We start from the raw sequence: 288,358 nt of genomic DNA, 5'->3' as shown, positions 1-288,358 counted from the left end.
AAATGGCATTATTTCATTATTTTTATGGCAGAGTAGTAGTCCATTGTATATATACTCAGCTTCGTAATCCAGTCATCTGTTGATGGACATTTAGGTTATTTTCATGTCTTGGCTATTGTAAATAGTGCTGCTATGAACATTGGGATGCAGTTGTCTTTTCAACTTAGAGTTCCCTCCTGATATATACCCAGAAGTGGGATTGCTGGATCACATGGTAAGTCTATTTTTAGTTTTTTGAGGAATCTCCATTCTGTTTTCCATGTTGGCTTCACCAACCTACATTCCCACCAACAGTGTAGGAGGGCTCCCTTTCCTCCACATCCTCTCCAGCGTTTATCACTCTTGGACTTTCAGATAATGGCCATTCTGACTGGAGTGAAGTGATACCTCATTGTAATTTTTATTTGCATTTCTCTGACATGGAATTGTCCTTTAATGAAAGTTTATCTTTAGTGTAAAAAGAAAATTTTATCTTCCTAGAAGTAGTGTGGTCATGGAGTATCTTTTGCAGAAGGGTATATGGCAGTACGTCTTATGAATGTTCTTTATCTCTTTCTCTAAGACAATTTTAAATCAACATTTTTTTTGCTAACATTTTTCTTTTTTAAAAATAGAACCTGTCTTAATTGACACTGTCATCCATAACGTGCATATACCAAAGACAGCAAATTTATTGGGGAATTGGAGAGAGAAATGCATATGGGTCTCTCTTTATTCCCAGGAAAGCACTGAACTCAGCTATTCCTTGGTCATTTTTTCCTTCAGTTTCCTGAAAATATGGCTCAACTTAGTGTCATTCTGTAACGTTGACTGTGTTGGAGCGCTCTGTTAGCAATATGAGAAGAACAACAAAGAAATGGGAAACATAGTCACCACAGACACAATATCTAAAGACCATCTTTATTAAGCAAACCTATCAAAAGACCAAGATATGGCAATATTCCTGTGATTGGAAGAAAATCTTAGAGACATTTTAAAAAAGTTTTAATATACAAAAGCTGATCATTTCTACCTGTAACTGTGTAATTCTCCCACTGGTAACTCGAGAAATAGAACTTCCTGCCTGTCTTCCTCACTTTATCCCTCCTCGCTTTCAGAATTTCCCTCCACCTTTAGAAATTCACCTGATGTCATCATACTGACAGGCTTATAAATAAACGAATGGAAAACAAGCCACAGGCTTTCAGAGAAGACAGGCAGTAAGTGGGACAGCTTAAATGTAGAGTAGCAAAGGCTTGTGAGGTCCTAAGAGGGAAGATGATTTAAGGGACAAGTAGCTGAGATTTATTGAGAACCACCCTCATGTTCAATAAAGTCAGTCCATGTGAGAGCATCTCAGAACCGTGATCTAGTCAGAAGCTGATACTGTGATCAGTTTTTGCACTTTGTTTTCATGACATAGAAACACAGAGTAACAGAAAGACTGAACAATATGGAAAGTGGTTCTAGATATTTATCAGAGGGGGAAAAATGCTGTTTTGTTGCCTTAGCGCTGAATGAGATTCAAGGGAAATAAAAATGAGTGAGATCTTAACTTCTGCTACTACAAGGTCCCTATGAAGCCAAGTCTGTACTTTAAACTCCATGACTTTTTTTTTTTTTAATCCATGACTTGTATCACCGCACTCCTGGTTTCAAATTCTGGATCACATAGGAATAGATCCAGCCACATGTGTAAGACAAGATCATGCTGAATGTGGCTGAACAAAAATAGAAGGTTTTTTTTTTCCTCTTTTAAACATCTAGGAGTTTGAAATTTGGCCATCCAGGGTGAAAGCGTGAGCATCACAGCCTCATCACAGCCTCTTTCCCCCATTCCGCTGGCATCACATCTGTTCCCAGAAGTCAGGAAGAAAGGTATGAGCCGGCTTAGTCTGTTTTAAGTGCCTGATTTACAGTGTTCCTAGAAGCCCCAACTAATGGCATCCATGTATTATTAGCCAGAACTGTGTCCGAAGCTACCTCTATCTACAAAGGAAGATGGAAAATGTAGTTTTTAGGTGTTCAGATTACCATCTCAAGAAATAACAATTGTGGTTGGAGAATGAAAGGAGATTGGATACTGGGTGGTCCACTGACCAGTGCTCTGTGGGGTATAACCTTCACTATCTGGCAGGGGCTGTAGAGTATCATATATGCTTATTACTTGACCACATATTTATGATTCTCCTACAAAGGCACATTGTCAAGAGGTGAGGGCACATTCAAGAGGTGGGGCCATTTTTCTTGGCTTAGCCAATAGAATTGAGAGAAGTGATATGTGTCATTTCTTCGGGGAAGACTGAGAACTGGTGTGCATTTGCTGTCTGGTGCAGAACTGGTAATGTTCTAGGTGGTGGTTGCTTTGCCAGCCTGGGTCCACGTGATTACAATGAGCAGAGTTCTTTGGCTGATCATGACAGGTGTAGAGGATGCCACTTGTGTATGCTGTCGAGTCACAGCAATTCGAGGGTTACTTTTTACTGTCATGTGATCTAGCCTACCATCACAGTTACTTTCTAGCCCGAGATCTTAGAGAGTATCTGGTCATTTCTATTTCTTTATCAGTTTTTACATCATTTTCTCTTTGTATGCCTTTTTTTTTTTTGCCTTTCTCTTCTTTCCTTTCACTGATCCTCACCACAGCCCTACCATCGCTTTGAAAGTGAACAGCACCTCTGAATACCGTCTTTCTCCATTACTGTCACTGAGCTCAAAGAGCTACTTTCTCTGAGCTATGAAATAAGATAGCATAACTTACAGTGGCTCCGTCATCCTTGCCTTAGAACATCTTAAAGCAATAATCCTTAACCAGCCAAGTGCCCTGTCTAGCATCTCAAATTGTCTTATTTTTCCACTTTTCCTTCCAAATTGTGGGTAAGGTTGAAGCTTAGTACAAAAAGAAGCCTCTTCAGGTTGAATGCTTGATTAAACCTGATCATAGCTCAGCAAGTAAGCGATGGTTTTGATTTAAATTTCTATGGTACCAGCCAAGAATGCAAAGGATAAATAGGAAAGTTGATTCCAGATCACAAGATGTAAGGTTTAAAATGTAACTGAAATGACATAAAAGAGCATATTTCTTGAAACTTCACACATTCTAGTTAGAGTAGGCTTAATTGGCTATATATTGCTATGTTTAGATGTCATGATTATGGTATATTTTTAAAGCAGAGACAAGTAATACCTTCTATTGGTAAGAAAGTTTTTGTGATGCTTACGTCCTACGGAGATGATAGAAATTACCTAAATGTGTCTTGCTTTAGAAGTAAGATATTATGTAGTAACTAGGTCACAATGATCAGATTTATAACAAGTATATTAAGTGCACATTAATAGTAGAGAATGAGCAAGACTGTTGGAATTTAGAACTCATCTTTGAAAGTTTAATTATGCTAAATAGAGAGTGTCCTGGCATGATGATAAGGAGTTAAAGATTCTATTCCTCCCACTCTCTAATTATTTAGGGGTCTTTAATGAAATACATTATTCTCTCTGTCTTAGGCACATCTCTGTTGATACTCAGGGAGATACATTCATTTACTCGAGGTCAAATAACACCCCCAAATCCCAGGTTAATTACCCCTAGCAAGAATATGCATAGTTATGTTAGAAATAATCAGAAATTGCATCTTTTGCGGTAGGCACTACTTATTTTTGTTGGTTTGTTTGCTGTTCTTTCCAAATGTCAGTATTTGCTCTAAAGCTGCTTCTCCCACATCCCAAGTGGTTCTTCTGTGGTGGGCAAACTCCGTGCTCAAGAGATAATTTATCATGAGTTGTGGATTGTTGGATTTGATTTGCTAATTATTTAAAAGTGCTTTTTTCATCTTCTTGCATGAGGCATATTGGCCTGTAACATCCTTCTGTTTTTTCAATAATGTCTGTCAGATTTTAGTATTAATGTTTTATTGGCCTCAAAAAATGAGCTAGGCATTCATTCTACCTCCTCTAAATCATCTGTGCAAGATTAGTGCTGCTTCCTCCTTGAAGATTTTTAATATAATTCATCAGTGAAACCATCTGGATCTGGAGTTGGTTTTTTAGAGGCTTTGGATAAAAAATTAATTTCTCTAATAGTTATATATGTTTCTTCTTATTTGGTAAGTTGTATTTTCCAAAACTCCGTCCACTTCTGCACTGACACATTTGTTTACATAGACTTTTTCATAGTACTGTTTTATATCCTTTTAATGTTTTTGTTGAGAAGCATACCATCACAAGACTTCTAATAAATACTCATTACTTTAAAAAATTTTAGCCTTATAAATATTGATCTTTACTCCTCTTCTTTTCTCATTTTATGAGCTACCTGAAAGAAGTCTGATCCATTTCCATAATTTCAATAACCCTTTATAGTAACAGTATCTAAGCCTGATGGCACATGAGAAATACCTATCTGCTTTTAAAAAAAAATACTATATTCTGCACTTCTCTCCAAACCAATTAAATCAGAATTTCTGGAGGAAAAACCCAGATGTTGGTGTACCCAACATCTCCCTTAACAGCTCTAATGGGCAACTATGGTTGGGAATCACTATTTGAAATGCTCAAGACCCTAAAACTCAAACTTTTGCTAAATATTCTTCTGAGAACCTGAAGTCAACTTGTTTTTCAACTGCCTCATGGGTTGTTCAAGAAATCTGAGTTTATTACCTTTTTCTCTGAAACTTGCTTTTCTGTATTTTTTATTATAAATAAACACAATTGAGGCAGATTTATATTAAAAATACACTGTAGTGTAGAAAAATACATATACCATATGTAACTGTCACTCTCATCAAGCTATGCCTTCCTGTCATCCCAAAGAAACCCCCCTGCTCCTTTGCTTTCACTAGTCCCATCCTTAACTATAGTGACCATTGATCTGGTTTCTGCCAAACATAGATTATTTTGGCCAATTCTAGAATCCCATATAGATGAAGTCATGCAGAGTGTCTTAATTTTGTTTCTGGATTTTTCCCTCTCAGTATAATGTTTTTGAGATATAAGATGTCTCTATATTATTATGTGTATCTATAGTTTGTTCCTTTTCATTGATGCATAGTATTCCATTGTATGAGGCTAACCTGTTTGGTTTATCTTGTCACTAGTCAAAAAACATCTGAGTTGGTTAGAGTTGTGGGCTACTGTGTCTCAAACTGCTTATCTTGCAGCAGTAATGAAGCTTTTTCAACTGTCATCTTGGACTTCTAAAGTTAGACTGCCATATGTCCAAATAAATTACAAATCCTGATTTCTTCTCACAATGTCAAATTAGTGAAAACAAAGCCAAGGACTGAGGAAAATAAGTAAAATTAATATTGGGTCTTGGAAAGAGTCAGTAAAATAGGACTGTCAGAACTCTAGCCCCCCTCTCTTACCTCCTTCCTCCTACCATGATCAACTAGAATGCTCCCCAGGGGCAGGGAGCATTTGATCTGCCTTGTCACCCCAGTCTGAGGCCTGGCCACCACGTGGCCAGCTGAGTGTCAGACCTGTCAAGAGCAGAGACCATTGTTAAGCCCTCTCCCTAGCTCCGTTCCTCAGAGAACCAACCAGCCGTTTGGTAGTGGGCTGATTACCCAGAGGCAGCAGGGAGGACTTGTTCTCAAGCAGACACTTACTCTGGGTATGAATTTGCATTTCCTACCTGCACTGCTTCCATCAGCATTACCATCTGTGGAGTTACTGGGTGCTCTATTTGCCGTTGTGGCATTCGACACAGTATTCTCAGCAAACAACTCATTTAATAGTCAGATAGATGAGGAAAAGGCCAACACTCACAAGATCCACGGGCATTGTCACGTACCCCACCAGCTGGCAGGATGAAATGATGCAACAGCCTAATAACGGTTCTGTCACGGCCCCGCCTGAATGGTGTTCCTGCGAGGATGCTGACCTGTCCTATAAAGTTTTGATGTATGTTTTGAGACAATGGCAGCACATACAGGTTCCGTGTGGGTTCGTCACCAGTTGTGGGTTCTGGCCAGCAGAAGTCCCACCGAGATGGAATGAATTACTCGAGACTCTGTGGAAAAAGTCAAGAGAGTGAGAGGGAGTTGGGAGCCAACTCCACGAACCTCTCAAATGCTCCCACATTTATTGTGTACAGTCAAAGGAGAAATCACTAACAGTTGTGTGATGGAATGCAGGAATTTAGGGAAAGACAGAGTGGGATCGAGATTGTAGAGTCTGGCTCAAGGTCAGAAGACCCTTTATGTTTTGGTGAATCATGTTCGTGTTGGCATCACTGAGCCTTACAGCTTATCAGGGTGGAACGTATGAGAAGCAGCTGCTTAACATTTTTCTTGGACTCAGGCAGCTGTGCCTGTCTTAGGTTGCCCCCCTTCTTGGGATCTTACCCGTCCTTGGCTAACCAGCCTTCTCACCTCTGAGTCTGCAGCTTTTTATAACTCGTTTACCATTCCAGCCCAAGACTTGTTCTTTTGGGGGCCTACAGTTTACCTTTAGGGAAGTCGTGGGAAGAGGGGAGCAAGATACATTCTTATAGATCTGTTAAAGCAGACCGCCAGCCCGGCCAGTTCCTTGCTTTGGGGATAGAAGACTATCTAACAGCAGGCACGCCCAGCGCTTATAGCCGAGGGTCTGGGTCCTTGCTTTGCAACGAGCAGAGTGCTATCTAAAACCTCAACGATGCAAGCAAGGCAGTTACTAAGCACATTTGCTCTTCTTTAAGGAGACAAGTGGCTGGGGTCTGTTACAATTTGTTAACCCAATCATGGGCTCCCACAGTTCAGGAAATAAGGAGTGGAAAAGAAGTGGTTTTTATCATTCTACACAGTGTTCTCAGTTGGGCCCTAACCCCGCATACCTGCCAGAGATACCTGGCAATGTCTGGAGACACTTTTGATTTGCATGACTCTGAGGATGCTACCGGCATCTAGAGATGGAGGGCCGGGGTGCTGCTCAGTACCCTGCAGTGCACAGGACAGCCCCCGACAACAGAGAACTAGCCATTCCAAATGTCAGTAGTGTGACGGCTGGTAAACTCTATCCAACACCTAATGGCACATTCACAAACGTGTGATTGCCATCCGTGCAACCTTGGGTCCCACTAATTAAGAACTCTTAGGTCTCAGGGATGAAATTGTTATCACCTGTGGCCAGTTTACAGAGATGCGGACCACAGCAGCTACGCGTGGTGTCTTCTTCTGTTGTGTATGCATTTCCCCTCTCCATTTAGCTGTCTTACATGAGGAGGGTTAATAGTAGTTAAATTAATAATTCAGCCTCTAGGTCATAAAATAATCAGAATTGTGACTAGTTTAAAGAGGAAATAACATAATATAGGTGTGAATACTGTGCTGTTTGGGACTTCATGTTTTCATTTGGGGGAGTGTAATTAAGCTCCTCTTGTTTGTACAGAAACAATTGCATCATTTTAAATGGAAGCGTGATGTTACTCATTTGTTGTATGAAAGTTTAACATGGGCATCAACATAAGAATAGAAGATGAATGAGAGTCAGATGGAGCAGACTATGAAACTTTCCTACTGGCCACTCCAATTCCCTCTCCCTTCTATGCTTTGCTCTCACATAACCAAACTCACAACCTGTCTTTACAGAATTACGTTGGTTGACTTATTCTCTGAATTCTTTAGTCATGATTAAGCACTTATTCTTCTGTGTTCCTGTACATCTTATAAATATCTCCAGCATAGCACTAAATATAGTATAGTGGGGTTTTTTTTTTGGTTTATATTAATCTCTTTGCATTTAGATTATGAGATCATTCCTAGTATTTAAGCAGTGTTTGAAGCATGATAGAGGTATAATAAATGCATTTGAAGTGTAGTATGGGTCCAATAATTGCTTGATGAATTTATATTTGAAGACATTAAAAGTTTGGTTATTGAAATATCTCTGGTTTTCTCAATAGGAAAAAAACAACACAGTTGACTAAATAAATAAAGACATATATATTAATTTAATTATTAAAATGAATAGTGGTTCAAAAAATAACCAACCTGAGATATGTACAAAGAAAAACACCAATTTAGTAAACAATTAGAGAGCGTTTACACCATAGAGCAGGCACCACTATCACAGAAAGCGCTTGGAATAAAAAATGTAAGATACAGTCCCTGATTTTGAGCAGTTCATGATCTAGTTAGTCTAACAAATAATTAAACTGTAGTTCAATTATGTCTTTCTTTTTAAATTTCAATAAGAATGAAGCCTTTTGGTAATTTCTGGGAAGTGCGGGGAAAGCACTTCATATCAACATGGCAGTGGACTTTCCAGTTTGGTCTTGACAGATGCACCAGAGATCAACATCAAGAGAACGAGAAGAGAACTGGCTTCATGAACATGGTATATAAATGCTATTTATATGGAGGGAGAAAATTATGCAAGACCATGTGCATTTGGAGATGAGTGAGCGTGGGTCTGTATGGTGAGACAAAGAACAGCAAAGGCTGATCCTGGAAAGGCAAGTTGAGGCCAGATGATGGAAGACTGTGGACGTCCTACTAAGTAATCTGGGTTTTCCCCTGTAGGTAATAAGGAGCCACTGAAGGCTTTCGATTAGAAAAATTGCATTCATGCTTATACAAAGTGTGAAAAAAACTGGTTAAAGAGAGGTGGACAATGACAGTGACTGGATGAGATCACTAAGATGGAGGGAGACAAATCAGAGCAGCATTCAGGTGATATGGTTGCACATCCGTGCCCCCAGATATGCAAAGGGAAGATAAAAGAACCCATGATAATCTTGATTAAATCCTTGCATCCTCCTTTAAATTAAAATTTTATTTTCTGAACCTACTCATCTGGAATTTGAGCATTGTAGGAAACATGTGACCAGTGTGTGTTGGTGTGCATTATTTGACAGCTATTAATTTTGAAATCCATTAAACGTGGTCTTTGAAAACATTAGTGTGTAGAATAAATTCTTTTGTGCTTGTACAGATAACCGCTGAGAAAGAATGAAGTTTAAAATCTAATTATCTTTGGTGAACAATGATGTATATTTCTACAGAGGAGGTAAATTATTTATTTGAATTTCAGTATGTAGTTTCTGTTTGACTTTACCATCTCTGAGAATTTGTTATTCATTATGAAAAATGGGTAGAATTATGGGCACAGCTTGCAAGAATCCTTTTGGAATCCTCTGGAGTTTAACTTTTCAGTAGACATGGTATATCTTTCCTAGTAGTCAATGTATTTTGTTAAATATGGGCACTGGATATCCTACTTTCTGGACTGAAGTAGGTTTGATGGGAGGTTGCTGTAGCTGAAACACTGGTATTGAATGTTTCTGTGCATAAGATAATGAGCAGTGTGTAAGTATATCAAGGAGTCCATTGTACACTCCTATGTGTGCTTCCTTAAAAGGAATCATAGTTTGTAATAAAGGGTCTGCCCTGAACACATCTATTATGTCTACATGAGTGGAATATATTAACATGCTAGGTTGCATTTAAGCTTACTGTTAGCCTGTAGCCTTTCTAGAGATCAATTTCAAGGAATACGAGTAGTACATAGATATAGATATATTTGTATATATAATTATAAACATAATATGTAATTTTTTAGTGTCCCCAGTTTCCCCAATGTGGAATAAGGTGGCTCCCCATGATGCCCACCTCCCAGTGTTTGTGACTGTGTAATTCCCTCCCCTTGAGGGTGATAGGACCCGAGACTTGCTTCTAGCCAATAGAAAAAGACAACAGTGACGAAGTATCACTCTTGTGATTGTGATACAGTTTACATTACATTACAGTTTGTGAGACTCCTCCTTGCTAGTGGACACATGCTAGGGCTTCTCCTCATTGGCTTGATCAAGTAAGTGGCCTCGTTAGGAAGACCACATAGCAAGGCACTGTGAACAGCTTCTAGGAACCACGCCTGGTCTCTGCAGCTGAGGGTAGCCTCATTATATCATGTCACCAGCTCATACCTAGCAAGCATCTGGGGCCCTCACTTCTTTCACAGAAAGGGAAGGAATTCTGCCAACAACCTGAGTGAGCTTTGAAGCAGATTCGTCTCCACATAAGAGCCTCCAGATGAGAATGCATCCTGGCTGATGCCTTGATTGTGAGACTCTAAGTAAAAGACCCAAACTGTTACCAGCCTCTTGATTCACAGAAACTACGAGATAATTAATGTGTGCTGCTTTAAGCCACTAAACTTGTGGTCATTTGTTGTGCAGCAGTAGAAAACGAACACATCTTCTAAACTCAGTAGCAGAATGCTTTGCAGACAGAGTCTAAGATGCTTCTTTGTCTGGCACGGCTGTGTTGCATGAACACTCTACATAATTATCTGGACATCAGCAGTGACGTCAGAGAAAGGGTGGAAAGACAAGAGAAAAGCAGAGGAAGAGGGTAAAAAATTACTCAGAGAAGAGTAATTAAGTGGGTAATTTTTGGCAACTATTCACATTTCATAATTTTAGCCTTATTAACTGAGAATCTGGTTTTACTGTCTTTAATCCCATGGTGACCTCTAAAGCTGACTTGCCTAATGTAGGCTCAAATAGCTTGAGAGCTTCTTCTTCCCCCTGCATGAATCCTCACACCTAGCTTGGCTCCTGGGGACACATGGACAACAGTCCCCTCCCCATTTAGAAATACTGAAAGGGCAAAGAGAACAGGAGACTGCAGTTGGAGAAGGAGGACACACTGTTGCTGACTGCTGCCCGCTTAAAGCTGAATCATCTTCTGCCAGATACTTTATAATAACTTTTCACACATGACTTTCCTTTAGTACATGTTTCTCTGTTGTAACTTGTATGATTATGTAATATAAGAAGAAGTATATATTTGGCCTTTGTCTCCACTTCCTGGAGCTCCTAAAACCCTTACAATGTTCTAAATGATAGAAGTGATAGGAGCATCTCTTTTCATAATATTTGGTCTTGGTCTCTGGTTCCTATACAAGAGCTTCTAAGACTCTTGGAATCTCCCCTGTGATAAGAATATCTTTATGTAAAGGACTGATGGTGGGGGCCCCCAGAGAGCTTCAGGATGGGGCTACTTGCCAGAAAGGCTGAGGAATGATTAGAGGGTTGAATCTTTAATTAATCCCCAATTGGCCAGTGGTTTAATCAAACAATACCTATGCAATAAGGCCTCATAAAATCCAAAAGGACTGGGTCTGGAGAGCTTCTGGGTTGGTGAAAACATTCATATGCCAGGAGGGTGATGCGCTCAACTCCACAGAGACAGAAGCTCCTGTCTCAGGATCTTTCTGGACCCCACTCTATATGCCTCTTCTTCTGGGTGCTCCCTTGTTTCCTTTATAATAATACCCTTAATAATAAACCGATAAATATAAGTAAAGATTAAGTAACAAGTAAACAAGGATCTGTGAGCTGTTGCAGCAAATTATCAAACCCTAGTAGGTTGTTACGGGAACTCCTGATTTATAGCCGGGTGGTCAGAAATAAAGCAACAACCTGGGACTTGGGACAGGCATCAGAAGTCCGGACCAGTCTTTTGTGACTGAATCCTTGACCTGTGGGGTCTGCTCTGACTCTGGGCGGTGTAAGAATTTCATTAAATTATAAGACATCTAGTTGGTGTCTGCAGAGAATCAGAGAATTGCTTTGTGTGGAAAATCCACATATTTGATGTCAGTGTGCGAGTGAAAACCAATTTATTAACATCTAAGAGTTAGTACTTCTTAAATCCATTCCTAGATTTTCCTAGTCCTCCATTCCATTTCCCCAAGTAACTACTGGTCATTCCCCTAAAGAAATTTTATTTAAAACACAAACTTCTTCCCTATTTTGTTTTCAGTTTTGTAAAGTGATTTTTTTTTTTTTTTATTGAGGTATAGTCAGTTTACAGTGCTGTGTCAGTTTCTGGTGCACAGCGCAATTCCTCAGTCATACATGAACATTCACATATATTCATTTTCATATTCTTTTTCACCATAAGCTACTACAAGATACTGAATATAGTTTCCTGACCTACAGTATAAACTTGTTTATCTATTTTATATATACCAGTCGGTATCTGCAAATCTCAATCTCCCAATTTATCCCTTTCCCCTTGGTAACCATAAGTTTCTGTTCTATGTCCCTATTCTTTTTAACTAAAAGGTTTTTCCTGATCTTGAAGGATAAAGAATTTTTATTGTTGGACAAGACAGATGAAAAATAGGAGAAACATGGTACATAGGAAGTTTTTTCTCTACATGTGGGCAGCACTCAAAACACAAATGCCCCTTAGTTGTTACAATTTTATTTTTACAATGAAAAAGGTTGTTAATAATCTTTTTCTAATACAGATTTTTTGGGGAAAAAAGAGATACTGAAAAGTGTTGAGAATAAAGTTTAGTTATGAACAAATATTCATAATTTTCTCCAGTCTTGATATTGCTGTGTTTTGGCTGACAAGGACGAATACAGAAGTGGATCTCTAGAACGCAGATACTTGGATGTGAATTTTCATTTTAGTCATTTTGTGCATTATTGAGTCACATTTTGTGATTGAGAGCTTAGGGGTGAACAGGGTTTAAATTGATTGAAATTTCAGCTTAATACTTAGGTTTCCATTTGATTTCCATAGATTTCAGGATTCCGTGATAAAGTATATACTTCAGTGACCAATGTGTGTACACATGGAATTCCAGGGAGCATGAGCAGTTTGAGATAATAAACAAATCTGGTCTTAGAAACAGGAAAAAAGAAGAGAGAGAGAGACCTAAGCTGTCAAGATAGAAATTTTCCTGCCACAACTCAGCTTCCTCTCCTCAAACATTACAGTCACTCCTCAAGGTCAAAAGTGAATTCTGGATTTAAAAAAAAAAGTTACACAAAAAGTTAAGAGAAATAAAATTGTAATGGAAACATACAAAATATTTTATAAAAACAATTTTAGAATAACTATTAGCAAACAATGTCTAGGTTGTTTCGGATAGGTGGTTTGCTCATTTAAAATGTGGAAGTTTAATTCTACTGCCAATAGACTGTTCCTTCCATCTGTGGACACTGATATTTTCCAAATGTCAAGGAGAATTTTCTTTCTGCTTTCGTATAGTAGTTTTCCACTAGAGGAAAACTGATGTATTTACCTATCTCTTAGAAGACACCATCTGTATTTATCAAACTTTGTGAACATTACAGGGATCTGGGCTGTGTGCCTTGCTGAGATTTCTCCTGGTGACTTGCTATTAATGACCACATGCCAAAGACAAAGGCTTGTAAGTCCTACAAGTTTGAGGGGAAGGAGGTGAGGACACAGGACACTACTCACCACATGTAAATTCTCAGTTTGGCGAAGACAGTGTTGCCCAATTTGCGGACCACCCAAGTTCCTTTTCCTTGTCCTGCCATCTTTTTAGTGCTTTTGGCAAACTATACCAGATGGTGAGAGGAGGAGTTTTTTAAAAATAGAAAGAAAACAAAATATTACTGAAAGTTTTTAGCTATGGTGCTTCTGAAAAATCTGATTTTAACTTCTGTGTGTAAATGTGATACAGGAAAAATGTGGGGCAAGAAGATGGCCACGTCCCAGGTCTTGATTGAGTCCCTGGCATGCATTCCACCAAGTATGGGTCCTTGGCTTCATGCAGGAAAGAATTCAAGAGTGAGCCACAGTTGAGTAAAGATAGATTTATTCAGAGAGATACATACTGCATAGACAGAGTGCAGGCTGTTTCAGAAGGTGAGAGAAAGGCCACGAGGTGTGGGGTTGGGTGCTCAGTTTAAAGTAAAAGCAGATACACACTCCATAGACAAGAGTGCGGACCGTCTCACCCAGAAAGGAGAGGCCACAGGGTGTGGGGTTGTTAGTTCTTATGGGCTTGGTAACTCCATATGCTAACAAGTGGGAGGACTGATTCAACTACTTTGGGGAGGGGGGTGGGGTTCCCAGGAACTGGGCCATCACTCACCCTTTGACCTTTTCTGGTCACCCTTAAAACTGCCCTGGCAACTGTGGGAGTGCCATATGGCATCCTAGTGTATTTCGGTGAGTGTATATTGAAGCTCAGCATCTACTGGGACTTGAATCTCCCACCATCTTGGTGCTGATTGCTGTGTCATTCTTTTAATGGTTATGCCCTGTCCCCTTCCCTCCTGTCTCAAATAGAAACAGACATAATAGCTCTGCATATGTACCAATTAAGTGTTAATAGCAAATTCAATCTAGTTAAATAGAATATTTTTTCTTCAATTTGCAGTAACTGAAGGTTGGCTTCAACTCAGACTTGGACTTATGACACTTGTGATTGAGAAGCAGGAGGGATGGCAAGGGAGAGGACGTATGAAGGAGGGGTCCATTTCATTTTTTGAACTTAATTACTGATTGGATACTGATAAAGTTTAACAACAGGCAAAAAATCAGGTGTCCTGCTTTATAGCTCAGGCTGCTTGACTTGGGGATACAGGCTTTTTTAGACTGTTCTTATCAGTATTGCATGAATTGCACCAATGTCTGTTCAAGGAGATGGTCCAGAGTCCAAGGAAATGCATGCGCTCTACCCCACAAAATGATCCGAGTGCCCCTGGCTGGTGTGAATCGCTGAATTTTAGGAATGGATGAAAATTCAGTCTTCAGATGGGTGAACAAGGACATAGGGAAGGCAAGCTCATGGCTCACAGTCATCCAGCTGCTTCTGTTAGAACCAAGACCAGAGTCTGCGCCCCCTTTTTACTTCTCTAGAGTTGTTAATGGATCCCCTCACACTAAATTTCCAGGTGTCAAAATCATGTTAATATCCTTGACAGGCTGTGATGAGAAAGCCACTTTACCTCTGGTGTTCTTCCCCCAAACCCATAACCCAAGTCTAACTGTGGAAAAAACAAATCAGAGAAATACCACTGAGGGGGCGTTCTACAAAATATCTGACCAGGACTCCTCAAAACAAGGTCACCAAACTAAGCAGAATCTGACAAACCGACACAGCCAAGAGGAGCTTAAGGAGACATGACAACTGAATGTAATGTGGTGTCTTGAAAGGGGTTTTAGGACAGAAAAAGGGGCCCTGGCAAAAAACTAAGAAAATCTGAATGAAGTATAAACTTTAGTTAATAATAATGACTAATAATGTATATTAGTTATTTAATTGTCACAAATGTACCATAATAATGTAAGATGTGAATGACAGGGTAAGTTGAGTGTGGTGTTTCAAAAACTGTTATAAAATAAAACATTTATTAAAACTATATTTGTCAAATATAAAACAAATATATGTGTGTATATACATGACTGGGACATTGCTGTACACCAGAAATTGACACATTGTAACTGATGGTACTTCAGTTTTTTGAAAAGAGAAGAAAATTATATTTATCTATGACATGCATATCTACCTTTTTATTAAGCAGAAATTTAAGCGGTTAGTTGTGAGTATAGTTATTATTGCCTTTTGGCTTTATAGGAAAATCAAAACCAAATGTTTCCATGAACTAATGATCATGTTTGCCAAGATTCTGAAAATTTTGACTTTCATCTGGTTGTGAACTCATGCATTTTAAAGCCAGTTTCTGGCTGAAGTAGAAGGATAAATTTTCCAGACACACAGGGTAAATGTTTCCATATCAAGCTGATTCATGCTCATAATATTAATTTTCTCATTAGTGGATTTCAATTTCTTGCTAACCCTTTTATGTGAATCATTTATCATCTAGTTATGGAAAACTTTCAGGCTATAAAAGGATTAAAAATTTATAAAATTATATAGAATCAGAGAAAATATATCTCACTTACTGGTTCATCCTAAGAGAAATAATGCTTATGAGCATTCATTTTTAAATCAATTGTTTTATTTGAGGTACTATACACTCAAATGTAGTTGTAAAAAAATGATAGAGAAAAACTGAGCACCTTTCAGTTTTTCCCAAAGAGTTTTCCTGCCTAACTAGAGTGTAGAATCATCACCAAGAAAATGACATTGATATAGTCCACCAACCTTGTTCAGTTTTCACCAGTTTTACATGCACTTGTTTGTGTGTGTGTGTGTGTGTGTATGTGTGTGTGTGTGCGTGTGCGTGTGTGCATGAGCTTAATTTTATTCAATTTTGTCACTGGTGTAAAGTCATTTAGCCATCATCATAGTGCAGAGGAGGAAGAAGTTTTCCATGACTCTCTTTGCATTCCTGACTGGATCTGAAAATTTTACTGACAGATTAGCAATCAAAAAGCATACAAATTCTGCTGAATTTTTACAGATACTTGGGAGCCTTCATTAGAGAATGAAGACCTGAGGAAGTGACCAGAGAAGAGAGCTTTTATATCTTTAGTGAAGAACTGACAAGACAAAGGGCTCTGTCCCACAGTTCATAATTTTATCCACTATATGACACTGTCTCTATTGTGTCAGATTCCAGAGCTACTCAGATCAACAACTCTCACATCCCTTTGAAAGATTTTTGTAAGTCTGAATTAGTATCTACTAATTATGGTCCAAAACAATCAACATGTGGAAAGTAGTTTTATTAATTTAGTCATGAAATATTTATGGCATGTCTACAGACATGCTCCCCTACCCTAATATGGAACTTACATTTTGTGAGAGAGGCAGACTATATATATATATACACACACACACACATATATATTTATGTTTTTATTTATATTTGTATTTGTATTTATATATTTCTCCAAATTCTCTATCTACAATTCTAAAATCCAGGAGGCTCAGAAAACCAAAAATACATATTTTTATAACTTGTTTGGTGACAATAGCTGTCTTGAACTGACATGAAGTTATCTACAGACTTTATTTAGTCTTGTTAGAAATTAACATTAATGAATTTTATTATGGGATGGTGGCCCAGACCAGGAGTATTAAGGTGTTACAAATATACAGTAAATGCCTCACACTTTCTTTCTAAAATTTTTTTTTAAAATGTGTTAATGTTGGAAGCACATTTGTTCTCAAAGGTTCTGGCTAGGGAAATGCAAATTTGTATCATTGAATTCAAGTGGAACGGGAGCTATAGTGAGAAATAGCGTAATGAAGGATGAGGGTATTCTTAAATAAGGTGCCATGGAAGGTGTGCCTGCGGGGCTGACACCTGAGTGAGATACAGAGCCGACGAGCCATGAAGAAGGAGCGTTCCAGGTGGAGGAGTCAGTGCAGGGCGGTGGGAGATAGATTTGAAGTTACAGACGGGCCATAAGCCTTTAATCAAGAAGTAAAGTTACCAAGGTGTTTCCATTCCCTTCTTTCCACTAGTTACCTGTGTGGTCTTTAAGTCATTTCTGTGTCTCAGCTGAAGTCTCTAAAATGGTTTCATTGAGGGCTGCAAACACAGTACTGCCATCTTTTAGGCCTCGGGCATTGACATGGCTTCTTTGGAAACAGCAAGAAGAGTTCTTCTTCTTCCATAAAATAAGACAGTGATGATGTTGACATGGATATGCTGAGCTGGAATATATGAAATGACACCTTAATATGTGATTTGAAGTCCTTTGGCAAAAATGATAATTTTAAAATGTTATATTGTGTCATCATTTTTTAATTCAAGGAACATTCTATAGATAAATCAAGGTTATTGTTCAAAATCATTGAATTCTAGTTTTTTCTTTTTCTTTTGTTTAATACTTTGGTGGCTAGCATTTTCTGAAAGGCAGATTTCTGCTAAGTCAGTTAAATTTGCTTGACACTTTTCTACATCAGTTAGTCAGTTACTTTGCATAGGATGCTCAGGTCCTTAATAAAGAAGGAGATTTGTAGTCACTTATTGAATTAACACAAATCTGGAAAAGATAACATAATCTTTAAAATAAAATCCAGTTGGATTTAATGGAGAAGGATCTAATTCAATTAAAATTCTATTCTGGAGACAGAATGATTCATTGATCACAAAGGGTAATCTTCTCTGATACATCTCTAGTTTTTTCCTGCTTTATTCAAATGTTAATGCAAAAGCCTCCTTCCTTCTTATTGTATTGAATATTTGCCCCAACCTGGAAGTAATAAGATTACTTTAATGAAAAAGAAGAAAGAAGGAAAGAAAGAAAGAAAGAAAGAAAGAAAGAAAGAAAGAAAGAAAGAAAGAAAGAAAGAAAGAAAGAAAGAGAGAAAGAAAGAGAGAAAGGAAGGAAGGAAGGAAAGAAGGAAGGAAGGGAAAAGAGAAAGAATAAAGAAAGAAAGAAGGAAAGAAAGAAAAGAAAGAAAAGAGAGAAAGAAGGAAAGAAAGAAAAGAAAGAAAGAAAGAAAGAAAGAAAGAGAAAGAAAGAGAGGGAGGGAGGAAGGGAGGAAGGAAGAAAGAAAAGAAAGAAAAAGAAAGAAAGAAAGAAAGAGAGAGAGAAAGGAAGGAAGGAAGGAAAGAAGGAAGGGAAAAGAGAAAGAAGAAAGAAAGAAAAGAAAGAAAGAAAGAAAGAAAGAAAGAAGGAAAGAAAGAAAGAAAGAAAGGAAAGAAAGAAAGGGAGGGAGGGAGGAAGGGAGGAAGGAAGAAAGAAAAGAAAGAAAAAGAAAGAAAGAGAAAAAAGGAAGGAAGGAAGGAAGAAAAAGAAAGAAAGAAAAGAAAGAAAGGGAAAGAAAGAAGGAAAGGAAGAGAAAGGGAAAGAGAAAGAAAGAGAAAAAGAAAGAAAGAAAGGGATAGAAAGAGAGGGAAAGAAGGAAGGAAGGAGAGAAGGAAGGGAATGGAAAGGAAAAGAGGGAAAGAAAGAAGAGAAAGAGGAAAGGAAGGAAAAAGGAAGAAAAGGGAAGAGAGAAGAGAAAGATTTCCCTGGCACTGGCACCATCCAGCTGTGGTAGATTACTAACCCACATGCCTCTATCCCATTCCCCACCCTCAATGTTTCTCCAAACTACTATCAAGAGTTTCCAAAGGGCCCTTATATGTGAACACAAGCAAGTCCTTTCAGCATGCAGGGCCTCCTGACCTCTGCGGTGCCCGCAGACCTGTGCTTCGTTATAGTTTTACCCACTGGGGGGGCTCTGATCAGTTACCTAAAGGGATGGCCTCTGGAAGCTGGTGATGGATTGTTGGCGAGGGTGCCTCTGGCTATTAATAACCCCTTCCCCCACAAAGGGTTCTCCAGCAGAGCCTTACAGTTCCAACAGTCCTGTGCTCAAGTGGGTTAATTCTTGCCACGTTTCCCCTTGACCTTAGAAAATGTCTCTGAACACCCAAGATGTCAGAGGCTTTGTGGTGAACACTTCCTTAATTTTCTTCTTGCCGGGCAGACTTGTTTCTTTTTGACATAATGCACAAGAGGCAGACGGAGAAAACAAAATGAAATAGACAACACTCATTTTCTAGGGCTGCTGTAACGAGGTACCACAGACTGGATGGCTTAAACAACAGAAATTTATTTTCTCACAGTTCCGTGGCCCAGAAGTTCAAGATCAAGGTGCCTGCAGGGTTAGTTTCTTCTGAGGCCTCTCTCCTTGACCAGTAACTAGACTGTCTTCATGTTCACGTGACGTGCTTCCTCTGTGTAACCCTGTCTCCAATATGTAATCCAGTCATATTGGATCAGGGCCCACCCTAATGACCCCATTTAACTTTGAAGGGACTAAAAGCCCATCAAAGTCCTATAAATCTTACTTTAAACTGAAAATATTTGAACAGTCAACAACTGGGGAAAGAAACATTACCTAAACTTAAGCATAGCCTTCTGAAAATATAACTGCCATGTAGAGATTAGATAAACTCTGTCCACTGAGAGAGTTTCCAGTGTGGGACAAGACTGACCCTTGGCACCAGTAGTGCCATAAACCACCCACTCTGAGGGAGCTTCCAGCCCATTTTCATCAGCAACGAAACACCTAATGGAACTTTCCATGCAATTCCAGTGAAGCCCTTAACTCCTCCCCTGACTTTTGTTATATTGGTATGCAAACCTTTACCTCTGTCTATTCAGTCAGTGATGAGTGCTCCTGCACACATGTGAATAACCCTTGTCTTTTCTCCTGCTAATCTGTGACAGTCAGTTAATTTGCAGACCCTCGACACTGGAACATAGGTTAGCAAAGGAAAAGTTTTTTGTTCCAACAATTTTATCTACCTTTTTTAAAGGCCCTGTCTTTTTTCTTTAATTCTTAAGATTTTTTATTGAAGTGTAGTTGATTTACAATATTAGTTTTAGATGTACAGCAAAGCAATTCAGATTTGTGTGTGTGTGTGTGCGTGTGTGTGTATTTCAGATTCTTTTCCATTACAGCTCATTATAAGAAATTGAATCTAGCCTCCCTGTGCTTGCTATATAGTAGGTCCTTGTTCTTTATCTATTCTCTATATAGTAGTGTGTATCTTTAAAAAGTTTTTTTTTTATCAAAACTATAGTTGATTTACAATGTTAGTTGCAGGAGTACATTAGTGTGATTCAGTTATACATATACATACATCTGTATATTTTCTTTTCAGATTCATTTCCATTGTATGTTATTACAAGAAATTGAATATAATTCCCTGTGCTATACAGTAGGTCCTTGTTGTTTGAGATAGCTGCTTTTTTTGTTAATTGAGTTATAGTCAGTTTACAATGTTGTATCAATTTCTGATGTACAGCATAATTTTTCAGTCATACATGAATATACATATATTCATTTTCATATTCTTTTTCACTGTGAGCTACTGCAAGATTTCGAATGTATTTCCCTGTGCTACACAGCATAAACTTGTTTATTCTATATATACCTGTAAGTATCTAGAAATCTTGAAATCCCAGTCTGTCCCTTCCCTCCCCCCCAACCCCGGCAACCACAAGTTTGTGTTCTATGTCTGTGAGTCTGTTTCTTCTTTATATTTAAGTTCATTTGTTTTCTTTTCTTTTTTTTTAGATTCCACGTATGAGTGATATCATATGGTATTTTTCTTTCTCTTTCTGGCTTACTTCACTTAGAATGACATTCTCCAGGGACATCCACGTTGCTGCAAATGGTGTTATGTTGTCAGGTTTTATGGCTGAATAGTATTCCATTGTATAAATATACCACATCTTCTTTATCCAGCCATCTGTCAATGGACATTTAGGTTGTTTCCATGTCTTGGCTATTGTATATAGTGATGCTATAAACACTAGGGTGCATATGTATTTTCAAATTAGAATTCCCTCTGGATATATGCCCAGGAGTGGGATTGCTAGATCATAGAGTAAATCTATTTTTATTCTTTTGAGGAATCTTCACACTATCCTCCATAATGGCTACACCAAACTGCATTCCCACCAGCAGTGTAGGAGGGTTCCCTTTTCTCCACAGCCTCTCCAGCATTTATTGTTTGTGAACTTTTAAATGATGGCCATTCTGACTGGTGAGAAGTGATACCTCATTGTAGTTTTGATTTGCATTTCTCTGATAATTAGCGATATTGAACATTTTTTCATGTGCCCATTGGCCATTTGTATGTCTTCATTGGAGAATTGCTTGTTTAGGTCTTCTGCCCATTTTTGGATTGGGTTGTTTGTTTTTTTGTTATAAAGTTGTATGAGCTGTTTATATATTCTGGAAATTAAGCCCTTGTCAGTCACACCTTTTGCAAATATTTTCTCCCAGTTCCTGGGTTGTCTTTCTGTTTTGCTTACGGTTTCCTCTGCTGTGCAAAAGCTTGTAAGTTTAATTAGGTCCCATTTGTTTATTTTTGCTTTTATTTCTATTGCCTGGGTAGACTGCCCTAGGAGAACATTGCTAAGATTTATGTCAGATAAGCTTTTGCCTATGTTTTCTTCTAAGAAGTTTATAGTGTCTTGTCTTATATTTAAGTCTTTAAGCCATTTTGAACTTATTTTTGTGTATGGTGTAAGGGAGTGTTCTAACTTCATTGACTTACAGGCAGTTATCCAGGGAATAACACCATTTACTGCAGAGACTGTCTTTACTTCATTGTATATTCTTGCCACCTTTGTCAAAGATAATTGACCAGAAGTCTGTGGGTTTATTTCTGGGCTCTCTATTCTGTTTCATTGATCCATATGTCTGTTTTTATGCCAATACCACACTGTAGTATTGTCTGAAGCCTGGGAGGGTTACTCCTCCAGCTTCCTTCTTTTTCTTCAGTATTGCTTTGACAATTCTGGGTCTTTTGTGATTCCATATAAATTTTAAGATTATTTGTTCTAGTTCTGTGAAAAGTGTGCTGGGTAATTTGATAAGAATTGTATTAAATGTATAGATTGCTTTGGGTAGTATGGTCATTTTAAAAATATTAATTCTTCCAATCAAAGAACATGTGATATCTTTCCATTTCTTTAAGTCATCATTAATTTCCTTAATCAATATTTTGTAGTCCTCCACATATGTCTTCCACTTCCTTGGTCAGATTTATTCCTAAGTATTTAATTTTTTCAGATGTGATTTTAAAAGGGATTGTTTCTTTACTTTCCTTTTCTGATATTTCATTGTTAGTGTAAAGAAATGCAACTGATTTTTGTAAGTTAATGTTGTATCCTGTTACCTTACTGAATTATTTTATTGGCTCTGTTGGTTTCTGTGTGGAGCCTTTAGGGTTTTCCATATGTAGTATCATGTCATCTGCATATAGTGACCATTTTACCACTTCTCTTCCAATTTGGATATTTTTATTTTGTTTTCTTGTCTAATTGCTATGGCTAAGACTTCCAATAACCCCCTCCACCCTGGCACCCACAAGACTATATTGAATAGAAGTAGTGAGAGCAGGCATCCTTGTTTTGTTCTAATTTTAACAGGAAAGCTTTCAACTTTTCACCATTGAGTATTATGAGGGCTGCAGGTTTGTCATAAATACCTTTTATTATGTTGAGATATGTTTTCTCTATACCCACTTTGGTAAGAGTTTAGATCATAAATGGGTGTTGAATTTTATCATATGCTTTTTCTGCACCTAGTGAGATGATTATGCAATTTTTGTCCTTTCTCTTGTTGATGTGCTGTATCACACTGATTGATTTGCATATGTTGAAACTTCCTTGTGTCCCTGTGATGAACCCACGTTGATCATGATGTATAATCTTTTTTGTATGTTATTTGATTCTGTTTACTAATATTTTGTCAAGGATTTTGCATCTATGCTCATCAACAATATTGGCTTATTGTCTTCTTTTTTTGGTAATGCCTTTGCCTGTTTTTAGTGTCATGGTAATGGTGGCTTTATAGAATGAGTTTGGGACTATTCCCTTCTCTTCAATCTTTTGGAAGAGTTCGAGAAGGATTGGTATGAGCTGTTTGTATGTTTGGTAGAATTCCCCAGTGAAACCATCTGGTCCTGGACTTTTGTTTGTAGGGAGTTTTTGTTGTTGTTGTTTGTTTGTTTTTTTAACTATTTCTCTATATGATTTGAGGTATAAATTTAAAGAGCTGAGAGAAGACAGGAAAGCAAATACATATACCTAGTTTTGTTATTTTTTAAAAACTTTTTTTTATTGATTTATAGTCATTTTACAATGTTGTGTCAAATTCCAGTGTAGAGCACAGTTTTTCAGTTATGCATGAACATGCATACATTCATTGTCACATTCTCTTTCACTGTGAGCCACCACAAGATCCTGTATTTATTTCCCTATGCTACACAGTACAATCTTGTTTTTCTATTCTACATTTTGAAATCCTAGTCTGTCCCTTCCCACTCCCCATCCCCCTGGCAACCACAAGTTTGTATTCTATGTCTATGAGTCTGTTTCTGTTTTGTATTTATGTTTTGCTGTTGTTGTTTTTATTGCTGATTCTATTTCACTTCTAGTGATTGGACTGTTCAAATGATCTATTTCTTCTTGATTTAGTTTTGGTGGACTGTATGTTTCTAGAAACTTTTCCATTTCTTCTAGGTTGTCCAATTTATTGCCATATAGTTGTTCATAGTATTCTCTTGTGATTTTTTGTATTTATATGGTGGTGTTTATAATTTCTCCATTTTTATTTCTAGTTTTGTTTATTTGTGTCCTCTCTCTTTTCTTCTTGGTGAGCCTGGCCAGAGGTTTGTCTCTTGTTCTTGTAATTGGGAGTGGTTCCTCTGCTTCTTCATTTTACTTATATTTCTCTGGCTTTACATATTTAGAAGTTATCAGTTATCTACTGTGGTCTTGAAGGGCTGTTTTTTGTTTGTTTGTTTTATTTAAAGTGGGAGCATTCCTTTGTAGACTCTTCATGTCTAATAGTTTTGCTGCAAGGGTTATTTTTAGTATGGATGGTTGCCATGTCTGTCTTCCACGTGTGTTGGCTGTTATCCTTTTCATTGGGGGTGTGGTTGGTGATGTGGTGATCAAAGCCTGCCCTAATTGTTGTTGTGTGTGGGGCCTCCTTTTTGTTCTGTGGTTGTCACAGCCCTGACAGGGGTTAAGTCTGCTCCCCTGTTGCTGAATGGCTTTTAGATCCATTTCTGGGCTGGGGTTGGAGCACTTCAGCTGAGAAGAAGAGCTGCCAAGTATACCTCTGCAGGAGTTGTCCCTTGGGAAATGCCCTCAGTGGTGTTGTCTGTCACTTGTTATGCGGGCTTACAAAGTACTCTTTGTTGACTATGCCTTTGTCCCTGCCTTAGCCGTGGGAATGTCAGCCACCCACTCTGGTGTCCCCCAGGATTCTGCACCCACAGAGCCACCAGTGCAGATCCCCCAATGGCAGGCGCAAGGACCTGCTGTGGCGAGTGTGCAGTCACACACCTGAATCCACAGTGTGCCACAGGGTCAGTGCAGAGCCCAGCCCCACCTCTGCACATGGCATGGTATTCTGGCCTGTTGTAAGTGACATACCTGTACCTGCCTCCGCCGCGCACCAGAACTCACACTCTGCCTGTCCATCGCAGAGTCGTGAGTCCACAAAGATACCAGCAGAGTGAATCCAGCCCCTCTACCTGGGGCTGTAAAGAAATCTGAGTCCTGCCTGTGAAGTTGCAGGGCCCCTGGTTACGGAATCAGGTTTCAGAGCCACCTCCACCCCAGAGCCATGCAGCAGTGATGTGACGGCTATGACCGAGCCACCTCTCTTCTCGTGAGAACGCACCAGTGATGGAGCCAAGCAGAGACAACAGCTGTCGCACAGCTGTGTTGCGCCCCTCCCCACAATATGCACCCGCAGTGGTGCTTTTTTTGGACCAGCTGTTCTGATCCACTCTCACTCCCAGCCATAGCTCACACCACCCTCCAGTCCCCTGAGGCTGCCTCTGTGCAGTGGGCCCCAGCCCTCTCCCCAGGCTCGTCGCTGATCTCCAGCAGCCAGTCCTGGCCCGTGCCCACTGGCTGGGTCACAGGGAGCCTCCATGTCAGTGTCTCTTACTTTTGTCTTCCAAGAGGCTGCCACTCTCTCCTCTGAGCCTCTGAAGCTCTGCTTCTGTCCCTGCTGACCCTGCCTGGAGAGGAGGCAGCCCAGCATGAGGGTAGCATGCTTTCTTTGCTGCTCCCTCCCCACGGGACCTGTCCTGCACCGATTCCTTCTTTTTCTTTCCTGTCTCCTACCTGTTTTTGTGAGGAATCCTCCTATATTTCAAAGCAAGAGACACTCTGCCAAAGCTCAGTAGGTGTTCTGTGCGATTCAGTGGGTCTGTAGATGTAATTCTTGGTGTACCCATGGGAGGGAGCAAGCTCTGAGTCCCTCTACTTGCCATCTTGTCACTTTCAGCCAGAAATTTAAAGAATGCCAATTATTCTATAAGAGTATTGACAGTATTAATGGTCTCTTTCACGTAATGAAAAACAAAATCACAAAGCCATTCTAGGTAGATCTTTTTTTAAATTCTTGCAATAAATTTGTACCTCCTCTGAATGTTAATGTTTCATTTATGTTTGTGGGAAGGACAAATATCTCACATAATACATTCAGCTAAGTGACACTCAATGGGTTTTGTCCCTGCCAAGGCCTAAGTTTGTCCCTTCTAGGAGCAAGGACAGAAGTAATGCAATGAGCTATACTGACTGGAACCTGCACTTTCCCCTAAGTGCTCAATTCCAATAGAAAGACTTCAGTACTAGGAGCAAGCTGCACCGAGGGGTCCACAGTAGGACAAAGAGATCTACAAAAAGAGTTAATGATCAGCATGTTATGAGGTTGTTTTTCAGTTATTAACAATATAAGATAACGTATTGTTTTATGAGTAGTCACTTAAAAGATTTTTTTTAAAGTCATAAACTCTATCTGAAAATGTTTTAGAAATAATCTAATCAATTTCCTCATTTTGCAAATAAATAGAGGAGCAGAAATCTCAAAGATTTATCAAGGCCACACAGCTTACAAACAGAAGTACTAGAAATAAACCACCGCAGACTCCTGGTTACTAGTACTTATTCCAATCACTGTAGTAATTTGGTTTATTCTCATTAACAATGCCAGCATTAAAGATGGAAAAATGTAATCAGTCTTGCATTAAAAATGAAGGCTGTTCTTTGTTTTCAAAGAAAAGCAGCCATAAATAATGATCAGAAATAAGAAAAAATTGTATTTTAGAAAGTAAGGGTCTGCACGCTTTTCCAGCGGTGGGAGGATTTTCCCACCTCACCAAGTAACCCTCTGCCACCAGCTAGGCGTCTTACAAGTCAACTCAAGCTTGATGCTAGCTACCTGCGGGTAGCATTGGACCCACAGGTTAAGGGCTCAGTCCCACGAGGTTGCACTCCCCCCCACACTTCAGATGGGGTCACAATTCGGGTTATGCTTGTGCTTCTGATCCATCGGCTGTAGATTTGAGGTTCCAATGACACCCTCTTTGGGTCTGATCAATTTGCTAGAGTGGCTCACAGAGCGCAGGAAACATTTTTACTCTCTAGATTGCCAGTTCATTATAAAAGGGTATAACTAAGGAACAGCCAGGTGGAAGAGATGCACAGGGAAAGGTAAGGGCAAAAGAGCGCAGGAAACCCGTGCCCTCCCCAGGCATGCCGCTCTGACTGAGTCTCCCCCGGGGAGCTCTCTGAACCCTGTCCTTTTGGGTTTTTATGGAGGCTCTATCATGTAGGCACACTGATTAAATCATGGCTCACTAGCAATTGGTTCAGCCTCCTTATGGATATTAATGGTTATGTAGTGGTTTTAGCAGCAGCCAAGCCTCATATCCTCCTGGAAGACTTCAAAGTGTGGAAGAAGGGAGCGGACTCTTGTGAGAATTTTGCAGAAGTCTTCCCTTCAAGCCCTGTGGGCCAGCATGGGTCATATGCCCAAGCTGCAAAAGTGACTGAAAAAACAAATAGATGGGAGGTAGGCTCTGCCAATAAGAAAGGAGGAGGTAAGAGTAACCTTAAAACAGAAGGAACTACATCACTACCTGTTGCTTCATAACAGACTACTGCAACATACACTGGATGAAAACCATGTGTTACTTACAAAGAATCCGCGGGTCGCATGACCTGTGCCAGGGTCAGCTGATCTTGGCTAGTGGAGCCGCTTTTTGAGAGCTTGATTGGAGGCTCTAGTAGGGGAGCGCAGCTACTCGTACACCCTTGACCGAGAAGAATGGTCCTCTTCTATCGGGGAAGGTCCTCCTCTTCCACTGAGCGTGCAGCTTCGGGAGGGATGCGCGTGGAGCAGTGATGGAGGAAGGGGACACCCGCCTAGCCAGCCAGATCTGCCAAATCAACCCTGGCGATCAATGGGGTGACAGACGGCACAGCCAGATCACCCTCACATCCGTGGACCAGCTTTTTAAAGCTAGTAGAGAACCACTGGGAGCCCTGGATCAATCTTCTCTGAAGAATTTCTCCTTATTTTTCTTTTTCGTCTTATCATTTGGTGCTGAAACCAGATACGGATGTTGTGCTGCCATGAAGTTAAGAGTCCTGGCCACCTCATAACACCAGTCCTGGATGAAGCTCATGGAGGCTTATCTTTAGTTCTGGGGCCTGGCGTTTAGTGGTAGGGTGGCTGTCTTTCTGGGTGGAACAAGCATGGATCAAGTTCACTGCCGAGTTGCTGGTGCGCATCTGATCGTACTGATGAGTGTGTGAGGGAGGACTCCCCTGGGAGGTCTCTGGTGACCTAGTTTGCTTAAAGAACTGAAACATGTAAATAAATTACACCTCAGAGTGGAGACTTACTATACTAACCACAATGAACAGGCAATATATTCCCCATGAAATACATGCCGTTTGAAAGAAAAACTAGTTCAACAACTTCACCACATGACTTACTTATGGTTTATAGAATTTTTTGCTCACTTTATCAGTACACTCTAGCGTCTATGTTTTAGAATATATTCATAGGTCTTCACTTACTAGCGCCATGTGCACCTTTGTTTCTGTGTGGTCTCTGCCTTCAATGACCCCCTTTGTAGCAGGTGGGTGTAGTTTCGGTTTAGTTTTACTACTGGACATGGAAATAATTTGGAGATAGAGGTCTTGTCAAATTCCAACACAGCTGTTCAATTAATCTCCCTTCTTCATAGACAGGAGAAAGCTGAGACTCATTGAAAAAGTCAGAAAAAGGCTAACTGAGTCACCTAAGATTCAATAGCCAAATTATGAGTATGGGATTAGACTTCAAGAATATCCTGTCTTTTGCAGACAATACGAAAGGAGAACGGCCATCAGTGAACACATTTCTCTCCATGGATATCCCATCCTACTGGTCTTCACACTGTGGACTCAGACCCTAGTCACAGGAGAGAAAAAGGTAGAAGAGACTGTCGGTTGCTTGCTCTAACAGGTCAGAATAAGTTAAAGTCTTATAACTTCTGTGACTTCTTCACCAGGACTGAGTTTTGGAAAAGATGATTTACATTAGGAGAGGCGGCGTCTGGTGGGGGCAATGAGTGTCAGCATCACAGGGAGCCGAGTCTTGGGTATATGCTGTCCAGACTGGAAGCTGTACCCTCTCCAGGTTGTCCTAAGTAACTACTTACCTGCTTATGAATTTTAGTAAATAGAACCCAAGTAAAACACTTCTCTCCTCTACAGCCTCATGTCGATGTTATCATAATAAACTGCCATTGAAAACACTATGCGCAGAAGACACTGTATTTGAAAATACTAAGTATGTGGGAGTCTGGATAAAAGGTGTGAGCTTGGAGGAAATCTTCAGACACAAGAGAGCTGATTCTTGATCACTGCTTCAGTGATGTGAAATAATCAGTGCTCTTGTATTTAGCCAAAAGGAAGAGAACCGAGCATCAAAATCATAGATTGTAAGAACAGGAAGGGAGCTTTAAAAATATGCTGGCCCAACTCCTTTCTTTTAATGATAGGAACTTAGGCTCGAAGAGGAGTACAGAACACTCAGTGTGAGACAGGAGCAGCGCCATTGATTGCAAGTGGTTAGCTTTTTGTGTTCATTCATTAAAATATTAACCACTTCCTGAGATTAAGAGATGTAATCTTAAACGAATTCTGAGGAAAATACACAAGAGTCTTCACCTGTCTGTCCAGCCACATATCCTCCATTCCTCTACTCAGTCAGCATCACCAAACGTCTCCTCCTGTTTACTCAAACCTCTTTGTTTTTGCTTTTGTTGCTGGTACTTTATAAAATAATTTATACCTTACAATAGCGCATATGAGTACATGGTAGAAAATTCCAGAGGTACCAAAGGGTATATAGAATGAAAATTATGTCTCTTTTTCCCCTGTGTCCCCCTCACTCACTTCCCCTTTGTGGAGATAATCAGTCCCTAGCGTTTGTGCATCTGTACAAAGGTATTCTGTGGTTTTATAAATCTACATCCGTGTACAAATGGATAATCTTTGGTTCCTACCAAAAGTTAACACGCTCCACATCTTATTCAGCATCTTATCTTTCGGAACTTAAACTTCTGAGTTGAATCCTCAATTTGACAGTAATTTGTTAGATTAATAAATTCTCTCTTCACCTGGGCTATAGTAGACTCAACTTGTAACTTAACCTGAGTCCTCCCTTGAATTATATTCTACAATCCAATTACAGAAGTTTCACCCGGGCATTCAGGGGTCTTCAGAGCCAGTTTCTATGCAATCTGTAGCCTGATTTCATGCCACTCCCCAACTTACACTTTAATACCACTCTGCCTGTTTCCTTGATGCTCCTTGGAGGCTGAGGCCCATCCCTGCTCTGAGCCTACTGAGAGCACCCCCTCCTCATCTCTCTGCACTGTATTCCTTGAGGCCCAGTTCAGTTTTCATTTCCTCCATGGAGACTTCACAACTATCCCAGCACATCCTTTTCTCACCCTTCATCAAATTCTCTACTAATGTTTGCATTTTGGGAGTCATTTTTACACACTCACATACTTTCCTTTATTTGTCTTCAATTATGTTCAGCTTTTAGTCAAAGAGTATTTATTATTAGCTATGTTTGACTGGCTAGTGAGGGTTTTCATAAATCATGTGACATCTAAGGACTTATTTCCACATCTATAGAATGAGAATGTAAGTAGCTGCTTTCCAGAGAAGCAATATGAAGTAGCAGCAATTTCATGGAACTTAGAGTCTGATAGATCAGACTTGCATTACTAAATTTGCAACTTACTTTATCCCTTGGGCCAATTAGGAAATTGTTCTGAATCCACTTTTTTTAATCTTCAAAAAAATCTTATGAGATTACTGGTGTAAGATATTGATATAAATCTTTAAGTGAAAGGATTCAGAAAAAAGAAAGAAAGCTAAAACAAACAAAAAACCCAGATGGCCCTAAACCAGCTGAGAACCAAGATGGTGACACATTTGACCTCCAACAGACTGTGAGTCTCCTTATACACTGATTTTACTACGTTAGCATATTAAATGGCACACCCTCCAGTGACCAGAATAGGACATTAAGGACCAAAAAAGGATAAAAAAGGGGGTGGAACACTGCTCCTTCAGAAAAAGCCCCGCCCCTTCTTCAGCAGGCAAATGCTTATGCCTCCCCATCACTAACCACACTCCCCCTCCCTTGGTCTTTACTCTTTAAAATAAGCTCTTCTCAGCAGGTGGGCAAGAAGTTGATCCGTAAGCTTTGTTCCTGCTCCGCCATCCTTTGGCCACTGAATAAAGCATGTGCCGTGTCGATCTCAGCTTCAGTTTTATTATTTCACTGCTCAAACCCAGATGGAAAAAGAAACCTCCCACTGAAGCAGAGCCCCAGCTGGGCTAGGGCCTGAGCAGGGTCCATTCAACTTAATTCTCAATTTGGTAACAGAATCAATTTAACTTGGAGACCTGCAATATGTGGTGGAGAGGGAGCAGTCAATGAGGAATTTTAAGGATCTGGCTTGTGGGACCTGGAGGTGGTTGTGCCAAGTTATTTGCTGAGATAAGAAGTGAGGGAAGAGACTGAGGTCTGGGAATGAATTACAAGGGTAGGAAAGGAAAAATGGGTCTGGGGATGTTACTGAATGCAAGTTCATGTGCCTGACACACAAGCTGAAATGTCAGAGTTTGGAGCAGAGTGTTTATTGCAGGGCCAACCAAGCAAGGAGACCAGGTGGCTTGTGCTCAAAAACCACTGAACTCCTCCATGGTTTTCAGGGAGAAGTTTTTATAGGCAGAATTTGCGGGGAGGGCTGCAGGGTGTGTGTGTTCTTCTGATTGGTTGGTGGTGAGGTCACAGGGCGGTGCTCCAGTAATCTTGTGCTCAGCCTGAAATAACACTTGGCCAGGTGATTTTACTAAATGTAAAATCACTGTTTGGTTTTGATAACACTCTCTCTTCTGATTTTCAGAGCAAATCAAAACACAGCACATCGAAGTCTGATTTATATCAAATCGCCAGCTTTACTGGTGGAGCTAAGCTACAGAACAAGACTGGAATCCGTAGCCCACTGTGCTCATCCTTCTGGTCTGGGTTAGAGAGAGTCATCCATTTAGTCATGATACAGAGGAGTCCCTCCCACTCCCTTTGTGACGCTTCGTCCCACCAGTACCAGAAAGGAGTCAGGACAAGAAGGGAAGCTTAGCTAGGAATCATCTGGCTCCTTTTCTCTGATCTGCTCCAGCAGATTACGGAGGAGCAATGATCTCCACATACTTACCCCTTCTGAACTGTGTGGTGGACGTTCCGTAACTACAGTGAAACAGGGGGCCAAGTGCTCTTCCCTAAAAACAACACAGTAAACTCCCTGCTGAAATCCTGAAGGGTCACATCTCCTCCCATCCTAGCATATCCCCCAAAACACAGCACAGTGCCATGAACATTCAACACACATTTGTGAAGGGAATAAAACCAAATGAATAAAATGACACTGGCCCTATTATCTTTAGCCATAAATTATACAATTCAAAGATATGCAAATAAAAATTCTTGCGATTAAAGTGTTGCGTAGATTCAAAAGGGCAACTTCTTTTTTCACATTTCACTTTCTGTGAAATTGGACGCATCTTATATATATAATTCCTGTGTGTTTCAGCTTAATCGGCAGTTTTCTTCTTTCTTAGCAGTACATAAAATAATGCTGTATCTTTGCTATGTCTTACAATTGAGTTTTAGACCCAACACAATATATCTGAAAAACTTAAAATTATTTCCTTATCCATTGCTGAAGAAAACATGTCTCACACACACACTCTTTATCACACCTGAAGCAAGGCCTTCTGACATCCCTGCTCAATATGGTGATAAATTCCTCTTTCTACTGTTTTGAGTTGAGTCCTGACTATAAGTACTATTATTTGTCAGTTTTTGCTATTAGCACCATTTCCTGGTGTTAGGAAGCCTTCCCTGATGCCCTCAGGTAAACTTATGTGCCCACTTTCCTGTGTTCTTACCTTTTTATACACCTCCCCACTGAACTGTAATGCCTTTGCTATGGCCTGGATGTCTGTGCCCCCAACCGATGCTTGTGTTAACCCGAAGGTATTAGGGAATGGGGCCTTTGGGAAGTAATTAGTTCATGAGGGTTGAACCTTCATGAATAGGACTAGTGCCCTTAAAAAGATGCTCTGTAAGCTCCCTTTCCCCTTCCACCATATAAAATTACACTGAGAGGTCTGCAACCCAGAAGAGGGCCCTGGCAGACCATGTGGGCACTATGATCTCAGACCTCAGCCTCAGGAGCTGTGAGAAACAGGTGTCTGTTGGTTACAAGCCACCCAGTCTGCGGCATTTGGTTGCAGCAGGGCAAGTGGACTCAGACTGTCCTGGAGGACTGGTGCTAGGTCTCTGGACTGTCATAGCCTCACTTACCATCACAGTAAAATATATGTTACCCACGATGAATTGGGTGGATAAATAAAATGATCTGCTAAGGAACAAACACTGAATAATACAATGAGTAGGAAAAGCATTACAGAGGGCTCAATTTATGCCAAGATTGCTCTGAGCACTTCAGGTACAGGAACTCATTTAATTGCCTTAAACCCCTACTGGTGGTTCAACTACTGTCCCCATTTTACAGATTAATAAAATGAGAACAGAGAGGGCGTGTGCCCATGGACCTAAACTCTAGCTTGTGGGATTAAAGCAGGAGCACCCTGACTCCAAAATTCATGATTTTAGTCATTTTAATGTTAAAATTAAAAAAAATACCCTGTAGAAATTACTTTCTACACCCACTACCAATGTGACCATTACCTGATAAAGTGAAAGAGTTTAATAATTATACTTTTTACAAAGGACAAGCAAGAACAAAGGAAAACTTTCAGGTTCTAGTGTTTTTGTAAAGCATTAAATGACACTAAGCGATATCTCACCACATTGAAAATATTAAGTTCTAAACTTTGTAATAAAAAGTCTAAAACTTTTGAGAAAGATAAAGCTAAGCTCATGAACCACATTCCTTCTTTCATGAATGGCTCATTCATTTACACATTTGTACATTCAAATACTTAATGAATTCTACATGCTAGGCACTAACCAATAGCCTCAACTTTTTTTTCAACCTGAATAACATATGAATAATAATTTTAGTGTATTTTATACCAAAATTCCACTTCCAGAAGCACTGTCAAGTTTTCAGAAAGAAAAAAAGTAAGTCTACATATTATCAAAATGTTTTGTTTTATAATCAAATGTAAATGACTACCTATTTTGTCGATTATTTTAATAATACATATACTGAATTGCAAATGATTAGCAATTGCCTAAAAATACAGTATTGCACATTTAGAATCCTGGTGCCATCTTGTGGTCAAATACAGTATTTCCCTATTCGTTTTAATTTGTCGCAGGTTTTTTAAAAAAGGTATTAAATAGGCAGATTATTGCTGATTATCTACCACAAAGTTCTAATTATATACTTCTGTCTATTTAAGAATAACTTTTAGCTTCTATGAACAAATATATGTATGTATATACATGACTGGGACATTGTGCTGTACACGAGAGATTGACACATTTTAATTGACTGTACAATTTTAAAAAAAGTGAGCAAAAATGTAAAGAAAAATTAGCTTCTATGATATGCTCACATTTTCTTATTAATCTAATGAAAAGCTTTTCAGAATCAGGACAAACATAATCCACAAAAAGAGGTTTCTAAACTCAATTAGGGCCAAGGAACACTGCCTACTCTATCTTTCTTGAAGAGTCACTTGTGCATATTTCTTTATTAATGGCTCCAAGAAGTTCTCTCATAATCAAATCAGTTTAAAATTTCTATGACTCTGTTTTCTCCTTAATACCAGTGAACAAACAGTGGAATGTACTTTGGGAAATGGTGACATACGGAATTAAGTCACTGTTTGATTACATTTCCTTTCTCTGCATTTTTGATTCTACTTGGTACACTGGGAAGGTGCATTTTAGCACGTTAATTCTGTTTCTAATTAGGCCTTGTGCTTATGTTTTTGTAGAATTTTACAGTTTGAGACATACTTTAGTAGATTCTTAAAACAATTCCGTAGGAAGGAAGGACAGGATCCCCCCTCCTCATGAGGACAGTAAGGCTAACCCTATCTTTAATTGACATCCAGTGGCTTTTTCCCTACTATTCCTGCTTGCTCATATCTTCTCCCCACTTGAAAGTAGATGGGATTGTGAGGGTGGAAAAAAGAATGGGTCCCTAATACATGGATGAAATAAAGCTCTGCCTGAGGTTACCAGCGCTATCTAATACGCAAAATATGAAATATTTACCAGTACCGTATTTAATGATGATATAAAGGAAAGAGATTTTTATTAAGGTTAGCATCAGCTACTTTTTTTTCTATTAAAAACAGAAAAAGACTGGAAAGCCCCCAAACCCTTAAGCTTCCACGCCCTTCTCTCTGCGTGACAGCCCAGGGGATGCCACAGCGCTTGGTGCCTGCTTTACGCCATCTCTGCTGCCCTGTGCCCAGAGCTCAGTACAACTGCGGAGAAACTATTGTAATATCACACCAGGAAATTCCCCTCAGAAAACTGAGGTTTAGCAGGTTTTCCTGGGGAACAGAGAAACCAACTGGAGACTCTCTTTTCTTAAGGAAGGTCCAGAGGCTTCAACAGTGACATCAGCGACAAAACAGCCCCTTCAAATACACAAACATCAAACAGATATTCTAGCAAATAGTTGCGTGAAAATGACTGTTTTAAGGACTCGCCCCAGTGCTGCTATAATCCTCATATCTGGAGTGTGAGATGAATTAGAAAGGACTCCTTTGTGGCTCCACTGCTAAAAACAAAAATGGAGCTCATAGCCTAGGCGAGGCTGGTCCCAAGAGCTTCGGAGCCACAGCTGTGGATGACTGAAGGTACTGTGGCCTCCCATCAGCCATCAGCTGAGATGACAACACTGAATATACAACTGGACATCAGAATTATGGCATTTCTCTATGGTTCTATTAATTTTGATTTATATCTAAAATTTTAAAAGCCTGATTTTTTCCTAAATATTTACTAGCTACTATCTAAAAATATTTTGTGATTGATTATCTTAAAATAAATTCTCAAGAACTTCAATTATAGTATCCTAACCAACTACCTGGAGATGAGCTTTTGATTGGAAGTATTCTGGGTTTAGTTTCTGTTTTAATTTGCTCTTTTTCAGGTTCTTGTTGTTTACTTTGAGATTCCGATAAGCGATTCACCGCCATGTCTTCACCTCCAGTGGGTGCCATCTCCTCATCGTTTCTGATGGAGGCTACTGGCTCATCTTGCCTCACATCATTGTTTGATTTCTTGGTTTTCAAAAAAGACACTTTTGGAGAATTCTTTTTTTCATCATCTGATATATGAAAATCATTTATGTTTTTCTTAAGTGAATTTTCATCTACTGAGGAGTTAGAAAAAATCACCTAAGGGAATCAAAAAATAAAACAGGAAAAAATGCTTTCAACAGAATATTTTAAAGTTTTAAAGGTTACATTAATCAAAAAGATTAAAGACTAGAAATGAACTTACAACTATGAATAGATTTGCAGCTCTAAAAAACAGTTAAAGTAGGCAGTTTTTATTGGCATTTATAAAATAAAAATTTCAACTTCATTCTTTTATTCAAAACATACTTATCAAGTGTGAATGGTATGTCAAGCTAAGCAGTGTGTTTCCTCTGAGAAAAGTCATCCAAAGGTTCTTCAAAATAACAGTCACGGAGATTTAAATTAGATTTTGGACTGGAAAGCTTTTATTTGCAAAACTTCATCACACAAAATCAAGAATATTCACAAATAGAAGAATTTGCTAACTATATGTTTTTCCATAAAAAATTTGGAACTACAATTCCATCTATACCAGAAGATTAGATTTTACTATGAGAAGAATAATAAAGAACGCTAACCTAGCTATATAGCAATGAGTTACCAATTGTTCTGATTACTTTTACAGAGAGCATTGAGTTTTTTACTGAATTTCCAATTTAGAATTTCGTATGTTTATCCTGAAATGCACCATGTTAGTATTTTTACATAATCGAAAGAAGTCAAATTAATCGTTATAGTACTGATTGAGTTTTTAAAACAGATCCCCTTTCACAGCCAAAACACGTGATTTATAAAAAGCACTATAAAAGAGATTCTGATGTGCACCAAGTTTAGCTCTATGGGCCCTAGTTATGGACTCTCTGTATGTCTCATAGGATTGACCTTGAAGATGAACTTGTCCTCTCCAGTGCGGTTTATCACTGACAAATCAGTCTGCTGTCAGTTAATTTTCATTTTCATATACACATTCAGAAACAACCAAGGACAATCATACAAATTCTTGAAAATTAAGAGTGGCTTTTTACTCATTAAAAAGTTGGAGATCTAAAACCAGTGAATTCATAGACATTATTTTAACTTAGTGATTTTCTTGGAGGGTTGGGCTAAATGAAACTACAGAAGCAAAGAGAAGAAATGTGGTTTCCTTTCCCATCTTCTCATGTACCAGTCTCATCACTCAAAGTCATCTACATATTCAGAACTCCTTTGTCTGGCTGAGCGAGCTGTAATTGCTTTTATTAGCTCATCTTGAAATGAGATAATTAAAATCAATTTCCCTTCAGATATGGAGGTCTCATATTTAATTCCTGAAACAAATAATTCTTGATTAATATCTGCTTTAAAGCTTAGGTTTCATTCATCTAGCAAATATTCACTGAAAGCCTACCTTATTCCGTGCACCCAATTCCTCAGACTCAATGCAGAACATCACAGACATGAGCCCTCCCTCATGGCGCGTACAGTTAAATTAAAGGAGACTGACAATACCAGGTAAATTCATTGAGAAGCTCAGTTTCGACAGAGTTCATCATAAACTGGCATTTTGGGAGAAAATGGTATCCTTTATGATCTTTTGTTTCAACTATTGCTGTTAGCAGATATAATCAATACTACAAATTTAGAGGCGGAGTTCAACACTGTAGAGACTGGACAGAAAAAGCTTAAATATTACTATGCTATACCAGAAAAAAAGATTTTTAAATTAATATGAAAATAGCAATTTGAAGTTGTTATTCAACTTTTAAAAGCTAATTTAACTTGTAATTTAGTAAGATCCCAGTATTGATAGTCTTAAAGCCACACAGAAGAGTCGGTAATCCTGGAACCCAAATACAGTCAACTGCAGAATCTCAAAAGAAATGTGAGATTTACTCCAGCTTTACATAGGGCAGTTCTGGAATCACTTTCAAGTCCAAAATTCCTAGCACAGTGTTTACCTTGTAAAACCATTCAAAATAAAAACCACTTTACCTGGAAAGTAGTTCTTTTGATGACTTTTGGACTCTTTGTATATGCCAAAGGTGTGCTAAAAACTTCATCAGACACAGTGTGTATTTCTTTGTTTTAATTCTCTACCTTTATAAAATGGCTGACAAATGATAGGACTATTTCATCCTCCGATGGTGGCTGAAATATATAAAAAACAAATCAGACTTTTTTGCATGCTTGAGAATTTCTATTACTACATTTATTGCTCCATCCCCTTTTCAAAAAAAAAAAAAAAAGAAAAGCATCATATGAACACTGAACTACATCTTCACTTAAAAATGAAGAGTTCTTGTAAAGAAATAGCAAGTTCTACTAAAAACTTTGCTTAAAAAAATTCAAATTGAACTTGTCCTAAAATAGTTTTACAATTAAGGATGAGCAAATAAATGAGTGCAATAGATTGTTACCAGTTAAGACAGAAACTTCCTCTGTTCCATTCAAAAAGGATAATATTGCCTACAAAACAGTCATACTTATTTAAATGGCTACCAAAAGGACTGTTGTCAGCAGGAAGTGTATAACTAAGACCAATCACCACTAAAAACAAGGGGGGGAAAAAAAAAAGCTTGCGCACAGCTCTAGGAAAGAAAAAAATTATAAATAGCGATGTTCTTCCAGTCACTCTTCCCTCTCACAAGAGCGTTGATAGTACTGGATGAAACAAAACGAGGCTTCCGCGATGGGCTGCATTAAAGTCCCTGTACACACGGTCCCATGAACGTTTCCAGGGCTAGAGACCGAGCGCAGAGCCCGGGCCCCGCCGCCCGCCGCAGCGCGCGCTGGGACCGCTCCAGCCCGACCAGGTGGCGCCGGTTCCCCGCCGGCCCCGCCCCGCCCCGCACAGCGGGCCGAGCGCCCCGCACCAGCCAGGCGGGTGCACAGCCGAGCGCCGCCGACGCTCCGATTCTCTGCGACGCCCAAGTCCCCAGTTGTATTCACCCCACATTCCCGCGGACAGCTCCCCACGGCTTGAGAACCCAGCGGCGGGCTTCGGGCAGGAGCCCGTCGCCTGGGCCTGCGCTTGGCTGCTCTCGGAGACCGCGCTCGCAAGCGGGAGGTTGCGGGGGTGGGAGGGGGACGGGACTAAGAGCAGAGGTAGGAGGCGGTTGCTAGGAAACAGCGTCCCCGGGAGGAAGTGACTTCCCTGCCACCAGGTCTCTCGGGCACCTAACACCGCCCTACAGCCCGACTAGTCACTGGGGCAACCGCCCAGACTAAGGAAATGATATCAGCCCTCTGGGTCTGGGAGAGCGATGCTTTATTCGTGGCCTGTGTTTCAGTCGTTGCCTGGGAAACAGGACCTGCCAGCTCCCACCCCGGCGCTGAGAGCTGGCGCCGGCCAGTGGCTTGAGGGTCTTCATCCGCGCTGCTATAAAAACCAAAGCGCATCCATCCTTTTGTCACAGGACATGAAGTTCTCTGAATCGGAGTGTGTACTGAGAGAATAGTGCACTGACAGATGGGATAGAACAGCACAGTAGTGATGTTTGCAGGCTCAGGAGTCAAACTGCGCATTTGAATCCTAGCGCCCCTCCCTCTATCCGTGTGATGTCGTGCAAGTTGATGTCGTGCAAGTTAATGTCTGTATACCCGTTTCTTCCTCTGTTAAAAAAAAAAAATAGCGTTGCTGTGAGTATTGAATGAAGTCATACAGATGATTAATTGGAAGAGTGCCTAGGATTGCATTCAGTCAATGTTAGAGAAGTTCTTTTTGGAACTCAGCCACAAAGGACCTGGACAGAAGTCATCCCTTGTCGACACAGCGAAAACCCATTCCTAGCGTTTCTTTAATGTAAAGTTTCCCCTCTTTTTCAGTGGAAAGTCTGGCTAAAATCAAAGCAGTCAACAAAATGATCTAATAGGCAGAGGACTCTATGTTGCTAAAGTAACCAAAATCAGCACCACTTAACTAGCATAGGTAATCCTTAAACAAAAGACAAAAATACTTCTTTAAAGACTCTAAGATAGTGAGAGGGGAATATAGCTCAGTGGTAGGGCACATGCTTAGCACTGATGAGGTCCTGGGTTCAATCCCCAGTACCCTCATTAAAAAAATAAACAAATGAATAAATAAACCAAATTACCTCCTCTCCAAAAAATAACAAGGACTTATACTATTTTGAATTTAAAAGAAGCTTAATCCTAGTTAAATTGTCTGAATGAATTTATTTTTTTATTGACCAGTAATTAAACTTGTTACCAATATTTTTTCCTTATCTCTGAAATTTATTTTCAGTTGCTCAACAATTATTTATAAACAAATCACATTGAGATATATGTTTAATAAATCAACATATTGAAAAACTAAATGTATATAACAAGAAATAAGAAATTTAGTAAAAAAATATACTTTTAACAATATATGCAGCGCAACTTTTTAAATGCTGTGTTCAGTTTATGCTCAACTTGTCCTTGTTTGAAAAACTCAGTTTGATCAACATTTGCTTCATGTTGATGTTTTCAAACATTTTTAAGTGAGACTCTACATAAGAAAAAGATTTTTCATTCACTACTTACCATTAACTTTCTGACCAGTATAAATTACTACTCAACAAATATGATTCCATCATAGTACCGGTGCTCACCATGAGAGGACAGTATCCACATTTTCCTTATATGTGCAATACTAATTTACTCCTGTTGAAATATTTATATTCATTCAAAAATCTCTACTCTCTTCATTTTTTCCATCCATTTGGCTAATATAGTTTTCACTTAGATATGGGTTAAGAAAATAAAATACAAAAAAATTAATAAAAAGAGCCTTTAAGGAAGGAGCCTATATTTTATAGAACCCATTAGATTTACATTTTCAAGGTAATTCAAAAGAATTTTACAGTATGTCAAAGCTATGCCATACATAGTTACAGTGAAGACAGCTGGTTCTTTTCTCCTAAAGCACAATACCTTTCCACTGATATCTTAAGCAGCAGAATATTATGCACTTTCTTAATATTTTCAGGTAGCTTCAGTAGAATATGTTAATAGTATATAAAATCTGAATTAATAGTATAATGTTATCTAATGTATAGTAATAATGTATTCAATTATTGAATGAATGAACTCAAGAATAAACAAACAGCATTTTAAACCAAAAAATAATTTTTGAAACATTCCTTAAAAAGCTCACAGATCTTCAGAAAATGGAAACACTCCAACACACAAAACTTAAGTAGTGTATGTAACATTTTCACTGTATTTCATTTTTCTAAAATATATTTGATTACATTTTTCTAAAATATATTTACCTAGCAAACCTTTTTTAAGTTTAATAATCTTTTCACTTCTGAACATCATTCATTCATTGGATAAGTAAGTATACCCATATCAATAACATTCTAGGTCAGATTTGGTGAGTTTTAAGGTGAAGTAGATTGTTCCCCACACAAAAACTGTTAGAACTGATAAATCAATTCAGCAAGGTACCAGGATACAAGATTAATATACACAAATATGTTGCATTTCTTTACACTAACAATGAAATATCAGAAAGAGAAAGTAGAAAGAAGATCCTGTTTAAAATTGTGTAAGAAAAATACCTAGGAATAAACCTAATCACAGAGGTGAAAGATGTGCTGAGAACAATAAAACATCAGTAAAGGAAATCAAAAAGATTCTAGGAAATGGGAAGATATCCTACATTCTTGGACTAAAGTAATCAATATAGTTGAAATGGCCATATTACAGAAAGCAATCTACAGAGTTGATGTAATCTCTATCAGATTACTCAGACATTTTTCACAGAACTAGGACAAATAATCCTAAAGGTTATATGGATCCACAAAAGACCAAGAATTGCCAGAGCAGTCCTGAGGAAAAAAAGAAGGCTGAAGGCATAACCCTTTGAGACTTCAGACAACACTACAAAGCTATAGTAATCAAAACAGTGTGGTATCAACACAAAAACAGACATATAGATTAATCGAACACAATAGAGAGTCCAGAAATAATCCTACACAGCTATTTAACCTTCAACAAAGTAGGCAAGAATATACAATGGAGGAAAAAAAACAGTCTTTTCAGCAAATGGTGCTGGGAAAGCTGGACAGCTGCATGTAAATCAGTGAGGTCAGAACACTCCCTCAGACTATACACAAAAGCAAATTCAAAATTCCTTAAAGACTTAAATATGAGACATGATACCATAAAGCTCTTAGAAAAGAATAACAACAAAACATTCTCTGACATAAGGGTAGCAATGTTTTCTTGAGTCAGTCTCCCAAATCAAAAGAAATAAAAGCAAAACTATACTAATGGGATCTATTCAAACTTACTAGCTTTTGCAGAACAAAGGAAACCATAAATAAAACAAAGACAGTCTACAGACTGAGAGAGAATATTTACAAATGGTGCAACTGACAAAGGCTTAATTTCCAAAATATACATACAGTTCATACAACTCAATATCAAAAAAACCCCAACAACCCAATCAGAAAATGGGCAGAAGACCTAAATAGACATTTCTCCAAAGAAGACATACAGATGGCCAACAGGCACATGAAAAAGGATAAATTAGGAGTATAGGATAACAGATACACACTGCATATATAAAATAGATACACAACAAAGATTTGTTGTATAGTACAGGGAATTATATTCAGTATGTTGTAATAACTTACAATGGAAAATAATCAAAAAATAATATAATATTACATATATAACATATATATGTATATAACTGAATAACTTTGCTGTACACCTGAAACTAACACAACATTGTAAGTCAACTATACTTCAATTTTAAAAAAGCCAGACCAAAAAACAAAACAAAACAAAATGAAATAGAAAACATCTGTGGGATGAAATAATTATATATATTTATATATAATTACACACACATGGTCTAATACACGAATAGATTATCTCTAGAGGAACATAAATAAAATAGGAAAGAATAAAAAAAATCACCATCCTAGTTGTTCTTTGCCAGACAATGTAATTTGATTTTGTCCTTCGAGAGTTGTGTCTAAAGGTGAACAGAATAACCTAGATGTGGTTCAATGTGTGCAAAGGAATAATCCCTTTTTAAGGTCTGAACAATGCAGACACAGTCTGAGCTTACGTTAAAATTTTTCTAGGAGATGGGTTTCACTTTTGGTTCATGTTGTGGACTTCTAATTAACCAAAGGCTGTGATTTTTCTAGGTGTCCTATGATTCAACAAGTTCTTTGAACCTAAATGTTGAATTTGCTATTTTAATATGTTAAATATCATCATCTGGTTTGGGGCATCACTTTTCAGTCTTTTAAACTATAGAAAATTTTGAGTTTTATTTTGTCATCCAGCAAATCATTTTCAATTTTTGTTTTATCCTTAAATTTAACAAGTATATGTACATGGCATGTTTCTATACAAGTCATTGCTAAAAAAATAATTAGGATATTTAATTTATCTACATTCATGGATGCCTTTTTTGTTATTGAGGTATAGTCAGTTTACAATGTTGTATCAGTTTCTGGTGCACAGCACAATGCCTCAGTCACACATGAATCTACATATATTCATTTTCATATTCTTTTTCACCATAAGCTACTACAAGATATTGAATATAGTTCCCTGTGCTTTACAGTATAAACTTGTTTATCTATTTTATATATACCAGTCAGAATCTGCAAATCTCAAACTCCCAGTTTATCCTTTCCCACCCACTTCATCCCTGGTAAACATAAGTTTGTTTTCTATGTCTATGAGTCTGTTTCTGCTTTATGTATAAGTACATTTCTTTTTTCTTCCATCTTTTTTTTTTTAGATTCCACATATTAGTGATATCATATGATATTTTTCTTTCTCTTTCTGGCTTACTTCACTTAGAATGATGATCTCTAGGTCCATCCATCTTGTTGCAAATGGCAGTATTTTATCATTTTATGGCTGAGTAGCATTCCACTGTATAAATATACCACCACTTCTTTATCTAGTTATCCTTTGATGAACATTTAGGTTGGTTCCTTGTCTTGGCTATTGTATATAGTGCTACTATGAACATTGAGGTGTAGGTATCTTTTTGAATTAAGGTTCCCTCTGGATATATGCCCAGGAGTGGGATTGCTGGATCATATGATAAGTCTATTTTTAGTTTTTTGAGGAATCTCCATACTGTTTTCCATAATGGCTGCACCAAACTACATTCCCACCAACAGTGTAGGAGGCTTCCCTTTTCTCCACACCCTCTCCAGCATTTATTGTTCATGGACTTTTGAACGATAGCCATTTTGTCTGGTGTGAGGTGACACCTCATTGTAGTTTTGATTTGAATTTCTCTGATAATTAGTGATACTGAGCACTTTTTCATGTGCTTATTGGCCATTTGTATGTCTTCATTGGAGAATTGCTTATTTAGGTCTTCTGCCCGTTTTTAGATTGGGGTTTGTTTGTTCATTTGTTATTAAGTTGTATGAGCTGTTTATGTATTCTGGAAATTAAGCTTTTGTCAGTCTCATCGCTTGCAAATATTTTCTCCCATTCCAGAGGCTGTCATTTTCTTTTGTTCATGCTTTCCTTTGCTGTGCACAAGCTCGTAAGTTTAATTAGGTCCCATTTGCTAATTAGGACCCTTTGTGCTCCTTTCACTTAGTTCTCTCGATCAAGGCCTGCTTTGCACAGATCTGAGCTTCAGAGGTTCCCCCTCTGTCCCTGCTGACCTCTCAGTTGGAGAGGGAGCCCCAGCATGAGAGTGTTACTTGCCTTTTGCTGTTCTTTCCTCACAGAACCAGTCCCCCAGTAATTTCCTTTTTCCTTCTTCTACATTTTTATTGTCCACAATGTTCTGTCAAAGATTAGCAGGTGTTCTGAGTGAATGGGTGGGTCCATGGATGTCTCTCTTGGTGTATTCATGGGAGAGGCTGAACTAAGAGTGTCCATCTACTCCGCCGTCTTGGCCACCTTCTCCGTTACTGTATCTATTTACTTTAAACTGATAGTTATATAAGTTCAAACACATCCTAAAAAGAATGATAAAATGAAAAGAAAAAGTCTATATTTTCTTCCTCTCCTCTCCCACCTTAAATGATTCTGATATCCTTTTTAACATCTTCATTATTTTATGGCAACTGATTGTAGCTTTTGTATTTCTAATTATGGTTTTCTCCTTTCCATAGCATCCTGCTTCTTTTCTATTTAGAACAGACTTTTCAAATTTCTTTTAGCATAAGTTTAGTATTGCTAAATTCCTTTAGTTGTTGCTTGTCTGTGAAATTCTTTATCTCTCCTCTATTCTAATGAATAGTCTTGCTGGATAGAGTATCCTAGGTTGTAGCTTTTTCTCATTCAGGACTTTGAATATATCTTGTCACTCCTTTCTGGCCTGCAATGTTTGTGTTGAAAAAATTAACTGAAAGCCTTATGGGGGTTCCCTTGTAACTATTTGCTTTTCTCTTGCTGCCTTTAGAATCATATCTTTATCTTTAACCTTGGCCATCTTAACTATAATGTCTTGGTATAGGTCTATTTGTGTTCTTGTTTGGGACCCTCTGTGGTTTCTGTACTTGGATATCTGATTCCGTCTTTAGATTTGGGAAGTTTTCAGTCATGGTTTCTTCAAATATTTTTTCAATTCCCTTTTCCCCTTCTCCTCCTTCTGAGGCCCCTATTATGCGTAGGTTGGCACACTTTATATCATCCCATATGTCCTTTATATTGCTTTCATTAGGTTTCACTTGCTTTTCTGTCTCTTGTTCTGATTGTATGATTTCTGTTTTCCTGCCTTCTAAGTTACTTATTCATCCCTCTGCATTATTGTGTATGCTTTTTACTGACTTTAGATCGCATCTTATCTCAGTCATTGAGTTTTCTCTTTTTAATTGGTTCCTCTTTATATTTTCTGTTTCCTTTTTACAGTATCCTGCATTCATAGTCTCTCTTATTTTCTTCATCCTTTTATCATCCCTTTCAATTTCATGATCTAATAGACTGTTAAGTTCTATTTCATTGATTGTTGTTTCAGGGGACATCTCTTGTTGTTTTATTTGGGAGTAGTTCCTCTGCTTCTTTATTTCACTTATATCTCTCTGGCTCTCTGGATTAAGGAGTATCTGTTCGCTACTGTGGTCCTGAAGAGCTGTTTTTCAAGAGAATGCATTACTGTGTAGACAGTATGCATCTAATAATTTTCTCATGAGGTCTGTTTGTAGTACGGATGGTTGCCATGTCTTTTTTCCATGTGTGTTGGCTGTTATACCTTTGATTAGGGGTGCGGCCAGTGTTGTGGTGATCAGAACCTACCCTGGTTGTTGAGCAGGGCCTTCTTTTAGCACTGTGGTTGTCACAGCCCTCTCGGGGGCTGTTCCCCTTTTGTTGGAATGGAGGCTTCCAGATGTGTTTCTGACCTGCAGTGTGCTGTAGGCGGGGTTGGAGCACTTCAGGTACCCTTTGTTGATGCTGCCCTTGTCCCTGCTTTAATCGCAGGAATGTCAGTACTCTGCTCTGATGTCTCCCAAGTTCTGTGCCCTCAGAGCTACCAGTTCAGATCCACCAACGTCAGGCACCAAGGTCCACTATAGTGTTTACGCAATCAGACACCTGAATCCATGGTGCACTGCTTGGTCATACACTGACCTCATCCGTGTACAGTATGTATATCTGCTGAAAACTCTGCACCTGCACTTGCCCCTGCTGTGTGCCAGAACTCCACTCCTTGCTCATTTGTCTTAGAGGTGTGGGTCCATAAAGGCACTTGTTCAACAAATTGGTCCCCTCTGCTTAGGGCTGTAAACAAATCTCAGTCCCACCTGTGAAGTGGCAGAGCCCCTGGGCATGGATTCAGGTTTCAACCTCGCCTCTGCCTGGGATTGATGCACCAGCAAATATGATGGCTATGGCTGAGTCCTGCCTCTCTTCTCGGGAGAATGCGCCAGCAATGGTGCCATGGGCCTGTGGAGACAATGGCTGTGCCCGATGCTTTGGGCACCTTCCCTCAATGAGCACCAACAGTGCACATTTTTTTATGGAGGCCCATGCTGTTCTATATACACTATCAACCACATGCTGTTCTGTATACACTACCAGCCACAACCCACAGCACACTGCAGTCCCTTGAGGCTGCCTCTGCACGGTCAGCCCCAGCCCTCTGCCTGGGCTCAGCCAGCCCGTCCTGGCCCACCCCTGACGGCTTGTGCCTGGGGCTTGGGATTGCAGGGACCCTTTGTGCTGGTTTCTCTCCATTGTCTCAGCCAAGCGGCTGCTGTGCAGTCCTCCAAGCCTCGGTGGCTCCCCCTCCATCCCTACTGACCTCTCTGTTGGAAGAGGGGTGTCCCAGTGTAGGAGTGCTATTCCTCCTTTGCTGCTCCCTCCCCGTGGATCAGGTCCCACACTGATTTCCTTTTTCTTCTTCTTCTTCTTTTTTTTTTTTTGCCCTCCTACCAGATTTTTGAGAAATCTTGTCTTTTAAAGTAGACAATGTTCTGTCAAAGTTCAGCAGGCGTTCTGGGTGAATGGGTGAGTCCATGTAAGTCTCTCTTGGTGAATTCATGGGAGAGGGTGAGCTAAGAGTGATCTACTCCACCATCTTGGCCCTCTGTATGTTTAGTTTTTTGAGGAACTTCTGTACTGTTTTCTAGAGTGACTGCACCAATTTACAATCACACCCTTGGTGCATAAAGTTTCCTTTTTCTCCACATCCTTGCCAACATTTATTACTTGTTGTCTTCTTGATTGTAGCCATTCTGACAGGTGTGAGGTAATATCTCATTGTGATTTTGATTTACATTTCCCTTATTATGAGTGATATGGACCATTTCTTCATGTTCCTCTTAGCCATCTGTATGTCTTGTTTGGAAAAATGTCTATTCAGTTCTTCTGCCCATTTTGAAAAATTGAACTGTTTGTTTTTTGTATTGAGTGGTATGAGTTCTTTGTATGTTATAGTAATAACCCATTAGTAGATACATCATTTGTAAATATCTTCTCCCATTCAGTAGGTGGTCTTTTTGTTTTGTTGATCTTCTCCTATTCAGTAGGTGGTCTTTTTGTTTTGTTGATAGTTTCCTTCACTATGCAAAACCTTTTTAGTATGATGAAGTCTTATTTTTTTTTTATTTTGCTTTTTCTTGCCTTGCCTGAGGAGACATATTCAAGAAAATATTGCTAAGATTGATGTCAAAGGATGTACTGCCTACATTTTCTCATAAGTTTTATGGCTTCTGGTCTTACTTTTAAGCCTTTAATCCATTTTCAGTTTATTTTTCTGTATGGTGTGAGAACAATTTCTAATCCCATTATTTTACACATAGCTGTCCAGTTTTCTCAGCACCACTTACTGAAGAAGCTGTCTTTCCCTCATTGCATATTCTTCCTTTGTCATTGATAATTTGACCATATAACCTTGGGTTTATTTCTGGGCACTATTCTATTCTGCTTACTGATGTGACTGTTTTTGTGGCAATACCATACTGCTTTGATTACAGTAGCTTTGAGTATACTTTGAAATTAGGGCACATGATACCTCCAGCTTTGCTCTCCTTTCTCAAGGTTCTGTTTTCTATTTGGGGTCTTTTGTATTTCCATACAAATTTTAGAATTCCTTGTCCTAATTCTGTCAAAAATGTCATTGGTATTGACTTAGGGGTTGAATCTGTAGATTGTCTTGGGGAGTATGATCATTTTAATAGTGTTTAGTATTTCAATCAATGAGCACAGTATATTTTTCCATTTGTTTGTGTGTCTTCAGCTTCTTTCTCAGTGTCTCATAGTTTTCCAAATGCAGGTTTTTACCTCCTTGGTTAGATTCATTCCTAGGTATTTTATTCTTTTTAATTTAAATGTAATTGAAATTGTTCTCGTATTTTCTCTTTTTTATAGTTTTTTGCCAGTGTGCATAGATTTCTATTTATCAATTTTGTATCCTGCAACTGTACTACAATCATTTATTAGTTCTAATATATTTTTGGTAGCCTCTTTAGGATTTTCTTTATATACTGTTATTTCATTTCTAAACAGTGACTCTTCTTCTTTTCCCATGAATTCCTTTTCTTTTCTTTTCTTTTTATCTTTCTTTTTTTCTTTTCTTTTGGTCTCATTGCTGTGGCTAAGACTTCCAATACTATGCTGAATAAAAACCGTAAGTGTGGGCATCCTTGTCTTGTTCCGGATCTTAGAGAAAATGTTTTCAAATTTTCACCATTAAGTATGATGTTGGCTGCTGGTTTATCATATATGGCTTTCATTATGTTGAGGTATAGTCTCTCTATACCCATTTTCTTGAGAGTTTTTTTTTATTATAAATGGGTATTTTGTCAAAAGCTTTTTTGCATCTATTGAGATGATTATATGGTTTTTATTCTTCAGCTTGTTAATGTGGTATACCACAGAGTTTGATATGCAGATATTGAACCATCCTTGCATTCCTGGTGGAACTCCTGCTTAAGCATGGTGCATGATCCCACTAATGTATTATTCAATTTGTTATGCTGGTGTCTGTTAAGGATTTTTCATCTATGCTCTTCAGTGATATTGGTCTTGTATTTTTCCCTTTTTTGTGTGTGATGATTTTGTCTGGTTTTGGTATCAGGGTGATGTTGGCCTTGTAGAATTAGTTTAGAAGTATTACTTCCTCTTCAATATTTTGGACTAGTTTGAGAAGGATAAATGTTACCTATTCTTTAAATATTTGATAGGTCTCACCTGTAAAGCTGTCTATTCCTGAATTTTTGCCTATTGGGAAATTTTTATTACTAATTCAATTTCATTACTGGTAATTGGTGAGGTCAGGATCTTCCTACTTTGCCATCTTCGTCACCTCCCGAGGTGCTTTTTGTAAGATTATATTGTTAACTTTTGCTGCTAAATGATTATATGAATAAATATCAAAATTCTGTTATGCTATCCCAGCTCCATTTCCCATCTTGAGAATGGATAATTTTGTTTATAAGCTGAAAATATTTGACTGTGGCAAAATAAGTTATATTATACAAAAGTTGAAATTTTATGAAGCACAAATGCAAGGAAGAAGACAGTGAATATGCCTATGGTATCTTGTCTGAAAGTCTAAACCACACTGTTTGGAATAATTCCCCACAAATGGTAGTAAAATGTACTTGGATGTTTCATATTACAATTATGCCTTATATATGTGAGACATGCTCAGGGCCTTACATGCTTTTTGGAATCACCCTACATTTACTTCTGTACCAGGTAGGTTTCATGGTATTGACTCAAATTATGTGATAAGTCTGAATTCAGGTCGAATACACTTGTGCAGAGTGAAAGGCAGGCTGGTTGAAGGCAAGACAATTAGAAAGCACACATCAAAAGAAATTTTGGAGATTAATAATATTTCACACTGTATAGGAGCCAGCCTTTCCATCATTTCCTAAGATAAATTTCTCAATGTTATAAAAATAGCACTAAAAGACTAAAAGTTAAATATTCACTAGCAACTGTTAACTATGCAATGAAGGAAAAAAAAGCTTCAATTTATTCATAGACCATCATTTTTTTCTCTTTGATAAGCTGTTAACATTTTTTTCCTCATAAAACAGAAGGCATCACTTCATTTTAGGTTATATAGATTTTTACATGGCCATTGTTTTTCTTGTTTACCACCTTCTATGCTGGCTTTATAGTGGTCCTAAAGGTTTTCCTTCATATAAAATATTCTCACTAAAATATAATTGTTGCTAAATAAAATTGCCAACCATTTTGATAATTGCTTTAAGTAAAAGTTATTTTTAATGTCACACATGGCTATTTAGATTTAGTTACTAAATCTAAGAAAATATGGAACAAATATTTCTTAAAAATCTTTTACCCTTGTGAAGAATAATAATTAGATGCTTTTAGAGATTTTTTTATATGTGAGAATAAAATTTCATTATTTGAGGCTATCAAAAATATAGTAATAGAAACCAAATAAAAGATACCAAGGTATTTAAAAATAAAATTGACAGAATTTGTATCTGAGATTGTGATATACTAAAGTTAATCATAGATAGCAAAAATCCAGCCAATCCAGGCAAGGGACATTTGGGGACTTTGGAAATAGGATTGCTGTTTCATATATATTTCTTTAAAATGTTCTTTTGTGCAGTTATGTTAAGCCATGATCCCCTCCATAAACTAGATTAATAGTCAAGATTGACTTTTAAAAATAATTTAATAAAATCATTAAGTGTGAGCAGTTTTTTTCTGTGTAGTCAGTGAGGATTTTATAGGAGTTAGAACTTTGGCAAATAGAGAGCACAACCAAGATGAATGTAGGAGTTGACATAATGGTTAAAAATAAATTTACAAAACTAATAAAATGCCTGGAACAGTAATTAACAGTTATGAACAAAATAACAATGAAACTGTACTTGAATTTAATAACACACTTAAGCCAAAGTTGAATTACTATAAAAATAATATACAGTGAGCTGATATCTGACATAAGGTACAATAAAAATTAATGTTCCCATTGAAGTCCTAATTTAAGACAACACCTCTGTTGTACGCCTTTTAAATACTTCTTGTTTGTATCAAATGCAGCTCATTGTGGCCTAAAAAGATGTCAACCAGAATATCCACAATATTTATTAACGTAGAACACTACACTTCTCCTACCACACCAGATAAAATAATTTAATGTATTTATTTTAACAAAAGGCCCATAGTTACTAACTCTAGACTATCTAGTAATTTTTTTTTAATTTCTAGTACTAAACTGTGGTTCTTAAAGATAGCCACAGTTGATATTTGACTTGTCATGCTATTACTGAAAAGAACAATGTTTATCCTGAAAGTTTTACTGCAATTCATCTCTAAACTTGACTTCACCTGTAGAAGTTTCATCACAAAAATATATCTACTATTGGTGTATGTCAAGATTGAGTCTACTATCTTTTGTAGAACAACCACAGATTTGTATATCAGACAATCTGGGTTCTAACATCTAACTTTGCACTGTGACCCTGCGAACATTATATACCTTCTTTGAACCTCAGTTCCTAAACAAAGTGAGAGCATGACCACAGTTCTCAAAGGGTGGCATAAAGTTTAAAGAGAGTTACTGCATGTGCCTGGTACTGGGCTGGATACAGTATAGTGGCTAGGGTTAATGTCTTTTTTCACCTCTCTTTCCCATTCCTAATATTTTGGCTAATTGGAGATTAGTGAAAAAAACGTAGAAGTTGTTACTGGAATAAATCAGCTCCACTAAAAAGCTCATTATATTGCAGGCAACAGTTATACATTTCCAAAGTAACATTCCATAAGATCGAAAAATTGCTTTTAAAAATGTATTTACATATTACAATTCATATGCAAGAAGAGCTTTTTCAAGGCAACAATGACAAAAAACAAATAAGCTAAATCTGTGTGTATAGTTTAATTTTGTAAAATGAAGACCAATTCTCAATTTTATTAGATTTTGAATGTTCATGGACAGGTAACAGAACCAAAGCTACTTCATATAGCAATCTATATCAACATCAAAAATATCAAAATAGAGTTTCTCTAAAGGAAGGAGCCTTTTTTTAAATGGGTTGATAATAATAAGAAGTTTCCATTATTTGTCCATGAAACATCCTAAGAAAGGTGCAAATTCAAATAAGATTCTAGTAGAACTTGGCACATAAACTTAAACATTTCAATCACCCACTACTTTTCACTTTCTTGTAGCTTCACTCACTCAATCTCACATATACAGACATTAATATTTAAAAAAAAAACCTGGCTTTAAAGCAGAAAATTCATTTTCTACAGTAAAAGCAGTTCACCATATTTATATACAATGCTCTCAGTCACAGAAATGGATTTTCCTCATAGAGATGCTAATTAACATAAACTATTATGTTCAACTTTCAAAAAGTGTCTTTTAGGAGGATCTGCTCGATCACGTGACAGAATTCTAAGGCATTATAAGTAGTTGTTCCATAGGACAGGGGCTGCCCTTGCAATGATATCCTTTTGTTACATGTAACAAGTCTTGAGTCTTCAAGTGCTACCATCTAGACAGAGAGAGACGTTCATAGTCTACAGGTGGTTGGCTCAAAGGTCAAAAACTTTGTTTAAAAAATGTTTATAGAATAGCACCATAGAAAGTCTTTCAGAAACCAATCCTTTTTTTTTTTCCAACATTGCATTTTTTAAAAAACTGATTCCTAGGAAGAGAAAGAAAGAGATCTTTCAATTCTTACAAGGGTTACTTTCGCTTCATTTCATTTCATTTAAAAAAAAATACAACATTAACCATGACAACACCAACAGTAACAACTACAACAGATCAACAACAAAAGAAAGACCATAGCAGCAGTGGAACTTGAGTAGGAGCCATCCAGGCAGTCACTTGGAAGAATCCTGTTCACACCTGTCGGGAGTTTTCTCATCATGTTCACAAGACATCACAAGGCTTCTTGGATTTGGTGGGAAAAGGCAGCAGGGAAAAAGAACTGAGTTTACCTATCATCCGGGCATTTTCCAGCTCTTACGTAAATGACGTCTACAGTTAACTTCAATAATAGACACTACTGACATTTCAAACTTGTCAAAATGTCAGTAAAATGAAATGGTCTCAAGATCTTTTTTATGTTGCAAGGAGGTTAGTTGAGCCTGCAAGTGAAAATAATGAAGCTGAAATATTCCAGTTTCCAAACACTGGGCACACCCACACTTAAAGTACAAGCCACCCTGAAATGACTCCCGTTGCACAGCACTTTAGATAGATCTGGTTTACGTTGTCTTCAAGATACCAAGCCAAAGCAATGATCATAAGATACGAGGTGAGGGTTTTCCAGTTTATGACCTGCAAGGTCATTTTATTTCTCCTATATATTAAAAAATTGTCAAAAAGAACACTCTTCAGGGTCACAGACCCTGAACAGAACTGTCTGAATTGTGAAGCATCTATGTTGAGCTGTGAACAAAGGCTGCGAAGTCTTCTTTGAAGCATGAGATGCTTGTTCACCAGCTTTATTTATACTTATACTGTCAAGAATAAAGTTCAAATATCCTGGCAATGCTGATCAGGAAACTGGAAACTTCTCTTTTAGTTCATAGATAATTCTGGTCTTGCAGTTTCCTTCTGCTCAAACTTGTCATATAAAACATTTGTGCTAAAATCTTCATTTTAAAAAAGAAATACATCTTCTCTCCATTATGCACATCCCTTTAGGTTCTGATGGAGGTTTTCATGTTAGTTTTTGGTATGCATGGTATCTGGATATCTGATGCTTTTGTATCTTATGTGAAATCCTTTCTTGCTGATGGTGTCATCAGTGTGAAAATGAATTAAAACTGTTTCACCAATTGAATAGATCGCTTCTGGTGGCTGAAGACAAAAACAAACAAAGCAAATAAACAAAAGGAATAAGTTACTTTTTCTTCCATGTAATTCATGTTTGAGAATTTTTTTTTTGGTATATAATTTAATCCTCCCAACAACCTTGAAAAGCGGTTAACAGTGACTTTATTTTACAGATGAGAAAAACTTGAGTTTCAGAGAACAGATGATATACTCAATGTCATAAGGCTGATCAGTGATATAGCTGGGCTTCCAACATACTTAAGTCAGTTTCCAAGTTCTGGAACTTGATGTTTTTTCCAAAATGTTAGGCCAAGTTCCTTTGATTTACAAGTACATAAAGTGAAATTCAGAGGGGATCAAGGGACATTAAATCTGTTTCAGAAGCTGCTCCAAGGAAGAGCCACTTTCAGAATACAAATCATCTATTCCTTCTTGTTTTAATAATCTATGTACCAAGAAGCATTTATATTCCATTTCAGTTGCTACTTGGACAGGAATCCCAACTTGAATATTATTCAAGTTCAGTATTATTTAAGCAATATATACTGGTAGACATTTCAAAAAATAAGATTAATATCTTCAGGAAAAAACATGTATTCAGAAGAACATCTGACCATAATCCAGTGAATCTTGGGAAAAAAAAGCACTGAGAAAGCCCTAAGCTTTTTTTTTTCTTGTTTCTCATGGTGACACCCTCTGACATGTTTCTGGCACTCTGTCCTGTGCACAAGTGACACACTGCAGTACAACAACATTCAACAGTACTGGCTAAGTGGTGGACCCTGCCACTTATCAGATTGTTGAGACGGGAATGCCAATTTGAATGGTGTGCATATGCTTTTTCTCCTTTATGCTTTAATTTAGGAAGTTTACAAAATTGTCAAAGATGTATGTTTAGGTCCATTGCTTTTAGATTATTAAATATTTAACTTTTTTGCACAATGAAAACATGAATTTAAAAAGATGTGGACAGTAATTAGAAAGTATAGCTACCAAATTCATCTGCCTTGTTTGATATTATTGAACAAATTCACTAGAGATGGAGAACTAAGGGAAGAAGAGGCATGTTATAATTTGTCAAGCCATTAATAATATGATGTAACTTTTTTTGGTAAAAGTACTGCTGATTTGTATATGTTACGCATATCAATCATCAATTGATAGGCATTTTTATCATGTCTATGGTATCCTGTACTGTATTTACCCCTGATCCACAGAATCGACCAAGCCCCACCGCCGTTGAATTGAGACCGTCAAAGAGCTCAACATAGTCATAGCCACAGTCAGCTTCTTCTTCCACTTCAAAAATCTGGAAGGATAATTCGAGTCGAGAGCCCCGTTCTGACGCTAACAGCCATTCACAGTCAGCTTGTCCCGGGTAGTTGTTATCACCAAACTGAGCATGTGAGTACAGATCTCTGGGTTTTGATTCTGCTCTTAGTCTGCCACCACACTCTGCCAAGGAAAGGAAAATGAAATCAGTGAGCGCCACGAGCTTTATTTAACAGTTTATTCCAATTTCGCTTTCAATGTAGTCTAACGACTCTCTAAGTTTGGTGTTTATTTCCACCATTAGTCACTTTCCCCATATTTTAAGATTGAGATGGCAGAATGAATACGGTCACAGGCCCTCGAGAAACTGCTGAGGCGGGATCTCACCTCCCACACCTACCGGCTCGGTGACTTTCGATAAGTGACATCACTTCTCTGATCTGTTGGGTAAAGTGGTCAAGAGTAAAATGCAGATGATAATAATAGTACCAATCTTAATGGCTTTTGAGAATTTAAGTAAAACGTGACAATCACTTAAAACAGTTTCTGCCATATGTAACTCTCAATGAATTTTTTTTATTGTTAGATCTCACATTGTTTTCAGTATTAAAGAACTGTTTTCATGGGGAAAAGGTCAATGCCTTAATTTGAGTTTAATCTTAATAATTTAATTGAAGAATCCAGAGGAATAAGAAGTAACTTAAAATCAACAAAATATATAAAACTGCTATGTGTATACGTGTCATAGAGAACTCTCTACATAGAATATGCAGAACAGTTTTACTTTATTTAGAAATATTTATCTAACTCGGCTGGGAAAACATACACACATCATTAATTGTAGTCACCATTGTAATTCCAGAACCTAGTCAGTTATATGTTGTGTTTTTAACAAACAAAAAATTTAAATGCTCTTTTTACAGCTTCTTTCTCAGAGAGCTAATAATAAACATACACTTTACCAGTTACTACTTTTGTCAGTAGAGGTAAATTATACCAAAGAAATAAATATGCTTGCATGAAAATTTAGTGTAATTTAGAGAATAAAAGTTTTCAAAATTTTCTCAGGAACTGTTTGTGGTCTGAGACCCCAGATTTTACAATGACTAGAGATTAAATTAAAGTAAAGGGAATTTACAATGCTCCCTCCAACAAGTACACGTGCAAACATACATGGCTGGGGCGAGGGAGGAAAAGAGGGCTGTGAAGGGTGTCAGGAGAAGGTAGAGTTTCCTTCTACCCTTATTTGTCAATGACTGAGGTTCCCGGGAAGGAGGAATTGCAGTACTAAGACCAGGAAAGTCCCCAGAAAACTGGGATGAGTTGAGAGGAAAAAACAAAACTCCAGTGTGGAAAGATTTGGATGGCTAAGCCACTGGTTATCAACACACAACTGTATCTGTGGCATGGTCATCTGTGGCCAGATAGCCCTTGGCAGCCCCCTGTGGGATGCGTCAGGACAGCTAAAATTCTTCGTTGAGTTTTTTGATTTGTATATGGTATACCCACATTGTGGTTTGGTGATTTTAAATAACAAAATATTTCTGAATCCCAAGGATGGAATCCCGTCCAGCTGTGTCTGAATACACGTCAGCCCAACCAAAACTATGGTCATTGTCACAGACAACTGCACATTCAGAGACCTTTGTGTGGCTAACATATGAAAGGGCTTCCAACTAGGGTTTCAGTCATGAGAATGGCTTCCGCACCATGTGACATGATGAATCTAAATGTCCCTTTGTCTTCCAGATGGTTAGGTGGGGCGTCTTGCACAACCTATTGATATAGCTACCACTATTTCAGATGTAAACATGTGACAAAACACATGTGCTTAGAACCACTATGGGAAGCTGGTAATCTGATCAGTCTTGGGAATCATCTCGTGAGTCCCACAGACTGGAAGCCAAGCATCCTTCCTTTCCCACCATGGTACCTCTCTGCCCTTTCCCTGTGACGCAACCCCACAGCCAAATGGCTTGGATACACAAATCTGCTCTGCTCTTCATTAGCTGTGGGACATTGTCCCCGGCTTCATTCCTAAAGTGGAGATCATACACAGTACCTACATCATAGGGTCTAGGTGAAGAGTGATGGGCTAATACATGCACAGTTCTTGAAGGACACCTGGCCCACAGGAAAAGCCATCTAAATGTACACTACCACCATCATTGATATTTTTTTCTAGTGAGGACATTTAAATGCCATCATCTACACTTTTAGGCATCCACTCAGGTATGAAAAGAAAAGCCAGAAAAATTGAAAAACAATTTCAAGCACTATTAATCTGTTTTTCAGAAAGGAGGGATTATATTTTGGAAGGCTAGTAAAATATTTTGGGAAAATATTTCTGAAGTCAATATGTGAATGTATAAACCAGTGTAATCTCATTTACAGATACTAAAAAAAACCCTATTTATTCTCGAAGTTTGATAGAATTGAGTGATTTTTTTTATTTCCAAGTTAAAAAAAAAGTCAGTACTCTTGTTACTTTTATTTCACAACGCAGGAAGGGGTGGACTGTGAGATAGGACAGGCACTGGTTTCTGTGTGCCTGCTTCAAACAAAGCAGCAAAACAAAGACCAAGATCCAGAAGAGACGATTCTCTGTTGGCCTCAGCTAAGAGCAGAAATCAAGAAGGAAATGAAGTATTTGAACAAAATGAGAAAGGAGATTTCACAAAGCCTATGTGAATCTGAAAATGACAGTGAGGCATCATTATTTGATTTTACTGAAAACTTCTAGAAAATGACAATACTCAAAATAAATGACAAACTACAATTAAGAATGACTGAAAATGTTTCAGAAAGAGTAGCCTTCATTTTAATTTGGAAATTAAATTTCCTGGTAAAATGTTAAATCCCTGAGAGTGCCAAATGAGTTTAGGCGTTATAATTTAAGTTACATCAAAATAGTTTCTTTTTTTTGGAACTTATTAATATAATATTTGATTTTTAAATGTCATTGACAAATAGGATGATACTTTATGCTACAGAAAAAAATCCCACCATATATGGCATATTTTAAATTATTTTCTCTCCACATTTCCCTTCTTTTTCTGTTTTAGCACCATATCCTCTGAGAGAATATGCTATATTTTTATTGAAAGAGCTGGGGTGTTTTTTTTGTTACTTGATTAAAATAAATTTGGCTTAGAATTTGGACCTACTTTTAGAGGAAAAAAAGGACTCTTTCCAATAAAGTCTATTTTCCATGGATTTGGATAGTATTACTTGTGAAAAATTGTCATAAAGCACTGTTAATATTTCTATTCACCTAGTTTCAAAATTCATAGTATTAGAGGATTTTCTGGTGGGTAAAATTTAAATTATATGCAGAAATATAAATTTACTCAATGTATATTGCAGGGCCCATCAATAATAGTTACATGTATTCTAGAAGGCAGTAAATACTGAATAAATGCTTTATATGTGTAGTGGAAATTGACAAACGTGGTACTGGACTTGGCTGTCTTGTTGGTAGAAACTGACTAATAAATCAGAAGTTCAGAAACTTCTGAAAATCAGAAGTTTACTTATCAGACTATAAGATGTCAACAGGAAGGAATTCCTTCCATTTTTTTAAATAAATTCCCACAAAATGTCTAATTTTTTCCTATGAATTACACATACTTCATAGTGCCTATTCAAAACAGGTACCAAGTAAATATTTGATGAAAAACTGTGGAATAAATAAGCTGCTAAAAAGAAAGCTTTCAAAAGAAATAAATAGTAGGCAGTACGAAAGAATATTTCAGCATGTATGTCTACTCAAAAATAACAGTATAAAATGAATCTGCCCAGAAAATTCAAAGACAGCTGGTTAAGTGACGGCAAAAATTTACACATGAAGAAAACAAACAAGCAAACAGATAATGCCAAAAATTTTGACAAGAGCAAGTGGACAGGAGTTGGGAGGTCAGCACTCTAACTCCAACTGTTATTTTTTTTTTGCACTATTTTGGTTGTTATTTAAGTTTAGTCTCAAAATCTTCATTTCTGAGATGACAGAATGGGATCAAACAACATCCAAGGCATATTCTGCCTACAGAATGTGACTGAGGCTGCTCACATGGGGATCTGAATGAATGTAAACTGAACAAATAAATAAAATGAGCCTAGTCAGTTGGGTACTTTGAACAAAGGATTTGTTTGAAACTTACATAAGGAGGTATTCAGGCTCTACATGTTGCTCAAATAACAGAGATCCAGTTTTGTATTGTTTTCTTTCTAATCTAAAGTTTATGTTAAGAGAAAATATACCATAGTGGAAAGTACACGAACTCTGGAGACAGTCAGAATTAGGATAAAATTCAAGCTTTGATATAATTTTAGAAATCTTTGCAAATGAATTAAGCCTTCAGATTTTTAATTTCTTTACTCTGAAGATGAAGACAGTTCCTACATCATATGGCTCTTTCGAGGACTCAGTATGTGTAGTTTATAGTAAGTAAATGTATATGTGCCTGAAATGTCAATATATATCATTGGATTGGATTGGACACTGTAAATAGGGTCCAGAGCAGAGGCTGTGCAAATTAAAGAGTCATGGAGTTTTATAGTTGTAAGGTAAGATAACAGTTTCATAGCTGTAAGGAAATACATAGCTTGAGATTTAAGGTAAAGGTAAAGATAAAAAGAGAAACTGTAAAAGTAAGTTTTTATTAAACTAAGAAGAATTTATGGGTAAGTAATTTAAAAATACTCTATCAGCTTTCACTGTCAGCTTTCTAGAGTTCTGATAGCCTATTTTCACACTCCATTCTTGGAATCTGTGACAGCCAGGATTATTTTAAAAATTATGCCATTAACTCTGTGCTGTCAGAAAAATATTGATGAACTAATGGGATTCCAATTTTTCCATTCTTTCAACGCATGACACATTATCAAAAAAAAAATTTCAAGAGTAAATATTAAACGTATGAAAAAATCTTTCAACAGTATAACATTTTTTTAATCCAAGAAAGATTTTTCTCAAATCAAAATAATTATATTAATCATGAGAAGTAATTATTTTTGTGTTATTGGGGAATCCATTTAATACTAGCATGAATCAGACCAATATCCGGACAATATCTACTTTCTTACAAATAGACTTCAATATAAATCTAATGCTCATAATAAAATATACTAGAGTGGCAAATGATACTGGACTATGGCATAAATTAAAGTTCTGATTTCTAAAACAAAACGAAAGTCAAAGAAAAAACAATAATCAGAAAACCATGACAAAAATGACTACACCAAAATTTCTCCGTGGATGAATTTGTAGACTACCATGCTTTGTTTTACAAGATAGATTTCTCCTGGTGTCTCAGTAGTTTATGCACTGGAAATGCCACTAGGTGTCACTATAAGATAAATGATTTCAGTAAATACCTACAATTAACTGATTTCTTTTTTAAATAAAAGAAAAAAAAAGGGCATTTACTAGACATTTATGGAATATATTATTAGATTGGCTTCAAATTATTAAAATATTAGCATACACTTTTGTCTAAAATTTTCTATATTTTTCTAAATTATATTTTATTTCTTAAAGACTTCCATTACAGCTGGAATCTATAAGCATCAAATTAGGGATTAGGATTAGGGAAAATATTGTGTTGCATATTAAATAAAAGGAAAAACAATGAAGCTCTGTAAAACAGAGAGATAAATCCCAAATTTGATTTACAAAAATATATTAATGCAAAATTTAGCTAAACAGGTCAGATTACAAACAAAATTTTGAAGACTAAGCTACGGATTTCTATCTGCTAAAAATAACCTATAAATCAAACCACTAAAGTTAACATGGAGTACATTATACAAATATTTAGAGGTAGTTCTGCTTGATCATACCACAGTGAACGTGAATCAGATCAAACTATTGCATTTTTTTCTAAATGTTCAGCAACTACAAAGATATTTAGGTAGGATGCTATGTGATTCTCAAATATTTGACACCGTGCTTCAGTGAGATTTCTTCTGATTCATTTATAATCCTGTTATAGGATCCCCTGCACGCACCAGAAGAGAAGGCTGGCTCTTCTTAGAAAAGAGCAGCACCCCTGATTTACTGACCTGTAGAATGTGTGGCTTGAAAGCCTTTTCTTTGAACAGATGCATCAGAAACAAACCGAACAAACATTTTATTTCCAGTAGCCACAAGGGGCTCTGGTATCTTGTTGCCACATAATCGTCCAAGAATTGGTGATTTTTCCGTTTCTCCATCAAATACTTCCAAGTGATCATAAGCACATTCTTGATGCTGCTCAATCTCAAACTCACTAAAGGCCTATTTTAAAAGAAAGGAAAAAAAACTCAAAAAACCACATACCACTGAAAATAGGTTCTTTTCTTTGGAGCAGAAACATGGAGCAAAAAACATGTTCAGGCCATGCAAATGATTTAATCCTTGTAGTACATTACTGAAAGGGGTGTGAAATCAATAGACTATAAATATAATGAGGAAAACAATGTACTAACAATGTAAAACTCTGAAATTCTACTATTTGACTATTGCAACTAATTCTACTATTGCCATTGAATCTACTCCAGAATTTAGACCAATTATAATAAGAAACTGGTATTTTATTCTGAATGTAGTCTTCATGCATCAGGAAAATTTAAACAATTATATTAAAAGATGATTCCTCCTGGTTTTGATGATCATAAACTATTGAACATCATCCTACTTTTGAGCATTTAAACTAAGAAGAAAATCCCATAAAGTAATTTAAAAAGTAATTATTTTCACAAAAAAATAAATGTAGTAAATCTTAATAGATTTATTTATTTAGGTCTCAGAGAGATAGTACACTTATGCTAATATTTGGAGTCTTGCAAAATTTAATATGTTTTTTCTGTGTAGGTGTTTTAGCAAATTCTTAAACATTTATGAAATATATAACATTAAATACAACAACAGAAAGTTTTATTGTGGTGGACTGAAAATAACAATTGCCCAAACTATTAATACTTCCAGAGATTCCAGGTAATTTGCCAATTGCTAATTAAGGCTTTTTCCTTTTCTCAGAAAAACCATCATACATTCAAGAAATAGACCATTGAGTCTAATTGAGTCTATAGAGCAAAGCTAAAAAAAACAAAGGAACTAAATTTGTGGAAATATAAAATACGCTTGAAAATGTATTAATTTTGCTACAATCCCTGCAGCATAAAATATTTGCAGATACACTTTTTACATACAAGTTTTCTTTAACACAGTTTTGTGAAGTGATCTTAATTCTCAATTTAAGACATACATTTTGTATTTTTGTAAGAAAAAAAGTGACTAAGAATGGTTCTCCCTCAGTGCTGGCCACATTTATCAATTCCGTACCACACCACCACTGGCTCTCACTTCTGACTTCGGAGGAGTAAGGGACAAAAATGAAGAAAGCGATTTATATTAATTAGGGAGCAGGAAAAAGGAGTGAAGAGACAAAAGAAAAGGAAGAAAGCTGATCTCTCATGTCTCATTCCACTGGGCCCTACTTAAAAGTATAAATTAAAATGTTATAACCAATAAGCATTAGAGAATCATCATTTATTATAATTATTATGAGTGAAAAGGAATACTCACTTCATTCAACCAAAGACACTGGATAGTGCAAAAAAGATTAAACACAGCACAAAAGAATCTCACTGGAGACAAACTAGAGCAGAAAAATATAGTGAGCAGGGAAACTAGCAGAGTTTATTTAATCTGAAGCACGACATTCAAAGTACATCATCACTTAAGGTTTGTCACTAGATTAATCTCAGTAATCTATAGCAGAAAATGAAGAAAAGTAGACACGCAGGGCATAGAATATAGAAGACCCTGAACGGATGGCTGGCTGGATATCTGGATAAGTCTGTCCATCCATCTACCTACCTATCTAAAGCCCTGTTTATGGCCAATATGGATGGGAACACTGTGGATACGGCAAACCAAAACTTCTGGTTTTCTGCCTTTCATGAGATGCTAACTCAGTCAGCTTTTATTATCTTTGTGTACACATAAACAGTCTTAATATTCATTTATAACTATTAAGAAACCAAGAAGAGAAAATTGGCTTAACTGCACCCAGAGTTTTTAAAATTAAACATGAAACCAAACTTCTGAATAATAAGGTAATTATTGTTTAAAGAGAAAAATAATATCTGAAAACCACTGCAAGTCGAATAATTGTCTCTTTTGAATGCACCTTAGAGTCATTCATCTATAAATATAAAGAGCAGAGAAGTCTACTGTGTAGAAGAGAAATTTTTAAGAATGATGAGCGTGACGGAATTCTAAACTGTATCCTTTAAGTAAAAGCTGAAACTAGGATCAGAATTTCAGACCACATATGTTCAGTCCATTGAAAACTAAGTGAATGAGCTAACTAAGTGGCTACTTCATTCTCTAATGAAGTGCAGGGTGTCTGGAGTACATCTTAACTTCTGTTTTACAGAGCAGAGAGACACCACACAAAGTGGCATTGAACTGGTGGGTTGAGGGCATGTTGACACCTGGTCTGGAACCAACTGGCTCCAACATTTTATCAAATTACTAATGGAATCAGACTGATTCTCTAAGAGTCAGATTAGGCAAAGGTTTTGTAGCTGACACATTCTCAAGCAACGCAAATAACTCTCATTCGTTAAAGTTTTATGAATTTTCCTCTTGGAATTAGAAGAATTTTGTTAGATCAGCTGTGACAATTGGGTGGTCCTTTTCCAGAAGGCAGTTTAACCCAAATGCTCCACCACATACAAGCAAAATGTGACTAGTTCACGTGCCGAGATCTCATAAACCTGCCCTGTAATGTCACATAGAGACACCTCCATACATAGTGACTTGGCCTTAACAAAAAATACTTCTAGGCCACAGAAAGGTATTATAGGAGTCCAAGGGAAAATGGACAATTTTTAAGAACAGTTTTCAGAGTTCCCAAAGATAAGTAAGATACACAGTTTATTACTTTATTCTATCACACATTCTGAGCCTATGCCTATGTCTAAATGATGCAGAATGTGAAAATTTCCAGCCACCAAGAACCAATGCCACAGAAATACTCCTCCAGAAGACACTTACATTCCTAAAAAAGATTCCTCAAAAGTCCTTCAACTTTACAATGGAGACAGAACGGAAAAGCTGATGTGTGGAGCTGTAAGGAACCTGATTTTTGCCCTCTTTGGGGGAGACTTTTAAATATTTTTTCCATGCCTTTACACTAAGACTTTACAGACATTCTGATATTCAAACATTTAAACTTTATTCACTCCATGATTATATTTCTATGGTCTTAAGGTTAATAATCTAGGTTTTAGAGAGACCAGAAAGAGTGAATAATTGTACTTTAAAGCTCTGGGGAGAGTAACTATGTTTCTCCAACACCCAAACAAGCTCACCTAACTACCTGGTCACCAGCCAGGCTTCCCTATGAGGCCCCCTCGGATGAACAATGGTAGGGGTTCTAAAGGCACTGGCTAGAGGCCAAGGTCTTTACCTTCACAGTCACCACACATAGTCACAAAGGACAAGATAATAAAACGATAACACTAAATGCAAAAAATAAAATACAGCCAGGCTGACCATGTAAACTTCAAAGAATTTAAAGAGACTGATACAATGTGAGCAATTTTGAGAGGACATCCAGAGGCTCCCTCATTCCAGCCATCCTTTTCCTTTTCCTGCCTTCAGTAAGAACTATCATTTGGTTTCCCACAAGATATTGGAAGGATTAGAGGCCCCTGGAAAAAATGGCTACATTTTTTAGAATACAAAGCCCAGTCTTCTGATTCAAAAGATCTCTTCTTTTCCATGAATCCTCTATAACTGCAATCCAATATACGTTTAATAGATTTATGGTGGAGAATTATATAACACTTGTGGGTGTTTTTGGTTTCTAAATATCCCATATATGAAGCTATAAATTGCAACTATGTAACTTAGCAGAACTTTAGGATATGATAAATCAAAAATGACATAAACATATCAGCTTGTTGCTGTGTATTCCTATGCCTAGAATTTTCTTTGTTTGTTTTGTTTCGTTTTTAATGAAGAGTAACTCAGAATATGAGAAAAGTACCAAAAACTTAATGATCAGCTGAGTCTCTCAGAACCAAGATGGGATGAAGCCAGCAATGATGAACCCTTTTCTTCATTCACTCAGAACTTTATCCCTTTTCTAGTAGGAAGACTTTTTCCAAGTATCTTTAGACCATGGTTTCTTTTACTTTAAAGCTATTATTGTGCAGTCAGCATCCCATGATTAAACACACACACACACACACACACACACACACAAAACATGGCAAATATACTAGTTTCCTATTGCTGTTCCAGCAAATTACCACACACTTAGTGGCTCAATGCAGCCCACGTTTATTGTCCTAGAGCTGTGGAAGTCAGTGGTCTAAAATGGGTGAAGTAGCACTGTGTTACTTGTAGGGGTCCTAGGTGTGAATCTGTTTCCTTGCATTTTTCCAGCATCTAAAGGCTGCCCTCATTCCCTGGCTCAGGTCTCTTTCCTCTGTCTTCAGCTTTGGTTTTGAACCAACCATAACAGCTCTCTGACCCTCTGCCTCCCTCTTGTAAGGACTCTTATGATTACTTCAAGCCCACCCAGATACTACAGGATAATTTTTGCATTTCAAGACCCTTAACTTAACCACAGCTCCTTTTGCCATGTAAAGTAATACATGCACAGGTTCTGGGGATCAGGCATGGTCATCTTTGGGGGATGGGGAGCATTATTCTGCTTACCATAGAAAATAAGGTCAAATATCTTTATTCCCTGTGATTTTCTGGGGAAATGAGGACAAACACTTGTGACTACATAATTTTAAACTCTTCTACCCCTGACTTTCTTAGTCGGGTCAAGAAACTAAGTTCCACAGGAGAAATCTGGGCTGAAGACTGTTTTTTATAATTAAACTTTTACTAGAACACAATCATGTCCATTCATCTGTTATTGTCTATAACTGCTTTGACACTAAAATGGCAGACTGTTGCAATGCAGACCAAATAGTCTACAAAGTTCATAATATTTAATATCTGGCCCTTTAAATAAAAAGTTTTCTGATCACTAATCATTAGTCACATTTGTTAGGATTCAATTTCAAAAGGATTGGCCAAAATGGTTGAGTAGAAAGACCCTAAGCTCACTTCCTCTCACAAGCACACCAAATTATAACTGTTTGCACATCAACCATCATTGAAAAAGACTGGTGTCTACCAGAAAAGATCTTCTACAACTATAGACATAAAGAAGGAACCACAACGAGACAGCTAGGAGGGGCAGACTTGCTAAGATCCAGCTCTGTCCACCAGTGAGAAGAACCTGCCTCACCATCCCCTAGGCTCTGGCCCTGCCCTCCAGGAAGCCTGGTGTAGCCTCTGGACTAGCCTCACCCACCAGAGGGCAGACACCAGATGCAAGAAAACCACAGCCCTATAGCCTGCAGACCTAACCTGCCCACAGCAGGCCAGATCCTGCCCTGGGGCCAGCTGGGCCCTGCTCTGCCCACTAGCAGGCTTCAGGGCACCCTAGACCCTGTACCCACTTGTGTCAGGGACTTCCCTCCCTGCCCCAGCAATCTGAAACCAGCTCTGGGACTCCTGGGCCCTGTGACCAGACTCCAGGACCTGGTTCTGTCTACCAGGAGTCCAGCAATAACATCAGGAGCTGGCTTCACCCACCAGTGGGCAGGCAACAGCCTTGGAGTCTTCTGGATGCTCAGTGAGCCAGCATTAGCTCCAGGCCCACTGAGGTTCTGTAGTTAGCCACCTCATGACCAGACCCCACCAACAAGAAACTGACAGCCTCCACACAAGAGAGAGCTGGGCGACCAGCCAGATCAGGGCCAACTGAGCCTACCAGACTGCCCGAGGAGCCTGTCACAGCAGTAGGCCCCATGCAGTCCTAATAGGGAGAACCCCCTGCAGCATATGACTTGGGTGATGAGAAGGCACTGCACTGCTGGGACGCACAGGACATCTCCTACAAAAGGCCACTTTCCCAAGATTGGGAAATACAACCAATCTACCAGATACACAAAAAATAAAATAGCAGCTTAGGCAAAATGAGGTGATAGAAGAACATATTCCAGGCAAAGGAACAAGATAAAAACTCCAGAAGAAGAACTAGGTGAAGTGGAGATAAGCAATATAACCAACAAAGGGTTCAGGGTAGTGATCATAAAGATGATCAAAGAACTTGGGAGAAGAATGGATGGACAGAGCAAAAAATTAGAAGTTTTTAAAACGAGTTAGAAAATATAAAGAAAAACCAGAGATTAAAAAAAAGATTGTAACTGAAATGAAAAATATACTAGAAGGACTCAACTTAGACTAAATGTTAGAGAAACACATTAGTGAGCTGGAAGACAGAGTAGTGGAAATCCCTGGTACCCAACAGAAAAGAGAAAAAGAATGAAAAGAAATGAGGACTGTTAATTTCTGGTCAAGATGGTGGGGTTGTAGCACCATGAGCTTGTCTCTCCTCATGACTACAGAAAACCACAACTGAGTGCTAAACAAAGACTGGAACCTAGCAGAAAAGATCTTCTTCAAATGGAAACATAAAGAGGGAATCTCAGTGGGACAGTAGGAGGGGCATGCTTGTGAAATGATCAGGCCCTATACCCCCAGGTGAGCCACCCACAAGCTGAAGAATAATTAAGTTGCAGAGGCCCTCCCACAGGAGTGAAAGTTCTGAGCCCCACATCAGGCTCCCCAGCCCAGGGTTCCACCATTGGGAGGAGGAGAGTCCAGAACAACTGGCTTTGAAAGCCAGCAGGGCTTAACTCCAGGAGCAGCACAGGACTATGGGAAACAAAGACTTCACTCTCTCGAAAAGCACACACAGAATTTTGCATGCACCAGGTCCAAGGGCAGAGGCAGTGGCTTCACAGGAACCTGTGTCAGACCCGCTTGCTGGTTTTGGAAGATCTTCTGGGGAGGTAGGGGTCACCTGTGGCTCACCCTGGGGACATAAAAGCTAGTGGTGGACATCTGAGGAGTGTTCATCTACATGAGCTTTCCTGGAGGCTGACATGTTGAAATAAATGATGAGGAGATAGGCAACTATCTAAGAAAGAGCTTAGAGTAATGGCAGCAAAGATGTTCAGAGAACTCAGGAGGGATATAGATGCAAAGAGGGAAGATTTTAGCAAAGAGTTGAAAAATAAAAAAATACCTAAACAGAGTTGAAGAACAAAATCACTGAAATGAATAATACACTAGAAAGAATCAAGAATAGACTAAATGATGCAGAAGAATGGATCAGTGAGTTAGAAGACATATTCATGGAAATCACTACCACAGAACAGAATGAAAAGAAATGAGGATAGTTTAAGAGATATCTAGGACAACATGAAGCACACTAATATTCACGTTATAGGGGTCCCAGAAAGAGAAGAGAGAGAGAAAGGACCTGAGAAAATATTCAAAAAGATAATAGCCAAAAACTTCTCTAACTTGCGAGAGGAAACAGTCACCCAAGCCCAGGAAGTGCAGAGAGTTCCACAGGATCAACCCAAAGAGGAGCACACCAAGGTACACAGTAATCAAGTTGACAAATTAAGGATAAGGAGAAAATATTAAAATCAGCAAGAGAAAAGCAACAAATAACATACAAAGGAACTCCCATAAGGTTATCAGCTGATTTTTCAGTAGAAACTCTCCAGGCCAGAAAGGAATGGCACAGTATATTTAAAGTGATGAAAGGAGAAAACTTACAACCAAGAATACTCTATCCAGCAAGGAACACATTCAGATTTGATGGAGAAATCAAAAGCTTCACAGATAAACAAAAGCTAAAAAAATTCAGCACCACCAAACCAGCTTTACAACAAATGTTAAAGGAATTTCTCTAGTCATCACACCACAAGAAAAGAGAACAAAAAGAAGAAAGAGGAAAACAAAAAAAAGACCTACAAAACAAGCCTCAAACAATTAACAAAATGACAATAAAAACAAATGCATCTATAATTACCTTATATGTAAATGGATTAAATGCTCTAACTAAAAGACATAGACTGGCTGAATGGATACAAAAACAAGATCCATATACATGTTGTCTACAAGAGATCCACTAGAGCTAGACACACATGCAGGCTGAAAGTAAGGGGATGGAAAAGAACATTCCATGCAAATGGAAACCAAAAGAAAACTGCAATAACAATATTTTTATCAGACAAAATAGATCTTAAAATAAAGACTGTTACTAGAGACAAAGAAGGACACTACATAATGCTCAAGGGATCAATCCAAGAAGAAGATATAACAATTGTAAATACATATGCACCCAACATAGGAGCACCTCAATATATAAGGCAATTGTTAACAGACATAAAAGGAGAAATGGACACTAACCCAATAATAGTGGAGGAACTTAACACCCCACTTACATCAATGGAGAGAGCATCCAAACAGAAAATCAATAAGGAAACACAGGCCCTAAATGACACATTAGACCAGATGAACTTAATTGACATCTATAGAGCATTTCCATCTGAAAGCAACAGAACTCACATTCTTTTCAGGTGCACACAGGAACATTCTGTAGAACTGATTACATATGGCCCACAAAGCAAGCCTCAGTAAATTTAAGAAAATTGAAATCATACCAAGCATCTTTTCTGACCACAATGTTATAAGGTTAGAAATCAGCTACAAGAAAAAAACTACAAACACGTGGAGGCTAAACTTTATGCTACCAAACAGCCAAAGGATCACTGAAGAAATCGAAGAGGAAATTAAAAAATACTTTGGGACAAATAAAAAAAAAAACCACAATGATCCAAAACCTTCGGGACGGGGCAAAAGCAGTTCTAGGAGGAAATTTTATACTAATACAAGCTTACCTCAGGAAATAAGAAAATCTTAAGTAAATAACTTAGCTTTTTACCTAAAGCGTCTAGAGAAAGAAGAACAAACAAAACTCAAAGTTAGTAGAAGAAAAGAAATCATAAAGATCAGAGCAGAAATAAATGAAACAGAGACTAAAAAAATCGTAAAAATCAATGAAACGAAAACCTGTTTTTTTGAAAAAGTGAAAAAAAATTGATTAACCTTTAGTTAGACTTACCAAGAAAAAAAAAGGAAGAGGGCTTGAATCAATAAAGTCAGAAATGAAAAAGGAGAAGTCATAACTGACACCACAGAAATGCAAGGGGTCATAAGAGGCTACTATGAGCAACTATATACCAACAAAAAGGACAACCTAGAAGAAATGGAAAATTTCTTAGAAAGGTACAATTTGTCAAGACTGAATCAGGAAGAAATAGAAAATATGAATAGATCAATTACCAGCACCGAAATGGAGTCAGTAATTAAAAAGCTCCCAACAACAAAAGTCCAGGACCAGAAAGCTTGACAGGTGAATTCCACCAAATGTTTAAAGAAGAGTTGACGCCCCTCCTTCTGAAACTATTCCAAAAATTGAACAGGAAGGAACACTTCCAAACTCATTCTGTGAGGCCACCATCACCCTGATACCAAAGCGAAAAACAAAGATATCACAAAAAAAGAAAATTATAGGTAAATATCATTTGTGAATATAGATGCAAGAATTCTTAACAAAATACTAGCAAATATACTCCAAATGATTATACACCATGGTCAAGCGAGGCAAAGCAATCAATGTGATACAGCACATTAACAAACTGAAGAATAAAAACTGTTTGATTATCTCAATAGATGCAAAAAAAAAAAAAGCTTTTGGTAAAATTCAACATCCATTTATGATAAAAACTCTCCAGAAAGTGAGCATAGAGGGAACATATCTCAACACGATAAAGGCCATATATGACCAACACATAGCTAACCTCATACTTAATGGTGAAAAGCTGAAAGCATTTCCTCCAAAATCAAGAACAAGACAAGGATGCACATTCTTGCCACTTCTATTCAATATAGTTCTGAAAGTCCTAGCCATAGAAATCAGCGAAGAAAAAGAAACAAAGGGAATTCAAATCAGAAAAGAAGAAGTAAAACTGTCACTATTCCCAGATGACAGGATACTATACATAGAAAATACTAAAGAAGCGACAAGAAAACTACTAGAGCTCATCCATGAATTTGGTAAAGTTGCAGGGTACAAAATTAATATACAGAAATTAGTTTCATTTCTATGCTAACAATTAAATAGCAGAAAAAGAAATTAAGGAAACAATTCCATTCACCATCACACCAAACAGAATAAAATACCTAAGTATATACCTACCCAAAGAGGCAAAGGACCTGTACTACGAAAACTGTAAGGCACTGATGAAAGAAAATGAAGACAACATAAAGAGATGGAAAGATGTACCATGTTCTTGAATTGACAGAATCAATATTGTTAAAATGGCCATACTACCCAAGGCAATATACAGATTCAGTGCAATCCTTATTAAATTACCAATGACATTTTTCATGGAGCTGAAACAAAAAATGTTAAAATTTGTATAGAAACACAAAAGACCCCAGACAGCAAAAACAGTCTTGGGAAAAGAGAACAGAGGTGGAGAAATCATGCTCCTTGACTTAAGACTATACTACAAAGCTACAGTAATCAAAACAGTATTGTACTGGCACAAAAACAGACACATAAATCAATGGAACAGGACAGAAAGTCCAGAAGTAAACCCACACACTTATGGTTAATTAAGCTACGACCAAGGAGGCAAGTATATTCAATGGAGAAAAGACAGTCTCTTCAACAAGTGGTGCTGGGAAAACTGGACAGCTACCTGTAAAAGCCTGAAATTAGAACATTCTCTAACACCGCAACAAAAATAAACTCAAAATGGATAAAAACCTAAATGTAAGACCAGATACTATAAAACTCCTAGAGAAAAACGGGCAGAATACTCTTTGACATAAGTCACAGCAATATTTTTTTCAAACCAGCTCCTAGAATAAGGGAAATAAAAGCAAAAATAAACAAGTAGGCTCTAATTAAACTTAAAAGCTTTTACACAGTTAAGGATATCATCAACAAAACAAAAAGACAACCTACAGAATGTGAGAAAATATTTGCAAATGATATGATCAAAAACGGACTAATTTCCAAAGTATACAAACAACTTGTGCAGCTTAATTTCAAAAAACAAGCAACCCAATAAAAAAAATGAGCAGAAGACCAATGTAGACATCTCTCCAAAGAAGTCATCCAGATGGCCAACAAGCACGTGAAAAGATGCTCAACATCACTAACTGTTAGAGAAATACAAATCAAAACTACAATGAGCTATCACCTCACACCAGTCTGAATGGCCTTCTTAAAAAGTCCACAAACAATAAATGCTGGAGAGAGTGTGGAGAAAAAGGAACCCTCCTACACTGTTGGTAGGAATATAAATTGGTGCAGTCATTATGGAGAACAGTATGGAGATTCCTTTAAAAACTAGTGAGAGTTACCATATGATCCAACAATCCCAATCCTGGACATATGTCTGCAGGAAAATGTAATTTAAAAAGACACATGCACCCCAATGTTCACAGCAGCACTATTTACAATAGCCAAGACATGGAAACAACCCAAATGTCCATCAACAACTGACTGGATAAAGCAGATGCGGCATATACATATACATATACATATACATATACATATACATATACATATACACATATATAATGTAATACTAGTCAGCCATAAAAAAGAATAAAATAATACATTTGCAGCAGCATGAATGGACCTGGAGATTGTCATTCCAAGTGAAGCTAGCCAGGAAGAGAAAAAAAAATGTCATATGATAATGCTTGTATGCAGAATCTGAAAAAGGGGACACAAATGAACTTATCTATAAAATAGAAACAGACTCACAGACATAGATAACGAACTTGTGGTTACCAGGGGTTAAAGGGGATGCAAAGGGATCAATCAGGAATTCTAAATTTGCACCTCTTGGGGAGTGATGGAGATGTTAGCTATCTTTATTGTGGCGGTGGTTTCATTGGTGTACACATCTATCAAAATTCTTCAAATTAAACATCTGAAATATATGTAGTTTACTGTACAGGAATCATACCACAATAGAGATGTTTGAAAAAAAAGAAAAAAAAAAGAAAGAAAAGAAATGAGGACTGTTTAAGAGACCTTTGGGACATCATCAAGTACACTCTTTTTCACATTATAGGGGTCCCAGAAGGAAAAGAGAAAGAGAAAGGTACTAATAATATATTTGAAGACATCATAGCTGAAAACTTTCCTAACCTGGGAAAGGAAACAGTCATCCAAGTCCAGAAAGAGCAGAGAGATCCATATAAGATTAACCCAGAGAGGAGCACACTAACACATTGTGATTAAATTGACAAAAAGATAAAGAGAAAATATTAAACGCAGCAAGGGAAAAGTAATGAATAACATACAAGGGACCTCCCTTAAGGCTATGAGCTGATTTTTTAGCAGAAGAATCTTCCAGGTAATTCTGACGCATGCTAATACTCAGAAAACCTAACGTAGACTGTAACTACTTCGACAAAAATCACAAAGTCAAATATTGAAAACAAAGATCAATAGTTGCATTAAAGCTTTCATTTTCCTTCTAAAAATTACCTTCTTATTGATACTAACAGGTATGGCCACTGTTGAACTGACTGTCCTAGTCCTCAAGTGCAATATTTGCCTATAATTTGTGAAGAAACAGACTGTCCTAGAGTTGGAAAGGATGCTCAGTAAGCTGAATGAGAAATGAGAATGGTATATAATTGAGAACAAATAAATTACTGCCATTCTTCAAATTGAGATATATTAGGAGTTCTATTTCCCCTTGGCATAGAAAGCTGAGACTAGTGTTGCTAGCAAGAAAACCAAGCAAGAAGACCCATGTAAACTAAAAAATAATGTTCTGGACACATCAAAGAGCTGAAGTCACTAGTCAACCAAGTAGTAGCAACTCTACTGACTCTCAGGCACAACCAAAGAGAGATGAGACACGAGCACCTGCTCACCCGTGACCGACTACAGTTAGAAGGGACGCTGGGTGCCATATAACTAGGTAAGACGTATTCAGCTACAACTGTAATATACTGGTGCAGGTCAGGTGTGGACTAAGGTAAGAGCTGAGAGCTGCAGACACAGGAGTCTGCACCCGCTTGCAGGCTCTTCTCTGTGGATCACAGTCCCCTGCTCATGAGAAAGATGGTGGGAAGAGCAGGAGATGGGTAAGTGTCTGTTTGTTTAAGTTATGCTCTTCAAGTATTCTGTAGCTTATAGTGAAATTTCATATGTACTATCTGCTTATCAGCAGAGAATGTGCAAGACTCAAAGACTACAGGAGTGAAGACCAACACCAAATTCACATTTGAATTTGGGAGAAATTGAAAGATATCAATCACTATTCATCTAAAGAAGGCAATTATAGTATGCAAAAGTAGTATTCCATAAACCACAAGACAAAATTATTTTTATTATAAAAAAGAACATATGTTTTGCACATGAAGCATGAGAATGGACACAACCAGTGGAATTTACTATGCTGGGTTGAAGTGAATACTTACTGCTTTCTTGATGAATTTCTGATACTTTCATTCCTTCGTTTACACCTTCATTTGGAAACGTTATTTACAACAACACACTGGTAAGTAGAGCCCATGGTTGTGCAGTGATTTTGGTGATGCCTTTTAGAGCATCCCATCCAGCATAAGAGCACTGTAAGAGTGCCATGAGGCCACCAGTGCTATCACCTTGATTTAGGAAATCAGGGGTTTTTTTGCTGTTAGTAGGAAAACAGAGAAAGAAAGTCTCTTCCATCTGCCTACTAATTCAATTCAATTCAACAGATACTCATTTTATTTCCATGGTACTAGATGTGCAAGACATGGGCAGGCATTTTCATAGAAAAAAGAATATTGTGCTCACTTACTAATTTGACCCGATGACCAGGAGTGGCACTGATCTCCCACGTGCACTCCTTCCTGCTTGGGTACTTGTCCGGCCAGTTGGGACTAGTGATGAAGCCACTCGGACTGTGGATCTTCTGTTCGCACTCAGCTGTGCCAATGACGGTAATATCAGTTAGTGTGGAAATCTAGCCCAGGGTTGGGCCAGCAAGGAAGCAGCCTATTTATCCACTATCCTGCTGAAAGAGTTTCCTGAATAACCAATCATCACTCTAGTCTCCATGATCATATTCATCTGCTTTGGCAAACATGTTTCAGTGCATAATCATAATCATAATCATAATCAGGCAATGTTTGTTTTCTGGTTCACATGAAATTAAGTGTTTACAATGAATTAGATAAATGCCTACAAGAAAATGAACTATTTTTAACTGCTGGATCTGTAAGCTCAAATTTTAAAGGAGAAACATTATCAAAAATCAAGGACATCAACCCTTGGTATGTGCAAAACATTTAATGCAATGTCACAACAAAAATCAATGGACTATGTCATTTTCAATTCTTTTTGTTTCTATTAACAGAGACATCATTTATAGCTAATTAGAATCATTAAGCCACTTTATGAAACATGTCTTTACATTTACTCTCTCCCTTTGTTAAAGTATATACTTGAGTATTTAAACCTGCTAAAGTAAATTCTGTAATTTCATGAAAGTGCAGTGAAGCACGAAGGGAAAAAATTAGTGAACAGCTACTATCTTCTGACTTAATTTCAAAGAGTGTCTCATTCAATGAACGTGAAATTTCTTTTAGGTTTTACACAATTTAAATAACTTCATCTTGGACGGTCCATTTCATATATTAAACTTCAAAAGCATGTAATATCTTCAGATTTTCGATATTCTATACATATATACTCTATATATATTTCCATATAATTTATGAAGCATCACTCTGCACATCCTGGTTTAGACTGAGAATTCTTTGTTTTGCATTGTGTATCCCATTCTAAAATGCAATTAATTCTCTGAAATTTTCCAGCAATACAGTAGCCTTAAAATTTGGCTACTGTCTTGACAAGGGTTTTCTAAATTCCATTATCCCTGTCCTTGCCTTGTCTATATGAAATGCGGAGTCTCCCAGATCTGGCCTAGACAAAGCCAAAGGGCTCACCACTAAACTGTAGAAGGCGCCTATACTACAGCAGAGGTGAAAGAAAATCCAGCCCTTTTACTGGCAGTAAAAATAAACTTTATTAGGGGTGCCTGAATGTAGCTCTGTTTAAAAGGAAATCTATGAGATCCTTTCTTGAAAATATTTGCTATGATGAACAGAGGCTGGATATCTAAATTTATTTGCTACATGTGAGTCATAGGCTATATACATACTCTGCAAAGGCTGTCTCATTTTTTTTCTTCTGAATTACTTTCCATACCTCAAAATATCTGGGCCTATTCCCCAGCCTGTTGATTTAACAGAATACCTTATGAAGAATCCTCATCGGTTTATACTCATATATGAAAGTAAAAAGAGAAAAAACCTTCTTGTATATGATTCTGGGCAATGTTATTAACTCAATGAGAAAAAAGAGAGAAAAAAAAAAACCCAACATGTGACCATATTGGAATGGAACTGAATGGAGCAGGGGTCAATTCAGGGTGTGCTGTACTACTGGGATGTGTGTACAAAGAGTCGTGACCCAGCTGTGGTTCTAGTCTACTCTACTCATGCTAGTGACTAGTTACAAAATCTGCCTGAGTAATACATCCAAGCTAAATAGAAAATTCAGGAGCAGACCCACAAGGGAAGAAATAAGTCCTGAATATATATTTCTTGTTCCATGTATTATGGGCAGAAAGTAAGATAATTATCTTTATAAAACCTTGGAATATTATAAAGCGTTGGGACCCCAAACTGGTGGGCTACTATTGTGCTATTAGGTGCTTGTTCGTGTGTGTGGGCCCGAGTGGGGGGCAGGGGGAGACAGGGTAAAACCAGGACTTAAAATTTCAAATGGCACAGCATCTACCATTTTCAAATGTCTTTCTTCTGGTAGGCATTTGAGTTTGATACTCCTGGTATTTAAAGTGACATCACTCATGTAACACATATATGAGATATTTTGGGGAGGAAAATTAAACCAAAGGCAAAACATTCAGCAGAAGTTAAGTTTAAATATGGAGATAATTATCAGGTTGGGCAATGAAGATGGAGGCATGATGCTTTTCTGGCTGACAGATGGCATCGCAGCAGCTTCCACGTCTGTTATACAAAGTTATTCTAATACCACCCATGCGGGAAGTGCAGCACCTTTAGGTAACATGAGACTTCCAATCATATACCTTGGGCCTTTGCACACTGCATGATTTTTTTTTTTGGATATGTCAACCGTCAACAATGATATCATTCATTGATATGATTAACTCTACCTGGAAGCAGTGCTTTAACCAAACTGCATGGAATTCTAGATGTTGTCCAAAAAAAGAACACTTCTTTCCTACCTTCCTTGCAATCATGTTTATTTTCATGCAGCACGAATCCATTACGGCACTGACACATGTAGCTTCCCATTGTGTTGACACACTCATGTTGACACCCGCCATTATCCTTAGAGCACTCATCTTTGTCTAGCAAAGAGATAACGCCATAGATTAGTAAGTAGCTTTAAAAACAAAAGATGTCAAAGGAGACTCATTTAGTTTTGGTTAACACTGGCAAAGGGTAAGCTTAGTCACAGCTTTCCCTTTTCCAAAATAAAACACCCCACCCCCCCAAAAAAAGTATCGTGTCTTAGTTCTACCCACTCCTTGTTTAGCTTGGAGCCTTGTGCCATGAATTGATTTTCCAAGATCATTTGCACTAGGATGACAGCATGTAGTCTTCACTCTTATGCTGGAAAAGTTTTGAGTAGGACAGAGGAAATGAAAGAATATTTTCCCAAATACTTCTAACCACTTATTGCCAATTTTTAAAAATAAATTAAAAATTGTGAGTAGTCTGAATAAACACAAGAAACGGCATTTAAGTGGAGGGAAATCTTTCACTATATTAACCATGGCATATAGACAGACGCTAAACAAGGTTCCAAGATCTATGTGTAACCACTTTTAAAAAAATCACTCAGTATAAATACTGTAGTTGATTTTTTTCATTAACTTTGCATTTATGCTTAGCATTAATGAATCTGGGCATTTTATAATATACCAAGACAGAAAAAGGCATCATTAGACTATCCTAAAGAAGAAACCTAATTTATATATTTTAAACTAATCTACTCTAGCAGACCAGTTTATTAATAAGTAATTCCCTAAAAGAGCTTTTAGTGTGCTAGCAGTAAAAGTTAGAATAGGATAAAAGAGCTTTAAGAAATAGCCAACAAATTCACTGCAGGGAAAAAAAAAGCCCCACTATATTAGCAGGCAGTCAATCAGTGAGAGACATCAGTCACCATATTATGTCACTCAACTGTCATTCCATGACTGGCTTGTCCATTAAAGTCAAATCTGGCCTCTGCTCCTGACACAGACATATGATGACACATCACTCAGACCTTCATCACTCCCACAGCACAGAGAACAAAAAGGACACATGGCAGTCACATCAGAGGTTAGGCTGAATTCAAAATTTACAGTCAACTGATTTTTCTAGCTAGAATTTGTGAGCTCATGGTGGGACACAAATAGCAAATTCTATTTTTGCTTTTTTGGTAAATCAATATTCCCTCTATGGAGATAAGTTTAAGAAAGACATTTTTTTAAAAATCCAAGAATCTGATAGGAATTTTAAAGGATGCAAGTGTTTTTTCCATTTTGGAGACATAACATGACAGAGCTCATAATTCTTCTGGAATATATTGATGCACTGGCAATATCAAAATATTCCAAATATGTACAGGCAGTCCCAAAGCTCTAAAGAACATATCAGCATCAATATATCTGCAATTGGTTTGTTCTCACCTGCCCTCAACACTTCCATCACATTCTTAATACTTAATATGGAGACTAAACAAAACAAACAAACCAAAAACCAAAAAAAAACCAAAAAATAAAAACAAAACAAGCATAGATAAAATAAAATTATTTTATAGAGAATTTTAAATTAATTTTAGAGAAATTTATAGTAATTAGGAAGTCTCATTACCATAAATGTATCAACAGTGAAAATTATAGACGGTGAGCTGTGAATGACTTTTGCAGAATGGGTGACTGATGAACACCACTTCCTACTACCATGCTGTCAGCTACTTCCATTTCCTAATTCAGACAGTCAAGCAGTACATGATTCAAATGTATTATTTCATTGCACCTTTCCAGAGGCTCTTTACTTAATATGCTTTGGAAACATATTTCCTCATGAGTTGATATAGAAATATTCTTCATCATTATTAAATGAAAGAGCCAATTAAAAAATTTCTGGTGCTAGAATTTCTTACCCCAAAATAGACACATATTTCTAGGCAAATGTTTATATAATGATTGTTTGGTGAACTCAAAACCTGATATAGTGAACTTTAGTTGTACTATAGGTCAACCAGATATCTGAGAACTGGTTGGAAATCTAAGAATTGTAAGCAAACTAGTTTAGAGAAGGTGAGTTCACATTTGCTGTGGACTAATAAACAGGTTACTCAGTGACAGACCTATTAGGGCAGCGACGGTCTGAGTCACCCTTTTGTTTGGATCTGTTTACACTGCTGTACATGAGCGCTATAAAAACGTTAAAGAAAAACATGAACATAAGTTAATATTGCTGATTTTTAAAATCTGTAGTCATTTTATAATGCAAATTCCAAAACCTAAAATATTTCTAACATTTAAACTTCATTTTAGCAGAAATCTCAAGTTACCAGGTTATGTTTCTAAGAATAATTATTTTCTTTGGATTTGATAGAACATAATCTGACTAGTGGTAACGGTAAATAAAGTGAAATAAAGTTGAACATGAAGCCATTCATACTTGAATAGTAGTTTTTTTTGTAGCCAATTATTCATCCTTCTATTGTGTTGGAAAAATAATACTTTAAAAATAACTTTCAGAGGAAGAACAAGAAAATGAGGAGGAGGAGGAGAAGGAAGATTTTTATATAGTCATTATTGTCTAAGAGTCTATGATTTTTCAGTTTCACAGTTGATTAACGTTTCCTGTCTTCATTCCTACATCTAACGTTACCTAATATAATCAATGTCAAATGAAATTTGAGAATTATTAAATACACTGCTAGACTATATGCATAGGCTAGTTGAAAGCTTAGCTAAAATTCAAAATTGGGCAAGTCAAAACAGTAACTAGAAGCAGAAAAGTCATCATGCCCAGGAAAGTAGCAAGTAAAACTGTGCCTGCATGTGCCAAGTAGTCAATATGAAAAGAGAAAATTTCAGTAAACATTGAAATACTTGAAATTATGCAGACTTTTTACATCATGCAGACAAAGAAAGCTATTTATTTAACTTAATATTTTAAGTTGTCTAGGGAGTAGTGAATGCAGTGTGGTTATTTTAAAATACATGCTTGGATAAAGGTTAAAAAAAACTATTCTAATTAAAGTGAATGCAATTTCAGATTATCTATGTTGATGAGAAATAGCAAGATCGTAAAAGATGAATTCTACAAATATATTCTGGACTTGTTATTATGAAAGGTCATCACACTTGGGAAAAAATTATAGCAAACATGATTGCTTTCACTTTCTTTCCTTTTCTCCTCTTAGGACACAAACTACAAATATTTTGAACAATGAAAATCCAAAGAAAGAGAGAAGGAAGGAGGATGAAGAGTTACAAAATTTTCTCAGAATGTCTGCATAAATAACTCAACAATTGAGAATTCTATCAATGATTCATTTGAAATTTTCTAGCATTTTCATACTGTGGGCATGGATTTTTAAAAATAGATTTTATTAGTAAGAGAAACAAATGTTTTATTGAGTAGAAATAAAAACATTTAATTTTTGCAGATGGAAATTAGCCTCCTTCTTTGGAATGGACATATCTGATTTCCATTCCTTCATGTGAGATGAAGGAAAGGTCCATTATTAGGGGAAAAGGAGGTGGCATTTTCCCATCAGAGGCCTGCAGAGGATCTCTGAGGCTATCAGAGGCCATCAGTCTATGAATAATACATACTGGACAGAACTGAAGTGGCAACCTGTATCAAGTTCTTGCAAGATTCAAAAATAAAAATTTTCTCTTTGCAGTAAGCTTCCTTGTCTGTAGGAAAAAGAAGTAAAGGTTCCATGCACCGGAACAGAAACATTTATGAACAGACATACATATAATAAATGTTCAAATATAAAATAAACAGACCACGCACCGCCATGCACACACACTTACGCCCCATGCATGTGAGCATGCATACAAGGTTTCAACCCAAAGCTGTTGAAAAAATAACCTTCCAAAGGGCGCTGATAAGCTCTACTGAATGTTATGACACAGACAATTTGCTCTTTCCAAAATACGCAAATATTTAAGTATCATTAATCATGAAACTTGGAACAGGATTCAGAATCATAGGAGAGTTTTAATTGTGTTACTGTTTGAAATTAATCACACTAATATTTAAAGTTTTGTTAAAATAATATCAAGTTGAGCTAAAAACATCCATGTCCATTCCATGAGAGAAATGGCGTACAGGGGGAGCAACGTAAGAAATGTCTGTAAATAATGAAAGGTGGGTAAGACGAGGAGGAGGTCAGCTGAAACCACCTGAATTTCAAGGTAAAAAAAAACTGCACAAATGATTTTAACTGACTTCTGTATTTGTTACAGACAGAAATTAACTGGGAGTCAAGAAATCTGGGTTTTACTGCATTTCTGTGACTGCACCAGTCCCTGGGTCCATCAGGGAAAGATCACATTACTGTTAAGTCACCCGTGAGGGAGACTGTCATTAAAGAGGTTTATCCTTCAAATCCTCTTTTCTGGCAACTGCAGAAGTCATCACTGAGGCCACCACCATGGGGCTGCCTCAAGGTGGACCGTCTATGCACAGTTCTCACTGCCTGAAGTCATCTGTCACATTATTCCCAAATAATGAACACTGCAGTTCGATTGTTCCACGAACGAGAAGTTTCCCAAATGCTGCTGGTTTTACATATGTAAAATCCTACTAGTATTCCTTTAAGTTTAACCCATTTTAAGAAAAATAAGTTTGTTCTGAGTAGAATACAGTTAACTTTGTTTAATCACTTAAAATTACTAAACTATATCATGTATACCTGTGAAGATTTGAATACTTGTGTTCAAATAGAACATCATATAAAATGAAGTTTGGCTTGATTATCATATAATTATTGTTAATCTAAAAACTAACTTCCTTCAGTCAAAGAAAATAACAGTAATATATTGTTGGACCACATATCTTTTAGAAGATGCTATGCCATTATGTTCTAAATTACCTACTAAGTTTGACATATAATTTTGTATCATGTCCAAATAGCTTTATTTACTTTGATGTCCTAATCTCCTTATTTGCTTTGATATTATTTCATTATATTGCTTTATAAATACACTCTTAGAATCAGAACTACATGACGCTGACTCATGTAGAGGAGCTGTGGATTTTCTGCTGTATAAACCAATAACTTCTAGATTTTAAGCTATAGCACTTTTCATGATTAATCTAAGATATTAAATAAGAATTTATATGTGATATTTTCTTACTTTGATGAACATGGAAGTGACAGAAATTGATATTAATTATTCTCCTAATAAGTTCTGAGAGTCATTCTTCCAATTCCTTTTCTTAGGTCTATAAAGTACTTATTTAAATTCAGAGGCTATGTGCAAAAGTAACTAAAATCTCAATATGATTATTTCATTAAGTAATTATATTTTTAAAAATAATGCTATTGTTTGTTTCACTGTATTCATTAAAAATCTAAATATATTTCCTTGTGTTTTTTTTCTTCCTTGATGCATCACTTAACTGCAAAAAATCTAGAATTTATTTTTACGTAGTTTTTCTTTCCAAGTAATATGGAATCATCTATAATAAATACTATTTTTTAATTGAACTTCTTGATAATAATTCTTGGAAGAAGTATGTAGAAAAATAGTTAAATGTTATTTTTCTCATTATGTTTTCATATATTCACAACCACTTCTAAAATTTTTAGAACATTGGTTGCAAACAGAGCCACTTAAGAGTAAGTCTCATAAAATATTTCTGGATTACCACACACAATCTAGCAAACACTTACCAAATTTTCTGTAAGATATTATAAACTAACTATAAAAATAAAAATTATAAAATTTAACTCAATTCAAAACACTTGTATTAATATTTATTAATTAATAAATAGATACATTTAAAAATTTCTTCATTCTCAGAGATCAAAGTCTATTAGGTAATGTTTTCAAATCTAGAAAATATTTGGGTAACAGGTGGAAATATGATATGTTTTTCTTCTAAAGATATTTTTATATTTAAATTAGATGAAAACTGAGAAAACTGGAGAAAAACTACACTGCACTCTCTTTCCACCTTATACAAACATTCTTGGTATTATTATATAGCAACTTTCAGATCTGCCCCCCTCCACATGCTTAGCTGAATGCACAATGCACAGATAACTTTATACCTGGATTTTCATTAATATTTTACCATATACTACATTTTTACACCATGAAATCATTAAATCATCTTTATGGTGTGAAGGGTCCACACAGTGAATTTGAATGTTGTTTCAAATTTCTGTCACTCTCATAGTGTATTGAAAATCTTTCTTTCAGATTTTGAAATATTTCTTTATAAAAGAGTTCCAAGAATGGAATTTCTGAGGCAAATAGAACAGTCATTGTAATAACTCTTAATTCCTATGCTAAATTTATTTCTAAAGAGTTTGTCACAATAAACCCAGTAATGTGTTTTACCAATTCCCCTGAGTGAATTTTAACATAAAACATCCTGCAATTTTGTTTGTGAAATATTCCCATGATGTACATGCCTACTTCCCAATAAATATGATGAATTATTTGACTTTTAACACATGATTACATATTATACTTAAAGCATTATTAGAGCTCTAAAATAATATTTTCTTTTATTTTTTTCTAAAATAGTATTTTCAAAGTGAATAGAACCTATACATTAAAATGGGCAATCTTTTGTAAATTATGATTTGATAAGATGATCACAATCAGTACATTCAATAACCTTGCCCTCTCTTTGTTGTACCACACCGGTTCTTCTTCACAAGTATTTTTATCTCCCCTTTTTCTGAGCAAACATCTTCCTCACTAACAGAAACTCCCAAGAGCTTAAATGTGAAGTAGATCTAATTACTTATCTGGGTCTACAGTATTTTAAATGTGAATCTGAAAAACTGCCAAGACTTTTCAATGAATCAAAAAGAAAACACTGGAAGTTTATACTTAATTATCTTGGACTTTACAAAATAACAATCTAATAAAGAAGTGAAAAGTGTATCTGTTGTTTTCCAGGTCCCAAATATGTCGAGTGTAACTTGTAACTAACACCATTTGCAAAGAGCATGATCAGCTCTTACGGTTAAAACAAACTAAGACAAACTGGGGTTTAAATGCTTTGTGACACTGAGCAGTTTACTTAATCTCTCAGTGGCTTCATCTGTCAAATGAATATAACAATAAGAATATTACAGCTTTACTTTGATTTGTTAAGGAGTTAATGTATGCATAATACGTTCTCAGGATGACAGCTACAATAAGAGAGTTTAGAGGGTTAATTTCTCCTTGAACTTCATTGTTCAGTTTACTTAATTACATTTCAGTATTATTGTCTTAAAGACACAGACAAATAACCTGTCTCTGCAATTTGGAAATCTTTGCCTGAACAGAAATAGCAGAGAATGAATTTCAAATATTTTAGGTAACTTTAAATTTAACCGTATTTTGTCACTAGTATACATAGCATGCCTCTTTTTAAAATTAAATTAAAAGAATAATTAAAAGATTCTAAGTATTACTATTATGATAAAATTTACTCACCTTATAATTTCAATTTTTAAAGTAAGTATTTAGGTGCTTCTAAGATAAGAAGCCTTAACTCTAACCACTGGATCACCTAACATTTGTAAAATACATGAAATTTATAGAATATTGAAGTCTAAGAAAGTCTTTCTTTCACTGAAATAGAATATTAAAATTCTACTTGAAATAATAAATCTTAAATGAATGTCTGAGAATAATTTTTACTTTTTGTTTTTATTTTTTATTATTTACCTATTTATTTTTATTGAAGTATAATTGATCTACAATGCTATGTTATTTGAAGTGCACAACATTGTGCCTCAATATTTTTATAGACTGGCTATACTCCCCCTGCTGCTCATTACATCCTTGTAGCTTATTTATTTTATATATAGTAGTTTGTACCTCTCAGTCCCCTCCCCCTCACTGGTCCCTCCCCCTTCTCTCTCCCCACTGATAACCACTAGTTTGTTTACTATATTTGAGAATTTTTAAAAGACAATTAAACCTGAGGGACGGAATGAGAACAAGGGAGCCAAAATTCATTGGATTTGGAATGTACTTTCATATATGACTTAGACCTCAGTGGAACTTGTGAACCATTAACTTCAATTACCCTGAACGCCCCAAACAAACCCTGCACATTGTAAATCTCATTAATTTTAAACGCATGGGGACTGGAATAAATGGACTTTGAATTAACTCAATCCAAACTACCTAATATTAAAACATAAATGGAATTCAGTTGCTTTAAATTGCTTGCCAGTGAGAAAGGCAGACAGATTGCTATACTAAGGCATATTATAATTTTATCTATTTTTGCAATTTCAGAATAATACTTTTTAGAGGCACAATTTTGAAATTGGGAAAATAAGGGAATTTCACTGATGTTTCTATCTATTTTCTTAGCATTTAGGGGCCTTGAAACAAATTTCACCTTTTTAAGAGGGAATTTTTACCGTGAGTTGGTTCAACTAAACATTAAATTCCAACAAACACATATCAACTGCTAACTATATCTGATAATATATTGTTTTCAGTAAAATTATAATTTTCATATTTCTAGGTTTCTTGTTGCAATTATTTCTATAGTGATGAGGTAAAGTATGATTTTAATAGCTACCTAACAAGAATGAAAATATGATAAGAAGAAGAATAAGAACCATGTTGATAAGCAGTAAGAATAAAAAATAGATTGCTAAAATGGGAACACATATTCCAAAAACAAAGAGAAATTATTTTGAAAAAGTCTGATATCACTATGCCCATCCTCTTCTAAAGAGTAAAGTCATTGTATGAAAATATTACCATAATAATTTTGTGTTATTTTTTACTAGCCTTTGAAATATTTGGCTAGAATTTATCTGACTCAGGTTTTTGAGAGCTGCATTTCATCAGGGACCTTATTATTAATATCCTAACTTTAAGTAGAAAATTGTCAAACTAGGATAAACGTTCATGCATTCTATGCACCTCAAGTTAATTTACAATAAAACCACAAAGAATTGACAGCACACAATTTAAGCCAATCCACCTTGAAAATCCATAATATACATGTGCAGCAGGAGAAAATCGATACCTGAGAAGAAATGTGCTTTGAAGCCCTTCTTGGATACGGTATTGTCAGATTTGAATTCAATTCTCATGTTGTTGATCTGGGATGTGATCACTTCGGGCACTTCAGCACCACAAAATTTGCCATGCAGTTTAGACTCAGAAGAAAGACCACTCCAAATCTCGACATAATCATATTTGCAAACCTAGAAACAAACATGGTTACTGTAATCACCAGATCTGAAAACATCAGATGATGGACATTTATTTATGAAAAATTTATCACGTTTTTCTCTTTGTACTCCTGTGTTAGTCAAACTGGGCTTAACAGGTAAAGACAAAAATCAAGAAAAGTGTCCAAATATGAAGCAGACAGCATGAGAGTATAGATCCAAGAGATGTGTATACAAATATATGCTTATATATGTGTATTTACAGCAGCCATCTTTTCCAAAAAATACAGAGTTAAGGAAAACTGAGATGAATATTTGTTTAACAATGCATATGACTGAACTCTGGGCATGATGTGTACTTTGCAGTATGTCAACTCAAATGACTGGTTCTGTGATATTGATCAGGTGATAAATAAACTAAATTTTGCCAGAAAAATGGAATACTTTTTCTTTCTACTTGGATAGGATAACGTTACCAAGACTGAAGTTGTTTGATATTTACTTTCCTTTTGGATGTCAATATAATGAATAAGACAATGATGTTATAACTTAACCCAGTATTCTGTAAGTCAAGATTTTGCTCATGCATTTACTTAAAAAAAAATAAAAAAACTAAGACTTCAAACTGTGAAAATACACAGAATTTTGTTAACAGCCTTCCACAGAGTAACCTCATAAGTGTAAGAATTCCAGGATACGTTACAGAGTTTGTACAGACTCCTTCCGTGAATAAAGACTGCTACCATGAGGAAAAGGCTTTCAAACACAATGCTCCACTTACTTAAAACCATCTAGCTTCCTTCCTCCTATATACAAACTTCTACCCTTCTTAGGAACATCTATCGATTAGTGAATCAAAAAGTCATTTCTGGATTTCCAGTCAAGATGGCAGAGTACTAGGACCATGAGCTTGCCTCTCCTCGTGACTACAACAAAACCACAACTGCCTACTTTTACAATCTTCAAAAAAAAAAAAAAAAGACTGGACCCTAGCAAAAAAGATCTTCAACTGGAAACATAAAGAGGGAACCACAGCAGGACAGTAGGAGGGGTGTGCTCATGATATAATCGGGCCCCACACCCCCCTGGGTGGGTAACCCACAAGCTGAAGGCTAATTAAATCGCAGAGGCCCTTCCATAAGAGTGAGAGTTCTAAGCACCATGTCAGATTCCCCAGCCTGGAGTTCCAGGACTGGAAAGAGGAGACCTCAGGACATCTGGTTTTGAAGCCCAGTGCAACTTAACTCCAGCAGCCCCATGGGTCAGGGGGAAACAGAGACTTCAGTCTCTTGGGAAGTGAACATAAAATCTCATGTGCACCAGGTCCAAGGGAAAAGCAGTGGTTTCATAGGAACCTGGGCCAGACCTACCTGCTGACCTATCTCTCCAAGAGTCTCCAGGGGAGGTAGGAGATGGCTGCGGCTCACCCAGGGGACATAAAAGCTAGTGGTGGACATTCCAAGAGAGACTGTTCATCTACGTGAACTTTCCTGGAGGCTGACATTTTGATTGGATCATTAGCACCAAGACCCAGCCCCACACAATGGCCCAAGGCTTAAGTGCTGGGAAGCCTCAGGCCAAATAACATCCTGGGTGGGAACACAGCCCCACCCATCAGCAGACTTCCTGAGTCACAGACTCCTCTAGACAAGGCCCTACTCACCAGAGGGCCAGGATCAAGCTTCACCCAGCAGGCACCTACTTACTCCTCCTGCCAGGAAACCTGCACAAGCCTCTAGTCCAGCCTCGTCCACCAGAGGGTAGACACCAGAAATAAGAAAACAACAATCCCAAAGTCTGTGGAAGGAATCCACAGACACAGGCCAGACTCTACCCTGGAACTGGCTGGAACCTGGCCCTCGGGTGACAAGGGAAGCGTGTACTGCTGAGACGTACAGGATGTCTCCCACAGAGGAGAAACGTAACTAACATGCCTAAAGATACAAACAGAAAGACAGAAAATATGAGGCAGCAGAGGAATATCTCCCAGACCAAGACACAAAATAAAATGCCAGAAGAGGAAATAAGTGATGAAAAGACAGGCAATTTATCTGAGAAAGAGTTTAAAGTAATGATGGCCAAGATGATGGGAGAACTCAAAGGAGCACAGATGTACAGAGTGAAGTTTCTAGCAAAGAGCTGGAAAATATACAGAATATCCAAACAGAGTTGAAGAATAAAATCACTGAAATGAGTATATATATCTTTTTTAATTAATGTTTTTGTTTTTCTCAGATATATGCCCAGGAGTGGACTTGCTGGGCCATATGGTGGTTCTATCTTTAGATTTTTTGAGAAACCTCCATATTGCTTTCCATAGTGGCTGCACCAACTTGCATTCCCACCAATGGGGTACAAGGGTTCTCCCTTCTCCACACCCTTGCCAACATTTGTTATTTGTGTTCTTCTTGATGATGGCCATTCTGACAGGTATGAGATGATATCACACTGTGATTTGCACTTTCCTGATATTGGTGATGTTGAGCAAATTTTCATGTTCCTGTTGGCCATCTGCATTTCCTCTTTTAGAAAAATATCTATTCAGTTCTTCTGCCCATATTTTAAATACATTGTTTGTTTGCTTTTTAATTGACGCACAGTTTATTTTTTTTAAAAAGTCATTTCTGACACAACTAATAGCTTTAGGGAAACTGAGGAAGTAGAAGCCATTCAATGCTTAGCTCACCTTATGTCACAGAACTGGCAGGAAGATTCCTATTTTCAAAAAGTGTAGCTCATAGGAAAGCTTTTCTAAGATTACTATGAAAATATTTTCTTCATTTTAATATTCCCCCAAATTTCAGATAATTATTAAAGAAAAATGATGTGTCATGTGGGTAACATATGTTAGAAATATAAATTATAGTTTTTCCCATCATAAAACTTACACATGATGTAAAGAAGATCTCAAAAGGTCTGCCGAGCTCTAAACTTCTACAATTCTTTGAAATACAAGTTCATCACACTTCAGACTTGAATTTCCTTTAAGGAAACATAAAAGTCTGCAACATCTTTTTTACCTCAAAGCCATTGATAAGAGATGAAAAAAGGCACAGAAGTGCCTTGACTACTACAAGCAGAATTTTCAAAAATTAATTAAAAAGAAAGAAGAAAAAGTAGGAGGGAGGAAAAAGAAGCAGAGATACATACACAAAGATCAAATTATGGTATAAAACCCACAAATATTACCAACATTATTGCCCAGACACAAAACATTACATTTCTGTTCTCTCACTTCTTTGCAAGTATTCAACAGATATATAGCAAATAAAAAATCATTTTTAGAAGGAAATTTTATCATATTAGAAGTTTTGAATCTTGTTCATTTTAAAATAAACACAGAACGAAAGTTGTTGGGGGAAAGAGAAAAACAACAGAAAGTAGGAAAAGCTCAAAACAAACATTTGATACATTTTCTCTGGGCTTGAACCAGTGTTGACCAAGACACATACACGACAGAAAACTGGATCTTTATTACAGCAAATTGTATTTTGTAAAAGAAAGACAGTGTCAACTAAACGCATCTTTTATTGAGGTTAAGAAATTAATCTTTACTTGTAAACCATGAGCACATTCATAGTGAAAAACTACTTATATAGTGAAAATATACCCATTTTCACAAGTAAAATATACCAGGTTCTCCTGAACAGGTAATTTTGTTATGACTTAACAAGTGAATTCTGGTTAGTTTTTTCTAGAACAGTCTATGTGACATGACCCTAATGTTTTCATAGTACTTTAATACATGAGGAAAATGCTGCATGTTCATACACTAAATAAAAAACTCTCCCTGAGGAATTTTCAATCGCCCAGAAACAGTCTAAAATATCACTCAATGCCAACAGGAATTATAAGCAGTTGCAGAAATGAGAAACAGAGCAAAGAAAGACTACAGCATCTATACGATTGTACTCCTGAAATGTATCTTCCTTCTCTCCCTCCCTCCCTCCCTCCTTTCTTCCTTCCATCTATCCATCCTTCCTTCCTTCCTTCCTCTCTCTGTCTCTCTCTTTTTTTCTTTTTAGTTTACCAGATTGCCTTTAGGGATTCCCGAAACGCAACATAAAAAATTGCACTTATTATTCACACTTACTTCATTGCCCTCCAATTCAAAAAACTCAAACTTCATAGAAATTCTGTACTGTGTTGGTGCGACCACTTGCCACACGCAGTGTTTGTTGGGCGGGTACTCTTTGGGCCAGCCTGGAGTGGTTATGGTGCCATTTAGTTTCGTAAGAAGTCCGCCACAAGCCGCTAGAAAGAAAGAAAAAGGTTTCTCTATATAAAGTCACCCCCTTCTAAGCACCTTTCCATTGATAATCAAACATCCCAGCATTAAATTTCAACTCTCTTCTGGACTTTTCAAAATCTAGAAAGTTGCAGTCTCTCTTCCTTAGTCTTCAGGACAACTATTTCAATCATCTCATCTCATTTATAAAGGATTATTTTGTAGCTTTGGAACCAAACAAATGACGGCTGCACTACATTTTAGATCACTTTAAAGTGGACAAGCAATAGAAAGAAAACTGGGGGTCAGTTTTCTTTTCTTTTAAATGTGTGTAATAATATCTACTTCACATGGTGGTTGTGAAAATTAGTAAAAAGATTTATGTAAAGCACAATATAGTCTGATGTAGTAAGATCAAAATCAGAAGTTTAGTTCCTCAAACTCTCTTTTCCAAGACAAGCAACTCCTGGAAAGAGTTATTTGAGCCAGTAGGCAAGATCAGCCATAGGAAATAGAGCATGTTTGTTATTCCAAATACTCCATTTAACAACTGGTTTTCTTCCCCTTTAAAAGACATGCTATTGACTATACTTCAATTAAAAAAAAAGTACTATTTATTTTAGCTCTTTCCTATTGATAGTGAAATCAGCAAAATTAGGGTATTCAAAAGCAAGTTAAATGAAAAGAACACATATTGTACACAGTTCCTAATCAATCCTAGGGAGCCAAGGCTGAGCTAAATAACTGGGCTTTTTAATTGCCTTTGTGTATATATGGATATGTATGTAAATGTGTGTATGTATGTCAACTAATATGAATATTACCATATTTATGAATATACTTAAAAACTCTACCTGTACTTTTATGTTTTGGGTAGATTTTTAAAAAAATACAAACTATTTATTTTTAGGAGTCCCACAGAAATAACAGCCACATTGCTTTATTATTATCTGGTTTACAATGTCTTCTGTTTTGAAGGAATTGCATTTTCTTCACAACTGTGTGCATTTTATTCCAGTAGAAGAGGGAGGCAGAAAGAGAGAATGAGACTACACGAAAGAGAGAAATGGGCAGGGGTTTTGGGCAGGGAACATCACGTGCAAAGCCAGCGCTACCTTCGCAGGTCCTTTTGTCAGGTCCCAGCTCGTAACCAGGCTCACACGAGCACTGGTAACTGCCCAGTGTGTTCACACAACGCTGCTCGCAGCCTCCCCGGTCAGGCTTGGCACACTCGTCTTCCTCTATAAATGTGGCGACAATTAGAGAACAACTAGAATATTTTGTTTTTATAGATTAATGTGTAATTTTTTGGAAAACATGATGTTTAATAGCTCTGAATGAAACTAAGACAACTGATTTTTTTCAACAAAGGAGCAGGAACAATTTGCAAGCCCTTGGTGGTTGAAATACAAGAATCCATGTCATTGCAATCTAAGAATTGTTTAAGAACCAGAAAGACTGGGCCAACTGAAGATCCCCTTATCTCAGACACAGCATATGTTTTTTCCTGAACTTCATGGCAAAGAGGATTATTAAAACTTAGAGATTTTTTTTCTGAATGGAATAAAAAACTTACAGAAAAAATATAGATTCGCTTGTTCATTTCATAGTATAGTTTGCTAGGTGGTCTAAAAAATGCTTTTAAAGAAATAATCTTTATTTAAAAAATAGATAATGGTGACTGAAAACTAAAAAGAAAGAAAACTCAGAAACTTACTGGACCTCTTTAAATTTAAAGTATTCAGTGCTTTTTATATAGACATATTGATCCAGAAAATATAATAATCTCATATTTTTATAAACACACATACTATTTAAATTTTATATGAAAACATGAAACATACATACGAAATAGACATGTAAAAAATGTATACTATTTTAAAAAACATACATAACCAGGTACTCCACAATCTTACTCTTCAGGAATAACCTATTGTGAGTTAGGAAAATAACAAACAATATTCTCTGGAGAAATTTTGCATTATCAAAACACTAAGCATTTTGATAACCAAATATATAAACATCACATTAGAGACTCTTATAGCATGTTTCTTCTACTGTAAAACATAGAGAAGATTCAAATGAACATTTTAATGAATACTTTGAATACATATAGTAAAAGTGCCAAGTTTTCTGCCTTTCAATTCATATAATGAATATCTAAGTAATGCTCAGGGGAAAGCTATTAGATTGTTGCTCTTTGAATAATAAAAATGTCTAGATATTAGTCACACTGAAATCTGACATACACAAGTGAAAAAACAAACAAACAAACAAAAAAAAACAGATGGCAGAATATCCTAATGGAGTTCCTACCCTGTGCTACAAAGCTCCAAATTTCACTATTTACCGATAATCTTTTCCATCAAAATATCTTTATGAACATACTTCAACATTCAATATTACTTTACTCTAGTTCTTCCCTAATTCGCAGCTAAATACCACATTTATCTTTGACAAAGAAAAGCTTACACTTTATATTATTTCAAAATACCTTTAAAAAAGTTGGCAGCAAATCCTGCCTTGTTCACAGTTCCGTCAGAAACAAACTTCATCCACAAAGTGTTGGAGGTAGATCTGATATCTTCAGGTTTATCATAACCACAAAAACGCCCTATCAAAGGGCTATTTTCACTGGTTCCATCTCGAACTTCTAGGTAGTCATAGGCACAGTTATCATGCCTTTCAATCTGCAACAGTAAAACCATGTGAATAGCTACCTCATTAATAGATAAAACAATATCTACAGAAAAAGCATTTTGCATTCTCAGTGCCACAGCACTGACATGGCCATATAACAAATTACTTACACCCAATGAGAGCATTTCTGATGAGTGTGCCTGGTAATACCTACACTTTCTGTGAATAAAGGTTGTATTAATCTGGTAGACAGAGAAAAAAAAATCTATGAAAAAGTGCAGCCACATGCTTTAAGATCAACAGAAGTTAACTGCCTTAAAAAAATACAAGGAATAATTCTTTGGAAAATAGAATTCAAGAAAATTCAGACTTAAAATTATCATTAGGTACCTGGACTAGATACGCTGTTTCATCATAGTTCACCCACAGAGCCAGAATTTTATTAATAGAGAAGCTGAACTAGAAATATTGCAGTGTTTTAGGTTATACATCTCTTTTGAAGGAAAATCTGATAACATGGGATTACATTTTTTCATAGTCTATGAAATTCTTTATCTGTAGTTAGCAGAGCTGTGTGTGGAAAGACTAGTCACTGGCTGTCCCCGCTCAGGGTAACAGGGCTTGTTTAGATGAACCCTTTTACCTTAACACATTCCTCTCACTCTGTGCAGCCTGGAACTCAATCTCTTTCCTAAACAGCTAAATGCAAATATTAGCTCAGACTACTGGTCTATAAAACTATAAAGAAGTGCATGTTCACAGACCTTTGTTTTAGCCCTGAACTTCTACAAACAACAAACCAAAATTTACAAACTGTTTTACAAATTGTAAGACCATTTCTAAATAAATTCTTGCTTTTTACTTTTCATAGAAAATGGGCACTAACCCTGAAGTCTTAATAGAGTCAATTACTTACTAGGTATTTGAAGCCAGAAAGCACTGTCATCTATAATTAATCAGCCATGCACAGTATCACGTCTTGTCAAACATCATTCAACATACAACTCACTAATTTACGGAATTCTCCCAGTACGAAAAGAATGTCAAGAAACACGTTCATTCCATGAACTAAAATCTATATGCCTGAAACTGCTGGTATAGTTGGTTGAAGATCCCTTTCCTGATTTGTGAATATATTAACAGTGATAGTCTTCAAATTAAGATGAACAGAAAAAATAGATTTTGAAGCAGATTTGATTACAACTAAGGACTGCCTTTGCTGCTGCCCTTTTCCCAGTCACAAATCAGGATTCACTCGTTCCTTCAACAAATGTTCAGGGCCTGTTCTCTGCTGGGCATCCCTCTCCCCTCTCACTGCTCAGTATGCGTAGTTCAGCCAAATAACAAAGAACCTCACCCTCCCGGAGCTTATCCTGGTGGGTAGAGAGCAAAGGAACAGCAAACAGGGTAAGTAATAATCATAAAGCACAAGAAAACAATACATTCTATGGAAAAATACAAGATGAAACAAGACAGGAAGGATGAGAAGTGGATGCGGGGAGTGGAGGTTGCAATTTTAAATTATACTATCCGTACGAGCTCACTGTGACTCATATATACGGGTTTTTTCCCCTCAAAATGCATTCTCTTTGTGTGTGGAATTGTGGGAAAGAATTGGAAAATATTTAACACTAAAAATATCTCATTTTAAAAGCATATTTAAGCAGGGAGATGCGAGAGAGTTAGCATTTCCATTAGTAATGACGTGTGACCGGGGAGGACAAGGGCAATGTGACCAGCTAGAGACATGCCTTCTTCTCTCAGTCTTTAATATACTCCCTTCAAAATCAGGGGTCTCTATAAATATGAGAACATTTCCAGATGACCAAATGCTATTCTCTGGTCAAGGGGACATATAACATCTAAAACTCTTAGGGTACAGAGCTTGGTAAAAGAATAAGCAAATAAGCTAAAGCTGAACTGATGACAGGAGTGTAGGGAAAAGAACCAAAGGGCTCAGTCAGCCGACGATGTTTCTTCAGCTGCTTGAGCAGCACAGAATGAACTGATCCAAACTCATGAACCACACTGGGAGAGGCGGGAGAGGCTAAGTTCAAAGAGGAAAGAAAGTGAGAACACACAGTAAAGAAAGAAGATGCTTGCGGCAGAGGGTCAATTAATAGAATAAAATCACAGTGCTTCATATTGGAAGCCATACAAGGTAAAAAAAATAAGGTTAATTTGAAAGGTTTTAAATGACTAGTTTGAAGAAATTACTGCTTTAAAAAAAAATTACAGTAAGAAGAGAACAAGATACAGGCTATTGAAAAAAATTACATTTCTTCAGTGATTAAAGAGAAATAGGATAATGGATATTTCCCTGTATATAAAACTCACTCTGTCCCTTTGACAGTTATAGAATAGACCTCTTTACATTTTAATGTATAGCATAGTCACTGCTTACTCAGTAAAAGTTAGAGGTTCAGATATTTTATATGACAGACAAAGTGTAAATAGCTCATGGGTAAATGCATAAAAATGACCAATTTTAGGGCTAATTCCACCAGTACCTATGTATGAATTACCTATTACTTACATATTAAGTATTATGCACGTGGCATTAGGGGTAACACAATGGAAATAGACACTATATTCCCACACAGTGAATGTCATTGTTGTTGACATAGATACCAATGACCTGAATCTCTGTTTACATATTGTTTCCAGTTTAATTGCCATAATCCTAATTGCAAAGCCAGCACAGTAAATCTGCTCTATTGGTGTAAATTACCACTATACCTCTTCAACTGTATCTACACAACAGTATTGATGGACAGCACAAACAAGAGTCTGAGTTATTCTATTTATGTTATTTGCATATCATTTTCTCCAGTGGTATCAATTACTTTATCAATTAGTACACAGAATCGATAGAAATAAATATGGTTCAAGCTAAAAAGTGGCAAAGTCCATTGATAGTATGCCAATAACCCTAAGAACCATAAGAAAAAGAACAGCAAAATCAATGATTCATAAAAACAAAGAAAGAAAAGCAGTTTCCTCTTGATTTAAAGCATGGACACAGTTCATAGCCCTGGGACCTGAATTCAATGTCACGCACAATTACACATATAATAAATATGTTTAAATAACGATGATGCTGGTTTATTATAGACTTTAAGGTAATCAGAGCATAAACCATATAGGCGTGTGGCAAGTTTATCATAACATAAACAGATCTAACATGTATATAGAGAAAACAATGGAAGGGATAGTAAGCTGTGAAGATCTTTTTAGAAAACTGATGTATAAATGATAATGGAAGTAGATCCAAACACACAAAGAAGGAAGAACAAGTACAAAGATTAGCCAGAAGGGATTAATATTACATTTCATTACTAAGTGGGGACTCATGCCTTTACTGGCAAGTTAGAGAGGAAGCATGGAAAAGCTGAGTAATTTTATTTAGTAAGAACTAAAATCAATTAAACGTAACCTCAAGTAGTCAAGCCTTTCATTCTAACACTGCCAACCAGTGCAGAGCTTTGTGGCCAGTGCATAGGGGTGAGCTCTAAGACTGCAGGAAAGCCAGCCCTGGAGCAAGAGACCGTGCCCAGGGGTAGGACCCATTCACACACTTGGCTTTTATTTTATAATCAAATTTCCAAATAAATATACCACTGCAAAAACATCTACTGCGATACCTAGTTATTTTGAAAAATCTCTGAAAACTCCAAAACTTCCAGGTAATAGTTTCAGTAAAAGCTCTCCCATACTCTCTGGAAAACTGAAAATAAAATTACCATATAATTCAGCAATTCTACTTCTGGGTATATATTTAAAAAATTGAAAGCAGGGTCTTGGAGAGAGGTTTGAACATCCACCTTCATACAAGCATTATTCATAACAGCCAAGAGGTGGAAGCAACCCAAATGCCTATCAGTGGATGAATGGATAAGCAAAATATGGTATATACACACAATGGAATATTAGCCTTAAAAAGGAAGGAAATCTTTTCATGTGCTACAGCATGCAAAAGCCTTGAGGATATTACACTAAGCGAAATTTTTTAAAGTCACCAAAAAAGGTCAAATATTGTATGATTCCACTTACATGAGGTACCTAGAGTAGTCAACTTCATAGAGACATAAAGCAGAAGCGTGATTACCAGGGGCTGGAGGGAAGAGGGAATGGGGAGTTGTTGCTTACTGGGTAAATAGTTTCAGTTTTGCAAGATGAAAAGAGTTCTTGAGGTTGATTGCACAGCAGTGTGAATGTACTTAACACTGCTGTGTCAGATACTTAAAAAATAGTTAAGATGGTAAATTTTCTGTTATGTCTGTTTTTGCCATAATAAAAAAAAACCTCTTCTATGAGTGTTAGAATGTAATTTCAAAATATAATTAATGCTACCAACCAGAAAAATGATTAAACTTTTATAGATAATATAACTTAAAATTCTACACACTTGGAATAATGCTCAAGTCATTATTTTTTGCTTTGGGGGAAAATGTTAAAGAAAAGTATGACTAGCAAAAACAACCTAGATTAGCATTTTTTATTAAAAATAAATCAATTTTAATATAGGAAAATACAGTAAAGTCTAAGTAATAATGCTACTGATAAAAGGAATTTTGAATAAAAAGAAGAAAAGTTGAATAGATGATTATTTTCAAATGTAACAGTATCATGTTTAATATTTTATTACTTAATATTTTTATTATTACTTTTTAATACTTAACAAATATTGATAAATGTGTAACTACAGCTCAAAAATGTAGGAGAAAAAAACAAATGTGCACAGTCATGTGAAAATCAAAACCATGAGTCTGGGTTAGATCTATTTTCATATGATTCTGGTTTTTCAATGTTGCCATTGGATTTCTTTTTTCCTTTATGACACTATTATTTTTAGCTCACTCATAAATTTAATAAATATTTACTGAAAATCTACTATTGCCAATTAATATATACTTGGTAGTGCATGAACAGTGATGAATAAACAGACATGTCCCTGATTGACATTCAGTGATTAAATGACACAAATGTACAAATGGCAATACTTAATGAAGGGAACAAATTTAACTTGCTACCAAGACCTGCATGCAAGAGTGCCAGGCCATGAAATTGGTTTCAATCACAGTGCGAGCAATTATGAATTGTGTGACCTTTGGCAAATTTATTTAATCTAACCTTTCAGAGTAGAATGATAACCTAAACTATAATTCTGAAGGGATACTTGTCTTTTATTGTCATTAACCAATATATATTCTTAGCCAAATATCCCAGAACAGGACAGGGCAAGCATAAAATTTTAACTCATTAAGGTCTCCTTGTCTTGGCTTCCTAGTTGATTCACAAAGACTAGTCTACTCAACTGAAACTAATACAAAACATTTAAAGGAATTAGAGGATTACTTTTAATCGGGTAATTCAGAAAGCACAGTTGACCCCTGAATAACGTTGGAGCTAGGGGTGCCATGCTGGTGCAGCTGAAAAACTGTACCTTCTATCTCTGCCTCAGAAACAAAGAAACTGATAAATGACTCATCCAAGGTGAGGAGGCTGAAACAGTTGGAAAGATTCACCACTCAAACCCTAGTTCTTTTGATTCTGTATATTGTGATCTCAAATCAAACAAAAACTTTCCCCCGCACTTAGTTAAAGATCTGTAAAACGAAAATAAAAGGTACTATGCTTATTTTTTTTCAATCCACTTAAAAGTGGGCCTCAGTCGAACTTGCGTTGTTCAAAGCATCAACTGTACCAAGATAAAAACTTTTGGGGGAGATGGCCAAGATGGCAGTGTAGAAGAACTTGTGGCTCACCCGCTCTCATGAATACCTCAAAACTACATCTAAATAAGGAACAACTCTCACAGAATACATACTGAACTTTGGCAGAATATCTCTTACAATCAGAAATACAAAGAAAATCTTCTCAAAACTGGGTAGGAAAAAAGAAAAAAAGAAAATTGGGGTGGGACCTATCCCTTGTAGAGGGAACAGCAAAGGAGGAACAGCACCCTCCTCTGGGAAGCCCGCTGCCCAGTGGGGAGGTCCACTGGGACAGAAAGGGAGCTACAGAGACTTGGAGGAGAAAACAGTGAATAAAAACTTCTGTCAGAAAGACAGAAAACACTGAGAATAGTGACAACTTCTTTTTAATTATATCAGTAATTTTCCCAAATAAAATATATAAGCTGTATATTGAAAATATATTATGTAAACAAAAATCAGTTGATATAAACAGATAACTGACTAACTGAAACAAACCACATAACAACCACTGGACCAAATTTAAAATATACCCAGTAGATTCTAGGTACTCGCTCTAGTTGAGTTCTTGAATAAAGTCACTGAAAATACTGAGTTTGTGAATACTGATTCATAGCTCATAGGGAAATACATGGTTGGGTTCTGAACCCCTGGCCACAGAATTTTTGTCAGCCAATCAACACTTAAGCTTGTTTTATGTGTGTTTCTACTTAAAGACACCTTCACACAGTGGACAGCGTCCTCTACTGCCTTCTGATCACTTGGACAGTGAATAGGCCTTCTGATCAGTAAGGGAATAATCTCCAGTTATGGCATCGGCATCTCTTAGGTCCTACCTGAACCTACTGCCATCACCTCATCATTCTTTTCCACTTCACTTTAGGATCTCTGTTTCTAGCCTGATTCTATTGTTTAAACACACTCAGCAGTTCCTGACGAATTCCCACAGCTCTTGGCTTCTAATCCCTTACTCAGTTCTCCCCACCACACATAAAATGACTCATGAGCCAGCGCGGTGGTCCTGGACACAGACTTCTGACTGGCCTTTGGTTTATTCTGCCCTCATCTAATAATGTAACGTTGGTGCTGACCTCTCTCTCAATAAATATTTTTGATGAAGTCAAAAGCTCCTAAGAATATTTAAATCTCTATTTCTGATATAAACAATTGTCTGCATAATGGTAAAAAGCTGAAAAATGGATTTCCCTCAACAACAAAAGACAATCTACCTTTTAACCTCTTAGTTTACAAGAGAAATAAAAGTTCTATTATTTAATGGACCCTTCAAGCATTCTTTGTGAAAAAAGCCCCTGGGCATTTGTCAAAAGAAACTGTTGTCAGGACTTCAAACATTCTAATTCAACAAGCACAGATTATGTAAACGCACTTTAATCTTCTTGCAAATGTCTGCAATCAGAGGAAAGAAGAAAAAACCCTCCTTGCTCTTGATGTTACATTTTATAGGCAATCCGCTGCTTCTTCACTAATTAAAAAGCTGCTTCTCTAATTCTTTGCTTCTTTAATGAGGATCCCCTTAAATGTATGGTCATTTATGGAGGATGTGCCCTGGGAAGGCTGCCTGAGGGACTTTACCTCAAAGGCCTGGAAGGTCAGTCCCACATAGCAGCCTTCTGTCACTGTGATCTTCCACACACATTCTTTCATCGGCCTGTAGTCATCGGGGTAGTTAGGAGACTGAATCTGTCCTTCATTTTTACGTATTTCACCTCCACAGATAGCTGAGGAAAGCAAAACGAAACAAATAAATAAACCTAGACATGCCATTGCATTTTCATTTTTTTCTAAGGGAACATTTTAGTTCCATGCCTGTAGCTGAGCACCTACAGACCAGGTTAGAAACATCAAGGTTGGCTGCTTATATTTAGTTGGCAAAAAAAAAAACCCAAAACGAAAAAAAAAAAAAAAAAAACCCAAAACCTGGCCACTCAACTATAAATATTAGATAATAGTCAGTAGAGGAGTAATCACTGTTAATCCACATTTTTATAAAAACAAGCTTTTTTTTTTTAACTTTTAAAAAACTTCTTGAGATTTTGTCAATTTCTTCTATGTGAGTTTGTGCTGTGATTCCCCGAATTGCTTCTTTTGGTCTTTCAATCTCAGGTGAAACTGCTGTGCAGAACTCCCTGGGCCCCTGGGCCCCTGGCCCTGAGCAGACCTTGTGCTCAACACCTCTGGCTCCTTCCAATCCAGCCTCTTCACTGCCACCCAGTTATTCTCAGAAATAAACTCTTCTGTTCTCTTAAAAGTCTAAGGGAAGCAGAAATCTTCCGTCTTCTAAATTATCTTAATTTAGATAAAATAAATTAAATTATCTGGGCAGAGGCAGGAGCAAGAAAGGGTCTTCTCCACCCATGACCTGGCAAGAAGGAAGTGGTTTTGAAAGCCAGGAAACACAATGCCAGTTTATTGTTTAAAAGACACATAGAGCAAAGCCTCTAGGAATTTCTTCTTGAATGTTGACTCTTTCATTTAGACAAAGAAAGCTCCAGAACTGTGCAGTTTTTATAAAAGAGCATTTCAGTAGTACAGTCATCCAATACACACCAACTCAGTCAAGAGAAGTGGCTATTTCTTCATAATATTTTAATACTATCGTGAAAAAACAGCCAAAATCTAAGAACTCTTGTACCATTTGTTGCCGTTTCCCACACATCCCTGATGAGTTGGTTTTTTTCCCCCACACTTCCCGGATAAGTCCATTTATATGTTACTACATTACTGGTACCAGAAGACAGGCTGTTCTTGCAATTTAAATTTACCGAGGATTTTCATTAAACTCATCCTGCTAAACATTATAATACAGGCTTAGAAAACTTCATAATTAAGATACAGTAAGAAGATCATTCTAATGACATTGAGAGAAAGGACACTTTTGTTAAGAGATCTAAGGGGAAGTCATCTCTCAAACTCAGGGTGACTTGCCTTCGTAGGCAGCTGCAAACCCCTTTCCTACCCAGTTACTGCTGCTGCGAAACTCAATCCACATTCTGCTGTCTGTAGAGGTAAGAACTTCAGGCAATCTGTCCCCACAGAATCTACCTAAAAGAAATAAAAGAATAAGGAGAGACTCCTAAATATGGCTCTGTATTCTCATTGCTTTCCACCTGGCTGCAAACTAAACACATAAAACCTGATTTGGTTCCTATTTCTACCCCCAGTACTAGAGCCATAACCAAATGTGTGTTACCAAAACACATCGCCATGACATGACCAAAAGAGAAAAAGCTGTATTGTGTATATGAATGGCCAGGGAGTCTGTTAAAATGCAGCCTCTGGTTCAGACAGTCCGGGGTAGGACCTGAATTTGTAATATTTCTAGCCTTCCAAGTGATTCTGGTGCTGCCGGTGGGAAGGCTACATTCTGAGTCTCAGAGGAAATAGTGGGGCAAGTGTCCCACATGAACACTGTGGTCAGACTGAGCCAGTCTGGCTGGCGCTGTTCCCCGCGGCAGGTGACGCTGATAGAGCTCTCAAGAAGAGTTCTCAACATTTCAGCTTCAGATTTCTTTTTCAATATGAGTCTAATGAAATGTTCTCTTTGGAACATACATACATATATTACAAATTGCTTCATCTAGGCAACGAAACTAAACGTTCAAGACAGTGTTTTCCTCAACCTGACTTATCAAATTAGTTCAGATATTTATTTTTCCTTATTTTCAAGCATTTCTAGAGATCTCTTGGACTTATGAAGGCTGCCATCACCTTTAATACAACAGTGTTCATTCAGCAGGTTTTAGATGTTAAGAAAAAAAAGATCTGTATGGCACATAAAGGCAACTGGCCAAAGCTACTTTGAAAATAAAGGAAAAGTTACAATCTCAAAAAATAAAAACCAGTAGAGTGGATGTTCACACACTCACAGTAGCTCTCACCTTTAAGTAAAACCGAGGGCAACAGTAAAGTGCCTCACACCAGCTAATGGTGTGGTCTGTGGTTACCTGTTGGCAGCCGACTTTTGTGAGCACCAAACCTGAGCTACAGTTTATGGCACAAACTACAACCGCAGCTTCTAAGCCACAAAAACCTGTCTGAGAAGCAATACTGTGACATCTTCAGTAAGAGCCAACATCCTTGGTGTAGGAAGCCAGTGATTGAACACATTCCTAATAGCTCATGCTCTACTGCCTTGGCCAACAAAGCAAAATAAAACAAAACACGCACACGCTATTTATCTGGTTTTCTCATTAAAACTCTGATCTTTAAATTAAAAACACAGATACAGGCGATGAGTAGTCACTGAAAGCTCTCTACATGTGAAAGCTATTCTAAATCATTATGTTCAGATACAAGCACCACCTCATAATTTAAGCTAGTTTAAATCAATCATCTATTTATCTACCTGTATTTTTTCTGTGTTTGGAAAAACGTATAATACAAATGAAAACGTTAGTCTCATACATTTTAAACTCTGAGATGACTCTTGAAAGAACTCTCTTCAGACAGGACAGACCATATGCGTAGCCATGGAAGATCAAATGATCTCTTACCAAGCAGAGGAGATTTTCTCCAGTACCCATCTCTGACTTCAATGTAGTCATACCAGCACAAGCTACTTTTGTATAGGTCCATTGTAGTAAAATTTAAAACAATCTGCAAAATGGAACAAAAGAACACACAGATTAAAAGTGACTGCAACTTCACGTGGGTGATCTGATTCCTGGAGGCTAGGAACCCGGGACTACTGTGAAAATGGGATTCACAGCACATTCTTTTTATTTTCTTCCTATGTTAGTCTCTCTCTAGTGTTTTTTCTTAACAAACATCTCAAAAATCCCATTTTCTCATTCACATGAATGTTTAACAATATGGAAGCACAATGTCAATAAGCAAACTAAATATTTTAGCAATTAAACCAACGTTTCTGTAAAGTTAATTTGCATAATTGTGAAACAAACAGAAATCTTTATTCAAATAGCTTATTTTGAATTTTCTTAGATTAAATATTACTTTAAACATGAAAACTCTGACTTAGCCATGAATTTCTATTTTTTAATAATTTATTGCAGACATCTATAATTATGTTAAAAATAACCGCCATGTGCCATCTTCTAAGAACATAATATCGTTGTGTATGTTGAAATGTTTTAAATACAGCTCTAGAATTCAAATTTGTTCATGTAACTGTAATCAAAGACAGATGTCACTATGCTTCTCTAGATCCAAGAATATATATTTAAAGAACTTTCAAGTTAGAAGATCTTGTACATGAGCCTTTATTCTGTACTTCGTTTTGAAATGGTGCTAATTTTTAAAATAATTCAAGAACAACTTTAGGAAAGACAATTTTCTTAGTGCTTTAAAAAAAGACTCTACTTTCCAAATAATTAACTATGTTTCCCTTAATTACACCAAAAGTAGAGTCAGCCTAGGAAATGCATGTATCTGATGAGGTAAAATTCATTTGGAAAATATTTTTATACTCAAAAAGGTATTCTAACTCTATTCTGCTTAAAATATCTAAGATACTTATGGTGTATAGTGAACCTGTTCTTTACTTCAGAAACAGAAATGGACTTTGGCCAAAAGCAACAAATTATGAATATTTGAAATACTTCTAATATAAAACTGTAGTTTGTAACACTATTTAAATAATCCTTTTGTGACAATACAAAAAACCTGAATTTTAGAGGTTTCTCAAAGAATGAAAAAAAGCAAAAAATATATAATCAATCTTGAACTATATTTCCTAAAAGTACTACCATTTTTGTGTTAGAAAGCATATACTTCTCCCATTTCTTGAGCACAATATTTAACAGAAAGGTAAGTAGTAACAGAAAGGCAAACCAATCCTTACTTAACTGACTTCTTCCTAAAGTGAAAATACAGCATAACAATAAACATTTCTCATGGCATCTTGTATTTCAGCACCACAATTATCACTGATAAAATTATACATGCAGTTGGTTTTAATTGCCAGTATAAATAATCATTTCACAGAGATAGAAACTAAGAATTTGTCTAGCTATAATGAAATTCACTTATAGTTTATAATGGTGCTAACATTTCACCGTTAAATTCAACATTTATCAGTTTCTTTAAACATGTACTTTCTTGATTATAAAAGGGTGGAATCTGTTAAGGATGTGAGAATAGAGACATGCTGCTTTTTAAAATGTAATACAGTAGGCGTGGCATAATTTGGTTTAATAAAACTTTTCATTAATTTCTGTCTACATTATTACAGTTTTTCTTTTTCCTTCATTTTTCTTTTCCTTCACCTGATTTTATCATGTTACATATTCTAAAAGTGTTACAAAAATTTCCAAAATATCAAAAGACAAAAGACTAATCCTTTTTTTCCCTGTCTTTTCCAAGAATCCTCAAAACTTGATTATGAAAATGCATGGCTTCTAAGCTATCTTCCTGAAGTTCCCAATATGTTTGCTTCTCTATCTTTGAATAACAATCCAAACATCAAGTTATTCTTAGGACGTAAGTGGGAAATAATTTCTGGTTCACCCTTAGCTTTGTACTTAAGCCTGCTGCAAATAAGGAATGCTACCACTGTCTGGTATTAAGCTTCAGTCTGCATTTGTAGTCTCCCTACAGCAACCGCTAGGGTTTCAACTCTGTATGATCATATGGGAACTCATTTATTGTAACAGAGATGGCAAAACTAGAAGACAGACACAAACAGTAGACCCTAAGGCTCATTTGTGGCTTTCCTCTGAGATTTAAAGGTGCTTCATAGCAGCACTATTTACAATAGCCAAAACATGGAAACAGCCTAAATGTCCATCAACAGGTGACTGGATAAAGAAGATGTGGTATATTTATACAATAGAATACTACTCAGCCATAAAAACCGACAACATAACGCCATTTGCAGCAACATGGATGCTCCTGGAGAATGTCATTCTAAGTGAAGTAAGCCAGAAAGAGAAAGAAAAATACCATATGAGATCGCTCATATGTGGAATCTAAAAAACAAAAACAAAAACAAACAAACAAAAACAAAGCATAAATACAGGACAGAAATAGACTCACAGACAGAGAATACAGACTTGTGGTTACCAGGGGGGTGGAGGGTGGGAAGGGGTAGACTGGGATTTCAAAATTGTAGAATAGATAAACAAGATTACACTGTATAGCACAGGGAAATATACACAAAATGTTATGATAACTCACAGAGAAAAAAAAATGTGACAATGAGTGTGTATATGTCCATGAATGACTGAAAAATTGTGCTGAACACTGGAATTTGACACAACATTGTAAAATGATTATAAATCAATAAAAAATGTTTAAAAAAAAGAAAAAAAAACAATGTAAAGGTGCTTTTTTTTTTTTATAATAGTATGCAGAGTTTCAACTTCCTTCTGGATGAGGAAAAAAAATCAGCTAAATTGGAAGGATGTGTATCACCAAAATTTATTCAAAATTGAAACACTGTGGTTGGATTGCTAACAAATAGTTAATATTTGAAGCTTGGAACACACACACACACACACACACACAGTTGGAAGGAGGGGTGTAAATCTAAACAGCACAGTTTCCTATCTTGTTTTTAATCTTGTATTTTAAACTCCAAGCACTGTGGAAGAACAAAACTGGCCCACTTTAATATAAAACACAGAGTCCTTTAGAAGCAGAAAATGTAATAAAGATAGGTTTTCTAAAATCAAATCTTAGGGCTCTGATGTAGATGAAAAATGTTGGCCCTTGACTCAGGTTACTAGCAGAATTCATACTTGAATTACAAATCAAAAGCATTTGGAAAATATCTGGTTGTTTCCTATTATGCTATTTTATGTAAATGCGTTGCATCTTTTCTTTTTTTTTTTAAATGATGAAATAAAAACTATCTAGCACAATTATGTAAACGTTTTATTTCTTATGGTTAAGCATCGATTTACCATTTATCAATTGAAAATTTATCATAGTTCCCTCAAAACATGGGATTGAGGGAGTTACAAAGAACAAGTCTAAGATTTCCATTGATCTGTTAGGAGTCTTGGTTGCTAGTCTGCAACTTTAAATTGATACAATTGCTGTGGATTTTGCTCTTTAAAGATTTTGTTTTACAATCCTGCAGAGCGAAGAATCTTGAAGAAAGGCAGATCAACAGTCAAGGGACCAGATGTCTGGAAGTCTCCAGAGAAAGATGTAATCACTGAACTTCTGTCAGCACAATTAAGACATTATTGACTACCCAAACTAATTTCATGAACACCATCAAAAGACCAATTCGAATAATATACGTTACAATGCTGGGGACGGGGAAGATACAAATCTTGTCAATTAGGCTGATATTAGTAAATAGCTCTTTAGAAAGAGGTATTAGAATCAAAAGCAGTAAAATAAAATAGATGTCTAGGCTCCAGCCAGAAGTAGCTTGGACAAGCCTAATAAACTCTCTGTGGAGTCAACAGTTTTCTTCTCAGAAATCAGAGTAGGGGTGAGATCAGGGCTCAGTAAACTCTTCCCCATGGGTCACATCCAGCCTGCAGCCAGTTTTTGTAAAGAAAACTTTGTTGTACACATTCCTTTATGTACTGTCTATGACTGCTTTAGCAATATGACAGTAGAATTGAGTATTTGAACAAACTGTTTAGCTGGCAAAGCCAAAATATTTACTATATGTCCTCTCCAGAAAGATTGACCAACTCCTGGAATAACTGATAATTAAGGTTTTGTTCAGCGCTGAATTGTATCATGCTAAAGGGAACATTTGCATCTTTTTCTACAACTAGAAGCTGTTTGTGACTGGGAGTCAGAAAGCCTGGGTTCAAGTTCTAGCTTCTCAGTTGACTGTTTACTTAAACTTTCTGAGTTTGAATGAATTTTCTTGCTATAAAATGGAGATCATCATTTCAGACTGATCTGGGCAGGGTTAAATCAGAAATTTAATTGGATAATGTGTAGAAAAACACTAAGGTAATCTAAATACATTGTTGAGATTCTCATCTTTTACTATCTTCAACAGTTATAAAATGAATAAAAATTTTAACCCAATTTACTTAATGCAGCTGGGAAACATAAAAACATTAATTTTAAAGTTCCACAGGAAAATCAACATGTTAAAGAAAGGGATTCTTAATTTAAAATCTAAAGAAGAATGGACAGGCGAACTTGAGCCTCAAGTTAAGCCACTGCTTTATGATAGACTAATTGTATGACTCGGGGATCTTAAATCCATCAGAGATTCATTATTTGACAGGTGAAAACCAGGAGCTGGATTAGGTCATGAAAATAATTTTTCTACTTAAACTTATATATTAATATCTGGATTTTGAAGTTTCGATTTGTCACCACCAACTATTCACAGCAATATTTTTTCTACCTGCCTTCCTTTAATCCCCACTCCACCCTTATCTCTAATCAGTTACCAGTTTCTGTAGACACCCTGCAGTGCCGGTGAGACGCCCTCTTTCTCACTGGCCATGTCCTCCGTGCTCCTCTGAATGAATGCAGCAGCTTCACAAGCTGTGCTTTGGTTTTCAGTCATGTTCTTCTCCAATTCATCCTCCATGCTATGATCATTTTTCCCACTAAAGTTGGGGTCCCATTATGACGTCGGTGGCTTTACATCCAATTCGATATACATTTCTAAGCCTGCGCGTCAAAGATTGTGGGTCATAACCTCCCTTTGCTGCCTCACTTTCACGATCACAAAGAATCTTCATCTCGCTCATGCCTGACTCCTGCTGTTTGTCCCGACAAAGTACGCCGATCTCAGTATTTCTTTATTCAGGGTGCACATAATGCTACCTGGGATTCCACTTCCCCCTTCCCTATTTTGGAAACTCTTCACATCTTTCAGGGTCTAAATTAAATGCTACCCTTTCTTCAGTTATGCTTGGATCGCCCAGTAAGGACTGAGCTCTCTTTATCTCTGCAAATCCATGACGATGTATCTTGTTTTCTTCAGTCAATTTTCAGTTTGCCTACTATATTACTAGGTGTTGCCCTTGCTCTATGTGAGATTCTTGATGGCAAAGATTTCTTTCACACACCAGAAGATGCATTTATTTTAATGAAATAAAAGATTTTTCTACAACGTAATTGTGAAAGTTAAGCAGGGCCTTTGGCAATATAAATATTATACAATGAATTGACCCCATATGTGTAAATCATTAGGTTCTGTGAAAAGAAAGTTTTGCAACATAAAAGTGGTCAAATGATAGCTTTTCACTGGGGCTCTACAGGAAAAAAACAGAGTTAACTCTATGCACGACATGAGCAATATGCCCTTGTTAAAAGTTCAGGCAGTTCTAAGGGGTGGAAGAATCAATATTGTGGATTTCATAAGCTCAACACAGCTACGTTCTCAGAGGCACATTCTGGACCGTTCCCAGCCCGTGCTGTGCACATCCAGGACAGCCTGAGACTGGACAGGACTCTGTCTTTATCTTACGAGGCTCAGTCCTAAGAAGACGTATGTGTCCATTGATAATCTTAATATTTTAAACTGTGGTTTAAAACAAACAGAACATAAAATTTAACATTTTAACCATCTAAGCATACAGTTCTGTGGCATTAAATACATTCACATTGTTTTGCAGCAACACTTTTACTTAAAAAATATTTTCCTGGATAACACCGTATGTGTTTATTGCAGAAAATAAAAGGAAGAAGAAATAAAAATCTATTTGTAAATCCACCAGGGAGAAATAAGCATTGTGTTCATATATACCCTTTCATAATTTTGCCTCTAACATATGTAAGTTAAAAATTAGATCTTTTCATGCTTGTGATTTTTAACCTGTTTATTAAATTTACCAAAAATTTGAATAGTCCTCTAGTTTCAGGAAATAGTTTTTTTTTTAAAAAATAACATGTGTAACAAAGGTGTCATGATATGTTTAGATAATAACTCATGTGATTATCTTCAGAGAGATAAACTTAGTGACAATCTTATTTTATACCATATTTTATTCCTTCTTAATAAACATGATTTGATAAGGAGATGATCAAATAAACATTTTACTTTTACATTAGCCATTATGTATCTTTTTGTAACATAGAATATTTAATCCTTAAAAAGTAAACAATCAATGTTATTTTTTGGCTTTCAAAATTTATTTTGCTTTCAATTTTTTATTATTATAAATAACGATCTTTGCACATACCCAGATAATTGCTGTAGGATAAATTTCTAGGATAAAGTACAGGCATGTTTTGCAAAATATGACACAGATCAACAAAGTTCTGCAGGATATTTCAATATTTACTTCCAGAAGCTGTGTACCCTCAAAATCATTTGATATTATCCTTCTATTCCTTCTTTGTTAATTTAATAGGTGAAATACAACATATTGTTGTTGGTTCAAATAGCATTTCTTTGATAAAGAATGAGAGTAAACAAGTTCATATATTGATAAATATCTGTTTGCACTGATACTTCAATAAATATTCTGCTTCCTTAGTCATTTTTATATGATGTCAATCTTTATTTATTAGCTTACAGCAGCTCTTCATATATGCATAATATCAAAGTTCTCTCATTCATTTGTGCTATAATATTACTCATTTTGATTTTTACATGTGTTTTTGCATTCTTACGAGAGATTTTATGTAAATAATTCTGAAAAATTATTTTACATTTTCTTATTTTCAACTTATGTACCCAAGACATCTTTTTCAGAATAAAAAACAAATCACTTATGTTTTCCTTAGAAAAAAAATACAGTATGAAGTAAAAGCTTAATTGTTTTCAAAAATATTTTAAATGATTTCATTACTATTTATTGAGAAATTATTTTCACAATTTCTTTAAAAACTCATCTCTGTAGATGAGTATATGACAAAGGTCTTCTATTCCCTTATGCATAATTCTGTCCTTTTTTAGATTGTTCTACTAATCTAGAAGTCTATTTTGACATTATCATAGAATTTGAATTAGTGAAACTTAATAATGTTTTTCTTACTGTGCAATTCACTCTTTTTTATTAATTATTTTCAAGTTTGCCTTGGTGATTCCAATCCTTTTATTTTAGAAATAAACTCTAGAAATATTTGGTCTGGGTACAAAACAAAAATCTGTTAGAAATTTATTTGGAATTACATTAAAACTATACATTAATTTTGGAAAAACTGACAATTTATTATACATCTGACAACACAGTCAATTGATCTGCTTTAGCTCCAGAGTAAAGTCTTCAGTTCTCTAAAATCTATTACATTTTAATAGATTTTATTTGATTACCTCTAGTCCTGTTTTCTAGTTGGTTCTTTTGAATTTCTGAGGAGGAAATAACATATCCTTCATAACTAAAAATATATAATGCTTAGCTCTGCCAAATGAAATCTGTATGATGTTAGGCAGATTACTCAATTCTTTCTTAATTTCAATTTTCTTCATATGTAAAATGTAGATAATTGTAATATTAAACTCAGTGGGGTGTAAGTAGACTAGAGAAATTTAGTACAGCATCTGGTTTAGTATAAAAAACTCAATAAAGATTAGTTTCTTCCATTTATTGTCTAAATCTAGTCCTAATTCATCTTCTAGACCTAATGCATCAGATTATCATTAAGCATACATAGTGAATTGCAGTATTAACAGCACTTATAGAAAATTTTAAAGTTTTTATTGTGATACTATTATTCTCCAAATTAACAGATTTTATAACATTGAACTACTCTCAAATTACCAAATCAAAACACCTGCAATTTTATAAATTATAGTGCTTGATTTGATTATATGTACATTAACATCCATGTGTCTATATTTGTATGTGAAGCATTTCATAATTTTTTCATATGAGTTGTGTGCAGTATGCCTTTCAGAATTTTACTAATTTTATAAAATAAACAGAGAGGCTACACATTGTTTTACAATGCACTTGAGATATATTTTATTAGATGCTAAGTATCTGAATTTTTAGTTTGGAAAAGATTCTTTGAGAAATCATCTGCAAGTAGCATCAAGTTAAGTAACTTTTTGTCAACTTACTTTATATTGTTATTAACTTATGAATTTCTCATGCTTACTAAATCAGTTTTGATAGCTTGAATTTCCAGGATTCTGCATTAAGAAATGCTTCAAAAAAACCCTATTTCTGTAGGTTTTGATTTTTATCAAGTTGAATATATAGCCAATGAAACCATATTATCATGAATTCAGGTTTAAAAAAACTTTAAATGAAGTATATCATATATAAATATTAAGTCACTATGTTGTACACATGAAACTAATATAATATTATAAATCAACTATACTTTAATTTTAAAAAATCCACATTTCAAGCAGGAAAAATACCACCAAAACAAGCTAAACTAAAAACTAATCTAAAATATAGACTATAGTCAGGACAAAATGAGCTTTGATTGAAGTCTGAGAAATGAGAAGGAATACTGAATAAAAATATTTGGTATATCTTCAACAAATGTTGGGAAAAATATCTCTATGTGCAAAAGAATGAAATTAGACTCATCTTAAGCCATATGCAAAAATTAACTTGACAGTGGATCAAAGACCTAAGCATAAGACTTAAAACACTAAAATGCCTAGGAAAAAACATAGGGGAAAAGCTTCATTGGATCTGGCAATGATTTCTTGGATACCCCACCAAAAGCAAAATAAAAAAAAGCAAAAAATCACTAGATCATTAGTACTACATCAAACTAAAAAACTTTTGTGAAGCAAAGAAAACAATGCAGTCAAAAGGCAACTACAGAGAAGGAGATAATATTTGCCAATTTTATATCTCATGGGGGTTAATAACTAGAATATATAAAGCACTTCCACAACACACACACACACACACACACAATACTCCAATTAAAAATGAGCAAAAAACTTGAATAAACATCTCTTTAGAGATGATGTACAAATGGCCAACAGTCATATGAGAAAAATGATCAACATCAGTAATGCATCAGAGAGATGCAAGTCAAAGCCGTAAGGAGATCTCACTTCATGCTCATTACAATGGTGACGGTCAAAAGATTTGAAAATAACACATTTTGGGGAAGATGCAGAGAAACTGGACCCCATGTGCACTGCTGGAAAGATTCTAGAATAGTGCAGCCACTACAGAAAACAGTATGAAAGTTCCTCAAAAAACTAAAAATAGCACTGTCAAATGAGCCAGAAATCCCCAAGAATTTATGCATGGATAAGCCTTTAGGCCATTTTACAAAGTAAGATAAGCCACTTACAAAAAGACAAATACTGTGTGACTTCACTTATATAAGGTATCAAAAGTGGTCAATTCATAAAAAACAGAAAGTAAATGGTGCTTACCAGGAACTGAGGGAAGAGGAAAACGGAGACTTGTTTAATGGATACAGAGTTTCAGTTTTGCAAGATGAAAAAGTTTTAGAAATCTGTTTCACAAAATGTGCACACATTTAACACGACTGAATTGTATATTTAAAAATGGTTAAGACAGCAATTTTGTATGTTTTTATCACAATAAAAATGTTATTAAGTATCTGCATATAGTTAAATGTTAAGTGTAAAAAACAATGACTAATATCTCATTTGTCTCAGAAAGAAAACAAGCTTGAAGACAAAACAAAACAATATAATACATGATGAAGGCTATGTGAATCATAATCTTTTTTTAGAATCTTTTTATGGTTTGGTAGGAGGATAAAGATATTAATTACATACGACTCCATGCAGAGAGTAAGCTAGTAGAAAAAGGTACCAAAAATAGAATACACACTTAAAATTTTCAAATGAGTAGAGGGGAAAAAATGAAATGAGGGAAAATGAAACATAATTCTATACATTAGAAGGCAAAACACAGAACAAAAGAAATCAAGTGGGACATACAGAATGTAAGTAAGATGCAGTAATACATCAGTAATCATAACAGATGTAACTGCAAAAAGCACTTTAGTGAAAGACAAAACTAGCCATCCTGGATTCAATTAAAAATAAAACCAAATCATTTGCTGTCTAAAAGGGGCACACATGAGACACAAGATCTCAAATGGCTAAATGTCTAAAGAAGATAAAGATATACCAGGCAGAAATATTAATCAATATTAATCAAAAGAAAGTGTAGATTTATTAACATCAGAAAAAATAATTTTAACCTAAACCGTGACTAGAGATGAAGAGATACATTATAGAATGATAACAGTCAAATTTATTGTGAAGACAATATTATAAACATATATGTATACAATTTATAACAATATAATTTATAATAGTATAGTGTAAAAATATTTTAGAACTATAATCTATCAAATAGTGGCAAATAACATTTTAATATGTTAATAACATATCTTTCTACTATTTGATAGATGAAGCATTCAAAAAAATACTATAGAGAACATACAAACAGCACAATTAAAAAAACTAATGCATATATAGAAAACTTGGGACCCAACCATTGCACAAGACACATTTCAAAGCAAAGATTATTTTTTAATGAACACTGGTCAATTCCAAAGTCATACTGCCAGCCTCAAGTTATTTCAAAGACTGACATCATCCAGACTACAGTCTCTGTCCAAAAAGTGACTAAAGGAGAAATTGATAAAAAAGGAAGATTAGAAAAACAACATATTTTTGTGAATAAAAAAATATGCTACTGAAAAATATGTGGGCTTAGAAGAAATAATAAAAGATAAAGAAGATAACTAGAATAGAAAAATTACAAAAATACTGTGTCAAGCTGGTGAAATTCAGATAGACTAGTCTTTAGAAGAAAGCTTATAGCCCTAAATGTTTGCATTGGAAAAGAAGAGATACTTGAAGTTAATGAATTAAACTTACAAAGGAAGAAGTGAAAAAGACCCAAAGTAAAAAGGACCCATTAAATATGCAGATCAAATTAAATTAAACTGATTAAATCTATCAAAATATCCATGATATTTTTCACAGAATTAGAAAAAATAATCCTAAAATTATGTAGAATCATAAAGGACCTCAAATTGCAAAGAAATCTGAGAAAAAAGAAGAAAGCTGAAGATATCACACCCCCAGACTTCAGACTACAGTTATCAAAGTGTGGTATTGGCACAGAAACAGACATATAAAACAATGGAACAGAATGGAGGGCCCGGAAATAAACCCACACACTTATGTTATGGGCAGTTAATTTAAAACAAAAGAGGTAAGAATATACAATGGAGAAAAGATAGCCTCTTCATTAAATGGTGCTGAGAAAACTGGACAGCTACGTGGAAAAGGATGCAATTAGAACTTTTCCTCACACCATATGCAAAAATAAACTCAAAATATATAAAAGACCTAAATGAAAGACCTGAAACTATAAAACTCTTCGAAGAGAACATAGGCAGAGCACTCTTTGACATAAATAGTAGCAATTTTTTTTGGATCTGTCTCCTAAGGTAAAATAGATAAGAGCAAAATAAACAAAAGGGACCTAATTAAACTTTAAAGACTACACAGGAAAGGAAACCATTGACAAAACAAAAAGACAAGCTAATGAATGGAGAATATGTTTGCAAATGCTATGAATGACAAGGAGTTAATATCCAAAATGTATAAACAGCTCTTACAACTCAATACCAAAAAAATTCAATCAAAAAAATGAGTAGAAGATTTAACAGACATTTTCCCAAAAAAGACATACAGATGTCTAACAGGCACATGAAAAGTTGCTCAACATCACTAATTATTAGGGAAATACGAATCAAAACCACCGTGAGATATCATCTCACACCTGTCAGAATGGCTATCATCAAAAAGTCTACAAATAACAAATGTTGGAGAGAATGTGGAGAAAAGGGAACCCTTGTACCCTGTTGGTGGGAATGCAAATTAGTGCAGCCACTATGGAAGACAATATGGAAGTTCCTTAAAAAACTAAAAACAGCACTAACATACGATCCAATAATCCATTCTTGGGTATGTATCTGGGGAAACAATGAATTTGAAAAGATGCATACACTCCAGTGTTTATAGCAGCATTATTTACAATAGCCAAGATATGGAAGCAACCCAAGTTCCAATCAACAGATGAGTGGATAAAGAAGATGTAATACACACACACACACACACACACAAACACACACACACACACACAAACACACACACACACACAAACACAGGGATATTACTCAGCCATAAATAAAGAATGTAATTCTGCCATTTGCAGCAACATGGATGGACCTAGAGAATATTATGTTTAGTGAAACAAAATCAGACAAAGACAAATATGGTATAAAATCACTTATGTGTAGAATCTAAAAAATAATACAAACAAATGTATACGCAAACCAGAAGGAGATGCACAGATATAGAAAACAAACTTATGATTACCAAAATAGAAAGAGAAAGGAGGAGGGGCAAAATAGGACTATGGGATTAAGAAATAAAAACTTCTATGTAGAAAATAACTAAGCATTGAGAATTAAACCCATTATCTTGCAATAACTTTTAATGGAGCATAATCTGTAAAAATACTGAACCCGTATTCTGTAGACCTGAAACTAACATAACATTGTAAATCAGTATGCTTTAATAAAATAAAAAAGTAAAGAGAAGATACTAAAGAAATAAAATAATGAAAATATAAGAATGAAAAATGGGTTAATATTGTTCATTGGCAACTTATTAATATTACAATTTATTTGCTCATCCTTGTACACAGTTAAGAAATATAATAGAAAAGTTAATGGATTTGTTTATTTCTTCCTTTCTGCAACACTTTAGAAAATATCATTTTATTATGTACAAGAAAAGTGAATAAACTTTGAATGCTAATGGTATGGGTACTGCAATTAGGTAAGAGAAACTTTTTTCAGTTATTATCTTGTTCTTAAAGCTGATTTAACTTGATTAATCTTGTTCCAAAGCTTTCTATATTCTATAAGGCTTTATTTTTGAAAATTATGTAGAGTTTTAAACTTTCTCTGAAGCTTTATCATCTTTTATATATTTTTCTTCAGTATCTTTTTAATGATTTTCATGTTATATTTTCAAGGGTTTGTTCAAAGAATCTAAATAGAAATTTATCAGCACCTACATATTACAATGTAGACTCATAATTCTTAAATTAAAAATAACTATATAAAGAATTACATATGTGTTAATTTATTACAAGCCAGTTGTAAATTTCTATGTGTAAAATCTATTTATGCTACACCAGAGTTTCATTTAGTTTTCATTGTTTAAGTATTGCAACATCCCGGACAGCTCCATACCCACAGTAATCACAGCAACAGTCAGTTATCAGGAGACCAAACCTTCTTTAGCTGCATTTGCATTACCACCAAAACTCAAAGTGTATTTGAGTCATTCCAGATGAATTTGCCAAAGGTAAAAAAATCATTTAACAACTAGTAAAAAACAAAGATTAACATCAAGACAATCTCGGTCTGGGGAGACCTTTAAGATTAGCACTCAAGACAAAAATCCAGAAATTAATAAATTTATTTTTTGTTTCTTAATAATTTTAAATTCTATAACCAGTCAAACAAACAATAAAATAAAGGAAATTTTATGACTTCCTTTTTAATCCTTGTGTGTATAATCTCATTGTCTTGCCTTAACTGGCTACTATTTCCACCAAAATGTTAAAAAAAAAAAAAAGGAAGGGGAGTGGTGGACATACTTGGTTTTTACCTATGTCAAATAAATAATTTCAGGATTTCCTCATTAATAATGGTATTTGCACTAATTTTTGTTGATTCTCTTTATAAAATTAAGAAAGTATTCTTCTATTCCTAGTTTGCTCAAGGTTTGTTGTTGTTAAATCATAATAGATTATTTTCTTGATTCAGTTGAAATACATCTAATGGTGCACATATATATATATATACACATACATATATACATATACACACATATACAAATAATATATAATACATATATACACATTTCCTTGCATCTATATCTGTACTTGAAATACATATATCATGTATTTTATGTATTATTTATATATTTATAGGCAGATGCATACATACATATAGATGTATATGTAGCTGCATTTGGTTTGGTAGTTTGGGGAGGATTTTGCATACATATTCAACTGTGAGTCTGGGTTAAAATTTTCCTTTCTTATACTGTTCTTGCCAACATGATGACTATCAAAATTTTGTTACCTATATAACTAGAAGAGTGTATCCTTTTTTAAATTTCCTGTACATTTTTACATAAGACTATACTTCTCTCTTATTTGGCTGTTAGGTTAGAATTCACTGATTAAGCCATCTGAGACTGGATATTCACTGCTGAAAAAAAATTAATTAATAATTCAATCAAATAGTAATTTGATTTCTTTAGTGCTTACAGAAGCCTTCAGGCTTTTTATTTCTTCTTGAAAAAGAATTTAGTAACATTTTGAAGTAATTTGCCATTTCATTTACATTTTTTAAGTTAATGTTCAAAATATTCTTTATTCTCATTTTGGCATCTAAAGTATCTATGGTTATAATAATCTTTTTATTTTAAATATTAGATAATTGTGCTTTCTCTGTTTTTTTTTCTTTCTTGATCTCTTTTCATCCATTTCTCTATTTTTATAAGTTGTTTCAAAGTACCAACTTTGTTCATATTTTATGCTATGTCTCATGCTTTTAACTTCATCTTTCACTTTTTACTTCCTCCTTTATGTACTTTTCTATTTATTTTATTGCTCTTTTTCTAGATTTTTTACGAGGATGTTTACTTCACTGGTTTTAGTATTTCTTATTTCCTAATGTGAGCAGTTAAGTTTATGAATTTCCTTCTAAATACTGCTTTAGGTGTATCTTACAGGCTTGATATTCTCAGTATTTCTGTTATAACTGAAAATAATTTCTTATTTTCATTATAAATTCTTGACTGAATTGGATATTTGATGTATATTTTAAAATTTTAAAATGTGTGAGATTTTTCTAGTTATCTTTCTGAAACTGATTTTTAATTTAATTTCATTGTCTGAAAACATAATTTATATTATTTCAACCCTTTGAATCTATTTAACATTTCTTTTAAAATTACATCTTTCAAAAAATTCCTGGAGTTGAAGTAATTTCCATTATAAATGTGTTGAGCTATTTAGTCTCTTATTTGATGAAACAAAGAAGAATTTTTGAAAAAGCAAATTATATTTGAAAAAAAGATGAACCTTTGCTTATATGAGACTAAAAGAGAACTGTTGAGGAGATAAACTACCTTCTCCCCTGGGGTCACAGAAACTCTCCAGATGCAGTGTGTGTAAGAAGGGTAGCCATTGGGAAATCCTGGGGAGGAGAGGTTGCCATTGGATTCTTGTAGGGTTTCTCCACATGCTGAAAGAAAAAAAAACAAAACAAAACATATTTTTGATTTTTTAAAAAAAGCAAAAACTATTATTCTTTAATTTTTATGAAAGATATTGGCATCATAAATAAAATCTTGAGTTTTACTAGACAGAAAAGGTGTTAGTCAGAATATATATTTGTATTTTTAAAAGATTTTCCCTTTCTAAATAATTTCTTTCTATGTCTTTCTTACCAGAATTTCAGTATACTTAATGGGATAACTAGAGCTAACTATAAAACAAGACTATGAATAAATAACCTGGCATTCATAAGGTTCTTCCTTTTGGAAATCTTTGTCATTCATTCCCAAGAAACCAGTAGCCTACTTATAAATCACCCATAATCAGATTCAGGCCAGTGGATGCCTAGTTGATGTGTCTCTGTGGCCACATGAAATATTCCATTAACATATTTGATGTAGAATGAGGCTAATTTTAATAATGAATACCATATCAAAGTTGAAAAAAAGAAAATCTTAAATAATAACTAATAGCCACTTTTATTGGTGTCAAAATGTCATACACAATGAAAATTTTTCTCAAGATAAGCTGGAAAAAAATTGAGAGATAAAAACATCAGGGGAGACTTCAAGTTTCTAACAAGATACAGACATTTATTTACTCTGTTTTTTGTTGATCACGAAGAGAAATTGCTGGGAAAGCAATTATATTTTTTCCTCTTACTAAGACTGTCTGATTTCTTGAAATTAATTACCAGTCACGTGAAATAGCAAATAATCAGCTGCACAGCCTCAAGATCCATGGGACTGATATCTCAAGGGCCATTTCAACAAAGTCAAAAGCAGAGGGTAATTAGCTCATTGGTTCAGCCAAGGTTTGTAGTCAGAAGCATTCTACAGTGGATTTTCTTGCTGCTTTTGCAAGACGTGGTAAGAGCCACATAAACCTAGGCTGTTTTAGTACCCTTAATTCGAGAATAATTCCTCTGCTGCAGCCAGCCATCTTTATAACTTTCATCAATAATTTGAATAAAAGAAACAGCTCCTTCCCTCTGAAGGGGACTGAAATGAAAACTCACATATACCATATTATACAGTCATAGCTGCCAGCAGGTGAACTCTTGTCTCATCAAATCAATAAGGTATAAATGGTTCCGCATATCTTGAGTTAAATGAAGAAACAAAGATACAAAGATGATGACTTTGAAAACACAAAGGAGAGCTGTAAAAATAGTCTGATAAGATAAAAATATTTATATAGAATAACAGATACTATGTTTTCACAACAAATAAACTTAAAGTAATGTTTATTCTGAGGAACAGGCAAACAAAAGCAACTTGAAAATGAAACAAAAATGCTCAAGGTGAAAAACATATTATCAGCACGTTCCATGAATCATCTAAAGGAACTTGATAAATAAGACCTTACAAGAGCCCTCAGAAAAAGGGAAGTTTGTCAAGGTTTGCTAATGCAAACAATGTGCTTCTAACTAGGATCAGTTTAGATGATAGTCATTTGGAAGTTGAGTGTGTTTCAATGAAAAAAGCTGTAATTCACAGCACCTTAAAAATAAATTCTGTAGTGACTGAAAACTCCACTAAGTCACAGAATTCTGGTACTGGATTTCCGAAAGTGGAATTAAAACAATTAAATATATTTAATCCACAAATGCAAACAACAATATCATTCTGATAAAAAGATAAAACAAAAGGCTCTCTAAAATGAAGGAAAAAGCCAGAAAATAATTCAAAAATTAAATAAATCTATTATAGAGCACCTACTTACAATGCAAGAAGTGCAAACACCTATTGTCAAGTTGTGGTAATCATTTGTGCGTTTTCCTCAATAAGTGTGGCTGTCCCAGGCTACCTGATCCCTATTACAGAAGATTTTCATCAATTTTCAGGGCCACTTGTTGATTTATGCCCAGATATAAAAAAGAAAACTTTATTATTAAACTTTACTATTAAAAGAATCAAAGGAAGATTAGCAAGGAAAAGATGGTACTAAGGTAAAAGCACAGTCTGTCTGTTTACTCAGAAAGTTATGCGGGTGGGGAAATAGAAGTTTGAGTCATGGCATTACCCCCTTGTTAATTATGTCACACAAGCAAGACTCAAAAGCTTCAACTTCAATTTTCTCTTCTGTAAAGTGGCTATTAATATGTATGTCATAAGGTTGCTTTGTAGGGATCAAGTACTGCGATGCCCTTAGTCACCTTTTTAACCCTTAAATCCCTCTTTTCACAGGTAGAAAGGCTGTGGTCTTAATTGTTGGAATGTGTCTTTGAGCTACAAAACTCAGTCATATTTAAGAAAAAGAAGGCATTCTGTATATAAAGGCAAATTATTATCATCACTCTCCTAAACTTCTATTTCTCCAAGCAGATTACATAATCTTATATATACAAAATCATAAAAATTTCAAACACTAAAAAATAGTTTCAGAAGTAATAAAAAATTCAATATAGTTTTACAATACAAAGCCAACACACAAAAATCAGTTGCATATCTATAAACAAAAAACAACATGAAAAGGAAATTAAGAAAACAACTTCACTTATAAGAAAAAAGAATAAAATATTTAGGAATAAACTTAACTAATGAGGCAGAAGACATGTATACTGAAAACTACAAAACATGGCTGAAAGAATTTAAAGACAGACACAAAGCAATGTGTTCATGGATTGGAAAACAGTATTGTTAAAATGTCACCCATACTACTTAAAGCAATCTACAGATTCAGTGCAATCCCTATCAAATTCCGAGTGGCATTTTTTGCAGAAGTGGGGAAAAAAAAGTCTTAGAACTCATACAGAACCACAAACCCTAAATAGCCAAAACAATCTTGAGAAAAGAACAATTCGGGAAGCCTCAGACTTCTTGACTTCATATTACAAATCTACAGTAATCAAGAGTATGGTACTGGCATAAGGTAGACCTATAGACCAATGGGACAGAATAAAGACCCCAAAATACACCCACACCTAAATGGTAAAATGGGATCTTCAACAAGGGTGCCAAGACGACACAGTGGGGAAAGGACAGTATCTTCAACAAGCGGTGTTGGGGAAACTAGATATATACTTACAAAAGAACAAAATTAAACTCATCTTTCACTGTACACAAAAACCAACTCAAAGTGGATTAAAGGCTTAAAAGTAAAACCCCTGGAAGAAAAAACACAGGTGAAAAGCTTCATAACTAGCCTTGGCAATGAGTTCTTGGATGTGACACCAAAAACACAGACAATAAATCAAAAACAGACAAGCGGGACTACGACCTCTAAAGCTTCTGTGCAGCAAAGGGAACCATCAAAAGAGGGAAAAGTAATCTTCAGAATAGAAGGAAACATTTGCAAATCATACATCTAATAAGAGGTTAGTATCCAAAATACATAAGGAACTCCTACAACTCAATAGGAAACAAAAACAAAAAACAAAACAAAACAAACAAAACCCCAAAATAACCAAATTTTAAAATGGGCAGAGGACTTGAATAGATATTTCTTCAAAGAAGATATACAAATTGCCAGTAGATATGTGAAAAAACGCTCAGCATCACTAATTACCAGGGAAATGCAAATCAAAACCACAATGAGATATCACCTTATAACTGTTAGGAAGGCCATTATCAAACAAACAAACAACAAACCCCCAAAGCAGGAAATAACAAGTGTCGGTGAGGATATGGAGAAATTGGAACCATTTGGCAGTGGTTCCATGTAAAATGATGCAGTCACTGTGGAGAACAGTGTGGAGTTTCCTCAGAAATTATAAATATTGGCTACCAAATAATCCAGCAACTCCACTTCTGAGTATTGTTCCAAAAGAACTGAAAACAGAATCTTAAAGAAATAATGTACACTCATATTCACTGAAGCATTATTCAGAGTAGCCAAGAGACAGAAAACAACCTAAGTGTCCATTATTGGATGAATGAATAAAGAAAATGTGGTACATACATACAATGGAATATTACTCAGCCTTAAAACAGAAAGAACTCTATCATGTGCTACAACACGAATGAACCTGGAGGACACTACTCTAAGTGAAATTAGCCAGTCACACACAGAAGGTCAAATACAACATGACTGCACTTATGTAAGGTTTCTAAAGGAGTCAAACTTACAGAAGAAAGTAAAGTGGTGGTTGCTAGGGACTGGGAGGAGGGGAGTAGGGAGCCGCTGTCCAACAGGGACAGAGTTTCAGTTATGGTCACACAAGATGAAAAAGTTCTTAAAGATCTTCTGTATAACAATGTATATATAGTTAACAGTACTGCACTGTGCAATTACAATTTTATTAATAGGAGAGATCATGTTACACGTTTCATCAAAATTATTATTTTTTAATAATAAAAAAGTTAAACTTCTAAATACTTCATCATATGACTCATCTCACTTTTGCAACAGATAATTCTCATGTATCTTTCTTCTTACAAGACAGAAAATTATGTTTGAATTGTATAAATGCTATTGGATTGTGTATGGCTGAGCAATTATTACAAATTCCTGTGTTTTTTAATAAAATGGTTAAATTTACAGCTGATTGTATTTCCACCTACAAATATTTTCCCCAGCAAATGTCTACAACATTCAGCAAATATCAAAGGTTTAGAATTCTTTACCCATATTCTATAAAAATATATTTATAATTTTGCTAACTCTAAAGAAAACATAACCCATAAAGCAACATAAATCTCTTCCCAAAGAATTTTGATAAACTCTAAAGGAGGGGTAAAATAAAACTCTATTTCATCAACTTAGGCACGACCTAATTAACTTTTTCTTATTTCCATGGCTCTCTTAAACTTTTATACATAATAAATAAAATATAGGGCTAAAGTGATTTTAAGGTAAAGGATGTTAAAAGGAATCCTAAATCATCTGAGCCATAAAGGTGAGATTAATTACTGAAACATTTAAAAATATATTTCGATAGTAACTGCCTAGCCAAATTTTGAAATGGGCAAGGAACTTGAATAGACATTTCTTCAAAGAACATACACAAATTGACAATAGATATGTGAATCATCCTTCCAGATGAAACACAATTACCAACTCCAAGGAGCCTTCCTCATCCAGGGTGCAGGTCAAGTTAGGTCCCCTCTCAGAACTGCTTCAGTATCCTTTACTGAAGAGATTCACTTTCTCAACATGTGACATTGTCTGTATAACCCTGCAGGTGACTGTTATTTGTGTGTATAATCTGTGCTTCCTTCTCTGTGGCCACAATTTCTGGTGCAATGCCTTTCACATATTAAAGCAACTATTTCATTCAGACAGCAACTACCTATCAAGCATCTAATTTATATCCAATTCAGAAAACCATGAGGAAAAAGCCCAACTTCAGTCCTAAAGAACCTTATACTCTAACGTGGGAAATGATCAATGACTTGATGATTATAGGAGTCAGACATAAAGGCCAGAATCAAACACAGCATTTACCACCGTGGAGTCCTGGGGACCGGGGTTTTTAAGTCGGAGGTTACGTAAGAGCCGGATCCTGAATAGGAGTTAGGATTTACCCAGGAGTCAGTTATGAGTGCTCTGGCTGGAGGAAGAGGCAGAAAGCAAGCATACAGTGGGGACAGGGGCTGCATGAAGCAGGGGTGAGAAACTGGCTGTCGGGGAAATACCCAGAGAAGAGGCTGAAGGAAGAGATGGGGGAGAGGGGAGTGGGGAATCTTGAAGGAGCCGTTGAAAAGGAAATTAACATTTATCCTAAAATAAGCAGAGTAAGACTTCCATATTAAAAACTCACTTGAATAGTAATGTGGCCAGAGAAATAAAGAGACGTCAGACTGGAGAGAAAGGCTAATGAGGAGGCATTGGAGCAACCTACATCAAAGACCAGAGACCCCGGATGAGGGATTCATTTCCACAACGTGAGATACCGAGACCTAGAAGGTACCAGGCTGACTGGTTGCAGGAAGTGAGGCAGAGAGAGGATGGAGAACGCCCTCCACAGCCCTGCCTGGGCTCCTGGATGACCTGTGTGTGGTACCAGCAACTGAACTACATGATGTTTTATGGAAGATGAATAAATAGGTCCATGAATAAATGGAGAAAATGGCTAAATTTTTTTTGTGCATGTTGGCAATATATTTTAGCCAAGAATTGCATGCAAGTACATATAACAAGAATATTCTAGTTGGAGTCTCAGAGAATTATAGCAGGAACTGAGATTAATATTTTAGGGAACTGAAAAGAACCTTATATGAATGAAAAAGTAAATTTAATGAAACAAGTGTTAAAAAGTTTCTAGTATCCAAACTCCATGCACACTGAAGCTGGCCTTCCATCCCTACATGCTCCAGACAGACGTGCATCTGTGTACATGGGTGTTCTGTACAGGTACTGTGTGTTTCATGACACTTTTGAATTTGTGAACATAGATCATATACGTGTTCATCTATGAACACATAAGCACTTTCATATAACAGGGAAAATTCTAATCCTCAGAAGTCCCTTTATTTTTGGATGCCAATTTACTTTACATTTTCCCTAGTTTTAATATGTTACTTGACTTTGAATTAAAGAAGATTTACTGAGTGAATATTTTGGTTGAAAGTTGGTATAAGTGTTAAGTAGTTATAAGCCAAAAAGTCATGGGACCACAGAAAAACTATATGAATAGAAAATGCAAATAAAGAACAGAGACTTTATCAGAAGAGTTAAATTTAAGCAGTTTAGAAATAAAAAAGGAAAGCAATCCTAAAATTAGATCAAAGTAGAGGCAAATACATTCAGAAAATGAGGGGAAAAAAAGGCCCCCAAAAAGAGAGAGAACAAGAGAACACATGAATCATTCATGAAGAGGGAAAGACGCACCACCGCTCACATACCCTGGAGAGGATCTCTTTCAACAGCAGACTCTTGACTACTGGGATAAAGGAAAGATGAAGATCATTCTCTGCCCCACGTGGACGCTTCATGTCATGACAGCATGTAGGATGCAAGGAATCGTAATGTAGGGCAAGTGGCAGTCACAGGTGTCCATTCAGATGCCTTTAATGCTAGAAAGGCATGGAAGCCTTTGGAAGGACATGGGATTGGCCTTTGGACAGCAGTGTCTCAACACCTAGTCAGTCTCAGGGTTGAGCAGCCTTTCTTCCTTCCCCTTCCTGATCCTTTCTGGGTGTGTGTGGTCTGGCAATGGATGACTGGGTCTTATATCATTAGAGTGTCAGGGCTGTGAAGGATTCTATCTTTTCTTCACATCACAATGCATACAGAGACCTCCCTCATTTGCTTCTAAAAGTAAGAGCAAGAAATGGCAAGGCAAACAATTCTAAACTGAAAGAAACTTATCCTCATTCCACGAGCTTAAAAACATACCTTTATTTCTGTTTGGGGCTTTTTCATGATGCATGTACACTGACTGCACAGTAAGTAACTGAGTTCTCACATACAAATCCAATCTATATATTTGGCACATATAAGTAGATAAATATAATAATGGGTTACAAGTTCTTTATCACCTACAAAGTCCCACAAAATAATAATTTATATTGTTTTAAGGGAATTGAAAATACACAAATTGTTATTGGTGTTCACCTTCCAGTTGATAAGCACACATTTCCTATTATCACCAAAAGAGAAGTGACAGTATTTGCAGTCTGCCTCCTATTTGTTACCTGCCTATCAGAAACTTGCCCTTTGGGACTCAGGGTCCCACCTGACAAGGCACATCCTTGTACATCTTAGTGTGAACCCAGTCAGTACTCCTTTCAAGATTACGTTCTAAGGAATAGCTTTATAAAAGACAGATTAGATCTTAACAGAGCTTTGAGCATAAACCAATAGGGAGTAAAATATTGGAGTGAAAAGTAGCCAACACCTCTGACTGGCTGTATTCACCAGCAATTTCTAACAAAAGGAAATAATCTTGACTCAAAAGGAATATTCAGTTGTACAACCCTCTCCTCTCTGCATTAAAACCAAGATACACCAGATCTTAGTTCATAAACTCTTGCTCTTTTCCTAGGTAATGATTGGACCAACGATCAGTGAATTAGATGTCATCACCCATACTGAATTGTCAACTTCCTAGCTATTTTGTGAGTTTATTCGACCAACTCATTTTTTTTCTGCTTGCACTTGAGTGTTAATTTGCTCAACAAAAGGGTTTTATACTGTATGTCAATGAGCAAATATTACATTTCTGTTAATGAATTAGTTAGCCCTCTACTGTACGCTACAAAGATAGTTTCCTGGACTGATAGCAATAATCACAGTAAACTTAATATAACTTCCCAATAATTAAATGCATGGAACTAAATCTTAAATGTAAGAATCTATGTAAAACGTCAATGATTAATATACCCATCATATCTCTGAATTAGAATAGCAGCCAATAACCTGGAGATCGTCATTCTAAGTGAAGCAAGCCAGAAAGAGAAAGAAAAATGCTGTATGATATCGCTTATATGTGGAAACCAAAAAAACAAAAAGGGCACAAATGAACTACTTATTATTTATAATTTAGATGACTGATTTCTTGAATATGTGCTAGCACATTTGACTGTCCTTTATGACTGGATTACCGCATTCTGTTGATTCTTATTTTGTGGTTAGCTTTAGTCCTTTGATAACTATGTAAGTTTAAAAAGCTACAGCTCTAAACTGTTCTTAGAAACAGTATATGCAACTTTTAAAATGGTTTTAATCTCCTCAATGAGTTGCTCTTCCTAGAATAAACTTTGTTTACCCTCCACACACATGCACACAATAAAGAATGGCAGCCAATTAAAATTTTATAATTATTTTACCACTTGTGATCTTAGTACCTAGAACAACATTTCCAAAAGTGAATTCTACAGATTAAGTATCAGGTAAAAAGAGGTTTCCATGGACAGAAAAACAGAGGAAAAACTGTGTTAAGCAAAGTTAAGCATGTATCTTTGATACAAGCTATTTCAAAGCATTTTGAGTACACAGCAGGTGCATAGAATATGCAGTACTTCTAATTTGGAAGCAGACACTTTTCTTTCTTGGACTTTACAGCATTAGTGTTCCTTGGAACACTGTATTAAGACCTTCTTTTAATCTTTTTTCACAACTTTATCTAGTAGCAAACATACTAGCACTGTGGTTAGAACTAATTTTTTTGCAACAAAGTTATAAATTCCACCTAATAAAATTTAAATTTATATACTGTTAATGATGGTACTTGCAAGAAAAAAAATCATTCAGGACTCAATTCTGAAGTTGAAATAAAGGATATTTTTTCTACGTTGGCAAGGAAACATAATTAGACTATGAAATCATGCAACTATTTAATAGCAAGTATAAAACAACCACGCTTTTTGCCCTTTATTCATTAATGCAAAAAAAAAAGCTTACTATCCTTGTGCTTTAAATATGATTTCTACAATTTGTTTTTAATTATACCAATGGGTGTTCCAGAGTTCTCTCTTATTTCATTTTATGATTAGTCACTTTGAACTGAATATGTCAGTCCCTTGCCAGAGTGGAGAGAGACAAGTACACAGCTGAGTAAACTGTGGCTTATTCATCTGGAAGAGCACAGTCAGGCACAGCTATGCTTCTGAGTTTGGATGGCGCAATACCTGGACATCTATACAGCTTTCTTGCCTGTGCAATATCTCCTTTGCTCAAACGCGTTCGCTGACCAATTGCTGGACGTATGCCATTATCATCACGAGAGGGGAGAATGGTGTCCAGAAACATCCCCCTGGAAAAAATCAGAAGCAAGCCACATATAAGTCACCACATTGACATGTATATTCCTTATAAATAGGTTATTTTTTTCAAACTGGAGTCAATCAAAGGAGAAACATATCAGAGTTGAGATTTAAACAGTATATCAGACTTTTGAAACACTTTCATCAAAGTAGAAAAAACTGCAATGTTTAATGTGTATGCCTAGCATAAAGTCAGTGACAGCATTCACTTCTTCCTTAGAAATGTATATTATGTGTTTTTTAAAAATCTAAAATTCTGTATAATCCCCCATGAAGTACACTATGTTTTTTGTTTTGGTCTCTGAGGATCAAAAAAGAGTTACATTACCAATTTGTAAAACAATTCTTCCTCATAAAGATCTATTTTCTTAAAAACAGCTTATAATAAATATTTTTAGATTACTAAAATTGTAAAAGTCAAACAAAATATGTCTATTGATATTTTTTAATTAAACTACTAATTTAACCTAAGTAGTTTTAGAAGTCCACTAATTACAGTATTTCTTAAAAGAACAGGGAAAAACAAAGTGTCAAATTTCAGAATAGTTTAAAGCAAAATAATTTTGTGACACATATACACACTCAAACACACACATATACATACAGTGGAAAAACTTCATGGTAAAATTGATAAGAGAAAAACAAGGCAAACCAAAACAATACAAAAAAAGCAAAACAACTAAGCAATGCCCTGACAATGCTAAGCTACAGACACTGGGTTGTTTTCATCCAAGGTTGTGATGGAAACTTGCCCTTTTTCTTGATACGCATGACTAAAAATTCTGAACCTAGTTTACTAAAGATACAGTCTAATTTTGCAAAAATATCAACATTTATAGCTCTAAAGAAAGTACTGAGCTTAAAAATTAAAAGTACTGGGAGACTATTCCAGATGGTGAGGATGGAGTGTGTATATGAGGATTTTCCCAAAAAGAGATACTTTTTATAAAAGTATGTTAAATTAAGAGACAACAATTATTAAAAAGTCTTTTAAATTGGGATGGACGACGTGACAGGTTCTTTCCAAAATTTATACATGAACAAACTGTACTTAAACTGCAGATTAAAAGAACAACATTTTAGTTCTCCTTATTTCTTCCCTGAAGAAATACTTACTGAGTGTTGTTATAGGCCTGGATTTATAGCAATAAATAAAAGAAACAAAAATTACTCCCCTTTTGATTTTCACATTCTAACGGAGGGAGAAAGTCATTAAACAAAAGGCTGATAACTGAGAGAGTGACAGATACTATAATAAGAAAGAGAAGATGGATATTGATTATCCACTGATGGGACAGCTTTTAAATAGAGTGATGAAGGAAAAACTCCCTTGGAAGCAAACATTCAGCCAAACATGAAGGAAGTGAAGGTGAGGGAACTGTGGGTAACTGTGAGTTGAGCGTCACAGAGTGAAAGAATGTTAAGAAATACGACAGCCCTGAGATAGGAGGACCTGTAAAGGGTCTGAGTGCCAGACAGAGCTCAACTTTCCAGAGGACTCTTAACATGTGGACGATGGTAAACAGAGGTGTGACATGATCTATGAGTAACTTATGTCTAATCGCCCTAGCTTCTAGGTAAGTGCAGTGATCTTTATACAAAATCCAATAATTCAAATAGAGATTGGAACTCTCTAAAACCAAATCTAAGTCTCTACAAAAGTCCATATGTACACTATCTGAGATGAAGGGAGGGAGGCAGAACTAATGATTTATGGGAATTAACCATCAAAAGTGAGAGCTTGCACATGCTTAATAAAATGCCACTCCAGCCAGGCCAACGCAACTGAAGGGCAAGGTGAGCTACAGGGGAGCATTGAGAAAAGCCATTCTTCACCTTTGCTGCACAAATCAACAGGTACATTAAGCAGGGAAGCTCAAATTAATGGAGTGTTACAATTTCTATAGTACTTCAGTGCTAATGAAGTATTCATCATTTTCTATTTCTATTTCTAAAAAAAATATTGTAATCTGTGAAAAGTTTGGGGTTTTTCCCGGTTTTCAAAAAAGATTCCATTTAAAAAGGTCAAGGACATCTTGAGGTAGATCTATTCAAACTCAGACAATAGAATGATGAATTTTGGTTTATTCAATCTACTGAGATAAGCTGCCTTCTACTTATATGGGGGTCAATCACCCAATCTTTTGATCTTTCTTTATTGTCAAAAAATTAACCAGTCTCTCCCTCCACATCCAGGCCATTAAGCAATGTTGGCTCTTCCTGAACATTCTCTCAGACAGACCATAGATGGGGTCACTTACTAACCTTCATTTGTTTTACCTACAGTAGAAGAGTGAATTAACTATGCTTTTTATGAAATTTCATAAAATTTTAGAACTCTTTTATTAATTAGAAATGGGCAGTTCCAGTTTGCAAGCATCTACATTACAAATTACCTACGCATATAAAGGCCCCAGTATCCAGGCCTGGTCTTCTCACAGTAAGTACGTAAATCTGCTCATGGTCAACACTGATGAAAACAGCTAAAACTTTTATATACTATTTTGGTTCGGAATAGAAGAAACTATAAAACTTTAAATACGTACATTAACAGAATGAAGGACAAAAGCCACACGTTCATCTAATTGATGCAGAAAAAGCATTTGACAAAATTCAGCATCCTTTCATGATAAAAACACGCAACAAACTAGCAATAGATGGAAACTACCTCATCATAAAAGGTCATGCGTGAAAAGCCTTCCGCTAACATCTTACTCAATGGTGAAAAAGTGAAAGCTTTTCATCTAAGATTAGGGTATTTGTGCTCGCCATTTCTATTCAGTAGAGTATTGAAAGTCCTAGTCAGCACAATTAGGCAAGAAAAAGAATCAAAAGGCATCCAAATTGAAAAGAAAGGAAAGTCATTTCTGCAGACGACATGTTCTTATACGTAGAAAATCTTAGAAAGTCCACTAAAAAACTGTCAGAACTAATAAAGGAATCCAGCAAAACTGCAGGATACAAAATCAGCACTCAAAAACCAGTCGCATTTCTATACAGTAACGTTGAACCATCTGGAAAGGAAAGTAAGAAAACAATTCCATTTAAAATAGAATCAGAAAGAATAAAATACTTGGGAATAAACCTAACCAAGGAGGCCAAAGACTTGTTACTGAAAATTACAAAACATCCCTGAAAGAAATTTAAAAAGACACAAATGAGTGGAAAAACATTCTATATTTATGGATTGGTTGACTTAATTTGCTAAGATATCCACACAAAATGAGCAACATAATCCTTACCAAAACCCCAACAGCATCTATTGTGAAAATAGGAGAACAAACAGTTCTAAAATTCATATTAATTTCACAGGACCTTGAATAGCCAAAAGTTTTTCGAAGAAAAAAAAAACAAAGTTGGACTTACACTCCCTGATTTCAAAACATATCACAAAGCTAAAGTAACTAATACAGTGTGGTATTGGCATAAAGACAGACCTATAGGCCAATGGACTAGAGTAGGAATCTCCCAAATAAATCCTAGTGTATATAGCGAGGGACCTTTAACAAAATTGTCAAGACTATTGAATGGGGAAAAGACAATTTTCCAACAAATGATGTTGGGAAAACCGGACATCCATGTACAAAAGAACAAAGTTAGACCTTTAGCAAAGCAATACACAAAAAATAACTCAAAATAGATTGAAAATCTAAACATAAGATTCCAAATCATAAAACTCTTAGAAGAAAACAAAGGGGAAAGCTTCATGACATTGACTATGTCAGTGACTTCTTGGGTATGACACAAAAGCAGATGTAACAAAAGCAAAAATAGGTAAGGGGGACCACATCAAACTAGAAATCTTGTGCTGAGCAAAGGAAACGGTCAACAGAGTGGAAAGGAGAGAAAATGTTTGCAAAATACATATCTGATGAAAGGCCAGAACATATAAAGAAATCCTACAACTCAACAGCAGAAACATGGAATAATCTGATTAAAAAATGGGCAGATTTGAATAGGCATTTATTTAAAGATGGTACACAAATGGCCAAACATATAAAAAGATCACTAATCATCAGAAAAATACAAATCAAAACCAAAATGAGACAACATGTCACACACACTAGGGTGGCTACTCTCAAAAAAATAAAACAAAAAAAACAGAAAATAAGTCATGTTTGTGAGGATATAGAGAAGCTGAAACCCTTCTGCATTGCTGATGGGACTATAAAACAGTCCTGCTCCTAAGAAAAAATTATGGGGGCTCTTCAAAAAATTAAAACTAGAACTACCATATAATCTGGCAATCCCACTTCTGTGTTCATATTTTTTAAAAAATGAAGAAGAGTCTGGAAGAGATATTTGCATGACAGCACTATTCACAGTAGCCAAGAAGCGAGAGCAACTCAAATGTCTATCAGCAAATGAATGAATAACAATGTGGTATATATATCCAATGGAATATTATTCAGCCTTAGAAAGGAAGGAAATTCTGTTACCTGCTATAACATAGATGAGCCTTAAGGGCATCATGCTGGGCCAAATAAACCAGTCACAAAAAGATAGATACTGTATCCAAAGGAGCCAAATTCACAGAAACAGAACGCGAAACGGTGGTTACCAGCGGCTGGCGGAGGGGAAAGTGAGTGGTGCTGTGTAACGGGGACACGGTTTCAGTTTTGCAAGATGAAAACGTTCTGGAGATGTTTCACAACAACACAAATGTACGTAATACTACTAAAATCTACTTAAAAATAGTTAATACGGCAAATGTGATATTGCGGTTTCTTTACCACAATAAAAAAAAAAAACTTCAAATACTTCAGCGGTGGTGGCTGAGAATTACGCCAAATATTTCCTCTCTTAAAATTCATTTATTTAACTATTTGTATGAGCTAGTAAACATCCTCTTTAAAAAGCAGGACAAAAAAATAACATGAATTGGATCAATTCTATTAACAGGTAAATTTCACTCTAGGAACATAGCTTTACTTGGGAAAAGTGAGGAGGAACATTTTGAAACAATAAGAAAAAAGGCACTAGCGATACCAAAGTCAACATAGGGGGCAATAAACTGCAGGATCCCTGTGGCTCACAGCAAAGAAACAATTTAAACATGTAAAAGGAGTACAGAATAGGGAAATACATGTTTCAGACTTTGGTTTAGCTTCACTGTCTATCAGGGAGAGAAAGAACACATTACTTCTTCCCCTCTCCAGCACCTCCTCTGTTCCAAAGAGTCAAAATTCACTTTATTTCTAATTAATATAATTCAACAGTATAAAAGAAGCACTTTGGCTAAACTGGTACCCAAATCCCCATTTTTCGCATGTTTCTAAGTAAAACTCAATTCCAAACACTGACCTAAAAACAAAGCTTTATAACTCTTTAGGTTTAACTTCAGGCCAGATTTATGGATGTATTTTTACTAAAACTTAAATTCAATTCCAGAGATAGTACTTTGGTAGTTATTATATTTGAACAAATATATATATTATATATTTCAGAAGAAAATGATTTTAAAGATACAGTTACCACTCAATTATTTTAATAATCAAGTCTGGCCTTAAAAAAACATAATTTAAGAATGTATCCAAGTATTAAGAGTTTGTTTACACCTTTCTCTAGTTTTTACCAATAATTTTTTTATAAAAACAGGGGAATTACTTTAAGACTTTAGTCTCCTTTCTGATCCTGCCTTTAGAAGCACACATTAATGAATTGTGAAATGGACACAGTGATCCAAAAAAATTGAGTGTAATAGACATACGAGTATAAAATGGGCATAAAATGGGAAAGAGATGACTTCAGTGGTTTTAGCAGCTCCGAACTACTTACCTGTGAACTACCTCTCTGATGACCTCTTCTTTAGAGTGAAATAGATCAAAACCCAAATTTATCAGACTCTTAAAAATTAACATTCAGTCACTAATGAAATAATTTCAAGGTTAATAAATGGCAAAATTCTAAATTATATGAAGTAAAACATCTTCCTAAAAATATTCTCTGAGAATTATTTTACGATAGCGATTTTTGAGTATGACTGGTACTTGAGCAACAGAAAACACACAGTAGAAAAACGTAAGTCACATGGAGACTGTAACATTCCAGCTCAACAACTGAGTTCTCTATTTGATTTAAAAGGCCTAAATTTCATTTAAAGTTCTTTGCCAGTTTAACATCCTGATGGGTTTGGTAATCATTTTAATTGAACTTTTTCATGATTTAGGAACATTAAATAATTTAAATAATTCGTATCATTTTAATTTTTACTTTGAATCTATTCATTTGATAGGAAATGTGAAAATGTATTTTTAAAATCTCAAATGCCCAGTGTCAGTTATAAATGCCAATCAAGTATTTTTGGTACCTTCTGGCAGCAATATTTGAAAGTGGTTCTAGTTGTAAAGTTAAACATAGTTTTGTGAGGGGCCACACAGAGGATAGGAATTAAAAGTCAAAAGGTATAACCTGAGACTCCAACCTTGAGAAGGTGTTCCTGGCATAGTGCATGATACTGTCAAAATCATATCTTTCTCCGAGTGAGTTCACTTCTCCAGGCTCCATCTTCAGAAAATTGTACTCTTGACCTAAGGATCAGGCACAAGAAACCTTTCAGAAGCCTCTTAACAGACAGAAAAGAGAACAGAAGAGCCCCTCCTGGCCCGTATCCGCTCTCGACTGAACACTGATCTTCGTGTGGTTGTATTTACACACTAACAGCCAGGTACATGCAGAAGGGCACATCCAGTGCCACTGTGTGCAACTGAACATCATTCTGAAAGAGTAATAGTGAATTTCATTAATAAGTTAATTTCAGCAAAAAGGCAGATTGCCAAAGACATATGTTGGTTTTTTTCCTTTGTATCCTCTGTCACTTTTTCTTAATACTTGTTTCTTTAAAATTTTACTTTTTTTTATGATACTGTGACTATAAAAAGTTACATTTTTACCTAATGAGCTTCCCACCTTTCTCTTATGACTACATTTGCCAAGACCAAAAAAAAATGTTTCCTCTGAAACACTGGGAAAAAGAAAAAAACAATATTTGTATGTACACACAACATTACAAGTGTTTGCTATGTGATTTTATCCCTAAAGATTAAATAACATCAATTAAAATATATATAAAAATAAAAAACTTTAAAAAATTTTTTTAAATTAAAAAATAAAATAAAATAAGAAATTCACATATCCTTAGCACAGAAAAAAAAAGATAAAAAACAGCAGCAAATTTCACTCAAAACTGAAACAAGATTCTCTTTGATGAAAAGGAGGCTCTACTCGGAGGGCTATTTTGGTTAAGAAGAATATGCCTCAGAACTTAATAATTCTTTTTTTCACTGTTCACAACTGTTATTTTAACTTCTGGACATCTTTGTATTAATAGATTTCTCAACTGCCTATTGGTATTTGTATTGTAATATTATTTCTTGAAAATTGGTAATAACATAGAGTTAAGTACGTAGACCCACATCAGTGGTTCAGAAGCAGAGTGTTTCCTGAGGTTTAGTTTAGGTTTTAGGGAGTCATGTTTCACAATTTCAGCAGCCAAAGGTGGCTACTTTTATAGCTCTTTTTGAACCATCAAAATGTAAAGGTGAGCTATTAGGATTTCAAATTCAAAACTGGAGTTCAAAACAGAACCATTACAACACTTATCTATTTTAATTTTATACCAACTGCCACATTACTACCAAATATAAAAATACCACATTAGGAAAACATTTTCCAAAAGGCAATGAAGACACTGAGTGATGCCACGGAGTATGATATCCTTCCTACATGTGATAAGGAAATCTGATACACTCACTTGAGCATTAAAGATGAAATAATCAGCCTAAAGTTACAGAACCCAAGTCCCAGAGTTAAGTGTGTTAGTCCACCTTATAATGAATTTACACAATTTTCAATGAACTTAGCAGACCATACGGTGAAATCTTATGTTCCACAAATCTCTGGTTCGTCTGTCTGTATTACAGCCTTTTTCAGGAAATACTTTGCATTGTCTCAACCTCTGACAGAAGCAACTGTTAAAACTCTTCTTCACAAAAAATGGTAAGTATATTTTAGCATATTCAATTCTAAGGTGAGATTTTCATAAAGCTATGGAGTTGATTTTATAACTATTAATCTAAATCTCACTGGAGAGTTCAACTTTCAAGCACAAATATGGGAACATATTTTCTAATTCTCTAATAAAGCAAAATGTTTCATAAAAATTTCTGAAGGCGGAACATGAAGCAACGTCAGTAATACATTGTAATGTGTATTACTGACGTTTATCATGTATATGACACAGTGTTCTGTGCTGGTTAAAAAGAACACGGCCACATATGGTCCAAGGAAAGAAAAATAGACTTATTTTATGGAAGAAGGGAAGAGCTATCAGGAGATACAGAGCACCAGTGGAACTCATCCTAAGCAATTGAAAGAAAATGGCAAGCCTCCTTCTTGAAAGCATGTTTTAAGATGGAGTAAAGTAATCCAATCCTGTACCAAACTGACTCCTATCAAGGTCACTGATTTTGCATATAAATGAAAGACAAAGTCCACACTTATTAGACATTGCCCTTGAATAACACTTGATCTTAAGCTTCTCACCCAAAGCAAGTCACAAATTTGTTGAAGATTATTCTCCATCATGAGCTCTTTCGTACTAGAATTACCCTGCTGTAGTACACCCAGCCTTTGGTATCCACAGAGGATTGGCTCCAGGACCCTCTTCGATACCAAAATCCATAGATGCTCTAGTCCCTTATATAAAATGGCTTAGTACAATATCTAAGAAATTTCGATTTGAAGGTTGGTTGATTCCACGGATGCAAAGCCCTGTGAATACAGAGGGTCAGCTGTCCACAAATAATTGTGGATGAGAAAAGTGAGAATTATGTTATGTGTTGAGAGTACCATCAAGTCCAAACAAGGGGTGACAAAATGTGCATAGAGTTCTGAACACTCAGAAAATCTCACTCAATAAAGTATTGTTTTCTATAAGCCTGAACATTAAGTCAACAGAAAATGAAAAGCCATAATTTGCTTAGCATTGTGTTAAGAATTATACATTTACATACTAACTATATATTTCTTACTTGTTTCAGGTACACAAATTTATGTTGAACCAGAATCCTACTTTTAAGGGCAAGAATAGTTTTTGAAAGTTACTTCTTTTATAAGTTGTTTTTGTCCACATAATGGAGGAAACGATAATTGTGGTTAATAGCAGACTTCTTCTCATTTAATTGGTAGTTGGAGTCATTTTCAGAAATGTTTTCTCTTTCTCTCCCAATGATATAAAGTATCAGAGGAACCTTGATAGCTGGCTCAGGTGTTAGAGTCTTCTACATTGGGAGTATATATTTAATTATTTACTTCTCTTTGATATCCAACACTTTTGATTATTCTTTATTCTTGAAGTGATCTCTCTCCCCTGGGACATCACGTTCATTGATTTTCCTCCTACCTCTTAGACCAAACTTCCTCAGCCTTTTGAGGGATTTTCTACAAAGCGATGCTTAAATATTGGTGTTCCCCCTATTCTACCCTCAATCTTATTTTCTCTTCCCTCCAGCATTTCCCTAGACAATAAAAATCCACTGTCAAATTTCTCCCTCTGGATATAGCCTAAAGTCTGGACTCACCTTTCCTTTGTCTACTAGACATCTCCACTTGGATCATCTAAAGGCTTCTCACACTCAAGGATATGCTAAGTGAAATTATTATTTGTCTTTCCCCTTCTTAAAATTATGCTGTTTTATCCATAGGTCTCATTTCATTTGATGATCCACCATTCATCTCCTTACCTAGAAAAAATACCTTAAAGATTTCCCTTCATGTGATGCTCCTGTTAAAATATTTATGAAACATTACTCCCTCTTTTTCTTCTTGGCCTACACCACCCCACCTAAGGACTTAGTCACCTCTTATAAACGGCTTATTTATTTAAGCTTCTAAGAGGTTTCCCTGACTTCACGTTCATCCTCCCCACCCCCATGTCCCCATTCTCAGTTAATGATCCCTACAGCTGAATTTTTTCCTGCTTTTTTAAAATCCGAACTTGCTCTGCTTTCAATCCTTTGACTACTCTCCAGTAGTTAGAGGATAAAATCTAAATTTCCCAGCCTCATGTAGAAGATCCCGCTGATCTAATCTCCCTGGGTAACTACCAACCAGTCTTCCACTTGTAACTCACCATGCAAACAAAATGATTCAATTAAACGTAATTATAACTTTGATCATCACGCTTTTTTCTCAGCTTAGAAATTCCATCACTCCTCTGCACAGTCAGAATCCCTTTAGTTCTAAATTTCAGTTCCTTCATGACATCTTCCTTGACTCACCAAGGCACACTCCGTCTCACTTTTCTCACTCACTTGCAATCATTTATGTCTATGAACATACCCAACACTCCTTCGTAATTTTCATGACAGGCTCTCCAACATCCAATGATGCCTCAATAAATAACTGGCAACAAATATGTTGTGAGCAAATAAAGAGATCAATGCTGTTAATCACAGGAAATTCTAAGGAATTCAATGTTTGTAACTTAAAACTGGCCATGAATAAGGAAGTAAGGACACATTTCTACTTTGCTTACGCTTGAAATACACACAGCCTTACAGGATTTTTCTTTTGGCGATGAAATGGACAGATTTTTATGAATTTTTGAAAAGTAAAACAAATAAGCAGCTTTAAATGAGGTGATTATTGCACACCAACTATTAGAGAAAATTAAATTTAATTATATATTAACTACTGAACTACTAAAACAATTGAAAACATTCTTATAAATTTGTCTTTACAGTAGTAAAGTTGAAGGAGAAATCTCGAGGAAATATTTGGACAATGCTGGAAATGACTCACTTCCTTAGAATTTTCTCCAGAATTGTTCCTGGTATAATATAGATTCCTATGGAGAGAGCACATTTTGTAGCAAACCCTTGACGCTTTCGAAGTCCCTACAATATAAATTACAGAACTAAGTAGAGAAAATACTTTTTTTTATTTGTTGTGGTTTTTTTGTTTTGTTTTGGTTTGGTTTTTGGAGGGTGGAGGTAATTCGTTTTGTTTATTTGTTTATTTTTAATGGAGGTACTGGGAATTGAACCGAGGACCTGCTGCATGCTAAGCACACAATCTGCCACTGAGCTATAATTTAAAAATTAACACCACGGTGGGTACTTCTTAACTACGCAAAGTGTTGATCTACAATATCAACAAAGTCAGCTCACATTTTTCAAGAAGTTACATGATAAATAGTGCAGTTCTGTTAAAAGATATTCAGTCCACCTTAAACCCACCACATTCTGAAGCCTCTCACCTGGCTGGATGTTTTCTCTTATGATAGTTACATGGTTATCCCGATCTGGCCGTGTGTGTTCATGCCAAAAGCCTATCACATGGCCCAGTTCATGGACAACAATTCCAAATTTATCACAGTTCTTGCCAATAGAGATCGCCTGAGGTCCATTTCCCCGCCGACCTACATAGGAGCAGCATCTGGAATAAAGCAGAAAGTGCAGATGGTGGAGGACAGGAAGATGCTGAGGGAATCACAATAGGGTGAAACTTTCATAAAAAATTCTGATGGACTATCAAGTCCAGCACATTCAGAGGCAGAACAGTTTTTCATTAATAAATAGAACTGATTTCTTGTAATCCTGGTAAATTTATCTATGATAAGAATCTCCAAATGATCAATTGAAGTGGTTTTGTATTAATTCATTTATTAGAAGATGTGCCTTAAGTCATTTTTAGGAGTATTCAGAGTATAAATCAGAAAATAAGATACTGATGATAGTTAATGGCTATTATACATACGGTTAAACTCAAGACATCAACTCACATTTATTTCTAATACATTTTTTCATTCTCACAACCCATGTAAATCATTTCGGTAACTACTTTGTCAATATGGTTGTCTGGCAATAATCCATTATTTCAGTATTAAATATAAATTAAAGTTTATTTCTCCTCTTTGAGAAAAACAGAATTAAATTTGTGAAAGATGTTGTTATTAATTTTCCTGCTCATGGAAGAATTTCCTTAAAGAAGAAAACTTCTAAAAGAAGTCAATCAAGGAAAATTCATTTCAAAGCTGAGTTATCTAGGGTTAATGGTTGACTGGCGAAGAAAAATCAACTGCTAGGATTGTGAGACTTATGAGACTGTGTCAGATCATCAGGCAGGTATTCAGTGTGACAGTCCATTCCACCTTCTGAAAGAATCTCTTGGACTGTCAGGATGCAAAACATCCCGAGCGTCTTCCTGCAAATTGCCCTCCACTTACTGACATTTATACTCACTCAATGATGTTCTTCTATGAACAACACAGAAGTTCCATTTACTCACTTTGTGTCTGTGTGGGGTGTGCACGTGTGTAAGTGTGCAAGAGTGTGCACACACGCAAGGGTGGACACATAGGGACACTCTAATCTTTAAATGGTATAATAATATAGTAATTACAATCACAATTATAAATAAAATTAGGCCTAAAACTTCAATAATTAGGGTTTACCTTAAAATAGCTTCTACCTAAGGGCCACCCCTCCAGACAGCAATAGAGGGCAGTAAGTAATTGGTCTTGAATAGATGGGAATTATCATGGCGCCAGCCACCAAACACCTTTTCTAATGCGAAAATTACCCCAAATCAGTTGCCCAAATGATTAAAATGAATTTCACTAACTTCGTTTTTCAGAGTAAGCACATCTGGCAGTCCTGTTGACTGTTCACAAATACAAATATTTGTCATTCCAGTTATTTCCGTAGGCTTTAAATGCCTAAGCATTTTAACCTATCCCATGCCAATTTGAAAGAGTAATTTGGTTTATTATTTATGAATCTATTATGATGGTTAATTAAGCTTAATAAATCAATAATAGAAAACTGAGGAAACGACAGGGAAAAATAGGGAACTGTGCTTTTGCTCCCAGGTAGATTTTTTTAATAGCACATTTTAATTTATACATTCATAGTTATTGATTACATGCTGACATAGTAAAGTATTAGATGTAGCAAAACACAAAATTTTGGAGAGATTTAAATGGAAATAGTTGCTACCATAAAGCAATAGTCATGAAACCAAAATATCTGATTGTATGGCAGCTAAATAACCCACACTGAGTCATTCTTGATGGTTATATTCAGAGAAGAAAGTACTTTGCAGATAAAAATCCAGGAGCTAGTCAAGCAATATGGTCAATTCATTTAATCTAAAACATCCTTCATTAGCATTTTACCCATAACAATTTCCAATAAATAAGACGGGGTTTCACAATGGAAAGCAAAAACACATCTCACACTGACTGTTACAATGGTCCTGTGAAAAAAGAAAAATGTGGTGGTTTGAGCTCTGACATACGTCAGGTCTAGGGACAGACGAATTCTAGGTGCTCAAATGACTACAAAACTAAATATATGTACATATAATTATGTCTGGAATGACAGGGTGATATGCACAATTTATAAAAACATGGTTTAAACATGTCTAGGTATTATCTTGGTTTCTTTCTAATGGCATCCAGGTTTGATACTGTTCTCTTGTATATGGCTTTTGATTTTTTGTTTCTAATTTGAGTGTTGCTTTTAAAGCTTGGCCATTATAAGATTGATCTGCCTTCTCAAGAAAAACTTTCATCATCTTTAGAGAAGCCTCACTTCTCCCTAAGCCATAGAGAGTAACTGAGTAATCCATAACCTGTTATTCCCTACTTTGGCCTCGGATTGGTGGATCAAAGCCTATAAAAAAAGTTGCCTATAAGCATAAAGATGCCCTCCCCACAGCAGTCTTTTCTCAGCACAGAGATAATTTCTAAACCGTAAAGTTAGATGATGTCACTTCTGTACTCAGTATTCTCCGATGACTGTGTGGTAAACTGTGTCAATGTTCACAAATACTCATCACCTTTCTCTAGGAGATCATTATATTGCCCTTCCCTACTAGGTTTGGTCATGTGACTTGCTCTGGACAATGTCATATGAGCACAAATTGAAGTTGGGACTTGCCCAAAGATACTTAAATCTGTAGTTGCATTCCTGAAATTAGGCTTTTTGGGCATTCATGTGTACGTTTGTGACTGCTACAGTAGTCATGTTGCATTTTGGTTTGTTTTGGTGCTCATTTTTCAGTTCAGATTTACCCTGTGTTATTTTTTTCAATGATAAGAAGGATCATACTTCTTATAGGAATTGATCTTTGGCCTGCTCATCACTCCAATCATTTCGTGGCTTCTAAATTTATTTGAAATTACCATAATTGGCCACAATTTCATGAAACAATTACTTTGCTATGATAATGCTGTATTTACGTCTCATAAAAATTAATTTAAATTATTAAAGATTTTGAATGTTGGTACTGCACAAAATACTGAGGGCCATCTAGAATAAGATATATTTTAAGCCAAACACTTTGCACTCTGTTGGAATTAGTATTGGGTCTTTGTCTTATACAAGCTGTGGCATATCACATAGCACATTTAACAAGCCCTAGTGTACGTCTCCCCTGCATATGGAGACGTGGTAAATGGTGCCATTGATATGGATGGCAACCTTCATCAGTTCTTTGACCTGGAAGACAACTGCTTTCTACCACTTCCTCTCACTATCATCACTTTGACTGAGCTTACTCACTGAGTCGGACAACTTGGAGCGCTTGCCATTTTTTAAAATCTCTAAATTCATGAAGTACATGTTCTTCAAAACCCCATTAAATTCTTACCTCCTTTTGTCTTAGGATTACACACAATGTACATTAGCTGATGTGTAAATTGTCAATACTTTCCTAATCACCTACTTATAAAGCAGTGTGCTGAGTGTCATGAGGGACACAGAGGTACGCTCCCTGCCCTCATCAGTGATGAAGGCAGACATTTGAACCGACAGTGGAGATGGAGTTATGACAGCTGTTGCAGGGCAAAGTCCCACTGTGGGAAGCTCAGAAATGGATGAGAATAAAATATTGGAAAGATTTCCACCGATGAGAAAGGAAAGACTTTCGAGTAACTAAAATGTCACAAAAACAAACATGAAGATATGATAGTAAATAGGGAAAATTAGTTTAGTGGGATAAAACAAGTAAAATGGAGAACTCTGAAAAGAGTCAAGTTAATAAAAGAATGAGTATGCATATGAGTTTGTTACAAACAGAATTTGAGCAATGAAATAATAAACGATTGGGGCTTTGGATGCATTCGTTTTATAGAATTGAAGAGTGGGAAAGAGAAAACATGTATTGATCTGAATACATTATATATTTAGAAATATGTAAGCTGAGATATATCCACTCCTTTTAGATAACCAGAGGAGGTAAGGACAGTCTAGCTTTGGCCTTTTAAATATTAAATACACATAAAGAACTAGGAGGGACTTCAAATGTAATCAAAACTTGTCAAGCTAAAATTAGAGTAATTCAGAAGGAAACATTGCTTAAATAAGTCACAGCTAAAAAATTATGGCGCTATCCAAAAATATATAGAAAAATGATCATCTATATTTTTTCTTAATGTCACTTAGGGTTAAAATTAAAACCCATTACTTTTTTGTTGAAATACGGTTGATTTACAGTGTTGTGTTAGTTTCAGGTACATAGCATAGTGATTCAGTGATACATATATATATTCTTTTTTATTATCAGCGATTATAAGGTATTGAATATAGTTCCCTGTGCTACACAGTAGGACCTCATTATCTATTTTATATATAGTAGTTAGTATCTGCAAATCCCAAACTCCTAATCTAGAAAAAATATGGAATTTGTGTGTAATCCTTATGCAGGGACCATGCTAATCTCTGCATCCTTCCAATTTTATATATGTGCCTCTGAAGGAAGCACAAAACCCATTACTTTTTAGGTTAAATTAAATGTTCTGGGAAAATGTGGTAGAAACAAAGCCAGATGTTGTAATTCCCCAATACCTAGTGAAATACTTATTTCCCCCACCCTCAAAATATGTGTCACTAGGGCAAGAACAATTTCCTCCAAAGGACTTGAGCAGTTATTTTTACTTCCCTAAATGAACTGTAATAGAAGGTATTCAAATAGCTGTAGCTTATTAGGGAAAATTACTCTTTATAGAAGAATTTCAGCTAATACATGTAGAAGGAATACAAGAAAAGAACAACATTAGAAAAGCATGATTTTGCAATGAGGAGAACTTGCACAATGCAGGGACCTGGCTGTCACCACCTGAATCCACTGATCAGTCACAGTGTCACTAAAGTGGTAGGTCCAGGCACTCGTACCTCTTGATGTGATGCAGGGTAGAGTAGACAGCACACCATATGTTCTTGGCAAACAAATAAACAAAAATGGAGGCTAAATTTAAATATCCAGATGTTTACATATAGGTTTCAATTAACTGGAAATACAGAGGGAAAAGCTTGAAAATTTTCACAATGAAAAATATTTTAAAGTATCCATCATTGTTTGGAGAACTGCTGTTACTGCAACTTGGCTACATTACGGGATTTGTGGGAGGATGTGGCAGCAGAAGAAGTGGAGACGGAAGCTGTGGTAAGTTCATGGCATTCCTTAAATGTTACATCAAAGAAAGTAGATTTTGTTATCAGGCTAGCATTTCCCAAAATGTGTTCTGGGTTATTGATACACATTCTTCACTATTAAAAGGGTGGGATGGGTGTTTCATTTTTTAAATAAGTTTAGAGAACACTGTATTCTGTATTCCTTTCAATTGGCTGAATACCAGTAAGGTTTAGCACGCTGCTTATAGAAATAACCTGTTGAAATTTAACACAGAGTTTTCACAACTTACAGAATGGTTGTTTTGCAGAGAGTACTGTTACCATCCTGTAAGAAGCAAATCTAGAAAACACCACTGTAAGAGGAAACAGTGAGGAATCTCAAAAAGCGTGGCATTTTTTTCTCCGATGAGTATTTTTTTAAGATAATTCTGGTGGCAGTGAATTGGTGAGGCAAGACTGGAGAGCAGTTGGAATGCACCAGGTGTAAAGTGACAAAGACATGAATGGACCAGGGGACTGACATGGAACGAAAATGGAAACCAAAAGACATAGTGAATATCCACAGAAACTCTTTGTGTAAATTTTAGAGGGTGCACAACAGAATCACTAAAATAGAATACTGAGCTTTCCAATTCAGGTGAGTGGGAGGTTGGCAACGCCACCACGTAGCTAGAACAGAAGGAAAGGCAGCTGAGGTGGTGAAGGAACACACTTGGAGCAGATGCACAGAGGTCTGTGATCAAAGAATACATTTATTTAAAATATAATATTCTCTTACATAAAATCGATGCCTTCTCATGGGCAAAATACTAAGCAAATATTAAAACACGAATCTTACCTATGGGTCTTTCTCCCTCCTACGTAAGTCATTCCCTGGTTCTACTCACCCGCAAGGCCTGTAAGTGAAAACAATGTAGCTCTCCTCATCGGCTCTTTCAATGAAAGTCACACATGTGTGCTTTTCCCAGTGCCTCATGGCCTGCTTGAACATGGCTCGCTGGCTGCCTGGAAAAAGGTGTGACATTAATAAAACAGTGCCTTCCCCAGAGAGGAATCTGCACGCAGCTGCTCTGTCCCGAGTGTGTCTGCACAGGTCAGATGCCATCACTGTCCTCATCCAAGGAACACCCGCCCCGAACCCCGCAGGGAGCCCTGGTGGAGAGAGGACGCTGCCTTCATGATCGGAAGGTTCCAGCTTACTGTCCATACAGGTACGTGTGTACAGGGCTCCAAGAATGAGAAATACATTCTTCCTGTGAGCTGAAAAGAAATCAGCTTCCAGATTTGATGGGCACATTTGAAACTCAATTTAAAGCCCAGAGCAGCTCTTTAGATTCTTAGAACTCAAGACTAAATATATTTTTAAATTTAAGACTTCCTGACAACTAAGGGAAATGGAGTATTTCTCAAGTTTGATTTAATAGTATGTTATATATATGAATATTCTATGAAAATATACACATAACCTATATGATAATTATTTCTTAATCAAGGTCGACCCTCTGGGAATGTCTTACCAGTGAAGTTGCCTCCTATAACGTAAGGAATAACACCTCCAGGCCATACTCGTTCAGTTCTTGACGTAGCAGCTCTGGGAACTCGGTTTTTCTCATTTTGCCCTGAGAATTTTAGAGGTACTTTTCCCTTAACTGTGTTGTTTTGCTCCAAGCCTGCAGTGACATTTAAAACATTCTGTGAAACAGAAGTCCTCGGACAGAGAATCATTTACCTCTTAAAGGACAAGTTAAAATGTCTTATTTACATATTTATATAAATATGCCTGCAGTCAAAATGCATGAAAGAAAAACTTTAATTATATTACATACTTTAAAAAAGCCTTAAAATATTTAAATAATTCATGTCAAAATACTATTCTTAAAGCTCTGTGAGCAAATTTTGATGAATTTTCATACAACAGCCTACAGTGGGTAGAAGTCAAGTCTTTCACGTATTTTGTATTCTGCTTTGTATCATGTATTATGTATTCTGCTTTGTTTGATCGCTAAGAAATTCACCATCAGAATAAAATAGACATTTTTTAAAAGTCTTACGATGTTCAAAACTCTTACTCCTGCTAAATCCCTAATCCTTTAAATCACAATTGATATTCCATAATATAGCCTAAAATTGTGAATATCATACTGTAGATGCAGTAAATGAAGTAAGGATAAGATAGACATGGTCTCAGATTCTGAGACAGCGGGCTACCTCCATTCCAGTTTCCCTGGGACTCACATCCAGACAACAGCATGGTTTAGAGATCAGCACAGAAAGTGAACAGGCCAACAACACAAAATGCAGTCTATTCTGCAGCAATGTCGCGTCTGTATTTACTAACTTTTCTTGGTAGCCTTTTGTAACATTTTTTCTTACTGGTCTATTTTTCCTAAATGTGCGTGATTTTGTTTTTCTTATTTATATATGACTGCTGATATCAATATCTTACAGCTTGCATACACTTCAGAAAACAAATATTGAATGTGTGCCCCCTGTGTGTGTGTCCCTAACATGTCTATCTTTTTAATATCCTGGAGTAAAGCATCTTTGCTTTGGAAAATTAATTCTTGAAAGTAGGCACTTTTAAGTATTTTATTAATAATCAGTCAATTTAAGGGATATTAGGATATGAACTTTGAAAAGAAGACTTTTAAAAAAAACCCTCTAAAATTATTAGTGATTAATAAATACAATACTTTAAACTAATCATGAAGCTAGAAGGCAATTCCTCTGAATGTTTCCTACATACATATCTTTGGAAGGATCAAAAATATTTTCAAGTATGTTTAATCTAATTAATCAGTTTACCAATTTAAGTGGATTTTATTTCAGAACAAACAGCCATGATATTTTTTCATTTGATTTAAATTTATGTAGCTCCATGCTTGATAAAATCACTGTAGTGTGAAGCCAATGTACTGGAAATAAATATCAACAATCAAATAAACAACTAATATAACTTTTTAAAAAGGAGACGCTGAAAATAGGTTGAAATATTTCAAATGTTTCAAATTATGTTCTAGAAAACTTACATCGAAAATCAACTAACAAAATAAAAACGAATAAAGGACTCTCAGAATATATCCTTTCCATACTGTGCATCTTAATGGCAAACTGAACTGCTGTAATATTCACTGTACATCAAGTCAAGCGTCTGCAACTTTAAACATTGATATACCAGCGCCAATTCTTCTTATCCTCTCTATAAGTTGATAGAGGGCCCCTCGTTTCTTTGACATACCATGGTCTCCAAATCCACCTTAAAGAATAAAGGAAATGGTTAAGTTAAACTCGCTGTAAATTAAAGTTCTTTTAAATAAGCAATAGGAGTAGGCGACATTGATTCTTCTTTGGGTATCTCTTTGTATGTGGTCTTACAGGGTTAGAGTCATGAATATCCTTAAGTCTTGGAAAAGGGTTAAAAATTCTACAATAACAAGTTTTAGCAACTAAAACTAAGGGGTGGGAGAGACCCAGAGAGCAATCTAAATGACTTTATTTGGGCATCGTGGCAATTGAGTCATCTATTGACAATTTCAAACATTTTTCTTCACTGTGACCTTGACATCGCATAGTATTGTATAGGATGACAGCAAGTTGTTCTGCCCTGTGGAGTGCATTCCAGCTACTTCCCCAGTGTGAACTAAAAGTTTTCAGATACCAAATCAGCAAATGGGAATAAAAACGTTAGAAGAGCATGCTGTATGTCAATTACTCCTCAATGAAACTGGGGAAAAAAGAGCAAGTGTATAGTGCAAGTTTTGCTCCAAGGCTTAGATTTCTAAAAGCATGTGATGTTTTATAATATATTCAAATAAATTTTGAAAATTAGTTTCTGTGATTTATAAAAACCAACAATATCTAATTAGAAAAAGGTGAGATTCCAAAGGATGTCTGGCTGCAAAATACATTGTTACGCTATGCAATTTGCAAAAATTATTTAAAAAGATGTAAAGAATTTTATAGCTCAAAAAGTAGAGGAAAGAGTGGGGATAAGAAAATGTGTCTTCTTGTAATTTTAAGAACAAGGTCATAATTAGAAAGTAAGTAGATCATTTGACAAAAATCCAACTCTTTTTAATTCTCATTCCAGGGCTTTAATAAAATGCCTCAAGTTTTATCTCCTGTTTTGCATTCCCCTTGAATTTTTGATTGATTGGCAAATAATAAAGAGGTATCATTGAGCAGATAACTAATATGATCACTAACGATGTCAGAACAAGTGGTTCATGAGCGTGTGGACACAATGGAAGAGGACCAGAAATTCACAGAAATGACGAATTGCTCCTACACTTTGAGCTATTTCCTTCCAATAGCCTTTCTGCCTTTAATACTGAAACTTCAATTACCTAGATTGAAGCTAATGAAAAACAATAATAAAAATTATTACCATATAAGCCTCACAGGAAAAATCAATTAAGTCCTTATAAGGCAAATAAGTCAGAGTGCTTGTTCCCTAACTGATAATCTGCTTAATTATGTGCATTACACAGTCACATTTTTGCTGTGCCCCTTGAGAAAAATTTTTGAAATTTTTTCATTGAACATTTTAGAAAGATGAGATAATACTTAAATGTATTCATTCCTAAGTAGTTACAAGAAACATTTTTGAAGGATGGTAAAAATGTATTTGAAATGACCATTGTGTAAAAATTATATTGCAAATTAGGCCTGAAACACATATAAATAACTATAGAATGAGGCTAATCCTGAGGAAAAAAGAAATGTCTTAGTTAATATTATGGTGATTATAAGGATAAGAGTAATTATAGACCAGAGAAAACATTTCAAGATTATCAAAGACAATAATGTTTTTAATAGTTTAGTAATTTTGAATAATTTTTATAGCTATTGAAATAAAATTTTGTGTAGGTAGTTCACTGAAATAGAAAAAAAGAAAATTCATAGATGATTATTTCTCACATATCCTAAAAATTCCAAAATGAAAATATACAAGCCAAATAAATATTTATGGGAAAGACAACACATTTTGAAATAAAAAATATAGTCAGTTCAACACAAAATACCAAGGAAGGGAAAAGATAGAGCAGGAAAAAGCTAATTGACTACTTCTACAATGTTTGAAATCCAACTGAATAGTGCAAAATACTTTGAAATACATAATATTCATTCATATATATATATATATATATATAGAATATATGTTTTTTAATGATTGATAGTGTAATCTTATTTTATGCTATTTATCTAAAATAATGGTATTTTCTTCCAAATATTACACTTTCAGAGTTTAACTATAAATGAAATGACAAAATTATATAGTACTAAAATGTTCTAAATCACAGAAAATAAAAGCCCCTAATACAAAGAGAGGAAAATGAGTTAAAGAAAAGTCTTGAATAAAGCTTGAATCTAACCAGTTTTAATAAAGACTGAAAATGGAGCATGCTAAGTCTAAGCTTTTGCTGAGTTGTATCATTACTTTGTTGTCCCAAATCCATTGTCTCTGTGTCAGTGTTAAGTGTGCTTGAAGAGTCCGTTGATAAACACATCCTACGGGAATGTGCTGTCTGTGATGACACTGCAAAGCAGCTTTCCTCCTATATTTGGTCTCAGTTTTAGAAAAGCCTTTCATGGCTCGTACTTTTCACTATAACTAAGGCTAACGCATATTATTTTTAAGTAATGTATTATTTTAAATCACTTCCTTAAGTTTTATTATCTTAAATAAATTTCATACATGTAATAATTGTATTTCAATTATAGACAATAATGTCTTTATCCTTAAAAAGTGCATGCTAACCTACTTAACATTGAAAAGCTATGTTGTCTGCAATTAACCTCAAAATATTTTATACACCCTTCTGCATGTATGCGCGCACACACACACACACAAAGCTAATACAGTAAACATAACAATCGTTGACTCTTAGAGGTGTATGGGTATTGCTTGTATTATTCTATTAACTTTTCCACACTTTTGAAACTTATAATAAAAAGTTGTGAAAAAGTAAATTGGGCAAAGAGATGTTAATTCATAATAAAAAGTCTTAAGTCTAAAATGTCCTTGTCTGCTAGATACCACAAAGGGACGATATATATTATTTTCCACAGAATACAAGAAGAAAATAAAAATAGCATTGAGCATGAGGAGAGAGTCAATAAAATCAAAAAGCATGACACTGAATCAATGTTTCAGCTATAACAACAAAATGAAGTTTTACATTTTTAACCTTGCGATGTTCCTCAAATAAAATACAGAGTAAAAAGTTGCATCAAAATAATATGAATCATTTTTTTAAATTTTAATTAAACTATTTAAAAAGGAGAACCCAAATAATTTTTTAAATATATTACAAATCTCATATAGGCATAATTCAAACATGTTCAAACAGTTAAACTGAAATTATCTTCCAGGTTTTCACAAAAATTATAAAGCTAGATCAATTTCTCTAAATAAGCTTGTGTGTAATCACTCTAAGAATAATTTATGTTTTGTAACTCAGTATCCAAATAGAAGGCAACTGAATATAATGCTCAAGAGGATGAAACTTGACATTTCTAAGAACTGAATTTTGGTCCTCACTCAGCCATTTCCTGGCTACGTGACAATGAGAAAACTATAAAACCTTGTAAATCTCCTCCCTTGTAAATCACAATAATATGAGCAGCTACCCTCATGGGGTCATTATGAGGATACAAAGAGTTAATGCTTGCAAAGTACTTAAACCAAGCCTGGTATGAGGTAAATACATTGTTACATACATCAATTAATAATATTGAAACTATGAACAAAACCTAAATTTCTAAATAGGCTCATCCATATCAAGGGAATCAGAGTTGACCAGCAAATATTAAAAATGATCCAAAGAGTATTTTAACATTTGAAGAGTAGATGAATGCAAACTGAATCAAATAGTAAACCATACCTGTGGTGTGTCCAAATTTTCCAAAGGGGTTCTGTGTAAGGTCAATTGTCCTATCAATTTGAAAGATATTTAAGTCTTCATCATCTAAGGCAATGTCACCCCAAAACACAGCTAAAAGAGAAAAGTTTAATTAAAATGTAAATTATTTAAGAACGAAAATCAAGGCAAACAAGCTAATAAGAAAAGTATTGCAAAAATATGGAAGTGTGGTCCTTACAGATATAGATGTATTTCAGAAAGTAAGGGTAACCGAATATACTGGACCTGTTACAATGTAATATGAGCCACCTGTGAAAGGATGTGACCTACGTTTTTCACTTTGATGTTTGAGGGCAGGAGGAGAAAGTCATTTCTTTGAGTGGAATGGTCTCTGATTTGTGGAGGATCCTAAGGAAAGAGAATTCAGCAATCATGGCTGATTTGCAAATAAGTCAAAATCTGATAGGAATGCTTGAATTCACAGTGGATGCCCGTGATCAGCAGCAGGTCGGGAAAGAGAGGTAGAATTAACCTCTAAACCATGTGCTATTATAACTTAATAAAGTGAGGTGCAATTAAGACAAAAGACTATTGTACTGTTACAGCAACTCATTCATTACATTTTTATACAGTTATAATACACTTTCTCTAAAGACCACATTGACTTGGACTCTCTATAAAATGTATAAATAACTAGCAAAAGTAATATTTAAGTCAACATTTTTTTAGGCAATGACTAGATGCTGGACTTTGATCTTTGATGACAAATAAGACATTGTCCTTATTTTCAGGAGCTTCAAAACCATTACCCTCATCCTGGAAACACTCTGATGCTATCTTTTATAACCAGAAAATTTATGCTACTTAAAGTAAAGCTCTATGAACCACTGTGAATTTATTTAAAGCCAGTATGTGAATTCTCTACTAAGGTCAGTAATATACATTTGCATAACAAAAAAATGGCCTCCTTGTTTATTTGAGTCTAAAAGTAGATTAATCAATCCCTTTGTACTGCCAGAAGTCAAAATATAATAACTCTAGGAAACATAACAAACTTAAGAGAATAAATTAATCATGAAATAGAAGAACATTGTCAAATGCTTTGGAAATTCTGGGATATTTGTTTCTTGATACAGGTTACAAATTTTCTTTTTTTAATTTTTCTTCTGCAAAACCAAAAAGGCAAGGAGGAACTTATATTAGAAAGGTAGAAAATGACAAAAATCCATGCTTTTCAAATCACTGTCTTTTACTAAATCCAAATCTTAATATGTATGAATTTTAGCTATAAAAAAACTAATAAAGTTAGTTAATTTAAAAAATTTAAACTCCAGTCTTGAAAGCTATCCAATGCTTTAGGATTTGAGCAAAGGTTTATCAAATAAAATTGTATACTTCGTTTAGTTCACGTATACAAAACTGATATAAGGAGTTTATTTATGAGTAAACCTAGAAAGGAAAAAAATAGGAATTAGCTTAAGGTGAGTTATTAGTTTTTCATATGAAAAAATAGTCATTAGAATTCTCGCATCATCCCTCCCTTCTGCTCCACCCTCAGTGAAAGGGCGGTCTGCAGAAGGAGAGGGATGCTCACCATCTTTCACTATCACAGAGACCAAGTGCGATGGGTCCACAGAGCAGCTTACAGTGCTGGCTAAGAAGGTGGTCTTGATGTCTTAAATCGAATCCAGATTCTAACCAACATCGTACGCACGCAGCAGAAACTGCTCCACCTCCACCCTCCCGAAAGCCAGACGCCCTAAGAAATAGATGGCCTACCTAAATAAAATATTTTGCAATTATTTAAAAGGCTTGTTAGTTCTTATAAAAACAAATTTTGCACTGTCTTACTTTATTCAAGATTTTTCACTACGCTAAGCAAAAATCAAAGTTTACTAGTTATTTAACTCTTCCATCGTGTGTATTTACCATGCAAATCATTATATAGTAACTCAGTGACTCTCACTCTGGCTCTTCCTCCCCTAGTGCTGGGGGACAACTAGGGGCAATGGATAAGTGCTTCTCTAACATTTATTTGCCCAGGAATCATAGTGAACCTGGTTAAAATGCAGGTTCTGATTTACTAGGCCTGGGGAGATGCCTCAGATCGCCATTTTTAACAAGCTCTCAATACTACAAATAATTAGCATTGTCATTATCTTTATTAGCATTACTTCTTTTCTGCAAGAATAAATTTTACTCTTCTCTGAATCAGCTAGTTGATTTGAAAGCTTAGCACTCAACCAAATAGAATGCAGTTTTCAGTACTACATTTATATAATAAAAGCAGTAGTAAGATAAAACTCAAATGTGTTTTAGATTTTTATTTTCTTGTAGTGACTTTTTACGTGGAATACTGTTGATGTCTTGATGGGTTACTTCAAACAAAGGTCAGCAGTCCAAGTTGATAAAACATTTCACAGAAGGAAAACATTACTCCTGACCAGATAATTCTCAACAGGAGACAAAACTGCTCTGGAGCACACAAGCCTGCTTTTTATCTTTATTATTATTATTATTATTATTATTATTATTATTATTATTATTATTATTATTATTATTTTGGTGGGGAGGAGGTAATTCGATTTATTTATTTATTTACTTTAATGGAGGTAGTGGGGATTGAACCCAGGACCTCGCATATGCTAGGCAGGTACTCTACCCATGAGCTATACCCTCCCCTAACTGTTATATTTTTTTCCTGAGCTAATAGCTTCAGTCGTAGCTTTGTGGTTCTGAATATACAATGAATTGTTTCAGGAGAAAACAAATATTTCTTTAAGAAGAAGCGATAGTGAGTGACTAAGCCAATTCATTTATGTGCAGACTTCATATACTGCAGGCTTTGTGTATCTTTAAATATTGATACTATTAGCAACAAAAATGGACATCTTAGAATTTTCAACCTATCACATAGTTTAAAATGTGCAATTTCTTTTCTTTTCTTTTTTTGTTTTTTGTTTTTTGAACACATTTGAAGGTTTCCTTAACTCATCTCCTACTTAAGTTAAAGTATCTCATTCCTGTATGCGAAAAGCTTTACTTACGCATTGGCGTAGCAAGCTGGATCATGACAATTTATATTAATATGGATTTAGAATTTGCATTCCAATCAAACATATGTTTTTAATATAGGCTCCAAGATATTTATAATTCTCAAATCCGCTTTGGAGCTTTTTGTTTTTCTTTCTATATGGTATTTTAAAATTTATTTTATACCAAAAACACAAAAATTACAGAGAAATAGTTTTAGAAGTATGAATTACCAGTCATTAGCCTCATTCAATGCAGCAATATGAGTTTAGTGATATCAGAACTGACAGCAGTATAAGAAACTGGTTATACATGACAATACTAGGGAAATGCTCACTGCAATTAGAATATTTACTGTCTGTTTGGAATTCTGCTCAGATTCCTATGGTCCAAAAATGGGTTTGGAGCTAACCGATAGGCCAAAATAAAATGTCAAAAAGAACAATTTTCAAATTACATGGAAAACCACAAGTTTTGTTTTTTGCCTGGAGGCTATTTGCATTCACTGTACTACAAAAAAAAAAAAAGATTAATCAGAGACCAAAAAATGGCAGAGTACTTTTCTGTAGTAGACAGAACAAACATATTCTGTAAAAGAATCCATGGTTAAAATACGATTCGCTACGTTCTGACTTTAAATGATGTCTCTTCCACCCCATTTCTGATTCCCCAGTAATCTTTAGTCCTTCAGTTCTGAAGCTAGGGTCCATGGACCAGCTTTAAAGAAGCTTCATGTCTGTGATTTTCTAAAAGTTGTACACAAAAAGTATGTATGGGTTTATAAACAGTCACCACATGTTTTTCAGGGAAGAGGTCCATAGTGGATTGTCAAAGGGATCACACAAAATAAAGAACCACTACTTTTGCCAAAAGCAAAGCCTTTCAGTGCACTCCGAAGAAAACATTTGCAAACTTAATATCCTCAAGAAAATAAATACATTTTCTTGAGAGCTGATCACTACTTGGGAATACGCTGTACTAGACAAGACGGTGGAGTCTCCTCAGGCGTTACTTACAGAACATCCTTCCAGAAACCCCCTCTCCCCAACTAACTCCATCAGGTGGCTCATCTGCCAAACACAGGATTTCGTAACATGTTTTCAATTGTCTGATTCCTCAACCTAATTTTGAAAATACAGGAAGCATGTGTTGCTCATCTTTAAACACTCACTGCCAGAGTGCCCGACATAAAGGAGGTCCTCAGTATACATTTTGAGGCACAAAAAATGTGAATGAATAAATGGATCGAGGTATAGTTGTTTATAACATGAATGAGGCTAGGCATGCCACATACTTCACAAATCTGCCTGAAGACCCTAATTATTCAACCATTGCAAAGAATATTTCAAACCCTTTCAATCTAGAGTGAATTACTGTTATATGCTTTAAAAAAATTAAGAGGCAGCTGCCTTTCTTTTTTATTTCAATAGTAAATATTATTAAGTGTAGACATGGGAATTGAATCCCCTTTTTTCTTTTCTGAGCACTACTCTAATATGCTCAAGAAATGCATGACTGAACTAACAGATCGGTTATCTTGAGATTTATGGGATTTGGAGAGATCGTTTAAAGATTCCCCAATAGTCAAGAGGACTTGCTTATATTATACATTTTCCAAATACAGTTTAAACCTTATGTTGTTATTGACAGAGGAAGAATGATGTCATGTGAAAGCCTGACGAAGCTGCATCGGCTGCTCTAGGCTACAATAAAAGTGAAAATCCCCTCAGACAAGGGCAACAGTAGGAGGCTTGAAAGTCTACTATTTTTACATTATTGACAACTGCTAAGCAAGTTCCCAAGGAAAAGTAAGATTTGGCAAAAGTTCTAATATATACATTTTGGAGATAATGTTATATTACTTAAAAGAGAAAATAATATTCTCGTGGCATTTCATATGCACAGAATAAATTTCCCCCCCCAAAATGACAAGCATGAAAGTTAAGTTCCAAGTTTGGGAAACAATTATCTAACATTTTAAAAGCTCTTGATACGATACAAAAATAAAAATATATTTTTATATACACTCTCAGAAATGATCTTTGAAAAAAATAATAAGAGTTTTTTCATGTAGTACATTTCTCTCTGAAGTTTCTAACCACAAGAAAATATTGGTAGCCCAATTATTTTAGTGGTTGTTCATATAAAAGCATCATATGCAAAGTTTTATTTAAAATATTTTATAGGATTTTTCTCAAGATCTGCTTTTTCGTTTTTTTTTCTTTTATCTTTTTTAAAACTGAAGTATAGTTAATTTACAATGTTGTGTTAGGTTCTGGTGTACAGCATAGTGATTCAGTTATACATATGTATACATATTTCCATTTTCACTTCTCCTGTAGATCTCACATAAATTGAACAAAGTCATCCAATCTGCAAAAAGCATGCATAGAATGAAGCACAAAATATGAGTTAAATAAAAAGGTTTATTCATCCTTCCCTGATAAGCTAGATTGAAAGGTGCTCATAGGTAACATGACTCTCATCTGCCACATTAAAACAAGATGCCTTTAATACACCAAGGACAAGTTTTTTTTTTTGGAAGGAGAAGGTGTGGCACAATATAAAAACCTAACTGTTTGGATCGTTATTTAAAAAAAAAACTGCCCTAACATATTCCAAATTTAGAGGTCCCTTCAAAGAACAAAGAACCGCTGTTAGTATTAAACATGGGCTTCTTTGATTATTTCTTGAGTCGGGAAACAAAATGTAATCTCAGTACAAAAATCAAATGTTCAATCTTGAATGCAAAGCAAATAAATATGTGCATATACATATACACCATGCAAGCATTATTATTCCAGAATATGGAGACATTTGATGATAAAGTCACTTTTCATGATATTAATGAGTTTCAAGATGAATGTAAATTGATCGATAGATTCTGAACACAACAGGAGCAGCAGTTTTTCTCTATTTTAATGCTATTTTACATTTTGGATTTGAGAAAATACTCAATTTTCAAATAGTTGTATCTTTCTTTGGAAGTCAGTCCATCAAAGTACCATATCAATCTGTGTTTATAGCCCACAGTGCCCATGGATAGGGTTTTTCGGGACATTTTTAAAATGTCACACAAAAAAAAGTCACTTGCAACACAAATACTCATTTTGAACTCTTTAACTCAAAAGAGAAAACACTGACTAAAAGTACATTGATACAGAAATGTAAAAATTAATATCTAAACTTATTTTCTGTATGGCCTAATAATTTCCGTTATAAGATTTAAAAAATGCATTATTGTAGTTCATAAGATTTTAAAAACTGCTATTGTTATACTGTTCAAATAATGAATATATCTACCACTATCAAGATCTGGTTTATTTATATTCCTCATATTCTGCATCTTGTAACAATAAGCCAACACCTATTTTTCCTTCCCTTAGGCTTGTAATTGTCTACATTTGTGGCCATTGTAGGCGTCACCTTGATAATTCTTTCTAAATTAATTTAAAAATTTAGATTAAATTGGCTTATATTCTAAATATTAGCATTAGTCCTTGAAGTAATTCTTAATGCCTTCCTGGAAGTAAGACCGTTCATGAGAATTTGCTATTTTCTATATTCTAGCTATGTTTTATCCACTGTCTGGTCACCTTTTCACAAAAACAGAAGAATCTTTTATTTTTCCTCACTTTTTTCCATTTGTATTGAGTCTACTGTTATGATAGATTAAGAGAGAAAATGCTGCATTCCAACTTTTCTGGCTATTCACCTTTGTAAAAGGCTTCCTCCAAAGCACAAGTCAAAGATTAGATTATTTTCTCTTGGTTAATACATGCCACTGCACAGTTCTCAAGTCAACACATGCTCAGTGAAATAACCATTACAAAATTTAAAAACTCACTGACATCCTGAAAACTTGACCCCACATACTGAGTTCTATTTCTCCTCTTCATAGTCTCAGAGACCTTCAACAACTGGAAGGATAATTAGAGAGAACTTTCACACCAAAACAAGTAAAAAATTGAAAGATCTTTGAAATGTCCTTAGTCAGTATTATTTTCAACACTGTAAAAATTCCATAAAGCGTCAGCAACTTATGTTGATATTAAATGTATGATGCTTAATGTTAATAAAGTATCCTCATCAACATTATCCCAGTTGAGCCTTAGAAAATTCTAGGATATAGATTCATACTACTAACCTGCTGACAGAATTTGCTTTTTAAAAAACTTAGCATCTCTTACTGCCCGTCACATTATACTATCTCCCTTTACTTGATTTGGCAGTTGATTGGCACCAACTTTTTAGATCAGTTTTTAGAGATAAAAGATTCTGAGTTAGAAACACTGTCCATCTAAGAATTTCAATTTGAGATAATGCTGGTGACCCATCTGAACCACATAAGGATCTCACACTGCAAATGAAGGGACAGGTGACTCTTTTCCTTTGGATCTGGAGAAACAAGAATGGCCTGCATTGGCATATGGGGATGATATACTTCATTGACAAATAGAAGTGACCCACAAAAGAGGTAGCACTACTGCTAAAGAAAAATAACGTGAATCATAGTTTGCATACTGGAAGGGAAAAAAAAAGACTGCTTATTATCTAGTTACAGTAGTGTTAATATTTATTGAATAATCTGCTAGTAATGTTTCAAGATTTGTTTTAGATAATAAATTAGAAGGAAATAGATGATAAAATAAAGACATATTAGATAAATAAAATCCTTATAAATACCAGAAAATCATTATTTAAATTTAAATATTTAGAACTGACATAAGTCTTAGCTAATAGATATAAATTGGAAAACTGATCATTAAATCCTCCAATTTCTTGTAACCTTACTGACGAGTCTTCCACCTGAAGACAAGGCAAGAATCCCATTGAAATGGCCATCATTCAAAAATCCACAGATGACAAATGCTGGAGAGGCTGTGGAGAAAGGGGAACCCTCCTACACTGCTGGTGGGAATGCAGTTTGGTGCAGCCACTATGGAAAACTGTATGGAGATTCCTCAAAAGACTAGGAATAGACTTACCGTATGACCCAGGAATTCCACACCTGGGCATATATCCAGAAGGAACCCTACTTCAAAATGACACCTGCACCCCAATGTTCATAGCAGCACCATTTACAATAGCCAAGACATGGAGACAGCCTAAATGTCCATCAACAGATGACTGGATAAAGAAGATGTGGTATATTTATACAATGGAATACTACTCAGACATAAAAACCGACAACATAACACCATTTGCAGCAACATGGATGCTCCTGGAGAATGTCATTCTAAGTGAAGTAAGCCAGAAAGAGAAAGAAAAAGACCATATGAGATTGCTCATATGTGGAATCTAAAAAAACAAAAACAAAAACAAAAAAACAAAGCATAAATACAAAACAGAAACAGACTCACAGATATAGAATACAAACTTGAGGTTGCCAAGGGGGCAGAGGGTGGGAAGGGATAGATGGGATTTCAAAATTGTAGAATAGATAAACAAATTATATTGTATAGCACAGGGAAATATACACAAGATCTCATGGTAGCTCACAGAGAAAAAAATGCGACAATGAATATATATATGTTCATGTATAACTGAAAAATTGTGCTCTACACTGGAATTTGACACAACATTGTAAAATGATTATTAAGTCAATAAAAAAAAGTTTAAAAAAAAAACCATTGAATTTTAAACTATGACTGCTGCCTGGTCTCTTTGTGCCAAGGGACTAGCAGGCAAGATAAGGAATCCATCCTAAAAGGATAATTGACCCTGATTATCAGAGGAACTGGGGCTGCTGTTACACATCTGGCAATGGAGAAATACATTTGGCAGCAGTTAATTCCCTTGGAAAACTCATGATATTTTCTTGACCAATTTTTTTAATGTAAATGCAACAGCCACAGCCTGAGAAGTTAAGTGGTGGTCTGGAGCCCTCAGGGATGTAGGTGTAGGGAAAACCCACTAGATAAGCCGCCCAGAGTTGCCAAGAAGAATCTAAAACTACCAACCCATAGACTGAGACCTTGGGAAAAAGAAACTGACGAATTTCCATTTCTGTTGCATGTGGTAGATACTGGATTACTAGTAAACCAATTCAATTTTATATAAAATATTTATTCTATAACAGAATAACTATAATCACTTAGTATGTTAGTTTCATTTTTAAGAGGCATACTCTAGTATAAGAAATTTGAATAGGTAAAAAAGCAAAAGTAAATAGTCTCAAAACCTAGTTACACATGGTCAAAAGAATAATGTCTATTTTAAATGCTAACATTCTTGCATTTCCTATTTAAGAAAACTGAACCCAACCTCCTTCTAAAGTTTGCATTTACCAAAGGAGAATAAGATTGAGTATGGAAAGTAATATTTTCTAATATACCTTAAATGTCTCAAATAATCTATCTGCTTAAGACTATTATATTTGGTCATTCATATTTCAGTTACAGCAGAATCCACAGTAGTGAATTCCCATTGTGTAATTTCCAAAATCTTTATGAAAGTGTACGCTTGTATTCCCTCTTTCATACACTTAGAAGTCAAAAAGGGAGGGAGATAACGATAGCAGAGGAAGAGGACATGGAGCTCCTCTTACCATCTCTCACAAACACATCAAAAATACATCTATGTGTGGAGCAGTTCTCATGGAAAACTAACCGGAAACTGGCAGAAGGGCTCCTATACAACCAAGGCTGTAGGAAAGGTACACATGTAATCGGGTAGGATGAGAAGAAATATACTGGGTTGGCACCTATGCCCCTGGGAGGGGAATCAGAGGAAAAGGGAGATCACACGGACAAACACTTGCCCTAGGGAGTAGGACAAGCAACAGACGGGACCTCCTAGTCCTGAGGTCCTCCATGTAGGAGGCAAGCCCCCTTGGCTGCTTGGAGAACTGCTGGGACAGACAGAAAGGCTGGAGAAGTCCATCTCCACTGATGAGGAGTGCACAGGTGCTGCAGTAGACGTCTGCCCTAGCGTCTGCTGCTGCACCATGCTCCCCAGCCCAAGTCAAGTGAACACCCAGCCTCATCCATGCCGCAGCTTGGCACTGGACCTTGGACCACCAATACCTGGGAAAAGACCTGACCTAGGAATGCAGGAGTGACCCGGTCCTGGGACAGAGCACAGGTGGGGTGATGGCCATTGTTGGTGCTTACTCAAGCAGCACCCCAGAAGCAGCCCAGATGGCTGCCAGAAACCCCAAAACTGCTTTGCTGTGCACCCCAGCCTAAGTGGAGCAAATGCTCCAGCCCCACCCACTCCACAGCACTAGACCTAGAGCAGCCATGATAGGGGGAAAAAAAACTTGGGCTGCATCTGAGCAGAACCACAGATAACTACACAAGTGGAGCATTGGACACCTGTAAGCACATGAGCTCCACTTGCTTCAGCACTCCCCTCCTTTGGAGAAAATGCCCCTGTGAGGAGAGAAGGGATACACACTCTTAAAGGGAACAGAGCCAACTCGAGCCTGACCCTCAGAACTTCCATGCTACAACTTGAGAGCAGACTTCTCTCTTGACAAGGGGGTGATGGCTACTGAGCAAGGAAGTCCTGCCTCACCACCTGCACAGACTCTAGCTCCCCAATCTCCAATCAAACCTCCCAATAAGTAGCCAGCACACTCTGAGTAAAGATATGACTCACATCCACATCAAATCCAGTCCTCCCACAACAGGCATTGGGCAAATACTGTTGACATAGGGACACATCCACATAAGGACACCCTTTCAAGACCACAATAGGTAACTATTTCACCTAAATTTATAGTGACAGAGAAAGTTAAGTAAAATGAAAAGGCAAAGGAACTACTCCCAATTGAAAGAGCAAGAGAAAACTCCTGAAAAAATAAATGAAACATAAATAAATAATTTAACAGAGAAAGAATTTTAAACATTAGTAGTAAAAATGTTAACTGAATCTAGAAGAGAATTGATCTAAACACAAATAATTTTAACAAGAAACTAGAAAGTATAAAGAAGATCCAATCAAAAATAGCTAATTTAATATCTGAGATAGAAAGCACTCTAGAAGCACCCTAGAATAAATGGCACAAAAGGATACATAAGTGATATGGAAGGTAGAATAATGGAAATCACCCAATCAGAACAGCAGAGAGAAAGACAAACGAAAAAAAAAAATTAGTGCAATATATGAGATCTCTGGGACAGTATCAAATGTGACAATATTTGCATTGTAGATATTCCAGAAGAAGAGAGAGATAAGGGTATTAAAAATGTATTTGAGGAAATTATGGCTGAAAACTTCCCAAACGTAAAGAAGGAAACAGATGTCCAAGTACAGGAAGCACAGAGGGTCCTAAACAAGATGAACCCAAACAGACTCACACCAACAAGTATAATAATTAAAATGACAAAAGTTAAAGATAAAGAGAGAACTCTAAAGGCAGGAAGAGAAGGATAAAGAGTCATTTACAAGAGAACACCAGTTATTTTCTGGTCATCAGTTGATTTCTCTGTAGAAATTTTGCAGGCCACAAGGGAATGGCATGATATATTCAAAGTCCTGAAAGGGAAAAACATAGGATACTCTACACAGCATGGTAATCACTTAGAATAGAAGGAGATAAAGAACTTCTCAGACAAGCAAAAGCTTAAAAAATTCACCAATATTAAACCTATGTTTACAAGAAATGTTGAAGGGTCTCCTCTAGATGGAAAAGCAGTAAGAATCTTCCAGAAAAGAAAAATTCCTATCGGAAAGGCAAGTATATAATAAAGATTGAAGGTCACTTAAATAAGCCAGTACATAGATTAAAAGACAAAAAAATTACCAATGTAACTATAACTACAATAAACAGCAAAGGAATAAGCATGAAGATGTAAAATATGACATCAAAAACATGAAAAGTGGGGGAGGGGAGTAAAAATGTTGATCTTTTAGAATGTATTTAAACTTAAATGACTACTAGTTTAAAGCAAAAAGATATAATTATGGGTCAGTGTCTATGAACCTCATGGAAACCACATATTAAAAAACTAAAATAGATACACAAAAACCAAAAAGAAAGGAAACCAAGCATAATATAAAATATTATCATCAAACCACAATGGGAGAAACACAAAGAAATGAACAGAGAAAACTTAAAAAACAACCAGAAAACAAATACTAAAATGGCAGTAAGTACTACCTATCAACAACTACATTAAATGTGTCAAAGGGCTAAATGTTCTGATCAAAAGACATAGAGTGGATGATTGAATAAAAAGCCAAGACCTTCCCCATATGCTGCTTACAAGAGACTCACTTGAGGGCTAAATACACACAAACTGAAAGGGAAGGGATATAAAAGGGTGTTTCATGCAAATGGAAATGACAAGAAGGCAGGAGTGGCAATAATCATGTCAGACAGAATAGACTTTAAAACAGGCAATAACAAAAGACAAAGAAGGGTGTTATATAATGATAAAGGGATCAATATAATAAGAGAATATTACACTTGTTAATATCACGCACCCAATATCAGAGCATCTAAAAATATAAAACTAATACAGACATAAATGGAGAAATAGACAATAATACAACAGTAGTAGGGGAATTTAACACCCCACTGACGTCAATAGGCAAATCATCCAGACAGAAAATCAATAAGGCAACAGTGGTCTTAAACAACATAACACAACACACATTGGACTTCATAGATATCCAAAGCCGTTACATCCAAAACCAGCAGAATACACATTCTTTTAAGGTTCACTTGGAACATTCTCCAGGATAGACCACATACTAGGTCACAAAAGAAGCCTCAACAAATTTAAGAGGCTAGAAATGGTATCAAGCATTTTTTTGAACCACAACAGTATGAAACTAGAAATCAGCTACAGAAACAAAAATGAGAAAAGAACAAACACACAGAGACTAAACAATATGCTACTGAAAAACAAATGGGTAATGATAATATCAAAAATAAAACCGGAAAATACCTCAGAATGGCCATCATCAAAAAGTCTACAAGTAACAAAGGCTGGAGAGGGTGTGGAGGAGAGGGAACTCTTGTACACTGTTGGTAGGAATGTAAACTGGTGCAACCACTATGGAAGACGTTATGGAGGTTCCTCCAGAAACTGAAAACAGAACTACCATATGATCCAGCAATCCCACACCTGGGTATATATCTGGAAACAATGAAAACACTAATTGGAAAGATTCGTGCACCCCAATGCAGTATTATTTACAATAGCCAAGACATCTGTGCCCATCAACAGATGAGTGGATTAAGAGTGACACACACACACACACACACGCACACATGCAATGGAATATTACTCATAATGAAATACTGCCATTTGCAGCAGTGGGGGTTGACCTCTAGAATATTACACCAAGTGAAGCAGATCAGACAGCTAAAGGCAAATACTGTATGATATCACTTATAGGTGGAATTTTAAAAATAATACAAATTAATGCATATGCAAAGGAGAAATAGACTCACAGACATAGAAAATAAGCTTGTGGTTACCAAAGGGGAGAGGGAAAAAGAAAGGGACAAATTAGGGGTATGGGATTAACAGATACAAACTACTATACATAAAATAGATAAGCAACAAGGATATACTATATAATAGCACAGGGAATCATAGCCATTATCTTATAATAACCTATAATGGAGTGTAACCCGCAAAAATGCTGAATCACTATGCTGTACATCTAAAAATAACATAATATTGTAAATCAATTATACTTCATATAAAAAATAAATAAAATAAAGGAGGTCTCCTTAAGCAAAGAGCAATGTTTAGAGTATTTTTTAAATATTTCATGTCTAATGTCTCTAAGCACAAAAGTAGTGAGTAAGAATACAATTATCTGATTTTAAATATTAATAGGCAAAAGCAAGGAATAAAAATTTTTGAATTTTATTTTTATTCAAAAAGTGGTCTTCTATGGTCTTAGAATACTTATTTAAAGTCCAGTGTTTATGTTTTATGAAGTAGTAAGGCATTCAGAATCTGTCTTAGCTTGTGTATTTAATGTTAACAAATTCCCTTAGAATTATGCAGAATGAAAGTATGTGTTAGAAGGGTAGATTTCTGTAAAATTATATACACAACATTACATAAATGAAAATTCTAGCTGGGACTAGTAAGTTCTCATCAGCCCTCTGATGATAAGATACACCAAACAGAATTCTTCAAATGATGTTAGTGTTTTTAATATTTTAATATGGAAAAAGTCCTTCTAAGTTCACAATAATTCTGAACCTGGGCTCTGTTGTTTATTTTCATGACAGCAAAAATGCCACGCATCCATGAAAAGCAGCCTCTGAGTAAATTCTGCTAGGTCATCTCTGAAACAATAACCAAAAAAAAACTACGAATTTATGATTCTCTCTGCTATCATAAGTTGTATCCATTTGGGGATATTTTTCATATATTTTTCTCAGAATTTGGGTTAGAGCTAGAATTTGGAGCCTGTCTGAAGACATGCAACATACAAGCAGGGTTTTAAAAAATGTATGTTCACATGACTATTTACAATGTTGCGCCCTCCAACTCTCCCAAATAAAGTTATAGACAATCTTGACGCTTCATGGCTTAGGGTTCTGAACTCTGTACATGAATGTCTGCTGAAACACAATAATAAAGGTAAAACTACATATGCAATGCTAGGGTAGACTTAGCATTTCAATATAATTAAACACAAATATACTGGGAAGGAATGGAGATAGCTGGCCAAACATCAAGGCACAAATGACAACTTTAAACTGAACTCAGGCATCCTGGTTTCGAATACAATTTAAACATTGACAATGCAAAATTTCCAGGTTCAAGTAAGAAAGTCCCATGGTTGACAGAAATTTCTCATACAATACTGGAAATGAATCAAAAATAAAAATACTGCTTAAAATACCCAGAGTTATAAATGTAAGAGAGAAGGCAATTCTCAAAATATGTTTTGAGTTTTGCTAAACATAAAACATTTTAATGTGAAATTTAATTTTGCCAAGCTCAGAACACTCCCAGGTTCTCCAAGGCTTTTAACGTATACAAATTTATATTCTTTCTTGTCACCACCTCGGCAGCAATGAAAGCAGCTTTCCAAACACACATTTGAAATTTCTTTGACCCAGGGTGTCATAGTTCCCTATGTGGCTCATTCCAATGTTGCTACAGTCACATGGAGGGAACAGCTCTGACTTAATTTTAAAAGATGAGCTACTAAAACAGTTCTGATCTCATGGGTTGAAAAATAATATTTTGGTAGAAAATACCACATTTTGAATCTTTTTTTCTTAAAAAATATTGTCAAAACCTAACTCATTTCTCTCTTTTCGGCTATCAGTGTGTCTAAACTGGTTTCAGTTGTCTCTGGGAGGAAGCCAACAGTTCTATGTTCACTTTAGTAATCATATATTTAATACAATATATTAAATATGTTAATAAGGAAATAATGCTCTTCTAAGACATATCCCAAAAGTGTAAGGACTGAGCTGGAGACTGACAACCTCTTCCCTAAAGAGCAGTGAAAAGGCAGCATTTTTCACCATTCACTTGCTTGTCTATGTTTCCAGACAGAGAGCTGATGAATCAGTAACTGGGGATAAGAATTCAGAATTGGAAGTGGGCACAGAAAAATATGCTTTGAAATCCTTTGGCCTAGAAGCAGTTTATTTACTATTAGAAGCACATGAGTCTTTGGGGTATAAGACAAGCTATATGATGGCTACTAATGTAAGATTTCTTCAACAATAATCAAAACAATTCATGCTTCTTGTTTAGAAGTTTCGGGTTATGAAAGAACAGATGACGTGTACACATAAATTAAAATTCTTGCTCTGCAAAGAGTTTTGGGACGAAAGGCAGGTAAAGTCCTCACAGGTAGCTCTTGTCTGCTATTCACAGCTTAGAGAAGGGATGCAGATGCGTCTTGCAGACACTCATTTCTAATAACCACTCTGTGAGGTTGGTACCCTTGTCCATATAACATAACTCAAGTTCAGTGAAGGAAACAAACTTGACTGAGTCAGGGGTAGAACACGAGCCCAGGCATTTTATCATTGTATTAACTTACAAAGAAACTGAAGCCAGATTACTTATAACTAGATACAAACCCAACAGTTGCTTTAAAAATTGTTTTTTTTTCCCCCCAGTGACAGCTTAGTGTGTTGCTTTGTCATAGTCTCTCCCTCCTGTCTTCCCTGTACTTAAGTGTGGATCGTCACATCCTGTTGACCCTGTCCTCTACAAATCCCTAGTAACGTTTCTGTCTTTTCTAATGTTTCTGTCAGCCTGCCAGGCTAGGCACTCATCACCTCCTCGCTGAACTAATTAGGAGCTTTCATGTTGACCTCTGACGTGCCACTCTACCAAATGAATCCTTCTGGAACACTTTCAACATGGCTTTTCTGTGCAAAACCTTCAATGGATGGCTGCATCTTCCCTGATATCATTTCTCAGTGTGAGTTTTGGATTGTGCACATTAGAATTAGTGAGGAGTGAAGAAAACACACTGCAATATATTTTCTGAAGTTAGAGCCATAAATCTGCATTAAACTAGCCTGTTTAGTTCTTACAAGCCCCTACCCCTCAGAGTCTGGCTCCATCCTTGGCTCCAGCCTTGTCAGCCTTCTCGTCTCATGACCTCAGGCTTTGTTCTAACTCCTTGTCTTCATTCATGCTGTTTGTTGTTGCTCCCTCTCCCCTCATCCTTGTACTTTCTCATTTCAAATCCATGTCTTTCATCCTGCCACTCTAACTACCGTAATGCTTCTTAGTATTCTGGGCAAGTGAACTTTCCAAGTCAGATTATAAAACACATATCTCTACTGTCATGAAGACCTAACATTCTCTCTCAGTGACTCACAGTAGTCACTATGCATACAGGTTATGGGGAACTGCAGGAAAGCATCCTCATGCCGACATTAAGGTCACTGTGTCCTCCCCAGGTTATATGGGGTCACCTCCCCAGCTATTGGTATTCTTACTCCCAAAAGATTTTGCTGGGTCCTCTTCGAGTCTTCAGATTCAATACGACATGGGTCATTAAAGCTGATAAGTAAGCTTATTAAAAATCCTATGCTATGCTAAGAATGAGTCAGTAAGGCTCTGGTAAAAACTTCATGAAATAAAGTGCCCAGTTAACAACAGGTTTTATGCCAGAGAGTTGTGTCCCACGTTGGAGTCCTTCAAGTATTGCAAGATTCAAAGCTCTGCTCTCCAGGATTGAAAAGCTCTAAGTTTGAATTTGGAGTAAACAGGTGTTGATAAAATCTTTTTGATTGGTTTTAATATGTATGATTTCTTAAAGATAAGTATAATCTAATCAAAATTATCCAAGCATTTCCACAAAGAAACATATTAAGTCTTTTCTGAGTCTATATATTATCCCAACAATGGTACATCTATAGTTAGATTTTCATCATTTTAGTTTAACACAGAAATAAAGTCATGGACAGAGTAAAGATGCAGTTCTAGAAATCTAAATGATCTGAACATAAACCACCAGGTAACATCAATCAACATAGTTTTCACATATTAAAAAAGAAAAATATAAATGCTCCAAATTAGGCAAGGATAATTGAGATGGATGGATTTATTTATATTTGCTCGAACTTTTAGAGAGACTCTTTAATACCCACACCACAAGCCTTGGAGGCAAGAGTCACAACATCTGAGAAGACTAAAGAGGTAATGAATCATCAGAGTCAAAAGTAATCAGCATCAAGGCAAGACCTGGGGCCTGGATCGTGTGACAGCTCTGCAGTCAGGGCTCGCAAGAGCGTCGTGCCCAGACAACACACTCAGAGACACACAGACACGCTTAGACACACACACAGATTTTTGATGCCCTATAGTGTTTTATTCATCATTACTCTCCTAACTAACAGACTGGATGCAACAAGCACTAAAGACAGTACGTTGCAAATATTGGCAATTACTAAATGGTCCAGTTATTTTCTTCAGGTTTTAAGAAACTGATGAAGAAATTCAGCCTTAGAAAAATTCAGCCAGCAAATCATCAAACAGATTCAAACCCAGACAGTCTGATTACAAAGCCCAAATATTTAACTAAAATCACCTTTCTAGTATCTTTCTTTCACAGCACTTAATTCATTTTAATGTGTATGCTAAGATATGTCTCCCAAGCAGATTATAAAATCTTAATGGGGCTCTACCACATTTAGCTTAAAATCTTGAGATTCTGGCACACAGTCTGGCACATAGAAGTTTCTCATTAAGTGTCAATGACAATACAATTCTAGCAAAGATATCACTTAACACACGTAATTTGAGTAATCAGTGGTATTTTAAATAATGTTCTGCTGCACTGGCATCCCCTCCTTCCATTTCTCCCCACCTGACTTTTGCACTTAATCCATTTTCATGCTGAATGCACAGCGGCTGTGAATCTGTAAACCGCAGCGCCATCACCATGGAGACATCCTCTCCTACCAGATGCAGATAGTGACTCTTATCTATTGAGCTTTCACCCTGGCTCCTCACAGTTTATGATAAATTACAATGATGATCCTTCCAGGCTTCCAATAATATGTATTTTTCCCTTCACCTAGATTTTCTTTTCTTGTTTATTCTTCTTCAATCCTCACTATAAACCTCTTAAAACTACAGAATCAAAATGCAACCTTCCCTGAGCTTCCAGAAGAATATAATGCCCCCCTTTACCCTGACAAAGAAAGAAAATATGATTCATGACAAGCATAAAAGAGTAATAAGATCATCATGAGAAGACACTAATCCAAACATGTAACATTGAATCTTAAAAATCTACCTCTCAAAATTATTATGTTTTCTTTTGCTATCACACCCCAATACTGTGCTTGGCTGGTTGTTTTTTCTTTCAGTTCTTTTATTAAGTTTGTGGTCGTAATTTGTTCCATTTATGTTTTTATGAGTCCACCAATATTTTCCAGATCCTTAAAAAAAAAATCTTCCTTTTGAAGAATCCACTTTCTCCCCCTAAGTGTATTCATCCCTTTCACTCCTCTCAAATGTATAGCAGGTACTCTGAGTATTTCAGACAAACAGTTACGGTCAGCCCTACTCAGACATTCTTAAAATCCTCCTCTCCTTGTTCACTTGGCACCCCCACTGGTACGGAGTCATGTTGTGCAGCCCTTTGCAACATTCCTGTACAAATACAATGAGTGAATATTGGAAAGAAGCCAGCAATTATTTAAGGAGTTGAAGTAATAAAGATAAAAAATGAGATATAATCAAAATAAATTTTGAGTTTTAAAGTAAAAACTCTAAATTAAGAATTCTGGGCACAACAGTAGGGCTTGAAATAGGTAAGTTAGGTGAGCACTTGTGTTTGATTCAAGGGAAGTGAAAATTCAAGAAAATATTGTAATTTTTATAAGAGATTCTGCCACAGGACCCTTTCTTAGGCCTAGAAATTCACAATGATTCTCCAGTGGACTTTAGCTCGATTACAAAATTTCACATTCAAATTCATCAACACCATCTCCCTAATAAAGTTATATTAAAACAATTTTAAGGGAAATTATGCTCTACTGTTAAATAGAGAGAAGTGTATAAATGGCATTATGTCCTTGACTAAACTGAGTGAAATTCACTCTCTTAATCTGTACAAAAAAAAAAAAAAAAACCATGACAAAGAGGAAATGGATGACCTATCTCAAAGGTGTTTTTTGATGATGAATAAACACCACTGCAGTTAACATCTCTGCAAACGGAAAGCAACAACAACAAAGCCAGCTGGGTGCTGCAGCATGAGGTGGTGTATAAATAGAAGCTCCGTGGAGAGAACACAGCAGTGGAAAGGCAGGTGGAAGTTAGCTCCTGGTGCCGCAGCGCTGGCACAGTCAGCCAGACTCCAGATGGAGAAGGGAAGCTTAGGGGAGCCAGGTATGTGAGAAGCACAGGCTGTCCATCTGGCACCCCCTCACGGTTCATGAAAACTGCAGGTTGGGTGAGAACTTGAGCAATGACAATAAAAAACAAAGGACGAATGCCCTATCCACTCACTGGGACCTGTCTCTAGTACCCAAAGCCATGGGTTAGTGTCAAAATGTAGAAGTCACTCATCCTTTCAGCATGACACTGGTAGTCATGATGTCAAATCTAATACTTGTAGCACTGTGCCCTGACAAGACAGCAACTGCTTTTAACTTCTGATTTTGACCTTCATTTTGACTTTACGCCTTTAGACATTTTAAGTCTGTTCGAAAGATTGGCAAAACACAAAAAAACCTACCAGAATTATAATTAAGAAAACACACCTAAGTGAAGTTGAACATTAAACAAATAAGTCAGCAATAAAATCTATATAATATCTCAAGTTTTCTTTCTCTTTTTAAAATCGTTCTTGCTCTTTAGTGCAGGATACTTTGTCCAGTCTAATTTGGAATACCCCCCAAAAAAGACTTTAAAAAATTTATTAGTCCTATTCGGCTTTTTAAAATATTTATTTTTTTCCTCCCTATACATATGAATTGGGGAGTTAACGTAGGTATTTTGGCAGAGAGTCAATTCTATTGTGCCTTCCATTTACTATTAATATATTAGAACCATGAAAACAATAGCCCTGTATGTCCTTAGAGGGCACTTTACACCCTGTACATATCCTATGATTTTTCATTTATTTATTGACTCGTATTTTCAAACCATCCAATCCGTCCATTCTCACCAGTCTTCATGAGAAACCTGTAAAGTGGAAGGGCAATAATTGAGGGGTCCCAGGTCACCAAAAGATGAGCGATATCTAAAGTCAGGCTTTTAATTCCTTGCCCAGTGATCTCCCCCACTTCACTTCCTCATTATTCAAATCACTGTTTAAAATATTGAAGTTAGTGTACAACGTATAATTCACTCTCCTACAAATTTTCTTCAAAACCAGAATAGAGAATCATTTAAATGTTCCAAATGTTTTCTCAAGATTGTACAAACTTCTTAAAAAATTATGTCTGATCCATAAGATTTCATAATTTCAACAGAGGACAGTATGAACAAAGTAACCGTGCAGTATTGAAGAAATGAATTAGGCATAATCGGTTGGTATGTTTCGTGTTTGGAGAGCACCATTTCACATTTTCCTTGACTTGGCCAAAACTGTAGAGTGCATTAGAATAATTTGATAAACAGGAAATTCTCCATTTTGAACCACAGAAGAAATATTTTCTAACAGGTACTACTTGTAACTGCAAAAATCAACCTTTTATTACTACCTATTCTTAAAACACAATAGAGCAGTTGTTCAGATTTATAACAAAAGCATAAAAGAAGCACAAGGCTACACGAAATGTAATGCAAATTTGATGATCAGTGCTCTAGTACTGTGCTCTTTGAGATCAACAGCACAGCACAGCCTTAAAAGGTGGAAAATGCCTAACACCTGAAACTAGGTTGACTTGGTGGAAATGGACCGATGACTACGACAGAGTTAAAACATTTGCATTTGTCACCTAAAGAAACTTCACCCCAGTGAAGAGCACGGTGGCTGAGTAGGGAGCTCACGGAAGCACCCAGTGCTAAACCACAGTCACAGTTTCAAAACAGTTTTAATATCTAGGTAGGAAAAATAACTAAGTTTCAAGACTTGGGAAAATCCTTTTTGGCTCTTGGTTCTGCCCTCTAGGATTCCAGTCTCAATCTTTGGGCTCAGTACACCTTTTTTTTTTCTCTGAAAGGTTGCACCTATTTGCAGTTGAGTGATTTTATCATTAGTTTTATCCACCAGTAGAATTTGGGGGATCAAACAGCCAGCCTTATTTCATTTCATACTCTCTGTCTGTCTCTGTCCAAGCTGGCAGTGTTTGTAGGGGCATAAAATTCTCAAACTATGTGTGGGCTTTTTGTGAATTTCACAGGGTTTCACTCCATTAGATAAGATGCCCTTCTACAGATCTCTCCTGGATAATCTCTTCTCTGGTTTTGGCTTCTGCTGAGATGGCTGAGGAACAACACCATTCAGATTTGTAGAAGCCCCTAGTTTGAATGAGGCGATCTGTTAATCACACCCTTGTCTCTTCAAAGACTCTTCCACGTACTCGAAACTTTGCTCTTTCTTAGAGTCACACCTTCAGCCTTTTCTCCACAGCACACTTTACCGGCAATAAATCTCTTAATTTTAGAGACTTTTCCCATCTGGATAGGTTGAGAACTTCCAAAATCATTAAGTTCTTATTTCTTTTTGTTTAGTAATTTTCCCCTCAATTTATCTTTCTCTTCTCACATTTTACTATAAGCAGCAAGAGAAGCCATATGTTATGGACTGAATGTGTTCCCCTAAAAACCCTAACCCCAATAAGGTTGTATTTGGAGTAAGAAAGTAATTAAAATTAAATGACATCCTAAGAGTAGGGTCCTGATCAAATAGGATTAATGACCTCATAAGAAGAGACACCAGAGAGCTCACTCTTTGTCTCTCTCAAACATAAGGAAAGGCTATGTGAGCACAGAGCAAGACGGCAGTCACCTACAAGCCAAGAAGAGAGCTCTCAGAATGAAATCTGCCTTCCTGACACCTTGACCTTGGACTTCGCCATCTCCAGAACTGTAAGAAATAAATTTCTGTTGTTTAAGCCTTCCATGCTATGGTATTTTGTTATGGCAGCCTTAGCTGACTAATACACCAGGTAACATTTTCTCTATTTTGATTAGAAATATCAAGTAAATATCCAAGTTCATCATTTACAAGTTCTACCTGTAACATAACTACAGGACACAATTTCGCTATGCTCTCTACCACTATGTGACAATGATCCCCATTCCTTCAGTTTCCAGCAACATGTTCCTCACTCCCCTCTAAGCTCTCATCAGAAGCATCCTTAATGTTCACATTCATGTTCAAGGCAATCTAGGCTTTTTCTATCATATTCCTCAATATTCTTCCAGCCTCTGCCCACAGCCCTAAGTGTGAATCCATTTTCATATTTTTAAGTATTTATTACAAAAACATCCTGCTTCCCAGGTACCAAAATCTGTATTAATTTTTATTGCTGCCCTAACAAATTATGGCAAATTTTGCAGCTTAGCCCAACACAATTTATCTCACAGTTGCTGTAGGTCAGAAGTCCAGGCACATTGTGGCTCAGCTGGTTCCTCTACTTAAGAGTCTCATTAGGTGCAAACTGAGGTGTCAGCAGGGTGACATTCCTTCCTGGAAGTTCTGGACAAGGATCCGCTTCCAAGTTCATTCAGTTTGTTGGTAAAACTCATTTCTTTGGGACTACAGAGCAGAGGTCCCCCCAGAATCCCTTTTTTTCGGGAGCCTCTTACAGCTCCATGTGCCCCACGCTTCACCTTGGGCCTCCAGCAACAGCAGGTGGAGCTGTTTTCCTCACACATCCGTCTTATACTTCAGATCCCTGACTTCTCACTCGGCTGCATCTCTCTGACTGACTCTTCTGTCTTCTGCTTTCAAGAGCTCATGTGACTACAGTGAACTCATCTCATCTTTGAGAATCTCCTTATTTTAAGGTCATCTGTTTAGTAACCTGACTTCCATCTGCAAAGTCCTTTTAGAGCAGTGCGTGGATTAGTGTTTGACTGAATGACTTGTGGGTAAGAATCCTGAGAAGACATCTTTAGAATCTGCCCAACAAATTTATGTTCCTCTGATTTTCCTTCCCTCCCATCTTTTGATATCTTTGAACATTTTTTAGAATTCCATTTTAATTTTCTTTTGGCTTTTTTACTTTTATACTATTCTATATAGTCTTTTATATAGACTTTATATAATCTCTTCAGTTGCTCCAATGCTTACAATGTAGAGTTCAGTTCACACTTTATACCATCAACTTAGAATTAAATCATTTTACCACTTCCAGCAAAAATAAATAAACAAACGATACAGGTCCTCTTCCATCCCTCCCTCCTTATAATGTCATCATAGGTATCACACTGAAAGCCCTATCAGTGAATTTTCTCTGCTCTATGCTGAATCACCAATCACTCCCTCTCTACTAGATGACGCCTGTCAACACACAAACTTGCTCCAATATCTATTATTCTTTCTAAAGTCCTCTCTTGATCTGAAATATCCCTTGTGCTATTATACCATTCTCTGCTTACCATTCAGAGCAATTTTAAAAAGTTGTCTGTACATGCTGTCTTCCGTGCCCTCTCTCCTCTTTAATGAACTTCTGCCCAATTTTTACCCCCATGACAACACTAAAAATTCTCTTGCCAAATCAGTCATATTCCAGGTAGTTTATTTCAACCTCTCAGGAGCATCAGGCAGGACAGAACATTCATTCTTCTCTCAGCCCCTCACAAGCCTACCTATCCTCCCACGTTATTCATGCTTCATCCTCAGTCTATTTGCTGACTCTGCAAAATTCTGCTTCCTACATGTTAGGGTTTCTGAAGTATTTCCTTGGACTTGCTTCCTGCTCCACAGTGCATCGCAGTTCTTTATATCCAGTTCTGAGTATCTGAATGATAGTTACATATTGAAGATTGCCATATTCTTGTATTCAGCAAAAATCTCTTTTCTGAGTTCAAAACTCACAACCACACTGCCTAGTTGACATCTTTACTTGAGTCTCAGATATCTTCAACACAGCATGTCCAAAATCTTTTTGGTCCCCTCCCCCAACTTACAACACCAATGCCAGAATTACACGTCTGCAAAAAATGCACCGACATTATCCTCTCTCAATTTCAATCTTCTTTTTTTTTCCCACTCTCCTACCACTACTAAAATCCAAATCACCCTCTTCTTCCCAAGATGTTGCACAAACCTCTTAATGGATTTTCCCAGTTTTACTCTTTCTTACATCTAATTCAATCTCCAAGAGCAATGAATTTGAACTCCTTCTAATTCAGATCTTTTCATCCAGTGCTTCAAACCTTACAGAGATTTCTCTTTATACTATGAAATAAATCCAATTTTGTTTAATACTACCTTCCAGTCCATGCTCAACTCTGTAACTTCATCTCATGTCATTATCTTGCCCTCCATTACACTCCATCCACACTGGACGTACTTCAATGTCAGGGACACATCAGGGTCCTTCCTGCTTCAGGAATTTTGCATAAGTTGCTCTCTATGTGTGAAGAAATATATTCTTAATCATTCATTCTTAACCTTTCTTATATTATCAAGTGTTGATTATGTGCTAATCATGGTGTTGGATACAAGGGATCCTATTAAACAGAATAGATAAATCCTTGGTCTTCAAGGCCTACCATTTATGGTAGAGAAGACAAACAATAAAAAAGGAAATGAAATATAATATATGTATAATCAAATAAATAATATTATGGCAAATAACATGGGGGAAGGAGTAAGCTGGGATTGACTGAGAAGGCCTGACTAAGAGGGTACTATTTAATTGGAGGCCTGCCTAATAAGTCAACTAAGTAAATGAGCCAAGAGCATTCAAAGCAAAGAGAAGAGCATGTGCAAAGGCCCTGAGCCCAGAAAGAGCGTCCTGTGTTAGAAAAACTGAAATATGGCCATGGAGACTCAAGCACTTTGAGTCAGAGCAGAAGGGCCTGCAGTTAAGTAGGAGGGCAGATAAAGGCTAGATCAGGCAGGAATCCGGATTTTGTAAGTACAGTGGAGAGCTTTTGGAGTTGTTCAAGCAACAGACTGACACGATCTGATGTAGAAAAATAACTTTAACGTAGTGCTTTTTAACACTTCTCTTTATAAGACGTAGCTGAAAATCCACAGTTGAGATCACCAATAATAAGAGCATCTGCAAATAATGAATGTCCTCCAAAGGGGCATTTTATCCTTTTATTATGAAGTTGTAGCAGAAGACAGCTTATTCTCAAAGAGCTGAGTTCCTAAACAGGAGATTATTTGAAACTATTAAAAATATATACACAGAAGTATAAAGAGGTCAATCCCCAAAAGGAAGGTGGAATAGCTAAACCAAATAGTATCATGATGGGCAGAAGCCAATATACAATTGTGCATATGCAGCAGCAATAAAAAAAAATGTTCAATTCAAATAAAATACACAGCAGAAAGTCATAAATAAAAAATAGCTCCAATCTACTTTAGCAGCTGTATTTATATAGTGCATGCATTTTCTTTTTCATGACTTTGCCTTTACTATGGGTTTAATGATGAGGTCAGTAGTAAGTATTTTGCTTCACATTTTCTAAAGAGGACATGTGGCTTAGGAAGACTATAGGAAACAATTTCCAAATAACCACAGATTAGAACTCAGATTCATGGTTTGCTTAATACTTCCTGGCGTGACTTATTGTGAAGGTTCAATTTTAAGGAGATAAGCAGTTTTCTTTTAAAGATAGCTTTCTCTATGATACACATTTAATCTCTTTTTGAGAAAAATCATATTGGAAACATCCAAGAGAAACAAAAAATGTAAAATACTACCAAGAAAGAAGAGTTTATGATCTTTTAAAATTTGGAATTTCCAAAGCTCTCTAAGAAGATTTCTAAAAGCATAATTAAAACTGACATTATAGGGTATACAACTAATACAGTAAGGTTTTCTTAAATCAAGTTTCTAAGAAAATTAACATTTTGCTTCCTTGTATGGAAGCCTAAAATTTATCGTTTTGAAAATAAGTTTTTAAATTGTCAAATAAAAAAGAAGGAAAATCCATTTAAGCAATCATTCCATTTGCATGAGTTAGCAATCCTTTCTTATATGTTGAGTGTAGTAAATAAATGAGGAAGTTCATCTTGCAGTGCAATTCATTTTGGTTTAAAGTACCCAGACAAACACTGCAAATTTAGAGAAGAGTAATGGGAACTTGAATGTCCTATTCACCTTTGATAACTGAAGGATTCTTTCCTGCTCTTTTCAATCTTTAAATGAAATACTCTGTCAGAGAAAATACTTGTATGACATGAAAATAAATGATAATCAAGAAGGTAAACAACATAGTTTGGTGTTCTTAGAAAATCTACGTATGTGAACAATCTAGGACACACTGATAATAATCACAGAAATAGCTCTCACTTACTAAGAAGCTCCCTGTAGCATGTATGCACTTAACATATGTTATCTCAGTTCTCACAATTATCCTGTGAGGCTGGAAATAGTATTGGACCCATTCATATAACTGAAGAAGCAAAAGCTAAAAGAAGTAACCTATTCAATTTATAACAACTTATAATTTAAAAAATTATATTCTTCTCTCAGTTCCTGTACCATACTGAAAGACATTCTGCTAGACTCTGAAAGGCAATAGAAAGACGGGATGGAATTTCTGCCTCAGCCTGATCGTGGAGCTAGACAAACAAAGCGGTAACCATAAAGCAAAGTGGAAAGGTAAAGCATCCTGAATGCCATGGGAGCCCAGCATCAGTTTTTTAACTCAGCCAAAGGTGGACAGAGAAGGAAGGCTTTCTGTAAGTGATGCAAGGGTTCAAACTGAGTCTTGGAGAAGAATAAAGAGTTAGCCAGGAAGAGAAATGGGCAGGGCAGTGGGAAGCACCTCGGAGATGAGGTCATTACAAAGTCACACAAATACGAAATGATAACTACAAATGCCAGTGGTGTTGGGAGCATAGGCTTGTGTTGAAAAATGGCAAAATATAAATGGAAAAGATATCAGCAGATGTTCCTGGTGAAGAAACTATGAATTATGTTACCTTGGGAAAGCTACTTAGTTATTCTCCATGATCCCATTTCCTCATCTGCAATATGGGTTAATAATTCCTATAGTTTTGCAAGGAATAAGTAGGTTGATAACCAAAACTTAAGAGAATGACCAGAACACAGTACATAGTCAAATATTTGCTATTATTAGCTAACAGAAGAAAGGTAGCTGGGCCCAGAAGGTACAGCTAGAGAGCATCCTAGCTAAGACCCAAACTCCGATCAGAGGAATTCCAAAGCCATTGGTTCCAACACTACATAAACTCAACACAATTCAAACGACAAATGTTGTTTTCCCTCATGTTTTCACTTAGGGGCTCTCAAACTTTTTTAAAAGCCAGAATTTTTTAAAAAGTCAAGGAGACAAGGAAGGAGAGCAAAATAAAGGGAAAGAGAGCCCAAAGCACTGACTACTGTCTCCATGTCGTTCAAACTCTAAACTCCATGAGGTCAGGAACTGTTTGTCTTATTCACCATTAAACCTTCAACCAATAAATACTTGTTGCTTAACTGGAAAAAAGTCATCACTATGTAGCACACTTGAAACTAATTATATGTCAATTAAAAATAGAAATTAAAAAAAAATTTCCCAAACTGAAGAACCAGACTTTCCACATAAAAATGTTTTCACCTGGTGCCTAGCACAATGGAAGAATAAAGACTTACACTAAGGCAAATGCTTGAGAAATTTCATAACACTGGGTATGAAAAGAGTCAGAAAAAGGAGAAATATACAGTAAAACAGGAATCAGAATAACTTCTGAAGTTTTACATAATATTAGATGCTAAAAAACAGTGAAGCAGTACTTTCAAAATAATAAAAGGAAGTTATATCCACTCTGTTATTTTATATCCAGTCCCTGAAGGGAACAAATAATAAAAAGTGTAATTTTAAAATTCCTAAAATAAAGATACTTGAAATTATATATTAAGAAAGCATATAGTGTGCCTGAAAGTATCAAATCGTAACTACCAACATCAACAGATAATCTTGAGGATTTCTCATCAAGATGGCGGAGTGGTAGGACTACAAGCTCGCCTCTCCTCATGACTACAACAAAACCACAACTGAATGCTAAACAACCATTGAAAAAAAGACTGGAAGCTAGCAAAAAAGATCTTCTGCAACTGGAAACATAAAGAGGGAACCAGAGCAGGATGGTAGGAGGAGCATGCTCATGATATAACTGGGTCCCATGCCCCGGGGTGGGCAACCAACAAGCTGAAGAATAGTTAAGTCACAGACACCCTCCCATAGGACAGAGAGCTCTAAGCCCCACGTCAGGCCCCCCAGCTTTGGTCCCGGCATTGGGAAGAGAGGAGACCCCCAGGACATCTGGTTTTGAAGGCCAGCGGGGCTTGGTGCCAGAAGCCCCACGGGACTGGGGAGAATGGAGACTCCCTTCACTTGGGAAATGTACACGGAGACTCACGTGCACCAGGTTCAAGGGCAGAGGCAGTGATTTCACAGGAAGTTGGGCCGGGCCTGCCTGCTGGATTTGGAGGGTCTCCTGGGGACCTAGGGGATAGCTGCAGCTCACTAAGGGGACATAAAAGCTGGTGGCGGACATTCTGGGAGTGTTCCTCTACATGCGTTTTCCTGGAGGCTGACATCTTGCTTGGGTCATTAGCACCAAGACCTAGCCCCACCCAACAGCCTGTAGGGAAGCCTCAGGCCAAACGACATACAGGGTGGGAACACAGCCCCACCCATCAGCAGACTTCCTGAGTCACAAAGGCCTCTAGTCACAGCTCTACCCACAAGAGGTCCAGGAACAAGCCTTACCCAGCAGTGGGCAGGCACCGGCTCCTCCTGCCAGGAAACCTGCGCAAGCCTCTAGTCCAGCCTTGTCCACCAGGGGCAGATACTAGAAAAAAGAAAACAACAACCCCAAAGCCTGTGGAAGGAATCCACAAACACAGGCCAGACTCTGCCCTGGGACTGGCTGGACCCTGACCCTTGGGTGACAAGAGAGAAGTGTGCTGCTGAGACATATAGGGTATCTCCCACAGAGGGCCACCTCTCTAAGGTCGAGAAATGTAACTAACTGACTGAAAAATAAAAATAGAAAGATAGACGATATGAGGCAGCAAAGGAATATCTCCCAGCCCAAGGCACAAGATAAAATCCTGAAGAAGAATTAAGTGACGAGGAGACAGGCAATTTATTTAAGAATTTAAAGTAACGATGGCCAAGATGATTAGAGAACTCAAGAGGAGTATAGATGTACAGAGAGAAGATTTTAGCAAAGAGTTGGAAAATATAAAGAACACCCAAACAGAGTTGGAGAATAAAATCACTGAAATGAATAACACACTAGAAGGAACCAAGAATAGACTAAATGAGGCAGAAGAATGGATCAGTGAGCTAGAAGACACATTAGTGGAAATCACTAATGCAAAACAGAAGAAAGAAAAAAGAATGAAAAGAAATGAGGATAATTTAAGAGACCTCTGGGACAACATTAAGTGCACTAATATTCACATTATAGGGATCCCAGAAAGAGAAGAGAGAGAGAAAGTACCTAAGAATATTTTTGGAGAGAGAATTACCGAAAACTTCCCCAACTTGGGAAAGGAATCAGTCACCCAAGTCATGGAAGCACAGAGAGTACCACACAGGATCAACCCAAAGAGGAACACACCAAGGCACACAGTCATCAAATTGACAAAAATTAAGGGTAAGGAGAAACTATTAAAATTCACAAGAGAAAAGCAACAAATAACATACAAGGGAACTCCCATAAGGTTATCAGCTGAATTTTCAGTAGAAATTCTACAGGCCAGACGGGTGTGGCATGATATATTTCAAGTGATGAAAGGGGAAAATTTACAAACAAGAATAATCTATCCAGCAAGGTTCTTGTTCAGACTTGATGGAGAAATCAAAAGCTTCACAGATAAACAAAAGCTAAAAGAATTCAGCACCACCAAACCAGCATCACAACAAATGTTAAAAGAATTTTTCTAGTCATCAAACCATAAGAAAAGAGAACAAAAAGAAGAAAGAGGGGGGAAAAAGACCTACAAGAGTTTGCTTTGGCTGTTCGGAGTCTTTTGTGGTTCCTTATAAATTTTGGAATTGTTTGTTCTAGTTCTGTGAGGAATGTCATGGGTATTTTGACAGGGGTTACATTGGATCTGCGGATTGCTTTCGGTAGTGTGCCATTTTGATAGTGTTGATTCTTCCAATCCAACAGCACAAGAAATCTTTCCTTTTCTTTGTGTCATTTTGGTTTTCAGAGTATAGGTAACCTTCTTGGTTAAGTTTACTTCTAGGTATTTTGTTGTTTTTGTTGTAATGAAAATGTTTATGCCAGTTATAAAATTCTGGGTTTTGAAGTGAAAAAAAAAAGTGAATGAAGGGTTGCAAATGGCAAAATATCCTTCTTTCTTATGGGTGAGTTGTATTCCATTAAATATATATATTATATATATTATATATATGCTGCATCTTCTTTATCTATTCAACTATTGATGTGCACTTAGAATGCTTCCATATCTTGGCAATTTTAAATAATGTTGCTGTTGATAGCAAGATGTATGTATCTTTTTGAATTAGTAATTATTTTGTGATTGGCTTTATTCCTTTGATAACTATGTAATTTTAAAAAGCTAAAGCTCTAAACGTTCTTAGAAACAATGAACAGTACATATAAGCAAATGTAAAAAATTTATGTGCAGTAAAAAAAAAAGAAAAAAAATGAGCTATCAAGCCGTGAAGGACTTGGAAGAAACTTAAAAGACATATTACTAAATGACAGGAGCCAGTCTGAAAAGGTTACAAACTGTATGATTCCAACCAAATGACATTCTGGAAAAGGCAAAGCTACAGAAACAATAAAAAGATCATGGTTTCCAAGGGTTTAGGGAGAAAGAGGGAGGGATGAACAGATGGAGCACAAGGGATTTTTAGGGCAATGAAATTATTCTGTATGATACTACAGTGGTGGCTACATGTCATTATGCATTTGTCAAAACCAGTAGAATGTACAACATCAAGAGTGAACCCTAATGTAAACTGTGGACTTTGGTTGATAATAGTGTGTCCATGTCGGCTCATCAATTGCACCAAATATGCCACACTGATGAGGGATGATGAGGGTAGGGGAGTATGTATGTGTGGGTGGGGAGAGCGATGTATGAACTCTCTGTATTTTCTGCTCAATTCTGCTGTGAACCTGAAACTGCTCTCAAAAATAGTCTATAAAAAAAAAAAAACCAGACAAAAAAAAAAGAAAAAAAAAGATGGTCTTGTAAAATTCTAACTTGAAGGGAAACAAATCCTGTGGGCACTGAGATAAAAGGAGTATATGACATATATGAAAAAAGGAAACCATGGTCTTTTAGAGCATAAATAAATCAATAAATCAGAAATAAATGGAGAGTATAATTATGATGCTCAAAGAAAATGAAAATGTGAGCCAAGGATTTTTACCTAACAAAACTGGCTTTTGATATAAAGGATACAAACTGTTATCAACAGGAAAGGACTCATAGAAGGTGATTACTATTAGCGCTTCTTGAGGAATTTATTAAAGAACGAACTTCGATCAAAATGACTCGAGGGACGTCAACAGAAGAACTTGCGTGGAGCATGAAAGGATGTTACTTGCTGGACAAAGAGAAGTGAATGTTGGAAGGAAGAAAATATTATGTTACGGCTACAAGCTCCAACAGAAAATGGAGGTTCAAAGATGTGTCCATGCAAAGACACTTTGCTTTGTTTTCAGTAGAGTTGGTAATAACTGTCCTAGTATTGTTATTCTGAGACTGTGGTGTGTGATATGTGGGTTGGAATAATTAGGGAATATCCTAACATCCTCTGTGTCCTTGAGAACCAAAGGGAAATAAAGAGATAAGTGAAAACCACAAGATCCAAAATTAGAACTGGCAGTATGAACTCATCAGGTATGTCATATTTAAAAATATATATTTCCTAGTTTTTCCAGCAAATTGGCCAAGAAACAATGATAAATGACAGATGAAAGGACCTTGGAGCAGGAGGAGGGAAGAACAAGAGAAGGAGCAGAATCTGGGGTGCACACAGTAGGACCTCTTCCTTGTGAGCTTTATAAACCATATTTGATGACTGAAATGGAAATTATAATACTACCTGTTACTCAAGACAATGATATTTATTTTCCCCAGATTTATTGAGATAAAAGCGACATAAAACACTGTGTAACGTTAAGGTATACAGGTGTAAGATATACAGGTATAAAGGTGTTGATTTGGAACCTTCATATACTGAAAAATGATGGCCACTGTAGATTTAGCCAACACTTCTATCACGTCACAAATCACTATTTCTTTTTTTGTGGTAAGAATATTTAAGCTCTACTCTCTCAGCAACTTTGAAGTATATAATATAGTATTATTGACCATAATCACTAAGCTGTACGTTAGATCTTAAAACTAGAAGTCTATACTGTTGGACCAACAGCTCCCTGTATGTCCCACCCATCAAGTCCTGGTAATCAGCGTTTTAGTCTCTATTTCAATGAGTTCAGATTTTTTAGATCCCACATAAAAGTGATGTCATACGCTATTTGAGACAATGATATTTAAATTTAAATACTTAACCAGGGGGAAGGTAAAGAGACCTAAATGCAGAGGAGGTTTTCACACTTCCTTTAAAGAAGTAAAGTGTTGAGACCGGTAGACAATGTCACACGTGTATGTTACATACCCAGAGCAGCCACTGAGAACTATACCAAAAGTCACAGTCAAAACCACTGTAAAGAAAGCAAGACAGATTCCTAACTTTATGTCCCCACAGTGGACTAACACACATCGAATAAGTTTGAATTAGTCAGTTCATAACGGTTTTTAAAAATACTAATTGGTCATATTTAGAGGATGACAGGGAATGAAACTGTTGCCTTTAAAATTGTGTAACTAAAGGGAAGGAACCAAATCCTGCCTTTCCTGTGTGAAGTAATACCTCTCTGTGGGTAATCAAAAAAAAAAAAAGAAATGGAAAAGGGGAAGGATTTCTTTCTAAAATTATTTATGCAAATGAAAAAACACAGCAGAATACCATCATTTTGTAACTCTCGAGGAATTAGTAATCATTATAAGCATTAAGTATCAACAGCTGCTACTATTAAAAAAAATGGTTAAAACCAGACATAATGTGCATCCTGATAAAAGAACATACCACCAGCAGAGAGATCTAACTCCAGTGTGATTGCACGTCTGGATCCAGCTGCCAAGTACAGGGAATACAGAAGGCAGAGTCCCAGGTTAAACGCATCCAAGTTTCCAGATCAGCAAAACCTAGACTATGGTGAACTACCCCAGTTAAAGGACACAAGTTCTTCCTCGGGTAGATTATAAGGAAAAGAAAGAAACTGAAAGGAAATCCGTGAGACTAAAAGAGACTTGAAAGATATATCACATTTTTAAACGGGCCAGACTAAACCATGGTGTCTAGGAATGCACTCTTAGCTGATACAACCATAGGGAAAAGTGGCTGTTATAACAATCAGGGTGGTGGTTACATAGGCAGAATGTGACAGCCCCTGACAGGCGCTGAGCACGTGGATAGCTTCGGGGGCCAGTGGGAAAATCCTCTATTTCTTGACTTGGGCAACGATTACAAGGGTATTCACCTTACAACTCACCAAGCTGCATGTATGCTTTGTCTGGTTTCCTACAGCCCAGGTTTTTTTCCATTTTTGTTTTTTTTAAAGTAATACTAAGATCTAAAAAAGGTTAAACTTAGATCATGTGCATTAAATTAGTACTACATCAACTTCATATATTTCTAGAGCAAAAGAGACTGATGTCAGACAGGTCATGTTGACTCCACCAGCATAACTTCCTCAGTGTGATCCAAAGATAACTAAGCATTAAACATTATTTGTCACAAGATTTTTTTTGGTCACAGAAGTATTTCTAACATAATCTATTTACCAAAGCTTAATGACTTGAAAAGGCATGGGTGTTGACTTCACACAGACCTAAATTTCAGTCCCAATCCTACTTGTTTTTTAGTTTTGTGACTTAGCCTTTCTGATTTTCAGTTCTCTTGACTGCACAATGGGAATAATTACTAATACTATTGTTTTTTAAAGATGGAGTTTTTTTTTTTTAATATAAAGTACCAGAAACAGTTCAGGAACTAAAGAAATATGATCTGCTATTTGGACTATAGAAATTCCTTTTATAATTCCAATATTCACTTTCACAAAATAACAAACCCCCAAATACAGACTATTACATAGCAAAGAAAACATAGAATTTTGGTAGGGATTGATTAATGCTAACATTTTTATTCCATTTCCCATTACTAGCTTCCATGTATTTTTGAACCAATAAGAAATACTACCTTTTTTAATTAAACTGTTTTTTTTTATTATTATTACATCTTTTTATTATGGGATACTGTGGCCATGGTGTCAAACACGTTAAAATGTACCAGACTCCCGGAGGCCACTAACAAGGGGATGAGGCCACCAGGAGACTGGCTGGAGGTGGCCCGGGGTGGTTGGAATGAGCTCAACCAAGGCAGTAAAAAGGCACGTGGTGCCAGATCTGAGGAAAATATTCGCATGCTTCTTGCCTTTTCTTTTCAAGTGAATCTTTTTCTCACTGCCTTCAGCTCCCTGGGACATTTTTCTAAAGCCAGACTCAAGGTCTTTGTGTCTGATTTGTAAACACCACTTTCTGTGCTTAAAATCCACTTGATGTGGAGGCCTCATCCTTTTAACTCCTAGTTGCCAGGACAAGTGCAGTCAGTTTGAGTCACGTATCAGAGGGGACAGAAATGATATTCTGAAGCATCAGGGTGTTTTTCTCTGTGGCAGAGCGTTTCCCAGCAGGCATTTTGCACTTGAAAAGGGAAGATAAACACCACCTTGAGAAGGAGGTAGATATGACCTACGGGATTTTCCAGCAAAACAGAAGGGAGAAATAAAAGAAGCGCAGAGAAATCTGAAGGGTAAGCGAGGCAGCAGGAGACTCAGTCACGAAGAGCATTCCAGCTCCCACGCCAGGTGTTCAAACAGCGAAGGGCACAGGGGAGGGGCGCGGCTCGGGCACGCTGAGAGGAAGCTGAGGGCAGCGGGCACTTGGAGATCTGAGAGGGAAGTGCCCACCTAGTGGACCTCCTCCAAGGCGGGGCCAGGCAAGGCTGTGCTCCCAAGCCCTCTCCAGCCCCTGAGGGGCAAGGAAGGCCATTAGGATATTTCTCTGAGCCTGGTGCAGGATGCAAAGGTAGCTGGCGGCGCTGCGTTAAGATTTCCAAGGGAGTTCCTGCAACAGAGCCAAAGTGGTCCTGACGTGACAAGCAGAAGGACAGACTGCCAGGACAGATGGAATGCCCTGGAGACCCTGGGATTTTCCACAGTGATATTGAACTCCAGGAGGTTGGCGTCAGCAGGGACACAGGCCTGCTTTCCACAGTGAGCACCAGCCAAAAGGAGACAGTAGCAAGCCCCAAGACCAGCAGGGTCACCCCTCAGCAGAGGCTGGTGAGAACCCAGGGCCAATGCTCAGATCGGAGACCTTCTCTCACCCCAGACCATGATGTCCAAACCAACCCTCTCCCCTACTCCCGTGCACCCAGATAACATCCCAGGGAGTGTATGAGGTCAAACAGATCAGACAGGGAGGTGAACAATTATGCAAAATGAGACTGAGATAACCACTTGGCCGTTTAAGTACCAATTACCACATCCAGCACCACGACCAGCATGCAATGAAAACTTGAAAAATAGGACAGAGAAAAGAAAAATGCTCAGGATTTGTTTTTAGTTTGTTTTGTGGGGTGGGGGAGGAAGAAGGGGGTTTGGGGAGCACATAGGGTAGAGTATAAACTTGTGAAGTCTTAACAAAGATGTTTTGGGAGTTTGTACAATTAAGGCAACTTTAACATTCTAATCAAAAGTGGTACACATACCCAGGTAACGTAAGTGTCTTACTGTGTTAGGTAGTTAGAGTAAATGTGGGCACCAGGCAGGTAGGTAGAGGAGAGGGAGGAGGGTCCGGAAGATGGCGTTATGCCCGCCTGCAGCATAAAGGGGCTTTACCTTCTCTAAGTGAGAGCCAGCAAGAAACTCGTTAGAACCCAACAGCTGCAACTGTGCAGTAGCGAGAAGAACTTAACCAGACACACCCCAGGGCTCATTGTAATGTAATTAGCACTGCAGTTTAGCTCCCTCCAACCCCCATGGGTTTTCCTGTGTGCATCATGGGTACGGACATGTGCAAAAAGGGACGAGCATGACTGAGCGCTCCAGGGGCAAGAGCTGTCAATCAATCAAGAGACCACCTCTAAATAAGGGTATAAGAGAAGGGAGCAAACAAAGACCATTGCTATGCCCTTGGATCAGCCCGCCTCCCGTTCTTGGAGGGGTACTTTCCCTTTGCTAATGATAAGACCTTTAAAATCTTTCACTACACAACGCACCATCTCCCGTCTGTAATCCTATCTTTCAGGTATGATGAGAACTGGGGTCTTTTCCCTTCTCCTTTTAGGGTAACAGCAGTACAACTGATAACAGCAGTAGTATCTAACCAACACTTACACTGTAGCTTTCACAGATTTTTTCCATATATCAAACAGTTCAACGTCAAAATTCATTCCACAGTATGACAAAGCTTTTCTCAGAGGAAATTTAAATTTTCAAATGAATGCATATAAAACGGACAGCTTTATTCACAGAGTCAAACGAACAAGGAACACATTACTGATTTTAATGTATTAAAATGAATGATTAATATATTCATAATTTAATAATAATTATATAAATAATATAAAATTACAATTGATTTATAAATTACATAAACAAAATAATTTAACTATAGGATTACTATTATGTTTTCATGCTTTTAAATGTTTTTCTGACCAGTAAATCTGTTAAAGAACAACAGGTTACAAATAAATTCTAAAAAACAGGAGAGAATCTGAATTAAGACTTTCAGAAAATCCAGCTACACAGTCTTCATGTCGAGCCTAGTGGCTGAGGTCCATCTTCTGAGTTACGCATGGTTTCTGCAGACTCAGATGAGGTAAGGTTTATAAGTTATCCCTGTTTATGAATCTGCCCTTTATTTTGATGTAAACAGCTATACAGATAAAATTTTATAAAGATGATGGGAATAAGGAATGACAAATACTGTTGGGAATACACACTTTCTACCCACAAAATATTTCAACTGAGTCTCCCAGTAAAAACAAACAATCTAGAAGAGATGGTGACCAGAGGAACAAGTTAAATAACATTTTCAGAGTTAAAAGCATATGGCAACACGCCAAATAGCTGAAACAGCAGTGTCAAGGGTTCAAGGGAAAGGGGTGTGTTGGGGGGCTCTCACGAGTGTGGACTAAGCAGGGAAGTTTCTGATCTCAGAAGCCTCTGATGGCATTCTTTCCCTTTGCTTCTCATCGCGTTTCATTTCATTCTTTGTGCTTCCCCAAAATAAGTGCCAGAGTTGGCAGAGATAAGTGGCATGAAACACTGGACTAGAAACATCTCACCTGTTCCACAACGTACAACCCCTGTCTGAGTTTCACGCAAAGTTAAGTCCCATTTGGCACTTCAACTTGCATTCGAACTCGTAACAGTCGCTCCTCCAACACGCTTAATGATCAACTTAACATAGCTTCTGCTTTACTGCTAAATGCCATACAGGGGGTCACACACTGCTCATCAGTTATCCAGGCATCAGCTAAGAACCTGTCTTTGCCTCAGGCCACTGCCTCTTTAAATGTAGTATCTCAGAATGAACTGCTGGGTGGAGAACTACCCTGAGCAGAGCACGAAGCCAGTCACTGCAATCTCCAAGACAGGCTCACTTGAAGGACTTAATACTGGAGGAAGAGGAAAATAAACCCAGTAGAAACCTAACTGTGTAATAAGTGAAATTAAGTTTAGAAGAAATTTAAAAAATTAAATTAAGCTCAGAACTGAAAACTACCAACCTACAATTCAAGATAACTCTCCTACGTTATTAAAACGATTCTCCATCGATCTTAACACTTGAGTCATGGAATACAGTCAGATCCTTAGCTTTACAGTCTCAAGAAACATAACGACTCATTTGTATCAATAAACCCACGAGATGTATTATAAATTATATTTTATTACTTTTTTACAAGTTAAATTCATCAACTATTTATGACTAAAAGACGTCATTTATAAAATAAGGATAATAATTATCTTATTTCAAAAAGTTGCTGAAGACAGAAATTTAAAAATACTTAGAACAATGTCTAACACAGAATAAGCACTTTATAAACATTTGCTACTGTAATTGTTAATTCTTCAGCCCCCTAATATAACTGGTAACATATTATTTAAGTTCACTGCATATGTTTCCTTTTGGAGTGCTTATAGATCATAATAAACATATTTCCTCTCACACATTACTTCAATGTTTGCATTTTAAAAGAACTTCTCAGGGATCATAAAGCAGGTAAGATAAAAAGAAAATATTCTGGTTTACCGTCTACCCAAAAGAGAGTCATTTCATTTGTCGAGGTGAATAGGACCCTGAGAGAATTTATCTATAGTTTTTGTTTACCAAAGGTATTTCTTGAAAGCAAGGGTCAGCATACTTTTTCTGTACAGAGCCAGACAGTAAATATTTTATTATAGTCTTTGTGGGCCATAAATTCTCTGGTGCAACTCCTTAACCTGCCATTGTCATGCAAAAGCAGCCACAGTCTACCTGTAAATGAAAGAGTGTGGCTGTCTCTTAGGCAGCAGGTAATTGTTTACACAGAAAACAAAATCTAATAGACCATAAAAGAGCATGCACCTATGGCATAATAAACCATCTTTAAGAACTCAAAACATTTTGAATCTCTTATGTCACACTTAGGATGCTTTGCCCATTAATTCTTTAATATAGTTCCTCTGCAACTACGACTGCTGGTCTACAAACCAAATGGGGACATGCTGGCCTTGAACACTCATATTCCTCCTCCTTCTCCGCTTACCAACCTGGCTGACAGCTGAACTCCATTGATTCAACCTGGGAGAGTGCACCCAGGCCTTGATTTCTGAACATTTATAGATTTGAAAGTACTGGTTTAATTTAGTGGCCAAATTAGTAAAGCTCTACCGGTTCAGTTTCAACCAAGTCGACTCTTTACTGGGATATTTATTAGGTTAAGTGAAGTTGTGGCAAATTCATAATGAGCAGCTAATCTTGATTTTTACACTCCTTTTGATGGTGGTAGAGGGAGAAGATTGCCAAATGTCAGACTGCAGATAGATTTAATCATACAAACAGGGAACTGACAGATACAAAGGGTGGAAAAGTACTTAACTGTGTTATAGAACCTTTCTCTTCTCAAATAATCTACAGATAATACTTCATAAGCCCCGAGCCATGAATAGCAGGTACTATTAGTTCATTTCTAGAAGGAGAAGTTCAGATATCAAGAAATTAGGTGTAAGAGAAAGTCAGCTGCTTGGCTGGAAAGAGAAGACAGATTTTCTGAACTCTCAAATCACTGTGGTGTCTACTACATAACTGCTTTTTTTTTTGATTGAAATACAGTCAGTTACAATGTGTCAATTTCTAGTGTACAGTACAATGTCGCAGCCATGCATATATATATATACATATATTTCCTTCATAATTATTTTTCATTAAAGGCGTAACTGCCTTTTTATATCTGGATAGTTCCAAAGAAAATCAGCAAAAGGAGTTATTCCACTTAAACTCTCTTCTCCTGAAAAAAGTCAGATTTGCTAAAGGGAAACTCATGCAAAATTTGTCTACTTTCCAGCTGATAAAAAGATTGATTTCTGCCAGAATACTCTCATTTCCTTTTATGACAGACTCTAAGGGAAGATACTGATTCTCACGGATGCAAAAGAAAATTGAGTGTGATGGTGGCTTAGGCCGAGCTGAGGACCACTAGCTCAGCACTATTGACCAGCAACTGGTCACCAAGCCAAAAACTGGCGCTGCGTGTTGTCCACATGTACCAGAAGCCTTGGCACCATTTCCGTCATCATGCTGTCTGCTTGTTTCAGGGGGGCTGAATGGGATAAGACTACACCTTGTTCACCTGCACCTGCGAATTAAATCAGCAGTTTTATTTACCCAAGTCCATTGTCCCAAGGGGGTTATTCAAATTCCAGATTATTTCGAGGGAACTTGATGGGGGGAAGTCAGGCACTTTGTGAACAAACTGGATGTGTTGTTACTGACTTCTCTGCACCACAAGCCTCAGCTTTAACAACGAAGCAGCAGATCAGGCACAAGTTAAGACAAGTACATTAGGCGGGAAAGCGCCTGACGAGACCTTCAGAGTGTGCTCCAGGCAGTCTGTGCTTGCGATGCACACGTTGGGCATGAATCAATGGCTCCAGTGCAAAAGGGCTACGTGATAATATTTACTTATCACAGCTTTGAAATTCTGGGGGGGAATCTTTGACATTTTAAAGCAACACAAGAAGAGCATTTTTATTCAGTGATGATGTCCCCACCACACTGAAACTTCTCAGCATTACTTAATGTACCAGGGCCCTCATAACTCCAAGCTTTCGCCTGTGCTGTTCCTTTTGTCTGTGATGCCCTTCCTCCCCTTCTGGCCAATCCCTCCTCTCAACAATAGTGATGTCAGATTCCCCCTTCTGTCTGCTCTCTCATCACAGGTAAGGGCTGTCCTTCCCTGTTCTGTAGACCTTTGGTGGCACTTTTATCAGAACACTTTTCACAGCGGTCACTTCTGTTTGCATGTCCATCTCCCCAGTTAAATCACAGGCATTTAGAAGTCAGGCACTGCATTTCCTGGTCTTCTGTGGCGGTTCACTCACAGCACAGAGGAGGTGCTCGTGTCAGGTTGAGTAATTGGTTTAGTAAATTACTTTGACTTTTTGGGCTAGAAGAAACCTTAGATCTCATTCGGTTCTGACTTTTAGAGGTAAATAAATGAAAGCATGTAAGCAACACGTCCAAGGTCATACAGCCAAGTGCAGGCCTCCTGACCCACCTTTCACTCTGTACAAGCCATACCTTAGAACATAACTTTAAAAAAATTGCATTTAGCACAAAACAGACAGCCCCTTACTCTTCTCCATCAAGCTCCATGTAGCTGTTTAAGTAAGAAGAATGGAAAGAGAAGAAAGAAGAAAAAGGAAAGAGATCAGGAAGAAGACAAACTGTCACTACGCCTAGACCAGGGCTTCTCGGTCTTGGCACTCCTGACATTGTGGACTGGGTACTTCTGCTGTGGGCTGTGGGCTGTCCCGTGCAGCACAGGACACAGCAGCACTTCTGGCCTCTACTCACTAGATGCCTGTAACAACCAGCGTCCCTGATTGTGACAATCAAAAATGTTTCCAGATGTTGCCAAATGTTCCCTAGGGACAAAACTGCTCTTTGGTTGAGAATGACTATCCCAGGTGAACAGTCTCAGAGGAGGTAATCCTCCTACATTACTTCAAGCAAGTGCCAACAGATTAGCACATATAGTACACTGGCTTCAAACCAGTACTCTTATATTCAGCACAGAAGCCAGACTCTGAAATGCTTAATCCTCTTACATTTTTATTAATCCATTTTATTAAAAACAATGATGTTGTCACTTCGTCTATGGCTGCTAACACAACAGCTAGAGCAGGAAAATGAAAACAAGCTGAAACGTCCAGTCCTAAAGGGACTAACACCCTGAGCATGTTCTAGAGACAATCTTAATGATTTTTATTTTAGTTTTACTTTAAATTTGCTTAACGGTCCCTTCTCACAAATTCAATGGTCCTACAAAACACAGCCCAAGAAGATAGAAATTTGTGAAAGAGTAAGCCAATATCCTTCACTTGATTTTAGTAAAATCCTCCAAAAGCCATGCCTTTCTTATGGTAGCAAAAGTTCCTGACTGAGATTTTTTAATATACTTGCTTTTTTAATGTTTTTAATTCTTAAAGATAGCTCCAGTAGTTAGAGTTCTGCTCTAGAGTCTAAATAAGTAGCATAACATCAAATTCACATTTCAAAGCTGTAATACCAAGCATGAATAGTCAATGGCCAGAGCTACTCAGGTTTATTCTGATCAAGGAGCTGGGATTGATTTTAAAAAAGAGAATAACATAATTCTCCATTCATCCAGTGCAATGCTGACTTATGGGCAATGAAACCTTATGATGACTTCATAAGCACAGTCCAATACTGCAGTGGCTCAAGCGTACAAACCATGAGGTTCCAATACAGCAAACAACAGAGTCAAACAGCCGAGTTGGCCCGTGCGGCGATCTGGCTGGGAGCACCCGGGGTCTGGCCTCCAGCTCTTAGCCCTGGCATGGCACCCCTGGGTAGCAGCTGTCCACTCTGGCATAAATATCACCGAAGACAATGCATGGCACAAATGCCAGCTGAGATGTCCAGAACAACAGTAGGAATCTCTAAACACCAGGTGATTGCATCACTAGGATTGTGCAGATTGGGCCCCAAGGATACTCAGACTCTCCCTTTGCCTTCTGCTTCTTGAGACAGAGGAGCCTCTATTTCCCTCCCTGCTTCAACCTCCCCAGTAGTCTTTCTACCCCCTTAAGAACTTCAGCCAGAGGATAAGAGCAAACTGCCAATCACATTATTTCCAAATTTCATTTACTCTGGGGTTTTAATAGAGTCATATTTCTTAAATGCATTTCAAAGGAATATTAGAGCTTTAAGATTGAAGTTTTTAACCAGAAACCTTTCCCATCCAGCATGCTATCTCCTCAATAAGGTCTTAAAACTTGAGTTCATATGTTAAAAAATAATTAAATAGACACAGATAAAAAAGATAAGTAGATAGAAAAATCTACAGACAGACACACAGAGCCACAATTTGTTATTTTACTTCTATTGCAACCAATAGGTTTTCAAGTTGTCTGAGAATCTAGGATGCTACTGGGGCTGGCAGATCACAATTACTATCACCAACTCTCTGGCCCATGATATTCAAAATTTAATCTTTCATTTAAATTGCATTATTTTCCTACCCCAAAGCCTCAATAAATAAGATAGGAACAATCCTCATATTTCAGATTGACTTTTCTAGTAATTAATATTATATGACTCTACTTAAAGTACTTCATATAATACTTTATTGAAAAGTTTGAAAAGTGACAGATAAAATATTGATAATCTGTTAATTCCAAAAGTCTGTGATTTCTGATTATTGACTAGAGAGTGAAAAAAGGTTTTGCTATGTTTTGGGTCTTGATAATGTATCAGACATCATCATGTTTAGAGAAAATTTCTGCTTTTTCCCATTGCCCTGTGGCATGTGATTGTACTATTTATACATATGCAACGGTTCCTAGGCCCACAGAGGCCCAAATGTTGTCCACTCTCAGTGCCAAGCCACATTTGAAAAGGAAAGTGGCTTACTGCAATTCTGCTCAGAGAACGTACCTTTTTGTAATTTATTCAAAGACAAGTACAAGTTAATGACATCCCCACCTGAGAGACAGAGGTACATACAGCAGCTCGAAAATCACTCAAATGCAGAAAACCAGGCACAGGAAGGAATCTCAAGTGACCAGAGGCTAACACTCAAATCTGCTGGCTACAAGATCCTAAACCTCTGAGAAAAGCAGGCTCTGTCTAAAGATCACAGTCCTAAATTTTCGATTTATACCCACATATAAATTCTGAAAATCATAAGACATTGCTAACAAATAGTCCAAATTATGGAAGTCATGTTCTTTTTTTTTAATTTCTTTGTCTTTGTAAATATCGGTCTTTTTATGCAACAGGGAAAAATCGAAAAATCAGTGTGGCACATGAGCCTCCTTTGAGTTGCTGGTGCCTATGTATTGATATGTTTGAGGGAAACACTTCTGAGATGTTCCAGTGTCTAATGAGCACCTGTTAAGTCTGAAGAAGTCATTCTAAAATCTCGGGCTGGAAGACCTAACAACAAGGAAGGAGAGGAAGCAGAGAGACATGGGAGAAAAGGCAGGGAAGGAAAACTGTAATTATAAAAAAGAAAGGGAAAAAGAGCAACGAAGAAAAAGCAACCCCAGTTTTCTGAATCAGGGTAATTACAGAATGGTAAACAGTGTTCATGCAAATATTGCTCTTTTTAAATCGCTCTTTCAATTGCAGGCTTCAAAAACAACCAATAATGAAAGATCACAGAAATATTTGATGCTAATACGTTTAGATAGTTTCAGAACAGTTTATGATGTTTAAAGTATGAATGCCCAGAGAAATGAGTTCCTCACCTCCTGTTACTCATTCATTTTGACTTGTTTCTTCCTCCCAGTGTTCTTGGGGCGCGCTGTCCCCCGGGTTCCAGAGCCCCAGTGAGCTGTCCTGAAATTGGCCCTGACAAGCCACAGCAACCCTGGTATAATGAGTTCTCTGTCTTTCCCTTTCATCGACAGCCTTCCAGAACTCATCTCCAATGAAAAAATTCATCTTTGACTGCTATCCTGTTTATACAGTTCAGGCTTCGATGCATTTCTTCTCAAACTCTGCTTACTTTCCTTTTTGTGCATTACTTTTATGTTTCTGTCCTTCTCTGAGTTTTCATTCTAAACATGTAGTATGATTCAATAAATTTTTTTAATTGTAAATGGTAGTGACAGATACAGCTAAAGAGTTTCAAGCCACGGAACTGTGTCAGTTGAAGCACAGTTGTACACACCTGTCAGCAATGCCTGCGGTTTTATCACTCACTAGGGCCAAAGACTACTCTTCTTTCTCTGGTCCACAGCTGACAGCTTCACCTTGTCCTACTTCAAAGCACCAAGGGAAGGGTGCCCAAACACTTTCTACAAAACCTGCCAGGATGTCTATGTGATGTGATACCTACAACGGGTCCACAGGGCATAAAACTTAGGGTCAGGAGACAAGCAGGAAAGTCTTACCAACCTTGGGAGTAGGGGAGGAAAGAGAAAACAGAGTGGAGAAAGAGAGGGGAGCAAATGGAAAAGTTAGGGAGAAGGCAGGGGAGAGACAGAAGGGAGGGCTGACAAAGACGGTCTGATTCCCGGATGTGCCAATATGCCACAACTAAAGCTGCTTTTCATAAATATTTCAGTATTGTGTTGTTATTCTATGTATTTCAGCCCATGATATATTAATTCCTATTTCTTATCCATTTTTTTTAATAAAAGTTTTGCAAGGAAGATAACCTTCTCTAAAGTTGTTGAATAAATTACCTAGATTATTTTAAATATTTTGTTCTAAATCTTACACCCAAAAGGTTAACTATTTTTTTACAGTCTGTTACAGTTAACAAAGTACTTTTACATATTTAATCTCATTTGGTCCTCACAACCACCTAGTAGGGGAGACAGCGCAAGGAATCAGATCTGAAGCTCAGAGAACTTAAATGACTCTCTATTAAGTTGATTACAGGGAACCCTACAATATCCGGTGCTTCTTGCTCTATGTACCATGCTCCTTCCAGTTCTCACCATTTTAATATGTTATGGATTGGATTCAATTAAAGAAAATACCGATACGTGAAACATTAATTTATATGATATCAGTTCAAAATTTGTTTACCAGAGTCAGATACATGCCATTAGATAGAAAAACAGAAACCAGTTTGAATCTTTACTTACTGTAGAACTTTGTTGTCCCTTCTATATAATGAAGTATTATAATTTTATACAAGAGAACTAGATTCAGCTGTACAAGAGAAATCATCTTCTCCTGATCTGCAAACACCATAACCTTATAACTTACAAATAGTTAGAAAAAACTATTTGAAAGGAGATTTAGAGCCCCAGGACTCAATGAGAATCAAACTTGACCGGTATTATGATATTTTCTATTATTTCATCACTTTCTCCTCTTAATCTCTGTTGTTAACAAAACTCTATCTTAATAAAAGCAAATATAATGACTTCTCTGTTTTGCCCTAAAGGGAAAATCCAAAACTCGTCCCCTGTAATTTATCACAAAGGAACGTTATTTCTACTGTTTGTATTATCCATTTGCACACATCTGATACAATTTACTGAGTTTTCTGATACAATTTACTGAGTTGTTCTCCTTGGGAATTCCTACATGGTTAGCAATTCATGAAGTAACATCACTGAAGAGAAATCTGTACTGAACAACAATGCTCAACAAAAATACTCAAATTATAGCAAAATTGAAACTATTCTCAAACATAAAAATTCTGCAGCTTTGCCCACTTATGTGTTTCTAAGTACATTTATGTTCAGCTTTATAGTTCACGAAAATTTTAAATTAGACTTTCTACATTTTCTCTAAACTTTATTGATGAAAATTTTCAAACAAACTCCAATTTCCTTAAAGTAGTCCTAGGAAAACAACAAACTGAACATTTTACATCTTTGTACTATGCTTGTCACCAGAGATACATAAGTATTAATACTTGAGAAACATTTCCATAGATTTATTTGAGGTCAATGGCAAGATTGGGGGTGACATAAACCACACACGGGCTATACCCTTTTATATGGCTGACTTCATACAGATCTCAATCAATGAAGGAATTTCGCTGCCCCAATTAGGAAGTCACTTACATTGACACTGACCTCCCATCATGAGAAGTCCAGGTGCTTCTTCTTGAACTTCAAGGGCTCGGGCAGCCCAGGCATTGCCCCAACACTGCTTAGAGCAGTGGCCAGTCTGGAAGTAAAGAAGCACAGTAGTATCCCAGAGTGAGTGTTTTAGACAAGGCCTTCGAGAGGCACCACGGCTGCATCCATGTTTGGCCACATGTCATTTGAGACTATAACATTATACCACCACAGCGAGATAGGATGATGAACACCTAGAATAAATTGTATTTTTCCAATGGATATATCATAAAAGGTTTATAAACACATTTTCCCATATTGCCATTCATTTGGAAATTAGCTTTAATGGCATGACAATATTATAACTCCATATTTAAAAGAATTCTGGAACACTGAGAAAGCCAATGAACTGTAGATAGTATATGAATCGTATTATTGTCTATAAATTGGTACAAAATCATAAGAATTAATATAAAACACGTAAAATTACTTTAAATGATCTTTAATGACAATATATGTTTTTTATTCTACCATCTTTAAACTTTAATTATATCCCATAATTAAAACTAGCCTATTACACATGTATTACATTATTACTGAATAAAATCAAATATAATAAATATGTAGCATAAAATTTAGAGTCACAAACTAAAAACACACTGCATTTTCTCCTGGCCACAGATTTAGGGAACAGCTTGGCCAGTCCAATTCAGGAATAGGGGCTAGGCCAACATCTTCACTCACTCCCCAGTGCTTCACAAAATACAGATGTACAATACCTCTGAGACTCATCCATCAAAACAAGAGCTGACTACACATGGTAGGTCTATCCCAAGGTTTCTGGGGACCACACAACCTCATTAAGAAAAACACAATCGGAAGTAACCGTAGGAGAGCAGTGTGGGAGGGTAGCAAAAGCACTGGTTTAAAAGGAGGCCAAGATTCTTTCCCAATTCTGAAGGCAAATATCTCTATGACTTCACTAAAATCTAGAGCATTTTTGCTTCCTTCCTAAATGTTGCCAAAAAACAAAAAAACAAAAACAAAACAGATGGATGATTCTGACATTGACATCATGGTAGAATCACCAGGGGAGCTTTTGATAACTAGGACTGTTCAAACACTATTTACAGAGATTCTACTTTAATGCATCTGGAGTCTGGCAATAGTAATTTTTAACATCCCTCAAAATAAGGATCAAAACTTACAAATTTAGAATTCCAGATGATCTCAAAACTTCCTCTCCAACCTCCAAATTTTATGATTCTATACCATACCATAAGCTTATCTGTCACCTTGAAAACTGTGAAACATCACAAGATTAAAGAATTTGAAATGAAACGCCAAAAAAGAATTACAAAACTAGTGAACTATAGTAAATAGAACTGACATTTGTTTCTCCTTCAAATGATGCACTATTATATGTATATGCATATGTATGCTAGAGTGAATAACATATATTTAATATTTTAGAAGAAAATACACTTATTTTATTTATTTATATATTCCAGCTAACATTTTCACTAGTCTGAAATGGCACCTACTGTAATTAAGAATACCTTTATCCATTTAATATGAAAAAGTAGCATCTTTACAATACAATCTTTTAAAGTTACACTAATGACTGACATTTCAATTTCCCACTCTTTAAAATTCTGCATTCCTTATATTTTGAGTTGCACAATCAACGATTCTACAATTCTTACATTTTGAAATTTGAGGGAGAAAACTAGAAAACAGTAATCAACACTAAAATCTGAGAAAGCAGAAAGAGTCTTTTAAAGGACAATGATGTTAGGGAATAAATAAACCCAGTTTTAATGTACTTTATAGATGATTCATGCTTCCGTGTAAGAAGTTATAAGGATTATAGTGTGCATGTTTTATTGACAGGACAAGTGAAGATGTAAATCCTATAAATATTCAGAAGCGCAATCCCTTATTAAGATGATTAAAAGCTATAAGTAAAATGTCAAATAAATAAAACAAGATATAAACATAAAATGTTAAAAACAAGTCATTCATCAGGTTACCACGAATAACAGTTGTAATAACAGATTTTATTAAATACTGTGATCTACAGGGTGTGATTATTATCCTTATTTTATACCCAAAGAAAAAGGCTTAGAGAATTTGAGTAACTTTTCTAACATTGCACACTCAGAAATGTCACAACCAGAATTAAACCTAAGGTAGTCTTAACTTTAGCGATTCTTACCCACTAAGTGTTCTAGCAGAGAATAAGAGTAAAGGAGAATCATTTTTAGGTAGTCCTTCATTATGACTTATACCTTCAAACACCAGAAGCAAAGCCATTTTTTTCCCCAAAAAAAGACATCAGGAGAATCTCCATAAAGTTCATGGACCTCTTCTAAAGAAATTGCCTTCATGTCTATACTTCCAAAGGAATACATTGATCAAAAAATGCCATTTGCATTCATCTGTATGTGAATGGAAAACAAAATGGAAAGTTGGCCCAGAAATACCATAGAATATATAAATTCATGATTGATTCTAATGTACTAAACTAAAAGAAGTAAAAAACTGCCTCAATGCTACTAGCACAAAAAATAAAAACAAGGGAAAAATGGTACTCTACTGAAATTATGAATTTCAATAATCTCATCAAATGCCCTTTTTTCACCTTTGATTAACACCCATGATTTTTCTGATATTTATGTAAAGCAATCTTGGGGCAAATTGCTCAAATTTGAAGCAGTGGAACCAGTTCTTTGAGGATTTTTTTTGGTTCTAATTGATGCTGTGACAATGACTTAAATTTATTCGCCCTGAATCTCACTTTCCTTATTTAAAAACTGAGATAGCTGGACTATATTGGTGAGTTTTCTCCCAAATAATTTACTGAGAAAATTTTAAATGTACAACAAAATTGAAAGAAGCATACCTAATAATCCATATATCCTCCATCCATATTCTACCATTAACATGCTACTACATTTGCTTCATTGTACATCCACCCATCAATCCAGCTTATTTTTGGTGTATTTCTAACTAAATCACAGGCATTAGAATCTCTCCCCTTAAATACTTCAGCATGGTTTAATTGAGATCAATAATTGTTTGCAGTTTTTTACATAAAATCCAAATATAATAAAACACACAAATCTTAAGTATCTATCCACTTAGTTTTAATAAATGCATACATCCAAACTCCTACCAAGTTATAAAATATCCTCAAACTATTCCAAAAGTTTGAAGAAGATGGAACATTTCCAAATTTATTCTGTGAGGCCACCAATACCATCATATCAAAACCAGAAAAAGACACTAAAAAAAAAAAAAAAAAGGAAAGGAAGAAAATTACAGGCCAATATCTTTGATGAATACAGGTGCAAAAATCCTCAACAAAATATTAGAAAACTGAATCCAACAACACATAAAAAGGATCATACACCATGATCAAGTGGGGTTTACTCCAACGATGCAAGAATGGTTCAGTATTAACAAACTAATTAATGGGATACACCACATTAACAAGAAATAGGATAAAAATCACATGATCATCTCAATAGACACAGAAAAAGCATCTGATAAAATTCAACATCCATGATGAAAAAAAAAACATATCAAAGTAGAAATAGAGGGCCCATATCTCAACACAATAAAGGTCATTTGTGATAAAGTCACAGCTAACATAATACTCAATGGTAAAAAGCTGAAAGTCTTTCCTTCAAAGTCAGGATCAAGACAAGGATGCCTACTCTCTCCACTTCTATTTAACATAGTCTTAGAAGTCCCAGCTACAGCAATCAGAAAAGAAGAAATAAAAAGCATCCAAATTAGAAGGAAAGAAGTAAAGCTTTCACTATTTGCAGATGACATGATTCTTTAAGTAGAAAACTCTAAAGTCTCCACCAAAAATCTACTAGAATTACTAAATGCATTCAGTAAAGTTATAGAATACAAGATTAATATATAGAAATCTGTTGCTTTCCTATACACTAACAATGAACTATCAGAAAAAGGAAGCAAAAATAAAATCCCATTTAAAACTGCATCAAAAAGAGTAAAATATCTAGAAATAAACCTAACCAATGAGTTAAAAGACCTATATTCTGAAAACTATAAAACACTGATGAAAGAAACTGAAGATGATATAAAGATATGGAAAGATATTCTATGCTCTTGGATTGGAAGAATTAATATTTTTTAAATGACCGTACTTACCCAGATTTAATGAAATCTCTATCAAAATACACATGACATTTTTCATAGAAATAGTACAAATAATCCTAAAAGAACAACAAAAGACCCTGAACTGTCAAAGAAACCTTGAGAAAAAAGAGCAAAGCTGGAGGTAAAACCCTCCCAGACTTCAGGCTGTAATACAAAGCTATAGTAATCAAAGAAGTATTGTGTTGGCACAAAGCAGACACATAAATTAATGGAACAGAATAGAGAGGCCAAAAATAAATTCACACAGTTATGGTCAATTATCTACAACAAAGGAGGCAAGACTATCCAATGGAGAAAAGACAGTCTCTTCAGTAAGTTGTGCTGGAAAAACTGGACAGCTACATGTATAGGAATGAAATTAGAATATTTCCTCATATCATATGCAAATAAAACCCTGCAAAATGGATTACACTCCTAAATGAAGACCTGAAACCATAAAACTCCTAGAAGAAAATACAGGCAGAACAGTCTTTGACATAAATCATAGCAATATTTTTTGGATCGGTCTCCTAAGGGAAAAGATACAAATGTAAAAATAAACAAAAGGAACCTAGTTAAAAGCATTTGCACAGCAAAGGAAACTATCAACAAAATGAAAAGACAACCTACTGAATGGAAGAAAATATTTGCAGATGATATGTCTGATAAAGGGTTAATATTCAAAATATACAAACAGTGTCTACAACTCAACATCAAACATTATTTCCAATAGCCAAGACATGGAAACAACCTAAGAATCCATCAGCAAACGAATAGATAAGGAAAATGTGCCATATATATATAATGGAAAATTACTCAGCCATAAAAAGAATAAAATTCTGCCACTTGCAATAATGTGGATGGACATGAGAGTATTTTGCTTAGTGAAATAAGTCAGACAGAGAAAGACAAATACTCTATGTTAGCACTTTTATGTGAAATCTAAAAAATAAAACAAAGAAATGTATGTAACAAAACAGAAACGGACTCACAAACATAGAAAATAAACTAGTGATTAACAGCAGGGAAAAGGAAGAGAGAGGGCAAAATAAGGGTAGGGGATCAAGAGGCACAAACTATTATATATAAAATAAATGAGCAATAGCAATATACTGTACATCACAGGAAAATATAGCCATTATTTTTAATAACTTTAAATGGAGCATAATCTATAAAAATGTTGAATCACTATTTGTACACATGAAACAAATATAATATTGTAAATCAACTATATGCAAAAAATATATATATCTAAACTACTAAACTAGTGAGTTTTAAGTTTGTTTTCTAGATAACAGAAGCCAAGATGTGAAACAGGTTAGAGTGGCTCTAATAGAAGTAAAAGAGTGGGGGGCAGAGCCAAGATGGCAGGATAGAAAGACTCACAGCTTGCCACATATACACCAAGAATTACATCTACAAACCCATCAAATCACACAGAACACCTACTGAACTCTGGCAGAGTGTCTCTCATTTCAAAATACAGAAGGATTCTTACAAAATCCAGTAAGAAAAACAGGTAATTAAAAAAAAAGTTCTAATTGAAACGTTCATAGCAATACAGGCCTTTCTCAAAAAAGAAGAACAACCTCAAATAAACAACCTAAACTACCACCTAAAATAATTAGAAAAAGAACAAACAAAACCCAAAGTCAGCAGAAGGAAAGAAATAATAAAGATCAAGGAGGAAATAAATAAAACAGAGGTTAAAAAAATTAGGAAGAAGTCAATCAAACCAAGAGCTGTTTTTTTGAAAGAGTAAACAAAATTGACAAAAATCTGGCCAGGTTCAACAAGACGAAAAGAGACAGCACACAAATAAACAAAATACCAAACAAGTAGAAATACCAAAGATCAAGAGAATACTATGAATAACTATATGACAATGAATTGGACAACTTAGAAGAAATGGATAAGTTTCTAGAAACATACCATCCACCAAAGCTGAATCAAGAAGAAATAGATCTCTTGAACAGACAAATCATTAGAAGTGAAATAGAATCAGCAATAAACAAAACCTCCCTGCAAACAAAAGTCCAGGACTAGAAGGCTTCACTGAGGAATTCTATCAAACATACAAAGAAGAGTTCATACCAATCCTTCTCAAACTCTTCCAAAAGACTGAAGAGGAGGGAATACTCCAAAACTCATTCTATGAAGCCACCATCACCCTGATACCAAAGCCAAAGACACTAGCAAATAAAGAAAGCTTGAGGTCAATACTGTTGATGAACATAGATGCAAAAATCCTCAAAAAACATTAGCAAACAAAATCCAACAACACACCAAAACAGTTCACACACCATGATCAAGTTTGATTCATTCCAGGGACACAAGGGTGCTTCAACATATGCAAATCAATGTGATACAGCACATCAACAAGAGAAAGGATGAATGTCAAATGATCATCTCAATAAATGCAGAAAAAGCATTTGATAAAATTCAACATTCATTTATGATAAAAACTCTTACCAAAGTGGTATAGACAGAACATATCTCAACATAATAAAAGCTATTTATGATAAACCTACAGGCAACATACTGCTCAACAGTGAAAAGCTGAAATCCTTTCCACTAAAATCTGGAACAAGACAAGGATGCCCACTCTCACCACTTCTACTCAATATAGTATTGGAAATCCTAGCCATAGCAATTAGACAAGAAAAAGAAATAAAAGGGATCCAAATTGGAAGAGAAGAGGTAAAGTTGTCATTATATGTAGATGACATGATACTATGTACAAAAAACCCTAAAGGCTTCAAACAAAAACTACTAGGGCTGATAAAAGAATCTGACAAGATAGCAGGATACAAGATTAACATACAGAAATTATTGGCATTTCTTTACACTAACAAGGAAATATCAGAAAAGGAAAGTAAAGAAACAGTCTCTTTTAAAATTGCAACCAGAAAAATAAAATACCTAGGAATAAATCTGACCAAGGAAGTGAAAGACTTACATGAGGAGAACCACAAAACATTCACTAAGAAAATTAAAGATGAATTAAAGAAATAGAAAGATATTTCATGTTCTTGGACTGGAAGAATTAATATTGTTAAACTGGCCATATTACCCAAAGCAATCTACATATCTAATGTGCTCCCTATCAAATTACCCAGGACATTTTTCACAGAACTAGAACAAATAATCCTAAAATGTATATGGAATCACAAAAAACCCAGAATTGCCAAAGCATTACTGAAGAAAAAAAATGAAGCTGGAGGAATAACCCTCCCAGACTTCAGACAATACTACAGAGCTACAGTAATAAAAACAGCATGGTATTGGTACAAAACAGACATACAGACCAATGGAAAAGAATAGAGAGACCAGAAATAAACCCACAGCTTTTGCTCAATTAATCTTTGTCAAAGGAGGCAAGACCATACAATGGAGTAAAGACAGTTTCTTCAGCAAATGGTGTTGGGAAAACTGAACAACTGCATGTAAATCAATAAAGTTAGAATACTCCCTCACACTGTACACAAAAATAAACTCAAAATGGCTTAAAGACTTAAACATAAGACAAGACATTCTAAACCTCTTAGAAGAAAACATAGGCAAAACATTATCTGACATACACTTCAGCAATGTTCTCCTAGGGCCGTCTACCCAGGAGATAGAAATAAAAGCAAAAATAAACAAATGGTACCTAATTGAACTTATTAGCTTTTGCACAGCAAAGGAAACCATAAGCAAAACAAAAAGACAACCTACAGAATGGGAGAAAATATTTGCAAAAGATGAGACTGACAATGGCTTAATCTCCAGAATATATATACAGCTCATACAATTTGATAACAAAAAACAAATAAACCCAATCCTAAAATTGGCAGAAGACCTAAACAATCAATTCTCCAATGAAGACATACAAATGGCCAACAGACACATGAAAAAATGCAGAGAAATGCAAATCAAAACTACAATGAGGTATCACTTCACACCAGTCAGAATGGCCATCATTCAAAAGTCCACAAATAATAAATACTGGAGAGGCTGTGGAGAAAAGGGAACCCTCCTACACTGCTGGTGAGAATGTAGTTTGGTGCAGCCATTACAGAAAACAATATGGAGATTCCTCAAAAAACTAAAAATAGACTTACCATATGATCCAGCAATCCTACTCCTGGGTATATATCCAGAGGGAACTTTAATTCAAAAAGATACTTGCACCCCAATGTTCATAGCAGCACTGTTTACAATAGCCAAGACATGGAAACAACCTAAATGTCCATCAACGGATGACTAGATAAAGAAGTTGTGGTATATTTATACAATGGACTACTACTCAGCCACAAAAAAGAATAAGATAATGCCATTTGCAACAACATGGGTGGACCTGGAGAACGTCAGTCTAAGTGAAGTCAGCCAGAAAGAGAGAAAAATACCATATGAGATCGCTCTTATGTGGACCCTAAATAAAGTAAAAATGAAAAAGAAAGATGAACTTATTTATGAAACAGAAACACACTTGCAGACATAGAAAACAAATTTATGGTTACCAGGGGGGAAAGGGGTGGGAAGGGATAAACTGGGGGTTTGAGATTTGCAGATACTACCTAATATATACAAATAGATTAACAAGTTTATACTGTACAGCACAGGGAACCAAATTCAATATCTTGTAGTAACCTATGGTAAAAAAGAATATGAAAATGGATGTGTGTGTTCCTATATGACTGAAATACTGTGCTGTATGCCAGAAAGCTGATTATACATATACATACAAGTAAGAATGAAAATCTTCACCCTAAGTGAGTCCCTCTGTCCTGCCTCAGGGTTCCAAGAGCTTGAGGCCCCTCAAAGGGAAGAAAATCATCCCACCAGATGCCAAGATTCCTTCCAGCTCCGTATGGCCAATTCTTCTGACTACAGATGAAAGCAGTTAAATCACTCAGAGATTCTCTGCCTTTCACCAACCATGAAACATGGCCAGTTTCTCAAAGCTTGAAAGTTTCACTTGTAAATTATAATTGGTTTAATTGTTTGTTTATTGTGCTTAAGGCAATACTGTATTTGCGTCGCAGATACTCGTCTTTTTTAAATGATTTTGAATGGCAGTGAATACTTTTCCACACTAGGGCCAAGCTCTAGTCATAAACTGAAATGCACCTCTGTACATTCGGGCAAGTTCCCAAATACAATAGTAATCTGGGTAGGTATTTACAGAGACAAGTGGAGTTTTCTATACACAGAGGATTAAACGCCTGCTGAGATCAGTCAGTCTCCATCCCTCAGTCTCAGTCTCCATCTCTCAATCATTTTTCCCTTGAACAGAATGCACCTCTTTTGAATAAACAAATAACTTCCAGGAATATCTGTTAGACCCTCCTGTGTAACTGCAAGCAAGTCTGCCAGATTCCCTGGGACTCAGTTTTCTAGTTGGTAATACTGATTTGAAGAGGGGTGGACTAAATACTCCTCAGCACCAATAACCTAAACCATGTGATGAGTTAACACAAAATTTACCTCAAAAGAGCCATCTTCCTGCAGGTAATTAAGTGTCTGGCCCCCCCAAAAAAAAGAAAAAAAGAAAAAAAACGTAACCTCTAGTTCATCACGTCACTCCATCATCTTAAACACTCAGTTCTAACCACATGCTGTAACTTCAGCTGTACAAAGAGAGTTCTCAATAGTCCTGAATGTTGCGGAAAAATGTGTTACAGCTCGGTGTTACAGCTCAGTTGTGACATCAACCTGGATCCAGGCAAGAGACCAAGCAGCACTCGGAGAGTTGGAGAACTCAAGTTTATTATGCCAGTGTGCCCAGAGGAGTTAACACTCTAAGCTCTGGCCCCTGTCTGTAGGTTTACACAGGTCTTTATAGGCTGCCAGTTTTACACTTGGCAACATCATATGCAAATAAAGTATAACAGAAGTTGACCAACCAGAAACAAGCTTTGTAGAAATAGACCAATCAGGAGTGAGCGAAATAACCAATCAGGAGTGAGCTCCATGCAATGAAGTACTACAAATAGACCAATCAGAAGTTAGGGAAGTGGACCAATCAGAAATGAGAGTAACAACCAATCAGGAGTGAAGGAAATAACCAATCAGAAGTGAGCTCAGGGAACCAATATAATTTTAGGGGTAAGTAAGCCGTTTCAGAGGCAAAAAGTGAGATAGAGCCTCTGGGCTAGGGAACCGGATGGTGCCGGCAGGAGAGTAGTGGCCCTGCCTGGGGGTCCTGCTGGTCTTTTTATGGGGCTTCACGCCTCATGAATAGCCAGTCCTCATTTCTCTGACATGTTTTCTTATTTCCTTCTTTTCCCTCAGAGCGTCTTCCTTAAAAGGCAGTTCCCACTTGGGCTGTTGCTATTTAAGATGTTTCCTAGACCCCACTTGCTTAGAGTTCATGTGTGCGAAAGGCGGGGCTGGTCTAGGAAGAGGTGCTCTTCCCTTTTCTGCGCTCCCGGGTATTATGTTCTACCCAAGCTGTTAGTCATCAATACTGACTATGATACAAGTGCTATAACAACATACACTCTAAGGTAAACTCAGGTAACCAGAATCAGTAGAATGGGTAATAAGTTCTGATAGGAATAGTTTAAATCACAAGCACATTTGTTGCTCAGGACTATGGAGAGGCAATTTTCCAAAGGTCTGCTGTGAGCACATCTTTTGATATTACTGATGTTCTCCGTTCTAGACTATCTTTTCAAGAAATGTTTATAGGGAGCAGGCTAGGCAGATAGGGCAGAGGGCAAATCAGTCCGCTGAGCAGTGTAACACCTCTTTCCAGGGCAGAGTTTGGACTGGCTTGGCTGCAGCCCATTTGAGGTCCGTAAGCTCAGGGTCCTCGCTTGTGACATGGTTTCTACGCCTTAGCGCAGCACCGTCCACCCAGCCCCTCCGGGGGACCTGGGGTGGGAGAACTCCCTCCCACAAACGTGAGGTTCATACTGCTTGCTGTACTAGGTGTTGTCTGTCTCTGAAGCAAAAGCCCCTGCCAGCATCTGTGAAACGGCAGCAGGCTAACCCCTCAGCCTGCAGGTTGCCTTCCGGAATCTCAGGCCGTCGGCGTTGTGCACGCTGACACCTCGGATCGTCCCTCTGTTTCAACCGAGGGGTCACCGAGTCTCTTCTCAGTAACACAGAGCTGGCCTGAACGTCAAACCTGCAATAACTCTCCTAGCCAGAGTACTCTACGAGTTTTACTAGCAGTACAAATCGCATTTTTATAGAATCAAAAAATTATTCAGGTTTATTTAGAAAAGAAAATCTGGGGGAAAACATGCATAAGTTCAAGACTTCTCCAAATTTGCATAAATGCATTTTTACTGGATCCTGTTGTTCTCTGGGGTAGCCATGGAAAAACAAACCTAGGAACATTTTACACATGGTCAAAATGAAAGCCAGGCACAAAACACGATCAAATGAAGGTAGTGAATATAAAAAAATAAACATTCCTGAAAAGAGTTTAAACATCTTTTCTTGTTGGTGCTATAAACAACTAAAAAAGGTGAAGGAGGAAAGGATTATGGGGAATTTGCTGCACTGACTTATAGCTATGGAACTTCCCCAGTGTACGCTGTAAAAAATTATAAACTGAAATATAAATGTTAGTACCTCCGTTTAAATGGCTACTCTGAGACAGCTGTTATTTTGCACAACTGCAAATTAAGGGTAAGATGCAGGAGGGAAGGCTCTGTTTTGGAACATAGTTGTAACCTATTTTCAACCAGACTTCCATACCCAGGCAGAACCAGCTTTGCCCTGAATTTCTCAGGTAAAGAAATTACGTATCATTTTATTTGCTTTAAGCAGCCCTTTGTAATTAAGCCATAGTTCTGCACGTGCTGTCTGAGAGAAAAGTAATATGAGATGCCAAACAAGAACATTTGGCTCTGAGAAGGCTCTTTTCATTCAACAAAAATAGGCAATAGTCAGCAACAGGAGAACATAAGTTGTGTTTGTCTCTAGTACCTAATAAGATTGTTTGCATTTAGTAGACAGTTATTAAATATTCACTAAGGAAATTAACATAAATAGCCTTATTTTCATGGAATATTTTAATCTGAAAAAAAAACTGGTACTAAAGGGATTTAAAAAATCAGTGATCTGGACTTGTTACTCAAATAAGAAAAATATACACTGGAAAATTGGCTGAAATCTCTTATCTCAAAACTATTTGCAATAAACATGTAATTACCTCACATTTCATATGTTATGATGATGATTTTTTTTAAAAAATTGCTTGTCAAATCCAATGCATGAACTGTTTTACATTTCATTGAAAAGGTAAAAGAGAAAAAAGAATTTAATCCAAAATGTGGGGGGTTTTTGGTTTGTTTTATGGTAAATAAGCACCTGTATAGGTAACATGATTCCAAAAATAATTTACTCTAATGTGCTGATACAACTTTTTCGCAGATTACAATGCTTTCTTATTATAATTCTTAATTATAAAGTTTCTAATCAAGGTGCCATGACAAAAACGATAGCGAATTCTTTAACTTCCCACAGCTAGGAAAGAACCCAGACCATTGAAACAGGAGAAACCTGGCGAGGGCACCGGCTTCAGGTAAAGATATCATGTGGGCAGGAATTCCCAGGCTGGGTATGCATGAAAGCATCCCTTTTCAATGTAGTTTTCCAGCTCCCAACTCAAGTGATTTTGCACTTCTGATACGTACTCCGGAATCCGTAATTTAAACACTTCTTTGGGTGATTCTGGTGCTGACAGACAGGTTCGAGAGCTGTTCACAGGGGTCACAGAAACTGAGCAGGAGACCAGAACGAGTCGACAAACCAAATTAAGTTTTGGGAAGAGGATCTAGAAGCAGCAGACAAGTGGGTCAGACCTGGGAGGGCTCTAGGCCTGACAATTAAGAGAGAAATGAAGTCAGAGACTCAAGCTGGAGGTCTGAGTAAGGTGGTGTGTTAGGACGGGCAAGACGGTCAGCGGGATGTGTGGGCCCCTCGGCTGTCGAAGGGGACAGCAGCAGTGCCAGGATAAAGGCCACTATCTCACATCCTGGGTTCAGAGACAATATTATCTTTAAGAAAATATTTGGCTTTAATTTTTCTGTAGAAAAAAAGAAATACTGTCACATCAAACAGACTCATACCTTTTAAGGCATTTGTGTTTCAGAAACATTAAAATTTGAGCAATGCACTTTGTGACTGAAGAATGAGGGTCGTTATAAAATGTGAGGCCCAGGAAGGAGATGTGAGCAATTAACCGAGTTAACTCGAAAACTTACGGAAAACTTAACTTGAAAGAAAAGGCATTCAGAAATGAGGCACTTGACAAAAATCAAGCTAAGTGGTCTTCCTAGTCTGTAAACTAAAATAAAGCATTACTTCCACATATCAAGGGAGGTGTACACCCATCTCCCTGCACCCCCCCCTCACCTCCCCAAAAAAACTGAGAGCAGACGTGTTTCATGGGTAAGAGTTCAGAGGTAGGACTCAGGCTTGGGGTTCGCTGCTTAGCAGCTGTGTGAGCCTGGGCGTGTCAGCTAATCCTGATACGCCCCATATGTGAAATTAGAGGACTGGTGATAATGCCAGCGACTCTTACAAGTTGTCATTACGGTTATGTGCAACAATGTATTATTTTACCAAATTACTTAGTACTCATCCACAGTACAGGTTCAGCATTTCAGTGAACCAGGGCATTCTGCTTCCCTGATTTTCATGAATATTTTAGTTCAAAGATTCCGTTTTGTATAGTAGTGAGGAAAGGGCCCTGTATCTTAACATTTGTAGCTCTCCGCAGGATCCCAGGATGTTAGAGCTGAAATTGGTTTAAGAGACTGTAGACAAACTCCCTAATTTTACAGGAGAAACTTAGAGATCAAGTGAGTATAAACTACAACTTTCTACTGATGTCTAGAAATTGCTTAACTGAATTTTGTCTTAGTTTTTTTCTAATTTTTATTTTATTTCTTTTTGATGAAACTTAAGGAAGTAATACATGTTCATTGTAAACAAATCAAACAACACTGAAGATGAAAGTAAATCTCCCTTTGCGTCCCTCCAAGCCCAGTCTTCCCCCCAGAAGTAACTCCTTGGTACTTGTGTCCTCCCAGACCGTTAATGTGACTACAAATCCTTTCTTGCGTGAAAGTCAGGATCCCAGCAACACACAGAACCCTGAGAAATTGGTTTCAAGGCTTTCAGAAAGTTAAACAGCCAGAACTGGTCTCCAGATTTCCTGACTCTCAAGTCTAGAGCTTTTTCGGCACACCGTGATTCCTTGTGTCCTTAACAGATCATGTCACCGTGTTGTTAATGTTTTTCTGTTATTTTCCCTAACATCAGTCACTTTTCTCTACTTTGCTCTGGTCTCTCATTGGTTCCTGCTTATAAAACACATCACTCTAGAAAATTAGCAAAATCTTTGGCGGCAGAGCTATAGTAGATATTGAAATATGACTTGACTTTAATAATCCCTCCAAAAGTGGTATTATTAACTGCAAAAACCACAAGCAACTCATCTTCTCTGATATGTTTTCTCACGTTAAAAACAAAGAATAGGGAGTCATTATCCCTATTACTTACTTCTTACTCTGTTACTATGACAACTAAGTAAGCATTGCTTCATCCAATAAATGACAAAAACGTTTAATCAATGCAGTGTTTAAGGATAGACTTTTCTTGAAGTATTCATTGCCTAATATGGCATTAGGCCCATAGCATGGTCTAGGAAAAAAAATGTCTCCAAGTTGCTTTTAAGTTATGTTTCAGTGTGCCCTTACAGCTCTTCCCACACCCAGTGGCCTCGTCTCTGCTTATTCTAAAGCCACTGCGTTAGTCTCAAGCTGCTCCTGGCTCCTCCTTATCTCCAAGAATTCAGAATGCTGGAGCACCCAGAACTAAGTTCTCAGACCTCGTCCAACTAGTGAGTTCACCCAGTCTCACCACCATAACACCATCTACATTCTGACGGCTTCCAAATTCCTACCGCCAGCCTAGACTTCCCACCGAACTCCAGACTCACGTGTGGAACTGCCTATTCCATACCACCACTTGGATGTCGAATTGGCATCTCTACTCTACACGTCCGCATATCTAAAACTCAACTGTGATCTGCTCATCCCTCAGTGTTCCCCATCACTTTTTCCTTCCAGCTGCTCAAGTTGTAAACTTTGGAGTCACTTTTGACTCTCCCTTCCTTTCAAAACCCCACATTCTGTTCATCAGCATATCCAGATGGCTCTATCTTCAACACATACCCAGAATCTAAACACTTCCCTCCAGCCTCATTACTGACGCCCTGGTCTGTGCCACAGTCATGCATGGCCTGTGTTATTGGAATGGTCCACTCATCTTCTGTTTCCCCGCTCCCTCCTCAAATCTCTTCTCAGTCATCCAAGGAGCTTCAGAATCTAGACCCTCTCTGCCTCCCAGCCTAATTTCCAACCTCCTTTACCTGAATTCCAGGCATACTGGTCCTACTTTTGTGCTTTCCACTCTTCTCTAGTTGAAGAGGTGGTAAAATACAAAATTTAGAGGATTCAGGGTTGGAAGACCAGGGTGTGAACAGCACCTCCACCACGAACCAGCTGTGTACACAGAAACCACTGAACCTCTCTAAGTTTCAAATCACTTTCAAAATCAAAACAGCAATACTACTTGTTCTATTAGGTTGCTCTGAAATCAGATTGGATATATAAAAGTGTTTAAAAAAATGAAGTGCTATAGAAATAGTATTTTTATAATCTAATCCTTCCTTTCTACTTAAAACCCAGTTCCACCTCTTTGTAAAGCACTTCAAAAGTGAACTAGTAAATAAATATCTCTTCCTTTTCAAGTCCTATAGCACGGTTTGTTGCAAAGCTTTATTGTATTTCATAGCAACTTACATGATTGTCCTGAACAAGTATTCAATATTTTAATGCTATTTAACTTACCATAAGTTTATAGTGTCTTATATGAAACTGACCTTATCTCTGCAATTTTTATTGCAATCATCTGTCTATTTTTCTGTTATTCCCCACCAGAATATAATCTCTTGCAGGACATGACATTCTCCACAAAACACTCTAATTCCTCACAAATTCCGCAGGTACCCAGTAAAAGGAAATGCACATGTTTTTGTGGCTGATGTAGCCGTTTGGATGTGATAAACAGGGATCACTGTACCACCTCATGATGAACAAAATTCATGCTTTCTGTGTTGAAAGAAATATTTATCATAACCCTAAACGAGAAAGGACATTATGACTTGAGTCAAAAAAAATGGCATGAGGGTCTTTTAATGAAAAATGTAACTCTTAACTCTGATCACAAGCATAATCTCCATAAGGAGAAACAGTTACCACATTGTAAGTTTATAATTTTTAAACTTTTTTGAGACCATTGTGTTAAAAAGCCAAACTCAAATAGTTTCAAGAAAAATAAACAAGCTGTCAGAATCTCTTGAGCTTGTTTCATTTCACATGTTTTAGTTGCAAACAATTACTGAAATAAATGCTTACTAGTTTCTGTATTACACTGATGCAGAAAATATAAAACAGGTTTTAAACTCAAACTTACGAAACTAAATTTGGAAACAATTTTGGTTTCTTGATGAACAGCTCCACTGATATGACACGGAACCAAAAAAAAAAAAAAAAAAGACAAAATAGAGCAAAATGAAGAAGTTGACAAAAGGAGCTTATCGTCCCGTAAAATTACTATACTGAGATAGAGGCCTAATTCAAAGAATAACTTACTAAAGGTGAATAAAACTAATTTTTTTTTAAATTGACTCGTCACACGATCATTCTTTCCTGGATAAGCCTGAAGAAACTGCAATAATTAATCCTAAACTATATGTATCTTATCTTCTTTTGTATGATTTAAATAATTCCCTGCCTTTCACCTAACTTGGCTGGCTGTCCACCATCAATTCACCATGTAATCTACATGCTAGATTTTTTTTTTTAATTCTGTATTTCCTTTATTTCTTCAATTGGAGCAGCAGTATTGAGACAGCTGTTAAAAGCCTAGACTTTGGAATCAAGCCACTTTTGTTCAAATCCTGGCTCTACTCCTTCTTAGCTCTGTGACTAAGGACACACTACTTAACCTCTCTGTGCCTCAGTTTCCCCAGTTAAATAAGTACTGTAACGGTACATACCTCATGTGGTTTTTAAGTATATTAGAACTAGTATTTTTATTCAATGTATTAAAATAACCTGGCGCAAAGTAAGTGCTGTGTTTGGTGTTACTGATTTTAATTAACTATAGGGGTCAGCAAACATTTTCTTAAAGAAAGTAAATAATTTAGCTTGCGAGAAGGCTTGCAACTCAAGTGGCTCCAACTACTTAACTCTGCTATTGTAGCGTGAAAGCCGTCACAGACAGCACATAAAAGAACAGGCACGGCTTGTGTTCCAATAAAACATTTTAAAATAAAACTTTTATTTACAAAAACAAATCAGCAGTTTTCTGATTCCTGAACTATAATTTTTAGAAAACTGCTGCTATGCTAGAAATGAGCTGTGGTATTAATACTCTAGAAAAAAAAAAAAACAAACCAAGCAGAGTCATTCCCCTGGAATATAATGCGGGTACCTGCCTCGCTGGATATCTGTGGGGTCTCTCATTGGTGAGTGGTTGAGGTATGAGTCATAAAAGCAACTGAAGCTGGTTTTAGAAAACAGATTAGAAATCATAACATTGGTTTTAACACATTTGGATACTCTCTTCATTTCAGCCCCCAGTCCTACCACTTCTAATATTTATCACCCATAACTATTCCGTGACTTCTTCAAAGTTGTGTTTGATGCTAATTTTAACCAACTCTCCCCTCTAGAAAAGTAGGTGTGTATGTGTTTAATCCAGGGAGAGAAGGGTGCAAGCAGAGTGTGCAAGCGAACAGAAGGACAGTGGGGAGAAGGTGACAAGGTAGGTATGGCCCAGAAGATAAGAACTAAATGGAGTATGGAAAGTCACAATAAATAGGAGAATTTAGTACACCAAGTCCTCTGAATCAGACATGTAATACAGGGCAGAAGGAACGTCTTAAACAGTAAAAGAGATTTAAACAATAAAAAAAGTCTTTGTTTATCAATGTAGTTACTGTTTCCCATGGTAGGTTCTTTTGAGTGGATTCAGATCTGTTGTCATTTGCCATCTACTTAAAGGATTTCTTTTAATCCAGTTTTATTGAGGTACAATTGACATATAGCATTGTATAAGTTTAAGGTGTACAGCATAATGATTTGACTCATACACTCATACACATTGTGAAATGTTTATCACAATAGGAACATCTATCATCTCATATTGATACAAGAGTAAAGAAATGGGAAAAGATATATTTTTCCTTGTGATGAGACTTCTCTTAACTCTATTATTCTCTTAAAAAATTTCATATATAACATGCAGCAGTGTTAGTTACACTTATCTTATACTCATACCATTCCAGGTAACTCTACAAAAACTGATTTTCTGGAAGCTTGAACCCAAGTAGAAGGGAGAAAAGCTAATATCCTCTGGAATTTCATAAGCAAAAATCATCCCCAAAGTAGCTTTGCATTATAAATTTTTATTACTATCATAGTCCAATAAACTCAAGCAAAAAATTGAGTTTAAACTTGTCCTGAGCTTTTAGTATTCCCAGACACCCACCAGAAACAAAGAGAAATCTTTACAATTCATTAGAGGAACAAATAACTCCAAACTCCCACAAATTATTCCAGAGTGTTTACAAGGCCAACAGACCTTGACACTAAAACCCAGTAAGAACAGTAAAAGAAGAAAAATTTTAGGCTAATTTAACTACTGAACATAAAAAACAAAAATTTCAAACGAAATATCAATAAACAGGATACAGGAATGTCAAAAGAATAACAGATTGTGCTCAAACTGGGTTCATCCCAGAAATGCAAAGTGGGTTAATATTAGTAAATCAATTATTCTAATTTACCACATTAAAAGATGAAATGAGGATAATCATATCATTTCAGGAAAGGCAGAATTCCTTAATCTGCTGAAAGGTATGTATTTTTTTAAAAGACACCAAATCGTATAACTGATAAGTATTTGAAAGTATTCTCTGAAACTAGGAACAGCGTAAGCTAGCCCTTAAGTCATCACTTCTGTGCAACACTGGAAGACTATTAACACATGCGGCAAGATAAATTAAATTAAACTAAAAGGATAGAATTGTAAATGAAGAAACAAAACTACACATTTATTGCAGATGATTTAACTGTCTATGTGAAGAATATACAGATAAATTATTAAAATTAATGAGAGATTGGAAAAGATTTTGTATAAAAAGTAACTACAGCAAAAATCAAATACATTTCTACACAACAGCAGCAAATGTCTTAAAAGAGAAAGCTTCATGTAAATGGTACATCAAAATGTCATAAAAATAGAACATACATATGAATACATCTATCAAAACATGCAGAAAAAATTTATAGATAAAAATATGAAAAATCTATTAAACAGTATTAAAGAAGGCCTAAAAAATGCAGATATATACCATGTTCATGGATCAGAAGATTCAATATAATAAAAATTATTCTCACGACACATGCTTAATTCTCGCTCACAACATGTGTTTTTTATCCTGTTTCTTACCTGGCTCATTTGTATCAGTTTCTCATGCCACTCAAGTAGGCAGCCATGGAGACACCGTCTTGGATGCTTCCTTTTCTTCCCTGTCTCTCACCCTTCACCCCAAGGCCATCCAGTTGCTGACTGGTCTCCTAAATAGAGCCCCTCTTTTCTACAACTGCTGACACAGTGCAGATTCAAGCACTCATCAACACTTGCTTCCACTCATACTCCAACCAGTTTTCCTGCTCCCACTTGCTCCTTACTTCCTACAGCAACCACATCTGACCATCCTTTACATCCTCACTTATCTTTAAAAAATACGGCTGTTATCAAGCCAATGACCTGCTTTAAAAGTTAGCAAGTCCCCTTCCGACCTCTAAGGGGATCAAATTCACACCTCTTAGCTAGGCATTAAAGATCCTTTACATTGTACCTAACAGAATCATTTCTTGCCAAAGCACAAACATTTACATACCCTCTGCCCTCCCCACATTAGCCTTAGCACTTCCTGTGCTTTTATAAAAGTCCATGAGTCTTCCCAGCTTCTGTTTTTATCTTAATTATTTCACTTTAAAGTTTTGCACCACATTTTCTGCAGGAAAAAAAACTGCAAGACTTCAAGATCCACCTCAAATGCCACCTTCCCTTAGAAGCCTTCTCTATTCCAAACATAATTAATGAATTACTTCTTCTGTGTTACCACACTATTTTGTTTATGCACTTTCATACTGATAACTGAAACGTGTTGCTTTTTTCCAGGCAGATGTTGAAATCCTTATAGAAAGGGAATACATTTGTGTCCTCAAACACCTTCCTGAAACATAATCAGGTGCAAAATATTGGTTGTATTAATTTGCATCTGTACAGTGCAGCACAGTTTACCAAAACCTTCTGCATTTAATTCTTACACGTTTTATGGACTAAGTATCACTACCCCATGTTACAAATGAGAGAATTTAAGTTCAGAAATGTTAAGTAAGTAGACCAAGATAATGTAATTAAATAAAGAAGAGCCAAGACTTGCACCTACGTCTCCTGACACACGATCCAGTGCTCTTTAAACTACATTACCTAGATTTATGCTATTAATTTCTATTGGAGTTCATTCTTTACTACTATGAAAGCTCACAAATGAAAACTTCCTTTGGCAAAGACTTGGTTGAGAATTTGAGACTCTTCATATAAAAAATGATATATAAAGTAAGTTAACTTATGATGAAAAAAGTCATTTGTTACTAGACATTTCAGTAAATTGGAGGTTTGTGAAGCTGAATTTTATGAAGATAATTAATAATATACACTTGTGCCAAGTGGAAGAATGTTTTCAAGGAGAGATATAAGTGATTAATAGAATGTATCTTTTAATGTGTCATGGATTTAATAAAATGACTTAAGCCAGAAAAACTTTCCTGCAGTTTCCTTGCCTAAATTTCTTGTTCTTTCCATTATGAATGTTGACCTCAACCTTGAAAGAATTGGATTTTTCCCATCCACTGGCCATGTTCTGCTCATCCAACGTATAAATCTCGACTGAACAACATTCTATTCTGACGCTGATGTGAGACTAATATGCTCTGATAAGCACATACGTAATGCCCACATAACTTGTCATTGTTTTGACAGATTTTTACTGATGGACTGAGGTTGGAAAACAGGGATGGGAAATTATGCATAAATTTCTCTCAAAGCCAATTTCGGCAAAGTCAAGTCAAGGGATTGTAACTGCAGCCTGCTGGTTGCCATGATTTGGCTGGAACCACGAGAAACCTGAGGCTTTAGCAAGACTGACCGCTGATCAGGTATAAAATCTTCCCTTTCCTCTCAGTGGACAGTGCAGGTCATTGGCCCTGCGACTTCCCAAAGCCACTTCAGAGGGGCTCTTGTTCTGACATCAGAGACTCCAGGATTCAGAAAGCTTTGGGACTTGAACAGCTTTAGAGATTTCTAAGCCTCTAAGACTGAGGTTCAAGAAAATCAAGGGATGTCCCCAAGGTAACACACAAATACAACAGCAGAGCCAGGAGTGGAAAAATTATATTTCTTGACTACCAGTCCAGTTTATTTACCAATTGCTATACCACCACCCACACAGAATTATGTAAAGAAATAGAACTTACATTTGCTTTTCAAAACCACAGTAGAGTAGTGTAAGTAAAAATACTAGATTTTCATTTCATCTATTTTATGTCATTTGCTTTTGCTTCTCCTGACTTGTAAACAGGGAAAAGTTAACCATGTATTTTAAATGTATTTAAGAATAAGGATATTGTGTGGAGGACAGAAATGTACTCTGGTAGCTAATGTGAGGAAATAGAACAAAAAGAAGTTGAAATTTTTAAATCAAGATACTTGAGGAAAGAATAAATGGAAAGCATGATTATCAATACACATGACCTTCACGTAACTGCCTGCATCCTATCCCAGCCCACTGACAAGTAATGAAGTCTACAAAGTACTTACTCAAAGTTGTTACACTCTCCACAAGCTTCATTCCTCATATGTCATGAGTAAAGAAAATTCCAGGAATAATTTACAGGAATATGTATTTTGATTATCATAGTATGCAATAGTATTTACTTTCAAAGGCTAAATTGAAATAACTTTAGCATACAAATCTGTGATTAATAACATAAACAATTATTTATACATAAACTTTGATCTACCTACAAACGGTAAAGTTAAGACTACACCAGGTCAGGCACTGTATCATTTTCCATACTTTTGCGATCCCAGGGATAAATCCATTCTTTATTCACAGTAAGTGTTCGATAAAGGTTTGATGGATTTACGACTATTTGCTGCTTAGAGCCATGTGTAAATTTAGCTCTGTGTAAACATAGGATTGTGAGTATGTAAGCTCTTCTAATTAATCCAAATGGCAAATAAAATATGGACCAGAAATTACTGAAAGACCATATAGCCAAGATTCTATTCACACATTAGGGAAGTGAATTTAAAACTGTCAATATGTTTTGAGTGTTTTAGGCACCTGAGCAAACAGCCAGGAGAATACATAGAAGATGCTTCTGCTGGTTATCTCTGATATCTTGCCAAACAAAAAAGTCTACTTGGGGGAATAAACTCTCAGTTTGAAAGTTTAGAGGACTTGCGATATGAACACTTTTTTCTATATGGCAAGAAAAAATGATTTTACCCCACAGGTGGTTTTATAAAGATTGTCTTCCTACAAGTAATCAGTTGCAATTTTTTAATCTAATCCCTATGTATTTATGCTACTGTGAATACAAATTATAAAGTGTTTACTACATTCCAGACTTTTTACTTTACATTCATTTGACTTTTATAATAGCGCCTTGAGAATCGTGACATCATCCCCACTTTATAGATCAGAAAACTGAAGTGTAAAGGAGTTAAGTAACTTTGCCAAAAGCCACACACAGTGACTGTGTGGTGAGTCAAACATTATTTATTTTATTTATTTTTGAGGGAGAGGTAATTAGGTTTATTATCTATTTACTTTAAGGGGAGGGACTGGGGATTGAACCCAGGACTTCCTGTATGTTAAGCATGTGCTCTAGTGCTTGAGCTACACCCTCCCTTCAGTGGGGCCATTATTAGAATCTATGTCCATGTCACTCCAAAGCCCAAGTTTTAATAGATGCACTATTCTGGCCTCCCTGAAATCTTAAAAATTAATTTTTAAAGCCATCCCCAACTTGCAAAATTGTACCCATACCAAAAAAAAAAAAAAAAAAGGGAGGAGGAGAAAGAGGGGGAGGGAGAAACATCAAGGCAACACATGGAATCCCAGGATTCTGGATTCAAATTCTGATTCTATCACTGGGTGACATAAAACAAGTGGTCTTAAAGCGCTAAGCTACCAGTCCCATTCAGTGCAGGAGAAGGGAGTGTTACAGCGCACTTGTTTACGTAGTTTTGTTTATGATGCTCCATCCTACCCTTACATACACTAGAAATCTGTTCTTATTATAAACATTTAAATCCTGGGGCACCCTGGAGATGTAGCCTATAATCAGTATTCTCTTTCTGTATTTAACTCTTGGTCACTTGTTCCCCCAACAAACTACTCACAAATCTCTTTCCCCATAGAAACATAACACAAAACACAGCCCCTGATTTTTAGGTCATTACCTCTGTTACCCATTCCAGATGGCAAATCCTAATTATTCTTCCCCTGATGACTGCCTGCAGGCCACACTCCAGGCAGGTCCAAATATATACTCCTCCTTCTCCTGGGACTGAAAAAGACATACGAAAGGAAAACTCCCCTTGCGCTTAGGTTTGGAAAAGGAGACAGAAAAGGAAGCCTGTTTTACCAGTTTTGTTCTTACTTATTTGTTAAGGTACAAACAGAAAGTCTTCCTTTTAGAAAGCATGATAATTTGCTAAAAGTAATATGTTTTCTTCAAAGAGATGGTAATATGGTAAATACTGCACAGAGTACATACTTTGAATGTGCCAGACTTCCCACTTCCCAGACTGGAGATCCAAGAAGTTTAGTTAATCCTATGATCCCTCAACGTTTTCAGTTTTTGACCTGAGGGCTTTTAGACAAATTGGGCTCGAAAAGATAAAGTTATTTAAGTTCTTTCTCACAGCATATTTGTTTTCTCAGAGGCATTCACACGTCATTTACATACATAATGTACACTGTAAACCACTTTCCTGAACAGCCTGCATTTGAAAGGCTGTTCTTCGCACTCTTTATGGGCTCCTAAGCAGGAATTCAATGAATGTTCAGAGAGTAATTGAAAGTGTGAAACAATTTAATGGGTACCACACAAAATGCCAGAGCCTGTGCCAAGAACAAGACACTGATGACTGAATTCTACTCAAATCCAAGTCAACTACTGCCTTAAACAACATGGAAAGCCTGCTGTCACAATTTATATACTCGGGGCAGCATGTAGCCATTTCTCCCCTGTACTACTTACCACTCAAATGCATCTCTATTGGAATTACTTGTATGCACTTTCATTTGTCTTATAGATAATTGGGGTATTTCATTGTAACTCTACACTTGGACAATACTCCCTTGAAAGGGAGTAGGGTCTACTCCACATTCCATGCAATTGAAAGTATTGGCCTTACTCTGACCGTGCAGTATATAGCTTGTAAAATGCAAGAATGTTGAAGGCAAGATGTGTTCCCACTGGAGAAGATCACACTGGAAGGATGCCCATGGCACAAATACCATCCCTTCAATTATGAGCCTTAATACATTTGTACTGGCTGGAGAGCCAGCAAAGGGGATTCAAAGAAAGGAGGGAATCTGGAATACAGAACCTGGGTTCAAGTTCTCACCATTTATCAACTGGGATGACAGCCCAGTCACTGGACCTTTCTGAGTCTCAGTTTCCTCGTGTATCCAAAAGGGGTGACAATAATGTTAATTGGTAGGGATATGATAAAGACAGGAGACACGTGCAATGTTCACTGTAAAAATACGAGCTGTGCTGCTTTGACACGAGTCATGAAGGCGATTCCTAGATATGTGGCATATACAGGGTCCAAGGACTCACTCTCTAGAACGTTCTCCATTTGGCTCTTTTCCAGTTATGTGTGACACTCTTCCCTGGGGTATCTTAAAGGTTTAATGACCATGCAATGAGATGTGCTTAGTCACACAATCATCTGAGTATGAAACACAAAACCATAAACTTCAGCTACGAGGCATGTGGACCAGAAAGATCAGGGCAGAGGAAGGGAGCTCCATCCTCTCAGGATAGTTGCTCCACTGAACTGATGCCAACGTGGTTCTAATGCTGCACAAGGGCTGGGATTACCTTAATAAATACTCCAAACCCACTCATAGCCAAAAAAGAGAGCTCAGAACATGCTGGTATCAGCCACCAGGCCAGGGACCATTCGAGGTGCCCCCAGTGCACAAAATCCATGTCCTGACAGTTTAACATAAATGTAAAATGTAAGGAATACAGAAATGTAAGGAATTCCAGCTCTTCCTCCCCCATCACACAAACTAAATGTCATCAATAGGAAGTTCATCAGCACAGAAGATACTAAATGCTGATAGTAAATATAAGGTTTGTGTCTCCATCTCTGTCATGATCCTGATTTGTAAAATGATTCAGTGTGTTAAAAACTGTTGAAATGTCTTTTTTAAACATTGAGATGAATGCTTTAGTAGCATACGAATACTTAAAATTAGATTTTGTTTGAGAAAACTAGTATATTTGGAAGGACTTCTACTTAATGCATCGTTTCAACTTCTTAGAACTATTATCATTTATGAAGTTTTTTTTTTTTAAATATGGTCAATGGCCAATATTTTCATTTAAACTATAAATGTAAGTTGCCAGAGAACTGCTGATTAAGGCAAATATTTCATCGGTTCACTTTCTGAATTTCAATTAACACCTAATTTACGATCATTCTTAATACAAATACATAGTTGAGCTCTTCTAGAACAGCTTGACAGGATTAGCACACATTTTGTAAAGAGCTGACAAAACAAGCATTCCATTAGCCAGCCCACCATGTCTCCAAATGTGATAGTCAATATCCCATTTTTCAGGGCTGCCAATGGCAAGAATGAAATAAATAAGCAAGGAGTGCCCCTGATTTGAGTAAGAACACATTCTATATAATTCATTCCATAGCTTTGAGGCTATAACTTTTTTTTTTAAATGTTCTTCCCCAAGTATCATTTTTCAATAGGTAACTAAAGGAAATAAACCATTAAAGCCATATTGCTTAATCATTCTGCTGTACCCAGGGTTGTGGAGAGGATTCTTTACTTCTTCATTTAGGAAGGGTACGTCCACAATTAATTCCAGATCTTGGAATAGAAAAGAACTCTAAGAGTCCTCAAAATTCCCCTAGTAGAGGAAATCTCACATCCCCAGGAATCTTGCCAGGCACCTGAGCCCTAGTCCACTCCAGGCCTAGCTGTGGGCTCAAAATGCTGCCGGGGGAGGGGTGAGGGGGGCCTTCCCTACAGTTTGGGGGAGCAGCATAGCCCCTTTTCCCCACCTCCCCAGACACCAGATGGTCCCAGCAGGATGTGCAAGGATGCATTTTAAATGGATTATTTGCCTCTATCTTTTCCAGGCATTTTTAGAAAAGCTTAGGGAAGGTTCTAGTTTTAAATATTTGAAGCAGATGGTGCTATTGTACTATTAGAAACAATAGATAATATTCTAAAAAGAAAAAATAATTAATGATAGTGAATCAATGGCATTTGATACTATCAACCTGAGTTCTAGAAACATTTAAGGGTTAACCCCTGTCAAGTCGTACACTCACTGACTGAGAGGCCTAAAAGATTATTAACGTGACTAATGTTCTTAAGGTTTACAAAGAATATGGTGGTAACTACACGCAAGTGAGTCTAAATTTTAAATTAGGAAAGGTTGCAGAGTCGTACAAAAATAGGATTTATACATATATGATGGGGGGAAAAATACATTTTCTATAGAAGAAACTATACACGGTATATATTAGAGTTCTGTAGAAAAGTGAGCAGTCATGGAGGGCAAGAGAAAAGTTTTGGAATTATATATTAACTTCCTCAAAAAGCTTTCACTAGGCTCTACTTACAGACTTTTAACTGTTCCACGGAGGCTAGGGAAGCCTAAATAGAGAAAAGAAGGCTCAAAGACCACCTACTTGAATGGAAACCATTAAGGTTCTGTGAGTTATTACACCAACTACCTCAGAGAAGGAATGCCAGTTAAATTTTGAATTTGCAAAGGACACTACCCTCTTGAGAGACAAAAAATGGGAAGACCTCAGGAAGCTGTGAAAACAAGCAAACAGAAAGCAGTTTTAGAGCTGGCTTAGTCTGAGAGGATATATTTAAGAAAAAAATAATCTATTTTATCCTATCTGGTATCAGTAATCACCATTTGTGGACCAAAAAAATAAATAAATCAATGCGGGACCTCAGGACAAGGACCTTCGAGAATTCTTATCGGCAAATGATAAACAGAATTCAACTCTATGGAATTCTTATCCATCCCTTTTGCAGAAACTGTATTTTGGCCACTTTTGAGTTGGCACCAGAGGCAGGAGGAGAAGAAAAAAAAAATCAAGATCTGATGAATGAAAACTAAAACAGAAGAGATGGTTAAGAGAAGCGGGTCTATGAAAGGCACTTTTAACATGAGGTTTGGCAATCTAAAGAGATGCCAAGCAAGAAATATTTGTTTGGATATTTAATACTATGATGGACTAAAGCAGACAAGGGATTGAACCTCAAATTATAAACTGCCACACCTAGGAGGCTGCCAATGTAGCTAGAAAGCACAACACTGAGAATTAAAAAAAGGTGAGATCTTACTGAGAGATTATAAATTATGAAAATTGCCCCAAGAGTTAGTCTACCAGGACACTAGGACCCTGGTTATAAAGAAAAGCTGACAGAAGAATCCCTTCAGGATGTCAAAAGCCCATTTCTATATAAACAGGCTTGCATATGCCACTCTAAAGGCAAATGTAACCTTGCAAGTCACTGACCTTTAATCATGCTTGGTTTTTTTCCCAAGAAAAGCAGTTGTTTACTGAGAAGATTAAAGGTAGAAAGTCTTTTTTTCAGTGTTCACACCGGTTTAAGAGGATAAAGATGCCCTTCTGGACAAACATTATACCTCACTAGTTTTAGCCTCTACTCATCATTCAAAATTCTAATTTCTTCAGTCTCCCTTTTTCAGGTACTATATTTTCAGTTGTCTGTGCTTTGCTGATATCTCCTCATGTACAAAAAGAGAAAAGACAGGAGGAAGGGAGGGGAGGGAGGGAGGAGGGGGAGGGAGAGAACACTGCGCTGGTTTACCAGGTCTCTGCTTTCCAGGTAATCTCTAGACAAATCTGAGAGATTAATTTGTGCACTGAATTTGCCCAGGCTGCTCACAGATATTCACAGATACCCGGATTAAGACCCGTTGGTACTGTACAACAATGAAACAGGACACCTCAGTCTCTGTTCTGGAATGACTTCCTGCAGCATCAGCTGCCCAATGTCCCTCAGGACCGTTCTGAACTAGAGAGAGTAAGAGACATCCAATTGCAAATTCAGATGACTATGTACTGTGCTGACATCTTAATGTGCAAGACAGACATTCCTTTGAATTATCTGCATCTTTGTGTCTGCCTGCTTATATAGAGAGATGAATTACCGATTTTCTGTTCTAATGGGTTTGGCTATACAAATATATCTGAGGCTGGGCTACCGTGACCTACCTGCTTTCACTTATACTAAAAATGCCTTTCTAAATCACAGTTAAATTAACACAAGTCTTCCTTCTTGTCCTACAGCCTCATGAACTAGAAATCAGAGTTCTGAAAGGTGTACAGATTACACTGTCTCACAGATATATTAAGGATGACACCATTTTAACAAGTTCTAATAAAGAATATTTCTCCTTGGGTAACACTTGATCTTGGTTAGAATAGGAGTTTGGAAATGAGGGATGAAGATCAATATTAATAGTCTATAGAAACTGAGAAGGTATTGAGAACTTACTAGTTATTTATCAGTGGTAATCCATCCCTGTGATAAATATTAAAATCAGCTATGATCTCTGTCCTTTACATTCTAACTGCGTTTAGAAAAGATAAAACTATGTTCTTAAGTCATTTCACTCATGTCAGATAGTGAAGGTAACTACATTTCTATTATTCTAGACTCCAATAATAACCTGGACGAATTTCTGTTGTTTGGATTTCAAGGAAGACCTCCAAAAAGCCAGCTAAGAATACAGTGTAATTGTTTAATTTGTACAAGCAGACTTTGTAGCCAGGAGACTTGGAACTGAGTTCTGGGTAGTCTTATCAAATGTGTTTGACCTCACAGAGCATTTGTTTTCCTATCTGTGTAATGGTAACATTAACAAATTCCATCATATTGGGCTGTTGTATTGAGTTGAAATGATGTAATCAAAGTATTTTGAAACCGTGTTAGTCACTATGACATCAAGCCACCGTATAGTTTCAGGAACTTTAGGACTCCTATTAGGGAAGTTCAAAAAGGGCATTTTATTCAGTGGGCCATGCCCTCCATACTGTTCTTGGGAAAGGGCAGATCAAAGGAACCCCAGAATCTAGAGGGCACACCGTCTTGTTTTCTTCCTGGCTATCTTTCACATATCTGTCTTCATCTTTTTTATTTTAGTGACCTTTTATTGACTCTTGTTTGGAATGTTGATGTATTATTTAATACTTTTCCCTTTTATTACAATCTTTATTTGTCTTACACAGTGCCAAAAGGATGCACTAAGGTTTTGCTACTCTTGAGCCAGGATGGTAAATCAAAGCTTTTCATTTCACCAAGTTAAAAAAGCAGGGTTGATCATTTAAAAAGAGATCTCAGGTTTGGGGCTAACTTCTCAGTCTTCCACATGGACAATTCTCATTCCTCTTTCACTACACACATGTAGAAGTTTGTTTCTAGTATGCAAAGATAGGGAAGAAATAAGGTTAGAGTAATAATCCACTCAAACTTGTTTTTGCTGTTTTATCTTCAACAGCTCTGTTCAAAAACAAACCAGTAGTAAAGGAAAAATAAAAGCAAATGCTCTTAGTTTTTTTTTTCCTTGCCTAGACGATCATGTGCCAAGGAAAATAAACATTTATGCTTGAGGTGTGTTTCAATGCACATGGTACAATTAAATTTTAAAATTGCAAACACTCTAAAATAGAAAAAAAAGCACATGTTCACAGAAGCCTCTTCTAGACAATTTCTAATGCTAAGATAAGCCTGAAACAACATAACGTTTGAAAATGTATTAGCTAACTTTGGACACTTCTTACAATATATTCATATTTGAAATTAACAGTTTTTCAAGGCATAAACGTTTACCTTAATGTATATAGAAAACTACATTTTCCTGAAATCAAACCAATGTATACATATCTCCTGGTTTTCTCATATTGGTAGCTGGTTAAACCTTTCACACAACAAAAGCATCTGAATGGCTGTTTTCCTAGACAGTCTTTAGAAATAACTTCCTTCATTTCTACCTTACCTAAAACAAGAGCGCCCTGAATTTTCACCCAGTTGCAAACATTATTCAAAACAAATTTCTCAATAAAAATTAGATTTAGGGAGTTGTATAGTACTGAATTCTGGCTGCCAGCTTCTACTCATGCACCGCAGCAGAAAGATGTCTTGTCCTCTAAACCAGCAAGAAAGGCCCAGGAAACTTCTGGTGGAATGGACTGTGTTCAAGGTGATGAGAAAACTTATAAACCGAATTGAATGAAATCAGAATTCTGAATTCCAGACTGACATGTTTCTGCTAAGCTCCTCCAAGTTTTGAATAAGTATGTGCAGTAAGAGTGCCCCAAGAAAGATCTGATAAGGCCAACACTTAAGGCTCCTTAACGCAAACACACCCTCTGCGTCAGAACAATGTGTCATCAAAGGTACAAGTTAAGGGAATTTCCAGCACTTCCCTTCATTTGCGTCCATCTCTCCTAACTTCAGGTCCAAGAGAGGTGAGAAGAGGTTTACCTAGCCACGGAAGGGGAGAAATCGAGGCACACGCAGTCCACCCGCACAGAATCCGAGAGGCAAGTCTACCCTTGAGACTTTGCCCTCCCTTCTTCTTGAGATGAGGCAGAGCGTGCCTTCTGTTTACAGACACTCACCTGATCAGCCCCAGCACCCTCGCGACCACTCTCCTTGCAAGGTGAATGGTGGGTTCACCGACCCAGGTCACCTCGGCCTCAACTCGGCAGAGCAGGGCCCAGAGCCAGGGCGTGTGGCTCCGACCTCAGGCGGCGGGGGGAGCGCGGGTGGGGCGTCCCACAGCAGGTCCCAGGGCGCAAGCGAGGGCAAGTTTGAAAGCGAAGGGGAGTTTGAATGGAAAGGCAACTCGGAAGTGTTTAAGCTTTCTTGAAATGAGCAAATGCACTCGAATCCATCCGGCCGGGGAGCTTTCGAGGGCGTCGACATCCCCCTGTCGCCTAAGACCCACACCAGACCCTGACCGAGAGGGGGCGAAGGTGTCCCGACGTGGAGTCGGCTCGCCCGCGAGCGGGGTCCCCGGCGTCCGGCGCCCGGCACCCGGGAGGCGCCGGCCGAGACGCGGAGGGCCGCAGGCGCTGGGCTCAGAGCCCTGGCGGCGGCGGCGTCCGCGGCTGGTAGCGCCGCGTCGGGGCGGGGAGGGGGAGGGTCGGGACTCCAGAAGGTCCCCAAACTGGGAGCCGGAGCTTGGCATCCGGTCCTGCGGGCGCGGAGCTGCGGCAGCGGGGGCGGCGCGGCCCCTCGGGGTGGGGAGGGGGTGGGAAGGAGACAGGTGAGACCCGGCACTCTCGCCGGCCAGCCGCGCCCCCGCCGTCTCGCCCCGAGAGGGCACTCACCGGCTTTGCACGGGTCCTTGTAGTCCAGCGCCTCCGCCTCGTCCTCTCCGTCGCCACCGAAAGTGTAGTCATAGTCGAGGCCGGCGCAGACCCCCAGCTCCGCGCAGAGGACAGCCCCCGCGGCCACCAGCCACGCGAGCATCCCCGGGGAAAGCGTCTCTAGCCCCATCTTCCTCGCGAAGGAAGCAGGACACCGGCGCCTGTCCCCGCGGGAGGCTCCTCGGCGCGGCCGGCGCTCAGGTGTCCGGGGACATGGGGCGCCGTCGGGCGGAGAGAGGGCAGGGCGGCCTGTCCCCACGCGCGGGCGAGGTGGCGGGCCGCGGGCGGGCGGGCGGGGGCAGGTGGGGAGCGGGTCCGGGCGGGCGCGCGGCCAGGCTGTCTCCAGGCGGCCGTCCTTCCCGCGGCTGCCCCGGGCTCAGGACCCCAGGCTCAGGTCCCCGGGCTCAGGCCCCGCGCGCGCCCCGCACCCGGGACCCGGAGCCGCTGTGGGAGGACGAGCCCCGCATGCACATCAGCGCGTCTGAGCTGAAAGTGGGGACCGCGAACGCGGGTGGGTGGCGGACATTCCTTCACCGCCAGACCTTAAAAGCCGCAGAAGCAGCAAAGCAACTGACTGCGAGAAGAACGAAAGTGGGAGGATTTGGGGATGCACTGTTTGCCTTTCCCCCCCAGGCTGTCTTTTTACCCTCTTCCTAACTTGAAAAAAAAAAAAATTCTTCACAGCATCTAACCCAATCACTTGCATCCTGCTTACTTATTCATACAATCAGGGTCAGGATCCGGGCCACAGCCTCCTCTCCGCCTCCTTTCGGTAGCCCTACACGAGCAGACAGACGCGAGCGCGCCGAGAATTCCATTTCTAATTTACTAAAGATAAAAATGAATATATCACGCACTGCGTCCCGCGAACAGCAGTTAATAGATGATGTACGTGCCAGCCGAGAGCGCCAGACCGGGGGTGGGCGAGGGATGATGACAACTCGGCTCCAACCTCCACTTCCCCCCAGTAACAAGGAGCTTGCGTCTCCCCTTTGTTGCCTCTGCCTCCGTACAGCCCCGAGGGGAAGAAAAGTGCCTGGGCCTCCACCCCTAAGGTAAGGAAACGGACTGCTTTTCAGAGTCCCCCAACCGACAAAGTTTTGCTAAGAATTAAGATACTCAGAACTGCAGTTTAAAAAAAAAATCCAAAATCCAGTTACAGATTGCAGCAGCAGGAAACGCGAAGACCTCGCCAAGGGCTGCACTGTGGCTCACGCCGGCTCAGGAAGGGAAGTTGGAAGGAACACTTGGGAAGCAAATTTTCTGTGACAGCTCTGGCGCCCATGCCCAGAGTTGCTCAGTATCCTTTGGCTTCAGTTGTTTTACTTCAGAGGAGAGTGTGTAAAACCTGGCAGCAGGATTAGCGAGGTAAACCACATGTCAGCCTAGCAGACGCAGGACAAACACAGGCTGTGGGAAATTGGGGAAGGAAAAAAAAAAAATCAGAGGAAATCTCTGCAAAACCCCTGTTGTGAGCAATTCAGAGGTTTCCCCACATCTGCAAGTAGTTTCCAAAATAGGTGAGAGGACTTCTCCTCCCCCCAAATTTCCAAAGGAGTGGTGATTGGGAAAAAGCCTTCCCTTTACAACTAAATCTTGAACTGTCACTCTAGCAGGGACTTGTAAAAAAATCTTCTGTTACCTTTGCATCTTAATTTAATATTTAAATGCCCCTCCTTTTCTGAGTTACTATCAACATACAGTCTCATCTAGAGGGAAATAAGGTAACACCACATACACACACACACACACACACACCCTTTGACAGGTAGACCCAGTCTTTGGCTAGGTTTTACATTTGTTAAAGAAAAATCAGAGGCTAATCTTGAAGAAATACCGAATATTTCCAATTTAAACTGAGAGTAAAAGGATGTGAGGCCTGGATAGAACTGACTGATTCCATGTTCCTGGCAAAAACTGGGGCTTCCTCAGAAGCCACTACAGTGATGGAGCCTCCCTTCCATTGATCTCTCAAACTTCTAATCCCAGATCATAAAACAGACAGCAGATCTGAAAAGAACACATTGGATAAGCAGGTAGAAGTATTTGGTTTTGAAATCTCTTGCTGAGTCATTCTCAAATTCTTCTACCCATCAAAAAAAAAAGTTTGCATAATTAATAGTGGTGTTCCTCTAGTGCAGGGCTAAACAAGAATGTATTTTGCTTAGCCTATTTGTAAGCCCAGGAAATGCAACTTTCCTTTAGAGGATCCTCTTGAGCTGCTGACAGTGTCCCCACTCCCTACTGCCAGACCTTTAAAATGTCCCTTGTTAACCGAAATGACTGCAAACATCTCCTTAGACTATTTTATCATATGAGGGTTTGCAAGGGTTGGTACCTGGGGTTTGCCTAAACATCAACTTACTTTGCAGTAATGAGTATGTTTCATACATCTGTCCTGAAACATATGTCACCATATAGAGACATCTGCCTATTCTGTTTTCCTTACAGAATTTATCATTGCTCAGTTTTATAGTTTTATAAATCTGTAATCCAGAGTTAGAAAAATAGACACAGTAGAGCCTCAAACCAAAATATAGAAATGTTTCTTTAGAGCTGAAATACTTGAAGAGAATGCTGAACGGACCTTACTTCTAGCTGGCAGCTGCCTCTCACCACCGTTGCCACTTGCGGCAGAACCCCATCGCCCCCCAGCAATCTTAGGGAGGAAGCCACCCAAGATAGCTGAAGCAAGAGGTGCTTTCTATGCCAATTGGTATATCCTGTTTACTATCACAGTAATTAAAATAAACTTGCCTTGGAGACAGTGTCAGTTAGAAATGTCTGTTTTCTAATCTAGCCAATTTGAGATCAGCTAGTTGTGATCGTTTTTTGCTATGAAACCAAGGAACATACGAATATATTCCCCTTATGTTCCTTGTAAGAAAAAAAAAAAGATAACTCAGACATATATGCAATAAAAAATGTCTCCCTCTCTCACCTAATCTCGTTCCTGGGAACACCGTCAACCTGCTAACCAAATAGTGTGCATATAGACTGGCTCCATGAAACCATCTAATCTGTAGATTAAAAATAGCAAATATTGGCAATTTCATGTGGTGCAACCTATTACTTCAAGGCTTTAAAAAAAAAATCCTACTTTGTACTAATGCTGCTGTTCTTCTGAATTAACCTATATGCATCTACGTCAAATATTTTTAGATAAGTCTCTGGGTCTCAATAGTGTTTGACTCTCACATTTTCTTTTCTTTTATAAGATTTTATAAAAATCTTACAGTCTATGATTTTTTAGGTCACATTATTTCATATACCACCTCTGCAGGATGTTCCTAACTCTTGTTAATTAGAATGATACTACATTCAATAAAAATCTGTCCCTCATTGCTGTGTTCTAAGTAGCAAGTAGGGGAAGAATGAAAAAGTGAACAGAAGGCAATATTTGTTTCACAACAAAAGTTTTATGGAAGGTGTTTGTTGAGAAAAAGAAACACACCTCCTTGGAAATAAAGACAAAGAAAAGAGCCTGACTTTTGCAGTGGATTCTGGTCTGAGCAGGGGCTACTGATCTACAAGTCTCTGGTCATTTCTTGGTACTTGCTGACTGGCTGCACTGCCCTTGTTACCAAACTGCCCTTCATGTGGGAGAGACACCCTTAATTTTTATGGCTTTTAGCTACTCCAGATCTTTTAACTCTCCCTTTCACCCCATTCTCATGTGACCCTCTACAGCATACATAAGCTTTATTTTACCTGCTTTCTTCTAAGGCTCTCGCTCAGCCCTGAGCGGTTCTTCACAGCACCTCTTAATTTTAATTCATGTCCCAAATGCTACTGATGCTACAGGAGATCATTTTGGGTTAACACAGTGATAAACTTAAAAAAAAAATTAAGGAGTTATATATGTTTGTGCATATTAGAAAAAATAATCAACAAAATTTGCAGTTGCATATGTATTTCTTATAATGATGCTTAGATTAAAAAGCAAGTTAGTAGCTAAATGAAATTAAGTCAATAGTATAGTGGCCCATGAAGGTTAACTGATGTTTGATAAACACTGATCTAATTCAGTTCTTAGGTCCTCGGACCCCACACCGTCTGTGGACAGCCGTTTTGCCCCTTCCACCTCACCTGTGCTGTGCTCTGTTCCTTCTCCTACCTGCTTATCACCCATTTGTGTTTCCAGAGCACAACACAGAAAGACTATGCTTGGACACAGAAACTGCATGTATTTGCTGTCAGCACTTTGGTCTGGTCTCTTATTTAAGCATTACTTGCTATGTAAGTCTCAAGAAGAGCCACTGACTTGTTTGTTCAGAAACCACGTACTATTGCCTAACGACGTCTGGAAATGATTGCACTCTGTATTCAGGCATCAGCTTTGCCAAAGGGAAATGGGGGGAATGGAAGGGAGTAAGTAGGGCTCATCGCATTTCCCACCTGCTGGGACTGAGAGGTTCGAGTCCACCAAATGGATGTAATTGTACAAAGTCTATGCCTGTACTGAATCCTCACTGTTGTCCCTGGAGCACATAGCCAAGGAGGCACAGGTCTGTCATATGCAAGTAGTCGCTCAGTCAGCAGACTAACTTTTCTTTTTTAGGGGGGTAGGTAGTTAGGTTGTATTTATTTATTTTAATCAAGGTGCTAAGGATTGAACCCAGGATCTTGTGTTGATTACGCAAGCGCTCTGCCACTGAGCTGTACCTCCCACCTTAGTCTCTCAATCCTTCTGCTTAATAGCTTGGTAACTTTGGACCCACCCTTTTAACCTTATGTGCCTTCAGTTTCCTCATCCACAAAACAGGGATAATCTTACTCCATAATATTTCACAGAGTGTTATAAGGATTAAGTTAGTTAATCTATGTGATGTGGCTACAGTTCCTACTGCAGAGTGCACTTTCGGTATCTGTTTGCTGTTATCATCTTAAATAAGTTGTAAAATGTCAAACTATTTCCAGCCCTTTTAAATACATTGTTTGAAACGCGCCTTCTCCTTCACTTCAATCTAAATGGTATAACTTCAAGGCAGAGTGATTCATTCAAGGTTATTCTGGAGAGAAGCCCTGGTTAAGAATACAGAACTGGTTAGGCATGCAGGCTTCATCCGCAGAAAACTCAGGAGTTCTAAGTGACTTTGCCACTGAGGAGCTATTTGGCTTTGGGCAACTTTCTCCACTAGCTCCATTCTCCTAATTTTTTGAAATAAGAATGAAATACCTGATAGGGTTGAACTAAGATATAGTAAGATCATGCACGTAATGTACTTGCTGGTAGGCGTAAGCACATTTCCAAGGGTGGTTATGATTATTAATTGGCATTTGCCTAGTGATCTGTGGGAAAAACCTATACACTATAAGCTTTTCCACCATCACACAAGAAATTCAACCCGCACACAAACCTGGTTACAAATTAAATAAAGCTAGGACGGTTTTGTTTGAAAATTTCACTAATACAAAACCTATCAAATTGAAATAAAGATTTAGGTGACATTGCTGGTGTTTCTTGTAAATTCCCCAGTTTATGGAAGTATGTTTACCTCTCTGACAGACATCCAGAATACCATTCATCTGGCCACTTTCTGTCCCCTTAACTTAGCTATTATGGTCTTGGGTTCATATTTTCATATTATAAGCACAAGGTTGGTCTCCCAATTTTTCCTACACAATTTTCCTGTCAAATAAAATTTGTACTTCATTTCATTCTACCTTCCTCATGAAGATTAAAAAACAGATCTTGAAGCCTTTTATAAAACATACTATATATTTTCAAGGCAATGAAAATAATTTTAAAAATAAAATAATGAAGTAGTACCAGCCTCTTGTGAGAAAGAGATGCCTAAACTTCGTAAGGCCCATTATCTGGGTCAGTCACCTGCAAACATTTTTCTGATCCCATGCACTTCTGAAGATAGGGAATGAGTTAGAAGGACTTGAGTCATACATGAACATATTACTGTCACCTCATAACCTCTGACCCTCCGCTGGCTCCTACAGCTGGCTGTTCTTTGGGGGCGTGCAGGTCTGCTAATCCAGTGTACAACTGTTGGGCAGTGGAGACCTGCATGCCTGACAGTGGCCAAGAGCCTCTGGTCCTGGTGGGAGGCTACAGTCTTCCTACCATCTCTGGTGAAGCCTCACTTTGCATTGTTCCTTCCTGGCTCCCCAAATGATATTCTGGACAGAAGTGCCTGCTCTGCCTGCATCCACGTCATTATTCTCATCAAGGCCACATCTTTTCCATGCATGAACCCTACAAAGTACATATTTTGCCTGTCCATATGTCCTAGTGCAAAATGATTTTTTATCTGACAAAAGTAGAATTGAGTTTATTTCAACCATCTATGTAATATTCTAATAGGCCACCACTGGAAACATTTAACCCTAGAATAAAAGTGAAAATTAATTTTAAAAATCTATACACTTAATACAAAAGCAGAGTTTAGGATTAGAAGATGTCTTTGAATCTTTGCTCTAATTGTTAGATGTCTTTGGATACAGTCTTTCTTAACTTAATTTTTCTTACCTTGAAAATGAAATGCTTATCTCATGTGGTTATCTTGTGATGCAGATATATTCAGTACATAAATCACCTAACATGGAACGTAGTATTTGACAGGAGCTCCGTGGCTATTAAGTCCTCACCTCCTCCCACCCACAAATAGCAGATATTCCTGAGAGCACGAAAAATCACATCAGAGACCCTGAAAAGAAACTTGTAATAAGTATTTACAAAATAATTGGGAAATGCAAGATATTCCTTCGAAGGTAAAAGGAAGATCTGGAGGGAGACTGAAAAGGAACAATGCCTGCATTCTTAACAGGACTCAGTGACTTCAGGGTTTATCTCTCCTTTTCCATTTCCTACCTATAAACTACTGAATGTTCACATAGCAGTAGTACCCTATAGCTACTTGACTGCTTCACCTTCTCAGAATAAATTTCTGACAGCCTAGATTTAGCAAAGCCAACATCTTTGAGTAAGACGGGAAGAACTGTCTACCAACCTCTAGGATAAGTTGCTGGGTGATTGGTTGGTGTATATGGAAAATTTGTTTGATAAATAAAGAATGGAAGGCAAAATAATAGAGATGATGTGTAAACCATAGTTTTTGCATAATTATTAGGTTAACATTCATGACATTAAGTAAAATAGCCTTCAAAAACTAAAAAAAAAAAATAATAAAACTTGACATCAGTTTTTACGGTGCATTGTAAAATCACAAAGTTATTTTATACCTTACTTAACTCTATTCAAATTTGCAGCTGCATTTGAACACTGGTTTTTCTGTATTTCTGAACTCTCCATCATGCTCTGGGTCTGGTGCTGGGGCCAGGCCAGATTTATTTTGCAAGCTGCACTGGGCTCTCAGGTGGCAATAATTAATGACCTTGGCCTTCAGCTTCAGGCATGGTAACTCACTTTGGATCGCTCTTCCAACCACTAAAGCAAAGTAAAATAGTTTTGCGCTGTAAAACCAACCCCCAATCAATACAAAGCGTCTGAGGTGTGTTTATTTATATATTTATTGCTTTTCATCTTCAAAGCACTTTAACAACATTAACTGATGGTCCTTAAAATAGGTGAACATGGTTTGATCATTAACTGATAGGTGCATATCTAAAGAGCCTGGCAACACCAACTTGAAAAACCTAAGATGCGGAAGTGGCTACAACTCAGAGAGAGGACAATTTCCTTCGTGTTTTCTCTCTTCCTCACTTCTGGGGAAAGGTTTTATTCGCGTTTACTCTGTGTCTGACAACCAAAACGAAAACGAAAAAAATCTTGTCAACAGAGCAGAGCACAGCTGGGCCAGGGACATGGGCTGTGTGGTGGATTCCGATTTCTTCAGGTCAGTAGTGCACTGGAATATTCACATTGCTTTGCCAGAGTACTCAGGAGAGCTGAGTTATCAAAAGCTAATTACTCAGACTAGGTTTGTTTGTTTGTTTTGCAGTTTTTTAACATTGCTATTTTTTTTAACTGAAGTATAGTCAGTTACAATGTGTCAATTTCTGGTGTCAGACAAGCTATTGAAAGCACCCCTCACCCTCAATTATCTAGCTGTTTTAGATGAAAATGGGTGTGGTGCTTTCATTTTTTTGCTAGTGGAAAAGTGCTGACATTTCTGCATAATTTCCTCCTTTTCCTACTTTAGTTAGCATGTGTTTGATAGAAGGTTATCCCCGGTGTTTTCCAAATTATTATTATTACTCTAAAAACACCATCTGTGATTGAGGTCGCAGTTCATTGCTAGGGCTGTGCTTAGTACGAGTCCTCACTGTTTAGTACTCTGAGATTAGCAGGTTGCTACCTTGTTTTCCCTCTCTCTTACTTTTATTCAGAAAGTAAAAAAAAAAAGAAGTCTGCTCATTCATACGGTTCCAACATCAAAATAAAAAGTAATTAAATTATATTGTGAGGCTAATTTCTAAGTGCAGCTCTCTTTTAAAACAAAATGCTTTAACAATTTCAAAAAGGGGTAACAACAGCCTTGGAACATTTCTAGATAACCTGTAAAAATGAGTGGGTTCTCCTTTGTTTTCTTGTTTTCTAATAACAATTGCTGTGAGAAGTGGAAACTGTCATGTGTTTGGCTTTAAAATCAGTGCAAAGTTTATGGCTTTCTCTTTTAAAATCATTAGGCCACATGCTGAGAACTTGAGCTGTTTGCTCCTGATTACCAGTGAGACAGGAAAGCAATTAGTAGAGCAATTAACTCAATATGTAGTGGGACCTTCCATTAGCCACTTTCAATCTAAGAGCCCAGTATATAAATGCCTCAGTTCACAGGACACCTTTTCAAAGAATAAATAAAATGATCTTGAAACAAGAGGCTCTTTAGATATGCATTTATCAGTTAATGATCAAACTATACAAAAAACAGTATCAGAGCAGACTAGTTACTAAATGGTGTTATTCTTACCCCCAAAACTCACTTGCTCCTAGCTAGACTTATATTTGCTCTTTTGACCTCAGTGATCTGTTATTTTTTAATAAATTACTTCTCAAAATAATAAACATTAAAGTGAATAATGTGATGATAAATTCCAATTTAGCTCAATAGGACTTATTACAAAATTAGGTTTTTCCCCACAAGTCCAGTATTGTAGGCTAAAGTGATGACTATTTTTTTTTTTTTTTTGGATCTGAAAGATTTCCTGTGGGTTTTGAATTTCTAATCTTTAAATTTCTAAGTTTTGGGGATGAAATCTGTTTTTCTCCATTTGTCATAATACATTTTCTCATAAGATTAATCCTTTAACCATATCACTCATTTCAGGGTAAGTTTTTTTGAATGATTTTTACATTTAAAAGTTCACCTGAGGATTTATAATTGGTACCTTTGTACCACAATGGTGATACACTCTTGCATCTATTTAAAGCATTATTTTGTTTTATTAACGGTCAGGTTAACATGATGGGCAAATAATGAAGCACGAACTCCACATCAGAGTTTGAATACTGAAGATATCGCATGTGATGAAAATTGAAGTCTGAGGTTAGCAGAGGCATGTCTGCCCGTGGAACCTACTCAGGTGTGCTGTTACCTCCTCCTGCAACATGACGAACGTTCTCAAAGAACTATTGATTTTGTAAGAGTTGAACTTTTACCATTGATTGTGATACTAATTAAATATGTCTAACACTTCACTGAAGAGAGAAAATATAATAATCTAAGTCATCAGACAGTCTTAACTATATTGAATCATTTGCTCTGAAGAATGCGATACCAACCCTTCGGATCCTGTTTTTCTGCCAGGTCTGCCAAGGCCACGTAGCACTGAAGCTCTTAGTTTCAAAGACAGAAACACTGCAGGAGTCAGGCACTAATTGGCCTTAATGTGCTTCAGAGTGTAGTGTTCTAATTGGCATGCTATCCGAGGCATTACCCAGACTGTACAAAGAGGATGCTTTATGCAGACTACCTTTGGCATCTGTGTCCCTGTTGCCTGGTCAGTTATTTGACATCCAGTGACCTCTAGTGAGAACCAGAAGTTGTTAGCCAACATAAATTTCCTTGCCCAGTTTGAGTCCCTATAGGAACTCCAGAAAAAGACAGAAAAGAACTTCAGCAAGGCTCACAGAATGCTTTTTATTTTTTCAGATCACAGCATTAATTCAAGTTTGAGAGGGTGAAAATATTAATATATTTATACCTCTTTAGAAATCTTCAAATTTTCTAGAAATTTCACTATGTCATTAGAGTACCTTCAATCACTACACTAGAGAAAATTTAAATGCATACAAATAAAAGGAAAGGCATAAAAATTCAATGATAATACAAGCTGAGTATCAAAGGAAAAAAGAAAGTAATGTGCCTCTTCCATATGTCACAGGTAAAAGTGGACAGTTATTTGGCATTTGTTTTTAGCAAATAGTTTTGCAGATTATATGGTCAAATTTTAGAATGATACAACTATACTATGGTTTAATTAATCCTAGAAGGCATATTATTATTCCCTGAAATTGAAATATTGAATAATTAATAATTAATGCTAATTAATTAACAATTCAATGCTAAATATATAAGCATAAATAAATACATAAAGTATGAATATCATGGCCTTAATTCTCAAAGCACATAGCATAGCACCTAGCATTCTGAACAATTTAGTTATAACAACTATAACTTTTATAACAATGATTTGAGTTCATTGTATACTTATTAACAGAATAACCTAGGCACAGAAAGATGAATGACACATAGTCACCACTCTCCCTGGTTGTGTAATGTAGTAGGGTGCATGGCAAAGGTAACTTGATGCAATGTGATAAATACCTTATATGAGGAACAAATGAAAACTTACAGGTGTCCCGTGAATAATGATCACTTTCACTTTAGGAAATGAGGGGAGAGTTTTCATAGCAGTGTTGGATCCTAATAGAGCTTATGAGGGAGAATGAAAGCGGAAAAGGCAAGCACCTTTCTGCCTCTTTTGATATTCTCTAAACCTTGTTTATCTTACTCTGCCTTATTTTAGCCTTTACTTAATCTGTTATATGACTATAGAAAATATTTTCTCTTTTACATCTCACCTTGCACAATAATCCCCTATTTTTTCTTAAATTTCACATATTTTTTATAATTTTCCATATTTTAGTATTTTTATTTTTAAGAACAGTGAACATATTAGTGCATTGTTTCCATCAGGGTATTTGGTATGAATAATACACATTTTAAAAGGACTTTAACTTAACATTTATATAAAGTTTTTCGAGGTTTCAGAACTACAGTCCCTGTGGGAATTATAAAATTTATTCTCACTTAAAAAAACTGGAGCACTCCATACCTCATCAGTGCTATAACATTTAAATATGTTCCCAGAAACAAGAGTTCAATCAAAAATCCTTCCTCAGTCATAGCCACAGCAATTAGACAAGAAAAATAAATAAAAGGTATCCAAATTGGAAGGGAAGAGGTAGAATTGTCATTATATGCAGATAACAGGATAACTATATATAGAAAACCCTAAAGACTCCACACAAAAACTATTAGAACCGATAAATGAATTCAGCAAGGTAGCAGGATACAAATTTAACCTACAGAAATCTGTTGCATTTCTTTATACTAACAATGAAGTATCAGAAAGGGAAAGTAAAAAAACAACCCCTTTTAAAATTGCATCAAAAAATAAAATACTTGTGAATAAACCAGACCAAGTAAGTGAAAGACTTACATGCAGAAACTATCAATATTCCAGTTTTATTGAGATATAATTGACATATAGCACTGTGTAAGTTTAAGGTGTACAGCATAATGATTTAACTTACATATCAAGAAATGATTACTATAATAAGTTTGGTGAACACTCATCTCATAAAGATAGAAAATTAAAGAAATAGAAAAAAATATTTTTCCCTTGGGATGAGAACTCAGGATTTTTCTCTTAACAGCTTTTACATGTAACGTACAGCAGTGTTAATTATATTAATCAGGTTGTACACTACATACCTAGTACATATTTATCTTATACCTTCAAGTTTGTACCTTTTGATTACCTTCATCCAATTCACCCTCCCCTCAAACTCTGTCTCTGGTAACTACAAGTCTGATCTCTTTTTCTGTGAGTTTTTTTATTTGTTATTGAAGTATATTTGACCTACAACACCATGTTAGTACCTGTTACACAGCATAGTGATTCAATATTTCTGCACATTTCAAAATGATCACTGCAATAAACCTAGTTAAGATCTGTCATCAAAGATACTGCGTAATTATTGACTACAAACACATTTTCTTATTTAGTCAATCGAGCATAAAATTAATTGATTGTATTTGGCCATATTGTAACTTGTTTGGTACGATTATCTTTTATCTCTCTTTTTCTCTTTTAGGTAGGGAGTTTAGTCTAAATAGTCCTAGATCTATTCTTATGGATCTAGCTTCCCAAGATCTGTATAAGTTGGCTTTTAAACTAAAGAAAATTATATGACAAGATAGACATTTACATGATTTTTTTTTCTTCATCCTATTTGGCAATACTGAACTAGGATCAAATTTTGTAATTAGTAATTTTGAAAATGTAATTTCAATTAATCAACCAATATAATTCAACTATAAACAAATGTATGGAATGAGACGACAGGTAGTTAGAAAATCTGTTTTAATTTTTAAAACATCAGCTGTTAGAATCATTTAAAGATACTTAGTTGGCTTGGATCATCAGAATCATAGCAATTGAAATGATCACAGATCATGTCCAACTCCCTCATTTCTAAAATAATTGAAACTGTGATTCTCTTGGAGATTCGCACGAATGCCAGGTAGCCAGTAAGACTCTTAGTTGCAGTCATTTTGTTTGGGTTTAGTCTGAATTTTCTCTTTCAATTTCTGATTCAGAATTTGAGTCAGATGACTGAATTCTCACAAATTCTTTGGAAAGTATGTGAGTGTTAGTACTTTAGAAAATACTTGAGATACTACAGAATGAGCATTGCTTAGCTGTGTCTCCACATACAAAAGGCAATGGATGAAGGCATTTTCTTCTACGTAATGGATGGAGGGGAACTGACCAGAAGCATCCACATCACTCTCCTGGGGTTCTCTTGGCCGTCATCTGACACCATCAACAGGCATATCCACTCAGATACTCACTAATTACTCAGAGAAAAATTAGTACTGGGTAAAATATTATCCACAGATTATATGGTAGAATTTATTTTTGGTGATGTTGATATTGTTTTATTGCTCTCTGAAGAACCTGACTCAAAAAATAAACCAATGCAGGGAAATAAATTCAATTTTACTTTATTTCCAACTCAATTCAACCAGTATTCTGTTATACATTCTAAAGAACAAAATGGAAAAGACATGATTTCTTACCTGAAGCAAAACATGTTTTTTTTAATGTGAAAACAGTCACCCGGAAGCTGATTCTTTGGCTGCCATGGAAATTCAAAATTGGTGCATAACCATAAAATGATGCCTAAAGAAATAAGTCTAAATCTTTTGACCTTGTACATTATTTTGTATTTCTGCTTTGTCACCCTTTCATAAACACAATGCTGGATACAATAGACTCTGTATATTGTATATATATAAATTGCATGCTAGATAGATTCTTCTTGGGTAATACTACCATCTACTTTGTTGGTTAGCTGAATTGAAATGTACACTTACCTTGGCAGTGCCAGTAAGTTGGAGAAAGATTGTGCTTCTTTCAGAATGTTGAACATTATCTACCCATCAGCAGTAACTGTTTTTCTGTATCAATACCCAGTTTGCTATAAGATACATCATACGTTCAGACCTTTTTGATTACTTAGGTCATACATTTTATCACTGAAATTTATGGTTTTTCCCTGCTAACTTTTATGAATGTTTCTGAATACTGCATGCCCTAAGCTTTGGAGGCTTAGCAGCATGCAACCTAAACAGGTTTAGAGTCTCTAGAGTCTCTAGTCTCCGTTCAGCTGACTTTTCAGTTCTTTCAAATTTTTCCAAGTGGTATATCTGGTACAGGGATTAGAGCAACTTTTCCATTTGTGGAAGTTCCTTTGTAGAAAGATGATGATTTTTTCTTCTGAGATTCTTGATTCTTTCATGGATATTCAGGTTTTTACTATATCTTCAGTCAAACGTGATAATTTCATTTTTCTTAGAAAATTATGAACTCCATTTCATTAGTTTGATTAAGATTTTAAAATTTACAAACGTTTACATAAATGCAATGTTTTATTATAATCTTTAGCTTTTTAATTGTACAACGCATACTCTTTTTGGTTTCAATGTTACACATTTCCAATTTAACTTTCACTTAATTATTAGACTAGTCAAAAATTTTGTTTTTGGTTGATTTATCTTTTTCTTAATTGATTCCTTTTACATTTTATACTCATTTTATTGAAGTTTAAAAAAAACAGTTAAAAATCCTCAACACATGTAATTCTATTTTTTTAAACAGAAGATTTATTATACTGTGTATATCACTTGGAGTTTAGTTGCAGGAGGAAAAACTGTCCTGTCAGTTTTAAGCAAAAACAAATTTAATAGAATTGAACACTTAGAGAGATGTTAGGAGGCCTGAAGAAGCAAGCTTGATTCTGATGCAGCTGGAATGACCCCGGAAGAAGACCACAGAACTGGCCTATTAGGGAGATACCATAGTTGATACAATCAGAAAGGGAAGAATTGGAATGGCATTGCTGGAAATGTTGACTTTAAGAACACACCCCTTAGCTTCGATCCAGAAATCAGGAAATCACTGTCACCACCACACCTATTTCTGATGCAACACTGAAACACTGCTGCAGAAAACCCAATTTCTCTACCACAATGTCTACCAGGAGAAACTGCCTCTTCAACAGGAAACTGCTTCTCCCTGTTTTCATATTTTTTAAAAAAATTATTTTTTTATTGCAATATAGTCAGTTTACAATGTTGCATCAATTTCTGGTGTATAGCATAATGTTTCAGTCATACATGTACATACATATATTCCTTTTCATATTCTTTTTCATTATAGGTTACTATAAGATAATGAATACAGTTCCCTGTGCTGTACAGTATAAACTTGTTGTTTACCTATTTTATATATAGTGGTTAGTATCTGCAAGTCTTGAACTCGCAATTTATCCCTTCCCTCTCCTTTCCCCCTTTGGCAACCGTAAGTTTGTTTTCTGTGTCTGTGAGTCTGTTTCTGTTTCATAAAGAAGTTCATCTTTTAGAGCCCTGCTGTCCACCATTGTCGCCATTAACCACATGTGGCCACTGAACACTTGAAATGTGATTAGTACAGATGGAGATGTACTGTGAGTTTAAATTACACACCAGACATCAAAGACTAAATGGGAAAAAAGGAATGTACAACATCCCAATTTTTAAATATTGATTATATGTTGAAATGACAATATTTTGAATATATTGGGTAAAGTAAAATGCATTATTAAAATAATTCCATCTGTTGACTTTTTGTAATGTGCCTATTAGAAGATTTTAAATTACATATGTGGCTAATATTAAATTTCTACTGTAAAGTGCTGTTCTAGAACTCACAAGAGTGCATCTCTTAGAATAACCAATTTCACATCCAAAAATTTAGTTGTAAGGAAGTCATGTAGAAGTCAGGTTTAGCTTTCTAGCTCCTGTCATTCAGAAAGCCCTCCAACTGAAAGCTGAAATGGATACTAAGCAAGCTAAGTCACTGTATCTTCCACATGAAGTATTATTTAGTGAAGAGCTTAGGCAATATGTCATAAAATTTAAAATTTACTTTTCTCATTGCAATGATTTTTGATAGTATGTAGTTTTATCCTGGTTTTATTAAGTTTTATTCAAAATTAATTAGAAATTGAATTTTAAAAAAATTTTTTAAATATCAGAGTACCTGAATTGTTCTTTTCTTTTCTTTTGCCAATATATTATTAATTTGTATTTCCTTTTATTTTTTACAATGTGATCAAAAGAGGTGAACTTGGGTATTTTTTTTGCTGTTTGGACTGCATTAGGATATTTTTCTGTGTGGCCAAAATATAACCAGTTTGCAAAGGCCCCATAGGCATGAGAAAGGAACAGGTTTTCTCTTGTGTAACATAAGAAACTAATTTGTATGTGTTAATAGTCTATTTGTATTAATCAAACTGTCATTCCCTTGCTTTTTGGGTTTTTGTTATTGTTGCATTTTGTTTTGTTTTAAGTCTGGCAGTTCTGCCAAAGATAGGGATGTTTAAAAGTCTCCAATTTTGCTAAATATAATTTAGAATAAGGAGATGAAGTAAAACATTTCACAAATGTGCAAAATATAGGCAACCATGGGTTACGTGTAATCTAAAATGTAAAAACAAGAATCATGAAAGGTTCAGTGTGAGGCAACTTTTTGTCTGTGGGGATTGAAAAAAGACACCGTATAGGACAAGACATTTTATGGGATTCTTAAAATATGAGTAGGATTTGGTGTTACAAACGAGAGGAATAGGTTGAAGCCCATGGGAACAAATAATCCAAGATTGGTCTTCTGACACACAGTGAATGTTTGCTAAAGCTAATGATACAGATTGCTTGGAATGTGAGTTACATATTGGGAAGAAAAGGAAAGGAACCTTAAAAGAAAGGTGGTTCAGGCTGCAGGATTGTTAATGTTATAGGCAATGAGGAGACATTCAAGATTTCTCTCTGAAAAAGAGAGAAACATCAGAGAGTTGATGGTTTTGGAAGATTAATCTGGTGTAGAGTATATGGAGGGGAATATTGCCACAGTGCATGTCAGCCATGACAGTGAAAACGTCAGCCCACTGAATGGAGTATTAAATACTCCATCAAGTAAATACATTGCTATGAAGGAGTAACTCATAGAATTTGATAAGATTCTTTTTTTTTTTTTTTTCCCCAATGGAAAGGAACAGCAAAGGAAAAAGCAGAGTCAACCCCTACCCAAAGAGTTCTGGCCAGAATGACCAGCGATGCTAGGAACAGAAAATGAAAAGGCCGAGAAGATATGTTAGCTCCCCAGGTTATATCTCTGTGCTCAAATCTCACATATTCAGTTCCCAATCTCTGTTTGGATACTTGTTCAGCTAAAAGTTTGCACATTCAAGTTAAATTCTTAACCCAGACAGCTCTTCTCCACTCTAACTCTACCTGACATTGTAGCCATGTTTCTCATCTCAGTGAATTTTCTTTCTTACATATTAAAATTTATTTGAAAATATTTGCTTAATGGCTACATAATATTCTACCTTATGGAAGCAGCAAAACTACCTTTGCCATTTCTCAATTGTTGGACATTTAGACATTCCCAGTTTTGTGATGCTTCAATGAATGTTCTTACTTGTATTTATATCTTAAGTTACTTTTGTTATTTCCTTAGAATGTATTTCTTAGCATAATACCATAAGAATAAAAACATATAGTGAAATTAATGTCAAAATTATGATCATTAATCTTATATATTATCTTCTCAGAAGGTTTTATTATGTTAATATTCTATTAGCAACATATGAGAGTGTGTATTCTCCCTATATACATAACATACCTACCCAATAGTGAATATAATCTACTTTTAATCTTTGACAATTTTAACATGCAAAGAAGTATTATCACATTAACTAAAATTTATTTGATTGAATACTAGTGATGTTGAACAATTTTTTAAATATTTATTAAACATTTGTATTGGTTTTTCTGAGAATGACCTTTTATAATCCTTGCCCAGTTTTCAATTGGACACTTTGGATTTTCTTTATGGATTTTTTTGTTCTGTTTTTCACAATCACTGTAAATATTTTCCCCAATTTTGTTTTTTTTTTTTAATTCATGTGACATATTTATGACTCACAGAAATTTCTACTTTTTTATGGTCTTAATTCAATCACTCTTTACCTTTTGATTTCGTTTTAGTTTATGATGGCTTCATTTATACCTAAAGATCAGATGATGTATGCAATTTACTTTCTGCATATTTTGTCTGTATTATTCCTACTGTAATAAGCTGGGATACCAGTTTTCCTAACACCGTTTTAATGACCAATTCTTCCTTTCACAATAGTTTGTGATACCAGAGTCTACTTACAAACTATAGATTCTGTTCTCTTGAAGTGTCTGCTTATATAGTTCTAGATCTACATTGTTCTAATTATTTTAACTTCATATTATATATGCTTAATATGGCATAGTGTTTATATTATGGTATATACATTTCTTTAGGCACCTAATTATTTGCTGACACTGCTCTCTTATGAGTCTCCTTGCTCAAAACATGTCTTACCCATGAACATCTGTGATGGTTAATTTTATTGACCAGGCCACAGGGTGTCCAGATATTTGGTTAAACATTATTCTGGCTATTTCTGAACAACATTAACATTTAAATCAATAGACTGAGTAAAGCAGATTGCCCTCGCCTATGTGGGTGGGCCTCTGAGATGTGTGTACACGTCTCCTATCAGTTCTGTTTTCCTGGAAAACCCTGACTTAATACAATTTCTAATGATTTTAAGCAAATAAAACTCCAATGAAGATTTTTTGGAATTATATGAACTCTACAAATTAATTAGGAGATACCTGACATCTCTAAACTAATCTATGTTTTTATTCAGGAAAATCATTCTTACATTCATTTAAGTCAGCTTTATTGTCTCTCAGTAAATTTTCTATTTTTTCCTTCATAAAGATACTGAACTTTAATTTAAAGTTATTCTTAGGTATTTTTATTGCAGATAAGTGGGTTATTTTCTATCAGAGTAGCTAGCGTTAAATTGGAGTTAGTGGACTCTGATTATCCATCACTGTAGGAGCCTGATTTCTCCCAGGACAACCAAGCACTCAAATGCTTGTTTAATAAAGAGTTTGGTTCTTGCCTTCCTTTGGGTAATGTTCATTAAAGAGAGTAGTGGGTTTTGTTTACATGAAAAAAACATTTATTGGACCAAGTTCATATATGCTTTAATTTTTTTTTCATTCAACAAACATTTATTATTATGCAGACCTGGCTCCTCACCAGACCCAGGGGATACAAGAGGGGACAGATGGGGGCATGGCCGGTACAATTAACACATATATGCTTTAATTTGAGAGAAATAGTTCTTCTACAACATGGAGGTGAAGGGCCAAGGGAGAAAACACTAGATACTGGCCTCCATGTAATAGATTTGTGAACAGTCTATCTTAACTCTCCCAGAAAGAGGAAAATAGCTCTCCTTCCTCATTAGAAACACTACACATGAGATCACTCATATGTGGAATCTAAAAAAAAAGAGAAAGAAAGAAAAAAAGACAAATGAACATAGAACATAAATACAAAATAGAAACAGACTCACAGACATAGAATACAAACTTGTGGTTGCCAGGAAGGAGGTGGGTGGGAAGGGACAGACTGGGAGTTCGAAATTTGTAGACACTGGCAGGCATATGCAGAATAGATAAACAAGATTATACTGTGTAGCACAGGGAAATATGTACAAGATCTTGTGGTAGCTCACCGTGGAAAAAGTATGCGGCAATCAATATATGTATATTCATGTATTAGAGAATTTACTAATGCTTAGTATACTCAAGGCTCTGGAAATTCAATAAGATCCTGAAGTGTGGGATCTGGTTTAACAAATGCTTGTATATCTGAACTTGCACCCATAAGCAGTCTTGCTATGCTCAGCCTTTGTCATCAGAGACTTATTTAGTGTCTACACAGGTTTCATTCTCTACTGCACTGTGGATAGCAGAAGCATATTAGAATTACTAAGAAGGGTGTAACCCTTACCAGAGACCCAAATCACTTGAATAATTTCAAGTTTGTCTTCAGAAAAACAAGATTACATGTGTTTCTAATCATAAATGACAGTAATATCGTCAATTGTAAGGGACTATTATAATTGTAAAATGTTACAAAGAAAAACCAGGATCTTAGATAGCCTACAGCCAGGTGTAACAATTCAGTGTGGAAATCATTTCAAGCAAGACAAAGAGCCATAACAAACCTTTATGTTCACTTGGTTGCTTTCTTTCTTTCTTGCAGTTTTATTTTTTTATTCTTTTTTTCAATTAAAGTATAGTTGATTTACAGTGTGTCAGATGTACAGCAAAGTAATATCGTACAACAACCTATTTGTTTATTTTTATTGAAGTATAGTTGACAGCAATATTATATTAGTTTTAGGTGTACAACATAGTGATTCAATATTTTTGTAGATTATATGCCATACAAAGTTATAAAATATTGCCTATATTCCCTGTGCTGTACAATATATCTGTAACTTATTTATTTTATATCTAGTAGTTTGTACTTCTTAATCCCCTTCACCTATTTCACACCTCTCCCAACCCTTCCCCACTCTAGTAGCCACTCATGTGTTCTCTGTATCTGAGTCTGTTTCTGTTTTGTTAAATTTGTTTGTTTTATTTTTGTTTTTTTTTTTGTTTTACTTGGGAGGGAGGTAATTGGGTTTGTTTGTTTGTTTGTTTGTTTGTTTATTCTTTCATTCATTCAATGGAGGTGCTGGGGATTGAACCCAGGACCTTGTGCATGCTAAGCACACACTCTACCATGGAGCTCTACCTGCCCCCGTGTTTGTGTTATTTTTTTAGATTCCAAAAGTCAGTTGCTTTAAATGATACTCTAGTAACTAGCAATTTTAGTAGCTTCCTTCTTTTATATGTGGTGGTGTGATATATGTTAGTAAATACTATGCATTTTTTCTCCAGTAAATGATACCAAAATAATTTTATAATCATTTTGCAGCTCCTTTCTAAGCAGACGTTCTTCAGAACATCTGAAATAGGATGGTTCAGGTGTGAAAAAAATCAAAAGCAGTTTCTCTTTAAGTTCCACACAACATATGGAATCTCACTTTGGCTGGCAGAGATACTATTGGGGGAAAAAAATCAGAAATCTCCTCCATATCTCTCCAGAAAGTGAATCCTTCTGAACCAACTTTGATTATTTTCTCATGTAAAAGTGAAATAAAAATGTAGCTAAAACACACTACCTAGAGAATGCCACTATGTGCAGCTTATCGCCAACATGAGGACATTTAGAGGGACTCTATTAAAAAGGTATATACTTCTTGGAGGTTAAAAATCCAAACCAAAAGTTTCCCTACCAAAATTCATTTAAATACAGTTAATTTTTTTATGCATTTCAGTGAAAGCCATTCTCACACATAAGCACTTACAAGGTCAAGAGGAAGATTAATTGTCAAATAATAGCAAAAGGGTTTGGTGGTTTGAATCACTGGGACAGCAGTTTAAAATGTCACAGCTGGAAAAGACCTACTGTGCAATCTAATTCCGTTCTTTCATTTTTATAGGTGAGAAACCTGAGATTCAGAGAGGTTTCAGCACTCACTCACGGTCGCTCAGGACCAGTGCCACCAAGTCAGGGCTCTTTGTTGTGATTTCAGTGTTCTTTCTTTGATCCTATGAAACCTATAGGCTGATTTTGCACTTGGAACGTCTAAACAGCCAGACTGTGCCACTGCATATAACTTGTTCAGCTTTTTAAACTAATTTAGTCAATTAAAGCTCAAAGTAAATATATGTATTTATTAGTTGTCCTCGATCAAAAAAGCTGGCTGTGGAAAACTTTACATTTTAGTCAAATGCCACAATTTCACATAAAAGCAGCCTTAAGAAAGAAGATGGCCAACTGAGGGAAGTGACTAAATTTAGCCTAATTTTTTGTACTTACGTGGATTGTAATACTATTTTCAACACAAATTTCTTTTTACCTAAAGAATGTCTCAGTATTACTAGTTGTGACCACTCCAGCCTTTAGACTAGATGTTAATTATAAACATCTTTCCACAAAACAGAAACATAATGGAATTCCTGTTTGAGGAGCCATTCACATATTTTTATCAGAATTTCCACACTACTCTACAGGTACTTAAAACAAAAACTACATTCTAGGAATATTCCATGGATAGACCTACATTTACAACAATGTTTTATATCGTATTTGCAATTCATGCATGAGACTTCAGTTCTGATATTTCCTAGACCATGTCACCATTGTCTGTTGTGTATGACTTTTAAAGCGTTGTGATTAAAATTTGGGTGAAACTCTATGACTTCTTTCTCCTGACAACAAATCTCAGTATTGACCAAATTTCTCAAGTTGAACTGGCTTATTTTTAGGCTGTGCCACAACTAATTAGAAGCTCTTGAGGTTCCGAAAGGCTCACACTAGTGCATATTCTACGGTGATAAAATCTCTTCATCACAAATACACTCTTGGGGTGACCGTGCACCCTCACATCCTCACTTCCTTGTTTCTCCCTTGTTAGTGCCGGTTTATTCCTGTGGCACCAGCAGTGTAGTAATATCTCGGCCACTCTCAAAAGTGTCTCAGTTTAGGTGATCAATTTTATGCTTACTATGGTGATGATGCAAGAAAACAATACAGTACTTACAGTCCTTCTAATATACCCAAAAGATAAAATATGGGGGACACTGCTTAGAGTTGTCTTTGTGCCCCTGATGTTGCTGCTATAATTAAAACTAAACTCCTCGTGGCCTCGGACCAACTGCTCCGTATTGTTCACGGTCACGTGAGGCCGTTTTGAGGGTCAGCGTGTTATTTGCTCCACAAGGGCTGCAGCTTAGCCTTAGGAATGATCACACTGGATTGCAAGGTCAGTGTTGCTAATGATCTTTATCTCTTCTCTGCCAAAAGCTCTGACTCTTTCTAAAAATCTATACGCGGTGGTTTCTGACCTTCCTTCATCACATGGCACACAAAGCTGCCCTGCTTCATCCTTTTTCCTTGTCATGAAAGAGCATCTGAGGGAGTTCGAAGTTGAAAGAGCTTTCAGACATTGGCCGGAGTCTTCAGACAGTTCAGTTGGCAGAAGAGCAGAAAAACTACCTTGCTTACGTTAGCTTCAGTGTCAGGAGTATTTAAAAATTAATACTATTTTAATTTTCACATATCATGTTGCTTGAGCTTATTATAATCAATCTTGAATTAACTTGTGGTTTAGAGATGATCAAAGTTGACAGTCTATAGAATAAATTACAGAACATATGCAGTTACACACTCTTTCACTAACAAATAGGAGAGAAAAATGAAATCTATTGCTGCTGGATATTACTTGACTGCTGGCAATATTTACAGTACTAACGTGCTAACTGCGCTCTGGCAAAGAGGCATTGTTTCTTCTTATGTGATCGAGGTGCACATTTGAGCAGTCACGGTAGTCCTGGCACGAAAGGTCATGAACAAAAATTCATTTTCCTATGGTGGGCAGTCCAAAGACGCTAACACCTAGAATTCCCCTGAATCGCTGCAGATTAATAGTGCTTTTCTGTGTGCGTGTGTTTGTGTGTGTGGTATGTGGTATGTGTGTTTAGTTTGTGGCTGTGTGCATGCAGGAAAGAGAGAGAAAGAAAAACCAGCTTTTAACCACATTCATACCTCTGGAATGGTTCTTGCCAACTTCACCACCACGACAGCTCACAGGGCAAGAATAATTTAAGAGGCCAAAAAAAAAAAAAATCACTTTTGAAGTGGAAGACACAAAGTTTAAAACAGAGGAAATTAATCCAGTTAAAATGTTAAAGTAACATATAGTAATATTCCTGGTATGTATCCTTAGATAAGAAAAAAAAAGAATCAGTGTGTAATTTTTCATATTGTTTAAGAAAACTCACAATTAAAACCTTCCATTTGACTGGCATCATGTTAATCCAACACAAAAGAATCAATCAGAGGTCTGCATGAGCTTTCAGAGCTCAATTGGAAATATAAAAAATTAAATTTCTCATAGTGAATACTGTCATAAACAAAGTATCAGCTCTTTGTCGAGGCATAGCACGGTGATTAAGTCAAGCACTAGAGATCATATGAATAAATGAAAATTAGAGATGAAAGGAGAAGATAAGCCTGCAGGATTTCCCAGCTTAAAAAAAAATAATAATGTTGAGATTCAGCCTCCACAATAAATGAGAAGGTTAAACAAACAAACAAACAAACAAATGTCACTGAACGGTCTGTGACATTACCTTCATTGTTTGGCCCAAAAGTTACGGCATCAGACAAATGACCAGGCGTCTTGCAAGTGTAGCCTGTTTTGAAATTGTTGCCCAATATTGGGCCTGCACCACTTTTCAGTACGCTTAACCTCTGATAAAGTTTTTTAAACTCTGAAATGAACTATGAAAATGAATACTAATATTAAAGAGCAAACTCTATTCTGGTTAAGTGTCCAGATTATATAAGGTACAGAAACCACAAAAAAAAACAGGATTATTCTGGCACTAAGGGGTTATTGAGTACTAGCTATGCAGTTAAATTTTCTTGAATATAATATTAATATCATTATTGCCATTTTACAATATTTCAAAAACACAAATACATCTGGCCTTCCCTTGCAGCTCCATCTGGTCTCCTTGGGAAACGAAGTCCTGGCACACTTGGGATCAGCCAGAATCAGCCTTCACCTTGAATTCCTGAGATCCACGCAGGTGTTACTACCCTTTTCTAGTCTGGGGGCTGAGCTTCCCGGCAGTGGCCCTCGGGCTCTCACTAGGCCACAGGGAGAAAGTATGTCGTCACTTTTGCCTTCCTCGGGGCCTCTCGGGGACTCTGACACCCCCTGCTTGCCCGGAGCCCTTGAGAACAAGTCGCTGCTCAGCCCAGAATTAGATACTATGGACTTGGGAGATGAGCAGGTGACCTGTTTTCAGAATTCTCCCCTAAGTAAGGTGCTTTAAGCCTACGTTTTCCTAGACAATTAGGCAGTTATGGTTGTATATAGTCCATGTATCTATTGGCATTAAACAGCTCTGCTGCAAATACGTTGAATAGCACCTTGCTCTTAATAGGCTGGTTAAAAAAAAAGGATTAGAACACTTCCTCTGATATTTCAGAGAAATGGGAATTTTTCTCATGGTTTTATTAATGTGTGTGACAATATGTATTATATTCATTGTATGTGCATCTTAGATTAATATGTATATCAAAATAGTATTTAAATGTATATTTATATATTGAAAATGTCTCACAATTTGTTGTAATTTAATAGCTTAATAGACGAAAACTGATCTTGTTTTAATTTAACTTAATGAACATAGAAAAATCTACTCTTCTGTATAAGAGAAAAACAAGAATTTTCAGCAAGATTGTTGCTTCTTTTGTCTCTGTTGTTCAGTCCATTTGGTCCATCTTGGAAAAACGAGGCCTCTTCAAATAATTGTTCTCGATTTCCACAGGTTTTGCTAAGTTCTCACTCAGAAAAAATTTTCTAGCTAATATAAATATCCAGTAGTAAATATCAATTCATCTCCACAGTTTGTCAGATTACATCACTTTTCTTTTTTAGATTATGATAGAAATACACTGTTTTCTGGTGATGAAAACTGACTAAATCCCTTTTGGAAGAATTGATACTAATGACTGCTCCAAAACTGGCAAATTTGAAGCCACGAGCTTCTGACGTAGGTAAAGACAATGGCTAATTCAATATGTGCATGCAGAGAAAGACAGGGACAAAGACAGATTCAGGCACACAGAGACAAAAAGAGATACAGAGACACAGAAAGAGGATCAGACAGAGAAAGAGGATCACAGTGGCACAGAGAGAGTGAGTTTTGGCATAATAAAAACACATTTTCAAAAACTTATTTTTTTAGATTTGTGTATGATAAAATAGAGAAGATTTAAAAATTGACGAAAATCACTTGGGATTCCTGAAAAAGCCCACGTTCCAATTCAAAATTAATCGTGATTTTCCTGGGAAAAGTTTTCTCAAAAGAGTTATCACTAATTGGGATTGTTTGAGTGAATATTATTTTGTTTAGTTTTTAATTTGTTTATTAAATTTTGAGGTCATCTTAAGAAACCACAGCTGGCAGGAAAGTAATTTACAATAACGTCATGTGTTTTGTAGACACACAATAAATACTGACTGTTGATAAATCCATACCATATGAATTTGGTTGAATTGCTGAGAACAGAAAGTCAAGTATCCCTCTTTCTTGTTTTGTTGTCTTGTCTATATGTAATTTATTGACTTTTTAAGGAACAATAGCAAGCCTAACTTTTCTTTCCATGTAGGAAAGCAGACTTTTTTGCAATCTACAGAACATAGAGCATCCAAACAGATTCACGTAACTAGCCATCCCTGTAGATTTGAAAGTGTATGTGTTCACTTGTGTGTGTGCTCGTGTGAGTGCATGTGTGTTTGTAGTAAGTAGCCTCGTCAGGAGGAGCTGTGTGGCTGACACAGAGAAGACAGCCAGTTAATCTTCAGGCAATTTTCAGAAACTTCCTTGTGCTCCTCTAGGGCTTTCAAGATGATAGTTTTGTTCTGAGATCAATGGCTACATTTTGGTCCAGGAAGGTCTAATAAACAACGCATGATCCAAATGAATGTATGTGCCTTTAAAAAGTATTTTGCAATATTCTTTTTTTTTTTCCCCTCAAGTAGTCAAGACACAAATGATTTAAACCAGAAGTTAACCCTGCGGGTGAAACCTACTGAATATTTGGCTCTGGATGACTTGAAAATACTAAGTTTATCTTGTGAACATGGCCAGTGATAACAAATTGATCTAGGCAACCCAGGTAAGGAAAGAAAGAAGACAAATGAGAGGTGTCACTTGAAAAATCTTACGTAGCAGTTACTTCCACTCTTCCCATCTCCGCTCACAAAAACTTTTTTTCAAAAATGTGGGCTTTATTTAAAATTGTTGAGGACTGATCAGTATTGCAACAGGAAAACTTCTTTTTCACAAATGTGATTGGAGCCCCAAAGCCCAAATGGAGGTGACACCACAGAGTACAGTTCCCTGATGCTACTGGAGAAAAAAGCAATGGATTTTAAAGTATTTTTTTTTATCTTAGTATCTATGACAAAATGTCAAGTTTTATCAAATGTTAAATGTCACTTCTTTAAACCTATGGCTTTGAATTGTTACTGTTTTATTAAAAGTTATCAGTGTGGCCTAGATTAGTGATATGAATTGTTATTTTGCTTTATGGTTTGACAAGTACCTCTATGTCTTATTACTTAAAGAAAAATAGATATTATTTAAATAGCTCTTTTATTAGAATAAAAACGTTAAGTAATAGGAGCAGTAATTCATCCAGAGTATATTTTATTGATTAGTAACAGGTTCTTTTCCTTTTTTAAGCAAGCCATTTCCTTTTAGATTAAACGTATTGAGTTTTTTTTTTTTTAAATAAAACCCGGTGCTTTATTTCAGTTTTAGTCTTTTATTGCTTTTTGTAAATGACCATCCCTGAATTAGTAGTTTGTATGTCAATGTGCTATTTAGATTACATATACGTAGTATCTGGGATTTCTCAAAGAGATAATGAATTAAAGTTGTTATAGGAGAGAGAATTTGGAGTTTCTGATAGTCCCCAAATTTGAATACAATTTTAATATACCTTTTCTCTTATTGTACTTATGTTTCAAAATTCTGGTTGACAGGTAAGAAAGCACTGGTGAAAGAGGTAAATTAGAAAATTCTATTGCTTGTGACTTCTTAAATACATTCTTGTTATGTTTCTAAAGAGCTTAAACACTGAAATCTAAGTAAACTTAGTTTTTTTGTCCTATTGCATGTTTTTAAAATAGAACAAGTTATATTTACCATTTTATAATCAAGTAATATATTTTTAATATTCCAAAACCTCAAATCTGACACTCCAGAGACAGAAGCATTTTTGTATACAGGCTGAGCATAAACAAGGAAGCATACGGCTCAAATCTTTGCCTTTAAGGGTAAGCAGTTTGCACAGCATGTCGTTCCAACAGATCATATTAGCATGTCCCCTGGGAGAGAGAAGTCAGTAAATGGTGTATCTCAGAAGTCTCCATGTATATGTTGATAATTTTACCTGTTGGTAAATTGTTTCAGTTTCAAAATTTTAAGTACAAGACATTACACACATTCCCCTGTGCCATTCCATCTGGAAACATGACACCTTAATTCAGTGTCTTTGGCAGCTTTTAGAACTGCAAGTTTGCTCACATGTTTGCCTACGTGGCTACAGAAACACTGTTCCATAAGGTAACATAAGATGTTTTACCCCAGGGAAATCTTTGGGTTCCAATTCAAAATAATACATCTACTAAAGTCCTGCATTTAGTTGTAATATTCCCAATACCTTTTGCTAAGAGAGAAAACATTTCACCTTGTAAAAGAGAATTTAAATATTTTTATTCTCAGACAGCACATAGCCTTTTTCAAACTTAAAAAAGAATCCAAGGCTATGGTGTCCGTCAGAGATACTGAGCTATGCTCCCATCTACTGTAAAGCCTGGTTAGAATTTCCCTTAGTTGCTATAAATATTTCAGCAATCTTGAAAGCTAAAATATCTCTAAGTCAGTTGAGATTGTTGATCACTTTTAGCTGGGTTAAAATAGATCACACTTAATTAAAGCCCATATCTTCATTATGGAGGTAACCCCTGTAATTTCAATCATAGCTACAACAGTAATAATAATAACTACCATTTACTGAAAGCTTGGACACTATGTTAAATCTCAGTTCATCGATACGACAGCACCATTAGGTGGATGCTAAAATGTTCCCATTTTCTAGATAAGAAAACTGAGGTTTACAAAGGTTGAGTAATAGTCCTAGTCATAGAGCTACAGTCATATAGGCTATAAATGGTTTAGTCATGACCCAAGTCTTGTCCATTCCGGAGCCTGCACTCATCACCACCGCCCTATACTGCCTATGTTCCTCATTGTAAAAACGTTTTAAATTAATCTACAGTTCAAAATTATTTTTTAAAGAATATCTGGGTGAGTGAGAGAAGATATACTGAGAGTTGTCTGTATCTCCTATGATCAGGCATGGAAGCTGAAGAGAAATTAAGCAAGCTTTTAATGCTTAAATACAACTTAAAGTGGAGGATTTGGAGAGGAAGAAGGAAAAACTTTCATTTCCAATGAAACCATTCCAGAAAGACCTCTTTAAACCCCTGTTTTCTGATGCGGTTTGCTGAGTGAGTGAATGCATGTGCGTGAGTGCGTGTGCGTGGGTGTGTGCGTATGTGCTTGTGTTTATAGGCTGCTCAGTGAGCAACCGAGATTAAACATTTGGCGCTGATCCATCCTGGGACATAAATTGAAACCTGGCGAGAAAACAAACTCCATTAGAGTACAGAGTCCAGCATGGTTTTATTCGCAGGGCCAGACACAAGTCATGACGTCTTTCACATTAAAGAAAGATGGTGCACAGAAGCAAAAATCTGTAATTTAGACAACTGTTTACATTTAATTGAGAAACGTTCCAAAACTGTCCATGTGTGAAGGAAATCACTACTCAAGCAATATTTGTATAATACAAATAAATTAATGTCTAATAGAGATAATTCTATTTTAATTAATCTATTTTAATTCAGTGTAAATTTTTAAAAGGCCATCATTGGAGGCTGGATAGTATATAGGAAAGGAACCCAATGGGGTAAAACAAAAAGTACAGGATATTCTGAGTAGATAAGAGCTTGAGGTTGAAGTGATTCTCTGGAACTCCAGGCAGGAGCAGGGCAGGATAAAGGGCTGGAAATACTAAATATTAATACTAAGCCAGAAACTGATTATAAATATATTTGTCAAAATTATTATATTTACAAAAAAAGAAAATTTTGGTATTTATTTTGACATTTTGATATTTATTTTGACATTTTGATATTTATTTTACTTTATCAAATAAGAAAATGATGCCCATACTTTGCTGTGCTCCTAGCATTGTGTAATCCAGGTCAGCGCAGGTAAGGGGACTCTGAGGATCAGAATGTCCTGGAGGACTGCAGGCTCGCTGTTAGTGGCACAGACCTTATGTTACCCAGGAGTAGAGTTTGTCCGTAGATAGGATCTTGCTTCTATAAGATAAAGTGAGATGGAAGCTGTGAATCGTTTGATTCTAACTGAGAAGGTGTTTGTTTGGTCATGGTTCACAATGGGGTGGATGGTATATGAGATGTGGAAGAGAATGTGTTTGTGTATTTAAGGAGTTCTGAGACTATTAAGATAAGTCAAGCCATAATTCAAAAAATACACTATAAATTCTTTCTATGTCCTCAATAATAACTTCCATTCTTAATATACTAGTTGTTTTGTGGTTTGGTTTGTTAAAATGAAGTTTAGTGAGCCTAAACAGAAGAATTTTCTTTCTTTAAAAAAAAATCACTTTACCTACTACATATCACACTTGAAAACACACAGAGGGAAGAAAAAGTGTTGTTAGTTTAATAGCATTTTCAATATGAATATTGTTACTATAATTGATTTGTTTTGGGAGAGGGGAGGTTATTAGGTTTATTTCTTTCTTTATGTTTAGAGGAGGTAATGGGGGTGAACCTAGGATCTCTTGCATGCTACGCATGCACTCCACCGCTCAAGATATTCTTTCCCCCATAACTGATTTTTAATTATAAACTTTTACACAAATAAAAAGAGAAGTTTGAGTTTTACCAGGAACTTTGATCCAAACATGATATTATATGTTTAGTTTTACTCAGAATGCTCCTAAACAGAAACTCTATAAGATTGCCTGGAAAACACTCAGCATCATTTGTCTGCTGTAGTGAGAAATCTGACACCCTCTTTCTGTCCTGGAGATAATTGAGTTTAGAATAAAAACGGCTCAGGACAGCTAGACTGTCAGCCTCCAGGAAGGCAGTGATGGAAGAGTTCTCAGTAACTCGCAAGGCGTTAACCTCCCGCTGAGCTGACTCCATAGTCAGAAATGAAGTCGATCTCAGGACAACATTGGCTGAATAGGTGCTATTTTGTTGTTCTTTTGGGGAGGAGGGGCAGGGAGGAGGAGCAGGGAGGAGACAAGATTCTGTGAAATGTCTTTTAGGAAAAGGAAACGATATAAATAGGATCTCATTTTTTTTTAATTGATGTATAGTCAGTTTACAACGTATCAGTTTCTGGTGCACAGCATAATGTTTCAGTCATATGTACACATATGTATATTCATTTTCATATTCCTTTTCATTATAGGTCACTACAAGATATGGAATATAGTTCCCTGTGCTACAGAGTAGAAACCTTTTATATATAGTAGTTAGTATCTGCAAATCTCAAACTCCCAATTTTATCCCTTCCTACCCTCTTCCTCCCTGGTAACCATAAGATTGTTTGCTATGCCTGTGAGTCTGTTTCTGTTTTGTAGATGAGTTCATTAGTGTCTTCTTTTTTCTCTTTTAAAGTCCACATATGAGTGATATCATATGGTATTTTTCGTTCTTCTTTCTGGCTGAATTTCTTTTTAGTGTTTCATGATCATAATTTTAAAAAGAATGGGCAGTAAGGCAGCAGAGGCCTGTGTGACTTGATTTATTTTATTTAAAAGGAGAGGTAAGAGCAGGCATCGGTTCTCATGCACTTTGCTTTTTTAGATTTGTTTTTGCTCTCCTTCCAGTGCCTCCACTGACTAGGTGTACGAATCCAGGGGTAAGGTTTCTAATTCACAAAGGAAGTGGGACCAGTGTCCCTTGGTGTCAGAATTGTCTGGAGAAATAGTCTAAGAATTTATTCAGCACAAAGTTAGCTGGATATTAGGCACTGATTTTCTAGTCCTAGAAAAAAATGAAATTACCTTAAAAATTGAGGTACACTTCTCCAGCCCAAATTTTCTAGATAACTCAATTTCCTGTCTTTTGAATGTGTTTTTCTCCCTGAGGAATAAAAAGTAAACATCAGTTTTTAGATTAAGCAGGCAAGAGGAAAAAGAACTTACCCTTGAGCACATCCTTCGTATACCAGGCATTGTGGTACATGCTCCCTGTATCTCACTTGATTTAATTCTCAAAAAAGAAACCTATAAATATTATAATCTACATTTTATGGGTAAAAAAAATTATAGAAACAGTTGTTTGTATAGTGTCACACGGTTAAATTCAGAAGGCTTCTTTCAGAATCCACCTGATGGATTTCAAAATTTCTCTCAACTGTGTCATATTGCACAGACCTGAAGAAACAACCATTTGCTGTTTATGGGCCACCGTGAAATGACCTGCTATAGCTATGACTTAACAGAACGAGCATTCGGTATGTGAATAAGGTTTTCTGCATTCCCATGCTAGATGTGAGCTAAATTTGCAACTTAAAATGATTTGATATTTTTGGCTAACTGGACATTTGAATAATGTTAATTTGATGAGAATGTCATTATTGCATTCTATAATATTGTTAGATGAACAAACAGAACTGAAATGTCACCACAATGCTATTTTTTTATAATTGCTTATTTCTGCCACTGACTTCATTGTATACATTAAAAATCAGATTCCTCCAAGGCTATTCTTTTTTTGCTTATACTTTTTGTGTTTTTTCACTTTATTGAATGCAATGCAATCACAGCTACTGCTAATACATTGTTTTGCCAACTCTTTCCAGAATCTAACCTCAAAGGGTCTATCAGGTCACTCTTAAGTGACCCATTAAACGTTCCATAACATACAAATATACTAAGAAAGCAATGTTCTCACTAAGAGTGATTCTGTCACCAATTATTTAAATAGCTGCTTTTCCCCTTCTAACATAGCATTCTGGATTTTTCTCTTCCCTTCTCTCTTCAGAGCTTTCTCTCTTTCTTCCTTCCCTCATTCCTTTTCCCTTCCCCCTCCTCTCTTCCTCCTTCTTCTTCTTTCCTCCTTTTCTCTCTCTTCTCCCCATCTGTCCCCTCTCATCTATGTCTACTTCTCTATCCCTGTCTCCTCACTTCCCATCTCTTTCTGTCTCATTCCTTCCAGTGGTTAGGTTCTTACAACCCTGCTTTTTCCTGATTAGCACCTACAATGGGCCAGGCATTGTCCTAGGTGCTGAGCACAGAAACTGCTCAGTTTAGGTTTCCCTATTTCTTCTAGTAAACTTCCTCACTCCTTGAATCCTGAGCTAAAAGCCCTCTGTGAGAGCTTCCCCTGTTTCTCCCAGACAGATATAATCCCTTTGTTCTTCTTTTGAAGGAGTATAGTAATTATTAAGTATAGCATTTAGCTACAATGAAATCATATTAGTAAAGTGAAGTTGACAGTGGCATGATGTATGCTCTATCATAGAGAAAAGAGCCCAAGATTATAATTTTGTGGTTGAAAATTTACAAATAGAATCTGTTAAATGTAGTTAAGAAAAAGCTGACTGTCATCAAACCCATAGCTATTCAGTCTTCACGGAGAACAGTGTTTAGGCATGTAATCACGTGGGGGTTGTTAGTCAGAGAATCTGGGGACCCCTGTCCAGGCCTTGGCTCTGTCCCCTCCCCTCCGAGCTGCTTCACCCTGGGCAATGAGTTGATTCCCTTGGATTCTGATATTCTGTACATCTGTATTCTGAACATCTGTAAAACTGACAAGTTGTCTGTGAGCTAGGCAACCCCTAATGTCCTTTCCACTTGTAAATTCTATGATTTCAAGGATCTTAAATGCCCACAAGAGAGTAAATCTTGATGATTTATCCACCCCTATCTTATAAACTACCTTATGTCCGAATACCACCAACGTTTAGCATACCCAATTGTGCAAAGTTACTTTCTCTTACGTATTAGCTGTCTGGCTGTGGTAGGTAAGGTTTTGTTTTGCTTGGGTTTTGTTCCTGTTGCCTCATACTGTGCCTTGAAAACAATACAGTAGTTTGAATGAAGTGAGATGAAGATAAATATTGTCCTCAAAGCAATGGTAGCCAAAGTTCAGCAAGTAGAGAGTGGGATAATGGCCCATTTCCTCTTCTGTGTAAGCATGGGTGGTAGCCAAAGGTGCTCTGTTGAATGTTGCTTCCTGTACACACTGTGTATCATTGCATGTGCTGGTCGGGCCAAATTTTAGAAAGTATGCCAAGTGGAATTTCACACCAGGTTTGGAGGAAGGGAAAGACGACAAAGTGCATTTACCTCCCCTCCCTTCACCCCATGGCCATCCTACAGCAAATGAAGACATATAGAACAAACATCTTCAATGGAATGCAACTCTGGTTTGCCAAGCGGATGAATCAAACATCAACAGTGATTATTTTTGCCATGTATCCCAGCAGGAACTCTAGGCAGCAATAATCAAAGCTAAGCTTCCATGATTGGGGGAGTGTGTTTTCCTGCCCTCTACTGACAAAAACCCTCGTTATGACTCATCTCCCAGCTCCCAGTTATCTTTCCACCTCAGAGCACCCTTACAGGTGTACAGTGCCTCTGTACCCCCAGGTTTAGCCCTGACTCGCAGGTAAAGCTTAGGGATTTACTAGGTGAAAAAAATCTCGCAATTTAAATGGAAGAGACGTTGGAAAAGAACTAAGCTTAACTATAGAATCATGTCAGGAAGTCAGTGCAAGAGAAAGACCGGGAGGGGCCAGCAAAGGAAAGGGAGACTCTGGAGGTTGCAGAGGTTAAGAATCACCATTTAAAAGAAAGCTCTGGCATTAATCTAACCGATGAGCAGGTGAACTGGAAAGTGACCGAAAATGGGAGCTGCATTTCTTACTCTCCGTGCCTCAGTTTTCTCATCTTTAAAATGGTATCCTCATGAGAAGGTTGTTATTAAAATCCAGTAAACTAATGCAAAGCAGTTAGCATTACACTTATTAAGTCATCCAGAAATATAAATTGTTATTATTAATGTGATGATAATAAAGGATGGGTGATTATTTCATGAGCAATTTAAGGAAAAACAGTTATTGTGGACAAGCGGCAGAATGTGGAAATAAGGAGTGTAATCATCTTAAACCACAGAAGACAAACAATTAGGGGTGAATCCTAATTTTGATAATGAAACAGAAAAAGTCTTCACAGATATAGCAAAGGATAAAGTTGCTTTGATATAGAGAAGTGAAAAATGGGAATTAGAAACAAATCTAACAATCTAATATTTTTAAGCTGAGAATTTAAAAATAAACTTTAAAAGAAATCTAAGCAAGTGTCAGAGCAACTAAAGAAAAATAAATATGGAGGTAAATGCCAAACAAAGAGAACAGGGAAATCCTGGAAACTTCTACTAGCCTGCGTAACTTCCTTCCCAGGGTTATACTCATGGAAGACATATTAGAAGAACAATTTGTAAACAGCCTGATATAGTCCAAATCTGACTGATCACGGATGGCATTTTTAAAGCCAGGTCATCCCTGTCCTCACCAGAGATACCAGTATCACTATGTGAGAAATTTCCAATGGCTGTGGGGAGAGAATTCTCTGGCAGAATCAGCTGGCTGCCTTCCATGACAGCATATCCTCTCCAGACTGAATAAAAAATTTTTTTTTCATTTCAATGAACTGAAACTGAGTTTCGTTATGAGTTGGAGCTCTAATGCACAGTAAATAGTCAGTTATTAATCAGATTTTGTTTTTCATGCGCTTTAGAAGTCTACTGAAAAAAGTGGGCAAGAAATACATACACAGAACGGAGCAGAAGCATCTTAGAACGCAGTGTGTGTTGAGGGCTGTCTAGGCACATATATACATATTTATCATAGTAGTAGTTGTTTTGGTGCTTTTGAAAAGAAAAATGGAAAGTTGGAGAAGAGGCTGAGAATAAATTGGGGAAATTAGGATTGAGAGTAAGTGCTGTCCCGTATCCACAGATATGAATCATTGTGAGAAGTGAGCTGTTTCTTTTTTTTTTACAATTTTTCTCCAGTTTTATTAAGATACAGTTGACACACAGTACTGTGAGAGTTTAAAGTAGACAGCAAAATGACTTGACTTCCACATATAATGAATGATAACCACAATAAGTTTAGTTAACATCCATCATCTCATCAACAGCAAAAAAGGGGGAAATTGTTTTTATCCTTGTGATGAGAACTCAGAAGCTACTCTAAACAGTTTCCAAGTATATGGCAGTGTTAGCTGTAGTCATCATGCCGTGTGCGACACCCCGATCCTCACTCATAACAGAAAGTGTGTGTGTTCTGACCACCTTCTGATCACCTTCATCCAATCAGTTCTCCACTCCCCAACCCCTGCCTCTGGTAACCACATATCTGATTTTTTTTTTCCCCAGTGACTCTGGATTTTTTAATTCTGAGAAATGAGCTGTTGATGGAGTTCAGGTAGCCTTTCTACCTTCTACTGAAAGATGGCTTACAGATGAGACTGAGTAGAAAGGTGAGTCTTAGTCCGTATCTTTATGAAGTCCTGGTGTGCTGAAAGGCCCTGGATGCCATCTAGGATGTTATTTTAAATATTGCACACTTTCTAGATGGGTTTAGTTACTGAATTTGTAGACACCAGTGTGTTCAGCTCATGGCTGGTTGGATTCTGTGTTGTTTGATGACTGGGATTCCTCAATTTGTTATTTTCCAATGTAGAAATTATTCTTTTATCCTGATGGAACACCCTATAATTTGTGTATTTTTCTATTCCATTCTTGTGAAATAAGTAACAAATGCTCTCCATGCAATTATGTTTTTCTTACAGGGAAAAGGAATCATGATATTAGGAAAGAAATCCCTCTCATTTAGGGAATGATAGGAAAATGTCGCTTGTGTACGTGTGCATTTTCTTTGAGGAGATTAAAAACATTAGCATATGAAATACTGCCTCATCCAATCCTGAATGTGTATGGAAGCCTAAGCAAAGTCTTTCATTTATTAACATGCCTGTTACCATTCTCTGTATTTACCCCCCAAAATTGTTAAATCTATGTACGCTCATCACAGAATCCACTGGAACCCTGAGCTAAGCTGTACAGGGGTCTTGAATACATGTCATGAGACACTAAAACAGTTCAGTGGGTCAGACAAACAGATTCAGGAAGTTTAGTGGTACCTAAAAGGTTTCCTCTCCTCCTTTTCCCTTCGTGCACTATGCTTATTCCCACACATAGAGCATCTGCAGAAGAAAAGCTAGCAGTTTATAGAAACTTCAGCTACTTTGGAAAATACTTAAACATTGTAATCATTCTACTTTAAAAAATATTCTCCAAACAAACAAAAACAAAGCATAAATACAGGACAGAAATAGACTTACAGACAGAGAATACAAACTTGTGGTTACCAGGGGGGTGGAGGGTGGGAAGGGATAGACTGGGATTTCAAAATTGTAGAATAGATAAACAAGATTACAGTGTATAGCACAGGGAAATATACACAGAATATTATGATAACTCACAGAGAAAAAAATGTGACAATGAGTGTGTATATGTCCATGAATGACTGAAAAATGGTGCTTAACACTGGAATTTGACACAACATTGTAAAGTGATTATAAATCAATAAAAAATGATAAAAAAAATTCTCTAGAAGCATGAGTCTTTTACTCCGGTGTTACAGACACAGAATATCTCTAACAGGTACTTGTTACTTGGCTTTTTTATATTTAGAATAGTTTTCTACTGTGGATAGAATTCAAACGAATGGCTCACATACTAGCAAACTGGTAGGCTGGAGAGGGCAGATATAATGTAACTAAAAATTAATTATTTAGAACAACTTAATGAAAAGATGAAGGGACGTGAAGAAATGAAGGCAAGTTGGCCTATGAGTAATGGGATAGAACCAGAGTGAAGGACTTGGAAGTACTAATGAAACATGAAGGGATGTTTCTCTAGGTGCTGCTAGAGGAATCAGAAGGACCTAGTTTTACTTAAATCTAGCTAAAAAAGTAAGCAGCATCTTAATAAAGTCACAAATAATACTGAGTTAAGAGGTGTTGAAAACCCCCAAGGTTTGCAGCTTTCTTTCCTCTCCAACTCATGATGCAGACAGGTTAAATGGGCTGTTTTCATAATTCATATTTGACTAACCTAAATTCTAAAAACTGAGAAACATTTTATTGCCACAGAAGTTCTCAATTCTGTAGATTTCCTTTCCCCAAGGATTCACCCCAAGTTATGTGGAACTAACCAAATCAGGAGACTCTGATAAGCACCTTGGAAAAGGAACAGAAATCAAAGCAAAGGAAGTTACAAAGATTTATCTAAATTAAACCAAATATAGACAGAAATTGTGATCCATTCAGAAAGATACATATTAAACTTAAATTATGTCTAAATAACTGTCTAGTAAAGGCGCTTTTACTAGTTGCTTATTAGGCTAAGCTTAACTTCACGCAAGACATTAACAAGGTAGTCAACGTGAGCTACAACACAAAAACAGTGAGAGCAGATTACAGTGAAGCCCTCTCAGGGTGAGTAATCACGTGTTTCGATAGGTGAAGCGGGGTGTTTATCCCCATTCTTAGCTGAATCACATTCCCAAAAGCCAAAAGAAACTGCATGTCATCTGAGAGACTCGAAAGTGTTTCACAAGGAAATCTCCTTCACGAACTCGATGTCCCTCAAACCTAAAAGATTCGTTATCACACACAGCATTGTTGTAAAGCCAAGATGAGCTCAATCAGAATGATGCCCAATACGTTTTAAGTATCCCACTTACTTGTGTCTGTTTCATCGAAATCTAGTGATGCTTATTCTACTAAATCAATACATTTAGCAGAGAAGTCGCATCTCAAACAAATATTGGGAAAAAATACGTATTCTGAAACAAAGAGATTTCATTATTTCCCCAATGCTCACAACCAATACAGCATTTTTATTATTGGTAATATTTTCGCTTCCTGAAGACAAGCTTTGCCATATGGACAAACAAAGAAGTATGGTCAAAGCACAATCATCTAAACACCTTCACATTCCTGACTGGTTTACCATCACCTAAGCCATTTCCAGGCTTATGGAATAATAGGTTTCCATCCTTGAGTTTGTGAGAATTTTCACTAAACCATAAAATAAGTTAATCCCCCACCAAAACTTAGAAACTTTAGTACAGAAGCCCAAGACGTATTGAAGAAAAGCATTTTTTAAATTGTTGGCAGATTCAGTCACTGGTAACGCTGAAAAACAGTCAGCTTCTATTCCCTCCTGCACACGGCTTTGCTGTCTGAGTCCCACTCATTCATGCTGTCCCTGGTTCCTAGAAACTTTCAATCTCCCAGCAGCTTTTCTGATCACTTCACCCTCTTCAAAATGAACCAAATTTGTCCCCCATTTCTCTAGGATCTGCTCTCTACATTTCCAGGAGTTAACTAGTTAATTCACTAAGCAAATCTGTAATAAACAGACACATTTGTATGTGTATAGTAGCTTCGGTAGGCAATGTTTCAACCCAGAAGGATGGCACTTGAAGACAGGACTCGGGGTTATGAACTGATCTGTCAAAACCTTTCCAATTTTAACGTTTAGCCCATCCAGCAAATCCTAAAGCAAAATACCACTGAGACATAGTAGAGGTAAGTTTCATTCCTACCACATGCTCTAACAGAATCACTGCCAGGTACTCAGGTGGATTTCATGTGATAGATGCTTATGCAGGGAGTTATTTCACTGGATACTTGAAAAAAAAAACTTTCTTGTTTAAAAGATTGAATCCCTATTACTTTGTAACATGTGGCAGATTTGCTTCCCTGTCTCTCTCTCTTCGCCCCTCCATCCCCCCAGTCTCTGCCAGCATTGGCACCCTGGCTATTTTCAAGCTGCTTTACATAATTGGTCTCTGAGTACATGAAGCTGCCACCTGTTCACAAATATACAAATCATTCTCCTCTGCAAGGATGACTTAACCAAGTCATGACAGAATAATGAGCCCAGACAGCAGTTTCACATCTGTATAAACAAGATTCACCTCCTACACTCAGTCTGATAATTTCTCATAATAGAACAAGGATTATATTTAAATGAAAACAATGTAATTATTATCTTGATCTTATTTTGATTTTAAGTAATTCTTCCACTTTACCCTTTCCATTTCTTTTTCACTCTACACACTTAACCTCACTTTCTCTGAGAATGTGCTGTGTCTAGATTATCCAATCGAAAGCAAACATGGTTTTCCTCAAAGACATCCCCTAGTACAGAATCAAGTATTCAGAATATCACATTTCTGGACTTTAGTTCTTCACCTTGCCTAGCTCAAAGAATACAGAGCTCACAAAAAAAGTACTTTTACTCCTTTTTAATATATTGGAGTCATCTAAAGGTTTTGAACAACAGGAATAATCACCATTAGTACATAGCTGGAAATATACTGTGTCTTTTCATTAGTGCTTTAGAAGATTTAAAAGGATTAACTGTCATTATACTATGCAGCCAGATTAACTGGCCAAAGAAAATCTCATAGCTGCAAGGCTATTTCCAACCATGGTCTTGGTTGACACTGTCTTCTGTAAAAGAGCATCTGAAGAAAATTTACAGAGTTTCCTCAGATTGAAGACATGCTTGCATATGTAACTTTTACTTTAAATGATTTAAGAACTAATTCAACCAGATCGAGTTATGCCAAGATATCACCATATTTTCTATTAGAAACATTTCCAGTGCTACTTGTAAGATATATATTAGGAAAGGGTGGAATTTAATATGATGGTGAAGTTGATACATCGAGAAATTACAGATATCTGACAAAAATATACATAATATTCATATTTCCATGTCTCCTAACATCATCCTAATTCTTGGTTCCTAAAATGAGGAAGGACAATATTTTCATTCAAAATCTCAAAAATTCAGAGGAATTGTCTTTTAACCATATCTGATTAGCAAGTGACAATTGGTTTTCTACCTCCCCCCATATCCAACTTTTCATAATATGACTGTCATATTTTTACAACATAGGATCTATGAAAAAACATGTATGTATCATATTTATAAATATGTAGTGCATAAGTTAGTTCATGTCTCTAATCTAGATATTTCATCGTCTAAAAGATATTCTGCTTATAAATCTTCAAAGTTTTAAAATTGGAAGGAGGCTATGAGGTCATATAATCTAAACCTTTCACTTTAGAGATAAGGAAATTGAAATCCTATAAGAACCATAAATCCAGAGAGTGGGGGTACATAAGACGGAATCACGTCTGTTTTGTTCATTCTTGTATCCATAGTGCTTTACAAAGTGGCAGGCAGGGACTAGATGTATATTTGTTAGATGGATGTTTGAGTGAAAACTAAGACAAGAAAACCAGGACTGGGGGAGGGTATAGTTCAGTGGTAGAGACCGGGCTTAGCATGTACGAGGTCCTGGGTTCAAACCCCAGTCCCTCCATTAAAAAAGTAATAAATAAATAAACCTAATCACCCCCCCTTCCCCCTCAAAAAAACCCCTGAGACTGCTCTATATAGCTTTAGCATTTAGATCTTCATAAGCAACATCTATCTGGTCTTTAGCAGATTCAGTTCAATAATTAGTAAGTACTTTTTATCATGGAGTATGCAAAGTAATTTGGAGAAAAAAATTTGTTAAGATGAAGGATATAGCTTTTGCCTTTATGTAACTAGTTATGTATAGTTTACATGAATATCATTACAATAAGGTATTTGTTAAAAGATAGTTACGAAAAACTGAGAAGGGAGAAATTATTTCTCACTGGTGGTGGTACCTGGAAAGTCTTCATGAATGAAGAGGTATTTGGCCTCGACCTTGAAAAATTGCTCGAAAATCAATTGACAGAACAATTAGAAAGGCTCCAAGAATGTTCTAGGAAGAATAAATTTGAACAAAAACACAAAGGCAAGAAAAGCATGATTTGTTACAGTAATAATGGGTGGTTGGCTAAGGAGCAGTACATGAAAGTAGTTAGAAATAAACCTGGAAGAGACAGGCAGAAGCCAGGCTGTGAAGGGCTTTGAATGTCTGCACTTACCAGGCAGGCAGGGGGCAAGGAAGGCTCCCACCAAGGAGTCACATACTGAAGAGCTATTAATGCTGTGTTAGCCGCAGTGTCCAGAAGAAGGTGAAACTCAGCCTTTCATTTTGGTCCTTAGGTAAGGGGCTGACTTGCATGTTGGATTGTACAGACAGTAAATGTTTCCCTTAAAACATCCAATGTGTTTTTCTGGACATAATTCTTTTATTCATTTTGAAGTGACTATTTGAGCATGGAGGCTAAGAGAGACTCAGACGTGGGTGGATGTGAGCAGAAAAAGGAGAAGAAACGGAGAAGTAGTTTTTGTATTTTGAGGACATTTGTTTTAAGAAAAAAATGTTATATTTTCTATAAATGCCTTCAGAATTAAAGCTTTTTTGAAATATAAATGTTCTCTCTATGGGAGACCAGGAGAAATTATAGGAAATTGAAATAGACATGATGCAAAAAACCTGATAAATGTGGATAAATATGTATGACTTCTCTCCTTGTGAATACTTGTAACAGCCACTGCAACTGGTTATCTTCAGCTGTATTATAGTCCTGTTTACAAAGCACCAGATGCCAACACCTGCCGGGTGATTTTCAAACATGCAATTATATATCTAAAAGTATATTTGTTTTGTTCTAATACTAAAGCAACTTCAACCTGCTTGTGAACTCTTAATTTACTCTATTTCCAGAATTAGGAAAAAATATAGGATTGCATGTGATGGAACTTTTAAACACTTTTAAATTTCATCCGCCAACTCCAGTTTAAACAATGTCAGAATCCAATGGCATTAATGGTTAGACAAACTCAACATTAGGTAATATTGTTGACACCTTTTTATGTGTATAGTATGTCCCAAACATTGTAAGCTAAAACTGAGACATATATGGTAAGTTAAAATGGATGTTGATTTTTTTATTTAATGGCAGTCTGTTTAATATCAGTGTGAGTGGAATGCTATCCCTTCTTATAAACAAATGTATGCAAGAATCATTATTGCTTAGGCATAAAGAAAACGCAAGTCACAAGTTACCTTTCCCTCTTCCCTGGCATCCGGTAGTAGTCCCCCATTGAGATTTAAACTCAGGACCTCCAGAGAACAGATGGTAGAGACCTTATCTTCTTGCTGATCACAGCACGGGGCGTAACTTGGTCTGATAATCCAGTCACTTGAAATATAATGCTCCTTTTAGTCTTCCACTTGCCTCTGTTTTTCAGATAAATACTCTGTTTTTGTAAATCAGTGATAAATATTTCATTTCTACTTGGCCTACCCTCACAAACTGACCTGGAGCACATAAAACCAACAGAAATAATCTCTTTTGTTGTTAGATTTAGGTTAGGCTGGTAGCATGTAATCAGCGATCCAGATTTCTTCCTTCTGGTATTTTTTTGTCAAGCAACTTTACTTCAAGTTGCACGTATAAGTTTTGCTGAGGACAAAGTAAACAGAATAAATGCGATGGAGAATCACTAAGATAGATGCTATGATCTAAATGAGTCCTCATTTTCAACAAGAAAATAATGACTCTGCTAAAAAATGGTAATGGATTTTTTTTCTTCTCATTTTTCCCTCAGACTTTTTAGGGTGTCTTGTGCTGATTAAGATCAAAGAGTGGGTATTTAATTGGTACTAGTATTTCTCTTCATTCCTTTCTCAAGCACATAGATCTACATTCATCATGCAAGTGCATATTTTAAACTGCGATAGAATCTCCTTCTAAAAGGCAGGGGGGTTTGAAAACAAAATAGAAACAGAGAACTATAACAACAATGATCATAGAAACTTGTTATCACTGGATGTTATTAAAACTTGGCCAGATTTTCAACCAGTTCATAGTATGCTTGGAAGAAAGATATAAAAAGGTGAGAAAGAAAAAAAAAATCAAAGGAAGTCTTTGGAGAGTACCACTTGACTTACACTCTTCAAAGAACATTGACCATAGTATGTGAAAGAAAACAATCATATCAGAAATCACATAATTTTCACTCAGGGTCTAATGAACAACGTGGGAATGATCTACTAAAGAAAAGAAACAAACATAAAAGTGAGCATTTAAACAATTATCCTCATTAATTCAACTCAAAGACTTGCTAGAGCAGAAAGTATGTTCAAATATGTCAGAGGATGCTCACAAATGTGGCACCTGGCCAGAATCCTTGCTGGAGGAATATTATTCACAGTTGGGGTCAGGGGAATAGCTTAATCAACGTACAAAGAGAAGGTGGAGAGTAGGGATCCACAGACAAATGGTATGAAGAAGAAAACATTACTTTTGACTTGTTTATTCTTACATTTGCAGAGACTATCCAATTTTCATTAGCTATTTCTGAAAGAAGCAATGGAGGCAATGCCTTGCTGCTTCTAGAAAGAAAATGTGTTTGTCGTTGTCTCATGGTATGTTATTGTGGCAAATGCTGGTCAAGTGGCCTTTGTGAGTTATGTTTCATTCACGATGCGTTAGAAACAACGTACAGATTCCATCTAGAAAAAGTAATTTCTATAGGAGAGCTCTCTTCTTTTTCAGTTTCACTTTTGGTAATAAAGATATTCAAATCTATATATTAAACACCTTTTTTAAACAGGGCCATTTGGCAAAAAAATCAGAAACTTTTCTAAATTAATGTCTCTTCATAGGTGCTAAAATATGGTTGGGATTCTGTGCTTCACGGTAAATGACTTGTATCAAACATGATTTTTAAGGCATTTTTAGGGTTAAATTTTCACTGTGCAACTTTTAGGAGTTTAATTCATAATAGAATTAATATTTTAATACTTTAATAATAACTACAGCAGCCTTGGAAATCATCTATTTCTATTCAATGCACATGAGTTGAATTCTCCTGGACAAAATCTGACTTCATAAGCCCTTCAGCTTTGCCCTAAAATTCACATATCACATCAAAATATTGCAAGCAAAAATTCTAGTTTCAAAAACAGTCTCTTAAAATCACACTGGGATTTTAACATAAGACAATGATATAAACATTGATGACGTCATGATAGGAAGCAACTGTAAAGCAGATAATTTTGTTTAAGAAGTAACACAGGTCAAAATGATTTATACAGATAGCATATCACAGATAACACTGAGCATAACTCCTGTATAAAACAAATACCTACTGTTGTCACAGCTGGGAGAGTGACCTTTTCAACTTTCTGAGGCTCCGCCTTGGTGAATTATTGGCAATTTCCTCACTATTGGGAAAGCATCCTCTTCCTCAGCCCATGTTCTTTCTCCTTCTTTCTATATCCGTGTACGTAGTAACTGAATAAAAACAGGACTACTGGCTCGTGGAATGTTTCTGCTGTGCAAACCACAGGTTTTAACCAAAATCTGGAATCTTTAAGTGGCAATTGTCTGAGAAGTGCCCTGGAAAGGCTTTTGTCACATGTTTGTTAGAGGACCATCTTGGACAATCATGGGAAAAGAATGGATGAAAAAGGGCATTAAAATGAATCTATTCCATTTGTAGGAGAAAAAAATGATAGCCATTCCTTTTTTTTCAAAAAGCATTTTTAGGAACTAACTCTTAATCTTATTCACCTAACACTCCCAGTTCACCAGGAAGGGCAACAAAAAAAAAGCCAGGAAGATTGGAAGCACTTCAGGCTGTGAGGAGGAGCTGTCGCCCTGGCTGGGTGCCCAGTCACCCTGGCGCTCGCCGAATTCCTCGGGTACCTACAGTGGCTTAAGTCTCCAGGACAATGAAGCTGGGGGAAAAAAGTCTCAAAGGATTCCACTTACAGTTCTAACAAGTCTCGTGTTATTTCGCATGTCCGCGGCATTTTTTCCCTTTCCAGTGTGTTTCTATTTATTTCTTGGGAGGAGGTAATAGATTTATTTATTCATTATTGGAGACTGTCCTGGGATGAGCTCAGGATCCTGTGCATGCCACACAGGTGCTCTGCCACTTGAGCTATGCTGTCTCCCCTTTCAGAATGTTTCTAATTGATTCTTTTGTTTGCTCCTTGTAACAACTCTGTGGAACAAATGAAGAAATGAAGGTAAACTGATTTTAACTTTCCCTGCTTCTTAGCCCACACTGTGTTTGCTATTAGACATTTCTGCCTCCTTGGAGTTCCCAACTGGTTTCAAGGCTTATTGTTTCTGATGGGAACCTCAGAAATACAATGAGGCCCCTACAGGACTGAATTTATCAAGGGCTTTTCTAAGTCATGATGAATTGCCAAGTAATTGGAAAAACTACCAAGTTAAATTCTCTGAGTCAGTGCTTTCAGGAATAGTATCTTTATTATTTGCCAACTGCTAGGTTCCTTGTAAATATAAGTCAAGGTGTTTACCACAACAACATGTGGGGGAGTCAGTCCTTTGGGGAGATCATTACCATTATTTTGAGAAAAACTTAAACAGAGACCTCCAATTCTCACAATTGGGAGAATTAGAGTTCCTGAAAACTTCATCAGCAAAAGCACCTAAAATTGATAGTTAGGGTTAAAAAAATTAACAATAAATATGGCTCATTTATCAAACAGTGCATATCTCATAAAACTGAAACTGAAAACAGGAAGAAAGTAGGGAGCGAATGTACATTGGTGCACACGTCGCTACATTCCTTTCCTATTTCAGTGTAAATAATTGCCACTATAAAAATTATAGGCCATCATGGGAAACAGAAATAAGGATTGTGTTAGTTTCTGTTTGTTTGTTTTAAGCAGCATGTGTTCCTCTGGCTGGATTAGAGCCACTAAAACGGGTTTCAATTGAGATCTAGGCAAGAGAATAATTCTTGGAGCTTGACGTCTGAGAGAATATGGGGGTTGGGGGAGGTAGGGAGGAACATTAAGTCTAAATAATGAATACAATACAGAGGCTTAAAACTTCCATGGGACTATTAGCATCTCCACCTCCACCCCCACCCCCATCCTTCCTCCACCTTGGCAGACCTAACAGTGCAGGGCTGATGGGGAGGTGGGGATGGTGGGGAGTAGAGGGGAAACAGGCTTTGTCGTGGCTCCCAGAGATGTGCCCCAGGGACAAGATAGGAGAGCAATGATGGACAAATCATGTGAGTCTCATGGGTGGAACAAAGAATGCTCGGAGAAGCAGACCAATGCCACTCTCCTGCAGGATATTCCTCCACTGTGAAATGGGACAGATTGCACACTTGATATTTTACAGGCATAGCCATAGCAACAACAGCCAAACACATTTTCCTTTGGTACTTCATCATTTTGCTTCTCTAGGTGGTTAAATTCTTCTCTGGAATGGAAATTTACCTCTAGTATTTTCCTTTTATTTTCTTCTTTCTTTCTTTCTTTCCTGCATAAGTGATGTTTGTGGCAAACATTTTTAAAGTATTTTAAATTCATTACTAAGCCAACAAAAAGAAAGGAAATCTAAGAGGACAAAAATGAGGTAAGGGCAGGAATCCAGAAAGGTAAGCTAGCACTGAAGGTAGTTTCTAACCTGAGGGCATTCACCAAAACTTCAAGGTTTTCAGGCAAATTAAATGTGTCCAAAGCTAAGAAAACAAAGTCTACAGACTTTCCAGGGTGATGGGAGGGCTAAGAGAAACACCTAACTAGAGTGAGGAATGCAGAGTTATGCCCTTGGTATAAACGAAATCCAAAAATAAAACTAAGAACAGAAATAACATAGCAAGAAGACTTGCCTGTCTTATCTGGGCAAACAGAAAGAACATCCTGATAATTAAAAACTATAAACTGAGTATCACCTGGCTTTGTAGCCAGAACGCACTAGCAAGTCTTCAAAGCTTCAAACTGAGAATTTATTCACTCTTGGGCTGAAAGTACCTTCAAATACTTGATATAAATACAATATTCTCAGGAAAAACATTTTCAGACAAGGTCTTCATTCCCACAAGCAAAGTCTCAAAACACGTGAGCTCACAGTAGAGTATCACAAAATTTCCAAAGAAGCAACAGAAACAAAAGATGAAAGGCACAGGTTTTAGAAACTTCAGGTACTGCAGTAACCAGATAATAATATAAAATAGTAGTATCTACTATGTTTAAATAGTTAAAAAGACATTGAAAATATATACAAGTATTGAACAAAAACTATGAAAATGGAGCAGGCAACTTGGGAATAATAAAACTATAATAACTAAAAATTTTAATTACCCCTTACTTTAAAAGCAGATTACACAGTAGCAAAAAGATAATTAGCAAACTAGAAGATTTCTAACTAAAAATTGGCACTTGCCATCTGCCTCTACAAGGATTGGATCACGTTGGCACTTGCCATCTACCTCTGCTTGGATTCAGTCACGAGCCGCTGCAGCCACTGACATTCAACATACCCTGAAAACTCAGGGTGGAGATCAGGAATGAGGTGCTCTGTGCTCTGGGAAAACTGGCTGAACACGCCTTCAGACAGTTGGGTATTTTCAGGAGAAGATTTTGTGAGCCCAGTTCTTGCGTCTTCCCATATCTAGAAAAGAACTAAAATCATTAATGGCCACATGTGCTCCTCATGGCTAACAGGAAGCCTCTGCCTAAATATGTACTTGACTCCATGTACCTCCCTTCACTGAAATCATATGTAATACTGAGTTCTCCCCCTGCCTCTTTGGAACAATTTCTCAGAGCTATCTGAGGAGCTGTCTCCCGAGCTATAGTCCTCATTTTGACCCAAATAAAACTTAACCCACAACTCTCATGTTCTGTGATTTTATTTCAGTTGACAAGATAAATATGAAGAAATTTAGAATGTGGCATAGAGAGACAAAGAAATAGGAAACATGAAATGTAGTTTAAAAAGACATGGAGGATAAAGTAAAGAGAGAAAAGAAAGGCAATCTTGAAGTGCTAATGACAGAGGGGTTTCCCAACTTGTTGAAAGACAACAGATTTAGTTTCAGAAAGACCAGCACATTTAAACAAACACATACTTAGGCATATGACAGTAAACTGCAAAACACCAAAGACAAAGAAAGGATCTTAAGAGGTGCCAGAGGTGAATAGCCAATTACCTGCAGAGAAATAATATTTAGGCTGATAATCTGTCTCCTCAGCAAATACTAACATCAGAAGATCATGTAATAATATCCTCAAAGTGTTAGCAGATGGAGGGACCCCTAAAGTAAGGAGCTCACCAAAGTATGGGTCCTCGCCACTGCCTATGAAAGAATTCACACAGCAGAGGCAGAGGGACAAAGTGAACAGCTGCTTTATTGTTCCGAAGAAACAGAGAGAAGGTGCTCATGCCAGGAGAAGGCAAGAAGAACATTGAAGCAAGGAAACGGTGCTGGAGAGGGCAGCTGTCAGCCAAGATGTTCGGTAGAGACTGTGCCTGCCCAAGTCGGACCACGTGGACTTCTGTGGGAGGCTTCTGTCATCATTTCCTCCTCCGAGTGTGCTGGAGCCGATCAGTCCTTGTTTAAGTTTTCCAGTACTTGTATGGGCTTTTCAGGTTGTTGTCATGGCAACTGTCAACTGTCATGGTGTATCATTTTGCAGCTAATACATTACAATGAGCATTTAATGAGGCTCACGGTCCACTGGAACCCAAGCCCTCTGCCATTTTGGACTGGATTCTAACCAGTTCTTATTTCTCCTCCTCTCCTCTTGAGACTTAGATAAAAGCAATTGGTTTCTATTTGAGGGAGGGGCAAGGATATGATCCTGGGGGCAACAGCCTCAGTAACAAAAAGAAAAGTTGTTTTTAATCAGAATGCTGTAATCTAGCGGACCCGGCATCACCGCCCCCAAAAATCTCCAAAGATTCTGTGCAGCCCTGAAAGTTTGAAAGGGAAATGAAGGAATAATCTCAGCTAATCATTGAGGTAGGTGGTCAGAGTCATCCCATCCCCCAGGGCAGTGCCTGTAGGCTTGTCCTAATCCGCTGCGTGAGCCTGCTCTTCTGGGACCCAAGTTGGCCTGGGAGACTTGAGCGTTTCCATCAGTAAGAGGCAGGGGTGGGGAGGGCTCCTGCTGTCTTTCAAAAGGCCTGAGAAATTTCAATTGTGCCTTTCAATAATGAGTATAATGAAACCACATCAAACAGACGCAAGTGGACACCAGGAGAGTCTTATTAAAAGATGCTTTAAGGATAACTCTAAGAAAACAAACCCCACGGAGAAGACCTGAAGTGCATAAGGAATGGTAAACATGAGGGTAAACCGTTAGATGAAAATTTCTACATAAAACGTGGTAATAATGCCTAATTTAATGATGTAAATGTAGAATTAAATATGGACAAGACTAGCATGTGTGATAGAAGGGAGTAATGAGAGTCAAACCTCTAAAGTCCTTGTATAATCTAGAAATAGGGTAAAATTTAACTTTTTAAATGTATGTATGTGAAATTGTATAATAAGCCCTGAAAGGAATAAAAATAAATTCAAATTTTCAAACTACTAGAGGGATTAAAAAGTAGCAAGGAGAAAAAACAATCCAAAAGAAGTTAAGGAGAAAATAAAATAAGCATTATCATCATGTTGTACATCTTACATCTTTACAGTTTTTGCCAATTATATCTCAATAAAATTGTGAAAAAAAATTTAAAGACAGCTATAAGAGTAATACATAAAGAATATATATTTGCCCATTTTCTTTTTTGTTTTACTTCTGATTATTGTTTAAATATGGAAAAAAGATAGAATAAGTAAATACTGAAAAAAGAACCCTTGATACAATATTAATACAACACTAACTGGACTTTAAGACAAAAAACATTACTAGACATACATACCTATATAAAATATTTAATTTATAAGGAATAAAGCTATTTTAATTTGTAAGGAATAAAGCTATTCTAATTTTTAAGAACAAAAAATTAAAAAGTGAAAGAGAAATTTGACAAAGCAACCATCATAGTGAAATACCAAAGATCTCTCTCAGTAATTGTCACAGTAAGCAATAAAAAATATTTTGTGAAAATACTTCAGATTTTAATAGTACAATAAATGAACTTTCTCTAAAGATATACATATATATTAAATGTAACACTTTAAGGAAAAATACACTTTTTATACACACAAATATTTAAAAAACATAATAATTGATCATTTATGGTGCTAAAGACCTCAGCAGGAGTCAGCAAACTATAGCCAATAAATCCAGGCACACCTTTTCATTCACGTATTGTCTAGATTGCTTTTGAGCTGCAGTTGTGACAGTATTGCGTGTAAGTCTACAATATTTGCTCTTTGTCCATTTAAGAAGTTTGCCAACCTACTCCTTCCTAACTCCCAGAAGAGTGTTTTCCTTCTCTGTTGCCTCTGAGATTCGACATAGTCTTCAAGATCAAGCTCAAAGTTCTTCTTATGAAGCTTATCCAGAACTACAACCATTTCTCTTCTCCTTTTCCCCTGACCACTGCCATATCATTAAGGTTGATCCTAGTACACGTTTAGAGTAATCTTGTAATCTTGTGCTTTCCATCAATTTTATGATTCAGGGCTCAGACGGTAACACAAGTGTATACATATGTCCAAACTTACAAAATTGTACACATTAACTAGTGCAGTTTTGTTGTATACCAATTATACCTTAATAAAGCTGGGAAAAACCCAGAGAGTAACACATGTTGGTGAGGATGTGAAGAAATTAGAATCCTTGTACATTGCTGATGAGAATGTAAAAATGGTTCTGCCACTAATGAAACAACAATGGTGATTCCTCAAAAAAATTAAACAAAGAAATGCCGTATGCTTCAATAATCCCACTTTTGAATATATAGCTAAAAGAATCAAAAGCAGGGACCTGAACAGATGTCTGTACACCAATGCTCTTGTCAGGATTATTCACTATTTTCAAAAGGTGAAAGCAGCCAAAATGTCCATATAGGGATGAACAGATAAACAAAATGTGGCATACACACGCAATGGATTGTTATTCAGCCACAAAAAGAAATGAAATTCTGACATATGCCACAAAATGGATGAACCTAGAAGACATTATGCCAAGTGAAATAAGCCAGACACAAAAAGACAAATAAGGTCTGATTTAACGTGTCTGATGTACCTAGAATACCCAAGTTCAAACTCGTACAGACAGAAAGCAGAATGATAGTTGCCAGAAGCTGGGGAAGAGGAGAGTAAGTACATTCAATAAAATGAATATAATTAACGCCACTGAACACTATAGTTAAATATGGTTAAAATGGTAAATTGTATGTTATATATTTTTTACCATAATTTAAAAAATACATCATGGCTCATATTGAACACATTTATGTGGCTCATGGAGCTAAACCAGATGAAGTTTATTGTGGCTAGAGGTTCACTAGCCTGGGCACACAATACCTCTGCCCTCTCTGAGGACTGAGGGCACTGAAATCATAAGCTATGCATAAAACCAATTCACAGCAAAGATGTGCCATCACATCTTGTGGGAACCAGACAATGTCTGGCTTTCATGTTTATCTGTGGGACCCAAGGAAAGGACCTCCTACAAAGACACATATCCTTCAATTCAGTAATCAAGTTGCTTCCTGTTTAATTTTTGGAGATTTGTTACTTTGGATCATGCTTCTTGATATTCAGATACTCCTGGAAAGGAGGAGTCTTCCAGTCTTTTGGGTAAATCAGAAATTATTCCCTCCCAATTATGTGCATTCCTCCCCCCTGAAAAAACTAGATAAAGAGAGAATTTTAAAGGAATCCCATAGGCAAGAGGAATGACTTTAGAGGCTAAGACAGGACTGCAATGACGAACCGTTGTGGAGGCCAGTGTGATGACACATCAGGGGTGTCCATGCAGGGCAAATAAAGAAAAGGAAGAATGGGAAGCCACCAGAGAAAAACTTTAAATGCTCTACAATTTGCTAAAAGCTGTGCCTTTACCATGTGTTTAATTCACAATTAAATTATTTTATTTTTTTGTATTGTTTTTTATTGTCTGCAAGCTGTTTATTTGTGGAAGAACTACACACAAACTAAGATCAGAAGCACCTCTAAACAAGTATTGCTGTAATTTTCTGTATCTTTCATGAGGTCGTTGGCAGTGCTGAGAGATGTATTCCCGGGGATCCACATGACATAGAATACAATGTAAATGGTGGCCTCTGGAGTTGTGCAAAAAGGCAATCTTGGTGTCGAGCACATAGAAGGAACACTACATGCTTGAATTAAATGAAGTGCATCAAAGTTGTAAAGTGACAAATGCCTCCTAAACCCAATTCATGACCTGGCCAACTTGATTACATACGGACATATTCCCTAAAAGGTTAAAACATGGTAATATCCAAAGCCAGATTATCTCAGTTATCGTAGCATGGATTTTAGCATCAAAGAGATCCATGTTAGAATCATAGCTACGTTACATAATACCTTCCATGACCATGGCAAACTATTCGCTCTCTCTGGCTTCCATCCCCTCACCTATAAATAGTTAGCTCTTGGACCCTTTCCCACTCCGCTACCACCGTGGAAAGCTGACTCAAGTCAATAAGGAATCATTATTATCTTTCATTATTATTATTATTGTAAAGCATATTATTTAACAGTGACAGTGTATATAATAGGATAAAGTTTTCCATATAATTTCCATAGAAGATATATTTTCAAATGATTATAACTTTTAGAAATAATCATCAAAAATAGTATTAAATGCCTGACCAGTCTACACAAAGCCAATTCTGTTTTTAGAATGTGAAAAAGTCCAAGTATCTTTGAATTTACAAAAATGTTTCTCCTAAGAATGCTGCATTATTTGCTTCAAATAATAGTTTGTCTATGAAATGTCAAGTCAGTACGTCAGTTGTGAGGGAGGTAAAAATTTGCCCAAAGAAAAGATAACGACTTTGATTTAAATAAGCTAAAAATAAAAGTGCTTTTCAGACAATGTTCTGCTATCAACTGTGAGAAAAGGATGATGACAATGATACACACATGCACACCTATTTTAAATACAGACGGCTATGAAGTAGGACTGAATCTCTCCGTGCCAGTCTTACGTGCTCACGTAATGTCTGCATTGCACACTTGCTTGTTAGCACACACTCTCACAAGCCCATAGTATGATAATACATGCCCTGTAGCATGGTCAGCTAGGAGGAGTGCAGTGTGTGCATATGGGCCACCTTTTAGATGCAAGAAGTCACTGTGGGAAAAAATAACTTAAATCGTTTTCTTGCTAATTGTTTCATTTTCTAGCAGCCCACAAAACCAGTGCCTAAGCCTAATATGTTCCAGGAAAGTACTGTTATCCCCAAATGACCACGTTTTCCAAAAAGTATACTATACAAATGCATGTCCATCAAATAAATAATGATAAAGAAATAAAGTATGAAATAAGAGAAAGTTCTATGCAAGTGAATTATCAGGATAATCTACATGCCTTATTTTGCATTTATTTGTATTATCGAATTAAAAGAAGCGAATCAAATAGCAACATGTGAAAAATAAGAGAATATAGAGTTCAATAAATAAGAATTGTAGTTTTTTTTGCAAAAGAGTTCTAAATGCATCAAATCCTTCAATTCTCTTGTGTTCATAATGTGTAATCTTTTTTCGTATCTCTACTAACCTTCAAACCATTCTACTTAATACTTGTACATCAAAGAACTTTGTAAATGTTAAAACTTTTTGAGAACACTGCAATAATTACCTAACATTTTAGTCAGAATCTTTCTAAGTGCTAAATATTTGGAGATCTTTCTGGAGTGAGAGAAAAGTAACCCTAAGGCTACAGGAGGCTTTCTGTTCCTGAAATGGAGGTTAAGTAAGAAACACGTTGCCTAAGTTAATACAAATGTGACAAAAAGCACTAAGCTTAGGAATTATTCTTTCATAGTATTCTCTGAGTAATATTCCTGGGGGAGAATTAATTAAACTCTCTTCAGTTTTATTATGTTCCTCCACAGCAGTTGGATTTCATATTGTTGCTATGTTTATATTTGTATGTCTGTATATATGGCATGTGCATGTATGTGTGTGTCATACCAGGCAAGAAACAAAACAAATAAAGATCAAACATACAAGTCACGAGTCTTAATAACTATTAAATCATTTCATATTATTGAATCAAATTCTCATTTTCTATTGTTCAGTTTGTAAAATAAGAATAACAAAATTCGACATTATGTTTGCTTTCCCTGGAAAAGGACCAAACATAAAATTGTTCATATAGTTCTTTTTTTTCAATATTATTTGTTATCTATCCTTCCAATAATTTAATGCTCTTACAGTAATTTTTCCCCACTCTAATTGGACATTCTTGAATGAGTTCTTGAATCATCCTAGCGGCATTGCTTATGTCTGTAGTGTTTGGTGTGGTAGCCACCAGCCACAGGTGTCTGTTGAATACTTGGAACACAGCTTGCCTGAATTGAGTGTGCTGTAAGAGTAAAATGCACACTGGGTATTAAAGACTTGGTAAAAAAAATGTAAACTACCATGTTAGCCAATTTCATTTTGATTATGATTTGAAGCGACAATGCTTTAGTTATATTGGATTAACTTAGATATTATTTAAATTAATTTCACTTATTTCATTTTTACCTCTTTAATATGGCTAGTAGAAATTTTAAATTACATATGCGCACTCATGGCTCCCGTTATATTTGTATTAGGCAGTGGTGAAGAAGAAACTCTGGATAAATTCTTTACCTTATAAACTTGCTACTTAATCAATTTTGATAACTTTCTGTTACTTTAAAATGATAGTTGGAACTAAGGGGACTTTTCCCCAGGGTTGCTGTAGACAACTCAGTTGTTCGGGGGACAGTTATTCTAAGTAACAAATACAAAAAGGAATTTCTGACAAGCTTTCCAAAGGATATACCTTCTCAGTAGGATATGCTAGATGTTTTCAATCCCTTTACAATACAATTCACAAAGAACACTAACACACTAAGGAAAAGAAAGAGAGAGAGAGAGACAGAGAGAGAGAGAGAGGCAGAGAGAGGAAGAAAGAAAGAAAGAAGGAAAGAAAGAAAGAAAGAAAGAAAGAAAGAAAGAAAGAAAGAAAGAAAGAAAGAAAGAAAGAAAGAAAGAAAGAAAGAAAGAAAGAAAGGAATATTTGGGTTAAGAAAATTGAGATATGAATAGTGACCAAGAAAATGGAAGACAATCTACTGCCAGGCAGAGAATCTGAATAAGATTAACAGCTGTAAGATCACTTTGTTGGACTAAAAAAACTAACAAACAAACAAACAAACAAACAAAAAACTAGACAGAAATTGGAAAATATCCAAAAATTGTGTGTGTGTGTGTGTGTGTGTGAGTTTGTAGCCTCAAAACATGCTAAGATCCAAAAACATCAAAGCATTTTAATGAAACCTCAAATATGCTGGCTAAAAGTTAGCTGGAAATAATGTTAGATCCTCTACTCCTTAGCTAACCTAATGTGCTGATGAAAAAAAAAACACGTTAGCAGTCTCACAACACTCTCTTTTCAGAGCTTAGACAAAAATTGTCCAGGAAAAATATTGACTGCAAAATCAAATATTAACAAGTGAATTTGATTTTTATTTTATTTGCAAATAAATTATACATTTATTCAGTTGAGGTTACCATCACATGGTGTGTTTGTCTATACCTTATACTTTTCTGCAGAATATATTGCTATTATAAAAATAATAACTAATGAAAACTAAGCAGTTTTCACTAAATATTACATTTTGTTATAACTAATATCTTGGCAGTGTCACTCAAACACTTTAAATTTTTTCACTTGTATTTTCACTTTTTCTTTGTTTCCATTGTAATTATTATCATGGTTGTAGTTTTTATTCTTGTTATTATTATTATTTTCTTGTTATTATTCTGATTATTAGGGAATTGAAGAAAATAATGGAACATTTATGTAATATTGAAAAGTTGTTGTTTTTTTATGCTGTCAAAAATTTCCTTCTATTGCTGAATGTGGAATGTGAAGATTAAATGCCGTGGAGGGCAGAAAACAGCCTTTGGGGAGCCATAAATTTTTTCTTAGGGTGCAAGATGGACATGGGACAGTATTTGGGACAGTATCTCCCTGGTACCAGAAGAGATTAGACGTGAAGATGTAAGGTTGGCCACTTCCCAATACCTCAGCAATAAAGAAATCGACATATAGATGATTTTTATTGAAATATTAAGTAACCTATTCTTTAGAGACACGATTGGATTTTGGTAGAGATTATTATGAAGGCAACACTTTCTTATCCTACATCATGGGAAGCAGGGGCGTTTTTGAAACACTACAGCAGGAGAGCTGAGAAAAAAATAGTCAATGGTGAATGGTCTTTAGAGTGTTGTTCTTGGTCGACTCCATATACAATAATATAGAATATTTAGCGTTAAGACTTGTCCTCTTTTTTTGCATTTTAATTTCCTGCTTGTTTTTCTCCAAGCCTTCCATAACATTGTATTAAACTCTAAGCCTGTTGTTAGGTAGGTTTTGGAAAATTTACAGAGAGAGCACCTGTGTACACTTGGGATGAAGTCAATCAAGGAGATACACACACACGCAAAGAAAAAAAATGTAGATG

At 36.5% G+C, this 288,358-nt stretch overlaps 1 protein-coding gene, 1 long non-coding RNA gene and 1 pseudogene across 2 annotated transcripts; all 3 read right to left on the bottom strand.

The window, feature by feature from the left end:
- Positions 1-27,120: 27,120 nt before the first annotated feature.
- Positions 27,121-38,828, bottom strand: LOC140699838 (uncharacterized). Its single transcript, XR_012078090.1, has 4 exons — positions 38,718-38,828; positions 37,761-37,916; positions 35,573-35,885; positions 27,121-28,377 (listed from the first exon to the last, which is right to left on the bottom strand). It is a non-coding gene; the product is annotated as an uncharacterized lncRNA (long non-coding RNA).
- Positions 38,829-52,058: 13,230 nt separating this feature from the next.
- Positions 52,059-231,704, bottom strand: TLL1 (tolloid like 1). Its single transcript, XM_031670143.2, has 21 exons — positions 231,434-231,704; positions 152,474-152,584; positions 148,762-148,842; positions 147,104-147,256; positions 146,474-146,591; positions 140,426-140,604; positions 135,590-135,695; positions 129,031-129,155; positions 119,368-119,483; positions 103,826-103,928; positions 102,258-102,374; positions 100,905-101,050; positions 93,449-93,644; positions 92,070-92,195; positions 90,820-90,980; positions 86,579-86,759; positions 77,554-77,679; positions 75,076-75,203; positions 61,327-61,540; positions 55,196-55,446; positions 52,059-54,015 (listed from the first exon to the last, which is right to left on the bottom strand). Exons 1-21 carry the CDS (start codon positions 231,600-231,602, stop codon positions 53,881-53,883), a joined length of 3,042 nt encoding a protein of 1,013 aa, XP_031526003.1. The 5' UTR covers positions 231,603-231,704; the 3' UTR covers positions 52,059-53,880.
- Positions 144,845-144,935, bottom strand: LOC116276741 (U6 spliceosomal RNA; annotated as a pseudogene).
- Positions 231,705-288,358: the final 56,654 nt, after the last annotated feature.

Source organism: Vicugna pacos, chromosome 2 (assembly GCF_048564905.1).
Source record: "Vicugna pacos chromosome 2, VicPac4, whole genome shotgun sequence".
In the NCBI taxonomy this organism is placed as follows: domain Eukaryota; kingdom Metazoa; phylum Chordata; class Mammalia; order Artiodactyla; family Camelidae; genus Vicugna; species Vicugna pacos.
This window is presented reverse-complemented; position numbering and strand designations above follow the sequence as displayed.

Coding starts and splice junctions, on each gene's coding strand:
- TLL1 (XM_031670143.2), bottom strand. CDS start 231,602: ATGGGGCTAGAGACGCTTTCCCCGGGGATGCTCGCGTGGCTGGTGGCC. Junction 129,156..135,589: donor GCCAGGAACACCTTCTCAAG/GTTGGAGTCTCA, acceptor GATTTTTTCCAG/GGGGATGTTTCTGGACACCA. Junction 77,680..86,578: donor CAAAGCACATTTCTTCTCAG/GTATCGATTTTC, acceptor TCTCTTTGCTAG/ACAAAGATGAGTGCTCTAAG.